Here is a 288358-nt window from a genome sequence, read left to right as displayed (position 1 = left end):
AAAAGGCAAATACTGACGGTCATATCCCTGCAAGAAGAGAAAAATGCACTCCTTTATACACAGCTCCTAAGCAGTATGAGCATCCTTGGTGCCTTGAACTAAAAACCAACCTGTGGCCATACAGGAGCGTTTTAGGTCATATTTATTTCAAAGACTCCAAGAGACGCCCAATCTACATTCTCAATTCCTTCATCACGGTGAATCTCTTCAAGAAATAAAAGATCCTGCCAAATCACAAGAATGTCACCTAACTTGAAATGAGGTCCCTGTATAAGTGTTGCTTGACAAAAGACTACAGACTCTCCTAATGGCTTTAGCAAGTAAAAAAACCAAAAAGACATCCAGCTTTCTTATCAGTGGCGAACAGTTCCATAACTGCTTATGGAACGGAAGGAGACTAACTTCTCCCCTGCAATCCATTCCACAAGGATAAGATGAGTTTTGAAATTACATTGCTACTTAATCAGGTATTGTGAAAAATATTGTCAATATTGGTAGCGGCAATATATTGAACCACTGGGCTATCTGACATATCAATATCAGCATGAGAAAAGTTGCTGCTAATTAGAGGAATGTATCCTCTAAGAAACCCGAAGAACACAGCCAAAAGTAGATGGGATTGAGAAGCACTGTCTTAGACATCATTTATTATCCCCTTGTGTTTATTGGGTAGCCCATTCAAAAATATATACATATTATTTGCCAGTGGGGAAAATGGCAGGTAAACTGAGAATTAGAGACACAAATACATCACAGTTCTTCGCCAAGAGCTCCCTATGGAGACATTCAACATAATATCTCCGCCAACAGTATAATTTGATATTGATCAAATCACATTAAAGTAAACTTGTGCTGTGCTTGAATCTGGTGTAAATAAATTTTGTTTGAAGCAAATTAACTTCCGGCTTTGTTCAAAAATGTTGTATGCAAGGAGTTAGGGTAAAGGTGTTGCTTCCTTTGTTTGAGTCATTAAGTAGAGGCTCACATCTCTTTTCAGGGATCCCTGGCATCAGACCTCCCCCATACTCACAGCTTATCTTGTTTCGGTGGCAAAAATGTGTCAGCATATCAACCAGATCCGACATTATCTGTTTTAAATTCATAGTTCATTTACTTATTGATCCCTGACACAGCTGCAAATTAGCTCTTAGCAGAATGGAAATGATTTGTTTCTAGTTTCCTCATCTATAAAATGAGGGTATTGAAGCCTGCTCTTATCCCTGGTAATGGACTGCATAAGTTTGAATTAGATCATTTAGTAAAGCTCATTGATCAAAGGTTCTATGTGACTCTAAATGCCATAATACTATTGGAGTGAGAGCCTGGAAGCGATATCAAAGGGAAGCTATGTGCTGTACACATCGTTCCAATAGTAAAATTGTTTTAAAGGCCCTCTTTGTGACTAGATCTTTTGAACATTATAAATTCAGAACTCAACCCCATCAAAGGCAAGCCAAGGGTATTATGACCAGACAGGCTCTCCGTGGCTGAGGCATGCAACATGTCAAAAGGAGGATGCATGGCGCCATTTCCACTGATGCCTCACCATCACTTTGAGAGCGTGCCGTGCTTTGCTAGATAGGCAGAGATCACAGAAAATAACCAGATGCAGGCTTGTTGACTGTAGCCACATGTGGCTGCCCAGGCAGTACTAGAGAGATCTGGAACAAGCTCTGCTTAGTGGGGTGGGGAGGACTCTAGGCAAAGGGCGGGTCAGAGTTGCCAGATAAAAATCCAGATGTGCAACATTCGGGACATACGCTAATCTAAAACGTGTATTCTTTGTGTGTTTCTGAAACTCAATTTAATTAGACCTTCTCTGTTTTTATTTGCGAAATCAGGCAACCCTAGGCAGAGCACAGGGAGGATTTCACCAGGGGCAGATGCAGCTCCTGGGAAGAACCTATTCTAGCGGGCAGAACAAGGGCTCTACTCAACACAATCACAGTGACGGCTAATTATGGCAGTGCAGCTAAGTGGCTGGCCAAGGAAATGGGGACAGACATGGGGAGGCTGGGGAGAGGAAGAGCACAGTTATTAGAACTGGGCACAAGATCAAGACCACACTAAGAGGAAGCTGGCTCTGAGTCCTCAATCACTGGGCTACAGGCACGGTTCTCAGTGCTCCTGCCTCCAGACCATTCACAAAACCAAACCCTCCAATCGGGCATGCTTCACTTCAGATTTCCCAGAGGGGTATCAAATTTCCCAACAAGGAGATAGGGTCTGAAAAACCCACCCCAAAGCCTCAAAAGTGCACCACCTCCACCATGAATGAACAACTGGCAATCAGCAATTTCTGGAAGATGACTCTAGTCGAGGGAGGACGCATTTGCCATGAGCAAGATGAAAGCTGGGAGGGTCCACAATACACTAGGGCGGGAGACGGGCGAGAGATGACTGCGAGCTGGAGTGGACAGCTGGTGGCGGTCAATATGGGGAGAAGACTCAAGAGGAGGAAAAACAGAGAAGTCTTACTAAGGGGTTTCCTCCAGGGCCTGAGGAGGAGGACAGTGCCAAGGACTCGTCGTAGGTGTCTGGCCTGCCATGACCGATTCTGTGTTGAAGGAGAAGACCCCAGCCAATTCGATGATCTCTTCTGGAAAAAAAAAAAAAAAAAAAAAAAAAAAAGCTGAAGGAGGTGGAAATGGAAACAGCTGAGATGTCACGCTGCACAGCTAACACCAACAGTGTTGCCCATCCTGGGGCAAAAGGAGGATAAGCAAGTGCAAAGAGAGAAGCAGAGACAAGAGTCCTGTGGCCCCCAAGAGGCCCACGGGGTGTCTCACAAACTTTCTGTTCTTTGAACCCATCAACCCACATTCCCATCAGAGTCCCCTGCCCTGCTCTGCTCTTCCCTAACTTGGAATGCTCTTCCCCCGGATCGATCTCCTTTGGGTCTTTCGGCTGCTCACTCAATGACACCCAGTCAAAGAGAACTTTTCCGAATCTGAAACAGTACCGAGTTTCTCGTGATCACATGGCCCTCTTTTATTGTTTTCCAAACACCATCTTCTGACATTGTCACTGGCTGATGTGTATACTGGCCACCACCCCACCCTCTAGAATGCAAGCTCGCAGACCACAGGGACTTGTCCCTTTCATGCTGACTCCCCAGGTTCTAGAATAAGCACCTGGAATGGTAGGAACCCAATAAACACCTGGTGAAGAGTCTGTCAGCAGATGGCTTCCCAGTTCCAGGTTCTAGTTCACAGGGAGGCAGCTGTAGTTTGTTTCCTAGCCAGGTCCTTACAATCACCTTTTCTTTTCCTTCATCTTCAACTGGCTTCTCCTCCTTACCAACAAAAGGGCTGTACCAGGAGGCACATAGAAATCTCAGTCAGCAGAGGGGCTGGAGGAAGGCCAGGGAATGAGCCAAATATGTCAACCTCTAATAAGGAGAAAAGCCACAGATTTTTAAAAAATTAGAACAGATATGTCAAGAGGAGAATAACCCACTAAGATAGTAACCTACTACCTGTTGATGAACATCAGCCAATTCAAAGATTGTATTCTTTGAGAGACCTAGAGGTAGAGAAGGGGCAGCCTAGCAATGAGGGAAGGCAGGCTGCAGAGGGCAGAGGAGGGTCAGAGTCTGTGGCAGTGGAGAGGGTACGCACTCTTTGGCACTCCACAGATCTTGCTTCGGGCCACCAAGGAGGTACTTTTCCCACTGGCACTCGAAGCAACAAAGGAAAGGGAGGTCATCCCAGGTAACAACAGATGCGAGGCTCTGAGGTGCTGAGCCAGCATATCAAGTTCTGAGACCTTGATTCAGTGTGGCCAGAATTCAGGGTGTTTATGGGCTCGCAGCAGGAAATGATATTGGGACAGTAGCAGAGAGCTGATTGTATGGAACTGTGTAAGGAAAAGACGTTTTCTTTAGTAAAATTAAAACCCAGGGTAATAAAATCTAAAGCTCTGGAAAAATACTTTCCTGGTGAACAGGACCTCACAGAGCCTAACTCTGTCCCCTCCTGGATTTTCCTGCCCTGTGCAATATTAACTCTCAATATGAACAGTCCCAGGGGACCCTTGTCCTTCCAGCTGAAGAGCTGGGACTTTATCCCCTAGATGACCACACACACACACACACACACACACACATACACACACACACACTTCCTTAAATGCTCTCTGACATCCTCTGTGAGCTTGCCTTCAAAGGACCTTAACAAGTATTACAGCTGACCATGATTAATAATGAAGTGTATTAGAAGTTAAGAGGCCTGCTGGTCCCAGGCCAGGTTCCCATGGATGGGTATCTAGTGTCGCCAAGACCAGCACCATTGTTAGCCTCATCAATGACAGCTTGCCGGGGAAAGGCAGGGAGCCAGGAATCCTCCAAGGCTGCCTGTTGTGTAGGCTGATGGAGACTATGGAATCACAGGGGGCTTCAGTTAACTCATCTAACAGGAAAGACATTCATCAGAACAGTTTGACTTTAATAAAAACAGAACCTGTAGGCTGGGAGGGTACTCAGTCCTTTCAGAAACTCACTTTATAGAGGAAAGCCTGGGTGAACTTTTTTCTCTGCCATTTGTACTGGCCATTTACCACATTCTATCAACTCAATCTTTAAAATATTTAAGTTTTGAAACCACCTTCCTGCTCACTTTCATTCCCATAACGTTAGTAAGGGCTTTACTATATTGTATGTGAAATGTCATGGTAGCTTCTTAACTGGTCATGTGATCTCAGTCTCCCCGACCTTTGGTCATTCCCCCATTGTTGCTGGCTTGAGTTTCCTAACATACCCCCATGCTCTGCTCCTGAACACTCTGTAACTCCCCATTGCCTATAGATGACAGCTTTTCTCAACTTTTTTGCTCTCTATAAGCTGGCACTAACTTATTTTTCCCATGGTAATGCCTACTACAGTGTCTTCGTGCCACGGCTAAACTAAAATATAGTGTCTTTCTGGAGTGACAGGTTTATTGTGCTTGGAGTGCCCTTTTCTCTGATTCTCCCCAGGTTCAAATATTACCCACCCTTCAAAGCTCACTTGAAATGCCCCCCAGCTCCATGAAGCAAACTCCCATCCCCCCCCCTTTTTTAAGATTTATTTACTTATTGGAGAGAGAGAGATGGAGGGAGGGAAAGCACAGGAGTGAGGGGAGGGTCAGAGGGAGAGAATCTTCAAACAAACTCCCCGCTGAACACAGAGCCTGATGTGGGGCTCGATCCCAGGACCCTGAGATCATGACCTGAGCCAAAACCAAGAGTTGGACCACTTCACCGACTGAGCCATCCAGGCATCCTCTTGGTGGGATAGAATCTCTCCCACCTGGTACCTCCCATAGCACATGACCTTGTATCTCTCTTGTAGAACTTACTACCTTGCAGTTTGTGCTAGAGTGGTATTTGCATGTCAGGAATGAAAACTCCCAAACCGCAAAGTTGGGTGTCTTATCTTTGAATGCCATGTACCCCCTCGCATGGCATCTTCCCTCCTGACATGGTGTCGTGCCCTCCATTGGGAGTCATTTATTGAATTAATGAGTTAAGTATTTCACCCCAGGTAGAACTCCCAGTCCAAGTGTGACTTGCATGGGGGTCAACTGCTGTGGCATTGTGCTTAGCCATCAGATGACCATACACATGAAGGCTTTCTCTTGTCATTCTGCTCTGTATGGGAGGTGGTGCTTGGTTGTTCAGGGTTTTGGGTGAAGGCAACCTGAAGATTTGTAAAATCTTTTTTTACAAATGGGGCCTGTAAATTAACTCATCCCGTTGCTCTGACAGCGTTCTTATTGGCACAAAAGCACAGCTTTGGAGTTGCAATCTGAGCTTCCTTTCCTGTGTCCCTAATTACTCATGTGGGCTTCTTTTGTTGGAGGTTTTTTCCTTTCTTGGACTTTTGCCCTGCTTAACAGCCCTGAACACCATAGCGCTAGAAACACATTTGTTCCATCAGCTTTTACTCCAAAAGGATTTTATAGGATTTTATATTTGTTTAGGCAAACTTTTAATTTGGTTTTGTTTTCTCTTCAGGGACTTTATTTGTAAAACTGGGATGTGTGTGCACAAAATCAGATGATTAAAGTGATTGAGATGCCAGGGAGCAGAAAGATAGTTCAGCCTCAGGGGACACTGGAACAAACTAACGGCATCTACCCCAGATGGTTGTCTTGACTGTTTTCACATTTGGCAGCAGAACGTCAAATTATTCAGGTGCCTGTGTCTTTGTCCGTTTGGTCTGCCATAACAAAAAGACCTTATACTGGGTGGCTCAAACAACAAACATTCCTTCCTCACAGTTCTAGAGGCTGGGAAGTCCAAGATGGAGGTGCTGATAAATGCACCTTGGTGAGGGCCCGCTTCCTGGTGCATAGATGGCGGTCTTTTTGCTACAACCTCAGATGGCAGAAGGGGAAGGGACCTCTGCGGGGTCGCTTTTATGAGAGCACTAATCTCATTCATGAAGGTTCCACTGTCATGACCTCAGCGCCTTCCAAAGGCCCCGCCTCCTAATACCACCATCCTGGGGATTAGGTTTTAATATATGAATTTTCGGGGGACCCATTGAGACCATAGCACCTTGGAGCAGGTAGGATGCTTTCCATTGCAAAGAAGGAAATAAGTGACTAAAAGGAGTCCAGATAATGGGTGTTTATTTCATAAAACAAGACATCTAGAGGAAGACAATTGTGCAAGAAGACAAGCCTCATGATACCAACCAAGGACGAGCTCTTGCCATCTTCCCGGCAATGGCCCCCCTTATAGTCACAGAATGGCTGCCGTGGCTGCCCACTCCACGTCTTCACTCAACTATCTCCAAACAGGAAGAGGTGTCACGGGACAAAAGGCCTTACACTACTCCGTCTGATCCCGGGAGGAACATCTTTCCCAGAATTCCTCAGCAGCTGAAGTCTCTGCAGACGGAATTGTGTCACATGTTCATCCCCGGGCCAATCACAGCTACAGGAAAATTCTAAAGCCATGATCGGTGTAGGCCAATGACGTCGTGCCCTGGAGGGGCGCACAGTGCCAGGTGAGAAAAGCAAGGGTGTTGTTGGGCAGGCAACCCATTGCACCTGCCAAGGGCTGCGTCCTGCTCGCTGTCTGGTTCAATACCCACAAGGTACAGTATAGACGGGAAATCAGTACTGATGGGAGTGACTGAAGGTCTTTCCACAGAGATTAACCCAAACCCAATCAAATAATGGTAATAACTGTTACCGCTATATTTTTCATCATCATCATCCAAAAGATGATGAAGAATAGCTGAATCTATAAAAGCAAGACAGTCTCCCTGATCCATTTAATCTGTGGCTTGTTTTATGGTCCTGGCTATTTTCACACACTGTTACTGAAAACATTTATCTTCTGTTTACATCAGTTAAGCTGAAAGACTACCACTATTCATTTCTTTTCACGTGGATTGCTAAGTAAATGGTGGCTTATGTATAATGACTGGGCCTGGAGGCTTATCCTGCCTTGTGGGAAAATTCCTCTCTATCTGTCCGTTACCGGGAGCTTTGGCTCAACCTGAGTCACCCAACCTTTGTCACTTCCTGCCAGCTGAGGACAGCCGTCCTTTATCTTTTATCGCCGCTTCACAGTACGCTTTCTTGAATCCCTCGCTTGTCGCTGTTGTTCTTTCTCTCCCCTCAAATTTACTTTACTTACTTTTTCAGGGATTGCTCTTTGCCTCGCGTCTGGCATTCCCACGTTCACTGCCATGTTCTTTTGAACATGTTGCGATCTCCCATTGCCCACACATCTCTCTACCTTCCCCTGATGGAAACCTGCAAGGTTCCAAGTCCACTGTGAGACCACAAATAGCAGAGGGCTCTTTGGAGCCCGGCTCCATTTTGAGCCATTCAGGAGACAGCAGTGCGAATGAATGGAGCAATCGAGCCATTTCGGGAGGAATGACTGAAGTGCCAGAAGCAACAGAAATATAGTTCAGGCTCAAAGAAAACTCAGAAGACCGTGGGCCAAACTGGCTGCCAACATCGTCAAGAGACAGGAGGAGCACGGAAGCTGTCGGAGGTCTGTTCCAGAAGGCTGACTTAGGTAAATAAGGGGATGCTGCCTGAAAGATAGCTCCGAGGAGCAACCATGATGGGGAATTTGGTCGTCCGCTGATACGGAGGGCTTTCTTTGATACACTAGGACTTTAAGTCACTTTAATAGAATGTCAGAGTTTGTTTCTGGTTTCTCGTGCCTGCCACCTTCCACCCACCGCCTCGCTAGATTTAACAGCCAAGCAGAAATGGAATATGGAATACCTAATAGTTTCTCATATAAGAATCACTCTAACTTCAGGCGAGAGCTTTCTGCAGATTTAGTCCCCTTGAAATCTTCTTGTAATACATAACGAAAAATGAAATGGGCACTATTTCGTGGGCACGCTTGCATATTATTTCACCGTACGTCTCACAAATTCCCAAATCCCCAACCAATTTCATTGCCCGCGCCTTCATTTTCTTCTTTGTAACACTCCTCCACCACCGTCTAGATGTTCTGACCTACCTCTCCTTCCAGACTCACAAATAATAAAATTAAGAAAAAAACTGTCTTCCTGGGTCCCGCTGCGGCTCTGTCCTAGCTAACCCTTTTGCACCTGGATGATAGGATGCAATGGGAAGTCCCAGATAGGAAGCAGGAAACAGAGCTTCCGTGTCAGTTCCACTGGAAGCGTGCCCTTTTTTCCCATATATTAAATGAGGAAAGGATTAGCCAGGTGATCACACACACAAAGATTTTCTCTCTCAAAGGCAGAATTTCTAGGACTCAGAGCAGAGATTTGAGACCCCCTTAGTTCTACCCAGGAGAGTCTCATGCAGCCACCGACAAGCTAAGAGACCTTGGCCAAGATCCTTCATCTCCTGTGTCTACAGTTAGGTCCCCCTGACTGTAAAATATGGAGAATGAAAGTACCTTTGTCACGAGATTGTTGTGAAGATAACAAGAATTAACATATGCAAAGTGCATAGAAATGTACCTGGCAATTAAGTTCTACATAATTAGCTCTAGCAGACCATGGATTCTTTTTTCTTTTTTTAAGATTTTTTATTTAGGGGCATCTGGGTGGCTCAGTCCTTTGGGCATCTGCCTTCAGCTCGGGTCATGATCCTGGGGCCCTGGCATCAAACCCCGCCTTGGGCTCCCTGCTCAGTGGGGAGTCTACTTCTCCTTCTGCCCCTCTCCCTTGCTTGTGCTCTCCCTCATGCTCTCTCTCTCTCTCTCAAATGAATAAATAAATAAAATCTTTTTTAAAAGTTTTTTTTTAAGATTTTATTTATTTGACAGAGAAAGCATGAGTGAGAGCACAAGCAGGAGGGAAGGGCAGAAGGAAGGGGAGAAACAGGCTCCCCGATGAGCAAGGAGCCTGAGGTAGGGCTCCATCCCAGGACCCTGAGATCAGGACCTGACGCTTAACCGACTGAGCCACCCAGGTGCCCCTGGATTCTTTTTTTTTTTAACAGCTTTATTGAGATATAATTCGTATACATACAATTCATACATTTCAACTATATAATTCCATATATTTACAGAGTTGTGCAACCTTCACTAGAATCAATTTCAGAACATTTTTATCACCTCCAAAAGAAACCCCATACTCTTTTGCTATCACCCTCCTACCCCCCCCACATTCCACCCCCAGCCCTAGGCGACCCCTAATCTACTTCCTGTGTCTACAGATTTGCCTGTTTTGCACATCTCATATAAAAGGAATCATACAATATGTGGTTCTGCATGACTAGCTTCTCTCACTTGGTGTGGTGTTCTCAGGAGTCACCTATGTTGTGACACATATCGGTACCTCATTCCTTGTTATTGCTGAATACTGCTCCATGGTATGGATACATCTGTTCATCAGTTGATGGACACTTGGGTTGTTTCCACATCAGGGCTACTATGAACAATGCTGCTATAAACATCCACGTACAAGTCGTTGTGTGAACATTGTCATTGCCCTTGAGTATAAATCTAGGAGTAGAGTTGCTAAGACCCATGGTGACTCTATGTTTAATTATTAAAGGAACCACCAGACTGTTTTCCAAAGCAGCTGCACATTTTTCATTCCCACAGGTAGTATGGAATTTCTCCACATCCTCACCAATATTTGTGGTTTCCTGACTTTTTGATTCTAGCCGTCCTTATGGGTGTGAAGTGGTATCTCATTGTGGCTTTGATTTGTATCTTCCTAATAGCTAATGATGTTGAACATTTGCGTAGTGGCTATTTGTAAGCTATGGATCCTTATAAAATACCTCATGTCAGTGCTTCAGGAGACCTTATACCACCAGAGATACTCTGAGAGCAGACCTCGATCCTAGGTTCCCATGAGAGTTTGAGAAGATCCAGTTCATACAACTTGGCCCTGGCAAGGTGAGGGTACTGACTGTGTTCTTAATGTTAAACCAATGAAGGAAAACCAGAAAAATAGGATAGTGCATCTTAAATTCACCAGGCTCCTGTTTAGCTTCTATTTTTTCTACCCAGGACTCTTTTATTGCTATGAAACTCGTTTATTCCAGTGTCTTCCAAAGGCCCCAATTACCATAATTTTAAATTCTGCTACATTGACGTCTTTTTCCTGTGTGAAAGCCCTCCCATTATAAAGTCTTCAAGGGTATGGAACATTTATATCTTTCATAATGCATACAGAAGTAATCTATACATACTAAGAAGGTCAGAGTCTTACTGCTTCTCAAGAAGGAGCCTCCTGAAACTAGTCAGAGCAGTTTGAACCAGATTTGTAACCCTGAACAAGTTCATTCACTTCCATTTCCTCATGGTCAAATGAGATTCATAATCTCTAATTTATGGAGCACTTGTGAGTATTAAGTGAGATGTATATAAAGTATCTGTACTAGACAAACAATAAGCACAAAATAAAAGAAAAAGCAGGTATATCCTTATCAATCAGTTTATGCTTATTTAAATTACTGTCTAAAAATACCTGCAGGTTGACTCTCCAGCCTCGTGGAGCCGCTAGTGTACATCAGGACTTGGGGGCCAGCCCAAAATACAATTTGCTGGGAGGCTGGGAAATAAGAGAGACTCCAGACCCATAGAGACCAAATGGATAAGACTGAATTGTCAGATAAACTTTCATTTCACCACACTTGTTGAGTTGAATGAGTTGAGTTGAATGAGATGGCAGAAGGCACTGAGCCATCCAGGGAAGCCCCAGACCACACGCCCTCCCTGCCTGGCCTGGACGGCTCCTTCAGTGTTGGCGAGGGTTCTTCTCTCAAGTCTCAGAAGAAGAATCAAAACAGAACAAAGTTCTCCAGCTCTAAAAAGAGGAGCCTCATCTCAGACAACTAAATAAAGCATCCTCCAGAGATGTGACGTGCTGTCTTCTACATTCCTCCCTTTACCATGGTTTTACAACCCTTGGGCCTGCCCTGGACTGGCTGGGCCTGGCGGGTTAGCAGAGTGATCACTTGCTGCCATCTATAGGTAGGACATTAAAAGTGACCAAAAGGAAAATGAGAATTTCTCCTATCCATTAGTACGCATTTAAACGTACTGCTATGGAGAGTATCAAAGAAGTGTTTTTTGCTCATGCACTGATTTTCCTAAATGCAGAAATATAAGAAAAAAAAAAGACTTGGGATTTCTAGCAACCCTACAACAAGGATCTTCAAATCTGCCTGAGAACAGTGATCCTTGGAGTATGCTGTTGGTTTGAAAAATGAATTGATTCTGATTTGTCTGGTCCACCAGAGACTTTAACTGGGAGCAAGTTAAAAAAAAAACAACAACAAAGATCAAGTTAGGTTAAGGGATTTTTTAATAACAAAAACTGTCTTTGTTCTAACTAAAAATAAGCCCATCAAAATCTGTTATAACAAAGGTCTATTTGTCATGGTTACCATGGAATTAGGAACTTTGCAATTATTTTAAAATAGTACTTTCTTTCCACAGCTAGAAACTCATGCATACAGAGACAGGAGAACGGGTTTTAATGAGAAAAACTCAATTGCATCCTGAAATATTTATACCAGCTTTGCAATTAGGTATAAAACATTTACCAGTTCTGCCTCCAAACATCCTTGAAAAAGATAGAAACTGTTATCTCTGATTCACCAAAAAGCAGAAACAAAAAAACTTGTTTTGACTTACCTGGTCTGCTAATTTTAGGCAAATTATAAAAAGTCCAAGGTAGGGACGCCTGGGTGGCTCAGTCAGCTAAGCGTCTGCCTTCAGCTCAGGTCATGATCCCAGGGTCCTGGGATCGAGTCCGCATCAGGCTCTCCCTGCTCAGCGGGGAGCCTGCTTCTCCCTCTGCCTCTGCTGCTCCCCCTGCTTATCCTTCCCCTCTCTCTGACAAATAAATAAATAAAATCTTTTAAAAAAAAAAGTCTAAGGTAGGTAAATAGGCCAGGAAAATAGGCAATGGCAACTTTATTTGGAGAGATTGAGGCAGACACACCATGCACACAATTCTTAAAGCATTCATCATATTTCTGGTTAATATTCCTATCTCCTAACTAGATGTAAGATCTTTGAAAGCAGCAATAGCATTTTATTTGTCCTTGTGTATTCCAAAGCTTTTCCTAGCACCTGAAGTTTAAACAATAAATATTTGTGAATATTTAGGAAACAAAAATTTATTTTCTAGATACTTATTCCAGATACTGTCACAGGTAAAAGGAAAGAAGGATGGATGGATTTTAGTGTGTGTTAAAAACTGATTGTTAACTTTAGCAATGCAGGCATAGTGTAAGGCAGGAGAAATGGTATCTTGTTGGATGAGTAAGTTCAGACAAAGTCGTTTGATTTGACTAATAAGTGTGCCAGGGGGTAGCCTGCATTACTAAGATGTGATGCATAAAAGCTAAATTTTGGTGGGATATATCGACTACATTTGAGGAGAGCAGGTGATTACTTCCAGCTGAGGAAGGTAACAACATCACCTTTGGGGGGAGAAAAGTCAATTCTCATCTATTTTGTTTACAGCTATATCTCTAGCACTTGGAACAGTTCTCAGTATACACGGCTCAATAAATATCTGTGAATGAACATTATCATCATACCCTACTACTAGAGACATTATGTGGCATACTTGTGAAAATGAGGCCTTCAGAGAGATGGAATGATCCTCCCAAGGTCATTTAACAAGAAACTATTGGAATTCCAACGGGTATCCAAACGCTTGATTTCGGAGATCCCAAGGTATGTCATTAGACCGGACCATGTTATTTGCTCAGATCTCAGATTCCAGTCTTACTGATACTAGCAAAGAAATATACACAAAGAAGCAAATATAGTGAATCCACAACCTCTTCACCTGCCTTACTTACTGTCCACCTTCTGTCTGAGATGATCTGAAGGGTTCCATGATAATCACTGAGTTGCATAACCATCCAAATGAGATTGTTCATCCATCTGTTAAGGGCCACCAGAGCCCCCGTGCAATGAATTTCAATTTAAGGAGCTTTATGTCCCATCTGGAGCAAGAGGGTTCATTCTGATATAAGAGAAAAAAGATCATTGTGATTTTAACCTGGTTTTAATGGAAATGACTCAATCCAAATTTTAAAATTTAAATGATGTTTAAATATTGCATGTCTCAGCACACTGAGAGAGAATGATCTTGCCAACAATTATTTTCAAAGTCACATTTTCACAGCAGTGAATACTCATTAAAAATAAACCGTATATCCAAGAGCTCTCATTGCAGCATTGTTTGTAAGAGGAGAAAACTTGAAACTAACCCAAATGTCTATCAAAGGAGATGCACAAAGAGATTGTGCTGTGTTCACACCATGCAGCTATTAAAAAGAATGAAGGAGACCTACATGTGCCAGTGACAAGATATTTAACATCTACAAATACATGAAAAAAAAAAGCAAAATGCTATGCATGTTTCTAATGCTAGCAGTAACAGCAATAGATGTCAGTATGTGCATATCGAAAAATCTGCAAGTGTATACAAAATATAGACAGTAATTACTCTAGGAAATAACAATTTCATTTTCAAACTTATTCAAAATCATCACATATTGCTTCTCTAATTGAAAAAGGCTTCTATCTCATTTTAAATATGAGTAGGTGTAACAAATACATTTCACATTAATAAACTGAAAGTTTCAAATGAAAGTTTACGCATCTACAGATAAGCTCCTTTTTGACAGTTACTGTGTGCTATAAACATTACATTGTTTATATTCTTTAATCCAGGGATGGTTAACATAGAGAGTCTTTATTCATAATTCTATTATAACAGCATAAAACTGGAAAAGCCCAAGTGGTTGACAGAGGAATAGTTAAAAAAATTGCCACTCTCAATAAAATATTATGCAGCCATTTATTAAGAAGCGTTAGGAAGACTATGAAACAGTATGAAATGCTCACATTAAGGGTGATGGTAATGATACTGGTAATAATGTTAAGAGTAAACGGCAAGACACAGAAATGTCTATTCAGATGCATACAGTAGGCTCTCTGAATGGAAAATGAAACAGAAAGAAATTTACCAGAGCTAAGAAGAATGTGGTTTAGATGGTGGCCCTCTTGTTTATTTTTCTTCCTTATGCCTTTCCATATTTTCCAATTTTCTGTGTGACCACTTACTACATTTATAATAGAAAATAATGCAATCACTCCTGTTGATGGGATATTATAGATAGCAGCAGTCTTCTTACTGGCCTGGTGTATAAATTTATTCACATTTTTCTTTCATTCAACCCTTAGGTTCATTTAAAAAAACAAACAAACAAACAATGAGTTCTAATCCTTCAGCTGCCCCTAACTTTCCCAGTGCACTGGAGCGACCTACCAACCTCTCCATGAATCGCTGTAAAATTAGACTATTTCACTAGGCTACATCAGAAATAAAATAATTTATGAAAAATGAAATACTCACAAAAGGAGGTCTATTTTTCTTTTTCTTTTTTTTAAAGATGTTATTTATTTATTTGACAGAGAGCCAGCGAGAGAGGGAACACAAGCAGGGGGAGTGGGAGAGGGAGAAGCAGGCTTCCCGCAGAGCAGGGAGCCCGATGCGGGGGCTCGATCCCAGGACCCTGGGACCATGACCTGAGCAGAAGGCAGACGCTTAACAGCTGAGCCACCCAGGCACCCCAGGAGGTCTATTTTTCTAATGGTTAAGCTTAGCATCACGAATGAGCACCCAGGGATGCTGCAGGCCAACATCAGAAGAGTTGAGTCTGGCACAATGCAGATACTCAGTGACTTAATTTCTCCATTTTTCAACTTTTTCACTTGTGAAATAACTGTGTTGAACTAGAATCTAAATTTTAGTCTTAGAATTTTCCTAAAATGAAGGGATTGGAAAGTACCTACTGTGGGATGGGAAGTATTAGTTATTATTACCTTTATTTAACATATAAAGAAACGAACATTTAAAGGGGCTGAGAAAGTTGACCAAGGTGGTGACTGAGCTAGGCAGGGTTCAGTCCAGGGTGTTTGAATCCTTCTCTCTAAGATTTTGTAGGGCAGGGAGGTGAGGCTTCAGAGGGATGAACAATTTGTCCAAGGTATACTGCCAGTTAGCACCAGGCAGACCCCGATTTCTTGATGCCAGTCATACATCCACTTTATATTTTCCTCTTTTTATATTTTTACAAGCTCATTATCATCAGTTAAAAATATTTCCCCTCTCTTGCTTTATTTTATTTTTCCCTTTCATTTCCTCTCTTCACCAATTTGCCTTCTGGGAGTGTTTGTGGATCTGATAGCGCAGTTCACTAATTTGTTCTTCAACTACATACTTTCTACTCTGTATCCTATCTCTTGAGTTTGATATTGTAACCATATTTTTTAGCTATAATCAGTATATCCTCCTATATACCATCCTGTCCCTGCATCATGTCACGAGATTCTCTCATTTCTTTGAGGCTCTGTATCGTGCTATTTGGAATTCTTGATCTATTCAACTATTTCCAATTCCTAGAGTAATGCGATAGGATAGGCTAGGCCGTGCTGCAGTAACAAGTATTCCTGAATAGTTCGGTGGTTAGTTCAAAGCTTTATTTCTCACTCACAGGCAACTACCCTCTCTCACCATGATCCTGTCCCCCGGTACACTTTTAATTAATTCTCTGCCCCAGGCATTGTTCTTCAGGATGTTTCCTGAGTGTACTCACCTGCTGCTCAGGGTCTGGAGGGGAAGAAAGAGGAAGGGATGCTCAGTGGTGGACCACTAGGCTGGCTGCCTCCCTGACATTATCCCTACCCCCTGTCTGCAGCACAGGATAGATGCTGCTCTTTATCCACAAAGAGGCAGGCTATGATTTTCCCAAGGCCATGGATGGGGGGGAGGGTGACCCACAGGGGAGGTATGCTCAGTTTGTCCCAAACTGTTGAGCACAAACCTCCTCTGCCCCAATTCCATTTCTTCCCCAGCAGCTCTCACAACCTCCTTTTCTCTCCCTAGGGGTTTCCTGCTCTTTGCTTCTCAGATTCCCATGTTGCTTTCATTTCTCTGGCATCCCAGAGTTAGGCTGGGTTGGGGGAGGGAGCAGGGGCCTGTCCTAGGTCCCTGACTTATCAGGCTCCAGAGTCCAAGACATTTGACTGCAGCATTTCTAATGTCTCCTTGGAAATTGATAAGATCTTTAAGATAGTGAGCTTTTCCAGAGAACACTGGATTTCTCCCCACCACCCCCCCCACCCCCCTTGCAATAAGGGTACATAGTACTGGCACATAGCAAGGGTTAAAAATACGTTGACTTGACCTGACTATCCAATACCCCTTCACGTGAGGAGGGAGCCACTTCTCCCAAAACGTGCAGCCCCAAGGAGTGTAGCCACACCAAAGTGTATTTCACCATTCTTGGAAGTGTATTTTACCAATTCAGTGCCCCCTCTCTTCTCAAGCTGTTGTTCATATTTGGACAGTTTAGGAGAATGGGACAGGAGGTCGGACATGACAGTCATGAGGCGAGTTGATTGCCTAATTTGCACCCTGCCTGGAAGTTGACTTTCATGAAATAATTAGACACCAGGAAGGAACCAGATGAGATACTTCTGTCAGCCCTTTTTGTTATCAGGAGAAGATAGGTATGATTTGCTTATGACATATGCCTAAAATCAAATAAATGTAAAAAAATAAAATAAAATAAAATAAAATAAATGTAAACACTTCAGACCTAAAATTATCACCTAAACTGCAGTTAAAAAGAAAGCCTGATTTCTCCAACCACTTAACTGAATCACAACATCTAACTGGAAAAATGGAGAAGTCCAATTACTTTTTTCTTTCCTCTGCCCAGCATCCCCACCCTAACAGATGTTACTGGTTGCCCAGTTCAAACTCACCCCCTGCCTGTTGGTCCCTTACCTATCTCAAACAGTAGAGAAAGAAAACCTCAAAAATTTGCTTTGCCAGTCTACCTTGCAGCCAGGGTAGCTTAACAAGCCAGTTCTGGCCAAAGATTTGCATGAGAAATCTCCTTGGAGGAGCAGGGATCATAAGCCCCATAATGGACCGTTCATAAGAATACCCTCCCCCTCTTTCCCATCCCCCTCTTCCCCTTTCCTGCCTTCAGATGCAGTCACAACATCTGGAGCTGTTGGATTATCTGGCAGGCAGCACAGCTTAGCAAGAAAAAGCAACAGGATAGGGAAGGCAGAGCAGAATGATGGTAGGAAGTCTCCTTGAAGTGCCCTTGAAGACACTGTTGAGCTGCTTCACCAAACCTGGAAATGCTTGCCCCCCCCAAACTTCTTGTGAAGTGAAATAATTAAATGCATCCCAGCCTGAGCAACTATTAGCCAGTATTATTTTACTTGTGGCCAAAACTGTTCCTAACAACATGTGCCCCCCAAAAAGGGAGCTGTCATTATCCAAAGGAACAATTCTGAATCTCTGTAAATTTATCAAAGGAGTTCAACAGGCATGAACTGTACTGCAATCCTTTTGCCATCAAAATATAAAGGGACTCACGATCAGGATTTTTATAGTGTCAACAAGGAGGCTCTGTGCTAGACCCTTCATGTGTATTACCTACCTACAATTTCGTTTGGTGGCTCATGTGACAACGCTGAAGAGCCTCTGACTCAGAGAGCTCCAAAAGCTTAGTGAGAAGAAATTTGCTCAGGGAAGCAATATATTTTAATAGTGCCTCTAGTAAAATATGATGGGAGGAGAGGAAAGGAGCCAGGATTCTATGGAGTGTAGTAACTAAGAGTGCAACAGGATATTCAGATCTTCTCTTGTTGACCCTGCATCGGCAATCAGGACCCAAAGGTGGGACAAAGAAGAGCTAAGACCTCCACTTTCTAAAGAGAACTGCCGACGATTAGATGTCTCTCTGATCTACTAAGAAAGCAGAACTGGCCCCTGCCACTCTCCACCATACCCCACCCAGTCTCCCTCCCAAGAGGACAGGGAGAGGGAATCTTTGGAGTACTGGGCAAAGCAGTTTCCCGGGGAAGAAGCTTTCTTCTTCACCATCACCCTGAGGCAAAGTGGGAGGACCCTCAAGAGACTCTGGGATTGAGGGCGCCTGCAAGAAAGGATGGTAAAGAGCATCTCATGGGGGGGTCCAAAATCTGCACAGAGAACACATTTGTTGGTTAATAAAATAATTGGAATCCATAATGGCAACGGAAAGGATTTTTTTAATATCAAACCTTTTAAGACATCAAAACTTTTTTTAAGACAGTTATTCACTGAAAATAACTGGATGCACATTATGGAATGACAGCTATATTCAATTTACTATACAAGTTAATTTATTCATTATTATATGTCACACGTATAAATAACAGAGCAGTGCCCAATCTAAACCACACAGCCTTTCTTTCTGCAATTGGTGAAACGCATAGAAATGTATGTCATCCTTTGCTCATCCTCACCCCTTTTCCTTTGCCCAGTGGTTCCAACACTGTCTCCAGTGGAAAAGTCTCTTAGATCATGGCCTTTATTACAGGTGGCAGAAAATTATCGAACTAGGGGCGCCTGGGTGGCTCAGTTGGTTAAACGACTGCCTTCGCCTCAGATCATGATCTCAGGGTCCTGGGATAGAGCCCCACATCGGCCAGAAGCCTGCTTCTCCCTCTCCCACTCCCCCTGCTTGTGTTCCCTCTCTCGCTGTCTCTCTTTCTGTCAAATAAATAAATAAAATCTTAAAAAAGAAAATTATCAAACTCATGAGCTAAAAACTCAGACAGGATTAAGAATTTTCCCTTGCTTATAAAAGTATACATACTGATTACAGAAAATTGGAGGAAGGAAAAACAGCAAAAAACTATAATAAAGAATATTATGTCACTTATAATCCCACCACCCAGGTGAAACCATTATTAATATTGTCTTATATTTCCTGTAGGATTTTTTAGTGTGGGTGTTGGTGTGTGTGTATGCATCACATAGGTGTATTAAGTAAAATTGGGATTTACTGTAAATTGTTATTGTTATATTGTGAGTATTTTCTCATGCAATTAACTATTCCTTAAAAACATGACTCTTTTATTAAGGACTGTAAAGTATTTCACTGTAAAATTGAACTGCATTTCATTTAACCTTTTCCCTGTCGTTGAAATTTGATCCGTTTCCAATTCTTGGATATTCTAAATAAAGCTCCAATTGCATATTGTTAAAATAATTATAATAACGACAAGAGTGAGAAGGTAAAGTGGAGACACATAGCAGCAGAGGGCCAACCTGCCTCCCACCATTTGGCACAACAAGAACACAGGAGTGCCCTTCTCTGGAAGGACGTCAGCCGTGAGCCGTTTTCTTATGGTGATCCACTAAAGCAAAAGAACCCAAAGAGCAAGAAACCTGGGTGTTCAGATCGTGGCAGGAGCTAAACAGAGGTACAGACAATCAAACGGCAGCCAACTCTCCAATATCAGAGAATTGTTCAGTGGAGAGTTCCCCAGCTCTCAAAAACAATTTTTTTTAAAAAAAATTCACATAACCCAAGACAGCCAGCTTTCAGATGCTGCCACTCAGCTGGTCTCAAAGGCCAGTCCATGGGACTCAGAAAAGCAGAGATCACAGTTTTTTGTTGGAATCTTTAGGATTCTCTACATACAAGATCATGTCATCTTCAAACAGAGACAATTTTACTTCTTTCCTGATTTGGATGACTTTTATTTCTTTTTCTTGCCTGATTGCCCTGGCTAGGCATTTCCAGGACTATGCTGAACAGGAGTGGTGAGTGTCTTGTTTTTCATCTTAGAGTAAGAGTTCTCCACCTTTCACCATGAAGCATAATGTTAGCTATGAACTTGTCATATATGAACTTTATCATGTTGAGGTATATTTCTTCTACACCTAGTCTGTTGAGTTTTTTTATTCATGAAAGAATACTGAATTTTGTCAAAGGCTTTTTCTACAGCTATTGAGATAATTATATGTGTTGAATTGTTCGTTCTCTTAATTTAATGCATCATATTTATTTATTTGCCTGTGTTAAGCCATCCTTGAATTGTAGGGATGAATCCCACTTGATAATGGCATATGATCCTTTGCATGTGCTACTGGATTTAGTTTGCTAGTTGGATTTTGCTGGGGACCTTTGCAATACGGCCTCTAGTTTTCTTTTTTTGTAGTGTCCTTATCTGGCTTTGTTATCAGTGTAATGCTGATAACATAAAATGAGTTCAGAGAGTATTCCCCCCCTCTTCAATATTTTGGAAGAGTTTGAGAAGGATTGGTGTTAATTTTTCTTTAAATGTTTGGTAGAATTCACCAATGAAACCAGCTGGCCCTGGGGTCTTTTTCACCGGGAGGAGGACAACTCTATTATTTAGATGCTAGGTGATTATGTGATTCAGAGTACTTTATTTTTTTTTAAGATTTTATTTATTTGAGAGAGAGAGAGAGAGCACGAGCCGGGGGGAAGGGCAGAGGCAGAGGGAGAAGCAGACTCCTCTCTGAGCAGGAAGCCTGATATAGGACTCAATCCCAGGACCCTGGGATCATGACCTGAGCCGAAGGCAGACACTTAACCAACTGAGCCACCCAGATGCCCCCAGAGTACTTTAGCTCTAGCAATTCCCAAGTTTTCACAATTTTTACTTCCATAAGTACAGTTTGGCCAAAGTCACATTGAGCACAGTTTGTCAATCCAAAATTGAGCTCATGATTTAAATGTCTACAGGGCTACACACATTCCCTGTGCAATGCATATAGGACCAGCTGTGACTAGCTAAGGCTTCATCACAAAATAGTTAACAGCCCTCCAAAAACCAAATAATCACCTGGAAGGAAAGCAAGAGGGCAGGTGCTAGATGCTAAAGGCTTCCATGGCTACCCAAACAAACACCGGATCCATCATCCCCCTGGGAACATGGTAAGAATTTTAGTGTTTTGAAACTTACCGATTGCTACATTCTTCCAGGAATACTTCTCAGAAAAATCCTCCAAGAGAGGCATAAAAATGTAGGTTTTGAATTCATTAAACTGCTTCCTAAGTAATCTGAGCTATTCTGCCATCTACAATGCAAGTGCTAGTCAGATGTAATCCCTCCTATCGTGAAAGAGTTGCCAAATAACCTGGGATTTCAAAATCTGAGACCTAAAAACATACCAACAGAACCATGCATGCGCAATGGTATTTGTGTTTTCTTTGGGTGAATAGGTCTGTAAAGAGGCAATAAAATGGGTAGTGTGTTGGAAAGGAGGCTCAAAAGCTAAAATGGCTTCCACAAGTTGTTAGCAATGTTATAACTCCAAATGAACCTGAAGAAATAGAACACGGGTTTATAAAATAGGTCACTGTGGTTGAAACTTCATCTGATACTCTTTGTTCTGCAGTTTTTCAATGACTAAGGATTACATACATATTATTCTTCAAGCTGGTAATATCACATCTTTCTTTACAGGGGTGCTTATCAGAGGAGAAATCCTGCCATCACACTTCAGTTTGAGCAATGCCGAAGCAGAGATGTGAATTTGCAGTATACGCAGATGACATAAATAGGTCTGTGTCTTGGAACTTGAGGGTCTGAGAAAGGCTCTCTGGAAACAGTCTCTAGAGCAGAGGGGCATGAAGTAGGTTCATTTGCAAATGCTCTCAGGAAATACACTTGGGAAAAAACATGGGGAAGACAGGAAACGAACAGAGGGAAAAGCCACTTTGCAATGCATTTGTGACAGAGGCCTTGGCCTACGCTTCAAGGAGCTCTGGAGTTTGCACAACTCTTCAGATTGCCCAGATTGAGGTAAGAGAGTGTTACAGACTAAACTGTGCCCTCCCCCATTCATATGCTGAAGTCTTAACCCCCAGTACCTTCAACTGTGACTGTAATTGGAGCTAGGGGTTTTAAAGAGGAAATTACTGTTAAACGAGGTCATATGAGAGGATCCTAATCCAATAGGACTGGTGTCCTTATCAGAAGAGGAAGAGATACCGGAGATGCACACACACAGAAGAAAGGTCATGTGGGGACACAGTGAGAAGGCAGGCAGTCATCTGCAAGCCAAGAAGAGATACCTCACAAGAAACCAAACCTTCTAAAAACCTTGATCGTGGACTTTGAGCTTCCAGAACTGTCAGCACATAAAATTCTGTTGCTTAAGACACCTGGTCTCTAGTATTTTGTTATGGCAGCCCAAGCTAACTAATACAGAGAGCCAGCGTTCTTTCTGTCAAACAGTATCTCATTCTGCCTGAAATTCCACCAACATAATTCCTTTATATCACCAGCAACTTATTGCAGTCATTCACCAAAAATAGTAATAATAATACTACTATTGGGGCACCTGGGTGGCTCAGTCAGTTAAGAGTCTGCCTTCAGCTCAGGTCAGGATTCCAGGGTCCTGGGATCATTTGCAAGATCTAAAGCCGAAGGTATAAGATAAAATTGGTTTTGCAGAGAACTGTCTGGCTATAGAGTGGATTCGATGGAAGATGGGCTGCAGATGGAGCATGGATTAGGGGTGGTATGATGAAGCGAGACCAATCCTAGGGCACTTGCAGGAAATCAGGTGAGAAAGCATGGTAGCCTCTTAGAGGGAAACAGCTGTGAGGACACAGTGAGCCCTCCCAATCTGAGCCATAACTGAGTGGAAATCTTTGTGATTGACTGACTGCCAGTGGGGAAATCAAAGGAAGAGTCATTTGGGAAACCAGGTGGAGGGTGGTACCCTTTCCAGGAGAAAGGAGGAAAGCACAGAGCGGCTGGATTCAGTGAGATGAGGACGCCATGATGAAGCGAGTTAGCGTAGCTCCAAGCTAGGGGAAGAAATATGGCCATGTTTTTGGCACCATTCAATTGGAGATAAATGTTAACATTTTGGAGAAGACTCAAAGAGCAATTAAGAAGAGAAAAGAACTAGCAAAATTATAAAACCAGTAAGTATTGTTTCCAAAAGCTGAACATACTTTGCTCCGTAATGATACGGAGAAAAACGAAGTGTCCAAAGGGGGATTTATAAAAGCCAAAAAGAAATGCTCTAGAGGAGAAAAGTGTTTCAGTCCCCAAGTATATGCTTCTTGTTTAATCAGCTAAAGTTCGAAGTCACAAAAGAGGGAAATATTTAGTCTGTCATGAAAATATAAGCTGTAAAATGGGAATATACCTATTGTGTTAAGGAGACTACTTCATTATTCTGTGGAATAGATGTGTTTTTGGAAAGATATAATTATATCAAAATCCAAAACAGAGAGGAAGGGACCAGTAGTGAGAGCACAGAACATCTTTCTAAAGAGGCAAAAACTGGGGCACCTGGGTGGCTCAGTCAGTTAAGCGTCTGCCTTCAGCTCAGGTCAGGATTCCAGGGTCATGGGATCAAGTCCTGCATCAGGTTCCCTGCTCAGCGGGGAGTCTGCTTCTCCCTCTCTCCCTCTCCCCCTGCTCGTGCTCTCTCTCGTTCGCTCACTCTTTCTCTCGAATAAATAAATAAAATCTTAAAAAAAAAAATAAAGAGGCAAAAACTGAAGAGAACAGAAGATGGGGGAGGCTAGGCAGCCCTAAGTTAGGGAAACACAGAGCTTCCTGCCTATGATCAGCAGGCGGACCCTCAGAGCAGTGTCATGTGACCCTTGGCAGCACTGGCTACAGAGAAGGGCAGAGCAGAGACAGTCTCCACTGTGACCTGAGCACCAGGAGCCAAGAGGGACCAAGAAGGAGAGGCATCATGAGGCATCCCTAAGTCTCCCCCCACACACCCCACATGCACACATACACACACATACACAAACTCATACACACACCCCGTAGGTGCACACAGACAGCTCCCATGCACACACACCCACTCTCACACACACACCTTCCATGCTCACATGCATACATGCTTATACATACACACTCATACACATATGCTCATATGTACACACATGTACTCTCACATACACGCTTAGCCAGGAGGAGGAATTTCAAGGGGTTGCTAGCCAGAAGAAGTAGCTGGACTGCCCGGGGCTTCAAAATCATTGTTGGTCACTGTTTGCTGTAACCACTATGAATATTCATGTGGGAAGCCAAGGAAACACCTGTTACTGTATAAACTATAGTAAGGGAGGGAGGGAAAAAATGAGTGACCCAATCAGAATGCATCATCTTAATTTCATTTTATTTTATTTTATTTTATCTATTTTATTTATTTTAGAGAGAGAGAGAGTGCACACATGAGCTGAGGAGGGGGAGACGCAGAGGATCTCAAGCAGACTCTGGGCTGAGTGTGGAGCCGTTCACAGGGCTCGATCTTATAACCCTGAGATCATGACCTGAGCTGAAACCAAGAGTCAGAGGCTTAACCGACAGAGCCACGCAGGAACTCCTGCATCATCTCAATTTTAATCTCCAACTAGCAAAGGTTCTGAAGCTTTGTCTTTAAAAGTGTCTCCTTGGGGCACCTGGGTGGCACAGTCGTTAAGCGTCTGCCTTCAGCTCAGGTCACGATCCCAGGGTCCTGGGATCGAACCCCACGTCTGGCTCCTGGTTCAGCGGGGAGCCTGCTTCTCCCTCTGCCTCTCCCCTTGGTTGTGCTGTGTCTCTCTCTCTCTCTCTCTCTCTCTCTTTCTCTCTCTCTGTATGTCTGTGTCTCGATATAAAATCTTCAAAAATAAATAAATAAAAGTGTCTCCCACGACAAACCAAATCACAGGCTCTCCCTCTCTGCCTTCAGAGAATACATGGCAGTGCTATTTTTGCAGGGACGGGGATGTTGGCGGGGGGAGCAGTGAGCCAGGACCGGAACTGCCCTGGGAATCAGACACAGTCTGCCCACCAGGGAGCTGATCCTATAATAACTTTGGACAATAGGAAACGTTTTTAAAACAATGTATTTTTATTTTATCACTACAAATTCTTCTTTGAAGTTAAAATCCTCTTTATGACGTAAATAACACTGTCATCCCCAGAAATATTTATCGAGGGACTCTATGTATTATTGCCTGGGACTCTCTACCATTCTGGAGCTTATATTCCATTGGAGGGGGAAGGAGATAAAAATCAAATGAACATGGAACATATACAATTTGTCAGATGGTGGTAAGTCTGTGATAAAAACTAAGAAGAAAGAATACAGATAAGCATCTCGGCTCTTCCTTTGAAGTAGTTTTCCATCTTCTTGAGGTGTATCTTCTAGAAATGCCTTTAATGAGGATGTGTTGGTGATAAATCCTCAGTGTTTATCAGAATTGTCTAAATTTCAGCCTTCTTATTGAAGAGCAGTTCTGCTGAATATTTAGTTCTAGGTTGGTAATTATTTTCCTTCAGTATTTATATTGTTTCATTTTCTTGCAGCTTCTGTTTTGCTCTTGAGACCTCCCCTACTAGTCTAAATTGGTTCTTCTGTGTGTAATCCCTGTTTCCTCTCTGGCTGCTTTAAGTATTTTCTGTTGTCTTTGATGTTTTGCAATTTTTATTGCCATATGTCTAATTGCAGATTTCCTTTCATTTACCATTCCCAGAAATTTGTCTTCTCTTTTTTTTTGAAAGATTTATTTATTTTAAAAAGAGAGAAAAAGAGTGGAGGGGTTAGAGAGGGAGGGAGAGAATCCCAAGCGGACCCAGCAATGAGCTCCGGAGCCGACAGGGAGTTTATTAATCTCACAACCCCGAAATCATGACCTGAGCCAAAATCAAGAGTCAAGTACCCAACCGACTGAGCCACACAGGCGCCCCCAAATTTGTCTTTTCAAAGAACCACTTTTCAACTTTGTTAATATATTCCTTTATTGTTTCTTCATTTTCTGTTTCATTATCTTTCTCTTCTGATTTTTCCCTTCCTGAATTTTCAGCTTCTTTTTTTTTTTAAAGATTTATTTATTCATTCATTTGAAAGAGAGAGAATGAGAGAGAGAGAGAGGCCACATGAGAGGGGGGAGGGTCAGAGGGAGAAGCCGACTCCCCGCTCAGCAGGGAGTCCGATGCGGGACTCGATCCAGGGACTCCAGGATCATGACCCGAGCTGAAGGCAGTCGCTTAACCAACTGAGCCACCCAGGCGCCCTCAGCTTCTCTTTTTGAGACTAAAACTTTCTCATAAAGTATATCTTTAGTAATAGGCTTTCAGTTTAGTGTGCATTGTTATGATCATTCCATTTTTAATACTTTTTAAATTTCCATTGTGCTTTCTTCCTTAATCCATGAGGTATTTAGGAATGTGTTACTTAACTTTCTAAATGTACGGAGTTTTTCATTTTTCTAGTTAATTTGTAATTTAATTTCACTGCGCTCAGAAAATGTGATCTTTGAAATTTGTCAAGGTGGCCTTTATGATCCATTCATGGTCAATTTCTGTACAAGTGTTCTTGTAAAAAAAATATGTGTTCTCCAATTCGCGGATGCAAGCGTTTCTAATGTGTGGTAATATGGTTAGTAGTATTTTTTTTAAATCTTTCATGCCCTTATTGTTTTACTCTTTTGGTCTTCCAGAAGTGAAACGTGCCTGTTAACTTATCTCAAAGGTGGGTGTGTCTATTTCTCCTAATGGTTTTTTTTTCCCCTTTGTGTATTACAGGAAATTGGGTGCACACAAGCATTGTTACTTTCTTTCTGGTAAATTGAACGTGGTATCATGATGAAGAGATCCTCTTTATGGCTAGCCATTCTTTCTGCCGGCAGGTCCAGTTTTTCTAGCGTTCTTGTAGCAACGGGAGCCTTTCTTTGTGTTAGTCCTGGAATCCAGCCTCTGGAAGTACTGATTACACAATAGTAACTGTCCGACCGTGGTCCTTGAGCCCAGCTCTTCAAGGACTCTCGGGACACAGGGTTCTCAGCTCCCCGAACCAAGGGGGAGTGGTTTTATTCTTCTCAGTAGCTGATAATGACTCTGCTCTGAGCAGCTCCGCCCTCTGCCCCCCTCGGTGCCCTGGGGGCTAGTGGTCAAGGACAGAGTTTCAGACCCTTCCGGGAATTTCGGTCCAGGCCAGTAAATCGGCGTCTTCAGCCAGCCGCGAACCTGGGCCCCTTGGGCCTCAGCAGCTCGCCGCCCTGCGCGGCACCGGCGCCTGTCCTCAACCCGGTCCCCATCGGTCGCGGCCGGCGTGGTCCTGGGAGCCGCGGGTGGCCTTCGCGTGCCCCGTAGCGTATGCTCTGCGGACTACTGAGGCGTGGGACCCGCAGGCCAGTGCGGGAATTCCGCCGGGGTGGCCGCTTCCGCCTCTGCCAGGGGCCAAGTCCGTGCTCACCCCCGCGGCCGTGCTATCTACCCGGGCAGCGGAGCGCACAGCCTCCCTCGCGGATTCTCCTGGGGCCCCGGAGCCCGGGGCGGGGGGGCGATCAGGAACCCTTGCAGGAGCCGGGGCAGGAGCCGGGGCTGGCGGGGGCAGACAGGTGACCCTTCCCTCTTCACAGGAAGGGCCGGGGGAGGGAACTGTTGCAACCTCCTCGACTCTGATCTCCAAAAGACAAGCCACCTGCTCTCTCCTCCTCCACCTCTCTCCTTCCCTTCTTCCCTTCCTCTCTCTCCCCTTCCTCTCTCTCTCCTCTCTCTCTCTCTCTCTCTCTCTCTCTCTCTCTCTCTCACACACACACACACACACACACACACACACACACACACACACACACACACACACGAGAAAAGAAGACCAACCGGTTTTCCTCTTTTTCTGGACTTTGTCCCATCAGGGCAAAGTCGCTCTAGTAGCCCACTCTGGCTTCCTAGCAAAGTACCACAGACCAGGGGACTTAAGTATGTCCCCAAAGTTCTGGAGGCTGGAAGCCCCAGATCAGGGTGTCAGCAAGGTGGGTTCCTTCGGAGGCCTCTCTCTTTGGCCCGCAGGTGGCTGCCTTCTCCCTGTGTCCTCTCAAGATCTGTCCCCCAGGCACAAGCCCCCCTTAGGCTATTGCCACGCTAAACACCTCATTCATAAATACTGGCATGAAGCTCCTTCTCAACTACTACATATGGGTTCCCTAAACTCGTTTCCAGTGGTTGAGCACTGGTAAAACAAAATGTGGGCGTTTTGGGGTGGGGGTGGGGACGAGGGGGACGACAGACCTCTCTCTTACAAAAGAAATAACTCCACTCCTGCAAAGAGAGTGCACCACCAGTATAGAGGCGAGACTAAAAAGTCCCTGGCATTCCTCACCAGAAGTAAAGGGGAAAAAATGAAAGCAGAAGCCAAGGTGCCGGAGCTGGCTGGGCCCCAAGACCTCACCTTGGATTACACCAGCTCACTGCATATTTTTCTTCCATTGCCTAAGGCTCCCTGATAAGCATTAATGGGAGCTAGAGGTGGATTTGTCCCAGCAACCATTTCACCAAAGTAAAACTCAGAGCGACTTTAACTGCTCACAAAGCCGCCATTCCTCCTGAGTATTTCTTCACTACTTTGTGCTTCTTGCTGAACTTCTGGAGCAAAGCAAAAGTGTGAACTTCTCTTCACACCTATCAAAACACCAGAGCTGAATAGGGTTTGTTTTCCCTGTATCCTAATTGAGTCTCTTAAAGCACAATAAATGGGCATGATGCCAATTCACTTCTGCATGGCGATGCATTTTCTAGCTCCATCTATCTTGTGCTGTTTCTTTAACCACTGCCAAGAACCACTGGCTTTTTTTACCGAGAGATTCTCCCAGGCAACGGATCCCAAGTAACTGGAATCCTCACATCCTTGCACCAGTGAAAAGGGAAGGGTTGCCTCACACCTCTTAGGATGGCTACTACCAAAAACATGGGAAAAAAACAGGTGTTGGTAAAGATGTGGAAACATTGGACCTCATCTGCCTTATTGGTGGGAATGCGAAATGGCACAACCGCTATGGAAAACAATATGGCAGTTCCTCAAAAAATTAAAAATGAGGGCGCCTGCGTCGCTCAGTTGGTTAAGCAACTGCCTTCGGCTCAGGTCATGGTCCCGGAGTCCTGGGATCGAGTCCTGCATAGGGATCCTTGCTCAGCAGGGAATCGGCTTCTTCCTCTGACCCTCCCCCCTCTTATGCTCTCTCTCACTCTGTCTCTCTCTCTCAAATAAATAAAATCTTTAAAAAAAATAAAAATGGAATTACAATATGATCCAGCAATTCCACTTCTAGGTTTATACCCAAAAGAACTGAAAACAGGGGCTCAAAGAGCTAGTTGTGCACCCATGTTCATAGCAGCCTTATTCACAATAGCCAAAATGAAAGCAACCCAAATGTCCAGCCACGGAATTCATTAGCAAAATGTGATATATACATATAACGGAATATTAGCGTGCAACAAATTATCATCGTCAAAATAGTTGTATCAAGGGGTGCCTGGCTGGCTCAGTCTGCAGAACGCGCAACTCTTAATCTCAGGGTCGTGAGTTCAAGCCCCACACTGGGTGTGGAGCTTACTTAAAAAAAAATAAATTTAAAAGAAATGGTTGTGGGGTGCCTGGGTGGCTCAGTCATTAAGCATCTGCCTGCGGCTCAGGTCACGATCCCAGGGTCCTGGGGTGGAGCCCCGCATCGGTCTCCCTGCTCTGCGGGAAGCCTGCTTCTCCCTCTGCCACTCCCCCTGCTTGTGTTCCCTCTCTTGCTGTCTCTGTGTCAAATAAATAAATAAAATAAAGGGTTGTATCAAAATATCAATCACCTCTATAGTACTACAGCAAGAACATTTGTCACCCAAATTTGCCTTTCCTTGTATCTTTGCCTTTTTAGCACACCCATTAGCATAAATCTTACCTTATCCAAATCCAATTACATTCCAATTCTTTTTCATCCCACTAGATGGGAGGTGCTGATACTGCTGGTCAGAGCAGGCCCTATTAACATAGAGAGTAAGGGGAAGATGTTTGACCAGCCATTTGTCAATCAGGTCGAAACATAGCCTCAAAATGAAGAAACATGATTTCTATTGCTTAGTAATATTTTATTTTTTTTAAAGATTTTATTTACTTACTTGTCAGTGTGAGAGAGAGCAGCTCCCGGCTGAGGAGGGAGCCTGATGTGGGGCTCGATCCCAGGACCTGAGCCAAAGGCAGAGGCTTAACAGACTGAGCCTCCCAAGCATCCCGCTTAGTAATATTTTAAACAAACAACCCTGTCCTTTCCCGCTCTCTCCGCACCCTGAGCCTCACCCTGTCTCCAAGCCTTTCTCATTCCCTTACCCACACATCAAAATAACTGCATCCCAATCATTAGTTCTGTGTGTTTTAAGCCACTCAGCCCGGGTTATTTTCTGCAAGGCGGTATCGCTGTGATCTGAAAAAGGAGTCCATACAATTTCAAGATAGCTCTAAGCTACTTTAGCAAAAGTCATAAAAAGAGGCAAATAATATTCGTGTTGGAAGAGCACTTAGGGGGCGCCTCGGTGGTTCAGTGGGTTAAGGGTCAACCTAAAACTCAGGTCATGATTCCAGGGTCCTGGGATCGAGTTGAGTGTCAGGTTCCTTGCTCAGCAGGGAGTCTGCTTCTCCCTCTCCCTCTGCTGGTACGCTCTCTTGCTCTCTCTCTCTCAAATAAATAAATAAAATCTTGAAGAAAAAAAAGCACTTAGATGTCATCTTATCCCATTTTATAGGTAAGGAAGCTCAGTCCCAGAGAGGTTCAGCAACATGCTCAGGGCAACACCCAGGAATCATGTAAGACTGGGATCAAAACCCACTGATTCTGAATCCAAGTCCAGTGATCCTTCATTTATTCTCCATAATAAAATATTTCAAACATCAAAAAAAAAGGAGCCCATTTTATAAACAACGTTGATAGGGATAGCATTTACTGTGTGCTTACTGTGTCCTCTTCATGCTCTACCTACACAGTTTCATTCTGTTTGCACAGCCCTGAGATGCCAACTGTTGTCTTCCTCAGTTGGCAGATTGGGGAAACGGAGGCATTGGAAGGACTAGGGTAACCTACCGAAGGTTAGTAAGTGATAGAACCAGTCCTCAGACTCAGGCAGGCCTGGCTCTAGAATTCAGACTTCTAACCCTTATGCTCAAGTGAAAATTCATCACGTGTTTCTTCACCCCGATTTCATTTTTTCGAATGTGTACTTTTTTCGTATAGAATCAAAGTCATCGCCTTGAAGAGAACACAAAGGAGTTTTAAAGTCTAATTATCTTTTCTAGCTGCTCAGGGGACTATGGCACTGGTGGTCACTTTCAGAGCCAAGCTGCCCAGGGCAGATGGTGCTGTTTCTCACCGCCACCAGCCCGGTGACTCTGCCCAAAGTCACACCCTCCATCTGGGGAAATGGTTGGTGCTCTTTTCTTCCTTCTTCTTCCCACAAACTCCAAAATTCCTCAAGTTCGCTAGAAGAGATGCCTCATTAAATACAGACTGACTGTCCCATGTGTACAGCGGCTGTTTCACAGAGGTCCCCTCTGATGAGCAACTGCCAAAAATGACATTTTATCGGGACAAAACCCAGGCACACTTGAACGTGAGGGTGAGATCCTTGCCCTTACTCAACGTCATCAGTCCAGCATTTTTTCCATCTCACCCCTGCACCTGCCACATGCTAGAACATTCAAACCTGCTGTGATGACTCACATTAAAAAAAAATTTTTTTTTGAAAGCCTTTCTTGATCTCACCCCTCCAGCTTCCATCTCATTTGTCCGTGCTCTTTCGAGTCCGACTGGGAAAGTGTCACTATAATTGCTGCTTCCAGTTTCTCTTCTCCCATGCTGCTGAAACCCGCTCCAATCTGGCTTTCTGCTGCCACGCCTCCGGAAAGAGTTGTTGTCAATCCCACCAATGACTTTCATGCCACGGAAGTCAGTATTATCTTCAGTCTTCATCTTAGCTGATGGGTCAGGATCATTTGACCCAGCTGACCTCTCCCTCCTTGACGCTGTGTATGTCACTCCCGTTGGGCTCTCTCTGTGCCCAGGGCTGCTCCGTCCCCATGTCTTTTGCTCACTGGCTTGTTTCAGAGCTCAGACCTCAAACCTCTTCTTCGTCTGCATTTACTCCCTCGGCCCACAGCCGTAATAGACACATGCTGACGGTCCAGGACTTCCCCTTGAACACCAGAATCATATCCACCTGCTTACCCAGCATCTCCATTGAATTCATCACGAACCCAGCATATCCAGAAACAAGCTGCTCCCTGTAGCCTCCTCCAGACCTGCTCCTCTCGCCATCAGCCCTGTCTCAGTAAAAAGTAATTCCATCCTGGTCTGTCTAATTTCAGAGGCAGCCTTGACTTCTTTCTTGCTCTCACAGCACTCATCCAAACAGAGCAAACAGCAAGTCTCATTGCTTCCGCTGTTCAGATACATCCAAAATCTGACCACTTCTCACTACATCCCCCGTTGCCTGACCGGCTCTAGACACCGTCATCTGTCTCCTGGATTACTATAGATCCTTCAAGCTGGTCTCCTTGTTTCCCACTACAGTCTATTTACTACACAGCAGATAGGGAGCTACTTTTAAAGGTGAGTCAGATCATGTCATTCTGCTTAAAACCATCTGGGGACGTCCCCTCTCACTCAGATACAAGCCTAATCGCTTTGCAAGGGTCCACAAAGCCCTCTCTAAATCTCATCTTCTGCTTACTCTCCCTTTTACTCTGTTCCTTTCACACTGGCCTCCTTACTGTGCCTCACACAAACCAAGCACACTCCTACCTCAGGACCTTTGCACTTGCTGCCCTCGCAACTTGAAATTCTTTTCAGATGTTTGCTAGATTCTTTACAAAACTGACTTGGGGGTCCTGCTTAAAAGTTACCCCATCTGAGGCACCTGGATGGCTCAGTCAGTTAAGCATCCGACTCCTGATTTCAGCTCAGGTCATGATCTCATGGTGGCGAGATCAAGCCCTGCATCAGGCTCCATGCTCAGTGGGGAGTCGAGCCTGCTTGAGATTCTCCCCCTCTCCTTCTGCCTCTCCCCCTGCTTGTGTTCTTTCTCTCTCTAAAATAAATAAATCTTAAAAAAAAAAGTTGCCTCATCGATGTGGCCTTCCTTGATCGCTTTGTATGAAATAGCAAACCTCTTCTCCACCTCCTGGTATTGACTATTCCTTTTGTTCTTCTTTGTTTTCCTACACAACATCAGTCATCACCTGTTGATTTGAGCGATCTGGAGCATTCAAAATGTTGTAGGCAGGAATATGGTAGAATAAATACAATAAATGGAGTATATACTGGCATAGAAGCAGCACACACTAGCTGGTCTGGAATCTCAATTTCTTTACTAACAAGGCAGTAAGCAAGTATCAGAAGTATCTCATTATTTTGGCATTTTCAAAATGTACGTTTTTTACCTACTTTGTCAATTCTTGATACTTGCCTCAAATTCTGAGCAATTCTGAGATTTGCCTCTGTATTTAAAAAATTAAGGGGCACCTGGGTGGCTCAGTCATTTAAACATCTAACTTCAGCTCAAGTCATGATCTCAGGGTCCTGGGATCGAGCCCAGCATTGGGCTCCCCATTCAGCGAGGAGTCTGCTGCTCCCTCTGTCTCTCCCCCACTTGAGCGCTCTCTCTCTCTCAAATAAATAAATAAAATCTTTTAAAAAAATTTAATGCTGAATAAATCGGTGGTCCCATTACATCTGTAATTGCTTTAAAATCATTGTAAAAAATCTCTGAATTAACAAAAGATAATGAAACTTCTTTGGTTGTTTGGATTAACAATAATACTCAAAAGTTTTGTTATTTACAATACTAATGGAAAAACCTTACTGAGCATTAATGCAATAGCAATGATTTTACCTCAAAAATTGTAACTGAGGGACTCCTGGGTGGCTCAGTCGGTTAAGCATCTGCCTTTGGCCTCAGATCATGATCCCAGGGTCCTGGGATTGAGCCCCACATCCAACTCTCTGCTCAGAGGGGAGTGTGCTTCTCCCTCTCCCTCTCCCTCTGCCTGCCACTCCCCCTGCTTGTGTTCTCTCTGTCTCTCAAATAAATAAATAAAATCTTTTTTTTTAATTGTACCTGATGCTTAATAGCCTTTTTGTTACCTAGAGACATCATATAATCAAGTTTTTAAAATAAGAAATAGATTTTAAAATAACTATTAAGGAAGCAACGTCTACTGCCCTGAAATGGCGCATAAAAATGTCAGTTTTTAAATAAACAAGGAACGATTATAAATCATCCTTTGACAAGCTAGCAGTGCAGAAATGTATATTAAAGTTAATAATATCCATAATTCCTGAAACCATATTCAAGATAGTGCGGATGACATATATATTTCTTACTCCAAAAAAATGGGTGGAAAGTCCAATGTGAGGAATCTAGAGCAACACAAAAGAAAAATCTTGTGACTTAACATTATTACCAATATAATTACAGCTTCATGTAAAATTAATCAAAAGCAATATTTTCAGGGGTGCCTGGTGGGTTCAGTCAGGAGAATATATGACTCTTGATCTCAGGGTCATAAGTTTGAGCCCCACGCTGGGTGTAGAGATGACTTAAATAAATAAACTTTTTTAAAAAGCAATATTGTTTAAAAGAATATAAAGTAGTATACATTTAGACTCTCCCAACTGCTTCAGTTTTAGGTACAAAGTTATCAAAAATCACCTCTAGGTAAAGCAAACAGAATGTTTTAGAGCAGAGGTTCTCAAAGTGTGGTCCCCACACAGCAGTGGGTAGCACCACCTGGGAACTTGTTGAAACACAAGTCCTCATGTACTCCATCCCTCGACCTGCTGAATCAGTAGGGAGTAGGGTTTGATAGCCTGTTTCTTAACAATCTCTCCAGGGATTCGGAAGCATACTACAACTGCGGAACCACTGGGCTAAATAAAAACAATCCAGAATTATTCTTAAAAACCATCCCATAGGACAAGAACCAAAAACAGCACTTGTCAGCATAGAAACCCAATGGCTGAAAAAATGAAAACTGAGTAAGTTGTTGTCATTTTTCCTAATGTCAAATAATATCAAAAACCACCGTTGCATTAACAGAATGTTGTCTTTGTTTTGTTGATTTTAGGCTTGAAGTTTCAAAGTTTGCTCATGTGATGGTCTATTTCATCAAATAGTGCTGTTTATTAATAAAGTGATATACAAATATACTGTCAACCTAAGCTCGGTCAGTTGTGCAAGGGATTATGGGAGAACATTACATTTTTGAATTGGGAATCACTTCAAATGGGGACCCATTTTGCTAATCACGCCACTGGCCAAGCTCTTCATCGGTCCATCTCCTTCAAATCCAAGGTCACAACTCTTACACCTCAAGTGGAGGGATACCTTTTTTATGCATAATTATAACAGTTATCTAATGACCACGTACAGCCAGGATTCTTTCATTCTCTCTAAAATTTATCCTCAGTTTTTCAAGTTAGAGACCTCTTGATTTGGGCCAGAATGACACTTCAATAAAGTAGTGGTCTCTCAAGTTGGAAGAAAAGACCGGAACTTGAACACTAGACCTTGAAATTGTAAAGAAGAACTAAAACTTTACTAATGTTTAGTACATGGCTTGACTCTGCCTCAACTTGGTCCACAGGCAGTAAGATCGCATGTCAAATGTAGTAGGTGAGGGATCATGAAGGAGAAGTAGGAATTCCACCACCACGAGGAGGATTTGTGGTAACACCTAACCCTCTCATTCATGTCCAGAGAATGGTTGTGAATTACAGTTTACCAGTGTTAGGTAAGTCAATTTAAGAATTATCTTTTGTAGGGGCGCCTGGATGGCTCAGGATGTAAAATTAATGTAAAGCCCCACTCAGTTAAGCATCCAACTCTTGTTTTCAGCTCTGGTGGTGATCTCAGGGGCATGGGATTGAGCCCTGGCTGGGGCTCTGCACTCATCGGGGGAATCTGTTTGAGATTCTCTCTCCCTCTCCCTCCGCCCTTCCCCCACTTGTGCTTGTGCTCATGATCTTTCTCTTTCTCTCCAAAATAAATAAGTAAAATCTTTTTTAAAAATCTTTAAAAAAAAAAGAATTATCTTATGTAATATTAAGTAAACTAATCTTTACTAAATACGCAAGTGTCTTAAGATGATATCCTTCGTTATGGATTGAATTTGTCATGCCCAAAATCTATGTGTGGAAGTCCTAATCCCCCATAACTCAGAATGTGACCTTACTCAGAGACAGGGTCCGTGCAAACGTAATCAAGTTAAAGTGAGGTTATTGGGGTGGGCATAATCCAGCATGACTGGCATTTTTATTATTGGACATAGAACAAAATGTCCTTTTGTCTAGACTAGATAGAAACACAGGACCTTCTCCCTCAGCGCTCAGGCTTTGGTCTCTAACCGCTTTAAAGAAAATGTCTTCTTTACCCTTACAAACATCGCATCATTTCAATCTGACAGTCGCCCCGCGTCTTGACAATGTAATAGACAAAATGTCTATTATTGGACATAGAACAAAAAATGCCAGCATGACTGGCATTTTTACTATTGGACACGGACAAACACAGAGGGAAAACCATGTGAAGAAGGAGAAGGGAGAAAACGGTTATCTACCAGCCAAGGGGGCATAGAACGGACTCTCCCTCACAGCCTTCAGAAGGAACCAGCCCTGCTGACATCTTGATCTGAGCTCCAGCCTCCAGGCGGCAAGACAATGAATTTCTGTTATTTAAGCCACTCAGCCCATGACGTTTTGTTAGAGAAGATTTAGCAAACTGAAACACCCGTCCATGAATAAACTTCAGATGAAAGATGCTATGTATCACTAATATTAGACCAAGGGCATAACAAGAAAAGGACTTGTTGCTGCTTTGCTCATACAAGTTCTTTATTAGTCATCATTCAAGGTAAAAAGAATAATCATGTAATCAGATATAACCAAGAAAAAAATGACCCCCTCCAAAAAATCAGAATTACCCAAACCAAACCAAAACAAAAAAGATTTAAAATGTGGATGTTGAAAATCTGGATGATTCCGAGTACTTGAACCTCCAAAACTTCTGAGTCTCCCTCTCCAGGAGAAGCATCCATCCTCCGCTGCCTAATGAGGCTGACCCTTCCTTGTCTGAAGACCCTGTAATCGCCTCTTTTGAGAAACTCTCCTGTCAGTGGCGCTCCTGCCCCACTCCCCTGTCACACCCCCAAACCTCCATGGAGCCGGAGCCCACTCTGCCCCTCGGGAGCCAATTAGAAAGGCAGTTCCAGCAAAGAGTTAGTTTCACGTGAAAAGGAACACCTGGTTTGTGGAGGTTCTGAACCCTCAGGGCAGTGGGTGTGGACCCGGATCCTGAAGCGGCTTGACTCCGAAGGGAAGAGCACAATGAGACAGAGCTGATACCATCTCTACGGTGACCGTCCTTCCCGGAGATTCCTGGGAATCTGACGGTCCGTGCAGTTAGGAGGGGGTCACACCGCCTACCCCCCGGCCAACTAAACCCTGAACCCCGGGGCAGACTTGACCAAATGGAGTTGAGATGCCAGAAATTCCTTCACATCGTGTAGAGGAAGGAACCCGAGGACGCAGGGAGGTAGGGATGGGCAGCCGACTTATGCTCACCCTGCTCACCAGCTGCCGCTGGTCCACAGGGTCACATGGGGAAGTGCCAGGGACAATCAGGTGACAGAAGAGGGGTGAGGAAAGAGCAGAGCTCAGGGCCCTTATTGGGGTTTTCACAGGGTACGTATGCGGAGTAAGTCTGGGACTGGATTGCTTGAATAATTTCAGCGGGCTCTGGGTTTTAGGGGCGATCCCCAGTTGTCTCGCATCTAGCCCTGGGGTGATTTAGGGCAGGGGAATGTTGGCTTGGTGTTTGAGAATTTGAGTAAGGAGATGGTCAGAGCGTGGGACTGGTTGGTTTGTGTATCAAAGGCGAGCTTGCAGGGGACTTTGCTATCTCTAGGAATTAGCTAGCCCTGGGAGGGGCAGTCTCTCCAGGTTCGAGGCCCCACATCCCAGGGCATCAGGAATGCAAAAAAAAAAAAAGAACACATTGTCAAGACGCGGGGCGACTGTCAGATTGAAATGATGCGATGTTTGTAAGGGTAAAGAAGACATTTTCTTTAAAGCGGTTAGAGACCAAAGCCTGAGCGCTGAGGGAGAAGGTCCTGTGTTTCTATCTAGTGTCTGATCCTTAAACCACATGAGGTTACTCTTTTCCCCTCAGAGAACGTGGCCTCCCAGCATGCCCTTCTCAGCAAATTTTGGGCGCTCTGAGGGGGACCTGGGGAACATGGGGTATTTTCCCATGCCTCTCGCTCAGAAAGTCATCCCTGGTCCTGCGCTGCATCTGCTTACCTGTCACAGCGCATTGGCAGGAGGAGAACACCACAAGGCTCATGTGGGGGGTGCACTCAGGTGTCCTTCCTGCCCTCTGAGAGACTGAACAGACACACAGACAATGACCAGACTAGTGATAAAATTAGATTGCTGACCCACAACCTGCAGCCACCTGCAGACATGGCGGAGAGGACCCAGAGCAGGCTCCAAGCTTATCCAGCTAGGACCCTTCTTCCAACTCCTGGATGTTTTCAGCTCCCCTGGGGGAGTGGAGGGGGGGGAGAGGAGATGGCGCAGCAAGCACTCGTCCACAAGTGCTGTTGATAATATGAATACTATACTCTGAAGGCTTAAAAGACAGGATCTTCAGAAGCTCAAGACACTTTCAACCACTCTCTCTGAAGCAAGACTGAAAGGTCTCTCATGAAACTCATAAGCTGAAACTCGACTCTTATCTTTTCTGTATGTTACTACTGTAACACCCTTAAGGAAGACAATTTAGAATTAACAGAAAAACGAAGTGATCTATCAGTCAAGTACAATGTTCGCACCTTCATCGTATCCTAACGTGAAACACAACCTTGAAAAACGTTGTGAGGCAAGTGAGAACGTGTAAATGCTAACTGGATAATTGATGGATGATAGCAAAGGATTTACGCTAATTTAATAATGTATGGCAAAAGTGTTATGTGTGGGTTTTTTTAAAAAAGAATTCTTTTCTTTTCGAGAAGAGTGAAGTAGTTATGGGCGAAATAAGACATCTGGAATTTGCTTCAAAACAGTCCCATGGTGAGGAAGATGGAGAGGACGTAGGGGCTGGATGAAACGAGATTTGTTGACAATTAGGTTGAACCATGCCTAAATGGGGGATCTTTATACTGTTTACCTATTTTGAGATCCGTTTGTACATTTTGATAATTTAAAAAAAACCCTCAAGTTATGTTAATCATGCCTCTTTATTTTCTGTTTCTTATGCTTTGACCTCTTGGGGCTTGCCAAATCAGAGGGATTGCCCCTCCCAAGATTAGCCAATCCCTAGAGATAGTGAAGGACTTGCCTGGGAGAGTGCCTTTCAAGTGCAAACCAGCCAACCCAGAACTCACACGTCCCACTACCTTCTTTATCAGGCTCACGCACTCAGGACCAATATTCCCCTGTGCTAATCACCCCGGGGCCAGGTGCTAGACAACTCAGGACAACCCAACACCCAAAGCCCACTGAAATTATTCCAGCTAGCCAACGCTAAGCCTGCTTACCCTGCCTTCCTGTTCCTCCCCCATAGAAACCACAGTAAAGGCTCTTGCTCACACCTTTCCCCTCACTCCCTCTGCCTCCTGACGGCCCCTGATTCTTCCCCATGGGGTCCGAAAATGGTATGCCCTCTTCTCTTGGAATCCGCAAACACAACAAATCATCTTTTCAATGGCAGGCAGCGCCTGATCTGGTGGACTCACCACACTTGAATAATAATAAAATCTTAACATTTTAAAACACTGGTCTATTTTGCAACTCAAAAGCTAAGGTTTACTTTTATTTTTCTTTATATTGCTACTGTAAACAACTCTTCCCTAAGGGACTGAATTTGGAATACCCTGTAGCCTGAGTTGGGTGAAACAAGTTGGATAGGAAAAAACCCCATATCAGCAATGATCTCATGCTCATGATAATAATGATAATTCTCTTGTCTTAAGTACAAAGTACCCAATAAATATTGTTGATTTACCAATTTTGTTGATTAAGCAAACTAACTTAAGTAAACTTTTCTTCATTAATAGATACAAGTCAATATGCTTTTATTTCCTTCCTTTCCCCCCCCACCACTGATCAAGTGCTCCTAAGTATTTTTAACAGATTGAAATCCATTTTGATCAACTTAACTGTTATAAGGATTTGTGGGATTCTTCTTCTACTCTCTATAAATGGCTTCACTGATTTCTCAGAAAAGAAAATATTTATACTATGCTTTTGTGAATATACACTTACCGAATTTGTATCATGTCATTTCTTGCAAAGGAGAAATATTCAAATAAAGAATATTTAAGTTCAAAATAGCCAAAGAGATTCACACAAGATTATGGGTTTGGTAATTTTTTTTCAGCTCCAAAGCTGGCTGATGGAAACCATCTAGACATGTTCATTTAGAAATAAGAAATTGTATGCTGGAATAAAGGCCTATGTTTACAGATTTAAATATGTATATTTATGTATAATTATGTAGCTATAGAGACAAAATATAAAAGTTGTACCGCTGTGATCTTGCCAATTGCCTAGAAGTGAAAAAAGAAAGAAATTTAAGCATCTTCATTACATAAAATTTAAGGGGTATATCAGTTTTCTAGGGCTGTTACAACAAGTACCACTAACTGGGTTGCTTAAAAACCACAGAAATTGATTCTCTCTCGGGTCCAGAGGCTAGAAGTCCAGAATCAAGGTTTTGGCAAGGTTAGTTGCTCCTAAAAGCCTCAAGGAAGGATCTGTTGCATGCCTCTCTCCCAGCTTCTGGTGGTCACCAACAATCCTTAGTGCCCTTGACTTGTAGATGTGTCACTTCAATTTCTGACTGTCTTCACATGGCCTTCCCTCACTACATGTGTTTTTATTAACATCACCTTCTCTTTGTCTGTCTCCCTGTGTCTCTGTATACTGTTGTTTATAAAGACCCCGGTCATTGGATTAGGGCCCACTTTATCATCTTAACCAATTCTAACTGCAATGACCCTATTTCCAAATAAGATCACATTCTGAGGTTCTGGAAGGACATGAATTTAGGGGAGACACTCACTATTTAGCCCAGTACCAGGGGGAAATATAGATGAGTGAAAATACCTAGAATCACACTTCATGACATAGGGATATGGGCTTGGTCTATGCCTGGGATACAATATAAGATGTGGTATTTATCCTAAAATATTTCCCCATAATCTGGGTTGCTTATCTGTATGATCTAAAATGAAATCAAATTTGGGCTCAAATCCATAGCATCCACTTTTCCGTAATTAACCTACTAAGTACCTGCTCCTCCCACCTGTTTAGCCTATTTTTCAGAAAAAGTAACTAATCATCATTTATGTGATAGGCACTATACCTAAGTGCTAAAGATAGAGTGATGAACAGAACATGGCCCCTGACCCCATGGAGTTTGCATTCTAATGGAAGGATGGATGTTAAATTGTTATGTATATGGTGTACGTAACAAAACTGTTGATAAGTTTTTATTACTCTTTGTATGGGAGATCCCCGAGGCTACCTCCACATTCAGTAGTTAGTTCACTAGGAAGACTCCTAGAACTCAGCACACAGTCATATTCACCACTGATTTATTACATCAAAAAGAATACCAAGCACAGGGCGCCTGGGTGGCTCAGTTGGTTAAGCGACTGCCTTCGGCTCAGGTCATGATCCTGGAGTCCCGGGATTGAGTCCCGCATCAGGCTCCCCGCTCAGTGGGGAGTCTGCTTCTCCCTCTGACCCTCTTCCCTCTCGTGCTCTCTATCTCTCATTCTCTCTCTCTCTCTCAAATAAATAAATAAAATCTTTAAAAAAAAAAAAAAAGAATACCAAGCACAATCAACAAAGGAAAAAGGCATAGAGAGCGAAGTCAGGTAGAAACCAGGCACAAGCGTCCAAGGGTCCTCTCCCATTGGAATCACACAGGCTATGCTTAATTTCCCTTAGCTACGAGCTGTGACCACAGATGTGAAATGTTGTCTACTGGGGAAGCTCAGTAGAGACTCAGTGCCCAGGGTCTTTTTAGGGACTGATCATGTAGACAGCCTCTGCTTGACAGGTACCAAAATTCCAGACTCCCAGAAAGAAAGCAGGTGTTCAACCTAAACCCTTCTGTTTCTACAATCAGCTTAGGCACAGTGAGCTACTCTTGTCACTTAACAATGGGACCCCTGCTGAGACCTAAGCTCCCAGACACCACCCAAGTGCCAAGCTAGTAAGCAGGACTTTCCCAGGACTACAGTTTAAGCTTGCTGTATTAACTCTTTTCTGCACAACCTGAGATGCAGCAGGTTGTATCCAGCATCAGCCAAACTCCCCAAAAGATCGGGATGCCACAGTCAACGGGATCTAAGGAGTTATTCTCCTGGAGTCACACCTATGCCCCTATGCAGTCCCTTTATCCCTGACAGATTCCCTGTTTGTATCGGGAGAGAGCAGCAGTAAAAAAGGACAAAATGGGGTAGAAACAGAGAGGAAGTGATTCCTTGTTCTGAGCCCAGCCCAGTTTAGAGGAGCTAACGTGTCAAGCAGAAAAGGTCATTGGGAGTGGGGCTAGGGCATGCTCTGGCAAGCCTGCTGTGCTGGGCCTCTCCTGGGTCTTTTTTTTTTTTTTTAAAGGTTTTATTCATTTATTTGACAGAGAGAGACACGGCGAGAGAGGGAACACAAGCAGGGGGAGTGGCAGAGGGAGAGGCAGGCTTCCTGCCGAGCAGGGAGCCCGATGCGGGGCTCGATCCCAGGACCCTGGGATCATGACCTGAGCCGAAGGCAGACGCATAACGACTGAGCCACCCAGGCGCCCCTCTCCTGGGTCTTGTAATGGAGATGAGTTAGTGCGCATGTCTCAGACAGGTCATGGTGAGGTAGGTGACATGTGGTTGTAGTTGTGTGATGATTAATCATTTTCATAATATATAATTTTTGAAACAATATAGCAAAATGGCACCAGTAGGATTATGAGAAATGGTGCCTGGGACCTAAATGTTAGATCCAAATGATGTGGTTTGCAACCTCTTAACATTCTTTTGCCCGAGTTTCTGGATGACTCAATCGGAGTTATAGAGGACTTGGTTAATTCCTATTTGGGGCTTCCTGTGATCTAAAGGACCTGGCCCTGGTTAGGCAGATTACATGACCATCAGCCTAGTGCATCTCTGATAAGAACACTGGGCTCTAAGAAAGCCATGCTCACGAAATATAGTCCATTCTGATGTGTTCTGACCTCTTTGCTAAAAATATGTATTTTGTGCTTGTCACACTAACTTTAACATTTATAAGATGTATTGCTAAGTGCTTGTTTTCTCCAGGACTCAACGCCCAGAGGCGGTAACTCCTGAAAAGTCGGGATCTGGGTAGGCTCCCAGTTACAATGGGCTGAATCTAGAAGTGAATCAATAGGCAGGGACCATGAAATGAAATTGATCAGCACTTGGAGGCAGCAATGAGATTTCCAACTCTGGTTTCCGTGAGTGATCAGAATTAAAAGAAATAGACTACTACAAGAAGTAGTATTGTTCACTAAAGAACCAAGTGTGTGTGTGTGTGTGTGTGTGTGTGTGTGTGTGTGTGTGAATGTGTGTTTTCTTTTTCTGGCAATATAAAAAAAAATCTCTCTTATACTTTGTGGCAGAACTATTAGTTTCCTTCTAGCATTCATTTGCCTTTTCTTTCTGATAGGACTAAAACCCCCAGGTATTAGCGAGGTTAAGGCCACTCAAAATAAAGACTATATTTCCCAGACTCTCTGTCAGCTAGGTTTGGCCCTTTAACTCTGTTCTGGTCAATGGCATGTAAGTGGAAGTAACGTGTTCAACTTCTAGGTCGTAGCCCTGAAGGGAAGAGGTACGGCCTTCTGTTCTTCTGCTTGCTTAGAGTGCCGGAAGGTGGGGGGCTTATCTTGGCAGATAATAGCAACATTCTGGGGTGAGTCAACTGGTTTGTCAACACCACAGAGACACCATATCAACCCGATACTATTTAATCTTGTTTGCAGGTCTCTGTTTTACATGCTAAACCTATATCCTAAAAAGCCAATATAAATAGTGTATTCATCTGCTCAGGATGCCATAACAAAATGCCTTAGATGGGTAGCTTGAGCAAAAGAAATCTGTTTTTGTCACAGCTCTGGAGCCAGACGTTCAAGATCAAGGTGGCAGCTGATTCAGTTCCTGGTTAGACCCTTCTTCCTGGTTTGTAGGGGACTGCTCTTTCTCTGTGTCTCCACATGGCAGGGAGAGAGCCTTGGTGTCTCTTCCTTCTCTTACATGGGCACCAATCCCATCAGGGGACTCTACCCTCATGACGTTATCTAAACCCAGGTACCTCCCCAAAGCCCCATTTCCTTATACCATCATATTGGGGATTAGGGCTTCAGCTTAAGAATTAGGAGTATGGGGGCCCATACATTCAGCCCATAACATTCCCCCTCTAGTTAAGCAGGAAATTAATCAAGAATCTTAAGTAGGTTACCAAATTTGCAGGCAGATCAGAGTCAGGCTTGCTGGGTACGGAGCTGGGAACATTTGCTGAACCCATACTACAGTACGCTGCCTGCAAAGACCCTGCAGATCACACCTGGGACTGTGCATGAGACACCAAATGGCTAACACAGCTGCCCCAGCTAACCGCCCTGCCACCGTCATTACCCGAACAGTGGTGCTTGCCTTCACGGGGCTCACTTCCCAAAGTCTCACCCGGACACGTGTATTGATGGAGGTTAGGTCACGCATCTAACTGGCTTCTCTCCTGTAGAGGCAAGTAGGGCCACCATGCAGCTGGGGAAGCTAGGCACAGCACATTCGAAGGGCCACCATATCCCTTCTGGTCAACTGAGCAGCTCTCCATGGAGTCGGATGGTGGGTGGATTAGAGGAGCTCTACAAATATCGCGAATACACGTGGCCCCCAAATCTCAGAGACTTCAATAAAGTAGAGGTGGTATTTGCCACTCATGCCACAGCCACAGGTCAGTCGCCTGCTCAGCAGGCAGCCTTCCACGTGGTGGTCTGGGAAGCCTGGCTCCTTCCATCTGGTGGGTTCCTTGTTTGGGTGGGCAGAGCAAATAACCCATGGTCGTCGGCCTGTCCCATTGCATTGAAGGAGGCGCACACAGTTCGTGCTCAAGGTGAGAGGCTCAGTGAGAAATGAGTCAAAGCCCTCACAGAACTACTTGTTCCAGTCATTGCTGACCCCAGAGGGGAGGCTGAGAGGACGTAAGGCAGCAGACAGAAGGTATGAGACACACCTCCACATCATTGCTTGCTTTCAAAGGACATGATTAAGCCTCACTCTGAATCCACGAATCCCTTGAGTTTTGTTGAACACCTAAATACACCTAATGTTGGGGTATATAGGACAAATGGCAAAAATAACCTCAACGTCCTGGTCAATCTTAAACCAGTCATAAGCCTGCATCCAACTCCCCTTGGGTCTGGGATGTGGCAAAGCCACTTAACTCGGCCTTCTTGTCATTTCCTGCTCTCGCTACACAGGAAGTTGCTCCCCACAGTTCCCATGCTCTTCTGCAAATCGCTCTCTGCTGCTTCTGACATCCATTGTTTCTCCCTGATTCTTCCAGTTACCTTCTAATTGCTCTACCTCTGATCTCATCCTCTCTTCCTCCAGTCCATCCTTTTCATTGCCCACCAGCTACTTTAAACATTTAAAGTTGATCATGTTGTTCCCTGACTTGAAATCCTTCCATGGCTCCATATAAATTTCTTCATTTGGCAAACAAGGCTTTCTTGAGCTTGCCTCTGCCCATCTCTCTAGTCCCGTTTCTCTTTAGACCCCAACAGAGACCCTAAGCTCCAGTCCTAACCAATTCTTCAGGATTCTTTGAATTATCAGTATGGTCTCCTTACCTCCAGGCCTTTACACACATTTCCTCTACCTACAATACCTTTCCAACTTTGTTCACCTTCTAGAATCTTTGTCATCTTTCAAAACATAGCTCCAGGGTCACCTCCTCTGGGCAGCCCTCCTTGATTCCCCAGTCTGAGCAAATACCCCCCTCCCCTGTGTTTCCCTCATAGCATCATGTGCATATATCCCCGTGGATGGAATATCATACAGTTGGATGAGTATGTGTTCCTCCACCACTGAAAATGGTGACCATGCCAATATTATTCAACTGTGTAGTCCCAGTAACATTACAGCCGCTTGATAAATTAGTGAAAAGAGCAGGGTCCCTTTTCTTCTCCCAGGGACTTGGCTGGAAGTAAAATACTTATGCATGTACTATGTCCTTAAACTCTAGTTTCCCTAGGTCCCTGGGGTGTAGAAACAATGCCACCTTCATGGAAGCTCATCACCTCTGCCTTCCAAATTACTCTAGTTCTTTGTGACAGATGACATAGGTTGTATCAATATTCATTCCCTACTTTTGCCTCCCTCTTATGCTCTATTCTTCTTGAGGCATAGGAAGTAAATACTTGACTTTTCAGGCTTTCAGTCGGGCATGGCCATGTGGGTCAGTTCCAACCAATGAGACATGAGCAGTAAGCCCTGAGGAGGGCATCCCTTTCTGAAATAAAAGACAAATTATTACAATAGGAAGGTCTTTGGCCCCTTCACTTTTCTCTTCTCTTCCAGCCTGGAATGTGGTAGTGAGGTCTAGTGATGCTGCAGCTATCTTGTGATCATGAATCCAACAAGGCTGAGAATAAAAACCCCACACTGAGCTGTGCAGAGCAGGAAGACAAAAGGAATCTGGGTCCTTCATGACGTTGCTGAGCACTGAGTCAGTCCCAAATTGCCAATCTCCAATTATGTCCTTTAAGTTAAAGAGACCCTGAATTGTTTGAGCTACGATAGGCCAAGTTATCTGTTATTTGCAACCAAAAAGGTTTCTTTTTTTTTAAAGATTTTATTTATTTATTTGAGAGAGAGAGAATGAGAGAGAGAGAGCACGAGAAGGAAGAGGGTCAGAGGGAGAAGCAGACTCCCCGCTGAGCAGGGAGCCCGATGCGGGACTCGATCCCGGGACCCCAGGATCATGACCTGAGCCGAAGGCAGTCGCTTAACCAACTGAGCCACCCAGGCACCCACCAAAAAGATTTCTAAAAGACACACTACACTATGGGAGTATACATTTCTTACCACCTCAGATTCCTTGGATTTATATATATAATGACCCAAATGGGTACTATTTATTGAGCGCATACTATACACCAAGCATGGTAGTAGGTTTTGACCATTCATTATCTCATTTCCATCCTCACCTAAGAGGTAGATGGTATTCTTACAACAGAATCCTCTTTAAGAATGAGATCATTTAGTGTGAGAGAGAGGAAGAACTTCACCTCAAGACACATAGTTACTAAAAGAGCGGCCACCATGGTCTTAACCCCCTTGTTATTCTGCAAATAACTCCAGGTATCAGATTTCAATTTGGGAGAGGTAGACAACATTCCAGGCTTAAAGTTTTTCTGATACCTGAGAATTGTCAATACAACAGAGCTTGGCTCATAATGAGACGTATGCCACCTGTCCACAAACAAAACTAGTGTAACCTAGGGAAACGGTGTTCTCATAAGAAGCTCGTGGAAATTTGAGCAGTTTAGCCTTTCAGAAATCAACAAAAGGAACCTCTTTGGCTTTGAAATTCAAGGGAGCCTGGGCAGTCTAGATAGAAAATGTTTCGACAGAATATTCTACATGGTAAAGTCTCAAGAAATTTTGGAGTCATCAGCTGGTGCTGAGGAGGGCACTGGACTCTGGAAGAAAGAAGGTAGAGAGGAAGGGACCACAGTGGGGGCAGGGCTTGCTGGAAGAGAGAGAAATTCCCTCTAGTGGAGCAGAACAAGAAAACTTACAGGGAGAGCAATGAGCAGCACACAGTCTGATGTTGCTTTCTACTTATGCTGTAGTTACTCTCTGAAGCTTCAGGAACATCCGCTAGTCCAATAGGCTTGTTTTAGCATTGTTTCGGAGAAAGAAGAGAAGGGGTCATAGTCTCAGAAATCGACACATATTGACCAAGAACAAAATGAACACAGTTCCCAGGATTGATGAGATGACTGTTTCCAACAGTGAATCCACCTGCACTGTGGATTGATTCTGTATTTTTCTTAGGTACACCAAATCTAGTAGACCCTTGGAAGGAGCAGAAAAAGATCCTAGGGAGGATAGGGGAGAAGGGCTGGAGGTTGATTTCGATCACCAATGGTCAATGATTTAATCAATTGTGCCTAAGTAATGAAACCTCCATAGAACCCCTAAACGATGGGACTGAGAGAGCTTCAATGTTGTTGAACACAGTCATGGTCCTGGGAGAATGGTGCACCCAGAGAGGACATGGCAGCTCCCAGACCCTTTTCATACCTTGCCCTATGCCATTTCTTCCATTTGGCGTTTCCTGGGTTGGATCCTTTTATAATCACCCAGTCATAAGTACTCTCCTGAGTTCTGTCAGTCATTCTAGCAAATTATTGAACCCCCAATGGATAGCCAGTTGGTCTGAATTACAGATGACAACCTGGGACTTACGACTGGCATTTGAAGTGGGGGCTGTCTTGTGGGACTGAGCCCTTAAATGTGTGACACTAACTCTGGGAAGTTAGGGTCAGAATTGAATTGAATTGAATTGTAAGACACCCAGTTGGTGTCTGGAGTTGGAGAAGTGGTTGCTGGTGTGGAAAAAAAATCCCCACACATTTGATGTCAGAAGTATTGTGAGTAGGGATGCCTGGGTGGCTCAGTCTGTTAAGCATCTGCCTTCGGCTCAGGTCATGATCTCAAGGTCCTGGGATCTAGTCCTGCATCGGGTTCCTTGCTCAGCGAGGAGCCTGCTTCTCCCTCTGCCTGCTGTTCCCCCTGCTTGTGCTCTCTCTCTCTGTCAAATGAATAAATAAGATTTTATTTATTCATTTGACAGAGAGAGACACAGCGAGAGAGAGAACACAAGCAGGGGGAGTGGGAGAGGGAGAAGCAGGCTTCCCGCGGAACAGGGAGCCTGATGTGGGGCTCGATCCCAGGGCCCTGGGATCATGACCTGAGCCGAAGGCAGACGCTTAACGACTGAGCCACCCAGGCACCCCATGAATAAATAAAATCTTAAAAAAAAAAAGTATATTGTGAGTACAAATGCTCCAAAGAGAATAAAGTTACACAAAAGGATGGCATTGGATAGGTAGAGCCCTTGAAGTCACTTGGGTTTTGCTGGTTTATTAAAAATTGGATGATACTCCAGACCAGCACTGTTGCATAGGAACATAACCACGAATGCGAACCACATATGTAATTTTAAAATTTCCAGTAGGCACATTTTAAGAAGTAAAAAGAAATGCATGAAATTAATTTTAATAATGTTTTATTTAACCATATTATGTCTAAAATTATCATGTCAACATGTAACTAATGTTAAAGAGTGCTTGAGATATTTTATTCTTTTTTTTCTACTAAGTCTTCAAAATCCATTTTGTATTTTATTCTGACAGCGTGTCTCAGTGTGGACTAGCCCCATTGCAGTGTTCAGTCACAATAAAACTTATCTCAAGAAGGTTTAAAAGAACTGTACAACAACTTTTGTGGCAATTTGCATAAAATATACTATCATCTACTTTGATGTCTCCATTTTTTGCAATTTTTTTCTCCATTACAAAAGTAATATATGTTCATTTGTAGAAAAGTTGATAAAGAAAAGTAAAAGAAAAAAGAAAAAAATGAATCTACCTGTAAATCCCCCTTCAGAAATAAACACTGTTAAATATTTTAATATGTGGGCTTCTAAAGTAATACATATTATGCTCTTAATATGTAATTATATATATAGTGTACAATATACAGGTTTCTTCCACCATCCAAAAGTACAGCGCTCTTAGGAAATCTTTCAAAAGGGGGAATCCCATATAACAGTGAAGCGAATACCACTAATTCACATGGAAAAGGTTTTGAGGCTTCCCAGACCCGAAAAATGACTTCTTAGGCTTTTCTGAGACTTTAGACACATCTTGTTAATGGACGCACAGAATAAATCCAGGCAAACCCAGATGCTCACAGACACAGTTGGACGCCCTGGCATGCTGCTGGGTGTTATTGGGGCCGCTCTGGCTACGTAGAGTGCATGCTGCCTCTTGGCCAGTTCCCTGCAAAACAGACGCTGAATGGCTTTAGCTTTTGCCTTTTTCTGTAAAAGCAAAAACCCTCCTCAAATTTCTTTCAGTTAGCGAACACAGGTACTAACATAGGATAGTTACACCATGCAAAATGGTGTAATGCGAGCTTTTGAAAAACGGGCGATACTTGTAATAATAATAAATGCTATCATTACATTAATATAGTAATTATACACAATACTATAGATCATGGTATAGCATTATGTATAATATATAATATTAGAAATACACATATAACAGATTGAGATTGTTCAGTACATGCAGTATTATTTGCTTGCTTTTTCACTTTTGAAGGAGTTGTATGCCTAAACCGAGTTCATCTTTTAATGCACATTCAAAAAATCAATAAAGTTTTCATCAGGGGGCAGACAAACTTATCAATTTTTCAGTCCCCACAGTTAAATAAATTGCGTCTATTCCCAATCCTGGGTTATCTATGTTTCTTCTGTCACCACAGGTTTGGGGGTTTCTCCCCTCTCCAAAGGTGTTTTACTCTTTTTCCTCTCACTCAATGTTTTCAACCTAATTCATTTCTCATCTACATTACCATTGCCTCTCTGGTCTCCCTGAGTCCAACCTCTTCCATTTCAATCCATCCTGAGTATCGATGCCAGACTAATCTTCCAAAAATGCCATTTTCCAGCTATTGGGGGAAGGCAGGTAAAACGGGGGATTGAACAGCCAGCTTTGACTCTCTCTAACAGAAACACACTCCAGGGAAATTTTTCCTTCCAATGGAAATACAATTACTCCTCCATCTCCTCCTCCTCCCCACACAATCCATCATGGTGAAGCAAAGTCTGTTGATTGATCTGTCAATCGATAAAACCTCAAAAAGATATTAGCCCAGTCTCTCTAAGAAAGGCTACAGGCAAGCTCAGCTGAGCTCTCCCCTGTCAGTACCAGGACTTTAGGCTATAGAAAAGCAAAGCCCAAGTGTAGTTCAGAGGGTAAGACAAACAGGTCTCACATAAAAATGAGAAAACAATTTTTGAGGAGAGATCACCCACATCCGAGTAAATTAAAGGTCTGGCTAGAGCCACCTACATTAAGTATTAAAAACACGAAAACAGGGGCGCCTGGGTGGCTCAGTCAGTTAAGCGTCTGCCTTCAGCTCAGGTCATGATCTCTGGGTCCTAGGATCGAGCCCCTTGTCAGGCTCCCTGCTCAGCGGGGGGGGGTCTGCTTCTCCCTCTGCCTCTCTCTGCCCCTCCCCCAGCTCTCTCTCTCTTGTCTTGCTCTCAAATAAATAAATAAAATAAAATAAAAAAACATGAAAACATGCTGCATGTGTTATGAAAATATCTTTTAAAGGAAGAGAAAGAAACAAAGAAGATTAGAAAGAAAGATATAGAGGGCGCCTGTGTGGCCCAGTTGGTTAAGCATCTGCCTTCGGCTCGGGTCGTGATCCTGGAGTCCCGGGATCAAGCCCCACGTCAGGTTCCCTGCTCAGAGGGGAGTCTGCTTCTTCCCCTTCCTCTGCCCCTCCTCCCCGCTCATTCTCCCTGTTTCTCTCTCTCAAATAAGTAAATTAAAGCCTTTAAAAAGAAAGAGAGAGAGAGAGAAAGAAAGAAAGAAAGAGAAAGAAAGAAAGAAAGGAAGATATAGAACCCAGTGTCAAAGAAAATATAACTCAAAGGAGAGAGGATAATTTTCTGTAGTGGTTTCTCTATAAAGCAACTCAATAAAAATATGAGTTTTATAAAATAAGAACTCAAAGAGAAGATGAAATAAATGCAATAATAATACGAAAAAAAAGACACTTCTCCATTTCAACTAAATGAACTAAGAACAGAAAGAATACCATAACTAATAAATTCAGTTTCTTATATATACCCTGACATATAAGCAGAAGAGACCCTGGCCCCTGATTTTAGAGGATCGATGATATCTCAAATATCCAAGCAAAACAAACTTTTTAAAAAAGATTTTATTTATTTATTTGAGAAAGAGAATGAGAGAGACAGAGAGCATGAGAAGGGGGAGGGTCAGAGGGAGAAGCAGACTCCCCGCCGAGCAGGGAGCCCGATGTGGGACTCGATCCCGGGACTCCAGGATCATGACCCGAGCTGAAGGCAGTCGCTTAACCAACTGAGCCACCCAGGCGCCCCAAGAAAACAAACTTAATAAAGAACACAGTCACCTACAGGGCTCTGCTCTGGCACAGTGAAACCCATAACCCTAAACTCTGCCCTCATAAATGACCCTTCTCAGGCCCCAAGGAAATGTTTCTTCAAATACGCTGAAGAAGGCCAAATGCCAAGAAGGCTCTTGTGCCTTGACTATAGCATCAGAGCTGGATGCTGCTCAGGAGTATGAGAAGGATTTGAGCTGAAGTCTTTAAGAAAAATAAAAGACCAATTAATTAATTTGTCCAATACTTAGTCTCAGATACGATGAATCCATGAGACTCTTGCCAAAGCAGTGTTGTTTGCCGGTAAGGTCAAGCATCCTTTCATCTTTCTCTTTGCATCCAGTTCTTTGGTTCAGAAACATTAAAAAATTAGAGCATTATTCACAATAATGGCACATGGTATCAAGGAATGTTTTGTAGTATTAAACAACACATATTACATCTTATTCTTAAATGTGTACGGATGTACACTCAAGACACCACATGTGTGAAACATGGTTTTAATTCCTAACATTGGTAATTCTGTGGATATTAAACACCAAAACTGAGAAAAGTTTATCAATATAAAAATATTTACTTTGTGTTAAAATAAAAAAAAAAAGATTTTATTTATTTATTTGACAGAGAGAGACAGTGCGCAAGAGAGAACACAAGCAGGGGGAGTGGGAGAGGGAGAAGCAGGCTTCCCGCGGAGCAGGGAGCCGGATGCGGGACTCGATCCTAGGACCCTGGGATCATGACCTGAGCTGAAGGCAGATGCCCAACCTACTGAGCCACCCAGGCGTCCCCTGTGAGTCTTCTTTAACATATGAAAATCCTTTTGAAAATCCTTTTCGTGGTGCGCCTGGGTGGCTCAGCCATTAAGTGTCTGCCTTCGGCTCAGGTCATGATCCCGGGGTCCTGGGATCGAGCCCCGCATCAGGCTCCCTGCTCCGCAGGAAGCCTGCTTCTCCCTCTCCCACTACCCCTGCTTGTGTTCCCTCTCTCGCTGTCTCTCTCTCTGTCAAATAAATAAATAAAATCTTTAAAAATTAAAAAAAAGAAGAAAATCTCCCTTTTCCTCACCTCCCCCAACCCCATAGTATATCATCAGCCACCCCTCACAACCCTGGAGCAGCAGCTCTTCCTGCACACAGGTCCTGTCCCCGGGCTTTAATAAACCAGCTTTTGCACCAAAGACGTCTCAAGAATTCTTTCTTGGTCGTCGCCTCCAGACCCCACCCCACCAAACCTCACCTATATTCCAAAACCACATCACTGGGATCATGACCTGAGCTGAAGGCAGACACTTCACCAACTGAGCCACCCAGGCATCTCGATTGTGTTAAAATTTTATTTTATTTTTTTTAAGATTTATTTATTTATTTTGAGAGAGTGAGAGAGAGAGAGAGAGTACACGAGAGGAGGGAGGGTCAGAGGGAGAAGCAGGCCCCTCGCCAAGCAGGGAGCCCGATGTGGGACTCGATTCCGGGACCCCGGGATCATGACCTGAGCCGAAGGCAGTTGCTTAACCAACTGAGCCACCTAGGCGCCCCTGTGTTAAAATTTTAAAATATTAAGTAAAATGTCAACTTTAATTTTTGTTTTTGTTAATTGTAACTATGTTGTCTTTCAACAGAAAAACTTACAATATCTTGGAAAAACTATAAAAACCATTGAAACAATTTATTTTGAAACTTCTTTCCATTTACTTTAGGTTTTCTATGTAAACTATTTGAATTTTCTTTAATTTGAGTACATTTGATTTGCTAATCCTTTAGATCTTTCTTGTCCTAATGATGTAATTTTGGGATATAGGTGAGGTTTGGTGGGGTGGAGTCCGGAGCCGACAAACAAGAAAGAATTCTAGAGACATCTTTGGTGCAAAATGGTGGTTTATTAAAGTTGCTGGAGGAATGTCACACATATCCCACCCAGGAAGGAGGGGGAGGAGGGGAGGTTGCAGGTGTCAGCTTGTGCTTTGCCCTCAGCTAGCCTTCTCCCTCATCACTAAGAAAACAAATTATGTGAAAATCTTCATTATAACAACATACCTAGTGATTTTGCTGAAGTGAAGAAAGTAATTTTAAAGAGTAGATAAAAACCTATTAACTAGGGAATTCTTTATTTTGAAACAACATAAAACCACAAAAAAACCATTGTTTATCCACATATTTTGTATCTTGTCAGTAAGAAAGTCTATTTGCCAAGCGTAAGGGAGGAAAAACTATTTTCCCCTCCCCCATCTTAAGGTCATTGGTTGGAGTCCGTAAATTAGACTGATAGAAGACAGATCTAGGAGAGAAAAACAAACAGAAGTTTATTAACAAGTACAAGCACACACATGGGCGTGGTTAGAAATGAGTAATGCATAGGAGTGGGTAGAACTTGGGCTTAGACATCATTTTAGCAAAGAACCCTTGTTTTGTAGAGAAGTGGCAAGACAAAGGACAAGGGCTTTGACCTTCCAGGGACAGCAAATTGTAGGAAGACAAATCTATGGGGAAGTAATGGTAGTTAACTAAGGGCTAGTGGTAGAAAAGGTTTGTTATGTAGATTCCTCTGATTCAGTCTCTGGGCTGATACTGATCTAGAGTTCCCTCTGATGATTCACTTTTGTCCTTCCTGGTACAGAAAAGAGAGGGGACACCTTTACAGATCTTTGTCCTGCTTTTAAGAAAATAGGGGGAAAGCAGAGAACTTTTCTTGTATTGACTTCCTCTCCGTTGCGTTCAGTTCAAAAACAATCCTTATGCCAAAGTAGCATATTTGGGGGGTGGCAAATTCTGCTACCCTCTGCAAAAAAGGAGTTTGGACCGTATTTTATTTAACAGTCTCTTGGTTTGATTGAGAACTTCTAAATATTTGGATATATGGGTAATGGTTCTACCATTTGTTCTCTTGGTCTGATCCCTACAAATGTAGAGAACACAGAGTAAGTAACAGAATTGGTATAGCAAAAAATGAAATTATTCCCAGAGAAGAAGACTTGAGGTGATCAAAGTAAACGCAGGAGAACAAAAAACAATCACAGGCATTCCAAAGAATAGAATAGATACAGAAAATAAAAGTGATCCAATATTTAGACAGTTGTCCCCGAAGTAGAAACTCAGCCAAAGGTGGTTATGTCTTAACTTTTCCTTAAATCCTCTAAGTTACCATCATATTCTTCAAACTTTTCCTTAAATCCTCTAAGTTACCATCATATTCTTCAGTGTGAACTGTACTGTAACCTACCTTTTTTTTAGATTTTATTTTTTATTTTTTTAAAGTCATCTCTAGACCCAACATGGGGCTGGAACCTACAACCCTGAGATCAAGAGCCACACGCTGTACCGATTGAGCCAGCCAGGTCCCCCTGTTGATGTAGTTTTTGGAATATTTTTTGGTGAGGTTGGTGCGTTGGTGAGGTCCGGAGCCAACGGCCAAGACAGAATTCTTGAGATGTCTTCGGTGCAAAATGGTGGTTTTATTAAAGTGCGGGGGACAGAACCCTTGGGCAGAAAGAGCTGTTGCTGTCCTAGGAGTGTGACAGGCAACTGATTATATACTTTGGGGTTGGGGGAAAGAAAGATAAGGGAAGTTTCAAAAGGACTTTCATATGCTAAAAGAAGACTCAGGAAACCTGAGGCTTAGCTATTGTCAAACCAAGGTTGTTTTTCCCTGGAGCCATGCATTAACATTAAGACAGTTGGGAACTTCCGGGAGGAACTTTATACTCTGCCCGCCTCAAGTATTTGTCAACGGGCAGCAGGTTTTAAGGGCATTTAATTTTATCTACATTTCCTTCTGCCTTTGTTTCCCACATCACTGTCACATACCTTCCTTACTCTACCTTATACATTAGTTTCTTATTTCTCCTCCCCTTTAACTTACTGTTTCTTACCTGATAAGATTGTGGGAGGGGCTAATGTATTTAATATCATATGTAATTTAAGAGTAAATGGGCACAGAATGAGTGTCCAAAGGCCCTTGTCTGGCATAAATTGCTCAGGGTTGATCGGGGTAACCGATGATAACTCAGAGCCATCCTTCACTTTCGGTTTCAGGGCTATGTTCTTAAACTCTGAAATTGTCAGAAATCTGGCTTCCCTAAAAGGGAAAAGGAAGGAAATAGCAAGGAGAACTCCCTCTCTTTCTGTCAAGTTCCCATCTCAGCACACATTAGAAGGTACGTTCATTGGGATTTTTACCTCCCAGGGAAGTACTAAGGAGGAGCATCCCCTCTTTCCTTACCTCTCCAACCTACTTATATCCTTCTAACAGAAATGAGTTTCTTGTAAACTGTGTAGTTGGGTCACTGTTTCTTTTTTCTTTTACTTTTTAATTCATCCAATAATCTCTGTCTTTTCATTGGTGTGCTTAGACCAGAGGTTGGCAAACAATGGCCCCTGGGCCAGGTCCAGCCCACCACCTGTTTTCAGAGAAGAAGAACATGCCACAGAGATCGTATGTGGCCCATAAAGTCAAAAATATTTACTATCTGTCCTTTTTAAAAACTATGTTGACCCCCGGTTTATATCATTTACATTTAATGTAATTATTGCTATGTTTAGATTTAGATCTACCATTTCCTTATTTGCTTTTAGTTGGTTCCCTCTTTTTTTTTGATTTTCTATTTCTCTTCTCCTGTCTCTTTTTGAGTTATTTGAACATTTTTTATTATTACATTTTATCTATTGTGTATTTTAACTCTATTTCTTTGAATAGTATGTTTATGGGTTGCTCTAGGCATTACAATATCTGTATTAACTTTTCTAAGTCCATTTGGAATCAGTATTTAGGACTTGAAGTGCAATGTAGAAAGCTTACCACCATATAAATCTCTTTATTCTTGCCCCTTTATTTTGTACTTATGTTATACCTTATCTCCACAAACACTGAAAACTCCACCAGACACTGTTATAATTTTTGCTTCCAACCATTAAGCATATTTTAAAGAGGAAAAGTGTATTAAATTTACCTAGGTATTTACAATTTCTATTGCTCTTCCTTCATTCCTGATGTTCCAACCTTCCTTTTGGTATCATTTCCCTTCTACCTAGTGAATTTCCTTTAGCAATTCTTTTAGAACAAGACTGCTGGCAAAAAAAAAAAAAAAAAAAAAAATCGTCTTAGATTTCCTTCATCTGAGGACATTTTTATTCCATCTTCATTCCTGATGGAATGTTTGCTGGAGATAGGATTCTGGGTTGAGAGTAAAGGCTAGAAGGATGCCACAGGGGAAAAAATTCTGTGAACTGAACATCAGTTTGGTGGTACTTTGAATTTTCGTCTTCACTGATCTGCTTGCTACTATTCAGTTTTCAGAGTCCTCAAATACCTGCTCTATGCTTTCTATCCAGATTTTATAGCTGCATTGAGTTGAAGAGATGGGATGGCGTGTGCTTACTCCATCTTACCTAGAGCCAGAATCCTCTCCTCACCCTTTACTACTCTTCCATTAGGGAGAAGAGCTAATCTGATTAGTGGAAGCTGATCTCTCCTGGTCAGTGTTTACTTGTAAAAGGGGTCATTATGTTGAAAGTCACACTCACACGCTCCAGCTCCTTTCTTCTGTCTTTGATTTGCTTGCACCAAGACAATGAGCCCTGGATCTTTCTGTCACCACCACATAACTACACATAAGGGCAGGCCCAGGGCCTCTTCCAGAGACAGCTCTGGCCATCATTCCTCTATTCTCTGCTGGCACCTCAGAGTATGTGTGGCCCACCTAGAGTTCTCACAGCTGTGGTGTCTCAGAGGTTCTGTTCTGTGAACACAAATCTGCTCATGGAAGGTCCCCAAGTCTAGATGTGGGGTGAGAGTCAGAGGGCACCACCTTGGCTCCAGGTTTAAGTATATTCTCCCATTCAACTTTGCCAGAAAGTCCTGAACCTTCCAGATTGTTTGGCCCTTGCCTGAAGCCTCGATATGTTGATACTTCTTTTTTATATGGCCATTAGATCTCTGTATCTAGTCTTTCCTTTCATTAGATTCATGTCATTAGTCAGAATAAGAGACACAAACCCTACTGGTTTAAACAAAAAAGTTTGCTGGTTTATATAAATAAAAATGTCAGTTTCAGGTTAAGCTAGAACCAAGACATTGCTCTTCATCTTTCAGGTCTGTTTTCTTCATAATGGCTTCAGTCTCTGGCCACATGGAAACACCAAGAGCTCAGGGTTCAAAACATCCTATACCTAGGTATCAGCATAAAATAAGACCTTCTACTTCCCAATAACTCCTAGAAAACTCCTAGTCTTAAAGCTCACTGACTCTCATTGGGTGACATGCCCATGTCTGTGGCCTGGAGAAAGGTTGGCCAACCCAAACTACCTGGACCGAAAGCAGGGACAAGTGTCTCCCCATGGAAAAATGGGGTGCTGAGACCGAGAAAAAGGAGATGCTTTGGAAAGCAAGTAACATGTGTCATGTTTTAACCAAGGAAAAGTCTTATCCAACCTATAATTGGTACTGACATTTACTAGGCTTCAACTGCATGCCAGGCACTGTGCTAAGCACTTGACATTTATGACTGCATTTCATACTGACGATAACAGTTTTTAAAACAACACGAAAAGGTACTCAACATCATTATTCATCAGGGAAATGTATGTTAAAATCACAGTGAGATACTATCCCATTAGGAGAGAATATACCATAACTTGGCTAGGAGATGGAATAATTGAAATTCAGCTACTGCTGGTGAGAGTATAAAGGGGTATGATCACTTTGGAAAACAATTTGGCATTTTTGGTAAAGTTAACCTACACTTAGGGCACCTGGCTGGCTCAGTTGGGAAAGCCTGTAACTCTTGATCTCAGGGTCAGGAGTTTGAGCCCCATGTTGGGTGTAGAGATTACTTAAATAAGTAAAATTTAAAAAAATTTAAACTACACTTAACATATGAATCAGCAATTTGACTCCTAGATCCTTCCCCAAGAGGATGACAAAGATTTTGTCATTGACCAAACGTTGCTCAGTTTCTACAGAACTCCTTTCCAACTAGGCCTGACTTTTGGACTTCCCTGTTCCTCTCTGCATGGTCCAGTTTTAGCAAAATTCCCCACAAACAATTAACCAGGATCCCCCATCCTCCGTATCTGATCACCCTGATCTGCCTTCAGTAAGAATCCTGTGAGGTTGGTTTAGCCAGAATCCAGCCAGAATCTTAGTCCGGATGTTTCCTCGCAGTTAATTCCCCACCCACTGACCCCCACCCTGCTCTGTGGCTATAAATTCTCACCTGTCTCTGCTATATTTGAAGTTGAGCCCAATCTCTCTCTCCCCCACTGCAAAATTCCACGGGAGTGCTCCCGATACCTGTCAAGATCGTCCCCCACCCTTGAATAAAGTTTTCCTTACTGTGCATTAACAAGTGTCATTGAATAATTTTTTTCTTTAACGAGAGATAAATTACATATGTCCACACAAAGACCTATACAAGAATGTTCATAATAGCCTTATTCATAATAGCCCAAAACTGGAAACAAACCACATGCCATCAATTTATGAACACAAAAGGCTGTTGATACATATTGCTGAATTGCTTTCCCTACCAGTCCTACAAACGTGTAACTCCTACTTTTTAGGAAAGTGTCTACTTGCACCTTTATATTTCTAATTCTTTATATTTTGATAGCCGCTTAAACATCTCTTCCACAGCCTTATGCACTCTCTTCTGTCTAATCAGCACTTTGTAGTTCTTATGGCTCATAACATGTTTTTCTTCCCTCACGTATGTGGGCAAATATAAGTGTATCAGAAAACTCCTGGAGGACAAGAACAATCTCATTTTTCTTCTACCTCCAAACTTGCAGTCCTGTGCATATTTCATTCCTTCACTCAAGGAACATCTACGGAGTTCACACAATGGACCATTAACTGAGAGAGGCGCATCAGGCATTCAAAAAAGCACCCTGAAGTGAACACCCTTAGTTTCACATCTTCTGCTGAGAGGTCTCAGTTAACATCCATGCCCGTTTTAAATTCCCGATTGAGACTTTCTCCTTTCTTGGTGCGCTAATCCGGAAAGAAAACCTCTGAAGTTTAGCCTTTAAAATGTATTGATTATGTAAACGCCGCTCCGTTGGCCCTGTTAATTCCTTAACATGCACCCCAGCGCCACACTTGGGGGACTTCAGATGGGGATAGTAAAATCTAGGGCAGCCTGGTATAGTGGGGGGACTTTTCTCGGGACTGTGAAAGCCGCCAGGGTAATGAACGTCTTCGTAAGGACACCAGCGTAATGAATATGCAAATCGTGGCAGCCAGAAGGCATCGCAGGTGCGGGAGCGGCCTCCACTCCACTGAGCGGGTCGCAGACTCGCTCATGGCCCGGGCTCGCCTGTCTCGTGGGGCCTGGCCCCGCCCCGCCTGGCCCCGCCCCGCCTGGCCCCGCCCCGCCTGGCCCCGCCCCGCCTGGCCCCGCCCCGGCGCGCGCCCGGTGCCCCACCCGCCCGGCAGGAAAGGGCGGGCCCGGCGCCACCGCCCACGCTCGCTCCTGTCGTCGGACTCGGGCCGGCGCGGCGCGCGAGCAGCATGAGCGCGCGCTCGGGCCGGTGACTGCCGTGGCGATGGACCGCGGCTTCGTCGCGGGCGGGAGGCCGAAGAGTCCGCCGGGCCGCCGGCGGCTTCTGCTCTTCCTGCCGTCAGGCAGCTGCGGAAGTCCGGGCGGCCGCGGCGTCTCGGCGCGCCACTGCCTGTCAGCGCTGTCCGTGGGTCTGGGGGCGCTGCGGTCTCGTGGTCCGGCGGCCCGCGGCGGCGCGTCACGTGCCTCCCCGCTGCTCCTCCTCCTGCTCGTGCCCTCCCCGCGCCTGGCCGCCGTCGCCCCGCGCCGGCCCCTCGCGGACCCGGAGCGCTCGCGCCCCAGGCCCTCCGTCCCCGCGGCCGGCCGTGGCGGCGCGGGGAGGTACCTGCGGGGCCTGGCCCCAGGCATCGCCTGGGCCGCCGGCGCCCTCCACCTGGGCCGCGGCCGAGGGGCCGCCCTCACTTCGTCCAGGAGAGGTGAGGCCCGCGCGGCCGGCGGGGAGCAGGGGGCTCGCCTCGCAGGGCAGGGGGCGGGGCCAACTTGGGCTTTGACCTTCCGGGCCGGGCGGGTGGGGGAGGCTCGGCGACCCAGAGGTCGGGTCAGCCTTGGTCGCCGGGCTCCTCTAGGGCGTGGAACGAAGGTCTGTCTGCCCCCGCCCTGGTGACCCGGAGTCCTGGGCACAAGCGTGTGGAGCGCAGTTGGCCGGGATGCCGGGAGGGCCGTGCGCGCTGGGCGGGGTGCTGGTGCTCGCCGGGGTGTGGAGCCGCTGGGCGGGCGCCGGTGACGCGCCCCTCGTGTCGCCACTCGGGTGCGGGCTGCTGCGGGGCTTTTGCGAGATTGAGGAACGAAGCTCTAGGAACTACAATTTCACTTCCAACTCTAGTGGCTTTATTAACTCATTGAACACTAGTTGCCTGTTCTGTGCTTGGCTGGCGCTTTTCTGGGTACTTGGCATATATCAGTTAGCAAAATCTCGGACCTACACTGTAGCAGAGGAGATGATGTAGGTAGATCGTTATAATTTATATATACACATATGATTTATATATAATCTATGTACTGAAGTGATAAATACCGTGGGAAAAAAATGGAGGTGGTAAGGGTTAGGAAGTGAGGCCGCCAGCAATGAATTTAAATGGGGTTAGCAGAATAGTTGATACTGAGAAGGTGGCATTGGATTAAATACTTGAAGGAGGTGAGAGCAGTCACTGCCCTGCATAAAGATTAGGAAAGTCTGAAACAGGCTCAGTTTATTAGATAAGACATTGTTGATGAAAATATCATTTGGGGTAATCTTTATCAGCAAAGGGCAAAAATATCACTTTGGGTGGTCTGTCATATCAATCAATAGCCATCAGTAACCACACTGATGGCTTTTTTTTTTCATGTTTTTCTTAATAGACATGCCCAGTAGACGTTGACTGTTTCTAAAATATAAAAATACCCTCGGCTGGGGAAGAAACTGATTGGGAGGGCAAAAAAGTGAAGGAAGGAAGCTTTACATACAAAGAGTGGGGAATGAGTGGTGAACTTTGCCAGTGTTCTGCAGTAATTATGAGTTAGAGATGATTTGGTCTTTATTTCAGTTCTTTTGTCTTTTGTTGCTCTTCTTTTTTTTTTGACAAGCTGGTGATTTGTGATTTATTTTCATCTCCTCATTCAAGACTATGGGGCAAAAGGGAAGAGTATTCTTTCTCATGAGTTTTCCGATTTTATCAGGAAGGTGGTACTATTGGATTAGGCTCAAAGGATCTCATTCTTCACAGAGTGAGGACAGATGCATAAATATGGGGAAACAGCCAAGACACAGTTAAGGAGCGACCATCAGCCAATGAGTTTTGTTCCTTTACTTCTAGCCTAGTGATTTGTTTGGTGCCAGCGTTCTCAGTAGGGCTACTGAGACTTAAGGATGTTATGAATAGCAAGTTTGTACTTGGTTTCCTCCTCCGTTCAAGGCTAACTTTGGGCTTCTTTTGTGTGTGTGTTCTAATATCCTTTTGATATCCTGAAGGTCCCTCCAAAGGAGAATTACGCATTGCACTTTAACATAGCTCAGTTTATTTGCTTCCTGGTTATTAGTGGGAATTCCTAGTTCTTGAGCCTCACTTTGTTGTCACAATAAAGGAGGAAAAATGAGTCAGAGGTGTTCTAAATGCCAGAGTATTGCTCCTCCTCAGGCTTCGCCCTTTGACAGAAGGCAAGATGGCATTCAGCTTCCATCAGCAGGGGTTGGCCTGCCAAGTGAGAAGTGGCCAGCGCTTTTCTCCACTTTTCACATGACAGTACATATTTTGTTGAAGTAAGCTTGCAGTTGAAATGAATTCCGGTTGTTTTGGATGAGAAAAAAATCTGCAGTATCTGAATTGGAATTAGCTCTTGTTTAGAAAACAGTCATGACAGTTTATTTTTGGGATGTATATGTTGTGTGTGTGTGAGAGAGAGAGAGAGAGAGAGAGATACGTTTTAAATCACACAAATGATTAATTTGTTCTTAGAAACAAGAAATTTGGTACTAGAAAAATCCCATCACTCTTCACCAGCCAGTTCTAGACTCAAATGTTTTCAAGCTCTCTGATCCATGGGACAGTTGAGCACAGTTTAAAAAGATGGGTGGGTTAGCCTTTAGAGAGCCCCTTAAGAGATTTGTTCATTCATTCATTCACCACCACTGTTTCTCAAGCTAGGTCTGGTCTGTGATCAGGCAGACATTTGGAGTCTCTTCACCTGGAGGCCAGTTTTGTCTCAGGACTGGGGATAAAGAATGAAAAAAGAGGGACCAGATTTAACTGAGCTAATTTATGTAAAAAGGGAAGATCATAGGTGAAGAGGTGGATTTCAGATTTTCTTTCTAGACCATCTCATGATCCAGATTACAGAGTTCTCTTACAAAATTATTTCTGGCCTGCAGTCTGCCAGGCCCTCTGCTAGATGCTAACAATGTGAAAATGACTTAAGACTGACTGCTCTTGGGATGTTTGGATAGTATGTTGGATACTAGTAGATAATACAGATGTGGAAACAATATGGTAAGTACTGCGATAGAGCTGTCTGAACTGTGCTGCGAACACAGATGAGGAGCAATCAAGGTGGCCCTCTGACCTGGGTGGAACTAGCAGACCGAACCACTCAGTGTAGCATAATGCCCTGCCTGGAACATAATGTTTGCTTAGCAGATTGTAAAATTAAACGAAGAGGGGTAAAATGATGCTTAAAATTGGCCAGTCGAAAAAGGGGGGCAAGCCAGACTTAAGGGTGGAGTACCAAGGTATGCAAGTACAGGACACAGAATAACTTAGGTGGCTGGAAAGAAAGCTGAAAGGGTAGGTGTGGGCTAAATAAGGACAGGCTTTGTATTTGTGTGCCTTGCCAAGGACCTGATACTGTAGGCTAGCGGTTCTCTGAATATAAGGCCTTTTTTTTTTTTTAAACCATTTAACTCACACATACATATAACAGTTGTTGGATTTTATATTTTGTCAGTCTGCAAACAGCGCTTGGTACAAAATGATTGGATTTCTTAATACTTACCTTGACACTGATTGTGACCTTCTTTTCAAGGTGGGAACCACTGCTGTAGGCTTATAGACAAATGATCTGTAGGGTTCTGTCCATGTCACATTTTTTGCTTACATGCAATTTCCTTTAGAGTGCTTAGAGGTGAAGGATTGACAATAGGAGCTGATTAGCTGAAGTATCTTTCTGGTTACTTAGGGGATTTACCTTAGGGGATTTTCAAACTTTGAGTTAGTAGTGACTATTTTTTCTTCTACCACTCTTCTACACACCTGGCATCATAGAAAAGTAAGGACAAATATGTAGCAAAATTTTCATATAGCCATGTTTATTACATTTAAATGAAAAAAATTTTTTAAAGATTTATTTATTTGAGAGAGAGAGAGAGAGAGCATGAGAGTGGGGAGGGTCGGAGGGAGAAGCAAACTCCCTGCGGAGCATGGAGCCGGATGCGGGACTCGATCCCGGGACTCCAGGATCATGACCTGAGCTGAAGGCAGTCGCTTAACCAACTGAGCCACCCAGGCGCCCCTAAATGAAAATTTTTTATTTTATATTGTCCATCTCTTTTTTTTCTTCTGTTGTCCAAATGTCTTTTATAGTATGATTGTAATAGTAAGGAGCTATTGTGTTTAAATGTCTTTTCTGGACAGAATTACTAGTTGGCATTGCAGTTGTTACATATTTTTTTTAAACTATTTTTATGGTTCATGAAATACAAAAGCCAGAGAACCATTATCATGCTACCTTCTTCAAATGAGCACCTTGAAACAAGTTTACAAAAGAGTTGGATCTGTGGCTAAATGCACAGAAATTCATAGGAAAGGTTAACATACAAATTGTTAGAACACATCTTTCTAAAGATAGACTTTTGTAGAGACATCACAAAGAAAACTATTGACCAATACCTCTTATGAATAGAGACAAAAATCCTCAACAAAATACTCAGCAAATCAAATCCAGCAATATGTTAAAAAGGAGTATACATCATGACCAAAGGGGATTCTATCCCAGGAACAACAGGCTCGATTAACATCTGAAAATCAATTCCTGTACCACACCATATGTAAAAAAAAAAAAAAAGAAAAGAAACCATGTGATCATCTCAAAAGACAAAGAAAAGGAATTTGGCAAAATTCAGCACCCCTTCATGATGAAAAGCACTTGACAAATTAGGAATAGAAGGGAACTGCCTCACTGATGAGGGACATTTGTGAAACACCCACAGCTAACATCATACTTAATAGTGAAGGATGAATGCTTTCCCTCCAAAGGTCAGGAGCAAGGATGTCTGCTATCACCAGCCATGCAACATTGTACTAGAAGTTCTAACCAGGGCAAGACAATGAAAAGGAGGAAGTAAAACTATCACTGTTCACAGGTGACATGACCCTGTACATAGAAAACTCCGAGGAATTCACTAAAAAACCCTTAGAGCTAATTAACAAGTTCAAGAAGATTGCAAGGTACAAGATGAACATAAAAAATATAACAAAAAGTACAAAAATCAGTTGCATCACTCTACACTAGAACAATCTAAAAAACAATTCCCTTTATAGTAGCATCAAAAAAAATAAAGTACTTAGGGATAAATTTAACAAAAAACTCAGAAAACTTATGTGATTAACCACCCTTGAACAACACAGGGCTGAGGAGTGCCAACTCCTACACAGTTGAAAATCTGTGTATAACTTTTAACTTCCCCAAAATTTACTAATAGCTTACTGTTGGCCAGAAACTTTATCATAACAGTCAGTCACTTAACACATATTTTATATATTATATGTATTATATTCTGTATTCTTAGAATAATGGAAGTGAGAGAAAAGAAAACATTAAGAAAATCATAAAGAAGAGGAAATACCGTACTGTAAAAAATCCATGTATAAGTGGACCCATGTGGTCTAAACCTGTGTTCATGGGTCAGCTGTACTATGTGAAACCTATATAACATTATTAAAGGAATTAAAGACCTAAATAAATGGAAAAACATCCCATGTTCATGGATTGGAAGACTTTGTACTCCCCCCAAATTGATCTATAGATTTAAAACAATCTCTCAAAGTTTCAGGTGGCTTCTCTGTAGAAATTAATAAGCTGATCCTAAAATACATATGGAAATGCAAGGGACTCAGAATGGCCAATGCAATCTTGAAAAGGAATAAAACTAGAAGACTCCTTTCCTGATACAAAAACTTAAAACAGAGCTAAAAGTAATCAAGAAAATGTGTCACTGGCATAAAGACAGATATAAATCAGTGGCATAGAATGGAGAACCCAGAGATGATTTATAGTCAGCTGATTTTTGACAAGTTCCAAGATAATGCTGAAACAACTGGATATCCACACGCAAAAGAAGTCGAACCCTCATCTCACACTACATAAAAGTTAACTCAAATGGATCAGAGACCTAAAAGTAAGAGCTGAAACTATAAAACTCTTAAAAAAAAAAAAAATTGGTGTAAATCTTTGTGGCCTGGAATTAGCCAGTAGTTTCTTAGATATGACACCAAAAGCACAAGGAACAAAAATAAATAAATTGGACTTCGTTAAAATTAAAAACTATTGTGCTTCAAAAGGCACCATCAGGAAAGTGAAAGCCAGGCCACGGAATGGGAGAGAATATTTGCAAATTATATATACGATAAGGAACTTGTATCTAAAATGTATAAAGAAGGGCGCCTGGGTGGCTCAGTCAGTTAAGTGTCTGCCTTCTGCTCAGGTCATGATCCTGGAGTTCCAGGATCAAGTCCCGAGTCCCGCGTTGGGCTGCCCGCTCAGTGAGGAGTCTCCTTTTTCCTATGAGCCTCCCCCTTCTCGTGCTTGCTTTTCTCACGCTCTCTCGCTCTCTCAAATGAATAAAACCTTTAAAAAATAAAAATAAACAAAATATGTAAAGAATTCTTTTTTTAAATATTTACTTATTTGAGAGAGAGAGTGAGCAAGCGAGTGAGAGAAAGCACCAGCCAGGGGAAGGGCAGAGAAGCCGACTCCCCGCTGAGCAGGAAGCCTGACCCAGGACTCTGGGATCATGACCTGAGCCTAAGGCGGACACTCAAGCGACTGAGCCACCCAGGTGACCCTAAAATGTATACAGAATTCTGAACAACCAACTCAATAATAAAAAGATAACCCAGTTTTTTTAAAAGATTTATTTATTTATTAGAGCATGAGCAGGAAGAGCAGAGGGAGAGAGAATCTTAAACGGACTCTGCCCTGAGCTTGGAGCCTGATGCGGGGCTCGCTTTTACAGCCCTGAGATCACTACCTGAGCTGAAACCAAGAGTTGGTTTCAGGTGCCACCCAGGTACCCCAAAAGATAACCCAATTTTTTTTAAATGGGCAAAGGGTCTGAAGAGATGTTTCTTCAAAGATATACAAATGGCCAATAAACAGTGAAAAGACGCTCAACATCATTAGGCGTCAAGGAAGTACAAATCAAAACTGCAGTGTGCTATCTCTGTGTTTATTGCAGCATTATTTACAATAGCCAAATTATGGAAGCAGCCCAAGTGTCCATTGATAGATGAATGGATAAAGAACAGGTGATGTATATATGTATATATATATATGCACACACCACACACTATTATTCAGCGATAAAAAAGAATGAAATCTTGCTATTTGCAATGATGTGGTAGAGCTGGAGAGTATTATGCTAAGCAAAATAAGTCAATCAGGGAAAGACAAATAGCATATGATTTCACTCGTGGGATTTAAGAAACACACGAACAAAGGGAAAAGATGAGAGACAAGCTAAGAAACACTCTTAATTATAGAGAACAAATAAGTAAATACCTAGTTGAAGAGATACCTAAAAAATAATAAGTAAATTGCAATGGGATACCACTTTATACCCACTGGGATGGTTATAATAAAAAAGACAGGCAGTAAGTGTTGATGATATAGAGAAATTGGAACCCTCAGACATTGCTGTTGGGAATGAAAAATGGTGTAGCCACTTTGCAAAATAGTCTGGCATAACCTCATAAACATAGTCACTGTATGATGCAACAATTCAGTTCCTGGGTATATACCCAAGAGAACTGAAAACTTGTTCACACAGAATCTCATACACAAATGTTCCCAGCATCATTGTTCATAGCAGCCAAGAAGTGGAAACAACTCAGATGTCCTTCAACTGATGAGTAGGTAAGAAAAAATTGGTATATTCCTAAAAGAGATTCAGCAAAAAGTTATAAAGTGCACATAATTATAAGGTGGATGAACCTTGAAAACCTCACCTAAGTGAAAAAAAAACAGTCACACAATACACATCCCTTATGATTCTATTCATATGTAATGCACAGAGTAGGCAAATCCATAAAGACAAAGTGGATAAGGGGTTGCCTGGGGTTGAGGGAGTAGGGAGATTGGGGCATGATAGCTAAAGGGTATAGGGTTTCTTTTTGGGATGATGAAAATGTTCTAGAGTTGATTGTGCAGAAGATTTCAGAACTCTACAGTAAAAATCAAATTGAACACTTAAATGGGTGAAGAAATGGGTGAATTGTATGGTATGTGAATTTCATGTCATAAAGCCCCAACCAGGTAGGCTTTTGAGGTATGCCATATTCCTTTATGGCTTTTCTTTACCATCAGATCCTGTTTTGAGCCTAATTGTCCTTTACATTCTAGAGCTGAGCCTCTCTGCTGGGAGCCTGCAGCTGGAGCGCAGGAGAGATCTGGAGCACAAAAGGAGAGATTTCACCTCTTGTGGGAACAAGAAGCTCTACTTTGACACCCATGCCTTAGTGTGTTTACTGGAAGAAAATGGTAATCCTTTCGTGGGTCACTCGGAAAAACATTTAGTTCTCGTGATCTTATCTAACTTCTATTTCTCTTTGGCGTTTAAGTCTACAGATAACACGCTTTTGGTCAATCTCTGGTTTTTTTTAAGTTCTTATTTTTTGTTTAAGGACATTTTTGCTTCCGCCAGTATAGTTGAGAGACTTTTTGCACACATTTTTCTTTGTCGGTGAGAAGTGTATTTTTATAACATCCCTCTGGAGGTAGAGTGTTACAGATGAAAATTTAGACACAAGTTAGCAAAACTCAGGAATGGTTCTTATGACACCTGCCTGACGCACAGAGTGGTAGTTTTGTTACCGTGCATGTTGTGTGCTTTTAAAATTGTTATGAAATGAAAATGTTGCTGAGCAGCAATGGCTAATAATTTCAGCTTCTGTTTTTTTTTAATAGTCAACTAATATTTTTCCTTATTGCTGTTAATTTATGTAAAAGATGCTCTAACATATATGACATTTATTGAAGGTGCATTCGGTACATAGGTAACGTGCTCATTGCATCTTCTCCAGGCAGATAGACCGAGGCTAGTTTTCTGTATTGTGACTCTTCACCACGCCATAGCTCTTTCTCCAGCGGTGCGTGTTCGTATCTGCAGAACTAACGCTGTAGCTGTGCTTTGCTTGCCCAGGGCAAGCGGATGGAGTGGGCTCTGTGCTAGCGCTGGGGAGTTAGAAGCTCTGGGTTCAAGCTCCGCCAGGACCCAGCTGCAAAGCCAGGCAGTTCTCTCGTCCTTCCCAGTTTCTTTTTTCTTCTTTTTTTTAGATTTTATTTATTTATTTGAGACAGAGAGCGCACGAGCAGGGGGCAGGGGCAGAAGGAGAGGGAAAAGCAGGCTCCCCGCTGAGCGTGGAACCCATCGCAGAGTCAATCCCAGAACCCCAAGATCATGGACCTGAACTGAAGGCAGGCGTTTCACCGACTGAGCCACCCAGGCGCCCCATCCTTCCCGGTTTCTATCTCCTCATCTCATCAGCAGGGTGGGCACAATAGGAATTCCAAAGATTCCTTTGAGTATTAAAGGAAATACAGTGTACTTGAGCGCACTTCGGAAAAACTGTTAAGTACCGTATCATAATTTTCATTGGTTTCCTTCTCAAACTTGAAACATTAGGCCTTTTTCACCAAAACTTCTTTCAGCTCAGAATTTAAAAAAGAAAAGTGGAATGGAGAAGAGAGGCATCAGAAATGATGTGGATAAGCAGAAGTCTTCCTGCTTTTTCCTTTTTTCTGTGGACCTTGTATTTTTGCATTCAAAGTAACCCATTGTAAAAAGCCACATTCGAGAGAAGGGGGGCGTTTCACTCCACACTAGGGTTTGATGAGAGTAAGGGAGCATCATGAATCTTGTTAAGTGGCAAGATGGCGGCAGTGGGCTCGAGATGGCCCCCCCGAAAAGTCTATTTATTTACTTTTGATAAATAAAAATTGTTCATGTTTAATGTTTAAAGTGTGATGTTTCGACAGATGTACTTCCTGCTTTTCTTGATTTCAAACCTTGATGCACGAGTCTTCGTGTATCTCAAGACTGGTGTCGTGAGGACCCCACCGAAGTGTAGGGCATGAGACCTCTTAAGTGAGCGATGAATCTAAGATGCTGCAGGGTGAGGCCTGGAAGGCCCTGTCCAGGAGCACCACCTTCCGTCCTTGTCTTCTCTAGAGCTACATCTCCTGCTTCACAGGACTTCTGCTGTGTCTGTAATCTCCAACCCTGATCGTGTCTTGTTCTCTCGTTCCTACAAAGCATTGTTTTGTATCTGGTAACCCTTTAGGTTTTCAGGCCTAACTTCTACTTTTTCTTATTCCTTTCTCTTCCCATAGGTGGTTATAAATGTTAAGGCTGTGGAGTTTATTATCAGCCTAAGTTCTCCTCTGGTCTCTTTTTCTTTTCTTCATAATTGCCAAACCTAACTATGTTTAACTATGAACGCTTCTTCATAAAGTTTTAAAAATTAAAAGACACATTTTCATTTTCAAAAAAATTAGGAAGGCAGAAACGAAACAGGAAAAAATATTCTGAATCCCAGTACCCTAGAGCAAACCAATGTAACAATTTGGTGGGTAACCTTTTGGATGATTTTTCTAGATGCAGATGACCCATATGTTGAAAATCAAAGGATTTTGAATAAATGAAGGGCGTAGGTCTTTGGAGGTCTTTTTGTCTCTTTTAAATCTTTGTCTTTGTTTCTTAATTATAGTTAGGGGCCGCCTGGGTGGCTCAGTCCATTAAGACTCTTGATTTTGGCTCAGGTTATGATCTCAGGGTCTTGAGATTGAGTTCCAGGCTCCGTGCTCAGCAGGGAGTCTGCTTGAGATTCTCTTTACCCCTCTCCTCTGCCCCTCCCCCCACTCGTGTATGTGTGCGCACGTGTGAACTCACTTTCTCAATAAAATTTAAAAAAATTATAGTCTGTGCTTAATCTTATCCAAATTGTATCAGTTACAGTTTTATTCAAACAAATGTGCCTTTAATTACTAGAATCAGTAGATTCTTCTGTAGTTCTTATGGATGGAAGTATTTAATAGAAAAAAATTACTTTCCAGGGACTTGGTTTCAAGCATTTTATTAGAATTTCTAATGTGAAATATAAATTACTATCTAAAGTTATTTGTTTATTTACAATTTTATTTTTTTATTTTTTAATTTAAATTCAGTTAATTAACATATAGGGTATTATTAGCTTTGTAGGTAGTACTATCTAAAGTTATTGAAAGTAGTAACACTGCTGAGTTAGATCTTTCAATTCAGCATCATTTACTGAGTATCAAAGAATATATTTTTTTCCAGCCTCGTCCCCTCTGTGCAAGTGACCGAAGAGACTTGAGGAGGAAAAATAAAAGAATGGATTTTGCCTTTTAACATCAGATAAATTAACAGCTAAATTACTAGTTATCTTTATATGGTCAATGATTTGATGGCTTTATGCTGGATGTGAAATAACTGAGCTTTCCTACTTAAGTAAATTATTCCTTACTAACGTGTACATTTTAAAATAAGGAAATCACATGTATGGTGATTAACATAATAAAAAATAAATAAGGAAATCACGTTATTTTGGAAAATTTAGGCCAGGGGGAAGGAAATAAAGATTACTTAGAATCTTTGTTAAGTTACAGTAAATTGCATCTGTAATTTTGATCTTGCTTTCCTTTCCTTGACCCCCACATTGCAGACTTCCTCTACGTCATGAGACATTCTCAGGAAATACGACTTTTTGCAGCTAGGTAGGACGGTAGAGGACACCAGCCCGGCCCTTTATCTTTACATGAAAAAAACAGATATGTCATGCTTATCCAGAGTGACAGACACATCATAGCCTAGGACTCCAGTCTTTCTGAATTCAAACATTTTCTCCCCTTCTGTGAAGGGTTTTTTCTCTTTTTTCCCCAACAAATGGAGTCTCCAGAGTGTGATTATCTTTGTGTGTTTGCTTAGGGTTCTCCACCCAGCAAGCAGAAATCACTGTCTCTGCATTGGTCAAGATCACGGACGCCAACATGGATATTGTCTACAAGGATATGGTCACCAAGATGCAGCAGGTTAGCTTTGTCGGGGAATGGTAGCAAATTTAAAGTCTAAAGCTGGGACGTTATTTGTAATATGTATTTTTGGATAATACTCCACTGAAAAGCATATAGTACTTTTTTAAAAGATTTTCTTTATTTGAGAGAGAGAGAACACAAGCAGGGGGAGGGGCAGAGGGAGAAGCAGACTCCTTGCTGAGCAGAGAGCCCGATGCAGGACTCAGTCCCAGGACCCTGAGATCACGACCCAAACCAAAGGCAGACGTTTAACCGACTGAGCCACCCAGGCGTCCCAAAAAGCATATAGTACTTTTAACCATAGTTGAGAGACAAATGATTCCAGTGTTATAAAAAAATTTTATTCGAGGGGCACCTGTGTGGCTCAGTCGGTTAACCATCTGACTCAATCTCAGCTAGGTCCTGATCTCAGGGTTGTGAATTCAAGCCCCACGTTGGGCTCCTCACTGGGCATGGAGCCTACTTTAAAAAATATATATATATTTTTTTCTTTTTTTGAAGCTCTTTTGTCAGCTGTTGCAGAGTCATGTTGGAAAACTCAACTATGCTTGAAAATGACCTATTCCAGTCCACCATACTTAACAAAGGGAGATGTGGCTGGAATTACAGCAGTGTGTTCTTGAGCTGCTGGTCCTCAGACTGCCACCCTTTGAACTGGCTCACTTGATGATGATACTGGACTGGAGTCTTTATTCTTTTCCTTTCTTCATTCTGGAATAGAGGATGACCTTGCTGAACCTCTCTTCTTGTGTCCGTATTCTCCTGGTTTCTCACTAAGATGATTCCGGGTAAGAGGCAGACATCCTAGGCCAGCCTAGGTTATATGTTTTGTTTTTCTTTTCCTAGGAGATCACCGTACAGCAAATAATGTCTCAGATTGCCAACGTGAAAAAAGATATGATTATTTTGGAGAAGAGCGAATTTTCAGCCCTCAGAGCAGAAAATGAGGTAAAACTAAAGAGCCAGTCATATTAAGATGCTCACTATCGAGACATTGAGACATAAATGCACAGACCAAAGGGCACAAGTTAGATGTGTTTTCACCAAGTGCCCACCAGCAGGTCACGAAGTAGAGGATTACTGGCACCCCAGAAGCTTGCTAATCCCCTGACAGGAAGACCACTATCCTGACCTGCGTCACCGTTGACCGGTTTTGCCTTTTCCAGAACTACATCTGGGAGAATCCTGTGGTGCGTCTTACCGTAGATCAGTCTTGCTCATTGTCGGTAGTAGTATATGAATGTGCCACATTTTTCTGCTGTGATGTACACTTGACCCCTGAACAACACGAGTTTGAACTGAACAGGTCCACTTACACAGTTCAGTAAATGTTTTCTCTTCCTTATGAGTTTCTTAATAACATTTGCTTTTCTCTGGCTTACTTTATTCTGAGAAGATGGTGTGTAACACATAACATTCAAAATATGTGTCATGTTACCGGTAAGGCTTCTGGTCAAAGGTGGGCTATTAGTAGTTGAGTTTTCGGGGAGTCAGAAGTTACGTATGGAGATTTTTAACTGGGCAGGATCAGTGCCCCTAGCCCCCTGCGTTGTTCAAGGACCAACTGCATATTAGAATTGTTTCCAGCTTTTGGTTATCACAAAGTGCTGCTGCAAAATATCCCTTGGTTTCTTGTTTTTTGTTTTTTAATTCAATTTAGTTAACATACAGTATATTATGAGTTTCAGGGGTAGAATTTAGTGATTCATTACTTACATATAACACCCAGTGCTCATTCCATCAAGTCCCTTCCTTAATGCCCAGCACCCAGTTCTCCCATCCCCCCACCCCCTCCCCTCCAGCAACCCGCAGTTTGTTCCCTATGATTAAGAATCTCTTATGGTTTGCCTCCCTCTCTGTTGTTACCTTATTGTATTTTTCCTTCCCTTCCCCTGTGTTCATCTGTTTTGTTTCTTAAATTCCACATATGAGTGAAATTACGGTATTTGTCTTTCTCTGATGAACTTACTTCACTTAGCCTAATATCCTCTAGTTCCATCCACATCATTGCACATGTATCCCTTGGTTTCTAAAGTGTGGCGTAGAAAAATTGACAAGGCAAGAAACAACAAATGCTGGAGAGGTTGTGGAGAAAGGGGAACCCTCTTACACTGTTGGTGGGAATGCAAGCTGGTGCAGCCACTTTGGAAAACAGTGTGGAGGTGCCTCAAAAAGTTAAAAATAGAGCTACCCTATGACCCAGCAATTGCATTACCAGGTATTTATCCCAAAGACACAGATGTAGTGAAAAGAAGGGCCCCAATGTTCATAGCAGCAATGTCTGCAAGAACCAAACTGTGGAAAGAGCCGAGATGCCCTTCAACAGACGAATGGATAAAGAAGATGTGGTCCATATACACAATGGAATATTACTCAGCCATCAGAAAGGATGATTACCCAACTTTTACATCAACATGGATGGGACTGGAGGAGATGATGCTAAGTGAAATAAGTCAAGCAGAGAAAGTCAATTATCATATGGTTTCACTTATTTGTGGAACATAAGTAATACCATGGAGGACATTAGGAGAAGGAAGGGAAAAATGGGGGGGGGGGAATTGGAGGGAGAGATGAACCATGAGAGACTCTGGACTCTGAGAAACAAACTGAGGGTTCTAGAGGGGAGGGGGCGGGGGGATGGGTTAGCCTGGTGATGGGTATTAAAGAGGGCACGTTCTGCATGGAGCACTGGGTGTTACATGAAAACAATAAATCATGGAACACTATGTCAAAAACTAATGATGTATGGTGACTGACATAATAAAATAAAATTAATAAAAGTGTGGCATAGGGTTCAGCATTGAAGTAAGTGCTGTGTTTGCATCCTTCCTTTTATTTCCAGTCCTAGCTAAAGTCTCATAAAGGAAGTCCATTTATTAGCAGTTCGTCTTAGTCCTGTGAGAGGCCTTCTAGCAAAAGATGCCTTTTGCTAGAAAAGAGTAGTTTGAAACTTATATTTGCCCGTGAAATTGGCTATTTGAAGGCAGAATTTGTTAAAAGAAAAATTGAAGGAGGTATTAAAGACAGCAGGGCCTCTGGAGGCAAACGTGTATGTTAAAAACAATTATGTTACTCGGGCGCCTGGGTGGCTCAGTGAGTAAGCGTCCAACTCTTGATCTTGGCTCAGGTCTTATCTCAGGGTCATGAGTTCAAACTCCGCATAGGGCTCCACGCTGGAGAGCCTACTTAAAAAAAAAATTAAACTGTGTTACTGATTTTATGTAACCTTTCGGATGAATTAAAACTGATCTCAGGATAGGCGCATGCGTTGTTTTTTGTTTTTAAGATTTTTAATTTATTTATTAGAGAGAGAGAGACAGCGAGAGAGGGAACACGAGCAGGGGGAGTGGGCGAGGGAGAAGCAAGACTCCCCCTGAGCAGGAAGCCCGACGTGGGGCTCAATCCCAGGACGCTGGGATCATGACCAGAGCTGAAGCAGACGCCTAACACCTGAGCCACCCAGGTGCCCCAGTAGGCGCATGTGTTGTAATACCGTCCTGGCATGACAGATAATCATGTCTGCTCCTAAGACTTTTCAGCTCATGTTTCATTCTGAATGCAGCTACAACTGTGCGCAAAAACATGTTCTAATGTATGTTTATTACAAGTTTTATGTGTTTTTTTCTAACCTTCTAGCCATATCCTTGACTTGTTTTCGTGTTGTTTTTTTTTAATGTGTTTTTAGAAGATAAACGTGGAACTACATCGGTTAAAACAACAAATAATGGTGAGACCCTCACTCCTCTTTGCATGCTTGTTGGTGGTTACATAAACATAGTAATAAATACAGTGTCAGAAGTTCTTTAGGTGTTCTTAAAAACGTAATCCTATGTTAAGTAGTTGTGTAATATGTCTCAAAAGTATGCACTGAAAGATTTAGCTGAGAATAGTCAGTGAATAAGTTGGTGATGTCTGTAACCAAATTCATTAAGAAAATTGTGTTCTAGGATGAATGAAGTCATCTTTAAATTAAAAAGTGTTGAAGTTGCCCCATATGGAGCCTTTAGGTTCCGTTAGAACAGACTGGCTTTAGAGAATTTCATGTGATTTCAAGATGCTGACTAGTAGCAGCTGTTCGATTTCTTTTTTTTTTTTTAAGTGGAAAGGACATGGATGTTAAGGAAGAAAAGATTCTGACAAGTGTTAAGAAAGAAGGCTTTATTTAAACCAGAATTTCATATTTTCCTTCTTTGAGTCCATCTCTGCTTTCCAGAGTTGTCCAGGGAGCAGCTTCATAAATTCCATAAGGAGAGTTCACTGGGAATCTCGAGGTTAAAAGCAGCAGTAACCCACTCTGGACTGACTTGAGCATAAGCAGGGATTATTTGTATATATGACTGAGAAGTCCCAGGCTTCACATCCCAGGAGGGTTTCCATTTCTCACTTGGGATTTCTTTCTCTCTTTGTTTGCCCTCCTGCCAGGATGAAGTGGTCAAAGTCCGAACAGATACCAAGTTAGACTTCAATCTAGAAAAGAGCAGAGTGAAGGAATTGGTATGTTCCTTTATTATAAACAGAGTGTGAATTCATCTCTTTGCAGGATGGAATGCTTGGTCCGGTCTGAGTATATAGACAGTTCACCAGTACTGTTAAACATTTACCTGTGCGTCATTGTTAGACACAGTTTTCCCTATAATTGTATTCTAATTTGATGCTTTCAAAAATAAAATGAAAATCTTGGGAGGCACCTGGCTGGTTCAGTCGCTAGAGTGTGTGTGACTCTTGATCTTGAGGTAATGAGTTCAAGTTCAAGCCCTACATTGTGTAGAGATTACTTAAAAATAAAACCTTTAAAAAAATTAAAAAAAAAAATTAAACTCGGGATTCCTGGGTGGCTCAGTCCTTTAAGCGTCTGCCTTCGGCTCAGGTCATCATCTCAGGGTCCTGGGATTGAACCCTGCATCGGGCTCCCTGCTCGGCGGGAGGCCTGCTTCTCCTTCTCCCACTCCCCCTGCTTGTGATCCCTCTCTTGCTGTCTATCTCTCTGTCAAATAAATAAAATCTTAAAAAAAAAACTAAACTCTTGGTCAAATCAAGTTTGAATCTCATTTTATTTCAGAGAGAGAGAGACTAAATTATGTGTTACTTAGACATTACAAAAGAAATCAAACCCAGTCTCACCCTATGTCATCTAACTTAAACCTCCACAGGTCCAAATTTTTCAGAAGTTAAGTTGATCATCTGTCTTGAATAATACTAAATTAAATTCTACACTGAAATTCAAGATTAAAAAAATATTTCCATAGTCTTTTTAAAATTTTAAATAGAGAAATCTTAATGACTTGATTACATTGTTTTGAAATGCAAATTCAAAACAATTTTTTAAGTTATATTAAATTGAAATTTTTAATTAGGAAAAGTACTTCTGTACATTTGTTACCAAAAAGATCTCAGGAGGGGCACCTGGGTGGCTCAGTCGATTGAGTGTCTGCCTTCGGCTCAGGTCATGATCCCGAGGTCCTGGGATCGAGCCCCGCATTGGGCTCCCTGCTCAGCGGGAAGCCTGCTTCTCCCTCTCCCGCTGCCCCTTACCCCTGCTCATGTGTGTTCTCTCTCTCTGAAATAAATAAAAATCTTAAAAAAAAAAATCTCAGAAATACAGGTTGTAAGTAAGTAAGCGGAAGGGTACTTGCCCCTGTGGGATCATGTACAGGACCCAGGAAAGCCGTGCAGATACCGTTCTGCTGTCCTTGCTTTTTAAAAAATAATACATAGAAGTACTATTTTTTCCCCTCAGAGTTTGCACAGCAACACTTTTTTTTCAATTCTTTATTTTATTCAGTTATAATTGACGTATACAGCATTACATTAGTTTCAGGCGCAGAGCATAATGATTTGATACTTGCATACACTGCGGAATGGGCGCCACCGTCAGTCTGGTTACCGTCTGTCATCACACATAGATACAAAATTTTTTCTTGTGATGAGAACTTTTAAGATTTATTCTCTTAGCAACTTTCAAATAGACAGTGTGGTATTATTCACTGTAGTCTCCATGCCCTGCATTACGTCCTAGGGCTTAAGTAACTTTACAGCTGTAAGTTTGTACCTTTTGACCCATTTCACCCACCCCACAGCTCCCACCTTTGGCAACCACCATCCTGTTCTTTGTATCTGTGAACTCAGGTTTTTTGGGGATTCTTTTTGGTTTTGGGAGGGTTTTTAGATTTTAGATTCCACACGTAAGAGAGATTGTACAGTATTTGTCTTTCTCTTATTTCACTTAGTGTAATTACTCAAGGTCCATCCATGTTATCACAATTGGCAGGATTTCCTCCTTTTTTATGGCTGAGTCATATTCAGGTATATATGTGCCCCACATTTTCTTCATCTCTTCATCCATCAGTGGACACTTAAATCTTCCGTGTCTCAGCGATTGCAAATAATGCTTCGATGAACATGGGTGTTCTAATAAAAATAATGTTGAGTTGCCTCTAGTGACTTTTAACCCATCTATTTTCTTGTTCAGGCTTTATTTGAATTTGATAGCAATAGTTAGATACCTTCTTTATTCTTAGAATAATGAGAAATAGGCCATGTGAAGCATCTTTTACTAACATGGAACTGGATACATGTGTAGAAACTGAGTATGCACAGTTTTTCATTGTCTTCTGATTTTTCAGTTTGCTTTTAACCAGAATGTGCTGCAATGATAAATGAAGCTAATACTGAAATTCAAACAAGTACTTAACTCTACTTTGGAACCACCTCTGGATTTCAAGAGTTAAACTGAGCTTTGTTGTACAAAATCATTATTCCCATGTCACCTGTCTTTCTTGTCTCACAACCCCCTTTTTTTTTTTTTAAAGATTTTATTTATTTGACAGAGCACAAGCAGGGGGAGCTGCAGGCAGAGGCAGAGGGAGAAGCAGGCTCCCCGCTGAGCAGGGAACCCGATGCTGCGGGGCTCAATCCCAGGACCCTGGGATCATGACCTGAGCCGAAGGCAGATGTTCAACGGACTGAGCCACCCAGGTGTCCCTCAAAAAACACTTTTCGACCATAAAGATTAATTCACCTAGTATCACTAAAATATTTAACAGTTGCTAGCATATGTGATTAGTCTCTAGAAAAGGAGAAACTTTTTAAAATTAGGATGAATAATATTTTAATGCGGTAGTAAAATATTTAAATTAACATAAAATCTCGGACAGATGAAATACCCAAACTTTAAGATAATTACTAATTTTTCCTCTTGCCTCGGGTGTCAAAATGGCTCTGCATAGCACTGTTATTTAGAATTTTAAATTCAAATTCGTCTAAAATATTCTTTTTTAACCATATTAACATTTTTTTAAAATTTAAATTCAATTAATTAACATATAGTTTATTATTAGTTTCAGGGGTAGAGTTCAGTGATTCATCAGTCTTATATATTTCCCAGCGCTCATTACATCACGTGCCCTCCTTAATGTCCATCACCCAGTTACCCCATCCCCCCACCCCCTTCCCCAAGGAGGAGCGTCCTTATGGGTTGTGTACTTAGCAAAAAATCTGAATGCACTTGATTTAGGAAGATGCCCATAGTTAAGGAGGATGTGGGACTGATGAACATGGGTGAGAGCCAGTGAATTGATGGGATTTACTAACCTAGCTGAGAAGTGGTTCTTGGTCATCCTAAACTCTGAAGGACAGGGCAGTAGTACGTATTCTGTGTGCATTGGTAAGGAGTTATGTGACCCTCCCTCTCCTTGTTGAATACAGTTCTGTTTAAGTTCTATAACTGGTGGTGCTTACAGCCAGTTCAGAGCAGTATGGCCTGTAAGCCGCTTGGGGGGTGCAGGGAGATGGACTCACATAGGTGTGATTTTAAAAATCACAGCAGTGTCAGGATTTAGGCTTTTCTTTTCCCTTGTGGACGAGTCAATACTGACTTGGTGAAGACGGGAGTCTTAAGGGTGTGTAGAAAAATCCAGTCCGCCCTGCCCTCTTGTGGCCATTCGATGCATAGCTCTTTCCTCATCTGAAACCCTGTCATTTACAGACGGAGAGGAGCGTTCTTTGGTCCTGGACTAGTCCTTGGTTTGGGGTTTTGGGTTTTTTTTCCCCCCAATTTTGTAAAAAGTTAAAAAATTTTTTTTTAAATTTCTGAGCAATACTGTTTTTATAGTCTAGTCCCCTGGTAGTTCCAGGGGAACATTTTATAGCTAGAAAGTTTCTAGATATTTAAGCCTTAATTTTCTCTGCTATCACAGTGTTAATTTAGTGAAGAATTAAATGCTAATTTTTCATTTAAATTATAGATTTTCATTTGCTCAGTTAAATCCTAATGCCCACTGCTAAGAAGATGTCTGGTTTTGGTCTCAATTCAACAAAATTGCATTAAATCTTTGCATAAACATTAAGGCGAGATACCACTTTGATTCTGAGTAGTGCTAGTCAGTTCCTTTAGTACTACTGGATTGTGACACACCGGAGTGGATTGTTGTTGTTTAATTAAAACCAACATGTGATGGTTTAGTGCATTTCTTGTACCGGTGTATTTATAATTTATCTTTAGGCAATGTCTATGTCACATAAAATATTCCTTGAAACTTTTTTTCCTCAACTTTATAACGTTCCCAACTTTGTCTAAGCCTCAGGTAGTGACCAATTTTGTGATTGCGATGGGTTAGCTCCCAAACGAAATTGTTCCCCACTTTTTTCAACCCTCTCAAAGCCAAAAAGCATATGGACTCAACAGCCATGCAAGTTGGTCCCCAGGAAACGCTGTTACGCTAGTGGGAGGGGCCAAATGGCATCACAGCGAACAGATGACAAGAGCAGAAGAGAGAGGAGAAGGGTGACAAAGGGAATCCTATACTGGAGCAGTGAGTGGCTAGAAGTGAGAAACTTGAGAAAGCACATCTAAAGGAGAGGGGCACGTAGGCTGCTTGATTCCAGAGGTGATGTCTAGTGTCCTGTGTCCTTGGCAGTACAGAATATTGGAAGCATCAGAGAAGGAGGGGGAGGAAGGAGTCAATCAATCTGACCTGTGTTACACGTTTGTTTGTTTCAGTACTCGTTGAATGAAAGGAAGCTGCTGGAAATGAGGACAGAAATGGTGGCATTGGTAAGAAATGAGACTACTTTTCTTGGTCACTGTGTTCATCTTGGCTTCATCCCATGCATGCTTACTGTCCTTTGTAATGATGTGTTAATGGGAGGGGATGCTCAAGTTTTGTGTCCTAGGGGGGTGTTTTTTTTTTCATTGTGGTAAAGTACACGTAAAATTACCAGTTGAACCATTTTTAAGTGAACAGTTCAGTGGCATTAAGTACATTCACACCCTCGTATAACCGTCACTGGCGTCCATCCGCAGGGTTCCTTACATCGTGTAGACCTGAAACTAGCTGTCACACGCTCACTCCCATTCCTTCTACCCCAACCCCTGGCTGCCTCCATTCTGCTTTCGGTCCCTGTGAGTGTGCCTGCTCCAGGGACCTCATAGAGGTGGACTCATACCGGATTTGTCCTGTGACTGGCTTCTTTCGCTCAGCTTAATGTCCTTAAGGTTCATCCATGCTATAGCCTGTCAGAAGTTCCCTCCTTTTTAAGGCTGAGTAACATTCCATTTTACGGGTAGACCACATTTGGATTATCCTGTCAGTGGACACGTGGGTTGCCTTCATCTTTTGGCCATTGTGAATAATGCTGCTGTGAGCGCGGTTGTACCAATATCTGTTGGACTCCTTGTTTTCAGTTCTCCGGGGGTAGGTACTCAGAAGTGGAGGATCCTAGAATTTTTTTGGCACTTAATAGAATATTTGTTTATCTTAATGAAAGTTTAAATTCCAGTGATTGAAGAATAATAAGGAATGATGGTTTTTTAAATTATTTTTCGGACTTAATGACCTGCTATACTTTTTTTCCATCTTCTATTACCTGGGACCTCCAAAACTTGCAAGACACTTACATCAGAGAATAGTAGAATATTCCTCTGGAGTACTTTTCTACTCATCCTTATTCATTACCAGGATTGTTAGACATAAGGAACTACATACAAGTGATCCTTGAACAATAGGGAGGTTAGAGACCCTCCCCCATAGTCAAAAATCTGCATATAACTTTCAACTCCCCAGGAACTTAACTACTAATAGCCTACTGTTGAACGGAAGCCTTCCTGATAACATAAACAGTTAACACGTATTTTGTATGTTATGTGTATTGTACACTAAAAGTAAGCTAGACACAAAATGTTATTAAAATCATAAAGAGAAAATACATTTATAGTACTGTACCGTATCGAAACAAATCAGGTATAAGTGGACCCATGCACTTCAAACCCACATTGTTGAAGGGTCAATTGTACTTACTTGTCCTAGGATATTTAGTGAATTATTTTTATGCATTAATGAAATATTACAACCCCTTTATAACATCAGCCAAACTCACCACCCCTAGGGGTTGGTTATGTATGTAGTTTAACTGTATTATATTTGGAAAAGAACACAAATAGGCCTTTGGTATAACCAAGCCTCATACTAATAAAATACTTCGTGTTTGGGAACTATGAAAGAAGAAAACCTTAAAATGTGAGTAGGAATTGTGTCAAGGCAAACACTGTTGCTTTTAGAATATCTAAGATTGCGTTCACTTTTTATTTTCATTTTCTTTTAAGATTTTATTTATTTGTCAGAGAGAGGGAACACAAGCACGGGGAGTGGCAGGTAGAGGGAGAAGCAGACCTCCTGATGAGCAGGGAGCCCCATGCGGGGCTCGATCCCAGGATCATTGGACCATGACCTGAGCCGAAGGCAGACACTCATACTTCTCGACAGACTGAGCCACCCAGACGTCCCTGTGTTCACTTCTTAAAGCAGTTTTTGTATACCTCTCATCGAGAGGAACTTAGAAAGATGAGGTACCTTTATAGTCTTTGAGAACAGACTGCCTTTTAACTTTAACCTTGACTTGTAGAGCAATCTATCATTTACAGAAGCTTTACATACATTATTACATTTGATTGTCCTGTGTGAAGGCAGGGCCAGTGGTGTGTGTTTGTTTTTGGGTTTTGTTGAGTTTTTTTGCTTTTTTCAAATTAAAGTAAACAGGCCCAGAGATATTCAAGGCCCTGACCAACACAACATAACATGAGAATAGTAGAACTAAAGCTAAAGCCCACGTCTCCTTAGTCGTACCCGATCTTTCCCTGGCAGGGGAGGGCCTGTAGGACGGTGGGAGCCGAGGGGACGGCAGGTGGATCCGAAGTGGTTTAATGCTGTGAATCTCTTTGTTCCAAAAGCATGCCCAGCAAGACCGTGCTGTCACCCAGACAGACAGGAAGATAGACACTGAGGTCGCGGGCCTCAAAACCATGCTGGAGTCGCACAAGCTCGATAACATTAAGTATTTAGCAGGTAAGCTCTTTTGTGTCTAGGTAGTTCAAACACGCAGAAGATAAATGAAATTTGGAAAATAAGTCAAAGACAGATACTGCGTTTCATTGATTCTAACACATTTTTTTCACATTTTAACATCCCTGAAATTAGAAGGCTGGTTATGATTTCTGGTAGATCAAGTATCTTACGGTAATCGGTAGTTTTTTTTCCTTGGTAGTAAAATGATGTGCTTTACAACCGGTGGAATCTTAAGCTTTATAAGATACTGCCATTGAACTGTAGTTACTTGGAATTTTTTTTTTTAGTGAAATTCAAGATGATATTTTATGGATGGAATGAAAGGCTTTCGAGTTGTGATCTTTCTGCTTCAGTTGGTGACACTCCTTGTAAGGAGTTATTTTGGTTTTGCAATTTTTGAGCCAAAAGAGGGATCACAGAATTTCTGACATTCATTGAAAAGTTTTGTTGAATGTTGGGTACAGTTCTGCTTTGAAGACGACGATTGCAAGGAACAGGGTTTTTTAGTGGGCAGGTGTCTCGTGGAATGTGGCCCATCAGCCGGTGATCTGAGTTTCTTGTGTGTGTTTCTCTGTTTGGTGGGTAGGTGGATCAGCACCTGTATGTTTTCTTAATAAAAAGTTGTCCTTTAAGTAACTGTTAACACAACTAATACTTTGCTCATTTTTTTTTTCTTCTTACAGGATCTGTATTTACGTGCCTAACAGTAGCTCTGGGATTTTATCGCCTGTGGATATAATAAAGTGTCTATTTAAAGAGATCCCTATTGTTTTGCCTTAAGAATACCAGATTGCTGTGCCTCTTTCCCCCCCCTCATTTCCAAATTTTAACCCTAGTATTGACTTAACATGTGTTATTTATTTTATGCAGATTATGGACATATAACCAAGGAAAGAAGTCATAATGATTCCTTTCGTCTTTTCTGTTTAGTTGCCTTTGTACTGCTGAGTGGTGGTGGACAAAACCCGGAGACCCCACTCAGCCAGACCAGTGAACTTGGTCTAACCTCTGGGACATATCAACAGTAAATGTTTATATAACTCTCTACAATTTTCAGTCTTCTGTCACATAGAGGATTTTGGGGGTCTCCATTTAAAAGGCACAACGGCTTCACCAAGTGCTGAACAGTCACTGAAACTAAACCAAGAGCACCAAACCCTCTGTCCCTCTGACCCAGTCCTTCCCCTCGGCCAGTCCCCACATTAGGGTGCTGTGTTTCAGCCCCAGTGGGTTGATGTGCTAATGATTCACCTGTACTGCCCCCCTAAAGCAATTATTTTTCCCTTAATTTCCATTGTCTCAGTAAGTTATTGTCACGGTCATTTTTCTTGTGCCTTCCAGCCAGAAAATCTTGTTGCCTAATCAAGTTTTGTACTCATTACAAATGGGGACTCTCTTTTTACCTCTCAGAGTGCTAGATTTCTCTCCCACCCGCTCACTTCATGTGCGGCTCCCCCCCCACCCCCGGCTCGAGAACTGTAACCATACTCCACAGGCAGCATTGCCTGCCTATGAAACTTGCTAAGTCTTGGCATGGAAATCTGCTTCGGTTTGTGGGACAAGCTCTACTTGCTTCTGGTCTTCATCTGCTTTGTATGTAAGAGAGGCACTCAGTTTTCCTTCAGCAATATTTAGATAGTGTATGCACTTCTTACAAAAGTCTTGAATATGCCTTTGCGCGTTACAAGCTTGGACTGCAGGCTTTAAAATTAGAGAACTGTCATTCCAGGTTATCATCTTAAGGTCGATTCCTTTGGTTGTTAAAGACATTCCCGTACCTACCTTACTTCTATTTTTTAAAACAAATAAATCCCTAGATACAGCTGGGGTTCTTTTAGAGGAGCACATTCTCATGTTATTTGAATGACTGGCGTGGGAGAGAATACGTATTTTATTTTTTTAAAGATTTTTTTTTTTTATTATTTATTTGTGAGAGAGAGAATGAGAGACAGAGAGCACAAGAGGGAAGAGGGTCAGAGGGAGAAGCAGACTCCCTGCTGAGCAGGGAGCCCGATATGGGACTCGATCCCGGGACTCCAGGATCATGACCTGAGCCGAAGGCAGTCGCTTAACCAACTGAGCCACCCAGGCGCCCCGAGAATACGTATTTTAAAAACGAGGACATGGAGAGCCTGTTTTTTGTTTTTCTCCGCATACACGCGTGTGCACTTAATCCGGTACAGTGGAGAAACCACAAAGGCACTTGTTGATCGAATTGGTAGGATAAATCATCCATTGTCACTGTTCTAACCGCACTGGCAAAAAAGTTACCTTTGTCCTTTGGATGTCGTTTCTAAACTTCAGAAAATTTAAGTCATTGTCTTTTTTTTTTTTTTTTTATGTTTAGCACAAAGCTTCTGAGCTCCAGATGAGCCTGAAAAATCAAGTTCTTTGGCATTAGTGGTATCAGTTTCAAAGTGAATAATGATTTGTCATCAACTTGATCCAGAATTATCGGGGCGCCTGGGTGGCTCAGTCTGTTGAGCCTCTGCCTTTGGCTCAGGTCATGATTCCAGGGTCCTGGGATCGAGCCCCACATCAGGCCCCCTGCTCAGTGGGGAGACTGCTTCTCCCTCTCCTGTTTCCTCTGCTTGTGCTCTCTCTCTCTCTCTCTCTGTCAAATAAATAAAATAAAATCTTAAAAAAAAACCCAAATTATCTCAACTGCTTCATAAAATACTGTAGCCATTTGTGCTTCCCCTTTCAGAGAAGGATCCCCAGAAAATACTGCACATTGAGCAGTCGCCTTAAGTATTACAGATTTAAGCAAATGACATCCCATTAAGACCACATTTGCAACTACTTAATATAGATAGAACTATGGTTAGTAAGAGCTTGGAGAAGGCCTGGAACACAGACATGCCTCCAAAATTAAAAGAATCCCCAGGAGGAAAAAGCACTGTATGCAGTTATGTTTCAAAGCAAACACTAACTTGTACAGGTTAAAAACAAGCAAAGTGACCTTACTTCCTGATAAAATATTTTTTAAATAACATTCAGTGGGGTGGCACTCTGATCTGCCAGAAGTATAAATGGCATTCCTACTGGTTTATAGCGGGCTGCAGCAGTCACTTAATTTGGGCCTTGGATTTTGGTGTGTAGTCTTTTGCATTATAGAACAGACTCCCCGTACCCGCAACCTCGGGAACAATGAACTCGCCTTTTGGTGGCTTGGGTTGCATGCATATATGGAGGTTAGGAAGGTTTGGGACTGTGTTCCCTTTGTTTGGTCAAATGCATTTTATTTGAAAAGCATATGAGCCAGAAATACAAGCATACCCTTCCCCCTGCTGGCTGGCCCCAACTTCTGTGACCAGCAGAAGCACGCTGGGACTGGACACGGGGACAGCTTCCTGACTAGCCTGGTTCCGAGGGATTCTGATCGCTTAGGAACTTAGGCCGTAGCCTAATTTCAGAAGGGGGAAGATTCCTGGCACAACTCCCAGCTAACCCATGTGGTAGCCCCTGGGAAATTAACCAGAGCCGGATACTGCAAATGGACTCCTCTAGGCACAGGTGCCTTTGCTACAAATGCCCAAAGCAGGACATCAAATGGACAGAATCTGGATTTCCTTTCCATTCTTGGGGGGGGGGGTGCCTCTGCATTCCTACACTCCTCTCCCCTTCCCTTTGCTTGTTTAAAGAGCCTCAACTCCAATTCTCCCTCGTTTCCTGTTCCATTAATAAGCAAAACCTGTCTGTACGGTGTTTTACAGGAAACAGGATTTTGATTTCTGGCTTGTTCTTATTCCTTCAGCTGCTTTTCTAGCTTAATATCTAACAAAATGAAATCTGAGTGTATTCATTTTTTCCCTTAAGTATGCCAAGTACCTCAGTTGAGAAGTCAAGTTCAAGAAGAAAGGCTTGGCTCAAACCAGACATCTTGCTGGAATTTGTCTCAGAACGCTCTAAAAATAAAAAACCCGAGCTGCAGAGAACGTGTCCCTGCCTGGGTTATGCCCGGCTCAGCTTTTTCCTCTCTAGCTGTGCTGTGAGTGTTGTGAGCTTCCCTCCCGTTCCCGGCCTCCAGCCGCCTCCATCACTGCCTCTGCCTGTTACTTAACCGAGTCAGCATGGGCGAGCGCTCCTCCCCCCCACCCCTGTGATGCTCTGTCGATATGGTTGGCATCGTTTCTGAACAAATATCGCATAACTCATGTCCGGAAAACTTTGGCTTTACCATATGTTTATCAAATTTGTGGCTTTGCGGACACTAAAGCAAAAACATGTTAAACAGAAACCATTTATTCTTGTTGTACTCTTTATGTTTGAGAATGTTTAGCCCTTCACTGGAATTTTGTTTTGAAAATACCTGTCTTCCTACAGATTTACACTCATGTTCTTCTGATTATAACCTAAATCAATTTATTAACTGTTTTATCACTTAAGCGAATAGTCAATTACATTTTGTTATATAATAGAGTGGGTATAATATTTTTATTATTGAAAATAAAATAGTTCTTTCTGTGTGACTACTATACCTTTCATTCGAATTATTCAGTGAATTGGCAAATTGAGAAGAACTGCCTGCACTGTATTTTACTGTTACTCCCTCCATTGTATATGACAACACTGGTGTATTATAAGAAAACCTAATACCCTATTTGTATAGACGATAACTTTGAAAGTGCTTACTTGAGTTACAAAATAAATTTTTTGTTCAAAAGAATTAGCATGCTCGTGTAAAATACTTGTTTGAGGGGAAATTTTTTTTAAGAGAAAAAGATTTTTTTTTATTCATCTATGTACATCGAAATTCACAGAAAAAAAAATGTGACTCAAGGAGATGGTTAGAAATGGGGGCTTCCATAGAAGGGAAATGAGTTTCAGTTACAAGTTTTTAGAAGTAGCTGAGCTGACTCAGTTTGCGAGTAATCGAAATCCCAATCAGGCTAGCTGGAGCAAGAGGGAATTTACCTTTCTGGCTTATGATCCGCGTTCAGGCAGGGCAGAACTCCTCTCTGCACCTCCTACCTCCCCTTTGGGTGGGCAGAATTCTCTCAGACCAGCTTCCGTTGTGGAGAACTGAAACACCAACACACACATGCGGACCACTTAGTGATCAGAGGGTTCATTCACCTAGATGAGGCCTTGCAGAAAGGATGCGAAGCGAGCAGCCGAAGAAGCGTGCAGGGAGGGATGCTGCGGGGCCTCCGTGCGGGCTTCTTCCCAGCGGACCCGCCGAGCAAGGGGAGAGGAGCCCTTGGTGAGTCATCTCCCTGCAGGTGACCTTCGGTGTAACAACGTCTGCTCCAGAGGAGAGCAAACCCCTTGGGAACATGGATGAATGAACTAGCCCAGAAATTAATGATAGGTACCTTTCATTTTCTCCAACCATAAATCTACCAAAGTTAAGAGAGTCAAATAAACTAAACTTGAGGGTGAGCTGTAAAGTTCCTAAAAGGCCCCAAATGATTTGCAGACTCAACCTCTGTTGGCAGAGGGGGCATGAGGGGGGGCAGGGTGTGGGGCGTGGGTGCACAGCCTCTCACCTGGTCCTGCTTTCACATCCGAGGGTGCGGCAACCTGAAAACCTCATCTTTGCCAGGGCCCTTTGGTATCTTTCAAAATAACAACGTAGCTTGAAAGAATGCCATTTTCTAGAAACAGCTTTCTCTCTGGAACCAAAGCAGAGTCGGCCAGTCGCGTCCCTACCTTAATTCCGCAGCTTCCCAGCGCGGGTCCCGGACCGCGGGATGCTGGGGAGGGGTCCCGGCGGCCACCCACCACACGGGCCTGGGCATCTGCATCCTTGATGTAAGCAGGAGGCACTCCGCTCTGGGTCGCCTTGTGCATGTTGCAAACAGACACATAACTATTTCTAGGCCAGCACTCTCAGGAACAAGGAGTTGAAGTCCAGGGGCATTTTACAAGGTCATAATTCTTTTACTCTCAGTTTAAACTAACACACACACACACACACACACACACACACACACATCGGTTCATGATTCTGAAGCTTCAGGTCAACTTAATATCAAAGCCCAGAGAGCCGCACTCACGGTTGCCCCTCAGCAGGTCGTTCCCGCGCTTATTGCCTTGCACAGGTGTTCGACTTCTTCCTCGGCCACCTCCCCACCTCCGACTCCATCCACAACGTGCGTCCTCCCAGAAGAGAAGAAACAGCTGCTGAGTGGCATCTTGTCCCTTGCTGCATGAAAGTCGGTGTCTTTACCTACTACAGAAGCATTTTGTACTATTTCTCTTACTTTTACAGAAGTTTATAGTGTGCATGAGCCTCACATCATCCTGAGAGATGCTGTAACAGGCGGTGTCCCTGTGCTATCTGTGAAAAGGAATGATGAGACTCTATGGAGAAAAGATGGAAGCTGGGGGGTCAAGATGTCCAGCGAACCCATGAGAGCACTTTTGGGTTTTTTTTTTTTACATCATAGCAGTTGGATGCTTTTAACTGTAAGTAACACAAAACGAACAGTGGCTTATACCAAATGACTTTTATTACTTAGAGTCTAGAAATACAGGTGATCCTCAGGGTTGGTTTGGCAGCTCAATGTTGCCTTCAAGGACCCAGCTCTTTTCCTCTTTCCATTCTTGGCTTCCTCTGTGTGTTAGCTTTCAGCTTCAGTCTTGGTGTTACCTGATCACAAAATGGCTGCCACAGCTCCAGGCATCACATCCTCACATGGTAGCATGCAAAACGAAAAGAGAGCGAGGTGCACAAGGGCTTTTATTCAAGGAGAAAGATCTATCCCACTCCCACAGAAAACCCTTGATGTCTTGTAGGGCAGGATGGGGTCACATGGTCATCTATAGCAAGACAGGTTGCAAAAGAGAATGTTTAGCTTTTGCAGCCTTTCTGGTGGGAGGCGGCCAAGGAAGAAGGAAGCTGGAAGTGGTTGTTGGGTTGGCATTCAACAGTGCTGGTTACAGTGTTTGTGAAAATAACACAGGCTGTGCTCTAGGCAGGATATAATGGCTTTAAGTTACCACACTTTAGTGGCTAGAAACGCTTCAGGATGTCCTTTCCCTTTATTTCCAAGAACCTGTGGGTAATTTTATTTTATTCTATGCCACAGAATATTTTTACTGGTTCTCCAACCAAATCTTTAATTCCTTCATTTTTTTTTAATTTTTAAACTAGTTCCCAGGATTTGTTCCAAATAACTTACATATTTGAGGAAAAGTAAATCTGTTAATGAACAAATTTACATACACGCTTATTTCTCAAAACTCCTCCCCACTCTGCAGGGTGATATACCCTCAGCTTTGCCGAATTATTTTGGCCAAAACACAGCACAAACCAGATGCCACTCCCCTCCCCTCCAACGGGTGCTGTACCTCTGCATCCGAGGTTTATTTTTGCCTTAGTTGCTGTCGGCTGCATGGCAGAAGCATGCGTCCCCCACTCTCTCCTATCTGTTCTCTACCTCTGTTCCCAGCTTCCTGCTTCCTGCTTTTCCAACTATCTCCCGTAAGAATAACTCAGAACATACATACTGGATCTGAAATTCGCATGGTTGAGGGAAAAGTGTAAAAAAATGGGTCTACATCTGGTAGAAGTTGAGCTTGGGGAGGAACGGCTGTGGCACAGTCGATGACCATCAGGCTTGCAAAGGGGGCGGTGGACGCTACTGAATGTCATGTTCTTTGTGGGATGCTGTAGATTCCCAGCAGAGCCAATTCTTTCATGCACCCCAGGACAGGTGCACCTGCAGAAAGTCTGCTTAGGATGCGTGAATGCAATTAAATCAGAAGGTCAGTGCTCAGTGAGAACGAAAAAGCTGTTGAACGGAGCATGGTCAGGTAGTTCCGAGTCCCCTCCGTTACTATTTATGTGAATGCCTTTGCTTGGGTATGAACACCGCAAGTGCTAGTAGACAGAATGGTGGCAAGTCCTCAAAGGTTAAGCAAACTCGAAGGCAAAAAGTTTAAGATTGGGAAGAGTCCATTAACTTCTCCCTGCCAATTAATAAAACCATGATGATTTTGTTTTAGCAGTGCAATATCTTGGTCTGGTCGCTAACTGTCAGTTTTTATAGGCAGATGATTTCACAGTCACCAATGCAATGAGTCAGGAGCTCTGGGTTCAGCTCCCAGCGTGGCCACTTGCTGTGCTCTTGGGAAAAACACTGGCCCTTGCCAAGCCGATGGTTCCCACATTTCTAAAATAACAGCAACAATAATAATGAGAATGGGGATAATTATGGAGCACTGGTTTAGTATATTTCAGGCACAGTTCTAAAGTCTTCCCATGCTCATTTACCCTCCGTCACGTCTCTGAAGTAAGCACTGAAATGATCTCTTTACAGAGGAGGAAATCAAGGCAGAGAGAGTGGAAGTAACACACCCCACAAGCATCCAGCTCATACTCGGTGACTCCAGATTCAAACCCAAGTGTTCTGACTCTGAGGAATAGAGACCCTACCCACTGATAGCACTTGCTAAGGATCAACATGAAGTCAAAAATGTGAAAATGTTTTATTTATTTTTATTTTTTATTTTCTTAAAAAGACTTTATTTATTTATCTGACAGGGAGAGACATAGCGAGACAGGGAACACAAGCAGGGGGAGTGTGAGAGGGAGAAGCAGGCTTCCCGCCGAGCAGGGAGCCTGATGTGGGGCTCGATCCCAGGACCCCGGGATCATGACCTGAGCCAAAGGCAGACGCTTAACGACTGAGCCACCCAAGTGCCCAGTGAAAATGTTTTATAAACTATAAAACCCTACGTGCAATAACTGGAATCACTTACTAGTATTTACTAGTAACTTTGCTTATACCACTACTCAAATAAGTACATTTCCCTTATTCTGCTCCCTAGAAACCTCCCCAGAGTACCAAGACATGTGAAGTTACTGAAAAAGATGCAGTATCCTAGCAAAGTCCTGGGGCGCCTGGGTGGTTCAGTTGGTTAAGCGTCTGCCTTCGGCTCAGGTCATGATCCCAGGGTCCTGGGATCGAGGCTCGCATCGGGCTCCCTGCTCAGCAGGGAGCCTGCTTCTCCCTCTCCCTGCTTGTGCTCTCTCTCTCTTAAATAAATAAATGAGTAAATAACACAAATCCTTTGAAAAGCTGGTGTATAGATTATAGCAGGTTTTGGAGGAATATAGATAACCTCGAGGAAATAACCATAAGCTCTGAAGTATTATATTAGACCGGCCCTTCATATAAATCCCAGGGTGACTGTGAATGTTCATAAGTTTATTTGGGGGTCTTTATATAAAAGGATTAATGTTGACATGAAGGCCACTGTCTAAGCCTTAGATTCATCCAAACTGTAGGTCTTAAATAATTCCTTATTATTTAGTTAGTACCCTTTTTCTTGGTGGTATGATCATTAATTAGGATATTTCATTCTTTTCCTTTTTAAAGATTTTATTTTGAAGTAATCTTTACACCCAAAGCGGGGCTTGAACTCACAACCCTGAGATCAAGAGTCACAGACTCCACCGATCAAGCCAGCCAGGGGCCCCTAGGATATTTCATTCCTCATCAATCAAGTCAACCGTCTATCTGTAGCACTACATGAGAAAAAAAAAATTTTTTTTTTCAGCCACTTTTCAAAAGTTTCCCAGAAAGCTGGGCTATCCAAATCCTGACTGGGCCCCTGGTAGCGTTCACATCTTATCCAAATTCTGTTTTATTTGCATAAAACCCTTCTTGCCTGCTTTCAGCTTACCATGGAAACCACGTATGTCTTGCAAAGTGGGAATTTAGATCTCAGATGGTAGGAAGAAGGGGCACACTTGCCTTTTACCTCAGCTTCTTGTATGTTAAAAAAATTATATATGTATAAAATGTGTGTGCGCACACACACACACACACACACAACTTCACCAGAATAAGGAAATCCATAGAGACAGAAAGGACTTGGTACTTGCCCAGGGCTGAGGGGTGGAGAGTGAATGCAGAGGGTACAAGGTTCTTTCTGGGGCGATGAGAATGTTCTAAAAACGGATTATGGTGATGGTTGCCCAACTCCACGAATATACTGAGGACACCCTTCAAATCAGTAAATTGTATGTTGAACTCATTAAAACTGTTGTTTTTTTTAAATATGTCCATCCTACACCTTCAATCTTCAGAAGAAGAACCCAAGCCAGAGAATTGTGCAGTCGACTGCGTGGGTCACACAGCTGGTCCCTCCCTGGAGGCCCCACCCCGGCCGGGAGTGGACCAGCCCTTCCTTCAGTGCCCTCCCTGCACACCACAGGACTCCTGCCCAGTCTCCCAAGATGATGCTCTGGCTGCTGATAAATCCCCCAGGGCAGGCTCAGCGCTAGCTCGGCTCTCAGCCCGGCGGCCAGCCTCACGCACAGGGCAACCTCCATGGGCAGGGGCCACCCATCCTCACCACAGTCCTCTCTTCCAGGGAGTGAGTCAGTATGGGGGCCAGCAGGGGGCGCTACGACTGGCAGGAAGGCCCAGAGGTTAGCCAGCCGGAGACCAAGACCACCGGGCTCCACAGGAAAGTCCTCTGACAGGCCCTCCAGCAGGCTCTCCGCATGCCCCCAGCTCTGGACGAGGTGGGCGAGCCCAGTGCGCTCAAGTTCCCCACCTGTGACCCGTCCTCTTGGATTTGCAATGCCATCTGAGAGAGGCCGGGCCGTGGTGCCCCTCCTGTCCCGGGCCTGTCAGGCGAGGGCCGGTGTGGGGTTGCTGGAAGGCCTCTCCACAGAAGCCTGGAGGCCAGAGGGGAGGATGCTGGGGGCTGCTCTGGGCACCACGGAATCTCTCTCAGCTTTGTCTACTTGTCTATGAAATCAGGTGGGTAAACTCGGGGACTGGATCTTTCTCTCCAGACCCACAGCTCTGATTCAGTCACGGAGCTCCGGGAAAACACGTCCCCCAGGGCCTGGTGCTTGCCCAGTGATAGAAGTTAGGGAAGAGACCTCCCACTGAAGGACGCCCATTACAATCATTAAAAGTAACATGGGTCAGGGGTGCCTGGGTGGCACGGTCGGTTAAGCCTCCGACTCCTGGTTTCAGTTCAGGTCATGATCTCAGGGTCGTGAGAACGAGCCCCGGGTCGGGCTCCACGGTCAGCCTCACGGCTGCTTGAGATTCTCTCTCTGCCCTTCCCCCCCCCCCCACTCATGCTGTCTCTCTCTCTCTCTCTCAAATAAATCTTAAGAAAAAAAGTAACGTGGGTTAGCAAGAAGGAAAACCTATTTTTTTTAAATCTCACTCATTCTCATTTACCACCAACATGTCCCTGAGTCCGCATCATTCTGTGTGAACACTTACCTCCTCCAGGAGGCCGCCTGGATCAACTCCCTTCTTCCCTGCGTTCCTCCCTATGACATCCTGCGTCAGGGTCCGGAGCAAACCTCCAGAGCCAGGCTGCTTTGGTTTGAATCCCTTGACCTTGGGAAAATGACTTAAGCACTCAATGCCTCGGTTTCCTTATCAGTAAAATGGGGATAATAACAGGACTAATGTCACAGGCTCATTATGGGGATTACATCAGTTTATACACGTCAGTACCTAGAAACCGTGTGTCTTATCAGCTCTATCTCCTACTTGTTGATACGTTGTTTTATAGTTGTTTCTAAGCATCGTTGGCAGGACTGTCCCCTAACTGATGTCCTTTCCCAGTGCTGAGTGAATGCCATGCACCCAGCAGAGGCTTCAGGAAATGCTTGCTCTTTCCTGGAGCCATCGGTTTCAAATTAGGAGAACATTTATCGGAACTCTTATCAAGGCTGATCTGTACGTGTTTCAAACTCTGGATGACCGTCGGAGAAAAGAGTTGTCACCTTCTCGTCTGCCTTGTTTCTCATAAGCCTTGTTTCATGTTTTCCCTGAAAGTGCCCTCTAGCTGCAGCACCCTGGTACCTCGGGACTGCCCGGAACTGGGCTTCAGATGACAGGTTAAAATGAGCCACCTCACTCTCGCGGACTGTACCAGAAGGCCGGGATGTGGCGGGAGTGCCTGAAGCAGACCTCCAGTTGAGACCACAGTGTAGGGGAATAGAGGCAAGAGCCGCCCCCCCCAAATGTTGGTGTCCCCTGAGGGGGGGACAGAGCCTGGGGATCCCCGAGGTCAGAAAAATCCCCAATCCGTGCCATGGCCTATGTGCAAGTTTGGTGGCTGCTACATTTGAGCTGTGTTGACAGCCAGAGTCTTCCGGATTGTTCCTTTTGTGATTATAAACCATGTTTGGAGTAGTTTGCTGTGGGTGGACGCAGTTTATAGAACTACTTGGACCCATCAGCTTACTCCCCCAAGGAACACTCTCGCCTTACCCGCTCCCAGCGCCTTCCCTGCAAAACAACAGAATATGACAATCTTTTTTTGGGGGGGGGGAAGGAGAGGAGAAAGGACATCATTCAATTTAGGGACACGAAGAAATACCCAAGCAGAGGCCAGACCTGAGTAGAATTCAGCAGGAATTATCTTTTCGACAACCTCCCTCTCTCCCTGGACCTTTCCCCATCCTGTGGTATCCCTTCTTCTGCCAGATGCCCTAACCCACCAAAAGTATGCTCAGAAGCCTCTGCACTCAAGAAGAGGGCAAATCTCACCCTTTCGGGGCTTCATTATGAGGGGGGGCTTTGACAACACAGAGATCCGGGTTCAAACCCTAGCTTTTCTGCTTCCTAGGGGTCCGAGCTACCGCAAATCAGCTAGCCTCTCCCCCGTAAAAGACAGATCATCACACTCCCTGTGCCTGGCGGTGCCCTTTCAGCTACAAGTCACCACAAGCCAACTCACATGGGTCTAAGCAATAAGGAAATTAATGGACTCCCGCCCTAATTGAAAGTTCAAAGGTGCCACAGTCTTCCTGAACCCTACTGCCAGGGACCCAGGCTCGCTCTGCCTCCCTGCCTTCCCTCCTCGATGGCAGCCACATCTTAAGGCCTGCTCCTTTCACAGAGTGGCCGTCACCAGGATGGAGGGGACCACCGGACTAATGACTGACACCAAGGGAATGCCTGGTGCTGATTGACTTGGGCCAGGGTCCTTAAACTAGTTACTAGTAAGGTGTGGACGGGATTACCAGGGTTGGTATACAGACAGTGGTTCTCAAACTTGCACATACAACAGGATTACCTGAAGGACGTATAAAAACACAGATAACTGAGCATCGGTGCCAGAATTTCTGATTCTATAGATCCAGAGAAGAGGCTGAGAATTTGCCTTTTTTTTTTTCACTTTTTATTTGACAGAGATAGAAAAAGAAAGAGAGAGAGAGTGCACACAAGCAGACAGAGCACCAGACGGTGGGGGGGGGGAGAAGCAGACTCCCCGCTGAGCAGGGAACCTGATGCAGGACTCGATCCCGGGACCCTAGGATCATGACTGAGCTGAAGGCAGATGCTTAACTGACAGTGCCACCCAGGTGCCCCAGAATTTGCCTTTCTAATGAGTTCTTTTTTTTTTTTTAAAGATTTTATTTATTTATTTGAGAGAGAGAGAGTGAGAGACAGAGAGCACGAGAGGGAAGAGGGTCAGAGGGAGAAGCAGACTCCCCGCTGAGCAGGGAGCCCGATGTGGGACTCGATCCCGGGACTCCAGGATCATGACCTGAGCCGAAGGCAGTCGCTTAACCAACTGAGCCACCCAGGCGCCCTCTAATGAGTTCTGAGATGACACTGAAGCCTGTGGATCACACTTGGAAAACCACTAGCATAGTCTGATGAGGGGTACCCCTAGACTGGGGTCAACTCCCCAAACTGCACAGTGAAGAAGGGGTGAAATGGATGTTGGAGAGGTTGCTGTGATTTTCAGAATCTTGGAGAGTAAATGTTTCAGCAATCTATGGCTGGATAACAAACAATTCTGAAACTTAGTGGTATAAAGCTCCAGTTTATTATGATTTCTAATGGTTCTGTGGATTGAGTGGGCTCATGTGGGCAACTGGCACTTAGAGTCTCACATACAGTTATAATCAGATGTCAGTCGGGGGCCGAATCATCTGAACACTGGCATGAAGCTGGCTTCTTCATTCATATGTCTGGCACCCGGTGTGGGGTGGCCCATATAGCCCAGAGCCATCACCAGCATCTCTTTCTCTACTCAGCCACTCCGCTGACTTGCTTGGGCTTCCTCCCAACATGGATTTCTCATCTGGCAATTGACTTTCCCCAGAATGACCCTTCCAAGAGACTAAGGCTAGAGCTCTCAGCCTTCTGCTGAGCTAGCCTTTGAGACCATACAGTATCCTTTCCGCCCCATTCTGCTGGTTACATGTGCATCCCAGACCCAGCCCAGATTCGAGGGAAGCGCGGCACCCAAGGGCATCTATGTATGTAGAGGCCAGGTCGCAGAGGGGTCATCCTGGGGACCAGCTACCACAGGGATTAAAGGAGATCATTCATGCAAAGTCCTGAGTATGAATGTAAGCATTTACCATAAGTAAATGTTCAGGAAATGAGCATTATCCTGATCGCTCTTCTATTCAGGGGATTTTGCTTATTTCGCTTTCTCTGCTGTTGAGGACTTTAAGGCTTTCTCAACTTGGAAAGGATTTTCAGGCAGTAGCCAGCAGGTAAGGCAGTATTTCCATGGAACGTGATCTTTCCAGTGTCCCCGAAACCAGACATACAAGTCACTCTTTCCTTAACCAGGAGTAAGACCTGCACTCCCAAGTATATCTGCTATACGATGGAAATGTTCCTTTTCTATTGCCTTCCATATGATTCCTATTTTAGAGTGTTGGCTTTTGATGAGAGATTTTTACTCAGGTTCCTGTAGATTGGCTGACTTTGCCAAAAATTAGGACAGCTCTTTTATTATTCTGTATCAGGACTTAGGTAAGAGCGAGTCCTCTGGTGTTCTCACTCCCATGCTAGTTATGGAAAAGTCTCTAGAACGACAGCTTCTCAAGTTATTCCATATCATTCCCATCCAGCCACCTCTATCCTGAAGCCAAATACACTACCTCCCAATTTGAGCGATACTGTGTAGGACCTAGCTTCAGAATGGCCTCCTAGACAGAATGATGTTTCTTGTTTCCGCCAAACATGCACACACATGTGTTAACTTTATACCTGCTGGTGTTTCTTCCTTTCCTTCCGAGTGGGAGCGAGTTGGGTTTTTATTCAAACTGCACGATGGAAGGAAACTCGAGGGGCTTACAGCTTCCGCGTGTTGGCGACAGGGGAAGGGCTGGTGCAACTCAATCCATAAGAATCTACTGGTTTGGAAGGGAAAGCACGGAGAGCCTGAGGAACTCGAGTGTCTGTCTGTCGGCCAATGTACCCGAGCGGCCCTGCCAAGCTCTGATGTGTTTAGACTTGAGCTTGAAGGGGAAGGTTGCATGAAGGCAAGTTCCTGGGATTTGTTCTGCTGTCTGAGTAGGCTGGGTGTTCTCACCGGGCTATTTCTGTACAAAAAGCTGTCTGGAACCATCTGAGAATCCACTCACCACCGCGGTTTACTGGAATATACCTACTAGTCATGCTGTTGCATCATTTCCCCTCCATTTTATGCTTTAGAGGACCACTGTGTGTGTACATGTGTATGTTGGTGTGAGCGTGTGTTGTTGCGTATGTTCCAAAGTTATGTTACCATGGAGAGTGATTTGGAAAAGCTATCTTACAAACCACTTCAGCTGAACCTATAAAAATGCATTTCAAAAAATCAAATCTCCTCCTGTATGCTTAGACTCTATCGGGAGGACCCACAAAAAATGGTTAACAGTAGTTGCCTCTGGGGAAGGGAACTGGGGGGGGTCAGTGTGCTGGGGAGGCTTACTCTTCACTGTGTGCTGTTTAATTTTTTTTAACATAAGCATGTAATTTTTTTAAAAATGAAAACTGGAGGGGCGCGTGGGTGGCTCAGTCGGTTAAGCATCCGACTCTCTATTTTGGCTCAGGTCATGATCTCAGGGTCGTGAGATGGAGTCCCACTTCGGGCTCCATGCTGGGGGTGGAACCTGCTTAAGATTCTCTCTCTCTCTCTCTCCCTCTCCCCACCCTCTAAAAAAAAAAAGAAAAGAAAAGAAAAGAAAGGAAAAGAAAACTGAGTTTAAATGCTGAAACTTCTCTTGGAAAATATTCACTGGACTCAAACCTCCCCCTTGACTTCTGCACTCAGCTCCCCAGGAGGAAATTGGGAACCTTTGAACCATCTTGGGCTGAATATGAAGAAGGAACCGGACTGCCTTCTTGGATGCACACTACATATTCTCCAGGACACTCTTTACCTCTAGCCATTATAATGGACCAAGTATGTTGGAAGGATACTGCTCCTGTCAGATTCAGGAGCAATCAATAATGACTTTAAACACATTCCGCCTGGCAATTTCACAGAGAAAGCACAGCACTTGGACAGGGAAACTCTATACCTGGTCACATAGAAGAATATTAAAACCGTCATGACATGCCTACACATGTTTCAATTCCCTAATAGATGATGGCTCAGACTTCAGAAATTGTGGGGACGTTGTTGTGTATTTTTCCGTTCTCTTTGCTGAGCTGATGCCCTGCTTCCAAACCAAGAGTGCAAATTACAGGGGAACACCCCAACGTTTCCTCCTCCGCCGTCACTCTACGGGGAGTCCATTACAATAACGAGTGTCTCTCACTACACAGCCCCTCTCTTTGACACCATGTATGCAACGCAAGTGGACTGGATTGACCCGACAGAGGCTATTCATTGGAACTCATTCGCCAACTCGAGAGGGAGGAAAAGAGAATAAAAAAAGAAAAACACTGCCCATCACAAAAATAACTCGAGAATTATGCAATCTGCCAACCTTGGTCATTTGTGCTGAACTTGCTTTCAGCGCTCTGTTGAATATACCACAGCCTGCCCCCGAAACCATGACTCCCTTCTTTTTGAGTAGCAAAGTAATGGGAACTAGAAAAGCTTCTGTGTATTTGGCAAGGTTTAGTATAAATGTTTCCATTAGATCTGGCGAAAGCGAGGACAGTGTTCAGTATGCGTTAGTGCTACCTGTTTGTTAAAGGCTGCCTTTTAAAGACAAATCCATGCTGGGGCACCTGGGTGATTCATTCGTTAAGTGTCTGCTTTGGCTCAGGTCATGATCCCAGCGTCCTGGGATCGAGCCCCGCATCGGGCTCCCTGCTCAGCAGGAAGACTCCTTCTCCCTCTCCCACTCCTCCTGCTTGTGTTCCCTCTCTCACTGTGTGTCTCTCTGTCAAAAAATAAATAAAATATTAAAAAAAAATAAAGACAAAGCCATGCTTTCCACTACATGAGATAAATGCTTGGATCCAGTGTACATGGCTGATGGTGTAACTTTGCCGCACAAGTCACTGTTGTATTGTTTCAGGATGTTTGAAATTATCATGACACTTCACATAATGCTAATGTTTTCCCAAGGGAAATACTAGATTTTGTTTTGTTTTGTTTTGTTTTGTTTTTGCACACAGAGCTACCCAGACTGAAAGTTGCCTCCTGAGGCCACGGTGCTACTCCACTGAACACAATGGGCCGGATGTTACCGAGGATCTCTGTATAGTGGGGAGAAGTTTGCTGACCGCCAGCAACGTGCCAGACATCTTCATGTGTCATCATGTGTTGTTGACAGCCGTTCTCCAAGGCTGACATCACTGACTGTGCCTTCCAAGGTGGGGGGGTGGTGAGAGGTAAAGCACAGAGAAATGAGGGACTAGCACCAGGGTGCCCCACGGTAAGCAGAGCTGGGATGTGCACCCCAATGCGAACTTCCTTCCCCGCAGTGGAGACACTTTCAGTGCTCTCTCTGATGCTCTGATGCTGCAGGTTGAGGTGTGGCTCATAGTCTGGACAAGGCTTTCCGGGGGGCTGACCAGACCATGGGTGGCACATGGATGAGAATGGGGACTTGGATTGCGAGGGGGAGGTTCCAGTATTCAACAACACAAGGGCGTCTGGAGAGTGAGAGGTAGGATTCCTGTTAATCGAACAGCAGATAGAGAGGGAACTACACTGTAGGGGCAAGATCCTATCTCTAGAAAGGCTGAAGAGGAGATACTAAGGCAGACCCTCAGTCATGGAGGGTACAATGGGAGCCATGAAGACAATGAGTCAGCATCAGAGGGATCCAAGGAGTCAAGATGGAAACCCACACAGCGGGACTTTGTCACAGATGACATAACAATGGCCAATGACTAGCATCGGGTCAGAGCAAGACCAGCACCGGCCTGACTTGGCTCTGAGTCTCTACCCTGTGGCAGGAGCCATGGGAATGAATAACAGTGAATAAAATATGTAAGGTCCCTGCCCTATGGAGCGCATGTCCAATGGGAGAAATAAACAAGGAAATATTTATCACATGATGATAAAAACAGTAGAAAACCATGCAGCCCAATGAGGCTCCTCCATGGGAGCAGCTTCCAAGCAGTGCTGGGGTGACCACTCATTAAACTGTGTCCAAGAGATAACAGGCAGAGAGGACTTGATGATGGCAGGGACTGCTATTTTGGGCAGGAAAGGCCGCTCCCTACGGGACATTCGGCAGAGACGGGAAGGAGGGAGGAGTGAGCTGTGAGAACATCTAGGAGAAGATGTGGGCAGAAGAGAGAGCGATGGCAGAAGCCCTGAGGCAAAGGGTACCTGGTGGTTTCCAGAAACAGCAAAGGGATCAGTTTCCCAGGTCGGGTTCCCCAAGGAAGCAGTGTCTGAGGTAGTGACTGGTGGCTGGGGTGTTCATGAGGGAGTGCTCTTGGGATCAACTTGTGGAAGGGAAGGGAGAAGGGAGCAAGACTAGGTGGAAGAGGAGCTGTCTCCCGTGGGGAGTTCTGAAGATAGGACGACCGTCCAGAGCAATCCCATGCTGGGGAGGGGGCTGGGTCCTTGCACCCCCCTGTCATTCAACAGTGGGAATGGGGTGGGGGGGTGCTGCTGGAGGGGGGCCAGCTCTCCTGCCCCGAGGCCATCCTCAGCGTCTGAGGGCTGTCCTCCAGCAGTGCTATCTAGTGCATGCCAGACATGGGAGCAAAGTGAGCAAGCGTGGACAGAAACAAGCTCAGGGAGGCATCCAGGGGCCACGTCGTGCAGGCCTTGGAGACCTTCATAAAGACAAGCTTTCATCCCACACGAGATGGGGCACCATGGAAGGTCCTGAGAAAAGAATGACAAGCTCTAACTTATGTTTTGACCTGATGGCTCTGGCAGCTGAGTGGAATGGGCCGTAGATGAGCAGAGGGGACAGAAGAAGGCTTATGTGAGCCTGGAGTTCAGAGGAGAGGTCTCAAGTGAGACACGAATTTGGTAGCTTTCGCGATGCATTTAAGGCTACGTGACCACAGATACCACTCAGGGAGTGAATGCAGAGGGGAGGAGAGAAGAAATCTGAGGACTGAGTTCCGGAATATTCCGATGGCTGGGGGCTGGGGAGATGAGGAGGACTCAGTGAAGAGAGACAAGTGAGGCTGCAGGAGAAGCACGGGGGAGTGGTGGTCCAGAAGCCAAGTAAGGAAAGGAAGGGTTCCACAGCAGAGAAGAATCAGCTAGTGAGAAGCTGAGTAAGAGGAGGAAGAGCAGAGCCCATGAGACCTGGCAAGTGACCTGGACAAGAGTGGTGTCAGGGGGGTGGGGGGGTGAAAACCTGATGAAATCGCATTCAAGGATAACGGGAGAGGAATTGGAGACGATCAGTATGGACAACTTCCTGAAGAGTTCTGTGGGAAAGAGGAACAGAAAAATGGGGGCAAGTCTGGAATGCGTTCGGGATCAAGAGAAGGCCGGTGGGGCTCGGGTCTCTCCAGAGTCTGGGCTGGGGGGAGTCCGTGGGTGAGCACAGAGGGGCCCAACTGAAGGCTGGAGGTGGCAGGGTTTCGGGAAGAGGAGGCCATGCCAAATCCTGATGGGCTGAGTGGCCCATCTCTTTATACAATGACTAGCCTCCTACGGATGCTGAGAAGTTGACTATGGATTGGATTTCTTTTGAAAACTTGATCTTCTTTTAACTACACTGGGGAAAGTATTTAGAGGAAACCAGCGGTGATTTTTTTTTAATGTGAAAAATCCTCTCTGAATAGAACCGTGTTAGGAGAATTTCCATGTATCAGTATTTCCAAAACCTGGGGACCCCCATAATTGCACTTTGGGCTCTTGGCTACATCTAGTATGAAACTAAATATCATTATACAATATTTTCTTCAAAGGCCCTTCAGCAAAGAAACTGAGGCCATCCCAGTATGACTGTGAGATTATAGAATAGCATGTCGTTTTTAAAAGCTAAAACATGGCGTCAGAAAGTTCTTTTCCAGATGTCCCCGAAGAAGCCTGGCCAAGCCTGGCAACGAAGCAAGAAAACAGGAATTTGGGGCCAGAAGGCCAGTTGTCCTCAGGACCCAAGGGAGATAGATACACATCAGGAGCCCCAAGGCTTTAGGGAGGGCTTTGAAAATTAAAGGACCAGCATCTAATGTGAACAGGACCCTGGATAGCAGCACGGGGCAGGGGGACAGAAGATATTGCCACCCGAGGGTGGCTGCAGAGCATGTGGGAGTAACAGCCTTGGTTCACACGAAGGAGAAGGCACCCACCCTGTGCTTCGAGCTTCAAGGCTGTAAGGTGTCACTGTGAAAGTAACATCTCCAAGAAGAGCCGGCCACCTAGGGGCCTTTGCCATGTGGTTCCTCTGCTTGGACTACTCAGCCCTCCCCTCCACCCCTAGCTGGCTCTTACTCATCCTTGAGGTCTCATCTGAAACCTGACGTAGCTATCCTGACTCCTCTCCCTGCAACCTCGTTTTATTTCTTTGTAGTGCAGACGTGGTCTCCTGGCTTCTCCTTCCTTGCTTGGTCCTTGTGCACCTGCCACCCACCCTGGTTCTTCTCTCCTTCCTCCCAGCTCTGATTTCTAGTTCCCCTTGGATCAAAGCAAGCCCCCGACAAGCAGTCTGCTCCCACACTGCGGTCTCCAGCTGCTCCGTGAGGTCTGTCCCACCCGTTTTATGGGACAGAGCGTTTCAGCTGCGCCATGTCTCTTCTGGCAAAGGTGCCCTCCTGCTTGCTAGTCACATTCAAGGGAAACTTCAGTCCCTAACCAAAGATTTTCCCGCAGCTAATATTCCAGATAATCATAGAGAAGCACTTCGATCTGCACAGAGGTCACCCTGGCGACTTCCCATTGCTGCATGGAGACCTTCCTGTGTAGGATTTTAGGAGCCTCGTTTTGATGAGTTTCTGACTAAAGCACCAACAGAGAACGAACATATGGGAGGACTCCATGAGGTCCTACGTCATTGATGACTTCAAATAGTCTACCGAAAGGAGAAGAGTGAGAATGTGAGGACACCAGTTGTCACCTTCCATCACCTTCCGTGCATCAGTGCTCTTTGCTTTCCCTCACTGTAATCAGGACAACACCCAGACCATGTACATTAGAGTGCCCTGTCCAGGACCTGAACCAGGGCACCCAGCGTCCCTAGGCCTGCTATACTTCTCTCAGGTTTTCCTTCTCCCAAAGACAAACGTGGCTTAGAAACTTCAGACCCTACACCCAAGAAGGCTCTCCACGGCTTTGGGCTATGGGGTCCTGAGGCTGCTTCCTGGAATGCCAGGGAGCCACAACATGTCTTTGTCCACCAAGACCACAGTCACTGCTTGTTACCACTTTAGGTGTAGGGCTCAAAAATGTCAGCAGCTACCAAGCCCCCCTTGGTTACTCTTCCAGAGCAATGCCATCCACAGGTATAAAGCCTGGTGAGGATGTCCTTGCTTTCCTGGGGAATTAAGACGTCCCACCCTTGGGGCCCCTGGGTGGCTCAGGCAGTTGAGTGTTTGACTCTTGGTTTCAGCTCAGGTCATGATCTTGGGGCGGTGAGATTGAACCCCGCGTTGGGCTCCGTGCTCAGCGGGGAGTCTGCTTGAGCTTCTCTCTCGCCCTCTCCCTCAGCACCACCCCTCCCCCCACACATGCATGCATGTGTGCTCTCTCTCAAATAAATATATCTTAAAAAAAAAGTCCCACCCTTGCCTCTGTGGAGGGCAAATTAGACAAATTTTAACTTCTGATATTCATGTACATCTGACAAAGGACTAGTATCCAGAGATATTAAAAAAAAAAACTCTTACAAATCAATAAGAAGAAGACAAGCACCCAATTTTTTTTTTAACGGGCAAAAGATTTAAACAAACATTTTCACAAAAGGAGATATACAACTGACTGAAACACACAGGAAAAATGCTCAACATTTTTATTTATCAGAGAAATGCAAATTAAAGCCACAAAAAACACACCACTACACATCCACCGGAATGGCTAAAATGTTAAACACTGACACCACCACCAAGTGCTGGCAAGGACACAGAGCGACTGAGCTGCCATACATCGCCGGTGAAAAACAAAATGGTACAACCATGTTGGAAAACAATTTGGCCATTTCTCATAAAGTTACACTAACCATATGACCCAGCAATTCTACTCCTGTTGTTTTTACCTAAGAGAATTGAAAATACGTGTCCTCGAAAAGACTTGTACGTGAGTGTTTATGGAAGCTTTATTCATAATAGCAAAACAAAACAAAATTGAAAATACCCAAAATGTCTGTCAGCCAGTGAATAGATAAACAAATTCTGGTAGATTCATACCCTAGAATACTTCTCAACAATAAAAAGGAACAAAGTACTGATGTACAAGACATGCGTGAATTTCAGAAACGTTGCACTCGGTGAAAGAAGCCAAATACCCCAGAGCATATATTGTCTGATCTCATTTTTATGAAATTCTAGAAAAGCGAAAAAAAAAAACCTATAATGACAGAAACATTCTCAACCTCATACACAATAAAAAAAAAAAAGACAAAAGTAAAACCACAATGAGGTGTGGTTTCTTAATCTGCAGGACTGCAAAAATAATGTGCTTTGAGCAGAACACAAATCTAGATTAGAGGTCAGAGGCAGAGTTTGGGGACTGACTGCAAAGAGCCACAAGGGAACATTTTGTGGTGACAGAAATGTTCTATATTTTGATTATGGTGTCTCCCCTGCCAGGTAAGTATAGAAATGTTCTGTATTTTGATGAGAGAGTGACTCCCCAAGAGTATACATTTGTCAACGTCCAACAAAATGTACACTTAAAATGGGGGATCTTATTGGATACAAATTGTACCTCAACCAGGGGAATAGGGAGTTATTGTTTAATGGGTACAGAGTATCAGTCAGGGATGACGAAAAAGTTCAGCCTTTTCATGGTGGTGATGGATGTCACTTTTAATGTAAATTTTAAATTCTTCATATAAACAAGAATGTGAGCGTACATAATGCCAAAGAATGGTACACTTGAAAATGGTTGCAATGATAATTTTTGCATTGTGTATATTTTACCACAATAAAGAAGATTCTACCTGGGTGGCTCAGTCAGTTAAGCATCTGACTCTTGGTTTCGGCTCCGGTCATGATCTCAGGGCTGTGAAAATGTTCCCTGCGTTGGGCTCCGCGCTCAGCCGGAAGTCTGCTTGTCCCTCTCCCTCTGCCCCTCCCCTCCATGATCGCGCACCCTCTCTCTCTCTCTCTCTCTCTCTATCTCTGTCAAAGAAATAAATAAAACCTTAAGCAAAAAATTCTACCTCCCTAACATTAATTTTACAAAAATGGAAGAGGGTATTCCAAATAGAAGTTTGGGAAAGAATGAACTACAATGCCTTGGAAATGAACATATAAATGTAAATGAATGGAAGTGAATATATAAAATTTGGAAAAATTGACAGAGGATCTATGGATGCTAGCTGGCCTTTAGAGGCTCTTGGGCCGTCAAAGAGGATAGACGTGGCGGCCATACGGCAGAAAAAGAGCTGAGATTAAAAGCCAGAGATGTAGTTCCTGCCCCGTTCACTGGGTGGCCTGGCCGCGTCATTTTCCTCTTTGAGGGACACATGAAACATGTGGGGGCTGGACTGGCTTGCACCCAAGGAAGGTCCCGCCCCGGGGCTGACGCTCTGTTTTTATGTCCATCAGGGATTTCCTTTCCTACAGAGTGAGAGATTGAAGAAGGGACATCTACAGCTTACGTCAGACGGACCTAACATGTGCTTTAAAGAAGGAAACAGTATTTGCATCCATAATAATAATTATGATTATATAATATTATCTAGTAATTATTATTTGTTTTAAAGAAGTCTTGCCAGTTTTTTCTTTGTTCCAATTAACTTTTGCTAAGCACTCATGTTTTCTGTCTAGGCCTCTCCCTCCCTATTTTTCTCTCTGTCTCTCTCCTCCCACACCCCACCCCACCCCACCCCACCCCGCTCCCAGGGCCTTCCCTCCCTTTCTGGTTTGTTTGTTTTTTTTCTTTCTTGTGACTCAAAACCCTGCCCATCAACACTCCCCCAAACCTGTTCTACAAAGGTCACAGTAACCTACTTCCTCATTGCTGATTCCAGAACACTCTTTTTTTTAAAGATTTTATTTATTCACCTGACAGAGAGAGAGAGAGAGAGAGAGAGGGAGCACAAGCAGGGGGAGTGGGAGAGGGAGAAGCAGACTCTCTGCTAAGCAGGGAGCCCGATGCGGGACTCGATCCCAGGACCCTGAGATCATGACCTGAGCCGAAGGCAGACGCTTACCAAACTGAGCCACCCATGCGCCCCAGATTGAATCTCGATCCTTCCTGAATCTTGGCCAAACTTGACACCGTGAAGCTCTCCAACTAAGAGAACTGGGGATTCCTCCCTTCTGAGCTGCCATCTGTCTGAGTCCCCTCCTGCCTCCCAGCCTCTGCTTTTGTCTCCTTATCCCTTCCAGGACCTGCAAACTATTTCTGCAAAGGGCCCTGTCGGCAATATTTCAGGTCTAGGAGGCCCTCAGGTCCCTATCGCACATTCCTTTGTTCTATGTTTGTTTGTTGATGTCCCAACCCCTTTCCATTGTGAAAGCCGTGCTCCCCGTCTAGGTGGTGCCCCCCTCACTCCGTGGGTCCCCCCTCCGTGCCTATTCTGCTCACTGCCCCTGCTCAACACCCACCTGTAACCCCACAGCCTAATGGGATGGTCCCTAAGTTCCACCGTCCCCGGAGAGGGGATGTCAAGGACGCCCCATCGTCGGCATTCCAAGAAAACTGGTAGCTTCAACAAGAGCGAAGGGCCAAGTGCTGGCACAGATGATTTAGAAAATAATAACTGTTGATGGCTTTGAAGCATATTAACATTCTCAGCCTCAAGCAGGATGAAAGAAAGGCAAAGTAAAACCACAAGGAGATGTGGTTTTTTGATCCTGTACAATAACAAAAATGAAACGGTGATAACCTAAGGTGTTGATGACGTAGTGGAGAAATAAGCATCATCCTTTTTTTGGTGGGTCATTTGGCAATGTTTCGATCAAAATACAAAATGCACATACTTTCTGACCCAAGAGGTCCATTACAGATAGATAGATGAAAAGCAGACTGGGGGGTGCAGGGGCGGCAGGTCACTACTCGTATAAATGAGGCAGGGGGAGAATCCATGCATATAGGATAGATTGTTAACAGGGGCTAGGGCAGGGCACAAAGCAGATACCGGGAGGCAAGGGTGGGAGGAAGAATGAACTTGTTCACTGTGAAGCTTTTTGTATTGTTAGAATATTTTTATCTTATGCATATAGTATTATTTCCAAAAGAAAAAAGCCATAAATGAATGAATGGAGATGGATAGATAGGAATATCTTATAAACAAAGAGAAAGGAATACTTGAGATAGAAGGGACCTTAATCATCATCTCCTCCAACGCCATCATTTGCGGATAAAGAAACTGAGTCCAGAGCAGTTCTGTGACCCTCCTGAGACCTCACGGTTGCTGACTGAGCTAGAACTTGAGCTCGGGCTACTAATTCTCAGTCCAGCACTGGTCCCTCTAGCTACAACACGCTGCATCACACCTCTTAGATGACCCTTTGGTGCAGGAAGTTTAGCTCTGTAATTTGAACGTGAGGAAGAAATAAAAATATTTATAAAAATGATCATTTGCAGGGGCGCCTGGGTGACTCAGCTGGTTCTCTTGATTTTTGGCCAGGTCATGATCTTTGGGCTCCAAGCTCAGCAGGGAGTCCGCTTGAGATTCTCTCTCTCTCCCTTTAGGCCCCTCCCCCACCCCTGTGCTCTCTCGTCTCTCCCCCTCCCCTTCTTCTGCCCCTCCCATTCCTCAGGCTCTCTCACCCACTCTCTCAAATAAATAAATAAACCTTAAAAAAAATATATCATCTGCAATGTATTTTCATGAACCAAAAAAAGGTCCATTGTTGTATTTTTAAAATTACCAAAGTATTAGATGCTTTGGTGTCTATTGAATTGGTAGAAAATTTAAATAATGCAGATGTGTATTGTAGTGTTGTTTCCACAACAAACATTCTACCCCTCCTCTACCACATGGCAGCCATGAATGATTCGCATGGGATCGACCGCACTCCCTGCTCCAGGGGACACCTTGATCAATCTAAGTAGGAATCCTTGCCACAGTGGTTTATTTAGAGTATAGAGGCCCAAGCCAATACACCCCTGCCATTCCTCCGGCCCCCAGGAGTTCATTCAGGGTTGGTTCCATTGCTGTTGAACCTGAAGACTTTTGCTGAGAAACAGTGGACATGAACACATCCCTGCTTCTGGATACCATGGAAGTGCTTATGTGAAGCTTGGAACAGCTGCAACCTTTTTGCCACCATGAGGGAATCTTGCTTATGAATGCAGCTGACACAGCTGAAGGCTGAGGACAACGATGGAAAGAAACCAACTCCTTGAAGACATCGCCACGTTGCCAAATCCCACCAATCCCAGGCTTGTCAAGCTGTCAAATCATACCCAGACCTCCGGACCTTCCAGTGGCATGAACAAATGTTCCCCTGTAGTATTTCAACTAGTTTGAGTTAGGCTTTTTGTCACTTATGAAGTCAAGAGACCTAAATGATACATATTTAAAGAAGCGGAAGTCCCCCTGCTTCCACATTTAAGGAGTAACTACTGTACATGACTTGGGGTGTGTCCTTCTCACACCCCTCTATGTCACTTTACAACTTGCTTTCTTTCTACTTAATAAAATGATATGAGTAGTTTCCCTATCGGTACAAACAAAACTACCTGTACTTGCTGCCGGGTATCCCAAGGTATGACTGTAACTTATTTATCAAACCCTCCTTCTGATTTGATTTGATTGTTTTTTAAAATATTTTTTATTTATTCATTTGAGAGAGAGAGCAAGCAAGAGCACAAGCAGGAGGGAGGGGCAGAGGGAGAGGGACAAGCAGACTCCCCACTGAGTGGGGAGCCTGATGCGGGGCTGGCTCCCAGGACCCTGAGATCATGACCTGAGCCGAAGGCAGATGCTTAACTGACTGAGCCACCCAGGTGCCCCCCCCATCCTTCTAATGTTAGAATCTTGGATTTTGTCTCTATATTATAATAGAGCCTCCCCGTGCAGGTGTGAGGCATGCTAAAGGGAGCGATTATATGTACAGGCTTTGGAATTGGACTGCCTGGATTTACATCTTGGCTTCACTAAGATAACTTAACCTCGAAAACTTAACTTCCCTAAGCTTCAGTTTCTTGGAAAATGGAGGTAATGATAGGTCATCTTGTGAAGCAGATGACGTCCTTGTGATGCAGTTGGCATGGGACCTGGTACACAGTAAGCACTCTATGAAGGCTGTCTGTTGTTATATCACTGGAATGAATCTCTAGAACTGTACTTTCTGGACACAAGTTCATTTACCTTTTATATTGTGATAGATGCTGCCAACTGCCCTCCAGAAATAAACCAAGTTATACTTTCTCCCAGAAAGCCTTTTGCCCCCACCTTTACCAATACTGGATCTTTTCCATTTCTGTCAATCCAGGAGGCAAAAAAGTTACTCACTGCTGTTTTAATGTGCATGTCTTGGATCAGTAGCAGGCCCTTTTCATCGTTTACCAGCCACTTGTAATACGTGAATTGCTTGTGCATTTAGGATACTAAACCTTAGTCTAAAATACATGATGTAAATATTTTATTCAAGCCTGTCTTATGTCTGTTAATGTCTTTTGTTTCTTAGTTTATATTTTTTTACGTATATTTTTTTTCTTGTGGCTTGTGGATTGTGTCTTTTTAGGAGAGATTTTATTCAGAATTTTTTTTTTCCATTCAGAATGTTTGAAGCACATTTGACTTTTATATCACAGGATCACTCCTAGGTTTGGGGCATACCATGGGATTTGCTCCTGGAATAGTCTGGGCCTCCTGGACATTATAAACTATTAACTCCTTGGTCTGAGAAGGGCACTGAGGGGAACCAAACTTACAGCAGCCCTCCTGAGCTGAGGTCTCTGGCCTTCAGTTAGTTAGTTTTTTTTTTTTTTAAGATTTTATTTATTTATTTGAGAGAGAAAATGAGATAGAGAGAGCATGAGAGGAAGGAGGGTCGGAGGGAGAAGCAGACTCCCCATTGAGCAGGGAGTCTAACATGGGACTCCATCCCAGGACCCTGAGTTCATGACTTGAGCTGAAGGCGGCGCTTAACTGACTGAGCCACCCAGGCGTCCCCTTCATAAAACATTTAAATACAGGTAGTGATACTGATGAGATTGCTTCATTTAGCATTACAGAATACTACTTCTTAAAAAATTGGCCTAACAAATTATGATCTAAGATTCAACAACAACCAAAGAATTACTTTCTAAATGAGACAAAGGAAAATGGTGGGCATAGAAGGAGGCCATTCGAACAAGGATCAGTGCCTCCGATTCTGTCCTGGGTTGTGCAGGGAACATGCCCTGTGACTCCCTACACCTTTGAGCTTGGTTCTTTCCTGGTTGGCTTTTAGGATCTTGGGGTGAGGGGAGTTTGGGTAAAAGGAGGGCAAGGGAAGGCAGAAAAGCACAAGGATCATTTTATTGTTTCATTTTGATCTTAAAATCTCATACTGGAAAACCCTGGCCTTTAGAGGAAACTTGTATTTGGTTTATAAAGTGCTTTGTAATTTGCCCTTGAACACGCCTCAGCCTCATCTTTTTTTTTTTTTAAGATTTTATTCATTTAGAAAGAATGCACATGAGCACGAGCGGGGGGAGGGGCAAAGGGAGAGGGAGAGAGAGAGAATCTCAAGCAGACGAGGCTCTGAGCACGGAGCCTGATGTGGGCTCTACTCACCACCCTGAGATCAGACCTGAGCTGAAACCAAGAGTTGGACACTTAACCAACTGAGCCACCCAGGCGCCCCCACCTCAGGCTCATCTTGATTCTCTTCCCCGTACGGCCCTGTGCTCTCTGGTCTCTGTAGGGCCTTTGCACATGCCTCCCTGGCCTTCCTCCTACGACTACTTTGCCCACTCTTCTCGGGTAAATTGTGTCCCTCAGAATTCATATGCTGAGGTCCTAACTTCAAGGACCTCAGAACGGGAACTTATTTGGAAATTGAGCACTGCAGATGTAATGAGTTAAATTAGGGCAAGGCCACCCTGCAGTGGGCTGGGCCCCTATGCCAAGAAGACTGATGTCCTTATGGAAAGGGGGAAATTTGGACACAGAACTGCAAAGAGGGTGCCATCGGAAGACAGGAGCCAGGCCGCCACAAGCCAAGAAGCCCCAGAGATTGCCTGTAAACCCCGTGGAACTCGGGGAGAGGCAATGGAAAGCAAAAAAAAAAACCCAGCTTACAAATCATCTTCAGATGGAATCACTTCTTATAAATAATTTGGATGCAGTTGACATATGGTACGTTTTGCAGGCATTCAGTTACATATGTATTTGATATTGCCATTTCCTTTTCATATTTTGGACATGACACTTTTTTTTTCCCAAGGACTCAAACATTTCCATATTTCCTGGGGAAACTGGCAGACCTTAAGCACCCACCTGTGGTGACCGGTGAACACCCCTTAGCATCCAGAACTTATTTCTGCCACAGAACCTAGCACCCGCTACGTAACTGTCATCCCCTTGTGCTTTTCTTACAAGACTATATACATTCCTGGAGGCCAATCTCAACTTTATTTCTCTTTGGTCTACGGCTAACGTGTAGCCGGTAGACTCATTTAATAACCAAACGAGCAATGATTTTTTTTTCACAAATTCCATTTTTTAAAACTTACGAAGTGGGGCAACCATTAGTGTTTCTGCTTTAAAGCTTAGGTGCAAGAAATAGTTAAACATGATACAAAGAAAAACCCAGGACATATTTTCTATATTTGAGGATATTTACATAGTGAGGACATGATGAAGAGGAAACCACATTTTACATCATGAGGACAAAAACCATGGTCATTTTGTTATTCCTAAGGGATAGGAATGGAGGCTAACTGTTGGTAAGTCATCTAAGTGGACTTCCATCTCTCTTGGCCTTTCTTGGTTCCCCCAGGAGATGAGTCTTGTATCTGGTTCAACTCAAGGGTTTAGAATAGATGCTGGAGAAAAACAGCCAGGCAGGAGAAAACAATGGATAGACATCATAGTGGTGGGAATGAGTGCCCTCTGGAAAAAAAGTAGGCATGCAGGGAAGTAGAAAGCGAAGTGGAAAGAGAAGAGAGTTGCCTCTGGAATAATTATGATGCTGTTGGTAAGACCATAAGCAGGCAAGCAAGGAAGGGCTTGCTGGGAGCTCACTAGTGCCCAAAACAGTGGTGAGTCCTTGTATGCCTATCTCCTTCTACCCTCCTGACAGCTCGGTTGATGAAGTTATCATTCTGTCCACTATACTGATAAAGAAACTGAGGTTTAAAGGGGGTTCATCTGAAGTTAGCATGAAGGTCTTATAGCTGGGATTGAGAGCTTGTGTGGTCCCAGCATCTAACTCCTCCCAAAGATCCCTGCCTCTCCAGCAAGTTGTACTCCTGTGTCTATCACTTCATTGTGTGCCCCCGGAAGGCAGAAATTACACTTCCATCTTGTATGATAGGCAGGTTTTCTGAATTTTTTCTTAGTGGAAGAATATATTAATTGCATACCAAATCAACGATTTTGATTGAGGAAAGCACATCTTACTCTCCAAGTTCATTTCTCTTGTCATTCATCACCATATTTATTTGAGGGCAATAATCCCTTGAGTCAAGACCTATTCTGTTAAAATTTGTCAAACACTCAAACAGCACTTATCCTGCGCCGGGCACAATTTCACTTGATCCATGTCTATTAGCTCATAATATACTCTCAGGAACCCTCCAACCAGAGCAGCAGCCTACAGCCAGCAGCTGTGATGGGTGCCCCCTAACCCTATGCTGCTCTCAGTCGACACAACCACATGTGGTGACCCTGCTATAACCCTTAATATACCCATTTTACAGGAGAAGAAACTGAGGCATGGAGATGTTCAGGGAAACTTTCTTAGTTCAGGGTTTAATCAAAAGCACCCTAACTACATAATACTATTTCAAGACTTGATAAGATAAAAATTGCATGAATCAGCCCAGTTGCAAGTGTGGGTATGGAAAGGGGGTAGAATTTACATGACTTGGAAAACATATGAGTTGTAGAGTCATTTCTAAGACATTAGTGCATTAAATTACATCAACCCAACTGAAGTGGGGTGCCTGGGTGGCTCAGTCGTTAAGTGTCTGCCTTCAGCTCAGGTTATGATCCCAGGGTCCTGGGATCGAGCCCCACATCGGGCTCCCTGCTCCACGGGAAGCCTGCTTCTCCCTCTCCCCCTCCCCCTGCTTGTGTTCCCTCTCTCACTGTCTCTCTCTGTCAAATAAATAAATAAAATCTTGAAAAAAAAACAAAAACAAAAACTGAAGTACTACCAGAATGTCTATCCAAAAACAGTTCTGGCCCCTAATGAAGGTCAATGTCTCATTTGCAATCAGACACCATTAATGTACTAAGATCCTTAAAACTGAAAAAAGAAGCTGGGGGAAATGGCGCACTCAACTTACGAGAACAACGAGCTCTCCCCGGAGAGCAATCTTCAGAAAGAATGGTGTCAGAATGGAGTTTGGAATGCTAGGAAATTATTGCATCTACCAGTGAGAGTTGATGATAGCTGGAGTTGGGAATCATCGGGAATCATGATAGAAGTTTGTCATCCTCACATAAATGAACAATTCAAGTTTTGCCCAAAACATAGTTGTAATACACCAATCCTTCCCTTGCCAACCAGTTTGCCTCCATTTAATAAAGTACGTTGGGACACTTTGCGGAGCCGGTGCCAACAATTGAATTTGAGTACCGATGGCCGGAAAATAGAGGTTTATCTGAGGCTCCAGAAACATGCTTACCCTGGAATAAACCAGAATATTCCTGAAACATCACCAGAAGCTAAATTGCAGTCATGTTCGAGGAAAGGCAAGATGGTGGCCGAGAAAGCAAGGCTTTGGAAAAGTTGTAAGAAGAGTGAGAGAGAGGAAGGGATTAATACCGTCGAGGTGGTAACTTCAGTACAGGAAGGCGTGTTGGCAGCATGGTCAAGAATTGCTGCAAGAGCCAGTCAATCCAAGTCTGTGAATTCACGTTCCATTCCTGCTTCTGTTGAGAACTTTCTGCTGCAAGCCTCTGGTGTCCGGTGGTGTGTGGTCCATGGCAGACCCCTCTTGGCAGACACACAAGGCTGGGTTCGCCTGCAGTTTCATGCAGGTCAGGCCTGGGTGCCTGACACTCCCAAAAGGATGATCTCTCTCTTCCTGTTACCTGCCTGCACGTTCCCATCCCCAGGCCTAGAAGACAATATGTTATGTCCTGAATGTGCTAAGAGAAATAAGAAGATGATGAAAAGATTAATTGCACTGGGGAAGGAAAAGCGACCTCATTTGAACAGACCAACATTCCCTTTGGATGGGCCATATCTTAATAAGGAATAAATGGTGGAGAGCCCACAGCTACCATTGACTTGCATCCCAGCGATTGATTGCTGCACTCTGTCCTAGCCAGCCTCATTGTTGCTTGATACCTTGAGTACAGATGTGAATGTCTGGATTTTGTACTGGACATTTGCCAAGAAATGACTACTACTCCTGCTTCAAAAAAAAAAAAAGAAAGAAAGAAAGAAAAAAGAAGCTGGGCTGGCTTTGTTTGGCGGGTTAAATATGCCCCCCTACAAGTCTAGTGACTAGCTTGACAAGTTATTTACTAAACAATTTCTTCAATTTCTCAAAGACTTCACCAAATTCCAAATGAACACATTGCAAGTCAGAATTGAGTTCAACTTGATAAGGTTTTACTCTATTGTTGAAGACTGAGTTTGGAAGGTCGGAGGCAGGAGTCTCGAGAGAAAAACATTTCTAAATTGACAAAATAACTCTTTTGTTTTTTTAAAGATTTTATTTATTTGTCAGAGAGAGAGAGAGAGAGAGAGAGCACAAGCAGGGGGGAGCGGCAGACAGAGGGAGAAGCAGGATCCTCGCTGAGCAGGGAGCCCGACGTGGGGCTCGATCCTAGGACCCTGGGATCATGACCTGAGCTGAAGGCAGACGCTCAACCGACTGAGCCACCCAGGTGCCCCTACCTATGCATATGTTAACATTTATTATTCTCATGAAACAGACACTAAGTGTTGCCTGGTGGTTTGGGCTGCAGTCCTCTCAGCCTCCGAGATATACAAGAATTCTTCCTGGATCTCAGAACTTTGCAGATCTGATCCAGTAGGTCTGGGGCAGGGCCGGAGAACCTGCATACTTAAAAAGCTCCCAGGTGAAGATGATATGGAAGCATCTAGAACTCAGACTTTGGGAGCCAGATAGTTGGAGCTGGATCAAAATTCTAGCTCTGCCGCATATTAGATCCATGTCCTTGGGCAAGACACCACACCTCGCTTGTGGCTTAGTTTCCTCATCTGCAAAATGGGGTAACGACAATCATATACACATCATAGGGGCGTTGCAAAGATAAGATGAGCTAATAAGTGTGAAGCAGGAAAAACAACTAGCATTATACCCCACATATTGTTACAACTTGCTTTTTTTACTGGCATCTTTTTATGTCAATAGAATAAAATCTACCCCATTCTTTCTAACAGCTATATGATATTCCATAATTGGATGTATATTCTTTTATAAGTTTATTTATTTAGTGATGTCTACAAGCCCCAACATGGGGCTCAAACTCATGACCCCCGAGATCAAGAGTCGGTTGCTCCACCGACTGAGCCAGCCCGGTGCCCCGGAAATGTATCTTGATTTGCATCATTCCAGTGCATTTTTTCCCTATTTTTAAAATTGTGGTAAAATAAACATAACAAAATTGACCATTTTAACCATTTCTAAATGTACATTTCAGGGGCATTAGGTACAGTCACGTGGTTGGGCAACCATCACCACCATTCAACTCATGAACTTTTCCATCACCCTAAACTGAAATCCTATACCCATTAAGCAATAACTCCCATGATCTCTGGCCCTTGACAATCTCTCTTATCCTTTCTGTCTCTATGAATTTCCTCATTTAAGTGGAATCGTACACTATTTGTCCTTTTGTGTCTCCCACGGGTTTTGAAGGACAAACATCCTGCAGTTTGTCCCCCTTCATGGCCTAGGCAGGAATTAGATCAGAGCTGCCGACCTTCTATGATGTGCAACCTCTGTAGGTTTCTGACTCTCTAATTAACAAAAGCCAACATCACTTTTCTTCTCTGAGCACCTGCCCTGGGCCAGAAATGTGCTGAGGACTGCAGAGTGTTCTGTGAGGTGGGAAAATTGACCCCCATTTTGCAGATGCAGAAACTAAAGATCAGAGAGGCTCACTGACCTGCCTGCTCTTACTCAGGGATTGAGGGACAGAAGTGGATTATACTTAGGTCTGACTCCGTAGGTCAAGCCCTTTTCCCCCTCCCGACTAGCCTGGCAAATGAAAAAAAGCAATCGTTGGCGGTCTTTTTCAACAACAATCTGATTCAATGCACGTGGAACTTAAATTAAGAGAACCTGGTAAGTGAAGGTTCGGATGCATTGCCAAAATCATTTTGGGGTGTTGGCTAACCAAAAGAATTCATCGCAAAGCCTCTCTTGAGCATAAGCTGCTCAGTTTTCCAGATCAGGAGCATTTCCAACCACTTGTGTGTTTGAGAGTTGGTTTATACCGTCCACTGCTGGCTGGCCGCCTTCCCATGGGGTCTCTTCCTAAGCACGAGAGTATGTTGATTTCGAATGTCAAGCAAACGAGGACAAGGAGAACCTCAACAAGCAGATCCTTACAGGGCCAACCCTGTCCTAAACTCCTGCAGTCTTTCCCTTCGGTGTTTCAGAAGGAACGAGAATACTCAGCAGCACCCACTGTGATCCCTGACACACATAACACAGTCAAAATGCTAGTTGGATTTCCTCAGATATCCCCTAGCCAACTAAATGGGCAAGTGGTCTATGTGTGTACATGTGTATCCAATTACTTTACAGAACCAGCCTCAAATGTTCTACTTTAAAAACAAAAACAAACCAACACAAATTTCAGTTTGATAGGACAATCCTCTAAAAATGGCGATAACTCTCACATCTAAAAATAGTATTTGTTTCCCCTCCGAGGTGGCTTTTGTCTCTTGTTTTTGCCAAGAAGAAAGACTGCTGTTTACGTTCTGCCTCGCCCTCTTCACAGGCTTTCAGTTCGGGATCCTCTTCACCAGGCTCACATGCTGTTTTGGCAACCCACGTGCATTCTTCCCTGCTTCCAGCCTTTAAAGGAGAGCAGTTCTGCCACTGAGCACCCCAGCAGGGGCGGGATGGGGGTACTGCATGTCAGGATGACCTGATGTTCTGCTTTGGGTCTGTTTTGACCAGCCGGGGTCTTAGACAGGGGTGATTAGGGAAGGCTTGAGAATATCACCCCAATAGGAGGCACGACCCAAACCCAGCCAGTATGTTAGCATTCATTGTGAACACCAGCAAGAAAAAAAAAAAATGACTGTAATCTCCACAAGGACTATTGGAAGGTGCAACTGGTCAGAAGGTCAAGATTGTCCAGGTCTGATGCATTTTAGTGACGTGGGTCAAACTAGTTAACATTCTGTGGTGATGACTAATATCCACCCCCTATGCAGTTGCTAGGGATTTTTTTTTTTAAAGATGTTATTTATTTGAGAAAGAGAAAGAGAGCATGAGGAGAGGGAGAGAAAGGGAAAGAATTCTGAGCAGACTCCGCACTGAGCATGGAGCCCCATGGGTGGCTCCATCCCACAACCTGGAGATCATGACTTGACCAGAAACCACGAGTCAGATGCTTAACGGACTGAGTCACCCAGGTGCCCCACTAGGGATTTTATTATAAGACAAACTACTGATGTTATTACTAATAAGTCTGAAATTCAAATCACGTGTAGCTCCATGCGCTGAGTAGCACTGAAGGATCTATGAGAAGCAACCCCCTTAAACAACATGGCTATGACATAGTTAGACAGAATGAGGGTACATGTCACACTAGGAAATTGTTCTTACTGTTTTCTTATTGCAACTGAGGATGCTGCCTTTCTTAACTTAGACTCTGTATCAGAAGAACATCTTAATCTTTACTCCCTCTCTTCAAACTGGTTCATAAATTGTGCATCCATATTCAGTGAGACACCTCTAAATTTGGGGGCATGTATTACGTACAGGGTCCAGAAAAACAGGGGCATAAATAAAGCCATGTCTCTGGCCATCCATTTGGGGTAGGGAAGATACAGCACACGTGACCTCTGTGGTCCATGTATTCTGGAGAGATTGTGGCTACTGTATATGCTAAATTATAATTCAGTACATATTTACTGAACATTTCAATGCTGAGCTTGCCTTCTAGTCAAGAGACTGAACTAAACAAGAGAATAAGAGATGAAATACCTAGTGGCCACTCTTCTGGTGAGGTTCCCATCTGTCTCTTTCCAGCCTAATTTCATGTGCCTACAGAGTGGCTGCTTTCATTCACTCAACAAGCATCTGATGCACACAATGGAGTATTATCTCTAAGGAACTTACTATCTAGTTCAGGAGAAAAGGTGTGTGTACACAAAATAACTAGCGATCAATACAAGGTCATATAGAATCAAGCGTTAGGATGTAATGACAAAGACATGAATATGGATTGGAATGTTAAAAGGAGATTAAAAAATGGCTGGGCTCCAGTTGGTGAGGGTCTTCTGTGGAAGAAGGAGCCTCAGGAACTGGCCCTTGAGTGAAGAATTGCACTAATGCAAAGGACAGAAGAGTGGGCATTTCAGACTGGAAAACAGATGCGCTCCAACAAAACCCAGAGACAGAATGAAAGTACTGTGCATGCTTGTCTCCCTTTGTCCTTCCTTTATATTTCTTTCTGCGGCTTCACCCACTAGAGCTCCTCCCACCCCAGCTAATAGGCTGCAAATTTATAGAATAGCCACTTGCATTTTACACCATCTGTTCAGGGAATGTTTTGTACCCACTCTCCCAACTTTGGAGGGAGGAGAGGGTGAATTGTATTTAAGGAGGAAAAGATGGAAACATTAAAGAGAAATGTGCTCTTTTCCTTCCTTTCCCTTCCCTTTCTTCCCAAATGATTCAGACCTAAGGTGTTAGGTGCGGCCGGACATCCCTAGGGCGGGGAGAGAGGGTTAGCTGCGGTGTGTCAGATCTTAAGCAAGGCGAAGGGGGCCACCACACAAGGGGAGGCACGACCAATATGGGAGTCAGAGCCCTTGAGGGTGAGGGGGCATCCCCATACTGAGTGGCTCCATGTGTGGGTCAGAGTCTGAGCATGATGACGGAGGCATCTTCACATGAGGGCAGCCAGACATGGGATATCAGAACCTGAGCAGAGAGGAAAGCATCTATAATGGAGAAGGAGTGGCAGTAGAGACGAGGAATTGATGAAATAAATAAATATATAAAGGTTTCTCACCATTGGGGAAGGGAGTCACAAACATGGAAAAGAAGAAAACAAAAATGAATCATGTGGTGTGGATGTGGTAGTGATGAAGCATGGTTTGCAAGATTGGGTAGGTAGATAGACTGCGTGGACAGATAGATAGAAATGCAAACATAGATGTACATACATGTGTATGTATCACGGTAGACTATAGGATGGCCCCCTTGTCTCTATCGCTTAGTTAGGTAATTGTAGTACAAAGCTCCTAAGATGGGCCCCAATCATCCGTACTTCCTGGGATTCATGCCTTTGTGTAAGTCCCTCCCCTTGAGTGTGGCAGGACCTATGACCTGCTTCTAACCAGTACAATACAGCAAAGATAATAGGATGTTTCTGTGATTAGGCTACGTAAGATTGTCATGTCCCTCTTGCTTGGAGACTCTCTCCCTTGCTGGCTTGGATGAAGCAAGCTGCTACGTCATCAGTGGAACTGAGGGCAACCTCCAGCCAACAGCCCGACTGAGAAATGGGGGCTCTCTGCCACCACGTGAGCTCAGAAATGGGTCCTTCCCCAGCTAAGCCTGGAGAGAAGATCACAACCCCAGGCAAATTTGTGAGAGCCTCAAGCAAAAGAGCCAGCTGAGGCATGCCAGCATTCCTGACCTCAGAAACTGTGAGATAGTAAGTGTATGTTGGCATAAGTTGCTAAGTTCGTGGTATTTGTTATGCAGCAACAGATAACCAGTACGTACGTGTGGTATATATACCTTAGCTGTCACTGAGAAGGCCTAAGAGCAACGACACTCCTCAAAATCTGGGCTTCAAACGTCATTTCCAACGAAAAGGAACTATGGCTTCTTGGAGAAACGACTGATTCCAAGCCCGCAGCATGGAAAGTATAAGGTGAGTCTGGAACCTCTTCTTGTGCAAGGAGAGTAAGAAAACGCTCACAGAAGGGATGCGGACGTGTCGAAAGGACATAGGGCTCCCACTATGTCCTTGACTCCCAAAGTCAGACCAGGGGTACTTTGAGCATCAGAATAAGTGAAAATAGTGGTGGTTTATGAACCTATTGAATAAAATGGGAAGCCATGTGTTGATAGATATATAAATAATGAATTTATGAATTGGAGATTTGACAAGGAATGAGATATTTAGCTCATTCTAAAATGCTTCCCCACAAAATATTAATCGATAATAAAGAGGAAAAGAGTAACTTTATAGCAGAGAAGCCTGGCAGATACCACCTTTATTAAATGATCAAAGTCAACATCATCATTAGTGGGAGACATTGAAATCATGGGGCACCTGACAAAATGCACTGAGAATACAGAGACATTTGTATGTTATTCCTGCCCAAGATGCATAACCTGATTCTTCTCAGGAGGAAGCACCAGACAAACCCAAATTGGGGGATACTGTAAAAAATAACTGGGAATAAATAAAAAGGTGTCATGGTCAAGAACATGGAAGAGACTGAGGAACTGGCCCATGGCTGTGGAAACATGACAATTAACTGCGACGTGTGGTTCTGATCTGGATCCTCGGGCTGTAAACAACGTTATTAGGACAACTGTCCAAACTTGAATAGGGTGTGAAGATTAGGTGGTAGTCATGCATTCGTGTTTCTTTCCTGATCACGATGGTCTTACTTTGGCTGTGTAGAAGAATATCTTTGTGGGAATTTTATACTAAGGTACTAGGATGTAATAGGGCATTATGTTGGCAGCTTATTATCAAATGGTTCAGTAAAAAAAAAGTTCTTTGTGCTGTCTTTCCAACTTTCCTATAACTCTGTAACTTTTTCTTTTTTTTTTAATGTTTATTTGAGAGAGAGAGAGAGAGAGAGAGAGAGAGCACAAGCCAGGGGGATAGGCAGGCAGAGGGAGAAGCAGACTCTCCACTGAGCAGGGAGCCCAATGCAGAGCTCGATCCCAGGACCCTGAGATCATGACCTGAGCCAAAGGTAGAAGCTTAACCGACCTTAACCACCGCCCCACTCTGTCACTTTTTCAAAATGAAAAAATAAAATAAAAAACCAAGAAATTCTGGTCTAGTAATTCTCAAGTGTCGTCCCCAGACCAGCAGCAACAAATTCCCACTAGCCAAATCAGGGGTGCTTTGTTGGGATTCATAGAACCATAGATCTACGTCTTGGGTCATTCCTGCACTCTATGCTCTGGATCTATGCCTTGGGTCATTCCTGCACTCTAAAGTTTGAGAACCACTGTACTAGTCTATTCCGGACAGTGGAGTCTTGAGTGGAATTCCCACTCTGGAACACAGAATGATTGGGCTTTTTGAATTCCAACTCCAATTTCCATTGGTGAGCCATTATAAAGCTGACAAAGTGGATACTAGAAAAAGAAAGTAGAAGAATCAATTTTAAAACTGTTTGAAAAAAGATATAAATGGAATCATAAAATACGTGTCTTTTGTGACTGGCTTCCTTCACTTAGCATAACATTTCCAAGGTCCATCCCTGTTTTAGCCTGTGCCCGTACCTCACTGCATTTTATTGCTGAGCGATGTTCCATGCTATGGTTGTACCACGTTTTATTTATCTGTTCATCCATTGATGGACAATTGGATGGTTTCTACCTTTGGGCTATTATGAATGATGCTGCTACGAATATCTGTGCACAAGCTTTTATGTGGATGTATGTTTTTATTCCTCTTGGGTGTGTACGTAGGAGTAGAATCGCCAGGTCACAGGGTACCACTGTGTGTCACCTTTTGAGGAAACACCCCACTGATTTTCACAGTGGCTGACCCGGTTTACCTTCCCACTAGCAGTGTATGAGGGTTCTGATTTCACCACATTCCTGCCAACACTTGCGATGAGTACGTGTGATCTTTGCAGCGTAATCAAATGGTGAGAAAGTTTATTCTGAGAATCAAACCCATGAGGTGCTTCTAAAGACCCGGAATCAAAGATTTTCAAACTAGCTTGTTTGCAGCATCGGGAAATATTTAAGGACAACCTACTAGAGGTGGGACCCTCTAAAGGAAGTAGGCTCTCTGAAGGTGTTTCTCCTGGTTGTGTTAAGTATACGGTGCACCTATGACTCAGACTTCCCTGGCAAGCCGGGAAGTCTATCAAGATCTCTCGATCTGGTTCTACAAGCAGGGCAGCGTGACCGAAATATCGGGTGCTTCCGACTGTCAATGCTGGGCAGAGGCAAATTCTAACAATTTTTGTCTCCTCGGTGACCCATGCGGATGGGAGGCAGCAGAGCACATCCAAAACGTCTGTAATTGGCCTGAATTTCCAGCTCTGAGCTTGGTGCTGCCGTTCGGCCACTCACTGGTGACCCATTAACCAGGTCTGACCCACAGAAGTGTCTTGTTTCACCTGTGTAGGGTTTCAAACATGATTTTAATCCCCTTACACTCTCTGCCTCTTACAGTTCCCACTGCTCTCTATTGTTTTATACCCAACCTGGGTCACTCTTTTACAGGATCTGTCTGGCTCCTGGAGGGATCTGAATGTGCACATCCTGCTTAGGATGACGCCTTAGTCATATGGTTAAAGCCCGGGTGGTCATTGAGTAAAATATCATTGCCATCATCAAAAGGCAAATAGCCTCGTATCTACACTGCATCATCAACAAGAAGCAGTTATTAGGCAGATAATTGTGCAACATGCCACATAGAGAACAATAAATAGATGTGACCTGTGCCTCCTAGGACCTTACAGACTAAAATAAACCACACTGACACAGACAACATTCATGTGGCCAGCAGAGAGAGGAAAAAGACATACAGACAGTGAAAATAAGCACAATGTGAGGTCAGGACTGAGCACACCAGCACAAACTCACAACTGGGCTGGGCTCCCACATGCAGCCTAAAAACAGATTTCTTTTTTTTTTTAAAGATTTATTCATTTGCTATTTGAGAGAGAGAGAGAGAGAGAGAGAGAGCATGAGCGGGGTGAGGGGCAGAGGGAGAAGAAGACTCCCTGCTGAGCGGGGAGCCTGATGCAGGACTCGATTCCGGGACTCGATCCCGGGACTCGATCCCAGGACTCCGGGATCACGACCTGAGCCAAAGGTGGATGCCCAACCTACTGAGCCACCCAGGTGCCCCTAAAACCAGATTTCTTTACGAAAGTCACTCTTCCCAGATTACTCCTATTAGAACTTGAAAGTATTTGCTGATGATATCTCCCTAATATGATTTGCAAGACTTGTGAATTTCCAGTTCTCCAGTAATGCAAACATGTTTCTTTTTTTCTTCCAGAGAGTTCTCTTATGGCATCGGTATTCATGGAAGTGATCGGCCATGTGATTAGAAATGCAATCTGAAGCAGAGCCCACGCATCCCTAAACAGCTATTTGTACCTTGACCAGTTTCCATTACCTGCTGGTTCACCCATTTCAGGCTGATGGGAGTGTTAGCTGTCAGCGGTTCCCACGGCGCCCTTCTCCAGAGGATTGCCCTCGCCTGAAGGGAGTCTCCTGGCCCAGAGTTGCCGGGATGTTATGCTCTCCCCAGGAGGGAGGTGGTCTGCCCCTAAGGAGTGATTCAAACAGTTATAAAAGTCCTGGACTCTTGCCCGAGGCGGGGGGGGGGGGGGCAATGCTGCAATGCTGAACACACTTCAGGGCTCCCCATGGGATCAGGCAGAAGCCAGACTTCACTGGACACGCGTCTTTTTTTTTTTTTTTTTTTAGATTTTATTTATTTATCTGACAGAGAGAGAGCAAAGCAGGGGGAGGGGCATAGGACGAGGGAGAAACAGACTCCCCGCGGAGCAAGGAGCCCGATTATGGAACTCCATCCCGGGACCCCGGGATCATGACCTGAGCCGAAGGCAGATGCTTAAGGACTGAGCCTCCCAGGCGCCTGGACACTTGCCCTTGCCTGGCTTCTTCCCCTGCACTATCCTGCTTCCCTTACACATGGCGCTTGAGAACACCGTCTCAAAAAAATCACTTGCATCAGAAACCCCATCTCCACGAGCAAAGAAAAAAGAGGCGAACATAAAAACAGACCTTATATCTATAAAGAACCAACTGGTGGTTGCCAGAGGGAAGCCGGGTGGGGGGATGGGTGAAATAAAGGGGATGAAGAGCACACTCGTCGCCATGAGCCCTGAGTAACGTATAGAAGGGTTGAATCACTGGATGGTACACTTGAACTAATATCACACTGTACATGAATTACATTGGGATTAAACATTTTTTAAAAATGATACATAAATAATTTAAAAAAAAGGGAATCCCCGGCGACTGGGTGACTTGGTTGGGTGACTGCCTTCGGCTCAGGTCATGATCCTGGAGTCCCCGGATGGAGTCCCGCATCGGGCTCCCTGCTCGGCGGGGAGTCTGCTTCTCCCTCTGCCCCCTCCCCATCTCATGCTCTCTCTCTCTCTCTCTCTCAAATAAATAAATAAAATCTTTCAAAAAAAAAAACCCATCTCAAGCTCTGCTTTTAGAAAATCTGATAGAAGACAACTGACCTATCCTACCAAGTTATCCTTATGGGGTCAGAGTTTTATACAGTCGTTAAAGCACGATACATGTGACATTAGGCATGTAACAGTTAAAAAGTAACAGCTCTGACCTGTGACAGCAAGGTGACCCTCTGATAGTGTCCTTAGGGCCATTTTATTCCATTTGTGCTTCTGCCCAGTGGAAGCCATTTCAATTCATACCCCAATCATAAAATTACTTTTCCATCAAACCAGAGTGCTTATAACCCCTTCCTTTACTGAAATGCAATCAGAACTCAGAGAGAGAGAGAGATGAGGCTAAGCTATAAAATTATGAAAAGCCGTGAGCCTAGATTTGCCCTACTGAGGTATACAATTAACATGATGCAGGAACTCTGAAGCTTACAGCAAAGTACATTCAAATTTTGATGAGGGAAACGTGAATGGATCACTCTGGCTCCCACAACACACAGTATACTTAAAATTCTTAATAACTTAATACAACTTTTGGTCCCCAGAACCGAATACGTTTGAAGTATATGTGTGCATTCATTTCCTAGGCTGCATGACAAAGGACCACAAATTTGATGGCTTAAAACAACAGGACTTTATTCTCGCACAGCTCTGGAGGCCAGAAGTCAGAGATCAAGGTGTTGGCAGGGCTGCACTCCTTCCACTTCTGGAAGGGATGATCTACCCGTTTGCCTCTTCCGGCTTCCGGTGGATGTTGGCGTTCCTTGACTTGCGGCTGCGTCTCCCCCTCTGCTCTGTCTTCCCGTGGCCTTCTGGGTGTGCGTCTCCTCATCTGTCTGTCTGAAATCTCCCTCTGCCTCTCTTAGGAGGACATTTGCTGTGGGATTTAGGGCCCACCATGACAATCCAGGATCATCTCATTACAAGATCCCTTAATCATATCTGCAAAGACCCTCTTTCCAAGTAAGGTCACATTCAGGTTCACAGGTGGCTATCTTTTGGGGTGTATTTTTGGGTCAGCTGCAGTGTGCATGTGTGTGTACACAACCACACCAGGATAAAGGAGGTGCACCACTGAAGAATCTTAACCCACTATACTCGACACTGAACGCCTGCGGTCTTGACTCTTTAGAAGCAGCCCAGAAGATTCTTGACATAATTCATGTTTGTAATTTCGCCAAGCACAAATTGCATCACATGTGTGATGAGGTTAGTGCACTACATGGAAATATGCACTTGAGCATACTGGGCTACCACCCGGCATCCTCATGTTTAGTGCAGCTTTGTTGTTCTCTAACCACGTAGGTTATTCTCATTGTACTTACTGAATTTTATAGGGCAGCATGCTACGCGATGGTGGGGTTTGGAGTTTAAGGACTTAGAAAGGTCTTTGGTCTCTGAAGAATGCCGACGATCAGTTATCTAGGGGAAGTTTTCGGACGGATAGTGGCACAAAACACATATGAAGGACTGAGACAGTTGTGGATAAAGCGGACAGGCCAGTAATTGCCAGCAAATGCCACTCCTTTAAATAATTGATATCCATTTATAAGTTAAATATGTGTAAGATAGACGGATTGCAGCTGAAGCAGAAAACTACTAAAGAAGTCTTTGAAATAGCGTATGTTGCTTTTTAAAATATAGATGTTCTTTTTTTTAAGATTTTATTTATTTGAGAGAGAGAGAGAGAGAGCAAGAAAGCATAAGCAGGGGGAGGGGCAGAAGGAGAGGAAGGGGCAGGCTCCCCGCTGAGCAGATCCCAGGACCATGACCTGAGCCGAAGGCAGATGCTTAACCTACTGAGACACCCAGGTGCCCCTAAAATACAGATGTTCTGACTTCTTTGAAACATTACGATTTTAAAAAGCTTCACAGAGTGCTTGGCATATTTTTCCCTGCATATCATTAAAGGCTCTTAAGGAAAACAAACAAACAAAAAGTTTAAAAAATTAATTACTGAGCATAAAATGATAGATAGCCATGATGAAGGAAATAGTGAATTGTAAAATAAATTGCTTCATTAAGTTACTTTCTTCTTATATTTACTTAGGTTGCAAATTACACTTTTCACCTTCTTTGAGGACCATCATGATTTAAAAAATACATGTAATTATGTCCATGTGGTAACCTAGGTACAAAGAAACTCAGATTGAAGAATTAATTTGTTTTACTTCTAACAATGGGTTTGATCGGGGCGCCTGGGTGGCTCAGTCATTAAGCATCTGCCTTCGGCTCAAGTCATGAAATCAGGGTCATGGGATCGAGCCCCGCATTGTGCTCCCTGCTCCATGGGAGGCCTGCTTCTCCCTCTCCCACTCCCCCTGCTTGTGTTCCCTCTCTCGTTCTGTCTCTGTCAAATAAATAAAATCTTTAAAAAAAATTAAAAAAAAAACAACAATGGGTTGGACTGGAGAATTATGTTTCTTGGGATATTAGAAAAATAGCCAGCTTGCTTTTTGTCTTTATTATAGCACTTTTTCATCCTCAGTCTGAGAAACTGGTTGTGTAAAGACAATATTCTTTCCCACAAAACTATAAACTCCTTTAAGGCGAAGACCTTAAGCTTTCCCCCACCCCTTTTCTAGGAATGTCCACATGCCGCCTAGCACTGTGTATTGCATATAATAGATACCCAGTAATGATGCTTGACATGCCGCCCACATCTTAGGGAAATAGGAGGCAAGTAATAGCCCTCAGTGATGTCTAGCACTTTCGGGAACTATTCATCATTATCCGTTAAGGACCCGTCTATTTTTTTCTCTTCTATTTTTTGCTACTTTTGTCTTTTCTTTTCTTTCTTTTTTTTCAAGATTTTATTTATTTATTTGACAGAGAGAGACACAGTGAGAGAGGGAACACAAGTAAGGGGAGTGGGAGAGGGACCCGCTGAGCAGAGAGCCTGATGCGGGGCTCGATCCCAGGACTCTGGGATCAGGACCTGAGCCGAAGGCAGACGCTTAACAACTGAGCCACCCAGGCGCCCCATTGTTTTTTATTTTCTTTTACCTATCTCTTCCCTCCTAACTATTGACTGAATGTTTGTATCCCCTCACGCTCCAAATCCATATGGTGAAATCTAGCCCCCAGTGTGATGTTATTTGGAGGTGGGGCATTTGGGCGATAATTAGGGTATGAGGGTGGAGCCCACATGAATGGGATGAGTGTCCTTATAAAAGAGATCCCAGAGCGTTCCCTCGCCCCTCCTGCCATATGAGGACACAGGGAGAACATGACCATCTATGACCAGGAAGAGGGCCGTCACCAGACACTGAATCTGCGGGGGCTTTGATCTTGGACTTCCTAGTCTCCAGTACTATGATAAATAGACATTGGTTGTTTATAGGCTACCCAGTCTATGGTATTTTACTATAGCAGCCCAAAGGGACTAAAACAGCATGCCTCTGGCCACCGGCATGGTTTAGAATCCACTTAGCTAATAGGTGTTTCCTAGGCTGATAGGAAGTGTTGCCTGGAACTCGGGGGAAATTCTGGGGCAGCCCTCCCATTTTATAAATCCATCAAGAACCTGATCACACCCACCCAATAGCTCTAAGGGAGACAGTGCAGAGGAAGTTCTGCTCACCGCTGTTACTCCATTTTGCATGTACTTTTCATGGCACTGAGGAAACTAAGAGGAAACGTAGAGATCCATATGGAAGAAAAAATAGGACTTTCGACAGATGAAAGAGGAGTTATAGTAGACTAGAAAAAGCAGAAGGAAAAAGTAAGAGAAAAATCAGATTGATGGTAGATTAACTTGTTAGCTCGGGTTCTTTAAGCCAGAATTGCAGTTTTTGTTCAAATTCTCCTAGAACCGATTAATAAAACATGGAGTTTCCTCTAAATTTAATAACTTCTGGGTTCACATTTATTTTATTAATGAACACTGAATTGTAACTGTTTTATTCACACATGAATATGAAATAATGCATTTGTGTTACTCCACTCGATTCTGCAGATCCTTTTCCCCCTGAACCCGAAGCCCCAGGAATCCTATCTCTGGGTTTGCGGTCATAGCCAGCACCACCTCCCTGGCCTGGCCAAGACAGGATGCAAAATCTCCTCATTAGATTTGTCAACCTAGTCTTGGACTCTGAAGTCTCTGTTCATACCCTAGTATCATTCCCTCCCCTTGAATGTGGGCTGGACCTAGTGACCTAGAGTGACTTACTTTGAACAAATAGATGAAGGCAAAAATGATGGGATGGCACTTCTGTGATTAGGTTACAAAAGACTGACTTCTGTCCTGCTGGTGCTGCTGTCTTGGCTGGCACACTTTGATGACACAAGCTGTTTTTGTTGGAGACGCCCATGTGCCAAGGGATTGAGGGCCACTTCTGGCCAATAGCCAGCAAGGAACGGAGGCCCTGAGTCCAATGGCCTCAGGGAACTCAAGCCTGCCAATAACCAGGGGAGTGAGCTTACAAGTAGATCCTTTCCCCACAAGTCTTGGGATGAGGGCAGCACAGACGACACCTTGGAGAGGTGTCTAATGCAAGGGACCCTGTTAATTTGGGCCAGATTCCTGCCCCACAGAAACTGTGTGATATGTTGTCATTTTAAGCCACTAAGTTTGGGGGTAGTTCACTGAGCAGCAATGGATAACTAATACAGAACCTAAAGCCATACTCTGGATCTTGGATACTTGGCCATCACATTTTCCAGTACCCAGAAAGGATACTGTCATGGATATTTACTGAAACTGGCTGGCCAGCGTCTGACCCTCTTTCCTGGTACTGGGAAATCCTCAACGATGGGCATCGGTGGCCCTTTTTCCACGAGGGCAGTGTGTTCTAAACTTTTTCAGGTCATGCCATGCATAGAAAATGGATACGATGGTGTAAAGTACTCTATGAATGCATGAGGCTGCTCACTGCCCGAAAAGACCAGCTCTGCGGGCTCTAGGCACTCCAGGCCTACCCTGAGCTGAGGGCATCAATCTCAGCGCCTCTATAATCCACCCATAGGAGAAGCTGGGAATCTCTGCTTACAGTAGCCCGCGGCGTGGTCATGCAACTGAGGCTCCACCAACTTTGAAAATGGAGCGAGCAATGAAAAGATTGTGGGTCATGGAGACAAGAGGCTAGGTGGTGGAGGTGTCATCAGATGGTGGCTGCTGGGACCAGTGGTGGGGCCCTGGCCAGTACATTTATGCTGCCTGACCCCCTTTGGCCTTTGTTTTTAGGCCTGGTTGTCATTTCTGAGAACCATCCAATATCTTTCCAGTGAGTTCCCTCTGCTTAAGAGGGCGAGATTTGACTCCTATTGGTTCTTACCAAGAACCTCAGCAGGTAGGTAGGTATCAATATTATAGCAAAGATATATATCAATATTATAGTGATACATGGGAAAGACTGGAAACAGGTACAAAAAGATTGTGTACAAGTCCAAGGCTAGTGGATTTTTAGCACATATGTCTCCATGTACATGTCTAATATTTTCATAAAAATTAAAAAAAATATATTATTTTCATATTTCAAAAAACTTACTTTTTATGATGTATTGTAATTGCCCATTATAGAAACATTTTGTGATTTTTATTCCTTCACATCTTTTTGGTAACAATTTTGGCAGTGTATAATTATTGTATAGGCATTTCCCATGTAGCGCATCATAATCTCTCTTCCCTGTCTTCAAAACCATATTTTTAAGGAGTCATATAATATTTATTTCAGACTGGGTCTGTGTAAGAGACCCAGAGGAAGGAGGTATGAAACTGGGCCCAATATCCAATGACTAAATCAAGAGGAAGGAGTACCTTTTCCTAATTGGTCAGCCTCCTTTTGGCAATTCCACTGCCCAGAAGAATGCATTTAGAAAAAATTTCAAACAAATGTGCTAAACGTGCTCCTGTATTCCTAATTCTTTTAAGTGGGACATACGACAATTTCTTCAACGAGATCCTTCATGTTGGACATTTTCCTCGCTTGCATATTTCATCTAGTTCTTGTCCAGCATGTTTAGGCCTAAGATTCTTCCACGTTTTAGATTTGTTACATGGCCTTTACTTTTTGGTGGGAGTAAGTCAAAAGGTACAAATACCTTTATGTCTCTATAAATACCACCAGATATGTGGCTTTCTAAAATGACATTATCTATGTTTCCTAACACCTTTAGTATGAAAGAGTGGCCATTTCACAGCATCCTCCCCCAAAAGTGAAGTCATTAATTTTTTGAGGTCGCTTGTTTGGAGAGCAACCAGTTACTCCTTTGAAAAGCTTCTAACAAAATGTCAGATACTTGTATTCTTTCACCTGCTCCTAGAATATGTAAGGTTTTAAACGGTTTCTAAGTATGCTGACAGAGAAAAGAACATCTTCATAAATAAAAACTTGATGACTATTTCAAGAAAGTTTGATGAGGCTTGGAGCCCATTTATTCAACCTTGATTAGCCAACATTTAAAAGGAGTTTGGCTTACGCTTAACTCATTGTTACTGTGATATAAATGAAAGTTTTAGAACAGTTTAAATACAATGACATCATGTAATTTAAAGAGCAGTGGCTTGGAAAAAGTCATCAAACAATAGGTTAGAATTATCGGGTATTTTTATTAAACAACAACAGGGCATCAAGTTGTCTGGGTAATTGAGGGAGAAATTAGACTGAACGACTTTATTAGTTCTGGCCAGACATTAGGGGCCTTCAATTAAATCATCATTTACCTACCCTCTTCAAGACAAAATAAATAGTTCTCTATTCAGCAAACCATTCATTCCTTGCTTATTCGGCCAAACAATTACCATCACAGTATCTCTGGAAGCAAACAAAATAGCAGAATTTATAGCATGCAGTTTACACGCGTTAAGATCGATTTTGCCAGCTAAGGAAAGGCTGACCCAAACAAAGGGAAGTGGTGAAAACAAACTAGTAATGCTAGGATGGGTCAGAGAGCAACACTTGGCAAGTTGTGCCAAATTAGTAGACCAAGCAAAGCACTCTATTGGGAATTGCAAAGTAGGAAGTCCTATTTTTGACTCTGCTGACCTCGGTGAATATTTCCTTGTTTTAAAAATGTGCATAATTCTTTGCTACCTAACAAAGAGGACTGTTATGAGAATTAATGAGTCTATAAAATGTTTTGACGTCTCTAGAAGCCCTTTCCAAATGCACACTATATAATCCTGTATTCATATAGTTCATGTTCCTGCTCTTTGAAGATACGCCAGTCTTTATTAGTATTCCTGTGGCACCTTCTACCATTCCAAGTTCACTTTAAGTCCTCGTAAAATTAATTAATAAAATGACCACTATTTTAAGTGGGAGACTTGGCCTTCAGAAATGGTTTCCAGTCCCCATATGATAAATGTTAGGGTGTTAAGTTCCGTGCGGAATAAAGAGCAGTAGGTTCATAGATGGGGAGGCGGCGGACGCGAACCTACTCCGGGGCAAGTGCGGCCAAGCAGCGCCCGAGCAGCCCGTGAGCACTGTCGGGACTGCTCACCTCCGGGTCTGAGTTGGGCCCCCGGAGCCCGAGCCGCTCCGTTCGTCCTGGGCGCCCGCGGGCCGGGCTCGCGGCGGCCCCAGCCGGGCTCGATTACTTTCGCCTGCGCGAGAAGCAGCACCGCCGCTCCAGCGGGAACCCTACGGCGGTGGCAGGCGGTGCGTGGGGGGGGGGTGGGGGTGGGGCGACGACAACAAAAAGAAGTAAAGTAGGAGGAGATTCTCCCGGGAGGGCCCCGGCGGGCGGGGGGCCGGAGGCGGGAGGGGGGAGGGGGTAAGCTGCGGGCTCGTGGGAGGAGGCGGGGACAGGCGGAGGGACCCCGCGCCGGGAGCTTCACGCCCCGCCCCGGAGGAGCGCTCCGCCGGTCCGGCCGCGCGCCTCGCCCCACTCCCCGGCCCCGCGGCCCGGGGCCCGCGCGCCGGGACCCCCGCGGGCCCGCCCCCGCCCCCCCCACCGCCCGCCGCCCGCCGCCCGCCGCCCGCGCTTCCTCCGCCCCTCGCGCCTCCGTCCCCGCCCCCTCGCCCAGCGCCGCCCGCGCGCAGCGTCTCGCGCCGGCCCGGCCCGCCCGCCGGGAAACAGCCGCGAGAGCAGCGGCCGCCTCGGCCGCCACCGCGCCTTCTGCGCCCGCGCTCCCGCCTCGCCCCCGCCCTCGGCGCCTCGTCCCGGGCCCGCGCCCGCACCCCGGCCAACGTTCTCTCGGGGCCTCCCCCGGCCCACCGCCTGCTCCCGCGTCTCCGAGCCCCCCAACCGTCGCGCTCTCCCTCGGCGCGCGGCCCGCCGCCTGCTTCCGGGGCGGGCGGACTGGGCGCCTGGTGCCGGCGGTCGCAGCGACAGCGCCCCCGGGAAGCAGAGGAGGAAGGAGAGAAGAGGTGGAGGTGGCCGCAGGCTGAGTCGCGGCCGGGATGTCCGGGCAGCCGCCGCCGCCGCCGCCGCCGCCGCCGCAACAACAACAGCAGCAGCAGCAGCAGCAGCTGCCGCCGCCACCGCCGGCGGCCGTGGCCCCCGTCTCCGGAGTCGTCCTGCCGGCGCCCCCGGCCGTCAGCGCCGGCTCCTCTCCGGCCGGCTCGCCCGGCGGCGGCGCGGGCGGCGGCGGCGGCGGCTTGGGGGCCGCGGCGGCCGCCCTGCTCCTCCACCCGCCGCCGCCGCCGCCGCCCCCCGCCACCGCGGCCCCGCCGCCGCCTCCGCCGCCGCCCCCGCCGCCCGCCTCGGCGGCCGCCTCCGCCAGCGCGCCCCCGGCGCCCCCGGGCCTCGCGGCGGGCCCCGGCCCGGCCGGAGGCGGCCCGGCCGCAACCCTGGCGGCGGGCAGCAGCGCCGCGGCCCCCTTCCCGCACGGGGACTCGGCCCTGAACGAGCAGGAGAAGGAGCTGCAGCGGCGGCTGAAGCGCCTCTACCCGGCCGTGGACGAGCAGGAGACGCCGCTGCCGCGATCCTGGAGCCCGAAGGACAAGTTCAGCTACATCGGCCTCTCTCAGAACAACCTGCGGGTGCACTACAAAGGTACTGGGCGTGTGTCGTGCGGTGGGAGTGGGGCCACTGACCCGACGTGTCCTGCCGCCGCAGCCGGCTCTCGACCCGCCCCCGACCCCCTCCCGCCCAGGGCCCGGTGCCCTCCCGCGGTGACTCGCCGCCCGTTCCGCTGCTGCGAGGGTGGGACCAGGGTGGCGGGCACAGGGGCCAGATTCTTGGGGAAGGCAGGTGAGCGGAATGCCCGTAGGTGTAATGGAGCTGGTAATCCGGGGCCCGGAGGAGGACACCTCGAGGGAATCCAGGATGACAGGACATAACTCGCTTTCTGATTTCCCTTGAAGATGAATCTTAGGGCTCGGATAGAGGCAGGTAGGGACCCGGAGTTGGGTTACATTGTTCTCCAGGTGGCGGGGGGTCAGGCGTTCTCTTCTTACGTAGGGCGAAGAGAGGCACGAGTCTGAGGTATGATTTCTAATTAAGGGAGAGCAGGGATATAGAGGGGGAGGGGTAATCAGTGGAGGATTTTGTCTAAAATTAGGCCAGAGATGGTCTGGGGGGACAAGGATAAGGGCCCCAAGTTTGGCATCAGTGTTTCTTACTCGGCGCAGCTGGGAGGGTAAGAGGTGAGCCTCAGAAGTAGGTGTTTTCTTAGGGGAGCAGAAACCTACCACTACTGACTGGAAATGCCCTGTATTTACGTGCTGGTATTATATGAAGTCTAATTGAAAACGGATATCTTAAAATGTTATATAGCATTTTAAAGAAAATTGGCTTATGTTTTACACCTGCAGTTAAAGACAAAACCAGCCTGAGGCGTGTGCTTGTCCCCCTCCTCCCTCACCTACCTCTCCTCTGTTAAAGCTTTAGGCAGATCAGTTTTACATAAAACTATAAATTGCTCCGAGAATTTTTGAAATGTAGCCCACATTAATAGCACGCGTCAAGTTTACCGGTCTGGGAGAAAACAGCATCAGTCTAGTGTATCAGTCTGTGTGGAAACAAATCCAGTTTTTAGGCCCCAGACCTGAAGCAGGAGCTTTTACATTCAAAGCAGCCTCCTTTTGATTGGCTACAAAGGAAGGGTCTTAATCAGATCCCAGTGACAGGGACCGAGAGGGTATAAACAGGTCTCGTGGCTAAATTCTTAAAGCATGCTGGTCTAAAATGTGAGAAGAACCTTGATAAATAAGTTACTATTTAATCAGAAAGGAGAATGGCGACAGAAATCTACCAGATGATTTGGCTGGAAGGAATCACGCACCAAAAAAGCCTTGTTGAATATTCCTTCTTTTTATCCATAGATTTCGAGAAGTACTTTCAGTTTTAAATATTATGTTTCTTAATCTAAATGGTCAAAAATGACCTTTGTTTTCTCTTGAGTTAGGACATTTTGTTAATACTCTGTGGAGGCTATTATTTAATTTTGTGTTCTAATTTGTGTGAACAGTGCTGTGCTATGAAGTGTTTACTTCTCATCTGGCTACCGGAAAGCTTTTTGTTAGACTTGACGAAACTTTATCTTAAATTTATGGTCAGTGGTTAATAATTAGCTTATAAAATCAGAGGCAAACGATATGGAAAATTATTGAACAAAGAATCCTAGCTTTGCTAAGTCCTGCAATCATTTGTGATTTTAGGCATGTTACAGGACAGGCCCTCAGTTTCTTCCTCTGAGAGATGAGAGAGTTGAGCTGGATGATAAGGAAATTTCCAGCTCTGAATTTCCGTGAGATCTACAATTTGTGATGAGAGTTTCTTTAGTACTGTAACATGCCTTGATTAGTTCTAGTAACTCCTTTTGCATAAAATTATGATTTGGGTCAGAGAAAAGTGCATGTGTATGAAAAATTGGTTGGAGTTTGCAATGTTTATGACACTGCTGTCTCCATTATGATTTTTCCTCTTGGCTTCTTTATTACTTTTTGTTGTGTAATACTAGATTCACTTTCTGGAAACTTCACTCCTTTATAAACATAAAACATCACTTCTGGAAGAATAGATTTTGTTATCTTTTTTTCTTTTCTCTCCCTCTCTCCTGTCTCCCCTTTGTCTCTCCCTTCCCCCTTGTCACAAACACAGTTCTTCCCCCCCCCCTTCTACTGCCTCTTCCTCTTGTTATTTTAATGTGTGTGGGGTTTTTTTTTTTTTTTTTTTTTCCTGTTGTTGGTCTGTGTGCCTTCTGAGTGGACCACACCAAGGTACTGGGCAACTCTGTCCCAGTAATAGGGGAAGGGAGCAAAGGGGAAGTGTTATAGGTAGTGGAGAATAAAACTTTGAAGTCACAAAATAAGAGTGAATTTTATTTCACATTTCATTGTGCCACTTTGCTTTTTACCTAAGCATTTTCAGACACTTTTAACATTAAAACTGCTGTTCAAAAAATGTTTTTGCATGTTACAGAGTTTGAAAAGATTGATAATTATTTTCCAGAATGGTAAGGATTTTTCTTACCTTTGCAATAGAAATATCTTGGTTTCTTTTGCTCTGAACATGCTCAGTTTTTAAAGATGTTATTCTTCTAAGTAGGAATTACTGTTTTTGGAAGCCATATGGTTCCTTAAATGATTCGAAGGGATTAATGTTAAACAATGCCAGACATGCAGACAAAGTTGATTGGATTGCAGAAGAAGAGCAGGGTGTGTATACTATATGCTGAAATTTTAAAAAGACCTTTTGCTTAGCAGTCACACACCAACGGTTGAAACACTCAGGCATAGCCCCTTTTATTTTTTAAAACTGTCAGCTTTGAATAAATACAAATGTGACAAGTTTAGACTTAGTTATAATGAGGATTTTATTCCAACTTAAAGCATTTTAATGCATGGATTCAATTAGTCCTAAATATTTCAGTTACAGATTGCATTTTTTGTTTGTGAAGTTATCACATTTGGATACATTACAAAGCTTTTTAATACACACACCAAAGCGTGTTAGTAGATTTGGACAGGTTGGTGGAATTCTCATTTCAGTTGTGAGAAAGTAGGAGCACCTGGAGGCTAGATTTTCCGCATCACAAGTAAGCCAGGGTTGGAAACTAATTTTCACCAACTCTAAATTTAGTGCTCTTTCCAACCATATAGTATTGTCTATTTCAATTTATATGAGTTTTAATTCTAATAGATAAAATCCAGTGATGACATTTAGAACTTTTTGAAGAATAGGTGATGTTAAAAGTACTTCCTATGAGGGAAAAATGTTGCCTGGAACACACAAATGCCCTGGAGAAGTTCAAGCACCTTGATTGTACTGATTTAGGGCAGCTTACAGGAAACACAAGAGAAGTGAAAGTTAGAAATGATAGGTAGCTATGAACTAGTGAATTGCTCTTTTAATTCAAGCGTTATTAACAGCATCTAACTGGATAGCTGGCTTTCTCATGTGCCCCACTCCCATCCCTCTCAGTATCACCAGTCAGTAGGCCTTTGACACTTCTTAAATTACTTATTGAATTTTTTGCACTTCTTGAGGTTAAACAAATATCTTAACAATACTTGCCTACCAATGCAAATGTGTTTTAGGAATTATGGGGATGATATAAAAATGTTCCTTAAAATCAAGGAATTTAAAAACCAAACCGAGCTTTTCCCCAGGACCTGTTTGCCAGTATAATGGGAAATTTAGCTTCAAAAATGGTAGTTGATAGCTGCAAGAATTAAGTAAATCTAATAACCACACTTGTTTAAAGGTAGTAGTAATGATAATTCACGGAGCTGTTGCTATAGGGCAGGTATTCTGCTCTACAGTTTTGTGTACATGCCTTGCTCTCCACGCGTTTATTCGACAAGCTTTTAGTGAATGTTTACTTTGTGCCAGGTTCTGGGCACTCAAAGGTGATGAGATACTATCTTTGAATTCAGAGAGCTCAAAGCAGGTAAAACACACAAGTGTAGTAAGGGAAGTGTTATAAAGAGCCCTGTGGGAGACGAGAGGAGCATCTCTACCCCTGGCAGATGCTGGAAGTGATGAAGTTGGTGAGTCAGGGACAGCTTTTGGGAGAGATGAGGCTCTGGTCAGGTTTGAAAGATGAGGATGTAGGGGAGGAGGAGGGGCACTAGGCATTACAAGTGAAAATGCATCACTAAAAGCTTAGAGGTGAGAATTATTGTATATGTTTGGGTCTACCGGCAGTTGTGGTGTGTTGGAATTTAAGAGTATGTGACAAGCTTAGATCTTATTCTGTAGGACATGAGGAATCATCAAAGGATTTTAAATAGGAAGTGACTGGCTCATATTTTCATTTCTGTCATACAACTAACTGGAAGATGGATCTAAGGGAGTACAAGACTGAAAATAGCAAACTCATTTAGAGGTCTGTGTAAGAAAGAAGGACCTGAACTCGGTCAGTGGTGGGGTGGAGCAGAGCAGACATATTTGTGATAACGTTTTAAAGTGACACTGATAGGAATTGATGGAATGATGGAGAGAGAAATCAGGGATGACACTTGGGTTTCTAGCTCTGTGAGGTTCTTGCAGTGAACCATGAATCAAATAATAACTGCAAGGAAGTAAGTATTACAGTGTATTTGGAGGTGTGTAGGAATGGGAATCTCAGCCATATGATCTGACTTCACGGAAACCAGAAGAACCCAGAGAAGCCTTCCAGAAAGAGCAGGAACAGATAGATCTTCTGGAATTAAGGTGGCTCCAAGGATTGCAGGAGCTGGAGTTCATGACTTTTCACTTTATTCTAGTGCTGAAGTGACTCAGCTGTAGTTTCTGGTTGTTTTCTTCTCTTTTCCCTCCTGACTGGTTTACCCTTTCCTTCCTATTCCAGATTCCTGAGGGACTTAGCAGATTGGATAAACTAATTGCCATCATTCTTAGTTGGGCAGAGCTTTTCATTATATGCTGTGGTGTTGAATTGGTGGCCTTCGTGTCAGGTGTTAACCTGTGTTGAATCAGCTGTAGGGGTGTTAAGGGTACTTATGAAATAGGAAATAACCTCCTGGCACAAGGAGAGTCTGGGCCCTGCTTCTTTCAGTAGGGATGGTGTGTGAGGCCGTTTCTCATGGGAAGGGTAGGCGCATACCATAATTGACCTGAGCGTGGGAGAGGGGTCTAGGTCATGACTGATTTGGGAGTCATCTCTAGGTGGTGGCTGAAACTCAAGGAGAGGGTATGACAGAGAGAGTGGGTAAAGTGAGAAGATTCGTGGGCCAAAGATGGAACCCTGAGCAGGGCCAACGTTAAAAGACTGGGTGGAGTCCCGAGAAGGACTAGTTAAGAGGTACCTGGACAGGGGAAGAGTGTGCTGTCGCAGAGGCTGAGCAGAGTATCAGAAATGAGGAAGTGACCTTTAGTGTCAAATGCAACAGATCGGTTTAGTGAGCCGGGCAGAGAAAGTTTTCCACTGGATTTGGAAATTAGATCATTGTGACCTTAGGAGAGCAGTTTGAATTTAGTGATGGGGGTAAAGATCAGAGTCAACAGTAGGGACCAAGCAGAGAGGGTAGCGAATATAGATTGCTCTTGAGACATAAAGGCGAAGAAAGAGATGAAGCGGTACCTGGAGGAGGATGGAAGTCGAGGCAGGATTGGTGTTTTTAACATGGTTGATAGTGGAGTTATGTTGTGCCTGGTGATTAGTTTCTAGTGTCAGCAAAGACGATGAAAATCCGCACAATCAAAATTATCCATAAAAACCCCTTTGGAAAGTAGTGTGTTAGAGACTATTGTATTGTTTCCCTCGGTGGTGTGGGTGAAACTGAAGTGACATTATGTTAGATGAGGGTGTATTGTTAGTCTGATGTAGGGAGTCCCAGTAAATGTGTACAAAATGTAACATAGCTTTTGACAGATAAAATTAATAGTAACAGTACTTGCTTTTATTACCTTAAAGTTCATTATGCTCACTACCAATCCCAGTGCATTATCGACAGTGATTTATTGCACCGAGGCCTGGAGGATTTTGTGGAAAGGGCCATTTTGGGGACACTGCCCTTACAGATTGAGAGGCTGAGGGGAAGGAAAGTAAAGAGGGGAAGGGTGAAGAAAAGCTTGGGAGGCTGACAGCGCTGGCTTGGAGGGAGGAGAGCCGTTCAGGAGAACAGGGCAGCCCTGAGGAAGAGAGGAGGACATGTGACTTCTCTGGTAATAGGGGGAAGAGGTGAAGATGGGTGTGGACACTGACCACTTTGTAATAGGAGAATGCAGAGTGGACAGTAGTAGAGTCCCGGTATATGATACAGTCGGTGAGGTAGTGTGCTCACTTATTCGGGGACAGGACTGAAAGCTTTGAGTGAGTGATGAAAACGTGGGCCAGCCATCGGGGAGAAGGGGGAACCAGCTAACGAAAGGTTGCTCAGCGTGTTGAAAGCAGTGGGAGAGCCCCGCTAACGACATTCGTTCATAGTCGTGCCTATTGCAAGACTGGTGGATTTTATTCGGTAGAGACCAGCTAGCTGCCCAGGGCAGCAGTAGGGAAGGGGGTTATACTACTAAATCTAAGGTGTGGTTTTGCTGGTTGCCTGTGGCGGAAGGGTAGGCATGTGAGAGAAATATCAAGGATATTTTGAGAGCTCTTAAGTGAATACCATGTAACCTATCCTGGAAGAGGAAAAATGGGGAAAAGGGGTTCAGGGAATGTTGTTGAAGAGGAAGTGTGGAAGCGAAATGTTTAGAAAGGGGAGAGGATAGGGAGTTGTGTCCTCGAGGAAGATACTGGCATTTCTGCTCCAATGCCAAAAATGTGTTCCTGGGAAAACCTTATGTTTTCCACAAAATTGGGCACTACAAGTAACGGGGCTTATGGGAAAAATCGGGCTGGAGCCAACCACATGGAACCTGTGGAACTTTGTGACCAGAGCACCACAAAAATAACAGTCCTGGTAAAATACAGGCCCAGTTCAATTTCCTCTGGCCTTTGTGCCCAGCATCACAGGCTGCTGATCCTTCGTAGCCTTGAGCCCTGGGGTTTGGGCTTCCTTCTTAGAGATGTAAGTGCTTGACAGCTGTTTAATCAAAAATAAGTATCTGATTCAGGGTTTAGGCCTTTTCAACTCCCCACCCCCTTTTCCAAACAAAGAGGAAAAGTGTACAAACTTCAGCTATTAGAATGGCTGAAGTCCAAAGGAAACCTGACAATGTCAATTGCTGGTGAGGATGCAGAGTGACAGGAACTCACGTACTGCTGGTGGGAATGCAGGATGATGCAGCCGCTTTGGAAAATGGTTTGGCAGTTTCTGACAGAGCTAAACATAGTTTTACCAGCAGTTGAGCTCCTACCCAGCTGATTTGAAAACTTAGCCCACACAAAAATCTGCATGTGAATGTTCATAGCGACTTCTCTCTCATCATTGCCCCAGACAAGAAGCAGCCGCGATGTCCTTCAGTAGGTGAATGGACACACTGTGGTATATCCATACAATAGAATATTATTCAGTGATCAAAAGAAAGGAGCTGCCCTTCCGTGCAAAGACGCATGTGGATCTTCAGTGTATGTATTGCTAAGTGAGAGAAGCCGGTCTGAAAAGATTACGTATTGTATGATTTCAATTACCTGACATTCTGGAAAAGGCAAAACTGTAGGGATGGTAAAAAAGATGAGTGGTCGTTAGGGGCTTGAGGGCACAGATAGGCAAAGCACAGGGGATTTGTAGGGCAGCGAAAGTATTCTGTATGATACTATACTAGTGGATACGTCACACCATGTATTTATCAAAACCACAGAACTTTACAGCCATATAGAGTAAGTTTTAATGTATGCAAATTTAAAAAAATTATTTAGGAGGGAGGGGCAAATCCCAGGATAAAATGCAGAACGTGACAAAACTATCTAGCTGTATTACAAATATATGAAACAGCCTCAGAGAAGAGGTGGGAAGGGTGCTGACACAGGTAACTTTGGAAATCAGTAGTCTGTAAAGAGAAACCGAACTCTTACTGATAAAGTTGTGTCATCCCATGGGGATATGAGTTAACAATTCAGATGCTGTTATACATGTATACTGGAATCGAACAGTTAAGTGGATGGTGGGAGCTAAGTTTCTTATCATTGGGGTGGAATTTTTCAGGTAAGCAGAGAGAGAAGGTTCGAATGATCGGTGTGGTAATAAAGTTGGAGACCTCAGTATTAACTCATGTTTGATTTAATACAAACACGGATGGTTACATATAGAAACGTAGACACACACACACAGGGGTTTAGTATACATGCATATATTTCCTGGCTCTTGTCAACGAGAAAGCCTAAAAGCAGTGACAGCCCAGTAACAAGGAGCATACCTAGTAGCTAGATGCTGGGTTCTAATACCGTTTGCCAGTAAAAGGAACCTCAGGGTTCCTTGGAGAAATGGCTGATTCTAGGACTGGGGCAGGAAACATGCAAGATGAGCCTCCAGCGTCTTCTGGGGCCGGAAAATAGCAAACAGAAAGAAAACACGTAACACAGGTATGTCAGAGGAGCCAAACGAAAAAGTTCCCAGAGGCTAACCGGGGGGGGGGGGCAGTTTGAACAGCAAAATAAAGTAGAATTGTTATAACACAAAGTATAAAGTAAATATGCAAGAGACGCATGGGGTTCATACTGATAAAAACAAAGAAAATATCTTAATACTTTTTGATCAGTACTGGGGTTGAATTTTCCCCAGATGACTCAGTACAGTGGCAGGCGTAGCGGTTCCTGAAGCCACTAAACATGGGACACTAGGAATGTACTTGTGGAGGTGCCCCAGGTTTTTGACTTAGGGTTTTTGTATGTGGCTAGATTTTTCTCTTTACTTCGTTAATGTACCGGGAAAAGCTGTGTTAGGAACTAAATGACTTCTTTATTATGCTGACATCATTCCTGTATTTATCAAGTAGCTGTGAACTAATTTGTATTCAAGAAATGTGTTTTGTAGCAGAACATATTTCATTACAATTTACTATTTCCAAGGTGGAATAGTTTCAGGTGATGTCAGAATCCAAGGTGCGGCTCCAGGAAGGAATGATTAAAGTTAGAGTAGGAGGTCAGTGGGAGTAATTAAAATGTGAGAACAATAAGTTAATCACAAATAATTGGGAAGTGTCTTAATGTCATATGGGACAGATATGTGTTGCTGTGAGGGCATATAAAAAGGAGGTTAGACCAAGTCAGAGAGGTTAGAGAGAGTCATTGAGGAAGGAAAACTTGAGCTAAGAGCTAAGGGATGAGCAGGACATAACCCGGTAAGGAGGAAGGGTAGCGCTTTCCAGTTTGGGGTGGGGAAGAGTTTGGCAAAGACCATGGTCAGGCCAGTGTGTCCAGTTCAGGAAGGTGGTGGGAAGTGCTGGGGGATGGCCAGATCAACAGGGTTTTCAGGAAGTTTATCTTTTTCCTTGGCTGAATGGGAGACTGTTAAGGAATTTTAGTTATATAGGAGAATAGTGGTACAAGGAAGACTAAGTTATATTTCCAGAAAGGCAACTGTGACTGCATGTTGGAGAGTGGAGGGGGTTTGGAGGTGAGCTTCATTCAAAGCCCTTTCCTTTCCTTTAAAAGGGAATCAACAGATTGTGAAATGAAAGAGCAAGGTCTTGCTAGCCTAAGCAATAATTTTGAAGCAATAAATGTATTTTCTTTTTGAACCATATAGAAAACACTTAACATTGAAGACTTCGTGGTTTTAACAGTTTATACTTTGGTAGTGTGAGGTTGTTTTCTGGTTGTCGCAGAACTCAGGTTGATAAGCTTCCTGCTGATGAGCATATTAGAAATAGGCCCTTCACCCTGACATTACTAGTCTTACCTAAGAGTATGAATGCTTTTAATCTGACATCTCAGCTTTTTTCTAGGTCTTTACATTTAACTTTAATTTAAAAATGAAACAAATCCTTTTAACCTTTATGGAATTTTTCTACAGTGTCTAAGTAGAGCATAGTGAATATAATAGAACCTTGAAGATTAATGATTATGTAATTGTTGATAGTTATTTTTGCATAAGGGGAAAATATAAGGCAGTTGATTCATATATGGATTTAATGCATGATTCTACTAATTAGGGGCAAGTTATATAACATCTGTAAGAGTTTTCTCTCTTTAAAATGAGGTTAAACCCATTTCACAGATGTTGAATGAGAAAAATCTATACAGAAGCATTTAATTCTTTGAGTGTTTCCCCTCAAATATTACTTTTCTTTCTCTTTTCCCATAGAAGTAGCAAGAATAGGAGACAGGAATACAAGTGAAGTGATCCAAGAATGCTCATTGTAACTGGATCCTTCCTGTGGGTTCAGAGCTTGCACTGGATCGGACTTCTTGAATTTAAATCCCAGCCCAAATCCTGGTTTGGAATTCTCACACAGCAGTAGGACCTTGGGCGAGTTTCTTCATCTTCCCTTAATTTCTTCATCTGTGAAATGATAATAAATAGTATCTACTTGAGAAGTTCTTTTGAGTGCTAAACAAGTGAACAAATACAGTACTCTTTGAGCAGTGCCTTTCACATAGCATTAAATGTATGGTAACTCTTGTCATTTATCATCATTATCATCATCATTATTATTAAGAATACCTTGAGACTACTTCATCCCTGAACGTTTTGGTCACTTCCCTTCCAGAAAAACAAAAACCAAAAATAAAAGCTAGTTGATTTAGGAATCCAGGGTTAATCAGGGTTTTCTTTAGATTTTTTTAACTAAGTTTTTTTTTTTTTTTTTTAAGATTTTTATTTATTTGGCAGAGAGACACAGCGAGAGAGGGAACACAAGCAGGGGGAGTGGGAGAGGAAGAAGCAGGCTTCCTGCTGAGCAGGGAGCCCGATGCAGAGCTCGATCCCAGGACCCTGGGACCATGACCTGAGCGGAAGGCAGACGCTTAACCAACTAAGACACCCAGGCGCCCCTTAACTGTCTAAATTTTTAAAATAACTAATTCCCAGGCAACTCAGTTATTTGAACACATATTTACATTTTAAATGTCTGTTTCTAAAGAAGTGACCTATGTCATTCTGCAGATTTACGCTGTTTTTTTTTTTTCTTCTGCTTAGTTTAGTGTAAATCTATTACCTACATATGTTAAAGCAATTGGGGGGGGGCATCTATATATTGCTGCTTTTGTTTTTCTCTTCCTAACCAATTTTATCACCAGTGGTCACCAGGCTGAGAACTTTTGCCCATAACCTACATACTTAAGACATCTGTGGACACAGGTTTTCATGGTAATAGAAGGGAGTGGCTGAGCCATGTGAACATGTGCTAATTTGCACTGCAAATGTAAACTTAACTGTTTAGTGATGTAATTTGATGACGTGTATGGGAAGGGAAAGGATCATCTCGTTGGTGTGTGATGGTTATTGTACAGCTAAGATACAGTTTTTGATTTAAAAGAAGGTATTTAGTTTTAAAACAATCGTGGCAAATTTGAGGAGGAGAATTTTTCGACTCATGAAGGTAGTGTTACAGTAGGACTGAAGGATTAGTGACCTAAGTTGTATTGGGTGAAGCGTATTTAACTAGAACACTGAATAATAATTTAGAGTATTTTTCCTCATGCAGTCCTTTTGGGGATTGTGGAGACTTGTCTTACTCTGAGTCCTTTCTGACATGCTACTTCAACTTCTGTTTTTCTTCTTCTGTGGTTTTATGGGCATATTTTCTGTTGCTCGCTTGGTTTTTGTTCACATGCTAGCTTTCAGGCTAATTTGTGTCTTGGGTGAGGGACAGGGGAGGTGAATGTGAGCAAAGGAAATCCTCCAGGATTAGAATTGAGGAATAGCTATTTTAAAAAGTTTAAAAGCCATTGTCTAACTAACAAGATTCCCTAAAGAGTTCAGCAGTGGTATGATGATACATTCCTTTCTTTCTTTTTTTTTTTTTTTAAAAGGTATTTGTTAGATGTTTTCAGTGTTTGGTTTTTTTTAAAGATTTTATTTATTTATTTGACAGAGAGAGAGACAGCGAGAGAGGGAACACAAGCAGGGGGAGTGGGAGAGGGAGAAGCAGGCCTCCTGCCGAGGAGAGAGCCCTATGTGGGGCTCGATCCCAGGACCCTGGGATCATGACCCGGGCCGAAGGCAGACGCTTCACTGACTGAGCCACCCAGGCGCCCCGATACATTCCTTTCTTAAAAAAGAGAAAGGAAATAAAAGTAGAGATTAGATATATTTCTTAGTAGGCTGTAATTGACCAAAGAAATTTTTTGGGTCAGCCTTTGTATGGAATTGATAAGAATATGTCCAAGAACAAACTTGAAAATTCTTTTTCTTTTTCTTTCTTTCTTTTTTTTTTTTAAGATTTTAAAAAATTTATTTAAGGGGCACCTGGGTGGCTCAGATGGTTAAGTGTCTGCCTCCGGGTCAGGTCATGATCCCAGGGTCCTGGGATCGAGCCCCACATCAGGGAGCCTGCTTCTCCCTCTTCCTCTGCCTGCTGCTTCCCCTGCTTGTACACTCTCTCTCTGTCAAAAATAAATGTAAAAAATCTTAAAAAAAATATTTAAGAGAGAGAGCATGAGCCGGGGTTGGGGGTGGGACTGAGGGAGAGAGATAAGCAGACCAGACTCCCCGCAGAACAGGGAGCCCGATGCAGGGCTCAATCCCAGGACCCTGGGATCATGACCCGAGCCGAAGGCAGATGCTTAACCGAATGAGCCACCCAAACTTGAAAATTCTTAAAGTAAGAAAGCTGCTTTGCCAATTCAATCTAATATAAAATTTCACTTAAAAATATACCCTATATTTTATATATTTATACACATGCCCATATATGTAGATGCTTCTGGTTTAAAAAATAGGCCATTTGACAAAAGAATATTGCTTGGGAATAATATAAATTATAAGCATATTTGGATCTAATAAAATTTAAGGTCATATTTTCATCATGTCCTTGAAATGCATCCTTTTTTCTCTTAAAAATATAGTCTACCCTAAAATATTTAGTTTGGCAGGTTCAGTGTGTTCAGATTCTGAAAGTCTGTTAAATCTAGGAATAGTGTCAAGAGTCCCATGACTAACCCTGGGCTGCTTTGCCTACTGGACTGTGATGACAACTGTTTCATTAAGTCTTTATATGTATTGGTGGGAGCAGAAATGCCTATATATCATTCTAAAAACTGTATGTCTCCCTGAATTGTTTCAGATTTTCGTTGACTATCTCATTTGATTTTTTTCCCCCTTCCTGTTTCATGTGCAGGTCATGGCAAAACCCCAAAAGATGCAGCATCCGTTCGCGCCACGCATCCGATACCAGCAGCCTGTGGGATTTATTATTTTGAAGTAAAAATTGTCAGTAAGGGAAGAGATGGGTAAGTGTACGTTTTGGTGGGATAAATTGCTTGCAGTCCTTGGGTAATTATTTTTGTCTTGATTTATCATATTTATGATGTAATAGGAAAATGGGAATCTCGGAAATACTGGTAATTTGTAAAGTAGGACCTGAATGTTAACGCTGTAGTGGATTGGATATAGTTCTGCTTAAATACTAGTTGAAGCTAATACTTGAGTTGGTGAAATAACCAAGTTTTTCTGGTCCATTTGTCATGCAATTGGAGAATTGGAATTAACAGAGAGACAGTGACTCATTTTCCATGCCTTGTCTTACACTGCCCTTTTCTGAATTCTGAGAATTTAAATCTTCTCAGAGCTAGTTAACCAAGGCCAACAGGGGATTCATAGGTATTTCATAGGGGTTGGGACTTAGACTTTCGGGTTTAGATCAGAGAAGTATGTTCGTATGCTCTCAATTGGAGGTGATTCCCAGGGATTAGGATGTGGTATAAATAAAAGCTTCCAAATGGGAATTCCATGTGGATCCTGGAACCAACTTTTATAGCATTGCTTTTCAGCTTGGGATCAGTGTGTAGTATGTGTGTGTACGTCGGAATCACTTATGGGACCGTTACAAAGATAGTAATTTGGGCCTTACCCTAAAAGTTCCTAAGTCACTATTTTCAGAAGCAGAGCTTGGGCAGGATAGGCATCCTTGAGTAAGCTTCACCGAAAATTTTGGTGCATATCTCTGATGAAGAGCTGATTACCTAGAATCATTAGATCTATCCTATGGTATTTTCTGATAACTTCATTGTGGTATCAGAGATCCTTTAAAGCATCCATAGAGTCATTAGTCCAACTCCCAAGATAAACTTACCGGGTGAGTTGGCCCAATTGAGTAGAGTTACTAAGTTGACCTGTATTTGAAGTGAATCACTTAACCTGTTAGTGCTGCTTCCATGTTTAACTGACAAAATAAGTATATTTAGTAGATTATTCCTCCTACTTTATTTGCTGAATATTTTCATTCTCAGTAGTATGGAAGGTAGAAGGTGAACCTTGGAATTCATTGATAACTTTTTATTGAACTGCCTCAGTTTTCCCAGGGTGATCAAGCCAAAGATAAAATCGGAGAAGCCAAGCATAAAGTGATTGAGAGACCCTACATTGAAATAGGCACACGATTGTAACCATTTTTAACTCTACTGCTGCATGCATACTCAGCCAGTTCTTTTTATACTTAAAATTATACCGTCAACCTCTTTCATGCTGGTGTTGCTCATGATGATTCCCCGGGTTCTCTTCACCTTTCCACCCTACGTGCTCTGTCTTTGCATGATCTTGACCTTATATTTTCATGGCTGCAAACACCCTGATGAGTGTCAGATCTAAAGCTACATCTCCAGTTATTCCCTCGAGCTCTAGATCCATACATCTAACCCGATGTTTGCATTTGAGTGTCCCACGGGTGTTTCACTGTAGCTTGTTTTAAGTCTTTTTCTCAGCACCAGCTCGGTTAGTGGTTTCGCTATTGCTAGAAACTTGGGAATTTCCTGTCTCTAACTTACTGTGTCCATCTCTACGTCCTCTGCCTTGGGTTTGCTAATCTATCCCCTGAATTACCTAGGTGGTCGGTTGCTCCCATCTGCAACTGTTGTCAGTGTTCTTTCTCAGACACAGCTGACTGTGTCAGTCCCTGTCTTGAGATCATTTGGTACACCTGTTGCTTTGAGGCTAAAATCTTAAACTTCTTAGCAGGGTCCTATGTGATGTGACTAACTCCTTTGTAACTTTTCAGTCTCATCTCTTTGTTGCCAGGATCCCTCGTTCATCTTTTTTCCTTTCATTTTTAAAATTAGGTGATTTTTACATAATAGTAAACTTTATCATTTTTAACGTGCAGGTCTGTGAGTTTTGACAGATGTGTATAGTCATGTCAGCACCACCACAATCAAGATACAGTTGGTCTTTGAATGATACCAGTTTGATCTGCACGGGTCTACTTTATATGGAGACTTTTTTTATAACTATAGTACAGCCCTGGAAATATATTTTCTTTTCTGTATGATTTTCTTAATAACATTTCCTTTTCTCCAGCTTTATTGTAAGAATACAGCTTATAATACATACCACATACAAAATATGCATTAACTGTTTACTGGTAGGGCTTCCAGTCAACATCAGGCTATTAATAGTTAAGTTTTTGGAACAGAAAAAGTTAGGATTTTCAGCTTGTGTGGTGGCAGGGGTGGGGGGTGGGTGATCGGTGTGCCAGCACCACCCATTGTTCAAGGATCCCATGATAAAACAGTTCTATCACCCCCCAGAATTCCTTTATACCCCTTTGTGGACGATTCTTCCCCATCTCTCAACGACAATCATTGATTGTCTCTAGAGTTTTGCTGTTTCTAGAATGGCATATAAATGGAATCATAGTATGCAGCCTTCTAATTTTGGCATCTTTTACTTAGTGTGGTACATTCGAGATTCATCCCCGTTGTTGCATATATTGGTAGATCCGTCCTTTTTATTGTGGATTGTATGGTTGAGCCAACCACAGTTTGCTTATCCACTCTTCAGTTGAGGGACATCTGGGTTGTTTCCAGTTTTTGGCAATTAGGAATTTGGCCACTATAAACATTTATGTACAGGTTTTTGTGTAAACTTGAGTTTTCATTTCAGTTGGGTAAATATCTAGGAGTGGGATTGCTGGATCGTGTGTTAAGTGCATTTTTAACTTTATAAGAAACTGCCAAATTGTTCTGCAGAGTGACTGTACTAGTTTGCATTCCCACCAGCCGCGTATGAAAGTTCTTGTTGCTTTGCCTCCTCAGTAGCGCTTGGAATTGTCAGGTTTTTTTGTTTAAAATTTTTAGCTATCATAATAGGTATCTTAGTGGTTTCTTGTTGTGGTTCTAATTTATATTTCCTTAATGAAGAATGATGTTAAAGAATCTTTAATTCTTATCTGCCCTCCCCTTTTTAACAAACTCAATAATTCCTTTATTTTGATTTATTTATTTTTTTTTTAAAGATTTACTTATTTGAGAGCATCGGCGGGGGTGGGGGGCGGGGCACAGAGGGAGAGGGAGAAGCAGACTCCACCCTGAGCATAGAGCCCAATGCGGGGCTCGATCCCAGGACCCTGAGGTTATGACCTGAGCTGAAGGCAGATGCTTAACTGACTGAACCACCCAGGCCCCCTTTTATTTTGGTTTTAAATTAATCATTTGTCAACAGCTGTGGAAGTGGTTAAGAAGTGACATACAGATATACTTAAAAATACTGAATTTGACAGCTAAATTGAATGGAATATTTCGTAGGGCAGTTTTCATTTTGTCATTTACGACAGTTAAATTCAAGGTCCTTACACCTCATCTCCTTCCTGAGTGGTGGAAGCTCTAACTGGGGCATCCAGTTAATCTCCATTTCCGCTTGGATGCACGCTGAAGCTTGAAGAAATAAGCCCCAGAAAATAGAAAGTAGGATGCTAAACAGAGTTGAATCAACATAAAGTGACCCCAAAGAGAGATGTGGAACAAACTTTTTAAGTTAGAACATACTCTCAAGGATCTGTTTTTAATCAGAACCAGCTATCTGTGAAAAATGCATTGGATAGATAGCAGTGTAGTACCGTCAGGTACTGTGGGCACTTCTCTGACTGTACATGCTTTCTCATATTTCTAGTTCTGTCTGCAGGCTCTTTCCTTCCTTCTTAAATTCACCTTCTCTTGTCCCTTTACCATTTCCTCAGCTTAACTAATTACTCTTCAACCCTAGTTTAAAGATACCTTTTTGGTGGCACTTTCTTCTCCCCCAAATAGGATTATGCCTTTAATATGCTTCCTTTACATTTTGGCCAGACTCTAATTATAATATCTGTTTGTTTCAGTTGTCCTGCCGAATCAAGTGTAAGGGACTATTTTATGTTTCTGTAACTCCAGTACTTAATTGATAGCTAGCATTCATATGAATGAATAAATGAATGAATGAGAAACTGTACTTACCTCCTATGTATTCTTGGAGAAAACTGTTGTATCTTTGGGCAGATCTTATTTATCCTTCTGGTACACTTTTCAACTAAGTTCTAGGTCTAACCCCATGCTTTTGAAAGGGAAGGGTGATTCATTTATGGAAGAAGAGCAAGTCATATTGCTAATTTTGGGTGAGTAATGTCTTTCTGGAGATGTATTTAACTGTATCAAGAGAACTAAAAATTGTTCCTAAAATCCCAACCTCTTTTTATTATTTATTTATTTATTTTTTTTTGTCAGAGAGAGAGACAGAACACAAGCAGGGGGAGAGGCAGGCAGAGGGAGAAGCAGGCTCCCTGCCGAGCAAGGAACCCGATGTGGGACTCGATCCCAGGACCCTGGGATCATGACCTGAGCTGAAGGCAGCTGCTTAACCGACTGAGCCACCCAGGCGTCCCCCAACGTCTTTTTAAAGAGTGGACCAGAAAGAGCAGCTGTTAGTCACTCTTCATTTGCAGTGATAGGTGCTCATCTGAGAGTTTAATTATACTCAGTTTGAAATTTAATTTTTTTTTTTTTTAAGATTTTATTTATTTGAGAGTGAGAGAGAGAGCACAAGCAGGGGGAGCTGCAGGCAGAGGGAGGAGCAGGCTCTCCCTGGGATCATGACGTAAGCCGAAGGCAGACGCTTAACTGACTGAGCCACCCAGGTGCCCTGCAATTTAACTTTTTTTTTAAACTGTGTTTATCCAGGATTAGAGCAGGTAAATAAATATTTAGGCCCAAGAACTTGGTTTAAGATAAATTGGTCAATGCAGCAAGTTTCCTCATGACATAGCGGGAGTTGAGTATGAATTACCTCTTAATTTATATCTGTGATAGGCATTATTTCTGGGTCTGCCTTGGAAAATTAAGAATATGACTATTCTTAATTGTTATTTCTACCTTATTGCCTAAGAAATAAGGCCTGAAGGAAGTTCTTTTTCAGTGAGTGAAAGAATATATTTTGGGTTTTGCCTTGGATTTTCATTTAAATGAAACTATTTTGTTTATGTTCAGGAAAATAAGCTTATTTATTGGGACACAATAGCCTAAGTTTTATAATTAATTTAAAAATAAGTTTCTAATGTGTTCCATAACAAAAAGTTAAATCATTTATCACCTTGTCTGCATAACTTTTTTTAGGAAACATATTTAAAGGCTGTATATTTTTGTGTTCTTGTTAATGATTGTTGACCATCAGGATGGATTTCTGAAAACAGTCTGTGTCTCATGAATCTACTTTCAGTGCAGGAATTTTGTTCAAGTTTTAAATTATGCATACTAACACAAGCAGTGAAGATAGTTACTTTTAAATGTGAGAGGTGATAAATTTTTTATCTGAATATTTTTAGAGTTATAATTTATTATGAGTATGCTACTTTTAGCTTTTCAAGCAAAATATTGATGCCACTCTGCCAGTGATTCAAGAGAAACCAGCAAGTAATCCAGTCTCTGTGTTCTCTTCCTGAATTCTGCTGCTGATAATAAAGTGCAGTCCTTAAGAGTGTTCCTTCTGTGCTTGCTGACTTGCTGGATTATTTCTTGGGGGAGTGGAAGAGAAATAAAGGCCCTTCTTGGGGCGCCTGGGTGGCTCGGTCATTAAGCGTCTGCCTTCGGCTCAGGTCATGATCCCAGAATCCTGGGGTCGAGCCCCGCATCCGGCTCCCTGCTCCGCGGAGAGCCTGCCTCTCCCTCTCCCTCTGCCTGCCTGTGCTCTCTCTGTCAAATAAATAAATAAAATCTTTAAAAAATAAATAATAAAGGCCCCCTCTTCCCCTTTAGTTTTAAAAGGCTTTCAAAGGTCTTTCCTTCTGGTTTTGATGGGAGATAAGCAGCAAATGGAAACACAGTGAACAAAGGAATGGAAAAAATGAACAAAGGCATCAAGTAAGCAATATATTTATTAACTTAGGAAATATATATCAAACACGTATGATGTGTCAGGCATTGTCACCAGCTGAGTATAAATATGAAATTGTTTTATTCATCTCTGTCTTATCCATTCTTCCCAGTAGAGGACCTGACACTTGGTAGAAACTCAATAAATGCGTCAAGTGAACTAAATGTGGGTCCTTGCCCGCAAGGAATGTCAAATTCATTGGAGGGTACAGTGGGGCAGGGCAAGGAGCAGACTTAAACGAATAACTCTTAAGATTTACTCATCACCTTAAGGACAAGTGAGTATCTGGGAGACGGAGGGGATAGTGATTTAATTTTCAAGGTAGCAGATTTATAAAGGAGGGTAGTATTGATAGTCCTAACAAACTGAGTAAGAATTTGAGAAGCTCTTCTGGGTGAAAATATTCCAGACTGTGATAGTGGTGGAAATAGTCTCAGGGGAGGAGTGGAACTCTGTGGTGTCTTTCGCTGAGGTCTGTGGCTCAGTATTATTGGAGACTTGAGGGATTATCGTGAAGAGTTTCCAGCAGTGAGAGTGGAAATAGAGTCTAGAGAGCATTGATGATAGTTCTAAGATGGAATGCTGTATAGGGAATAGAGAGCCTTCAGTCTTTTTAGTTCGGGCAGTGATAGGATAGCTGTTTTAGAAAGACAGCACTGACTGGGACAGCGGGTAGGGGGCATTGGTTATGGTGTATGATGGCAACGTGAAAGATGACTAGAGACAGGAGTTGGGTTATGAGGCTGGTGCCTAGGGATGGACTGTGATAGAAATTTAAAAAAATAATAGAGAAAGAGATGGTGGTTTAATTTGTTGGGTACCTATTATGTGCTAGGAACCTGAGATTTATAAGGACAGATTGGCTGAGACAGGGTCCCTGCCCTCCAGAAGTTCTCAGGTAAGAAGGGACATGGGCATGTGAATAAGTTACCGAATATATATAATGTTTATATATAACAATAGGTATATGAACAAACTGGGGAAGTATGATGAAGTGACCAACTGTATTGGAAGATGGCATGGGAGGCCTCCATAGAAAACTTGCTGATAGTTAGGGAAGAAGAAAGTTAAAGCTGAGGCTCTCACTTCCCTGTCCTTTAGCCCTCATTTACCTTCCTTAGACTAATTTCCTAAAGATCCCCCAGAGATTGTCTGTGAGCAGTTTTTAAAGATGAATAGCTGTTTTAGAAGCTGATTAGTTACTTTTGCCAAGAAATACAGTGAAGGACTTTGGGATTAGACACATGGAGATTCAAATATTGGGTCTGCCTGCACACTGTTTTGTGGGAGAATCGTGTATACATGATTGTGAAGGGACTTCTGATACTAATGGGCATTGTCCTTTGTCTTTAAGGTGCTAGTCCTTAAGCAAGGGAATGTGATAATGCTCTGATGGTAGTACAGAAAATAAGAGGTCTGAGACAACATCAAGAGGACCAGTGGGCTATTATGATTTTAAATTGAGGGCTTAATCTGTGTAGAAGAGTTGGTGAGGAACTGTGATAGCTATTTAGGACATGAAAAAAAAAACTACCTTAATTGGGAGGTGGGAGTGGCGAGGGTGGCTGTTGAGAGAGAAAGACTTAAGGATAGCTTCCGGGTCTCTGGAGACTAAACAAAATAAAAAATACTGGAGGGAAGTGGGACTTTGAAGTTGGAGATGAGGGGAACAATGTTTGAATTGCCCTGGGACATCCAGGTGATTAATAGTAAAGCATTGGGTGTTTGGAGAGAGAGCAGAGGTATAGGTGGATTTTGGAGTCATCAGAATGGGAATTGTTAAAGCCGTAGGGATCGATGTGATCAGTCACCCAAGTATGTAGCGTAATAGACACTTGACACGCCATATTTATTGTTTATATAGGAGGAAAAATATCTAGCTGAAGATTCTTAAGCAGGAATGGTCCGGGAGAAGGGAGATTGGAGAGTGTATTGTGTCAGAAGCCAAGAAAGTCAGTAAAAAGAACGGAAGTGTCCACTTGTTTGTCACTTAGGATCCTGTTAATCCTTGTTATAGCAATTACCTTGAAGTTGGGATGGAAGCCAGTGTGGTATGTCGAATACAGAGGTGAAGAATGGGAACGGTGGAGCCAGCGGACCGCACAGCTGTATTGCTCCTGTGGGAAACAATTCTCTATCCTCAGCAAAATAATACACTGCTAATTGAAAAATTCAAAGAGTACAGAAAAATATGAGGAAAATTATAATCTTACATAATTGCTAATAATAATTCAACTTGTTTCCTTCCAGTTTTTATAGATACGCTTTTTTATATTTTAAATGTAATTATTCTTTACTTACTGGTTTTCGCGTTGTTTTATTATTGATATATGTACTTATTACGTATTTCTTGCATAGTTATAAGCGTTTTCCTATAAGATTAAAAGCCCAAACATCTTTTTTCTTTTTCGCTGTAACGTATTTTGTCATACCTATATTAAGGCACATCCATAGCTATTTTATTGTTATTTAAATAAACTCCTTTCACAATAACAAATAATTTTTATGCATGAAATCTTTCTCTGTTTCCTTGGGAAAGATTTCTTGAAGTAGAATTATCCTCTCAAAGGAAAAGACGTGCACATTTTTAAAGACTTGTGATGCAATGGCCAACTTGCTCTCCAGAAAGATGAGCCCAACTTCCTTCTGGGTGGGAGAAACTTGGTTGTATGAGTCAGTGATGGGGAGTCACTAGTGAGTCCAAAGGAGGATTGAGGAGGTGAATTCCTTTGCCAAGGGAGTGGAGTTGGGGATTTTAAATAAATTAGGAATATGGGCTGCAGTGTGGAATTGACTGGAACATAAATATCTCTACTTCGGGAAGCCTTTCTTGACAACCTTTCTTCCTCCCAGCTAGGTTAGGCTCCTGTTAGCTGTTCTTATGGCCCCTTGTTACTGCCCCTTCCTAGCATTTTGTCATGTTCATTAATTATTTATTTAAGGTCTGTCTTCCCTGTGAGAGTGTCAGCTGCACAGACTTTTCACAGCTTAATCGGTGTTGTCCCTCTACATAAGTACTTAGTAAACATTCACCGATCAGAAAAGTAAAAGGATTGAGGAACTATGAAATTTAAAACCCGGAATTTGTTGTGACAGCAGTTCACATAGGTAATACCATTTTTCTCTGTGTACTCAGCTGATGAGGGAGGAAAGCTGAATTGTGTGATTGGTGAAGGCTGGGAACTGAGAGGTAAATTGGAAGAACAGTTGTAAATTGAGGTTACTGGCGAGGGAATATGGAAATGGCCAGTTTTAGTTCAGGCTGGATAATGAAATGAACTCAGTAAGGATCTGATAAACTCAAGACAAAATGGAGAGATGAACTTATTGCTGTCTTGAGTGAGGTTTAAGAAGAGGACTTCTTTTTTTTAATTTTACTTTATTATGTTATGTTAATCACCATACATTACATCATTAGTTTTTGATGTAGTGTTCCATGATTCATTGTTTGTGTATAACACCCAGTGCTCCATTCAATATGTGCCCTCCTTAATACCCATCACCAGGCTAACCGGTCCCCCCACCCCCCTCTCTTCTAGAACCCTGTTTGTTTCTCAGATTCTATAGTCTCTCATGGTTCATCTCCCCCTCTGATTTCCCCCCCTTCATTCTCTTCCTACTATTCTTCTTCTTCTTTTTTTTTTTTTTAACATATAATGTATTATTTGTTTCAGAGGTACAGGTCTGTGAGTCATCAGTCTTACACAATTCACAGCGCTTACCATAGCATATACCCTCCCCAGTGTCCATCACCCAGCCACTCCATCCCTCCTAACCCCCCAGGACTCCACAACCCTCAGTTTGTTTCCTGAGATTAAGAATTCCTCATATCACTGAGATCATATGATACATGTCTTTCTCTGATTGACTTATTTCACTTAGCATAATACCCTCCAGTTCCATCCACGTCGTTGCAAATGGCAAGATTTTGGGGTTTTTTTGATGGCTGCATAATATTCCACTGTAAATATGTACCACATCTTCTTTATCCATTCATCTGTCGACGGACATCTTGGCTCTTTCCATAGTTTGGCTATTGTGGACATTGCTGCTATAAAAATTGGGTGCACGTAGCCCTTCGGATCACTACATTTGTATCTTTAGGGTAAATACCCCAGTAGTACAATTGCTGGGTCGTAGGGTAGCTCTGTTTTCAACTCTTTGAGGAACCTCCATACTGTTTTCCAGAGTGGCTGCACCAGCTTGCATTCCCACCAACAGTGTAGGAGGGTTCCCCTTTCTCCACATCCCCGCCAACATCTGTCGTTCCTGACTTGTTAATTTTAGCCATTCTCACGGGTGTGAGGTGGTATCTCATTGAGGTTTTGATTTGGATTTCCCTGATGCCGAGCGATGTTGAGCACTTTTTCATGTGTCTGTTGCCTAATTTGGATGTCTTATTTGGAAAAATGTCTGTTCATGTCTTCTGCCCATTTCTTGATTGGATTATTTGTTAAGAGGATTTCTGAGCTGGAATTGCTAGAGATGCCAGTTTGGGTGTAATACCAAAGGACAATTTACGTGAAGCGAAGCACAAGGGATTTTTGGTGTCTCTGGTTTACTAGTGTATTCTCAGTGTGTAGAGCAATGCTGGGCAGAAATCGGTGCTGGAGGAATCTCTCGACTGAGTGGAGGGAGAGGGTGATATAACTTCTTTTGTAGCCCCCCCAACCCCCCAGCTCTGTGCCTTGTACAGAGTGTGTGTTAGGGAGTTGGTATTGATGGAGTGATCTGAATACTACTTTTACCTGCCTTTTGAAACAACCAAAGATGATGGGAACTGTTTGTGGTGGTGAGCAAAGTGTTATTTAACCAAATACCCGGTGAATATGGGAAAAGTGACCTAGAAATATATCACCATAGTGTTTCTCAAATTATTGAGTTGGTTGTCCTCAGTGTAGTTAATCTCAAATAATCCTTACCCCACCCCCTACTTCCATCAGTTATCTTATACCCAGCAAATGCATGTGGATTTTTTTTTTTTTAAGATTTTGTTTATTTGACAGAGAGACACAGCGAGAGAGCGAACACAAGCAGGGGGAGTGAGAGAGGGAGAAGCAGGCTTCCCGTGGAGCAGGGAGCCCGATGCGGGGCTCGATCCCAGGACCCTGGGATCATGACCTGAGCCCAAGGTAGACGCTTAATGACTGAGCCACCCAGGCGCCCCTGCATATGGATTTTTTTAAGAGCCTTTTTTGTAGTTACGAGGTAATGCATTCTTGATGCAAAAGGAGAAGTCAAACAAATCCTGTGAAGCAGAAAAAAGCATAACTATTTTAAAAAGGATCTGCAGTCCTACCACCCATATATACTAAACTGCAGTTGACAGGTTGTGGTATATTCTCCAGGACTTTCTTTTCTCTATTCAAACAAATTTTAATGTCACTCTAAGAAAAAAAAATAGACCTAAGATGCATTTGAATAAAACATATTACTCTCACGTGTGCCACTACCTGTAGTTTTACCTTAGGATGAATTTAATGAAAAATTCAGAGAGAAAATCTCTTTTTAATAATGTCTTGAAAATACCCATAATCTTTCAGTATAACTATAAGGCTGTATAGCTTTGTCATAAGGAGTATGTTACTTGAAGTCATATTTTACTTTTTCAGAACCAGAAAGCCAGTTTGTAACCAGTCTGTGTTTATCTCAGATAAATGGAGTGCTTGCTGTTTGCTGACTGCTGGAATTATTTAGGTGAAATTGAGCATTTCAGAATAAGGAGAAATGGTCTGTAGGTCCTAGACCTTTTGACTCTTTGTTGGTCATCCGGCAATTTGGATAGGTTTTTCAGGAGGAGTGGTCGAAACGTTTACAATGATTACAGAGGAGTAATTGTTCTTGGTTGGAAGCACAGGCTGGTTAAAAGTTGAGCTTCATCCTAGTGTTTCTCTCTTTGTGATTTAGATAATACAGAGTCCTTTTTTTTTTTTTCTTTTTAAGATTTACTTATTAGAGAGAGTGAGGGGAGGGGCAGGGGGAGAAAGGGGAGAGAGAGAACCTTTAAGCAGACTCCTGGCTGAGTGTGGAGCCTCATGAGGGGCTCGATCCCAGGACCCTGAGATCATGCCCTGAACCGAAATCAGGAGTTGGCTGCTCAACCAGCTGAGCCTCCCCAGGCGCCCTGACAGTGCAGATTCTAAGCAGTGTTCCTCCCCAACATCTCAGACATACAGAAGAGTTAACACAGTGAACACCCATATACCCACCATTTAGACTGAGTCAGAATTTTGCTGTATTTGCTTTATCACAAACATGTCCATCCATCAACCCATCTTTTTAAATGCATTTCAAAGTAAATTGAAGAGTTTTCAAATCAGTTTTACTTGAATTCTCTAATTTTACTGTTGTATCTCTTTTTTCTTAATCTGAAAATCTTTTGTTCCTAATGTTACATAATTTTTCATTTGTTTTGTATTGGAACTATATGATTTCTTTATAGTTTTTTTTTTTTTTTTTTTTTTTTTTGCCTTTAGAATATATCCTACTGGGCGCCTGGGGTGGCTCAGTTGGTTAAGCGACTGCCTTCGGCTCAGGTCATGATCCTGGAGTCCTGGGATCGAGTCCCACATCGGGCTTCCTGCTCAGGAGGGAGTCTGCTTCTCCCTCTGACCCTCTTCCCTCTCATGCTCTCTATCTCTCATTCTCTCTCTCTCTCAAATAAATAAATAAAATCTTTAAAAAAAAAAAAAAGAATATATCCTACTAGGGATAGATACTCAAAATAATGAGCTTTAAGGTCCCTTGAAGTAATTCTTTTGTGTTTCTGCAACTAACTTGACATATTAGTTTCATTTATTTAAATTTCTTAGGTTTTTAGGGATTTCTTTTTTTCTTTTTTGTTTTCTGTAATTATGTAAAACATTTAAACATTTGCATTGTTCCAAAATTAAAACTGTATAGAAGTTTCATTTTATCCAGGTCATCTTCCCCATTCCTGCAGGTAATTATTTTTATTAGTTCTTGGTTTATCTTTCCTTTATTTCTTCTGAAAATACATTTGACCCTTGAGCAGTATGGGGTACCTGGGGTGTTAAAATCCTCTATGCAGTTGAAAATCGTGTACAGTTTTGGTCCTCTGCTCGATATGAATTGGATTATTATTTTGCCCCCTGTGTTGAGTTGTATAAGTTCCTTATATATTTATTTTGAATATTAACCACTTATCAGATACATCATTTGCAGATAATTTCTAACCACTCAGTAGGTTGCCCTTTTGTTGATTTTTTTCTTTTCTTTTCTTTTTTTTTTTTTTTTTTACTATGCAAAGGCTTTTTATTTTAGTGTAGTCCCAATAAATTTGTTTTGTTAGTTTCCCTTGTCTGAGGACCTGTCTAGAAAAATGTTGCTAAGGCCAGTGTCAGGGATTCCTGCCTGCGTTTTCTTCTAGGAGTTTTATGGTTTCAGGTCTTGCATTTAGGTCTTTAATCCAGTTTGAGTTTTGGTGTATGGTATTAGAAAGTGATCCACTTTCATTATTTTGCATGTAGCTGTCCAGTTTCCCCAGCACCATTTATTGAAGAGACTATCTTTCCCCCATTCTATATCCTTGCCTCCTCTGTCATAGATTAATTGTCCGTAGAAGTGTAGGTTTATTTCTGAACCTTGTGTTCTGTTTCACTGATCTGCGTGTGTAGTTTTTTGCCACCATACTGTTTCGATTACTATCCTTTGTAGTATATTTTGTAATCTGTCTGGGATTATGATACCTCCAGCTTTGTTCTTCTTTCTCAAGATTGCTTTGAGAACTATTCAGGGTCTTTTGTGGTTCCATACAAATTGTAGTATTGTTCTACTTCTGTGAAAAGTGCTGTTGGTGTTTTGATAGGGATTACATTGAATCTGTAGATTGCTTTGGGTAGTATGGACATTTTAACAGTATTAATTCTTCCAGTCCACGAGCCTGACAGTTTTCCATTTGTGTCATCTTTAATTCTTTCATCAGTGTTTTATAGTTTTTCAAGAGTACAGGTCTTTCACTTTCTTGGTTAAGTTTATTCCTAGGTATTTTATTTTTTGATGCAATTGGAATTGGAATTGTTTTCTTATTTCTCTTTCTGTTACTTCGTTATTAGTATATAGAAACACAACCAGGGGCGCCTGGGTGGCTCAGTTGGTTAAGCAACTGCCTTCAGCTCAGGTCATGATCCTGGAGTCCCGGGATCGAGTCCCGCATTGGGCTCCCTGCTCGGCGAGGGGCCTGCTTCTCCCTCTAACCCTCCCCGCTCTCATGTACTCTCTCTCTCATTCTCACTCTCTCAAAAAAATAAATAAATCTTTAAAAAAAAAAAAAAGAAACACAACCAATTTCTGTATGTTAATTTTGTATCCGGCAACTTTACCTAATTCATTTATTCTAATAGTTCTTGGTGGAATTTTTAGGGTTTTCTATGTATATATAGTATTACATCATCTGCAAATAGTGACAGTATAACTTCTTTCTTACCAATTTGGGTGTCTTCTGTTTTTTTTCTTTCTGATTGCTTTGACTAGGACTTCTGGGACTATGTTGAATAAAAATGGCTGGAGTGGTCGTCCTTGTCTTATACTGATCTTAGAGGAAAAGTTCTCAGTTGTCACCAATGAATATGATGTTAGTTGTGGGTGTTTGGTTTTTTTGTGTGTGTTTTGTTTCTTGTTAAGACTTTATTTATTTCAGATAGAATAAGAGAGAGCGCACAAGCAGGAAGGAGGGGAGAGGGAGAGGGAGAGGGAGAGGGAGAAGCAGCCCAATGCCGGGCTCGATCCCAGGACTGGGAGATCATGACCTAAGCCGAAGGCAGAGGCTCAACCGACTTAGCCATCCAGGCGCCCCAGTTGTGGGTTTTCATATATGGTCTTTATATGTTGAGTTATGTTCCCTCTAAACCCACTTTTTTGAGAGTTTTTATCATAAATGGATGTTGAATTACGTCAAGTGTCTTTTCTGCTTCTACTGAGATGATCATATGATTTGTATCCTTTCCCTTGTTAATGTGGTGTATCATACGGATTGATTTGTGTATACTGAGCCATCTTTGTTGCATCCCTGGAATAAATCCCACTTGATCATGGTGAATGATCCTTTAATGTTGTTGAATGTGGTTTGCTAATATTTTGTTGAGGAAATTTGCATATATGTTCATCAGGGATATTGGCCTGTAGTTCTCTTTTTTTGTAGTGCCTTTTCTGATTTTGATATTGACCTTGTAGAACGTGTTTAGAAGCTTACCTTCCTCTTCTGTTTTTTTGGAATAGTTTGAGCAAAATAGGCATTAACTTTAAACGTTTTGAATTTACCTGTGAATCCGTCTGGTCTTGGACTTTGGGTTGTTGAATGTTTTTTGTTGTTTTTTTTTTTTTTAAAGATTTTATTTATTTATTTGACAGAGACAGAGATAGCAAGAGCAGGAACACAAGCAGCGGGAGTGGGAGAGGGAGGGCAGGCTTCCCGCCAAGGAGGGAGCCTGATGTGGGACTCGATCCCAGGACCCTGGGATCATGACCTGAGCCGAAGGCAGATGCTTAACGACTGAGCCACCCAGGCGCCCGTTGAAGGTTTTTTGATTACTGATTCAGTTTTGTTACCAGTAATCAGTCTGTTCACAGTTTCTGTTTCTTCCTGATTCAGTTTTTGGAAGATTGTATGTTTCTAGGAATTTATCCATTTTTTCCTCAGTTGTCCAATTTATTGGCATATTTTTTTTTGCAGTATTTTTTTTTTAAGATTTTTATTTATTTATTTAGAGAGAGCGCATGCACAAGTGTGGGGAGAGGGAGAGACGGTTTATCAATTCTGTTTTTCCTTTCAGAGAACCAGCTCTTGGTTTCTTTGATTTTTTTCTATAGATTTTTGGTCTCTATTTCATTTATTTCTGCTCTTCTGATCTTTCTTATTTCCTTCCTTTTACTAACTTTGGGCTTTGTTCTTTTTCTAGTTCCTTTGGATGTATAGGGTTAGATTATTTGAGATTCTTTTGGTTTCTCAAGGTAGGCCAATATCCCTATAAATTTCCCTCTTTTAATTGCTTTTGCCATGTCCCGGAGATTTTGGTCTTTTGTGTTTCCATTTTCATTTCATGTGTCTATGTACTTTTGGTTTCTTCTTTGATTTCTTTATTGACCCATTGGTTGTTTAGTAGCATGCTAACATGTACCACCATACTGTTGGTGTTAGTCTCCATGTGTTTGTGTATTTTCCAGTGTTTTTCTTGTGATTGATTTCTAGTTTCATACTGCTGTGGTCAGAAAAGATCCATGATAAGATTTTAGTATTCTTAAATTTACTGAGACTCTTTTTGTGGCCTACCATGTGATCTCTCCTGGAGAATGTTCCATGTGCACTTGAAAAGAATGTGTATTCTGTTGTTTTTGGATGGAATGTTTTATATATATTTAAGTCCATCTGGTCAGTGTGTCATTCACATTGATTTTCCATCTGGGTGATCTATCTATTGGTGTAAGTCGGTTGTTAAAGTCCCCTTCTATTGTTTTACTGTCCATTTCTCCCTTTATATCTGTTAACATTTGCTATATATTTAGGTGTTCCAGTGTTGGATGCATAGATATTTACAATTGTTACATCCTCTTGTTGGGTTGATACCTTTTTTATTATGTAGTACCTGTTTGTCTCTTGTTTCAGTCTTTGTTTTAAAGTCTATTTTGTCTGATAGAAGTATTGCTACCCCTGTTTTTTGTGTATAACTTTTGACTCCCCAGAAACTTAACTACTGATAGCCTACTGTTGGCCAGATTTGTTACCGATAACATAAACAGCTGATTAACACATATTTTATATCTGTGTTATATGTTGTATTCTTACAGTAAAGTAAGCTAGAGAAAAGGAAATGTTATTAAGAAATTCATAAGGAAGAGAAAATACATTGCCAGTACTGTATTATAAAAAATCCATGTCTAAGTGGACCATGCAGTTCAAACCCATGTTGTTCAAGGTCAGCTGTATAACCAAATATGCTTTAGAAAACTCTGAACAGATAGCACAAATGTATGATGACAGTAGCTTCTTCTAGATAGGGGGCGTGGTTAGCTGGAGATAGGAGTGAAAGGAAACTTGAAACATTTTTGTCACTTTTGAATTTTGTTTTTTTTATGATGTCTATTTTCATTGCTCTCTTTTGGGGGAAAGGTTAGTGTAGTTTTACATTTAGAAAGTTACTTTTATACTAACACTTATAGTGCCCTCCTTTTAAGATAATCTCTTTTGTGAGCCATAATGAGATCAGCTAGTAACCTCTTCATTTCCCCTCTCTTCTCTAGTATCCTGGGGCGGGGGCAGCATTTAAAAATCTCTTACTGATACACCTGCAGTAAAATCCACTTTTTGGGAAGGGGATATATAGTTCTGTGAGTTTTGACAAATGCTTACATGTAGTCAAGAACAGAACTGTTGCCTCACCTCCCCAAATTCCCTCATAACTGCTCCCTTTATAATGAGATCCCCCTCCCACTCCTAACTCCTGGCAACCACTGATGTGTTCTCTATTCCTGTATTTTTTTTTTTGAAACCAGAATGCATAAATGTAACCCTCTGAGCAAGGCTTTCTTTTCAGTCAGCATGGTGCATTTGAGATTCATGTGGATAGTCCAGTGTATCAGTTCATTCTTTTTTTGGTAAACTCTCCCCCATTTTGTTATTCTATTATGTCTACATGTTGTAAAAAGCACATAGTATTTGCATACACAACTCTGTTACCTCATCATTTAGTGTTAGTTACAAATGCAGTATGTTTAATACTCTGTACCAGGCCTTAGGCCAAAGCTTCTCTTAGGGTTTTATTTGGTCATTCTTTTTTTTTTTTTTTTTTTGGTCTTTTTTGGTCACCTGAAGATCATTCTTTACTAGAGAACTTTACTGTTCCAAGAGCTCGTGGGAACAATATTATTTAAGTCCTTTCTGGTTAACTGTTTGTGACCAATATATCCATTTTATTTGAAGGTTTGACTGGATATAAAATCCCTGGCATATATTTTTTTGAGCTCCATAGACTTGGAAGTGAAGTAAATTCATTGTTAAAGTCTTACGCCATCTCTTTTTCCTTATAAGAAAATTGGTCTTGGGGCACCTGGGTGGCTCAGTTGGTTAAGCATCTGACTCTTGCTCTCAGCTCAGATCTTCATCTCAGGGTTGTGTGTTCAAGCCCCACATTGGGCTCCATGCTGGGTATGGAGCCTACCTTACAAAAAAAAAAAAAAAAAAAAAATTGGTTTTTCACTTGGATGGCCAGAAGATTTTTCTTTAAAGAGCTGGTACTGAATATGTCTTGGTGTTAACTTCTGTGTATGGCCTTAAATGATAATTTCAGGTCTTCTTTTATTTCAGAAAGTTTTCTTGTATGATAATTTTCAGTATTCTGTTCCATTACATAGGTTTTTTTGGGGGGGACTCTAATTACGTCATATGTTGGATCTTCTTTGCCTAACTTCTGTATCATTTGTTCACAAAACCTTTTACTTTTCTTCTTTGTTTACTTAGAAAATTTTCTCTGTTCCATCTTTTTCTATGGGGACTGTTCACTCTTATGTTCTGTTTTGTCTTCACTTCTGATACAATTTTTTTCTTCTAGTTCTTATATGATGCAAGTAAAAACACTATTATTCTACTTTATCTGTATTATAAATTGGAGACTTCCTGTTAAAAAGTCTTGAAGAGGGGCACCTGAGTGGTTCAGTTGGTTAAACATCTGCCTTCAGCTCAGGTCATGATCCCAGGGTCCTGGGATCAAGTCCCTCATTGGGTTCCCTCTGCCCCTCCCTCTCTGCTCCTGCTCTCGCTTTCTGTCTCAAATAAATAAAATCTTTAAAAAGTCTTAAAGATCCAATGTAAATTTTAAGTTCTAACACTTGTGAAGAGAAAGGTTATTGCTGAAAAATCAATAAATTATACCACAGTCTGCATAGTTCTCTAGGTACATCTTAACTTGGTATGATGGATAGTACCTGTAAAGTTTATAAAATTGAAATGTGAAGCAATTTCTTTTTTTCCTTTTTTTTAATTTTATTTTTAAGCAATCTCCACACCCAACATGGCCTCAAACTCAGAACCCCAAGATCAAAAGTCGCATGTTTTACCAACTGTGAGCCAGCCAGTTGCCCCAGAAATGTGAAGCAATTTCTTATTAACTTATTTTTATGATTTGGAATTGCTGCTGTTTATTGTTCATCAGTTTTTCAGGGACATGCTGAAAAGTAGGAATTTTTAAGTATGGAGTACAATATAAAGAATTGATTTTGTTAGCCAGATATTTCACTTTATTAATACAGTCATAATTTAGTGCCTGTGAGGTGAAAGGATTTCTTTTATACATAAAATGTGATAAATCATTTTCTTTTATGTTTAACACTGTAACAGGCTACTTTAAAAAGTCAGGAAACCAAGTTATGTTTATTTGTTGTTGTAATTAACTACAAATGTGATGCCTTGACAAAGAGTTATTGGAGGAACTCTCAAACTAGTATTCCGCTTTCATGGATCTTCAAGTTTTATTGTCTTAATTATTATTTAAAAGGCGGGATAAATGAATAGGTACTTGAAGACTGTTTTCGTAAGCATAGCCACTCCTTAATTTAAGGTACTGTTTATTTTTTATTTATTTATTTTTAAAAAGATTTTGTTTATTAGAGAAAGCTTGAGTGGGGGGTGGGTGGTAGGGGCAGAGGGAGAAGCAGACTCCCCGCTGAGCAGGGAGCCTGATGTGGGGCTCCATCCCAGGACCCTGGGATCCTGACCTGAGCCGGAGGCAGATGCTCAAACAACTGAGCCACCCAGGCGCCCCCGTACTGTTTATTTTTATAGCTCTTTTAGAGGTAGTGGGAGAAATACGCATCTCAAAGGTTGATGTATATTATTGTGGACTTTCCAGAGGCAAGTAGTAGAGCCTGTTTTGTTTTCCAGGATCCTTCTGCTTTAGGAGGAATGGGGGAAGGGTGGTACTGTACAAAGAAAGATGTAGCTGCTTTGCTGTCAGTGGAGGATTGGAACTGGAACAAAATTTTGCATCACAGATAAGAAATCAAAATGCTCTAGGTTTGAATAGTAGTATTGTGGATAATTACTTCCATTTTCCTTTACTTCACTTCTAAATTTCTTACCTTAATTCTCTTAGCTCAGATAGTCATCTAGTGATTATTACTTAATTTGTAATATTTTAGATACTCATGTTCTTGAATCACTTTTGTATGGTAATAGTGGCTGTTCTAGGAATGTACATGTTGGATGTGGTACGGTGAGGTTGTTAGAACTGCAGGAGGTAACAAGAATAAGGCTTGGAAGGACATTTATTATACTCACAGGTCCTAAGGGGGGAGGCTCCACCGGCCATGAAGGGCCCCAGGGGAAGCGTACCGGGTTTTGGTCAGGCGGCAGAAGACAGGAGTAAGGGAAAGGCCTAGGTCAGAGCCTTTCTTGGGGTTCCCAAGGGAAGAGCAAAGCAGGGCCAGACTGAACAGTTTAGGAGGAGCCAGTTTGAAGGAATTGGGCAGGCTTTGGGCTACTGTGGTGGTCTCTGACTCTGGGATGATCTCGGTCAGAGGAAACGCTGGCGTTGATAGTGTGTGTGAGAGTGAGGTAAGCGCCTGCCAGGGCTGTGGACTCGGGATTGGCTGGTGTGTATGCGAGAGATGCTCCAGGCCAGGTCCTTGGCCAGCAAACTTAAGATGTTCGGGACATTATATGAAATACAGACAGTAAAAAGCATGACTAGTTTAATGGTCAAGTGAAGTTCCATGTGTTTCTTTTCTCATAATTTCTGATGTGTTCATAATCTTTTAGAACCTTAGCTCTCTAGACAGTTGTTGTCTTTTTGTTTGCTTTTTTGGTAAGTTCTTAACTGACTTGATTAGTGATTGTTTTTTAAACCCTGAAATACGCATCTTTTAAAAACCTGATTGAAGTATTTTCACAAGAACATCTGCAGCTTTTGATGAAATGTTTTTGGTTTAATTTTATAGCACTACTATATGAATCAACAATTGGGTGTCTATCTGCAGTTTACTTTTAATGGTTGAAAATAGTGACTTTTTTTTTCACATAAAGAAGTGGATATATGTCCATATCTTTTACACAGGCTTAAGATTGGTAGTTTGTGGGGGGCGCCTGGATGGCTCAGTGGGTTAAGCGTCTGCCTTTAGCTCAGGTCACGAGCCCCACGTTGGGCTCCCTGCTCAGTGGGGAGCCTGCTTCTCCCTCTACCTCTGTTCCTCCCCCCTGCTTGTATTCTCTCTCACTCTTTCAAATAAATAAAATCTTAAAAAAAAAAAAGATCCGGAGCTTGTGGGTTGCAGATAAGTGTCGTAAATTTCTATATACAGAAATAGATATAGTATACCAATGTATCTTGAAGCAGTAATTCTCTTTTGGTGCTCTTAATTTAAGAGTCTTATTATATTCATTATGCGATCTGACAGAAATAAGACATTCACTCCAAACGGTGTTAAGTAATTTTCAAGTCTTGTAAGACAAAAGGATCCTTCTCGTACCTAGAGTAACAAGAAGAAACTACTCAGAATTTGAAATTTTAAAATTAGGCACCAAACAAGGAACTTGTTTGGTTACCATTATATCCACTAGATAGTGCTTACTGAACAGCTAACATTTAGTGTAATATGAAATTTTCTTTATTTCTGAAATTCATGAACACTTTTGTTAAGTCACATTGATAAAATTGCTTCTGAGTTTCAAATAAGGCATTGGTTAAATGAATTATTGTAATTAAGATTAAATCTTAAGATTAAATTAAAAACTAACTGTAATCCTATATGACACAAATGTCTAGTTCACCAGTCTTTTTGAAGCTGCCAAAAGTTGAATTATTTCACTCAAAAGGGTCATATTTGCCCTTTTGAAAAACATCGTCACTTTACATTTCTAGGAAAAGTACACACTGTTTCCTAACATGCTTTCCTCCTCTATTATTGTCTGATATCTACGTTTTATTACATTTTTTTTTATAGCAGCATTGATAATAACCACAAAACTGTGTTTTGTTTGAGGCACTGGGGATTCTCGCAGGGCCTGCTGAAGTTTGCTGGCTTCTCTGTTGCAGGGCCGTCTCTTCCTCTAGCTGCTGCTTAGAGGGCCTTCTTGAGATGGGGACACGAGTGCTCCCCATTTTAATATATGCATATAAAGTGATCTATTACTTTCCTTTATTGTTACACATATAGGTTAGCCTTGGCTTTTTTTTTTTTTTTAAGATTTTATTTATTTATTTGTCAGAGAGAGAAAGAGCACAAGAAGGGGGAGCAGAGGGAGAGGGAGAAGCAGGCTCCCCCCCATGTGGGACAGCCTTGCCTTTTAAATAATATAAACCGCCCTGCATTTTAAGTAATGTACAGTAAAATTTACTTTTTGTTTGTACAGTTCTGTGAGTTTTGACAAAGGCAGAGTCCTGCAGCCACTACCACCATCATGATATAAAACAATTTCATCACTCCCCATACTTCCCTACCAGGGAATGACCAGTAATCTTCTCTACACTGGTAACTCCTGAGAGCCACTGACCCATTCTCGTCCCTCAGTGGTTTTCTTTTTTAGAAATGGCATATATGAATGGAATTGTATCATATGTAATCTTTGAGACTGACTTCTTTCTTTTAGGATATTACATTTGATATTAATTCACATTGATGCTTGTACCAGTAGCTTGTTGCTTTTTATTACTGAGTTAGTATTCCATTGTCAGGCTGTACTACAGTTTATTCATCCCTTCACCAGTTGAAGGACTCTGTGTTGTTGATATGTCATTAAGAGTGCAGCTGCCGTAAGTATTTGCCAACAGGTTTTTGTGTGAACATTTTTTTCACAATATTTTTAAGCATACTATATATTAAGGATAATTCTTTATTATGTATGTTGGAATATTTCTCCTAACTTGTTTGCCCTTTGTATTTATTTATGGTGTTTTTCCCCCTAAATAGTGGGCTTTGGTTTTTAGGACAGTTTTAGATTTACAGAAAAATTAAGCAGATAGTACAGAAAATTACTATATACCCCTCCCTCCCCCAGTTTCTCCTATTAACATCTTGCATTAATATACATTTATTATAATTGATAAACCAATACTGATGTTATTATTAGCTAAGATTCTTAGATTACATTAGGGTTTACTCTTTGTATTGTACGGTTCTGTGGGGTTTGGCAAATGCATAGTATCATCTGTCCACCATTGCAGTGTCGTACAGAATAGTTTTGTTGCCCTAAAAATCCCCTCTAGTTCCATCTATTCGTCCTTCCCCCTTCTACCCTCCATCTCCACACTCCTGGCAACCACTGATCTTTTTTCTGTCTCTGTAATTTTACCTTTTCTCGAAGGTTATAATTGGAATCATATGGTATGTAGCCTTTTCAAACTGACCTCTTTGCACTTAGCAATATGCATTTAAGATATTCTTCCATGTCTTTTCATGGCTTGATAGATTTTTCTTTGTATCACTGAATAACAATACTCCATTGTACAGATGTATTACAGTTTTTATCCATGCACCTATCAAGAGACATCTTGGTTACTGCCAGTTTTTAACAGTTATGAACAATAACTGTTATATACATGCGCGTGCAAGTTTTGTCTGGACATAAGGTTTCAGCTCATTTGGGTAAATACCTAGGAGTGTGATTGCTGGAACAGAAGGTGGTCTGTCTTGGTGAATGCTTTTGTGAGTTTGAGAAGAATGTGTATTCTCCTGTTACTGGCACAGAATAGAAGTATTCTCTAAATGTCAATGAAATCCAGTTGATGGATGGTGCTTTTGAGTTTGACTACATCCTTCCTTATTTTCTGCCTTGTGTGTCTGCCAGTTAATAATGCAAATTTGTTGATGTCTCCAGTTATAATAGTGGATTTGACTGTTTTTTCCTTGCAGTTCCATCAGTTTTTGCCTCACAGCTTTTGACACTCTGTTATAAGGTGAATGAACATAATAAGGATTATTATGTCTTCTTTGAGAATTGATTCTTTATCATTATGAAATGCTTCTCTTTAATTCTGGTAATTTTTCTTGTTAAATCTGCTTTGAAATTTATATGGCTTTCTTTCGATAAGTATTAATTAGCATGGTATACCTTTCTCCATCCCTTTACTTTTAATCTGTGTCTTATTCATTTATTTATTTATATTTATTTTATTAACATATAATATATTATTTGTTTCAGGGATCTGTGTCTTTATATTTAAAGTGAGTTTCTTGTAGATGACATATACTTAGGCCTTGTGTTCTTATCCAGTCTGTCGGTTTCTTTTAATTGGTAAATTAGACGTTTCACATTGAAAGTGACTATTGTTGTAACTGGGTTAATGTCAGCATTATTGGTAATTGCTTTCTGTTCATCGCATTTGTTCCTTGTTGCTTTATTTTTTTAAATCTGTTTTCTTCCTTCTCTGGTTTTAATTGAACATTTTTTAATGATTGCATTTTCTCTCTTGTTTTAAGATACCAATTATACTTCTTTTTAAAATTTTATTGGTAGTTGCCCTAGAGTTTGCAGTAGACATTTTTAATGCATCCAAGTCCCTTTTCAAATAACACTTTACCATTTTACAGGTAGTGCAGCAGGTGCTTTATAACAGATTATAATCAGTTCTTCCCTCCTTCTCATGTACTGTTGCTCTCATTTCCTAATTCATTGTTACTGTTATTATTTTCAACAGTTAAGATCAGTTCAGACCAAGAAGAATAAAAGATCTTATTTTATCATTTATTCCCTGTCTTTTCCTTTATGTAGGTCTCAGCTTCTTATCTATGCTTTTTCCTTCTCTCTGAAGAACTCTTAATATTTCTTTATTTGTCTTTAACTTTTGGAGGATAATTTTGCTGGATACTGAATTCTAGATTAGTTTCTTCTTTCAACACTCAGATGTTTCACTCCAGTGTCACCTTGCTTGCATGGTTTCTGGGAGGAAGTCTGATGTAATTCTTAATTCTCTTCCTTAAAGGTAAGTGTTTCGTTTTGTCCTTTAGTTTGTTTCACGATTTTCTTTTTGACTTTCTGAAATTTGAATATAACCCTAGATGTTGATGTTTTGGAATTTATCCTATTTAAAACGTGTTCTCTGAGCTTTCTGAAATTTTGGTTTCATGCCTGTTGCTAATTTTGGAAAAATTTCCAGCCAATATTACTTAAAATACCCAAGTTTCTTTCTTCTTACGGGATGCCCATTATGTGTATGTTTTACCTCTCCTAATTGTCCTGCAGTTCTTCTATGTTCTGTTCTGATTTTTTTTCATTCCTTTTTTTCTCTTGGCATTTCAGTTTGGGAGGTTTTTATTAAAACCTTCAGGCTCACTGATTGCTTCTCCAGTTGTGTTTAGTCTAATGATGAAATCATTAAGAGCATTTTTGTGGTAGTGTTTTTAAATTCTGGCATTTAAAAAAACTTTTTCATAGCTTAGTATATTAATTAATAAGTTCTCTTGAATTCTGGTTTGATTCCAAAATCTCTCTCTTATCTGATTTTGGTTATGATGCTTGATTTGTTTCTTCAGAATGTACTTTTCTTTTTAGCAGTCAGTGTAATTTTTTGTTGAAAATGTTATGTGATTTATTGGGTAATAGGAACTTAGGTAAATAGATCTTTAGTGTGAAGTTTTAGAATCTGGCTAGGAGTCAAGTTGTGTTTAATGTTTGCTTGGTGTGTATATTGTTTGATGGTGTCAGGGGCTTCATTTTTCTCAGGTTTCCTTGTTTTTGTTTTCACTATTATTTGGGGTTTCCCTAGAAACTCCTAAAATAGAGTCTGTGTCTTGTACCTCTCTAAGTTGTAATCTACTGTTGTTATACTATTATACTAGAACTTTGCTGATGTGATAAGGTACCAGGGAAAGGAAGTGTTCTATAATTTTATGATTAAATCTCAGTTGTTATAGTGCAGTGAAGTTCCTTTCCTGTGAACTACAGAAGAACTTAGTCTTCCCTCCTTTCCCCTCTTTAGTCATGAAGGCTAACTAGTACTGGAGTTGTCTAAATGCCCTTTTTCTAATTCCAAAAAGGTTCTGATAAAGTACTTTCCCTTGAAGGCAGGTGTGTGTTAAAGAGGACACATTGTGGTTCAGTTAAGCTGAGCATCCAACCCTTTGATTTCAGCTCAGGTGGTGATCTCAGGCTTGTGAGATTGAGCCCTGCATGGGGCTGGGCGTGGAGCCTGCTTGGGATTCTCTCTCTCCCTCAGCTCTTCCCTCTCCGCTCCCACCTTTGTCTGTCTGTCTCTCTCTCTCTCTCTGTCTCTCTCTCTCTCTCTCTCTCTCTCTCATAAATAAATAAAAGGAGGACACATTGCTCTGACCATATCTCAGAATGGTTACTTTTCCTCTTCCCATGCCAAAAACTGGAAGAAATCTTCCTCCTGGATGATAATCTGGCAGAACTACTAAAGGTAAAACTCATGAATATATGTGGAGGCTTAAGACTGGGCCTTCAGGAGTGTTAAAGCTTCAAGCTAGTTTATACTCTGCCTTCAGGAATTCATCGTTATTTTTTATGAGGTATTCTTACCAGTTACTTTTCTTCTTCAGAGGCTCCTGCTCATGGTAAGCTCTGTAGCTTTTTTATTTGTTCAGCTTTTTTTTTTTCTTGTTGTGGGGAAGGAATGACAGATTCCAAGCTCTTTAACATACTGGAGCTGAAAACGAAAGACCTCTTGTTTATGCTGTAATGAGAGTTTTACTGAGACATAGTTCAGAATCATAAAAATGTATCCTTAAAAGCATACAATTAGGTAGTTTTTAGTATGTTCACAGAATTGTGCAATCCTTACCACTATTTAATTTTAGAATTGATACACCACCTGAAGAAGAAATCCTGTACCCATTAGCAATCGCTTCTCCCAGTCCTAGGCAATCACTTACCTGTTTTGTTTCTATGGATTTGCCTACACTGGGCATTTTATAGAAGTGGAATCATACAACATGTATCCTTTGTTTTGTTTCCAGCTTATTTATCCTCCCCACCCCCCCCAAAGATCCATCCATTTATTTGAGAGAGAGAGAGAGAGAGAGAGAGAGAGAGAGGGAGGAGGTAGGGAAGAGCAGAGGGGGAGAGGGAGAGAAGCCGACTGTCCTGAGAACACCACCACGACCCTGAGATCAGAGACTAGGAGCCAGACGACTCTCCTTACTGAGCCACCCAGGCGCTCCCTGGCTCCTTTATGGTAACAGTGTTTCGGAGTTCGCTCCTGTCCTAGCACATATCCTTATTCCATTCCTTTTGGTTCCCAAATAATATTCCATTGTAAGGATATGTCACATTTTGTTTATCCATTCATCAGTAGGTAGAAATACGGTTTTGGCTATTATGAATGATGCTCTTAGGAACATTTGTGTAGCGTTTTTGTGTGGATATGTGCTCATTTCTCCTGGATAGATGCCAGGAGTTGAGTTGGTAGGTCATAAAGAAGCTATGATTACCATTTCAAGTAACTGCCAGTTTTCCAAAGTGACTGCACTGTTTTTCATTGTCACCAACTGTGAAAATTCTAAATGCTCATTCTTGCCGATACATGTATTCTTGATTCCAGTCCTCTTAAGGGTGTGTGAAGTGAAATCTCATAGTGGTTTTGATTTGCATTTCCCTAATGACTAAGGATGTTGAGCATCTTTTCATGTACTTACTGGCTATTTTCTTTGGAGAAATGTCTATTCGGGTCCTTTGCCCATATTTTAATTGGATTTTCTTTTTATTGCTAAATTGTAAGAGTTGTTTATGTATTCTGGATAGAAATCCCCTAACAGCTATATGATTTGCATATATTTTCTCCTGTTTCAAATTCCTTGACAGTATTCTTCAGCACACAAAAGTTTTATAATTTTATGAAGTCTAGTTTATCTTTTTGTTGTTGTTACTTGTGTTTTTGGTGTAATATCTGAGAAACTGTTGCCTAATCCAAGGTTATGAAGATTTACTCTGGTGTTTTTGTCTAACAGTTTATACTTTTTAGCTCTTCCTCTTAGTTTTCTAGTCCATTTTAAGTTAATTTTTATATATGGTGTTGAGGTATTGCTTCGCTTTCATTCTTTTGCATAGATACATCTAGTTCCAGCCTCAGTTGTTGAAGAGACTGTCTTTCTTCCATTAGATTGTCTTGTTTCTCTTGTCCAGATCAATTGACCATAAACTTAAGGGTCAACTTCTGAATTCTTAATTCTGTTGCATTAATATATATGTCTATTATTAAGCTGGTAATAATACATTCTCTTATTTTAACTTTATAGTGAGTTTTAACATTGTGAAGTGTGAGTCCACCAAGTCTTTTCTTTTGCAAGATTGTTTTGGCTCTCCTGGGCCCCCTGCATTTCCATATGAATTTCAGGATCAAATCCGTTTGTTAATTTCTGCAGGAAAGCAAGTTAGAATTTTGATAGGGATTGTCTTCTATCTCTAGATTAATTAGGACAGCATTAACAGTATTCTTTCAGTCCATGAACATGGTTATCTTTCCATTTATTTAGGTGTTCTTTAATTTCTTTCAACAATGTTTTGTAGTTTTTAGTGTTCAAGTCTTGCACTTTTTTTGTTAACTTTATTTCTAAATATTTTATTCTTCTTGATTCTGTTGTAAATGGAATTGTTTTCTTAAATTCATTTTCAAATTGTTGCTAAAGAATAGACATAAAACTGATTTAAGATTTTATTTATTTAGAGAGCATGCACATGAGCATGGGGGAGGGGCAGAGGGAGAGGGAGAGAGGATCCCAAGCAGAGTCCTTGCTGAGCATGGGGCCAGTGTGGGGCTCGATCCCACTGCCCTGAGGCCATGACCCGAGCTGAAATCAAGAGTCAGACATCCAACCAACTGAGCTACCTAGGTGCCCCAAAATTGATTTTTGCATATTGAACTTGGTATCCTGCAATCTTGCTGAACTTGTGTATTAGTTTTTTTGGTAAGGATTCTTTAGGATTTTTTATATACAAAACTGTGTTGTATGTGAATAGAGGATGTTTACTCCTATCTTTACAATATGGATGCCTTTGCTTTTTCTTGCCTTACTGCTCAAGCTAGAAACTCTAGTCCTGTGTTGAATAGAAATGGTAAAAGAGGATATCCTTTCCTTGTTTAAGGGTAAAGCATTTAGTCTTTTACCAATAAGTATGATGTTAGCTATGGATTTTTGTAATAGAGGCTTTTTACCAGGTGAGGAGGTTCCCTTTTATTCCTAATTTGTTGTGTGTTGTTATAAAGAAGGGATGATGGATTTTGTCTTGATTCTTTTTCTGTGTCAATGATCATGTTGTTTTTATTCTTTATTCTCTCAGTATGGTGTATTACATTGATTATGTTTCTAAACCAACCTGTATTTCTAGGATAAATTCCCCTTGGTCATGATGTATAATCCTTTTTGTGTGTTGCCAGATTTGGTTTGCTAGTTGAAGATTTGAGCACATATATTCATAAAGGATAGTTTCTATTGTTTTCTTGTGGTGTCTTTGATTTTGACAATAGGGTAACACTGGCTGTGTAGGATTAGTTAGAAAGTGTTCCTAATTTGTGGGGAGGAGTCTGAGGATTGGTGATGATTTTTCTTTAAGTTTGGTAGAATTCACCAATGAAGCCATCTGAGCACAGCTTTTCTTTGTGGGAAGTTTTAAGATTGCTATTCAGTTTTGGTAGTTTATGACTTTTAGGAGTTTGTCCATTTTAAGTAGGTTATGTAATATGTTGCTATATAGTTGTTCATAGTATTTTCTTATAATTATTTTTATTTCCTTAAAATCTCTTTTTTACTTTGGTAGTAATTACCATTCTTTTGTTCCTGATTTAATTTGAGTCTTTTTTCCTCTTAGTAGAACCAGCTTTTGGATTCATGCTTTTGTTTTTCTGGTCTCTATTTCTTTTATTTCTGCTTTAATCTTATTATTTCTTTCCCACTGCCTGCTTTGGGGTTACTAGGGTTTTTTGTTTTTTGTTTTTTTGTTTTTTAAATTTTATTGTCTAGTTTCTCAATGTAGAAAGTTGGATTATTAGAGATATTTCTTTTTTTTTTTTTTTTTTTTTGAGATTTCATTTTTAAATAATCTCTACACCCAGCATGGGGCTTGAACTCAACAACCCTGAGATCAAGAGTCGCGCACTCTACTGACTGAGCCAGCCAGGTGCCCTGAGATATTTCTTTTTTAAATATAGGCAGTTGCAGCTATAAATTTCCTTCTAAATACTACTTTAGACTCATCCCCTAAGTTTTGATGTGTTATGTTTTCATTCTCATTCATTTTTAAGTGTTTCCTAATTTCCCTTGCGATTTCTTTGTATTTGTTTTTTAGTGTGTCGTTTAGTTTCCACATATTTGTGTACATTGAAATTTTTCTTGTTTGTAATTTCTGATTTAATTCCCTTGTGGTTGGAGAATATACTGCTTATAATTTCAATTTTAAATTTATTGAGGCTTGTTTTATGGCCTAATAGATCTGGAGATTCTACTGTGTGCTCTTGAGAAGCATGTCTCCACCATGGTTGGCAGAGAGTTCTACAGATGTCTGTTAGTTCTGTTTGGTTTACAGTTGTGTTCAGTTTTGCGTTTACTTGTTTATCTTCTGCCTAGTTTTTCCACCCATCATTCCAAGTGAGTTATTGAAGTTGTCAACTATTGTGAATTGTGTATTTTAATTCTTTGAGGTTTAGCTTTAAATAGGATTCTGTTTGGTTTGTATTTGTATGTAATTTTTATGTCTTCTTGATGTATTGACCCTTTTATCATGATAAAATATATTCTTTTGTTTTTCGTAACTTTTGTCTTAAAGTCTGTTTTGTCTGGAATTAGTATAGATATCTAGCCTCTCATTTAATATTATTTAGTATGTTTTTTTCCTTCCTTTTACTTTCATCCTGTTTGTGCGAATCTAAAGTGTCCCCTGTAGAGTACATATCACTGGATCTTTTTCCAAAAAGGAAAAGACTATCCAGTGGATCTCTGCCTTTTGATTGGATGATTTTATCCATTTGCATTTATTCTCATTATTGATAACATAGTCCTTAAGTCTGCCATTTTGATATTTACTGTTACATGTGTTATATCTTTTTCTCTGTTCTTCCCTTGTTGCTTTCTTTTGTATGAATTAAATGTTTTCTAGTATACCTTTTAATTTCATTGTGGTTTCTTTTCTGTAGTTCTTGAGTTCTTTTTTTTTTTTTTTTTTGATTAAAGATTTATTTATTTGAGAGAATGAGTGAACAGGGAGAGGGTCAGGGGGAGAGAGAGAATCCCAAGCAGACTCCCTGCTGAGTGCAGAGCCCAATGCAGGGCTGGATCCTAGAACCCTGAGATCATGACCTGAGCCACAACCAAGAGTCAGACGCTTAACTGACTGAGCCACCCAGGTGCCCCTTGAATTATTTTCTTAGTGGTTGCTCTGGTGGATTACTCAGATAATATTTTAATTTGGATTGATACAACTTAATTCCAATAGTATGTTAAATTTTGCTCCAGAATATATCTATTTTCTCCCTTCTCCTTTTTGCTATTATTGTCATAAAATTATGTATGTATACAATTTAAACCCAAAGTGGTATAATTACTGCTTTATGTTTTTTTTAGCTAGAAGAGAATTAGAAACAAGTCATCTATACTGTCTTTTATGTTTATCTATGTAGTTATCTTTACTGATGTCCTTGCTTTGTGTGGATTTGAATTACTATCTAGTTTCCTTTCTTTTTTGCCTTATTATTTCTTAATAGCAGGTTTGTTAGTGACAAATTTTCAGTTTGTGATAGCAGGTTTGTTAGTGACAAATTTTCAGTTTGTGTTTAGTTGGGAATATCTTTGTTTCTCCATTATTGAAATATAGTTTTGCTTCGTATAGAATTCTTGCTTTACAGGCTTTTCTTTGAGCATCGCAGTAGATCATCCCACTGCCTTCTGGCTTCCATGGTTTCTGATGATAAGTCTGTTGTGTATCTAGTAGAGTAAAATAGCATTAACTGTATAAAGCAATAACGGTGACATTCTTGTGGAGTGTGCAACATATAAAGAAATAAAACATGGGACACCTGGGTGGTTCAATTGATCAAGTGTCTGCCTTCGGCTCAGGTCATGGTCCCAGGGTCCTGGGATCAAGTCCTACATCAGGCTCCTTGCTCAGCGGGGAGCCTGCTTCTCCCTCTGCCTGCAGCTCCCCCTGCTTGTACTCTCTCTCTCTCTCTCTGACAAATAAGTAAAATCTTAAGAAATAAAACATGACGACGGTAGCAAAAATGTGGGAAGAGGTAAACAGGCTTTAAAAAGTTTTGTGTTTTACATTGTCATCACGTGATAAATATACTAATTCAATCAAGGATATGTCAAAGATGCAGTTTTTAACACTTATGGTGTTCATTAATACAATACCAAAATGTATAGCAAAAAGTTAACAAAGTTTAAATATAGAAAAATACAAAGAACACAGAGGATGAATGGAGAGAACAGATGGGAAACTAATAAGCTTAGTAGACTTAAACCTATCTGTAGTAGGAATTAAACTAGTCTTCTTAGTCTCTGTTATTTGATATTTGGTACAACCATAATTTTAAAAATGCTAATAAATGTAAAATTCGTAAATATCTGTATTGATACATTGATCTGAAATTTTTCTATGTCTTGTTTCCTTTGCTAAACACATAATACCACAATAATACATTTTTGTTCATGTGTTTTAAAAATCTTGCCACTCCCTCACTGCTGTTGAATTTCAGCTTGTTTTTATATATCCTGCAACACCTCAAACATGTACCAACTATGTTGGTTCACTGTATTACAAGCCACACCCGTCCACATCTGCTGGGACAGATTTGCCCGTCAAGTAACTTTCCTTCCAGCACTTCACAATAACCCACAAGCTATAGTGCTGTGTCACCTACTTCCCCAAGTAAACTTTAGGTCTTTTTCAGTGTAAAGTGCCATATTTATTGTAGTGTTTATGTATTTTAAACAATTTAGCATGTGTAAAATCGTTCTTACTGAATTTTGGGTTTTTTTTAAATTGGGTTCTTCTCTTTTTTAATGTGTTACTGATGGAGTTTGGGAATGCTGTGCTCTTAACCCCATTTTTTCCCATAAGCCCTGTGGTTTTTACTGCATGATTTTGTATAGTGCAGTGAATTTAAGGACCTTAAATGTGATAATATAACATGAGTCCCTCTTCGGTTTGATAGAGATTTCATTTCACTCTCTTCTGGGCTTCATATATTCTTAGGAGAAATGCACAAATGAGTATTCAGCTCAGTGTTCCTATGACACTAAAATGTCTTTTTTTTCCTGGCTGCTTTCAGTGTTTTTTAGTTTTCAGCAGTTTGACTGATTTGTGCCTAGGCGTGCTTTTCTTTGTATTTAACCTGCTGAGGTTTGCCATGCTTTTTGAATTTATAAATGTTTTTCTTTTCCCAAATCTGGGAAATTGTTCTCAAAAAATTTTTTTTTAATATTTAGGATTTTTTTTTTTTTAAGATTTTTTATTTATTTGACAGAGACACAGTGAGAGAGGTAACACAAGCAGGGGGCAGTGGGAGAGGGAGAAGCAGGCTTCCTGTGGAGCAGGGAGCCCGATGCAGGGCTCGATCCCAGGACCCTGGGATCACGACCTGAGCCGAAGGCAGATGCTTAATGACTGAGCCACCCAGGCGCTCCTGTTCTCAAAATTTTTAACCCACTCTCTTTTTTTCTTTGTGGGACTCTGGTTACATGTATGTTAGACCTTTTGATGCTGCCTCAGGGGGCTTTCTTTTTTTCCCTTAATATTTTTTCTCTCTGTTCTTCAGATTGCTCTGTCTTCATCTTTACTTACTTGTTTTGCCTTTTCCGGTGTGCCATTAAGTACATAAGTAAATGATTATTTCAGGTATTTTTTATTTTTTCAGATTTGGGGTTTTTTTATTCTTTTTCTTTGTTGAAATCGCTATCATTTCATTCAGTACAAGCACATTTCCCTTTACATCCTTGGGCATTGTAACAACAGCTGCTTCAAAATTCTTTATATTTTAATTTCAAACACTTCATCATCTCAGAGTCATTTTCTTTCTTTTCTCTTGAATGTGGGTGATGTTTTCCTATGTCTTTATATGTAAAATACCATTAGTTGTATTCTAGCACGTTATATATGGGTTATAGATTTTAGAAACAGTAGTATTTTTAAAGAATCTAGTTCTTTTTAGTTATGTATTTCATCGTTTTTTGTGCTGATTATTGTTTCTTTGACCCATGTATTTCTTCTGTTCTTTTTTTTTTTTCCACTTGTCTTTCTACTAAAGCAGATCCTCAAATAGTTCTTTTGTGAGGTTCTGTGGGTAGTAAGCTGTTAGCTTTGTAGTGTCTTAAAATACCTTATTTTGCCCTCATTTTCAGTCATACTTTATCTGGACATTCAGTTCTAGGCTGGCAGTTCTTTACCCTTAGTACTTTGTGCCATTGTTTATTGTCATTAATGGTTTTTTTGTTTGTTTTTTGAGATAATTTGCCTTTTCTCTTCGAAGCTTTTAGGATTATGTGTTGTTGATATTCTACAGTGGACCCACATGAGAGTTTATTTTTATCTTCTTCAGTGTGGTATGCATTTTCAATTCAACAATATATTTTTAAGTTGTGGAAAATTAGCTAAATATCTCCATAAATATTGATGTTCGGCTTTAACTTTCAGTGCTAATGGTTCCTTTTTTCTTTTACGTACCCTAAATGTACTTTTTAAAATGTCCTCTTTGTCTTGGCACTTGTTCATGTCCCGTCTAGAATGCGTTCTTGCTGCAGTTGTAGATTTCCCTGGCCTTCTGTGTATTTGGTGTGTTTTAGAATTTTGCTTCTGTAGTCTCATTTTGATTGGGAAATCTAAAGGATTTGTTCATTTTGTTCATCTTTTTCTGTACTTCTCTTTATTACGGTTTGTACTTCCTAATGCAAACTAAAAGCAGGTGTACATTAGAGTTTTCAGGTTCTTTTCCAAGGTGAATTATCAGCCTTGCCAATTCAATCATTGATTCGTTCGACTGCTTTGTTCCGTATTAGTCAAGAGACTTCTGCATCTCTTAAGTAGACTGCAGCGTCCAATAAGCTTTAGCCAAGGCAACAGGTGGTATAAGCATTTCCTTATCTTCTTTCAGGAGCCTATCTGAAAGCCAGTTTTTGGCTTTAAGCGGCGACCATGACCGATGTTCCTTCTGTGGAGCATGTTTAGTCCTTGTGTCCTCAGAAGGGGAACCTCGTAGCCATTCACGAGTGCTCAGAGACGCAGAGCTTTACAAGTCCCTAGCTGTATCCCTGCTCATAGCTTTGTATTTCTTCTCCTCCAAGACTTGAATCTTGTACCTTCTTAAGACTATCCCCCCAATACTTAAGTTTGGAACAGAGGGCTGAACTAAAATACACAATAAATCTTCTTGATTTATTCTAGGTATCTAAATGTTGTTTCTTGATGTTTTGTCACTCTTGTCTTAAACTTGATACCTGCTACTGATAGAAATATTGCTTTTGTGAGTTCAGCTCACTTGGAGTTTTACTGTCTAGTGTAGGGCAAACACGAAGTTACTTTTCTTTTTGAAAATATTTTTCTTGATTAAAATTCTGTATTTTTACATCTGAACTTTAAAATCATTTTCTGGTTTTGAAAATTTATTGGGAATCTTAAGTCTTATTACATTTATATATTAATTTTGGAAAGATAGCCTTTTTTTGTATTGTCAGGTTATCCAGATACATAGTATATCCATTTATTTACAGCTTTTTATATATTGTTTTTGCGCCTTACTTGAGATTCCTGTTTTATGATTTCTATAGTTTTGTGACTGGTATATTTACACTACTTTTTTTCCTCTACCTGGTATTACTAGAAGAGACATTTAAATTTTCTTTCTTTTTTTTTTTTATCCAGTCACTTTGCCAAAAAACTTAATTACACTTGACCTCTGAACAATACAGGTTTGATCTGCGTGGGTACACCTATGTGCACATTTTTTCCGGTAAATACAGTACAGTGCTATAGATGTATTTTTCTTATGATTTTCTTAACATTTTCTTTTTTCTTCCTTATGACCTTATTCTAAGAGTATGGTATATAATATATATAATCTGCAAAATTCATGTCACTTCACTGTTCATGTTATCCATAAGGCAGTCAATAGCAGACTATTAGTTTGGGTTTGTTTTTTTGTTTTGTTTTTTTTTAAGATTTTATCCATCTGAGAGACAGGGAGAACACGAGTGGGGGAAAGGGGCAGACGGAGAGAGAAAGAAGCAGACTCCTCACTGAGCAAGGAGCCTGATGCCGATGCAGGGCTCAATCTCAGGGCCCAGAGATCATGACCTGCACTGAAGACAGATGCTTAACCGACTGAGCCACCCACGTGCTCCAGTAGTTACGTTTGGGGGGGAACCAAGTTATACATGGATATTTGACCACATGGGAGTCAGCACCCCAGCACCCCTCTGCATTGTTATAGGGTCCACTGTAATTCTAAAAGCTTTTAGTAGTTTCTGTAGTTTTCTATGTATATAATCATGGCAACTATAAATAAAGATTATTTTATATCTTTTAATATTATACTGGTTGTTTTCATTATATTATTAAATTATATCATTAAATTATTAAATTCATTTTATTATTAAATCATATTATAAATTAAAATAATGTTTAACAGTTATACACAATTCCATGTCCTGATTTTAATGGAAATGGCTTCAGTGTTTACTGTTGAATATCTTGCCGTTTTAGATTTGGAAAAAAGTGTGTCTTATTTTAGTTTGCTTTTATTTTGCTTGAGTTTTTATTGAAGTGGTAGCTGGGGGGCACCTGGGTGGCTCAGTCAGTTAAGCATCTGCCTTCAGGTCAGATCATGATCCTGGGGACCTGGGATCGAGGCCCATGTCAGGCTCCCTGCTCAGTGGGGCGTCTGCTTCTCCCTCTGCCCCTGCTCCTCCTCCTGCTGGTGCTCACTGCTCACACTCTGGGGGTGTGTGTCTCTCTCTCAAATAAAATCTTTAAAAAATAAAATGGTAGCTGAAATTTATCAAGTGCCATTTTAACTCTTGATGCAGTCATGGTCAATTAGCCTTTCACAAACTGGATTCACTTTATTCTTTTCTTTAGTTGGTGGCTTTTCTTTTCTTTTTTGCAACAGTACTTAGAAGTGTATTGCTTTATACTCTTCCCACTTTTCAGCTATCTTTTATTAGGTTTTATTAATATTTTACATGCTTTTAAAAATGAATCACATACCTTAATTACTTTTTCCTTTTATATTTCTTTTTTTGGAGATAATTTTGTTCTTTGAGTTTGATAAATTAAAAACTAAGAGTCCCATGTTTAATTTGATTTTGTCATTTTGCCAAACTCTGAGAAAACCAGTACATGGATACCATACAGTACATACTTCTAAGTGTAATTTTATTAAATATTTCAAATGTCATGAATTTGACATTTTTTCCAAATATGTATCCATGTCTTTTTTTGTGGTCTAGATTATTACTGTGTCTTTTTGGAAATACAGTAGTTTCCTAATTATTGTTTCCTTTTTCTTCCACAAGTCCCCCTACACTTTTTACTAGAAGTCTTTTTTTTTTTTTTTTTTTAATTTTATTTATTTGACAGACAGGGAGCACAGGCAGGGGGAGTGGGAGAGGGAGAAGCAGACTCCCTGCTGAGCAGGGAGCCTGATGCGGGGCTTGATCCCAGGACCCTGAGATCATAACCTGGGCTGAAGGAAGATGCTTAACCAACTGAGCCCCCCAGGCGCCCCTTTATTAGAAGTCTTAATCCTAAATACTAAAGTGTAGATAAGTTGAAAGGTGTTTAAGTTGTTAGTAGAGTGCATAATTATTACTAGTACTTTGGGTGTATTTATGAATGAGAACTATAGGAATTTACTGTGAATTTCGGTTTTATTGTTGCTTAATATTGCCTTTTTTGCTGTTTAATGAATTGTAAAACTTTATTGTAACTGTCTTGTGAGTTTCAACTTGGGTTGGGTTTTGATATGTTTCAGAGTATTTGGTAATTTTTACATATATGGTTATAATAACCTGCTTTTCTTCCTCTCTACCCCCCCCCCTTTTTTTTAACAGTTACATGGGAATTGGTCTTTCTGCTCAAGGTGTGAACATGAATAGACTACCAGGTACTTGTAATTGAGTTATAGTACTGTCTTATGACTACATCTTTCTGGCTAAAAATTTGAAGTAATAATTTGAAATAGTTAAATACATTGATTTTTCTGTGGTTTTAATCCCCGTATGTTGCAAGTTCAAAGTGGAAGCCAAGTGGTTTTTAGAAATTTAAATTTTGTGCTATTTAGCAAAATTTACATCTACCGTGCATTTTTTTTGTTTTATGTCTTTGCTTGTTTTGGTATTTTAACTTCCATTACATAGTCATTATCAACTATTTTAAATATTTTAATGTGATCGATTCTCTTTGCTACCCAGCACATTCCTGGCCTTTAACCTGTTTTCATTTGTTTAATATTCTGGGAATGTAGGCTAATAGTAAAAGTAAACCAAGGAAGGTGTCAGTTGAGATGGCAGAACTGTTTCCCAAAACCATTAATCAGATGAAAGTGATCCTTGGATTATATTTTCTGGTATTCTTTTTACTAATGGTAAAAAATAATTTGGGGGGAAACTTTTTGAAAATAGAAAAATCTTCTGTTTTATATTAAACTGTGTGTGTGTGTGTGTGTGTGTGTGTGTGTGTGTGTTTAAATCAAAGCAAAATTCCTTTGGTCTGTTAGCAAAGGAAATATGCATGGAAAATGTGTCTTGCTGTTTTTTGGGTTTTTTTAACGGTAGGAGTCTTCTTTAATACATGTTTTAGTCTTCTGTGTGGCAGATTTATTTTCCTTAGTGTTGTAAACAGTATTTTAATGTAGAAATCATGTGGTGTAATTGTTGGAAATTTAAATGTACATTTGGGGATTTTATCTTTGTGCTGTCATCTATTGTACTACTCTTGCTTATCTTGCCATAATCTTAGTGAATAGCTCTAGTACAGAGGAACCTTACTTTTCATTGTAAATATACTGGAACTTTCTCTTTAGGCTGGGATAAACATTCATATGGTTATCATGGGGATGATGGACATTCATTTTGTTCTTCCGGAACGGGACAACCTTATGGACCAACTTTTACGACTGGTGATGTCATTGGCTGTTGTGTTAACCTTATCAACAATACCTGCTTCTACACCAAGAATGGACATAGTTTAGGTACTAAGATACTGTATTGCATGTAAAATAATCAAATATTGTGATTATTATTGTACTTAACAGCATGGTGGTCACATTTATTATGTAGTCCTCGATTATAAATACATGCCTCTGGACATTATTTCTTTGTTTTTTCCGGGTGGAAGTTGAAGAAATGGTGATAATTTGTGTTCTGTGAAAGTCATGTTGTATCACATGTATGGGAATAACTGTGAAAATAATCCCCGTCCTCACCTATTTATTCTAGTAATAGAAATGCTGTGTTTTCTGCTTTGAGTAAAACACTAAACACTTCATAGTATGACTGAATTCTCTGGGTAACAGGTACTAAGAGAAGAAGGCTGTCAGTTTTTAGTGTAGTATGGGGTAATAAAGAAGGAAAGGCTTGATACTGTCAACCAGACGGAAGGCATTTGACCTACTAAAAGGGCAGGCCTGCTAACTGTGGTGCAGAATGGAGCAGAACTCAAACCATAACAGCAAAATGTCTAAGGATAAAAGACAGATGGTGAATAAAAAAGTAAATTAATGAAAACATAAAGAAGCGTAGCCATTCTAAGACTAGTAGAACATTAGGCTTTTTAGTTGCACATGTACCCGTAGCGTTTCAAATTGAGAATTGTGTGTGGTTGTTACATTCCCTTTTCTTAGAAGTTTTTTTTGGTTTTGTTTTTATACAGAAACTATAAAGGATAGTAAGACTGATGCTTTAAAAATAAAATGGTGTGACATTATCTGAAAAGTCTTGATTCAAAGCAAATTACTCCTGATGAGGTAAAGTGAAAGGAAGCAGAAACTAGCCTCAGAAGGCAAAAATTTTGGTGTGCTCATAAATAGTATTTAAAAATTAGACTGCAAATAGTGTCCTTAGGCATCTAATAGATGTTCTTTAATAGAACACAAAAACTGTTGTCTTTCACTTCATAGTAGAAAACTCTCAATTTCTGGCTGTATTGGTAATAGCTGTTCCTTTTTAGTGTCTCAGCATATTCCTGATACAAAATTAGTGTCTTCACTTTTATATTCAGCTTAAGTCTTTTCCTTCTAATTATTAATATTGATTTTGAAGTCCTGTCTTATCTGACATAAAGGTTGTCGCAAGTCCACAGTAGACCCTCATATTGCATTGGTACAAGAATGGTGATTCAGGATACCAAGCTAGATACGTGTATTTGTGATTTGATTGCTGTGGTCAACCAGTTTCCAGAGGATGCAGCCTTTTTAGTTTATTTCTTGTTCCTATTCTGGCTGACTTATCAAAGCATTTAACCCAGGATGGTCTTAGTTGCCTTAGTTGCTTAGGATATTTAATCTTAAATTAAACTGCAGAAATCTGTTTTTAGGTATGACTTTTGATTCAAAAATGCAAAAGGAGGTGTATTTTTAAAACCAAAATTAGTCTTTTTACAGCTTTTAAAAACTTTATTCCGGACAAGAAATTTTGTTTTGGGAGATGAAAAGATCATAGGTGATGTGATTTTATTTGTTTCTTATTAGATTTTCACAAACATTTATATTGAGATTTTCTCTTTAATAAGAAAACTATTTTTAAAATGTGAGATACTTAAGAAAAGGGTACTTAATGATAAAATCACGTTCTAATTTTAAATTTTTGAGACATTTGTCAATATTCATTTATAAATTTAATGTTTATTAAGCACATAGGCAATATAAGAGCCGTTAATATGGGTTCTTTAGTTCCCTGGGTTTGTCTCCTGGCTTAGGCCATATGACCTTATGAATATTTCTGTACCTCAATTTGTAAAACAGAATGACTGTAATACCTAACGTTTCTTTGGTTGTTAAAGTAGACTGAAATGATGCATGCAAAGTTCTTAGGAGTTCACTTGGCACATAGTGAGTACTCATTACATGTTTATTATCATTGTTTGCCAGAATGTGGGCTAGATGCTGGGGATGCAGTGGTAAAAAGTTACTCTTCTAGAACAGAGGTCAGCAGGCCATGGCCCATGATCCAGATTGGTCTCCTGTCTGTGCTTTAAGTCAAGTTTCAGGGGAACAGAGCCACCTCCATTCATTTGTGTAATGTGTATAGCACTTTCCTGTCCAGTGGCAGGACTGAGTGCTTGTGACGAAGACCATAGAGCCTGGAGAGCAGAAAAGATTTACTCTCTGGGTCTTCACAGAAGTATGCTTCCCTCTGGTCCAAATTCTAACATCTAGAAGATAAAAATATTATATACTGTTGTTTTATACTTCCCGAAGTGGACCATTTCTACCCAAAAGCTGATATATCTTTAGTTTCTGTTTCATGAAGGTTTTCAAAATATATATTTACTGATCATAGAAATAGAAATGGAAAGGTTCTTATTTGAGAAAATAGTTAAAGGAGAAACAGTTCAGTATCTAGGTTAACTTAATTGGAAGTTTTTTGACTTTTTTATTGAACATGATCATCAATTGGAGATCACTTTTTGAAAAGCCTCTTGGACAAATCAGAAAATTAGAAATATATAAAAAAAAAATTGTCTCCCGTGTAAATTTCAAGTCTATTGGCTTATGAAAGTGGCACCTTTTTGTAGGCTGAGTGTGTACAGGTGTGGTAGCTATATTTGGCAGTGCTCAAAAATGTTAATCTGTGGCATTGAGTTAGCTTTTTCATTAGAGTTTTTGGTAAAGACTGAGAATTTCAGTAATTATTAACAAAAAGGAATTTTGGCTAAAACTGTAAAAATAGACAATGTTTCCTATAGTAGACATCTTTGAGGAAGATAATTTTTTAGGCTGCTAAATTACATTAAGATACTAAGATATAATTGGTAATATTTTATTAAAATATTCTGTTTTCTGTATCCTTTTTAGTTTTCTGAAAATTTTAGAATAAATTTTCATATTTGGCCTATAGTCACTTTGTGTTTTATTTATTAATAAAGTTAAAAGTAATCAGTGTTTTATAGGGGCTTGGGGGACCTCCAGCTTTGCTTTCCTTTTGACAAGCCAACATGAATTTACTAGTTTTTAAAAGTCATAAAATAGGACTTAACTACAAACCACTATTTTTATACATTCATTCAAAATCATATGGTAGAGAGGTATAGTCAGTTTGTCTATTAATTTTATTACTTTAGTAGGTAGAGTCAGATAGTTGTGTTTTCTGATGATACAACACAATTACAGAGCCATAAAATCTCAAGTGGGAGGAGACCTTAAAAGATAATTTAATGGAAACACCCTCAATTTTTAGATGGCGATCAACACAGGAGAGGTAGTGGTGCTGGTGTGGTTCTTGTTTTGTTTTGATGTGTGTTGAGACTGGAAGAGTTGAAAGTAACTGACTATCTCCTGTTTTTCTAGAGCTCAGTCTTTTTAAACATATGAATGAGGGCCTACAGAAATATTTGGTTTATTTATTTTATTTTCAGTGAAGTAATGTATTTAAGTATTTGAAGAAAGATTATCAAATCATCACTTTGGGATGCCAGTAGACTCATTCCTCTGACTTGTATCTGGAACATGACTCTGGTGAAGTTACTGTCAGAGGACATTCACGAGAAATTCTCAACTGTATAAATCTTGATCCTTTGAGGACTTGAGTTTTTTTCACAGAATAGTCAAAAGTTATTTGAGAATGTACTTTCATGAGAAAAAAATTTTTTAAGAAACAAAAGTACTGTATTTTACATTATTCACTTTTTTTCCCTTGGTAACAAAAAAATCTCTTCTTTCCCGTCCCCCCAAAATTACTTAAAAGCTAAATCTAGGTGAGGAAGATTAAGTGATAAGACTGGGTAAAGGAGCTTGGGTGTCGGTCAAAAATCAGATGTGACTCTTTTGCAACCAGTCTTCTTACATGGTTCTTGACATAGCTTAGAAGATCTATCTGGAACCAAAGTCTTGGAGGCAGTCGCAGTACTTCAGAAATAACACTGGTGTGTGACTAACAAGGAGGTTGATCTGGAAAGGAGATAGAACATTCACTCAGACCTCTGTTGGTGCTACTGAGAGAAATACTAGTCTCATTTTTTATATTTAGGTTTTAATTTTTTTCCTTTCCTTCCTTTGCCATTCCTTCCCTTGTTTTCAGTTATAAATTCAGCTTGTCACTATCGTCTGCCTTTGAAAAACCATGTCTAATGCCACTTTTTTTATTTTGTTTTGTTCTGTTTGTTTTTTAGGTATTGCTTTCACCGACCTACCGGTAAGACATACTTTCTTTTAAAAACTGTTTTGTATTTTTAATTAAAAGAAGTATAAAGAAACTGGTATTAAGCACATTTGGAATTCCGTCTTACTGATATTTATCAAGTTTATATGCGATGCATAGACTAGAGATCCTTTCTCTAGCCACCTTTGCTGTGCACCTTCAGAAATCAGGCTCCAACGACACCGGGTGCCCTGGCACAAGGGAACTGCATTGTAGCTAAAAAATAAATCAGAATTGATTACTTAAAATACACCTTGTAATGTCACTGTCACCGCATTCACTTGAAATAGGTTTCTTTGGTATCGCTGAACTTTTCGGCAAGTGGCTGCACAGCGGTTGTGGTCATTTATTAATGCAGCGTATATTGAGGGCCTTCTGTGTGGCAGGTTCTGTGCTTGGGATGCATCATGCATCAAAACAGGTGAAGGTCTCTGTCCTCTTGAAGTATTCAAGCTGGGGAATAGGCGTAAACAATACATTAAAGACAAGTAAATTATAACATTTTAAAAGGTGGTAGGTACTTTATAGAGAAAGAAAGTGGGAGTACCAAAGACAGAACATGGGCTGTACGGTTCGCTCACCTTTGCCAAGGTTTGCAAGGGAGGACGTGAGCAGAGACTTAGGACGGAGCGAGGGAGTCCACGGAGTGGGTAGGTAGAGCAAGAATGTCCCAGGCAGAGGAGCCCAACTAAGGAAGGGTCCCAGAGAGGGGACGAAGTCAGAGAGTGCTAGATGAGTCCGAGATCGAGGTGGGGGAGGGTCAGCGGGCTCAAGGAGACCTGGAGGGCCATTGTTAGGTACCTGGGCATTTACTTTGAGTGAAATGAGCCTCCGAGCCTCCAGCCTCCCTTCTCATGGTGTAACTTCAGTTTTTAAAGGATCGCTGACTGCTGGTTGAAAAGTAGCCTGGGGCAGGGATTTACAGCAGAAGCAGGCAGACAAGTGAGGAGGCTATTGCTGAAATTCAGGCCGCTGGTGATAGTGACTTACATCATGAGAGATTTGGGATCTGCTTTGCTTCTGGATCCCTTGTTTACCAAGGCGAAGACTGCCCACTGTAACATGCATCACGACTAATACTAATGGGGGGTGGGGGGAAGACCAACAAACTAGGATAGGGTGCTTTGTTATCCCTTAGAATTTGTTATTTTGTATTCACTGAATGATCTCTTAGGGTATTTAAATATAGATTTTTAATCAATATCACTTGCACACCTGGAAATAATGAAATAAGGAATATAGGTTGGTTAAGGTATTCCCCAAACTTCATGTTTAGAATCCAGTCTTTTAAACCACTTTTTTAGAGTTGATGTCTATGGTTTTCTACGTGATGCTGTCTTCTGTGCCATTTCTTAAGAGCTCTCCATTATGTCTGTGGCATTTTCTTCCAAGCTCCTGATTGCATTGTGCAGGCTCTGATGCTATCAATTTTTCACGTTACCAGAAGGTACTACAAGAACCAGAACTCTGATATTTCTTTCTTAGTTGGCCCATACATGACTTGTTGACTAAAATGTCTTAGAGGTAGCAGTTATCCAGCTGTTTCGACAGGAAGAAACAGTCAAGTTCCAGAGTGTTCAGAGAGCTTATTCTTCAGTAGTTTCACACCTGTGCAGGTAGTGACAGCTGCCTGAGCGGAGAGATGTAAGGTGCCACTGTTGGTCAGACACATGCCAGTTTCAGAGATGTTTTGAGAAAGGTGACAGGAGAATCAGAGGCAGAGAGTAATCATCCAATCTATAGATTATTAATATTCCTGAAGAAAATTCTAGAAAAAATAAAACAGAAGAAATTGAAGTTATAATAGAGAACAACTTTGCTAAGCCCAGGAAAATTCGGAGTCTGAAATTAACATGCTTACTAGGAAGCATTATTTAATAAGCAGTAATGGAACCAGTGTTCATCTTTTTGAAAAAGTATGTAATCTTAGGATTTTATCTTATATTTATGCCAGAATAAGTTCCAGGTAGATTGAAGAGTTAAAAAATAAATATGATGAGAGCCAAGAGAATTTATGATGGATTGGATGTGAAAATAGGAGAGAGGATAGGACTTTGAGATTCTTGGCCTGAGGAATGGAAAGAATGGTGATGTTACTTACTGATATGAGAAGTGTGTATATAGGCAGAGCAGGTTTTAAGGGGGGGGGGTGTGGGATCTGGAGATCATTTTTGGATAAGTTAAATGGAGTTCCCAAGTGTACAGTTGGCCACGTAAGAGAGTGATCTGGGCTGGAGACAAAAATTTGGGAATCCTTGGCATTTCCGTGTTTAAAGTCATGGGACCAGATGACATCCACGAGAGAGTGTGTGTAGGCAGAGAAGAGGGGCATGTGTGTTGGGGAGAAGAGAAGGAACCGGCAAAGGGAGATTGAGAAGGAGCATCCGTGAGGTAGGAGGCAGACTTAAATAGAACTGGGTGTGTCCTCAAAGCCACGTGAAGAAAGCATCTCCAGAAGAAAGGCGAAATCAACTGTGGGAGATGTCCCTGTGATAGGACACATAGGCTGAGGACTGAGAATTGACCAGTGGATTTAGTAGCAGAGTAGAGGACGCTGGTGACTTTGGCACAGAGTTTCAGTAGAGTGAGTGATGGAGAAGTCCTGATCCGGAAAGGGTTTGAGAGAGAATAGGAGGGAAATCACAACGTACAGACAACTTTGTGGAGGATTTCGACTGAAATAGGGTGGAAGCAAGCGGGATATGGTAGCTGGTGGCAGAAATGGAGGCCGTGAAAGATTTTTTTGATTTGCCAGAATGTTTATTTGCTGATGAGAATGATTCCAGTAGCGAGCAGACGAGTTAATATAAAGGGTGGAGCAGTAAGGTAGTCCTCACATCCGTGAGTGGACGAGTGGGGCTATGGTCCCATACCTAGTGGAAGGCAGGCTGCAGGCGGGGCTGCCGGGTGCGTGCAGGGTGGTGTGGCTTAAATCTCTCTCAGAGGCTGCGGGTGACACTCCGTTTCCTTTGCAGTTGGCTAAAAGGCTCAGCTGGTTGTGTGTTTGGGTTTTATTTATTTATTTATTTATTTATTTATTTATTTATTTATTACCTCTTTTGTGGCCCTAAACAAGTAAAACCGACTTGTCAGAGCGAGCAGATGTTTTATGAGCTTTTGTTCCTCACTTGTACAAGTGGTGGTAGTTTTGAAAAGGCTAAGCTGGTTGTAGACATGTTGACTATCTTTGTGTCATCTTCTGATTATTTTTGTCCCATTTTAGAATCACTAGTTATGTTTTTTGCCTTGTCTGTAATTAATCAGTGGTGATATTCAGCCTTGTAACAACAGTGGGTAAAGTGGTGGTTATGGTGGTTGTCAGAAGGTTTTTCTTGTTGTTGTTTTTTTAAATACAGTGGTTCTGAGAGCTTTTTATTTTTGTGACTCAGATCTTCTGGGACTCCCACATATGCAGTAAAAAAAAAAAAAAAAAGTTAGTCTTTCTCTTAAGGCCCCACCAAAGAAGTGTTTGTGTGTTCTGTACCTGTGACCTCTCACTAGCCAGTTACAGCATTAAATCCTGGTAGAGGGTATATTTACAGAACAGAAGTTTATCTAGATGGTATCACACTTATCATGGAACCTAGCGTGTTTACCTTGTATCTTTTTCAAAATGATCTTTCTTCCCCAGCTCACCTCACCATTTTGGGAAGTGTCTGTCTGTAAACTCATTCAGTTTGGGATTAGGTCAACTCCTTTTGTTACAGAAGCTGCTCTCATTTAAAATGAAACTGCTTTCCGGTTCTTTTGGCCAATTTGAAATCTACTTTTTATAGATACAGTATTTGCTTTCATTTTCATTAGAAAACATCTTTAAAGTAGAACAGAATTATCCTATTGAGAATATGATTTTGTATATATTTAGCTTTTGGATATTTTTAGGATCTGTATTTTTCATAGGTTAACAGAAGTTGGGAGATCTTTTATTCTCTTCATAGAGACTTAAGTTATTCTCATTTCTGTCTAATTCTACATAAGACATTCCTGAATGTCTCATTTTGTTACTTTTCATTCTACTAATTCTACATAAGAAGACCACATATTATATAATTCCTTTTTTTTTAAAAGATTTTATTTATTTATTTGACATAGAGAGATAGCACAGGCAGGCAGAGCAACAGGCAGAGGGAGAGGGAGAGGCAGACTCCCCACTGAGCAGGGAGCCCGAGATCCCAGGACCCTGAGATCATGACCTGAGCTGAAGACAGCCGCTTAACCGACTGAGCCACCCAGGTGCCCCTATAATTCCCCTTCTTATGTAGATGTTTTTTAATTTAGAAAGTTTCCTAGAAAACATTGTTTTCTTTATTTTTTACTTTTTTTAAGATTTTTAAAATTTATTTGTCAGAGAGAGACACAATGAGAGAGGGAACACAAGCAGGGGGAGTGGGAGAGGGACAAACAGGCTTCCCGCTGAGCAGGGAGCCCGACGTGGGACTTGATCCCAGGACCCTGGGATCATGACCTGAGCCAAAGGCAGACGCTTAACGACTGAGCCACCCAGGCGCCCGAAAACATTGTTTTGCATAAATCCACAGCCTAGGTTCATGCTACATCGTGGAAGAAAGCATTATGCCAAATGAAAGAAGACAGGAAAGGCCACATATTATATAATTCCATTTGTATGAAATGTCCAGAATAGGCAGATCTGTAGGGTCAGAAAGTGGTTGTCGGGGGTTACGGGATGGGTGGTGGGAAGGGACCGCTAATAGGTGCGAGGTTACTTTTTGGAATGATGAAAATGTAAAATTAAGTTGTGGTGATGGTTGCACAACTCTGTGGTTATGCTAAAAACAATTGCATCGTTACCTTTTTAGGAATCTATAGCCTAGCAAGTTAAAAAGTCTGAGATAGATAGATAGATAGATATATATGTATGTATTTAAACATGTAGTTTAGCCAGTAGTTTAGCCAGTTAAGGGCTAATTCCTTTCTCTCCAATTCTTCAGGTTTAAAGTTAAGTAAGTAGTATAAAAAATACAGTTACTTTTCATTGACCCCAGCTAGCTTTACCACTTCTAGTTTTTTATCGCGTTCAGATTACAGAAGTAATATATAGTGTTAAGTATTCAAATAATAAATGTTTATAAATACAGAAATGTACAAAAGAGAAGTTTCTCATAATCCCAACCTATTTAGATGACTATGTTGACTTGAGTGAATATCCTTCCAGGTCTGTTTCTGCACTTACGTTAGCCCGTCTGTCCATCATTTAAATGTTTACAGAAAAAGTAAGGTCATAGTTTATGTAGTCTCTAGCTTGCTTTCTTCATTTAGTAATATATAGGATATCTTTCTGTGTCAGTATACAAATTTTTATAATATCTTATTGTATGATGTACTACCACAACTTCTAAGATGCACATTTTTCATATTTTGACATGAAATCGTTGTGTATCTTAGACTCTATGGCCTGTCAGATTTAATGGGCAGTGTTTTTTTTCTTCGACATAAAATGATGGCATATCTTACAGTCGTTAGAGTCTGAATTTCAGTGAATGTGGTATGTGATACCACCTGTGAATGGACATTCTTTTTAGTATTTTGCCATTAAAATAATGCTGCAGGGCATATATGTTTGCACGTATTTGTTTCTCTGTCGGATTTCATTCTTACGAGTGAAATTGCTTTGTCAGTTTTAATAGACTTTGCCAGATTTCTTTCTTAAAAGATTATATCAGTTTACATTTCTGTGTATAGTGGATGAGAGGGCTTGTTGTCTCAACCTTCAATCAACATTGGGTATTTTAAACATACAATAATAAAATATTTTAAACATAGGGTCTTCTGTACATTAGATTATGTACAAAAAAATTCTTCTTGTTTTGATTTGTATTTTAGGAAATTGAGGTTAAGTGTCTCTTCATACTTTCATTGTCATTTTATATTTCTTCTGCAAATTGCCTGTAAACCTCTCACCTTAAAAAAATTTGAGTTGGAGGGCACCTGGGTGGCTCAGATGGTTAAGTGTCTGCCTTTGGCTCAGGTCATGATCCCAGGACAGGGTCCTGGGATCAAGTCCCACATCGGGCTCCCTGCTCGGCGGGAAGCCTGCTTCTCCCTCTGCCTCTGTCTCTCTCTCACTCTCTCTCTCTCTCTCTGTCTCTCATGAATAAATAAATAAAATCTTTAAAAAAAAATTTGAGTTGGTCTGTTAATCTTTGTCCTGTATTGTGAGAATATTGTTTACATTGAGAATGTTGGTCCTTTCTTATATGTGCAGATTTTTTTTTGTTGTAAAGTCCATTTGTCTTGACATTTATGGCATGTTTTGTCACAGGAACATTTTACACTTTTTTATGGCACAATTTTATCAGTATTCCTGAATGTTGATTTTCATTTATAGTATTGTTATGATTATTTTCTTGAATTTGTCAGGAAAATTTAGATTAGCAAACAAAAACTTTTTTTGTTGTTGAGATTTTATTTATTTGAGCGAGAACGCGAGAGAGAGAGAGCACAGAGGGAAAGGGAGAAGCAGGCTTCCCGTTGAGCGGAGAGCCCTACATGGGGCTTGATCCCAGAACCCCGGGATCATGACCTGAGCCCAAGGCAGACACTTAACCAACCGAGCCACCCAGGCGCCCCTAGCAAACAGAACATTTTTAAAGCATCTCTGGGCAATGCTGAATATCAGAATTATAAATGCTGCTTAACAAACAGGATTGCCTTGTACTCTTTTGTTATCTTTGTTAAGAGTCTTTGGCTTTATGTAATACTTTTAAGTATGTCATAATTTTGTAATGGAGTTTAAAGGAAAGAATACTGTGTTAGAAATGGTGAGGCTTGCATTAATTGCTTTATGTGTGTCATTAAGAAGTTGTGTGCTTTTGGATAAATCCCTCCCACTCTTCTTCTTTCTTTCTTTCTTTCTTTTTTTTTTTAAGATTTTATTTATTTATTTGACAGTGAGAGAGGGAACACAAGCAGGGGGAGAGGGAGAGGGAGAAGCAGACTCTACACTGAGCAGGGAGCCCAATGAGGGGCTCGATCCCAGGACCCTGGGATCATGATCTGAACCAAAGGCAGACGCTTAACAACGGAGCCACCCAGACGCCCCAGTCCCTCCCACTCTTAGGTCTGTTTTCTCAGTGGTAAAATGAGAGGGTTGTAACAAGTATCTCACTTGTCTCCAGCTTAAAATTGTAAGAACTTGCTGGTTTTGTTGATTAAGAATCAGTACATTTGCATACATTGCATTACCATTTATTTCCCAATCCAGTGCAATTCTGTCTCTGAGTATTTTGACACAGTATTCCTTTTGTTTCTGACTTTGGTTGCTTGATTGATCAATTGTTTCTACATACATCCTCTTAGCTCTTTGCTGTGAAATCTAAGCATCTTATATTTACATCCAGATTATTCCCTCTTGATCCTCACCTGATTTGGTACTGAAAATACTTGTGATAACCATTAAAACAAAGAAATAAGGCATAAGTACAGAGAATGGTGATGAAGTAGGACTTGGAGTTTCTAGGAAGAAAAACTAAACTTAGATTTGGTGTCAAAAAAAAATCTGTGTTCCAGTCCCTTCTCTGTCGTAATGTAGACCATGAGCAAGTTAATTACCCCCAATCCTCAATTTCTCTAACTTTGTAATGCAAACAATAATTATTTCACAGGATTATTAGTATGTTTAAACCCTGCTAGTTTGTAGGCATTCAGTAGTTCAACCTTTAGATATAACAAATAGTGATAGAGCCAAAAGAACTTGTGTGTTTTTGTGTACTTGAAGCTGTTAAACTTGATTGTTCAGCCTCGAAATCTTGGAGTATATCTAGATGCATTTCTCTGTGAATTTGAATATTTAAATCCTTTTCCACTCCAGAAATAGGTGCATTTGAGTCATTTGTGTTTATAAAGAGAACCCCCACTCTTAATGGCACTGTGTTTTGCTTACAATTAATTCTTACCACTCTCTTTTTAGTGGCGTGCCAGATGTACAGCGAAATGAAATTAGTACACTTAACGTAGTGCGTGCCCGGTTAGGATTGTCCTTCTGTGGTAACTAGTCCTCACATGCAGTTTCTAGACATGCATCATACATATCATATATAGAAAGATAAGTCTGAGTTACGTGTTTAAGTTTAAATCTTTGTAACTATTATATGACCTATTCTGAAGAGCAAGATTTTTGTTTCTGTTTACTAGAAGTATAATACCACACAGTCTCTGAATAAATAAAATAGGTGGCTTACGTTTTATATTTTTCTTGATGATTAGATTATAGGAAGTGGTATTTTACATCCAGCAAAGTCTGTTTTATTAGATTATTTGCTTTTAATTGTATTTAGATTATTTTTCTTTCTCTACTGGTTTTGATTGCGATTTTAAATTACAAGAAGGAAAATTGTATTCTGTTATTTTAAAGAGAGCTTATGAAAGAGTGAAAAGTCTTTAATATAAAAGGGATAGATAGATGCTAGTGAAATGTGTTGTCTTACAGCCAAATTTATATCCTACCGTGGGGCTCCAAACACCAGGAGAAGTCGTTGATGCCAATTTTGGGCAGCATCCTTTTGTGTTTGATATAGAAGACTACATGCGAGAATGGAGAACCAAAATACAGGCACAGATAGACCGGTTTCCTATTGGAGATCGGGAAGGCGAATGGCAAACCATGATACAAAAGTAAGTGAAGAAGATATTTGAATGGACATTATTATTCCAAAATATATTTTTTATAAAACATTCTTTTAGGGTAAAAGAATATTTACTGAAGCATTTTAATCTAATTTATATCCTAATAATCTTATGTATCATTGATTATATTTAAATCTATATTTAAATCTCTATAAAAAGTAATTTTAAAGTAATTTTTATATATCCTAATAATTTTAATGTATTGATTATACCTTAATCTCTATAAAAAGCAGTTCACTCTACTTAAACAATTAAAAATAATTTTTTATTTGGTGGCACACATACAAAATTGTATTTTAGTCTGACGTATGAATTTGGTGGAGGAAATAAAGTGACACTAGATCACTAAGGTTAATTCATTTGCTATCCTTAGTAATGGGACTTAATGCTTTCCATAGGTTTCGCTTTAGTGCTAATGCAAAAGATAAATTTAGGAAGATAATTTAGATTGTGTAATTCAGGAGCTGTGGGTTTTGGACATGAACTTGGCTATGTTCAGCAGTAGTTCAAATATGTATGGGGATAAAGAAATACTACTCAGCAAGAAAAGCATCAAAATAATGGTATAGTTAATGTACTGGAATACAGACTTGGTATGCACGTTTTGTATTTCAAGATTTGACTCTCTTTTTCCAGTGAATGGGTTACTCTGTAAGAATAGTATCAGCTATTTTTGCTTATTAGGATCCCATTTTTGCTAAATCTATTATTTTTCATGTAGATTCAGGGAGGTCATAGGTGCCCCTATTCTAAATAGGAAAATCTGACCCAAAGCCTCCAATGGAAGGAGTTTTTAAAATCTTACTAATTATTTTTAATGTAATTTACTTTTACATGTTATTAATAGACATTTAAGAGGCAGCAAAAGGAGTAAGACCAGAGTTAGGAATATGGAGTGAGAATTCCTAAAAGCAGGATAAATACTTAGGATTCCATCATAACGATGGGACAGAACGGGTAGGTAGCAGAGCAAACAGTGGGTGTCAGTAAAGGTGTACTATAAAGTGAACAACCTTTATCTCAACTCATTCTTTATGAAAAGTAGAATTTCACTGGAGTGGAAATCAGCAGGAAAATGTAAGTCCTGGGACAGTCAACTTTTTAGACCATACCTTTGCTAAAAGGCTAGAGATGACTCCTGGGTGTCAGTAGTACTAAATGGTAGCTCCTTAAAGCTTGAAAAAGTACAGACTTAAAAATTAAATAAGTACCAGGAAATTTAAACAGTCATTTTCACTACTCTCATCTCACCCAGGAAAATAGCAGAGACGTTTAGATACCACCAATCTGACAGTTTGTCTTAAGTGTCTGTGTAATTGCTTTGAACAATTGCACATTTAAAGATATAATAAAAATTTGTGTGTGTGTTCTTTGGAGGAGATAATGATTGGAAGACATGATGATGATTGTGAAAACATGCTTCTTCCCTGAAGCTATTATCATCTGGGATTACACAGAACCTCTACACTGGTATTTTTGCCGGTGCAGGTGACAGAAGAGCAAAGCCTGGCTGACGATCTCACAGTTCCCACAAGTTAGAGCTAGGATAAGTTGCTCTCCTGGGGGTCACATCCCTTTCGTGCTTTAAAAATGGTTGCCGCTGAGCATCATAGCAGGAGAGTTAGTAGAGGAAGCATTTATCTTAATTCTGTAACCAGACTCCAGTGCAGGCCCCCACCCTCCACTCCATTCTTTATAAAATTGACGCTCACCATGACCTCCTAGGAAGTCATTTTAAAAAGTTCTTCCCTACCCCCCCTTTTTTTTCAAGATTTTATTTATTTATTTGACAGAGACTCAGCGAGAGAGGGAACACAAGCGGGGGGGGGGGGTGGGGGGAGAGAGAGAGAGAGAGAGAGGCAGGCTTCCCGCGGAGCAGGGAGCCTGATGCGGGGCTCGATCCCAGGACCCCGGGATCATGACCTGAGCCCAAGGCAGACGCTTAACTACTGAGCCTCCCAGGCGCACCTCTTCCCTACCCTTTTAAATCAAGTTGACCAATTAGATGAAATAAAATGAAAAATCTGTTTCTTGGAGATTTTCCCCTCTGCCCCCTAATCCCTCTTTCCTGAATCACTGCTTCCTACCACTTTCTGATAGGGCCTTAGTCATGCCAGATGGAGGCAGGTTTAGGAGTTGAATGTTTGGATATATTGGATATTTGGGTTAATATTGTTGAGTCAATAGTATTTCTAACCTTTTGTGGTTAGATGTAAAGGTGTTTTGACCACTTAATGACTTTTTTTTTTTTTTTTAAAGTGTTCTTTGGAAGTGTGGCGCTTTCATCCTGTATGTACAGTGGTACTGATTGAGATTAGAAGGGCAGTTTCTCAGTGATCAGTATCATCACCCTCATAGACCTCGTTCTGAAAGACCCTCTCTCCGGTTCACCTTAGTATTTCTTGGTTCACATTTTGTAGGTCCCATCTCCTGTAACCTTAGATGAGTAAAGAAAGGAGTGGAACTCCACAACACAAAGAGTTCATCTGTTACTTAGAAATTGTTGTATTTTATAAAATGCCAGCACTTCCCTGGGATAGGTGATACAGTAAAGGTGAGACAGAAATTTTGGTCAGTTAGTAGGATTGAATGTAAGGATGGAAGTCCCAGGAAAGGAGCCAGGGATAACGGGGAGCCAAGAATCAAGTCTATCAGTGGCTCTTCTCTAGTGACAGTTATTCTTCGGGAGAGTAGTCCTAACACGGCATTTGCGGTTCTCTTTTTGGAACCACTACGTGATTAGAACAAAGGATTTTTTTTTTTTTTTTTAACTTTAAAGTTGAGGTTCTTAAAGCCTTATTTCAAAGGGAATAGGTTGGTTTTGTAACAAAGGAGTAGATCTTGTTTTATATAAATTGTAGTATGAAGCCTGTATTCTCTTGACTAAAAGATGTGTGTTTCTTCTTTTTATTTTAAGAATGGTTTCATCTTATTTAGTCCACCATGGGTACTGTGCCACAGCAGAGGCCTTTGCCAGATCTACAGACCAGACCGTTCTAGAAGAATTAGCTTCCATTAAGAATAGACAAAGTAAGGACCCTGTGGTGCATGGATAATACTTGTTTTCAGATTATAGGTTTGGTTATATCAATTTTTAGAAATTTTATTTTTTAAAATAAAGTTTCAAATATATTAAAATTGGTGCCTCTGAAATTTATTTTCATTGACATTTTTGAAGATCACCTTACAAAAAACTCACATAAGACTGTGTTAGCATTCTGGATGTAGAAAGATAGAATTTTGGAGAAAGTTGTTTAAGAAGTGTTTACCATTTTTTTCTTAAAAAATGTTCGCTTTAGATTTTAGGAAGTAAACATTTAACAAAACAATTTTTTTTTTAGTTGGTAAAGTTGTCCCATGATTAGATATTAGCGAAGATAATATGTAAAAGAAATGTAAATCTTTGCATTATTTAAATTGCTATCTAAACTTAAGATAGTATTGATCTTAAGTTTCTATTGTTTCGGTCCCAGGGCTTGTGGCCAGAGCTGGGGCCTGTTCTACGAAGGGCGAGTCAGCATGTGACTCTTCCGCAGTTCGCCTTCTAAATGTGGGCATTAGTCCATCGTCCGGGGAGGAGGGGCGCGGGGGGTAATGGATGTAGTGAGAGGCTAGGCATCAAAACACAACGTCATGTGTGAAATCGTGATGCTTGACAACAGTTTTTTTTATAGGTCAGACTTGCTATAATAACACCAATCACATTGTGTTGTCACTACTTGTATGCTCTGTCTTTCTCACTATGTTATGAGCTCTGGCAAACAGATGATCACTTCCTCGTTCTGTATACTCATCTAATTTAACAAATGCCTGACACACAGGGAACGCTCAGTGGATGTCTGTTGAATTCAGATCTTATCAAAGGCTAGCGTTCTCATAGTACCGGGGGCAGAAGGTTATCATATTTGATAAGACATTTTGAATGTTCTCTCTAATGCTTGCTATGGTCTTTTTTTTTTTTTTAACACTTTATTGTGGTATGATTGACATATTAAAAGCTGTACATATTTTTAGTGTGTGTAACTACATGACATTGGGAAAAGTATTCTGTGAGGCCGGCACCGCACTGTAGGCTATAAACACATCCATCTTTTTAATCTTAGTGTTTAATACTTCATTATTGCTTAACAGGTATTTTTCCTGTATTACTTGCATATTAGTTTGTGATTTTTTTTAAGAATAGTTTATGAAATACTTGTTTTTCTAATTTTTTAATGTGTCTGAAATTTCCCCTTGATTGCCTAATAGAAACTATGATTTTAGAAAAAGAAATGGAAATTAGTTACAATAATGTACTTAAAGTTTTTTTTTTTACTTTTTTTTTTGACGGTCCACTAAGTTTATGTTTCTACTCTTAAAAAATTAATCTCTTTCTTTTTCTAAATAGGAATTCAGAAATTGGTGTTAGCAGGAAGAATGGGAGAAGCCATTGAAACAACACAACAGTTATACCCAAGTTTACTTGAAAGAAATCCTAATCTCCTTTTCACATTAAAGTGAGTTTAATGTTACTGTATTATGTATGGATGTGTGTCTTATGTATAATCCGTATTATTTTCATTTTTTTTTTAAAGATTTTATTTATTTGACAGAGAGACACAATGAGAGAGGGAACACAAGCAGGGGTAGTGGGAGAGGGAGAAGCAAGCTTCCTGCTGATCAGGGAGCCCGATGTGGGGCTCGATCCCAGGACCCTGGGATCATGACCTGAGCCGAAGGTAGACGCCCAACGACTGAGCCACCCAGGCGCCCTATTTTCATGTTTTAATAGTTTTAATTTTTGTTTCACCTTGTTTTGGGTATTTACATATAATTTTGTAATATAGCACGTTGAAGTAACAGATTATAAAAAACACTTGTGTTGAGGATTATAAGCAGATGGCATCTTTTGCTCTGTGTTTGCTCTTCTATTATATCTGTTCAAAATGTTAAAATCTTATTTAGAAGATGGATATCTGTTTTCCTCCCGCAGAGTACCTTATTATAAGTCTGTAATTTTGAAAATTGTAGTAAAATAGATATAACATAAAATTTGCCATTTTTAAACATGCGGTTCTGTAGTATTAAGTGTAGTCACACTGTTCTGCAATCCTTGCCAGCCATCCATCTCCAAAACATTTTTCGTTATCCCAAACGGAGACATGAACTCCCCATTTCTCCCTGCCCCCAGCTCCCAGCAACCACCATTTTACTTTCTGTCTCTATAAAATTGAATTTGACTACCCTGGGTACCTCATCTAAGTGGAATCGTAAAATAGTTGTCCTTTGTTACTGGCTTATTCCTCTTAGCAAAATGTTCTCAAAATTCATCCATGTGAGAGTATATGTCAGAATTCCCTTCATTTTGAAAGCTAACTGATAGACATTTGGGTTGCTTCCACTTTGGTGATTGTGAATAATGCTGCCATGAACAGGGGTGTACAGATACCTGTTGGAGTCCCTGTTTCCAGTTCTTTGGGATATATACCCAGAAATGGAATTGTTGAACCATATGGTAAATCTGTGTTTAATTTTTTAGGGAAATTAATCCTTAGAATTCTATAGCCCTGCGCCATTTTACAGTCTCACCAACAGCATACCAGAGTTCCAGTCTTTCCATGTCCTTGTCAACACTTTATTTTCTGCATTTTTTTTTTAATAACAGCCATCGTAATGTGACGTTTTTTAAATTGGTCTTCTGATTCTTTGTTATTTTAAAATTCAGGTGTTATTAAGCTTAATATTTCACCTCCCTTAAGTACCAGAAACCCTTTGTAAGCCAAATGTCAGGATTGTTTTGCTTTAGAGTAAAATTTTAAATGTGGCCCATTTTGGTGAAGAGGTTGCAGAAGGGAATAGGAATGAGGAAGAGTGGGGAGCAAGGCTCTCTGTCATATGTTCAGTAAAGCACATCATGTTCTTACATACTATTTGACTTGCTATCAAGTGCAATTATTATTTGATTAAATTATTTTAACTTAAAAAAATGTCCATTTTGATTTTATTATAACTACCAAAAGATTTTCATTTTCTCAGTAAACCTTGAATAAAGGAGATACAATATCTTTTGCTCTATACTCTGATTTTTCTGGAAGACTTCAAATTTAAGCAGTACAGTAGATGAAACCATACTTAATATTTTTAGCATACTATCTGAAGGCCACACTTACTGATAAATGGCGGTTCTTAAAATATGTCCCCTCAGAAATCTGTTGTTACTAAATAAACTGCTATTTGAAAATTATCTAAGTCAATTTGTCTTTTCTTTTTTTAGAGTGCGTCAGTTTATAGAAATGGTGAATGGTACAGATAGTGAAGTACGATGTCTGGGAGGCCGAAGTCCAAAATCTCAAGACAGTTACCCTGTGAGCCCTCGACCTTTCAGTAGTCCGAGCATGAGCCCCAGCCATGGGATGAACATACACAACTTAGCCTCAGGCAAAGGAGGTACTGCACATTTTTCTGGTGAGACTCAGTGTTATGACAGCACTTTTAAGTTTTTACCCTTCTTTGTGCTTTTGAACCAGAATTAAAAATGTTTAAAAATCTGGACATTTCCACATAGCTGTTTTGCACGCGTGCATACTTGATCTCACGATGTTCTGGAAGAATAATTGTCAGTGGGTCAGATTGGTGTGTTTTTAATACCAGGAAGGTAACTTGAAGAAGAGCTATTTCTGAGAATAGGTTATTAGCAGATTTTCATAAACATAGGTCAACATTGGAGTTGTCTCTGGAAATGAAGTCATAGACATTTGGTAAAGATAGAAGATCACCGTGTGTTCTGATGAAGTAGAAATGTGAAGGGGGTGCTGTGGCGGTGTGGCTTTGGTCCATCCATCAGCACGCCTCGCTGGGCTGCCTGCTTTCTCATCCTCTCTCCACCAGCCCCCTGCAAGTTCTGCTCTGCTCGGTTCTTTTCTTCTTGTCCTTTTCTGGGCTCACCAGTCTTCGTCTCTCAGGCTTTTGGTGGTGGTGTTTGTTTTTTTAATTTTTTTGTTGTTATGTTAATCACCATACATTACATCATTAGTTTGTGATGTAGTGTTCCATGATTCATTGTGCATAACACCCAGTGCTCCATGCTGAACGTGCCCTCTTTAATACCCATCACCAGGCTAACCCATCCCCTCACCCCCCCTCCCCTCTAGAACCCTCAGTTTGTTTTTCAGAGTCCATCGTCTCTCATGGTTCGTCTCCACCTCCGATTTCCCCCCTTCATTCTTCCCCTCCTGCTATCTTCTTTTTCTTTTTTCTTTTTTTTTTTTTAACATATATTGTATTATTTGTTTCAGAAGTACAGATCTGTGATTCAACAGTCTTGCACAATTCACAGCCCTCACCATAGCACATACCCTCCCCAATGTCTATCACCCAGCGACCCCATCCCTCCCACCCCCCACCACTCCAGCAACCCTCAGTTTGTTTCCTGATATTAAGAATTCCTCATATCAATGAGGTCATATGATACATGTCTTTCTCTGATTGACTTATTTCACTCAGCGTAACACCCTCCAGTTCCATCCACGTCATTGCAAATGGCAAGATCTCATTCCTTTTGATGGCTGCATAATATTCCATTGAATATATATACCACCTCTTCTTTATCCATTCATCTGTCATTGGACATCTTGGCTCTTTCCACAGTTTGGCTATTGTGGACATTGCTGCTATAAACATCGGGGTGCACGTACCCCTTCGGATCCCTACATTTGTATCTTTGGGGTAAATACCCAGTAGTGCAATTGCTGGATCGTAGGGTAGCTCTATTTTCAACTGTTTGAGGAACCTCCATACTGTTTTCCAGAGGGGTTGCACCAGCTTGCATTCCCACCAACAGTGTAGGAGAGTTCCCCTTTCTCCGCATTCCCGCCAACATCTGTCGTTTCCTGACTTGTTAATTTTAGCCATTCTGACGGGTGTGAGGTGGTATCTCATTGAGGTTTTGATTTGGATTTCCCTGATGCCGAGCGATGGTGAGCACTTTTTCATGTGTCTGTTGGCCATTTGGATGTCTTCTTTGGAAAAATGTCTGTTCGTGTCTTCTGCCCATTTCTTGATTGGATCATTTGTTCTTTGGGTGTTGAGTTCTTTATAGATTTTGGATACTAGCCCTTTATCTGATACGTCATTTGCAGATATCTTCTCCCATTCTGTCGGTTGTCTTTTGGTTTTGTGGACTGTTTCTTTTGCTGTGCAAAGCTCTTTATTTTGATGAAGTCCCAATAGTTCATTTTTGCCCTTGCTTCCCTTGCCTTTGGCGATGTTTCTAGGAAGAAGTTGCTGCGGCTGAGGTCAAAGAGGTTGCGGCCTGTGTTCTCCTTTAGGATTTTGATGGACTCCTGTCTCACGTTTAGGTCTTTCAGCCATTTTGAGTCTATTTTTGTGTGTGGTATAAGGAAACGGTCCAGTTTCATTTTTCTGCATGTGGCTGTCCAATTTTCCCAACACCATTTGTTGAAGAGACTATCTTTTTTCCATTGGACATTCTTTCCTGCTTTGTCAAAGATGAGTTGACCATAGAGTTGAGGGTCCATTTCTGGGCTCTCTGTTCTGTTCCGTTGATCTATGTGTCTGTTTTTGTGCCAGTACCATGCTGTTTTCATGATGACAGCTTAACAACAGTTCTCTCCTTTCTTGGCTTTTACATCACTTCTCTAGGTTTATTTCCAGTTTTTCTTAGTTTTCTTTCTTTCCTTGTCTCTCTCGTTCCATTCTTCCCAAGGGGTTCTCTTGCCCTTGTACGTTCCACTTTCTGAAACAGAAGTCAGATACTGTTTCCTGTCCCTTCATAGAGTAATAACCCCTTTGCTTTTCCTCCATTGGCGCATACCTTTCTCCATTACTGCCTCTCATTTTATTTACGTCACCATCCTTTGCATGCGCATGATTCTCGGGTTTGTATCCTTAGCCACCTTTCATCTTGAAGCCCATACATTGACTAGGTGTGGACAGCTTCTTAGCTTTGGTGTATTTATATATTAAATGGGAGTGATGAGAACACTGCCCCCCCCAGGGGGGTTGTGGGGATTAAATAAGATCCATAATTAAGCCTTCCCTAAATGTTAGAGATGGTAATTACAGCCCACAATTAATATCCTTATATCCTTTCAAAGAAGTTATCTGTTTGTTTACTATTTAAGTAATGCATTGGCTGTCCTACATTGTAAAAGTTTCAAGTGCAAGATCAGAATGTGGGTATGTTATTTACAACTTAATAATTTAATATAATAATTTAATGTGTGTTTCTATGTTCATCTTTTTTTCCCCCCCAGGTTTTGAAAGTTGTAGTAATGGTGTAATATCAAATAAAGCACATCAATCATATTGCCATAGTAAACACCAGTCATCCAATTTGAATGTACCAGAACTAAACAGTATAAACATGTCACGATCACAGCAAGTTAATAACTTCACCAGGTACGTGATCTCACTCGTTTTTGCATTACTATAAACAACCTAAGTATAAATGTCATCATTTTTAATAATTTAGAAAAATTGAATTATACGGTCTCTAATGGGGGTCTGGAGGTTCCCAAGCCCCCAGGCAAGAAAAGGGTAGGGAGTAAGTTCCCCAGAGCTTTTCAGTCTCCCCCTGTGCACACAGCCTCTTTCCATTGTGCCTTCCTCTTAGTCTGCATTCCCTCTTTCCCCTGCCGGGGCCGTAAGAATCCATTCCAGGCTCTGCCGCCTTCTAGTTTTCCTGCCGGCACCAGCCTGTACAGATGGTCACATAGATGCTGTTCTTATATTTCCCAGTTAAGTCACAGTGGAATATTTACTCTCTCGAAGTAACATAAGATACATTTACAACTATTTTTTTTCTCTGTGTGTGGGTTTTTTTGGTGTAAATGTGTAGAATGTTTCCTGAGTTCCAAATAACTTTATGAAGAATCTTTTTTGAAAGCCTGTCTTTAGGAAGCTTGCTCATAGCAGCAAATGGACCTTAAGTCATTTAGTAATAAACATACAGCATGAGCATAGTATTGACCTGTTGGGTGTCAAACATTCTGCTAGGCCTGGTCTGTGACTTCAGCGGGCTTTGAGAGAGGGATGTCTACAGGACTCTACTAAAATCCTTGATACACTTGGGTTGAAGATTCCTGAACCTAAAGTTTTGTGGAATGTAGTCATTTGAATACTAGTGTATGAGAGCAAGCTCTTACGAAGTCAGCCTGCCCAGATCATCCAGCATCTAAATTCACTTTGGTTCAGGACTAGTGAAATGATAAAGATAATACAAAAAAAAAAATCATGGGTAGATTTTATCAATTTGATGTTGGTTTGGTCTTATCACATGAATTGATTGGTCGCAGTGCATTTAGGGGGAACGTTCATCAGTGCAAAACTTTATCATCAGAGGAGAAAGAACCTAACTTTTAACATGGAATCTTAATGGAAACATGATTCTGGAGAAAGGCATATGTGTAAAAATCTGTATTTGCAGTTTGGGAGAGTAATCAGAATATCCAGATCATCTGTCCCAAGTGAAGACTTACCGAAGTGTTGGTGTTGTGTGGTACGGGCTGCAAGGGACATCCACGGAAGTGGTGTTGTGAGAAGAATGGTAGAAAAAACGGCTGTCCCTGGCAGAGGAGATTAGGGTAGTCTTTCACAGGAGAAATGACGAACTAGAAAATGGAAGATTAGAAGACTGGGTTGTAATAAAAATTATGTATGGAAATTTAGAAAGTTGAGCCTTTAGTACTTGTGGTGCTTTATAGCACGTCAGGACAATGTTGTTGGTGGAGGGTTCTGCCATTGTCTGGGGGCAGGACTGTGGGCAGTTCGTGGGTTATTCTCTTAAATACTCTTCATGGCAGGAAGTTGCTAAAGAGACCCATCAGTGCCTGAGTTCAGGGAAGCAAGCTCACCGGGAGAGTTTGGTGACACAGCATCCTCTGAGCGCAGGATAGAAGGAGAAGAACTGCCTCACACTGTTAAACAGTAACAGTTACTTTATAGTTGGTAAAGGCTGCCCTTACCATGGGATTGCGAAGTAGCTGAAGATGCTATTAACTAGTAAAACCATTTTACAGATGTAGAGCTCAATACCAGAAGTGTAAAGGACTTTTGGGGGTGGGGGGGTCAGGTTCAATAATTAGTGGCTGGTAAGTTGCAGAACTGTGACTACTTCCCAGGATTTCTGACTTCCAGATTTATGCTTTTTGCATTATGCTGCACCCCACCCTCCGCCCCATCAGAAATGCTGCTCCCTCCCCTCCCTCCTAACTTCTGTTCAAGCAGGCTGTGACACTCAGTCCCGTTGTTACTCTTCCAGGATGATTTCCTTGATTGCATCCCCACCAAATGTTGGTCACGCCTTGTAAATAACTTTCATCCAAGGGCTGATCCTCTGTTTGCCCCTGGAGGACGGAGGCTGTTTCATGGCGTCCGTTGCACCTAACACAGAACATGGCTCAGAAGCTCTTCAACATGTGTTGAATGAAAGAATCCTTCCTACATACTATATTGTTTTGTCAAAAAAAAGAGTTTAGTGTATTTATTAAGATCACTAAAAACTATGATCTTAAGAATTTCCATTAAATTAAACATTATTTTTAAAGTTTGATTTTTCTTATCCATTCTCAAAGTTCGTCAAAATAGAGTAAATCAGGGGTGCCTGGCTGGCTTAGTCAGTTGAGCATCCGACTATTGATCTCAGCTCAGGTCTTGATCTCAGGGTCCCGAGTTCAAGCCCCGCATTGGGCTTCATGCTGGGTGAAGAGCCTACTTTAACTAAAAAGAAAAGAAGGTAAACAAGCATTTTGGACTGATGTAGGAATCCTGGGGCCATTGCCCCCTTCTTCCTAGATCTGTGTCTTTTTCCAGCATGTGTTGCTGATGGAAGCAGTGCCCTCACACGTACACACACAACCTCACTCGCTCACTCCGAGGTGTCACCAGTGGTCGTGTCTGCTGGCATCACGCACAGAGCGCTTTTTGCTCATCTGCATTCAGTGTTGCTTTTTTCTACATTGAATATACATTGCTTTTTAAATGAGAAAAGTGCATTTTAATATATTTCCTGTATTTTCATCAAGTGTGTCCTTCTGGACTGTATAATCCTTATGTAGACCTTCACCGGGGAAATCTTCCAGAACAGGTGTTTGTCATTCTTAGAGTGCCGGGGGGGGGGGGGGGCCGCGATGCGCGGTGACAGCTTCACTGTGTCCAGATGTGCAGATACTGGCACGGGCTCTTCGTCGGTAAATGAGACACAAGCGAGAGTGGGGAACAACCTGAGTATACAAAACGGCATTTTTTTTAAATTAAGATTTGGCAGTGCTTTAGATTCTTGAGCCAATAAGAAAGCCCGTGGGAGGCAAATCGTGTCGGGTGCCGACAAGGTCTGAGAGGACCAGACCCGGTGGTTTTCCAAGTCATCATTTACCTTTGTGGGAGGCTGTGTTTCTAAGGAGTGAGGACAAATGCCACAATGTCAAGACCATTAAAGAAAAAATCGTCTTAGGAGAGATGAATGTGAGGGCAGGAAAGAGGTGAAGTGGGATCCGGGAATAGTTTGAGAATAAAGTTTTCCCCTTTTCTTCCTTGAATGCTGGAAACGAACACTGGGTGAGGATGGGGGTCGTGGGGCAAGGTCTGATGAACAAAAAACGAAGTGCAGATCTGAGTTGGAAAAATCGTGGGCATATACTCTTTCCCCCCTACCCATCCAGGAGTACAAATTTGTTAAGAGCGAGCTACATGCTAGCTTTGAAGACCTTCAGGATCGAACTAAACACCTTTTTTTGCAGATTGCTATCGCCTCATATTATGAAGTCAGTTTATAAGTAGGCTGTGTAGTTGAGTAGTAATTTATTTTAAACTAAGCTGCAAGTATGCGATTTCTAAAATTAGGTTTGTTTTTTTCATTTCCAGTAATGATGTAGACATGGAAACAGAGCACTACTCCAATGGGGTTGGAGAGACTTCATCCAATGGTTTCCTAAATGGTAGCTCTAAACATGACCACGAAATGGAAGATTGTGACACCGAAATGGGTCTGCAGTGATATTTCTTACATTTTTAATAAAAAATGATGACTACAAGGTTATGTTTTTACTTGTATTGATCTACAGCTGATGAGCATAAATGAGATTTAACAAAAGATGTATTGTGCCACTGGACTTGACAGTAGTACCTAGTCCCGAAACTGTCCCGGGAGAGGGGCTGTGAGCGGGAGCAGAGGCCCTTCTGTGCTTCTGCAGTTAAGTGCTGGCCCATTGGCTGTGCGGAACCGTCCCCACTCGGCTGCGGGGCTGTCGTTAATGCAGCTCCACTCGGGGTAGCATTACCTGTTCTTCAGGACGTCTGTGGTTGGAGATGTGAAAAGCTTTTAAACTTATCTCAGTATAACCAGTAAAGGCCAGATGGGTAGCAGTGATTTTATAAATTCTAATTCGACAATTTCTTATGTGGATTTAATGTGAATATATGTGACCGTGCGTAGTTTAGTGCCTATGGGCACATAGTAGGTGCTTAAGTGTGACCCACCCTTCTCCTCCCCACCGCCCCAAAAATGATGTGGCTGTAGGGCACATTAGCGTGCATCATTTTGTCTTGTTGATAACTTGTGTAGTCGAGTGTACCGTAAAGTTAAACCATCAGCAGACTTTCCCATCAGTGGGAGAATGAAAATTTATTGGAGCTTCAAAATTCTCTTCTGTCTGAATTCCATAGCAACACTAGATTTCTGACTGTTTTGAGGTTAAAAGATCTTTATTGAGGATTGTTGTTGAGGATTATGTGTTCAATGTAGAATACACTTTTTCAAACAAGGGGATTAATATAAAAGGCAGCCCAGGTTTACTGTGTCAGATACCAGCAGTCTCACCCTTCAGAGAGTAAGTTAAGCATGGTGATGAAGAGCAGGAGTTCTAGATCCACATTACCTGGATTCAACTTCTGCAACTGCCACTTAGTAGCTGTATAACCTTGGACAAGTTATTTAAGAGCTCAGTGCCTCAGTTTCTTCATCTGTAAAATGAGTACACTAATAATCACAAGCACTTATAGGTCAATGTGAAGATTAAATGAGCCAATCTGTGAAAAGCTAGTAAGCTGTCAGTAATTGTCGATTATTGTCATCATTAGTAATTGTGTCGTTAGTGATCCATACAGTTACATTATTGACCAGGGATTGTTGTCAACCAAGATATATACCATACAATTATTTTGTAAAAGTGTGTGATTAACTCTTTCGATAACATGGTGTCTTGTGTGTTTCTTTGGAGTCACTTAGCTTTTCGCCGAGAGGCATCCTTTCATTCCAGCTCTTTGGCGTCAGAACAGCCTGGGAGGCAGTTACCGACTTCGTTCTTTTCTGCTTAATGTTGCTTAATGTAGTTTGAGAGATTTGTGCTTAACGTCTTACAGACCTTTCCCTGAGACACCAGGGGCACCGTACACTGACGGGTTGTCACCTGACTTTCAGCTGCATGCTGGAGGTCAGAGCCTACATTCTTGAGACGTAGAGGAAGTATACCTTTTAGCTTCAAAGTTTCACACTGAATTAAAATAAATCAACATGTTTAGATAAACCATTAGGTAGTAGTTGCTAAAGGAAACGTACAAAATGTTAAAGCAATTTATGTTCATTTCTCCATTGTAGTAAAATACTCATTTGTTTTGCTTGCAGAAGTTGATTCGAGTCAGTTAAGACGCCAGTTGTGTGGAGGAAGTCAAGCCGCTATAGAGAGAATGATTCACTTCGGAAGAGAGCTGCAGGCCATGAGTGAACAGCTGAGGAGAGAATGTGGCAAGAACACGGCAAATAAAAAAATGTTGAAGGTAGCTTTGGTTTTCCTTGAAAAATTAGAGATGTGTTGAAGGAGTTAAATTGTCATTTTGTAAAACATTGAGTAGTGCTAGGAATTCTGGTTGGACTTGCAGTAAAAAGTCCGGATTAAACCCCAGTTCTGCCACCTGTCAGCGCTGTATACCCTTTGTCAACTTACTTGTTTAGTTCTAGTTTCTCGTCAGTAAAATTGGCAGAGTTATTAGGAGAGGTGTAGGTTTGCTGATAAAACTATAAATTTGAGATATTTTTATTTCAGCAAACATTGTTCAGGGCTGCAGTGAATTGAATGTCTACTACATGGTTTTCATTTTGATGGTGATTGCCGAGACGTTGGGTCATCTTTCAAAACCGGGAGAGTTAAAATACATTTTCAGATCTCCTCTGGATTGATGTGTATGATAGATGGTAAGATGGATAAAATTTCAGCAGTTTAGTACATTAGCCACAATGTTACAGATCAGTTGCAGATGGTCGGGTTTTCCCCTGCCTTAAGTCAGCATTGCAATTCCTTGTAGAGATGTTAGGTTTCTTTACAAGTTTTTTTTTCATACTCCTGAAAGCCCCAATAGCCCTGTGAATCTGTGAAACACTAACCTAGCCATTGTATTTTTATTTATTTTTTTGTAATCCTGCATCAGGTTGGGCTCAAAGGTGATTTGTTTTAAGTATTGTCTCCTGAATTTTGGAAAGAAGTCCAAACACAAAGGGAGATGCGTGCGCGGGCCCTGAGCCCAATGACGGGGTGTAGTGGGAAGGAGCAGGGCCTCGGCCACCCCTTCCTGACCCAGACAGAGACAGTGCAGTGCGCCAGCCAGCACCACCTGGTCCCCCCAAACACGGCATGAAGGCGGCACACATAAAATAGCCTCCTGTGCTGTGGCCTCAGTGTGGCACCTGTTGTATAGACAGAACATATCGGCTTAGCCTGGGAGCGGATAAGGAGCCCCTTACACACATCGGCAGTTAAAGGCGTGTGTGGTCTTGTAATCTCAGTAGCTGGGGCGGGAGGGGAGGTGTATTCACTGCACGTGGTACTTCATCTGCTGAAGAGCACACCTGCTGTTTCTAACGGCCACCCTCAGCCATCCAGAAAAGGGGGGGCGGTTAAATTATGATTTTTATGCTAAATAAAAGAAAATCGGTGGAATATGTAATTTAAACAATTTTTCATTTAAAAGGTCAGATCATTTGTTGGGACTGCAAACTGGTGCAGCTACTGTGGAAAACAGTTTGGAGAGTTCCCAAAAAATAAAAATAGAAATACCAGATGATTCAGTAATTCCACTACTAGGTATTTACCCAAAGACTGTGAAAATGGTAATTCAGAAAGATACATGCGCCCCTCTGTGTACTGCAGCATTATTTACAACAGCCAAACTATGGAAGCAGCCCAGGTGTCCCTCGATAGATGGATAAAGATGTGCTGTGTATATATATATTTATATATATTTTTTAATATATTATTTGTACATATACACACACAATAGAATGTTACTCAGCCATAAAAATGAAATCTTGCCGTTTGTGACAATATGAATGGACTTAGAGGGTGTTATGCTAAGTGAAATCAGTCGGAGAAAGACAAGTACACGATTTCACTCATGTGGAATTTAAGAAACAAATGAACAAAGAAAAGACAGAAAACTGCTGTTAACTACAGAGAACAGAGGGGAGTGGGTGGGGGGCTGGGTGAAATAGCTGACGGGGATGAAGAGCACACTTACCGTGACAGGGACTGAGGAGCGTTTAGAATTGTTGAATCACTGTATTGTACACCTAAAACTAATGTAACTCTGTAATTACACTGGGATTTAAAAAACACAAGTAAAATAAATAAAAATCAGACTTTGATATATTAGGAAAATGGCTGTGCACGTTTGCCCTGTAAGGTGGAGAATTCCTGGAGGTCAGACTAGTCTTCGCTCCTCCCCCTTTAACTATATCTAATGCAGGTAGCACCTAGCTATTTAATGAATGTTTATTTAAAAGAGTTTTGTTCATATGGGTGATGTTTATTTTTACCATACTAGAAATTCAAACTGTATCCGTTCATTGACAAATAATCATAAACCCATTGGCTATTTTTATGAAAAATAACTTCCAGAAAATGAGAACAGTGGCATTGCTTTGCCTTTGTGTGAGTCTCTTTAACCGCTGGTGTGATGGAGGGTGAGCCGCGTTCTCCTCACTCTCTGGACAGTCGCTCTCCTGCCGTCACACACCTCGCAGCCTCTGTTCCCCCCCCCCCCCCCCCCGTGTGGTTGTGGGAGCATGCGAGTGAGGCAAGAGAAAGTAGTAGTATCTTCGTTTCATTATGAAAACAGTTCGGAGCTTACAGGACCTCCTGAAACGGTCTCCGATTGGACCCAGGTGTCTCTGGATGATACTTGGGGAACTGCTGTTTTAGGGGAGACTTGGGGATACGAAATGTTAAGATTTCATATACTTTTTTACACTAGGTCATCTGACTGTTTTCCTGTTAAAACTTTATGCTAAAGGCACATGATGAAGGAGTGGGATTTATGTAGTGTCTTTGAAAACGTAGGATTTCACTTCATCAGCTGACTGGCTCTGATTCCAATGTGCATGAAGCTCTGAAAATGGCTTTATGTGGCCTCTTCTCAAAGAGAGTCCTTGTTATATATGGAATTATGTAAAGATGTGATTCATCTTCTTCATCTAAAGAATGTGGATGGCTTTGTTTTTGCCCTTCTGACTCTTAAGCAAATGCCAGCTGCTTTATGAGACTTTCTTAATATCCGGAACTCCTTGCTTCCCCTTCCCTCAGCTTCCCTTGATTCAGTAAGCTGCTGAACTGATCCAGCTTATAAGCCCCTGAAGAACAGCTGGAGGATTCGAGGACAACATGAAAAGTTTCTTTGCCGTAGTTGAGAAGGTTTAGAAATTACTCCTTTTCCTTTTATTTTTCACTTCAGGGCACGTGTGATCGTAGTGGGTATTTTTTATCTTTCATTGTGTGTGGATCTGCATAAATATCTGAATCACACATGCATAGAGAGCAAGATTTGTTTAAATGCGAAGGTAAGAGCCCCCCACATGCTTTACTGGGAGGCACCTCACACTCCGCCTGTGCCGAGTATGGGGAGGCACCCCTGCAGCAGCCCCCCGGCTTCTCTCTGCTCCCCTGCTCCCGCCCGCTTGCTTTCCCACCTGCCTACGCCTGCCAGTGGCTTTCAAGACAGCCACGTGAGTTTGTGGGGCCACCGTTGACGGATGTGCTGCCGGGCGGCGAGGCACGGCTGTGGGAACGGTGCAGGGTCCAGTATGAGCGAGCAGCCCCAGCTGGCGACCGAAGCGAAAATCGAACCATTCAGACTCACCCTGTTTGGAAGCTGCTACAGATTTTAAGCCAACTACAAGTGCACTTTGAGAATCCCACCTAAGTGATGTCACGTTGGCCTCGGAAGTTCTTCCCACGGAGATCTTTGTTTCTGAAGTAAAAAGCACCCCACCGTCCCATGATAGTTCACAGATATTTTCAGTTTTGTGCCTTAAACCCCATGTGCGTATATTTTACCTAGTAATTATACTTCTACTGATTTGTATTGTTTCTGTTGACTGTTTTAAAAACTCATTTCCAGTTTCGATGCATTTAGTTATTTTTAAATGGCTACATGAATCTCTTCAGTGCTGCTAGATCAGTTCATTTCAGCATTGCTCTGTTAGATTTTTTGCTTTTATTCCAATGCTTTAGTGAACGCATAGGATACATGTTCCTGTATTGGAACACGTGGAATTTGTTTCTTCCTTAAAATTATAACCCTGGGAGAGAGTCCTAGAACTGGAATGATTGAGTCAAAGGATAGGATTATTGTGGCTTTTGCTATATATTGCTCTACTGCTTTCCAGAAACCTCTACCAGAAAAGGAAAGTGCCAGAGGCACTACTGCATTTGTCTACTCTAGCGGGTTCCACACCAGACCTTAAAATTTATTTGAGTTTCTTTGGTCACCACCAAAACTTAACCACCCTCCGTTACGTTTTACTGCAGGATTTAAAACATTAATGTTGCTGCCCTGACTTCATTCCCTTTGTAAAGATAAAATAGATATTCAGGGAACCTGGTGGTGTAAACCTTCTTTTTCTCCTTTTAAGGTTTTATTAGTTTTCTTGCTTGTAGCTTCACCTGACTTCCAGGCTTTGTTCCTCAGTGTTGCTGTGTGATCTTTCTAAAGTTCAGTTTTATCCGTGTCAGTCCTCAATTTAAAACTCCATTGCCATATTGGAAAAAATTTCAAGCTTTTTATGAGATGTAGGGGCATCTTAGGATCTAAGCCCTTACCTGTGGTTCCATCCATGCCTTTCTTTCTCTCAGCCTGTTTCCATGGAGCTTGGGTCTCTCTCTCTGATGATGTCACTTGACACAACATACTCTCTCCTAATAAGCGGTACATGGTACATTGTTTATTTAGAGGTCTGACTTTCCTGTAAGACCTGTGTGGGTCCTGAAAACAGGGACTGGGTCCTGGTGATTGTCATCCGTGGCCTAGTGTCTGGCAGCCGTGTGCAGTAATTTATTCAATTATATTGAAAATACTGGAGCAGAATTTAAGGCTTTTTTCATCTCAATAATCTAGAGCGGCAATGAAAAGAAACTGCATCTTCCTAAAATGAGTTCTGCACTAGCTGTGTGCTCTTAAGCTCTCCCTGCCTCAGTTTGCGTCTTAAGATGGACGCAACAGTATCCACCCCCTGAGGTTACTGTGAGGATAAAATGAGTCTATCCACGGTAGTGCTTAAAACATGACTTCATCCAGTATTAGTGCATGATAAATTATTAACATCATTATCTTTGTCCATGAGGTTTTGTTTTGAATACTAGAAAAAGGTGTAAACAGGAGAATGGTTGGTCTGGATTTGAGATTTGGGACTGTACCATTTCTCCTTTTTGGTAGCATGTCCGCATATATGGCCCCAAGGGGATAGTTCCTTGGGCAATTCTTTAGTATACTTGAAAAACGTATCTCTAGTATGGGGATGGTCCCCCACTAGGTGGTTGTGGGGTAAATTAGGTCTTGAGCAAAGATCAGTCCTTTAGAAGTGATGTGATTGATCAGAGTTAGTTTACAGGATATAGGACATTAATATTCTCCCCACCAGTAAATTCTGATGGAGGGAACCGGGAGACAGAACTGAGTAGCTCTGCGGGGTGCACTGTTAAGAAGCAGGTCTTGTGATTAGCAGGTGTGGGAAGCTTCTTCCCTGTACCCAGCGTGTACCCGTAGCTGTGGGGGCCTCCAAATCGGGGAATACATTTTTCTCTTCAGAGACCTTTCCTTATAGCCGTGGGGGCACGCTGTCTGGCACGACTGAAACACGCGGTAGTGTGAGACCGTGGACGAGCCGCGGGTTTGGCTTTAGAGGTGCCCGTACATCTGCCCTGCCTGGTGGCCCCAGACGGACAGCCAGAGCTTTGAAAGTGTCACTGAATTCACCAGTTTATAGTTTCCGCAGCACTTTTCCACGTCCGCCTTCTGCGTGGGGAGGGCGGCCCGTTACTTGCCTCTCTCGGTCTCTACTACTCCTCCAGGTTAGGGCGCTGACATCCGGGCGGCTCCGTGGGGTACGCATCTGCCTTTGGGTCAGGTCGTGACTGCAGGGTCCTGGGATGGAGCCCCAAGTCAGGTTCCCTCCTCCTCCAGGTCAGGAGTCTGCTTGTCCCTCTGCCTCCAGCCTTCCTCCCCCCCACCCCCCCACCCTGCTCTTGCTCGCTCGCTCGCTCAAAATCTTAAAAAAAAAAAAAAATCACGTGTTGAAAGATGAGAATGAACTGACGTTGCTAATGAGCTGTTCGTCCTTATGATGTTCTCAGGTAGGACCTCTTCTGTAGACAGATTAGCAAACGGACACTTGGGCCGCTGCTCGCCAGAGGCCGCACGGCAGCTGACAGCGCAGCTTGAACTTGAAACCAGTGTCTGAAACCACTGTGATGTGCGCCTCCCTTAGGAGACAGAAAGGGTGATTGATGGAAAAGACCGTGTGTCAGTTCCTTTAGGAAGGGCGGCTTGAGGATAGTTGGAACTACTGAATGTTCATGAAGGGGAACCAGTTTCATTTTTTGATTCCTGAGTGAGAAAATGACATCCAGTGAGATGTAGCGAGTTCCCCCATCTGTTTAGAAAATACATAGGGAGGCCCTATCCTTTTAATGTCAAATTCATATCAGTGGTAATAAGTGATAGAGCATCTGAATGTTTTTGTCTTCCTCTTTAATTAGCACATTCCAGAAGAGTTCGTTTTAATTCTGCTGTTCTGCATGTGTTGTAGGGATGGGGGAAGATTACTGAGAATGTCTGTTTACAGTAAAGAAAAATGAAAACCGCTTCGGCTTTGTTGCATAATCTAGTTGTTAAAAAACATATAGCCTCATAATCATAGGGGTCGGTGGGTTTAAATGTCTAGGGCCATGAAGCTGTGTATTTTGTCTCTCAACTTTGTAAGTGGGGACCACAGTGGTTTAAGTGTTTCAATTAAAAACCAAACTATGTTTTCAACAGGATGCATTCAGTTTACTCGCTTATTCAGATCCTTGGAACAGCCCAGTTGGAAATCAGCTTGACCCAATTCAGAGAGAACCTGTGTGCTCAGCTCTTAACAGTGCAATATTAGGTGAGTAAAGCACAGCCTCAACTTAGTCCCCAAGCACTTGAGGCGGTATTTGTGCTGGGGTTTACGTTTTGGTAAGTCTTAAGAGGAAATGCTTTCTACATTTTAAAAAAGTTATTTTGAAATATAGAAACCTTCCCCTCCATTCTCTCAATTCCAGATGAAATGGATTCAAATGGAATAAAAAAAAAAAAAAGTACTTTGGGATACACCTGGGGAAGTTGGGAAAATAGAAGTTTTTGTGTGCCTGTTATGTAAGCATTTCTGGACTGGGCCACACATACTGCAGCTCCCACTGTGCTTAAAATGCAGACACGAGGGCCTTCCAGGTGAGGAGAGCATGCCCCGTCAGTACCAACCCCTGGAGTAGCATTATGTTCGCGTTGCGGTTGAGCATGTTCAGCCGAATGCCCTCACCGAATAAAGGGTGGGCAAGAAAGAACCGCGGTTTCAGTAGTGAGGCTGAGCCAGAGGTGAGCCGAGAAGCTGCAAGTTGCCCTTCCTGGGAGCAACTTACTGCGGAGACTTTTGAGGGCATGTATGTACTGAGCGGATATACCTTGTATATGAACTCTGCAACAGCCTGTGCGTTTACGTGTTGACTCTACAGGGTTGTTTAGGCAAAACTATCTTTTAAATTCTCGATAATTCTTTTCAAAATGTAATTTATAAGTTAAGAGTGATTTTTCACCAGACTTTAGAATCTGGTTCCCCGGGTAAAAGGAGGCTCCGCTTTAGAAGTCTTTTCTTGCAACTCGGCTGTCAGGTGTGGGGCTTTTAGTAACATGTTTGAAACTGTTTTAGGTGTATGAGAGCAGTGCCACAAACAGCTTCGAGAACATTTTAGGGAGACATGCAGAGGGCCAGGGCTCCTGGCCAGAATGTAAAGGAATCAAGTATTCATAGTGGAGCCTGAATCCATTTATTTGCTCTTATAAAGTTAATTACAGTTGACCCTTGGGGTACCAGCCCCATCCCCCCCCCCCCCCCCCGCACAGTCAAAAATTTGCATATAACTTTTGACTCCCCCAGAACTTAACTACTAATAGCCTACTGTTGGCTGGAAACCTTACCGGTAACATGAGCACCTGATTAGCACGTACCTTGTATGTTATTATATGCATTATGCACTGGATTCATACAATGAATCTAGAGAAAAGATGTGAACAAAACCGTAAGGGAAAATACGTCTGCAGTACTGTGCTATGTCCAAAAAAACGCCACATGGAAGTGGAAGTGGACCTGTGCAGTGCAAACCCCTGCTTCTCAAGGGTCAACTGTTAATTCATTGTGTGTTAAGGTATAATAGTGGGGGATTTTGGAATAAGAATTATGTATTTAAAAAACATCTTTTGTGTTATTTCCTTAGATTTAGAATTTATATATAATAAATGTGAATTTTCTTTGATTAATGTGTTGTATTCTCTTCGGTTTTATGAAATTAATTTAGCTCTACTAGTAAAAATAGAACTTAATAGCAATAGGGCAAATTATGGTTTACTATAATGGTCTTTTTGAAATTACTGCATGGATAGGTAATCATGAAGCCTTAATTTAAGCTTCATATATAGGTATCACTCAAGACATGGAAAGAATTTTCCTTTTATTTCCTCCAAATTTTTATTTAAATTCTAGTGAGTTAACATATAGTGTCTCATTGGTTTCAGGAGAATTCAGTGATTGACCATATATAACACCCAGTGCTCATCACAAATGTACTCTTTAATGCCCATCCCCCAGCTAGCCCATCCCCCACCCACCTTCCCTCCATCAACCCTCAGTTTGTTCTCTAAGACTCTCTTATGGTTTGCTTCTTTTTTTCCCCCTTCCCGTATGTTCATGTTTTTTTCTTAAATTCCACATGTGAGTGAGATTGTATAGTACTTGTCTTTCTGACTTATTTCACTCTAGCTCCATCCACATTGTTGCAAATGGCAAGATTTCATTCTTTTTGCAGCCAGTAATAGTCCAGTGTGTGAGTGTATGTGTGTGTGTGTGTGTGTGTGTGTGTGGGGAATTCAATTATTAAATATTAAATTTAGGACCATTATGCAAGATATATGTGTTCTTATATACTGTGCTACATATTGTGTAGTATGTAGGTTCAGCTATAAATAGTACTTAAATTTATATTGATACAATTCCTACAAAATTAATGACAAGATTAGTAAATTGCTGTGGGTGAATGTGCATATTTATAAATATGCTATTTTATGTAGTTTCATCTCTAATTAGTGCTTAAAGTTATATTAATTGTATGTAATTCCAGCAAGTTCTATATCCAAAAAAAACTTAAAAATGTTTATAACCACATGTGCCCACCCCCCCCCAAAAATAGAGTACCATGCTTACCTTTGAGCAAGGTTACTTTTCCCTATAAACCATCAAGAGACATTTTTGAGATGTTTCCTTTTCAGTTTCTATTCCTTTTATTACGTTGATTTTGTGTACAAAAAATTGTTCTTGACTCAAGGCAGAACTGTCCTGCTTCGATTAGACTTGGCAAAAAATGTTTATCACCATCCAAGTTCAGCTAAATAGGGTCTTGCCAAATAATAGCCAGGACCTTATTAATCCTAACCCACAGACCCCCTTTTCAAACCATACTTTCTCCCCAATCTTTGTGCCTTTTCTTGCATATTTTCATTCTTACATTCTTGATCCTATTTGCTCTTATACATTTAAATCCTGAATTTGCTTCCTTTTTTTTTTCTTTTTGGCTCCATTTCGTCTGCATCTTTTCTTTCTCCCACCACATTGCAAACTTGGAATCCAGCATCAAATTCAATCATATGGAGGATTACCAGCCAGTATCATGGTTTTTGCCCTTTGTTATCAACTATTCCTACAAAGGACTGATTAGTAATTGTATTAATTGGGAACCTATGTAAACTTAAAATGTGGACATCTCCACCCAAGGAGAGATCACCAGCTTCTAGGTGGTTGGCCACTTTCACCAGTAGTTCATTTTTTCATCTCTGGCAAAGAACAAATTTTGGTAATTAACTACATCTGTACTGTATTTGACAAATTTTGGGTATGTATGATCCTGAAAACTAATGGGCAATTTTTAAAATATTTTGTCTACCAGATTATAAATTAACTCCCTTCAAGATTAGAGGGTGGTTTTGCTTTTGTCATTGCTCATGGCCACCATCACCATTAGCTCCTAGAAACCCAAGTAACTTACACTCACCAGTGTGCCTTGGAGACCATTAGCCTCAGTTGGGTCCTCTCCCCAGAAGGGAAAGAATCCAGCAATGAAACTTTTACTGAAAACCTGGTGTCTTTTTTTGGTAAGTCAACTGACTTTAGTCAAGTTGAGAAATACTAAATATTCCTTACTCCTCACTGTAAATATCGGGGAAGAAATTACATCTTTCCCATCATAGTTAGTATCTAAAAAAGTCTTAATTCTGCAAGAATTTCTCTGAACAGAATACCCACTACCCCTATTACCTAGTCAGAGTAGCATGACCACGACAATAATCATTTGCTCAGAAATTACCATCACTAGTTAGGTCAATAAGAGCAGTGTAGGCATTGCTAATTTTTAAAGTAATGCAGTATTTTCCCAACTGAGAAGTTTTTAGAAAATGTCTTGCTAATTGCTATTTCCATGTTTAATCATTTTTCCTCAGAAACCCACAATCTGCCAAAGCAACCTCCACTTGCCCTAGCAATGGGACAGGCCACACAATGTCTAGGACTGATGGCTCGATCAGGAATCGGATCCTGTGCATTTGCCACAGTTGAAGACTACCTACATTAGCTATGCATTTAAGGAGCTCACACGTATTATTGTGGCGTATAGTCAACATGGAAGTAGACCGGCTCTGCTGATTTGAAATTTAGATTTTTTTAATTATGTACTGGGGACAGGTTTTTGTCGCTTTACATTGCTTCCTAGTTTACAGCATGATGCAAATGATTTTCTAACTTGGTGTTAGGAGAAATTATTTTCCATCTTTAACCTCTTAGTTGTCTAAGAGTTAAATATTACTGAATTTCAGACGTTCAAATTGATCTTCACAAATCCTTTAAAACAATTACCTGAAAGAAACCAAAAAAATCCTGCCGCCTTTGTTTGGGGGAGAGGGGGGAAGGAAACGGAACAAGTTGTGTTTGTGTTAGCATGTGGGTGATGTAAACTTCAAATCGGGAGATGCTCCGACCCCCACTCCCATATAAGCATTCAATCAGTGTAACTTGCAAAACGCATAAACATCCGACAGTTTGAATTTATAGTGTTGATGGAAGAAATCATTTTTAATGTGTACTGTAAAACTTGAAATACTCAGGAGCTGAGTGAATACGTTTGTTGCTACTTACAATCTCAACCTGTTAGTCCCAGTAGTTTTGTTTTAACATGGTCTTTTTCAACTTTGTTTCCTGTTTAACTACAGACGACTTCTGTTGTAGACTCACAGTTTAACTGTTGTATTATAACAGTATTACATGTCAGCAGTGTGGTTATGACCTTTATTTATATAAAAACCAAATATTTAGTCAATTTACCGTGTCTTAATTTAATCTTTGTACACCTTCCATTTTTAAGTGCTTAAATGAGTACTATATTGCAATAAAAATGTAGTGATATAATTAACCAACCATTAAAAATTTACTATTACAGATACTAGAGTGTCAGTTGAGTTTATATATCAGGTACCTGCACACTTCTGATTAAAATCAGAGCAATTAAAATGAATGGTTTCTACTATAAATCTTGACTTCTACAACCTAAGACTGCCTTCAGTGCATCGGCCTCCCTGGATTAGGGTCAAACCTGACACTGAGGGTGCTGCAGACAGAAAACAGGAAATCTCCTGTTTTTGTAAAAACTCAGTATGGCATGTGGCTTGTCCGTATAGTAACCAAGATAACCATATCCTTTGGTTGACTGTTAATTTTGTATATACACTGAGGCTTCAGTGTTCTTTAAGAAGAAATGTTTATTATACTTAGATACTGCCCTTTTTCAGTTACTTCTTTCCTAGTCTTTATTCTATGAAACAAATTCTCACCAAAGCACCAAGACATCTGCAAGATGAAGGCATCTGAGAGCTGCAGCTGAAAACCCCTAGCTGTTTCCTCCACCTCCCACCCCCCCCCCCCCCCGGCCACTCCTACGGTGCAGGACGTGCTTTCAATTAAATGTATAAATGCTCGTAAAAAGGAAAACAATTCCTTTTAAATTGCATTTTCTTCCATTGTAGTCCTCAAAGACAAGGCACCATTGTACTCCAGAAGGATGAAATGTGGTGGGGGGGGCTTCCCCCCAAAGATCTCGGATTTTTGCAGTGACGCTTCACAAAACCATTTGTAAACGATTTATTAGATTTTCAGAAAAACTAATCCTCTAAACCACGTAACTTAAGTACTATACATACAAGTACATACAAGTTCTCATTCTTCATTTAGCTTTACTTCTTAGAAGTTTTCATCTTTCTGACCATCCACCGTCTTTTAAACCTCTTTGCATTTTGTTTTTTCTGGGTTCCTAAAATAGAAAATTTTGTGCAGTAAGAATATTAGATATAAAATTCCCAAGAAATAACTCAAAAGTTTTCAAGATTCTATGAATACTAAAATTAAGTTTATTAAATCAGATTGTATAGATGTACATACATATCATGCTGATGAATTTTTCAGAAGCAGCTTTAACATACTAATGTAGAAGTTATTATAAGGAAAACATTGATGCTTCATGATTATTTAAGTATTTACTGTCTCCTTAAAAAAGAACGTTTTTCGATACATAAAAAATTGGGTAAGAGAATAAACTGGATCTTACCCCAAGCACTATTCAGAAACTGGGCTGCGGCCTTTTTCACTGGTAACCTCTTATTTTCAAGAGACAGGAACTTATTTACTAGAAAAGAGAATTACTTATCATTTCTTTAATTTGCAATAAAAAGTGAGAGAACAGTCTGTCAAGAACTTACTAGTAGTTCTGTTGGTTCCTGGACCATACAAAGAATTCTGTATAAAAGCCTTCGCGGCTTCCTGCCTTGAATCTCTCAGATCTTGATCTTTTAGCCTTAGAGCCCAGTAGCTTTTATTCTGGCTGGTGACCAACACAAAAGGTCAAAATGAGCAAGTCTGATAACGTGTTTACTTTGAAAATAAAAAGCATTTTTCTTACTTCAAAAAGTGAAAAAACCCAAATCCTAAATTTGTATATGCACAGATGATGAATAAAACTAAATCACAGGGCTATTTTATTTTACTAGAAATAGATTCACATTTATGTTTTAGTAGGCAAATGTTCTTATGTAAATATCAGAATTGGTTTCCCCACAGAGGATCTAACCTGAAACCACTACTAATTAACATCTTTCTCCACATAAGCCAATACTTGAACGCCCTCTGGTCACCTCTACCTTCTAGGTGGAAAAAAAGGACTCTTACCCGACAGACTGTACTTTTTGTACCTTTTCTTCAGCGTTCTTAGAAACACTTCCTTTTTCATATTCTTCCTTTTTCTTCTGCAAAGTAGCTAAAAAATTTTTATTTCAAGTTAGTAATTATGTAAAAATAAAGCAGAAACATTTACTGGAGTTCACTTTAAACATCCACTCATGCCAATTTCGATGCAATTTTTATTTGTAAGAAACAGATCCAAGCTACACTCTCTCAGGGCCAGTAACATTTGGCTGCAAATATCTGCAAATGTGCCTGACACTTAACATGAGAAGTTATTTAAATCAGAAGAGATCATACCTTCTTTCAGCTTTCCTGATGATTTTTTTATGCTAAGGAAGAACAATAAAAATACCGATTGGTATGGCAGATAGCAAAGATTACTCCACTTATTACACAATTTCATCGGGCTTTATAAATAAGATACCCCCTTTCATGACCACCAACCTCAGTTTTTACTCAGGATCAGTTTTGGAAAGCAAAAGTCCCAACTTTGGAAAGCAAAAGTTGGGAAATGCTACCAATTCCCAAACTAGTATATAACTAGGATGGAGTATCTTTTCAGAAAGTTGTGAAAGCACATTAGCAAACGTCAGTAACAGATTGCTGTAGTTAAGAGCTGAAGTGAAAGACAAGAAAAAAATGAATTACATAACAGTATTCAAAATACGAGGTGAAAGGTGGTATTTGGAGAAATCACAAAGGATTAATTCAGCAGTTCAGGCCAAAAAGGATGGAGAGACCAATGTAATCTGACAAAATACAACAAGAAGATTCCCATACAGAAGCACCTGACAGTTAGAAAAGCTATACAAAGGAGAAAGTGATGGGACGGGGGGAGCGAGAGAAGGAGGTGGTGACATTTGAACTTGGTTTCTAAAGAGGGAAGGGGGGACATGCCACCAAATGCACCTGACTATAATATATTCAGGATCTTAGTAACTTTGGAAAAGTTCTTTTACTGACAATTTAATCACCGGCCTAGGCAAAAAATACAGGACTAAACTTCTGAACTTAAAGCATTTAGGAGGGACGCCTGGGTGGCTCAGTCAGTTAAGCGTCTGCCTTGGGCTCAGGTCATGGTCCCAGGGTCCTGGGATCGAGCCCCGCGCCGGGCTCCCTGCTCGGCGGGGAGCCTGCTTCTCCCTCTGCCTGCCACTCCCCCTGCTTGTGCTCCTTCTCTGGCAAATAAAAACTTTAAAAATAAATAAATAAAGCATTTAGAAGGTGCAAGGGGGGCATAAAGAAATTACCCAATATTTAGAAGTCTAAAATTACAGTTTGATTGCACGGGATGGACGGGGAAGAGGAGGGACAGCATTTGCCTTTAACCGTCAACAGAGGGCAAAGCTGCTAAATGAAATGAATGAAGCGGGAGCGGCCAAGGCAAGCGTGGGGCAAGAGGAGCTTCAGGAGCCTGTGGACACGTGTCTGCTACTCCACTAAACGCTAAGTCTCAAGACACTCTTTATTCACCACCATCCACCCTCCGTTGGTATAAGGACAGGAGCACAAGCATCTACTGACCGATACCCTGGAATCAGTACGGCCAGAAGCTCAAGTTCGCTACAAGAATGAACAAAAAGTGGTAAAAGACTGAAAGTCGAGTTAATTCCCTCCACCTTTCCCACCAAATTCAAGTATCTACTGTGTAGCTTTTTCATTTATTACTTCTATTATGTGGATTCAAATAAACGTGTGGACCAATGCGGCACAGACAGGTGTACGTAACAAAGATCCACTACTTACCGAGTCTGTCCAGCTGTAGTTAACTTCTCTAGGATGTTATCTGGAAGGAGTTTTCTTTTCTTAAAGACATTTAAAAATTAATCAGCAGTGAGGTGCATGACAGTATGCCCCGACTTGCTTCTGAAGTTTCTGATTTTAAGGACAACTTTACTAAAATCTAGACGAATTAGAATTAGGCTGAGCCCTGCCCCCACGACCTCTAAGCTGTGGGAAGACTGGGCCCACGAAACTCAGAACCTATTCCGCATTCTCGGGAAGCACTCGGTGACGACTGGGAAGGCTGCCCACTGTATCCCAACCCAAAAGTCACAGTTCTACACTGAGCGCAATCAAGTCCCGTCCACCCGGAGTCCGTTCTCTGTGGCCCATCCGCCGAGCGTCAGACAGCAAAGCAATCATACTCTAGGCAGTGCAGCCCGCGGTTTACAAAGTACCTCTCATAATTCTCACAGCAAGCCGACTTCGGATAAAGAAACTACCTCCGCGAGACTAAATGACTAGGCTGTCATGGTGAGCTGTCCCAAGTGGGATGAACCCTCCGAATCTCGAATTCACGACACTTCCCACTCCCGTTTTCAATCGCTGGACAGCAAAGAGCTCGAGCGCCTTCGTTTTCGCTGTTGTCAGAGGCATATTAGCGACTTTCCCCCGCCCCAGGCTCCCCAGCTGTGGCACCACACGGGGGAACTCTACCCCGGCCCGGTGTTTTAAAGGGGAGACGCCTCCCTACCCTCTAACCTTTTGTTCGATGAACAGCTCCTCCCGTCGCTTCCTCTTCTCCTTCAGGAGGGTTTTATCCCTGAAAGAGTGACAAGTTAGTAAGGGGCGACACGCGCGGGACGGGAAGGGGCGGTTCTCCCGGCCGGCGGCGGGCTCCGAACCTGCGCACCGACTCCCGAACCCGCCGCTCCTCTTCTCGTGCTTCCGCCTGGGCGCTGGCGAAAGTCAGCTCCTCCGGGGCCTCGTCGTCAAACTCGTCGTCCCCTTCCCCGTCTTCTTCCTCCAGCGGCTCCGCGGCCGCGCCGCTGCTGGGCTGCCCGAGCAACAGGCCGTGCTCCGCCGCCTCCTCCTCCTCGGAGGCGGGCTGGCCCTCGTCTACCATCGCCGAGGCCGGGACGCGGGACGCGCGTGGCCGGAGCTGCACCATGACCCGCGCAGCGCTCGACCGTCTGACCTCTGACCCGGAAACAACGCGCAAGCGCAGCGTGACGTGGAGAGCAAGCGACGCGAGTTGCACCGCCCCCTGCAAGGTGCGGATGCGGAGAAGGCGGTGCGACGGCGGAGGCGCATGCGCAGAGCGGGGAAGGGTGTGGCCTAAGGGGAGCCGAGCGTTGGGGTGGGTTGGTGGGTGTTTCCTTTTCGCCCGTGGGAGGTTTCCCCGCCTGGGACGTCACCTGGATTTCTCCCCGCCCCGAATAAGCGACCGGAGCTCCCGCAGTGAGAGCAGGTCTGGATGGGGCTTGCTTCTAGGAGGGGAGAGCCTCGTAAGAGCTCCTCCGCTGGGAAGCTGACAGCAGGGTTGCCTGGGTCCCCCCCTCCTCCAGTCCCGCTGCCACGGGCTGTGCCGTCCAGGGGCCCAGAAACCTGGGACCACAAGCCCCGGTGGCCCTACCTCGCACCGCCATCCACTTGGTCCTGTTAACCTTAAAAAGTAAAACTGCCAGTTATTTTACCAGCAAAAAAAATGGGTTTACTCAGGAATCGCAGAGAGTTGCCGGGTAAGCAAGCTGTTGGCAAAGCCGTAGGCAAGTCCCCCAAACTAAGGAGTGGATTCCCTTTTACAGAGGAGCCGGGAAGCTGGGGGAGGCTGTCATAAAAGTCCATTGGAGTAAACTGGGGATTAGAAATACACTGGCTTCTCACTGGCTGGGCTGTTGCGGGGTGGGGGGTGGGGGAGGAGGAAAGCCTTTCTTCCTCCCGCTGGGGTGATAAAGCCCTATCCACCTACCAGGTCTGGTAATAAGGCGGTATTCACCTACCAGGTCCACCGTCTCTTCCTGTTGGATTCGCAGGTAAAGACAAGTGGTAGAGCGTGAGACCTCCCCCTGCCGAACCTCCTGACTCCATTTTAGTGAGATTTCCCTTTACTAATTGCCACATTGGATCCAATTAATCAGTAGTTGCAGATTGGGCTCCCTTCACTCCCCGCACCCCCAAAGAAGTGGCATCTCCTTCGAAGGGAAGAACTGTGCTGTAGCAACAGGACGTGATGCCTTTCAGTCCTTCTGGCACTGACAGGAACCAGTTGACAGATACAGGCCTGAATCAATGCTCAGCACCAAACGTGTGCTTGGCTACCTCAGCCACCATTTCCCAGGCTTCCCTCACCACCTGCTCCTGGACTGTCCACACCTCTGTTCATCACCGACACCACTCCCCAACAGCTTATCATCTGACTCCTGCGTTAGGATGTAAGCTCTGTGAGAAACAGCAGGGTCCTGGCCTGGTGCCCTGCTCTAACCCCAGGAACTTGAACAGTGGCTGGTCCAGCACAAACCCTGAATCTGGTGAAAGAGTGACTTCACCATTACTTAGTGAATGCAACCTAGTACTGCTTCTATCCCTCCAAACCCCAGGTAGGTTTCATTTCTTGGCATCCACGGCCCTTCCTGATCTCTGTGTTTATCTTCTCCCACCCATTATACAACACGAAATGACTCATCACTCTCTGAACAAACCAAGCTGTTGCCCATTTGCTATGCGTTTGTACATGCTGTTTCCTCTGCTGATACTCCTCCATGTGGAACTATTTATGCTTCAAAAACTGCCCCCTATTTCCTCCTAAAGGCTTCCAAGCACCTTAATGTTGAACCCATCCCCACTCCGCCCATCTCTAATTGCATCCTCCTCTGCATCTTGCACAGCTTTCTTTACTGTAGTTTCCAATCTGTAAAATAGTTCACATGACAGCTGTCCCAACCATTCTGTGACCTCCTTGAGGGTAAGGTCCATATCTTACTGATCATTTTATTTCTAATGTCTATCATAGGGCAGACATTCAGTAAATATTAAATTGAATTAGGTATCACATACAGTTTGCATTTTCAAATTTTTCATCTTCTCTAACGAAACCAAAACACGAACAAAAATGGCAAAACACAAAAACCAACCAGAAAAACAAGCTGCTGGTACCAAAGGCCCAGGATGAGAGGAGTTACAAAGAACAGTTATGAAATATCGGGGCCTTGGTCAGTTGGAAATTACAGATTAAAAATACAGTCAGACTCGCTGAAACAGTGTGCTGACTTTCATCATTGCTAACACTAGGAAGATGTATGAATTTAAGTTAAATTGAGAAGCCCAACAGACCTATTAACAGTGAATGATGGTATTTCGGGTAGAAAAACTGCATTATAACAGGCCCTCTCTGTGTACATGCCTCGACCCACTCATGCAAAGTGTGACTCGAGCCCTCAGGAGCCCTACTCCTTGTAAGTTGTGAACATCCCTCTTGCCCCTGCAAAGAACCTTTGGGATTTATTAAAAGTTATGACAAAGTTTTATGTGACTGTGTCTTGCCTGCTTCTACAAAAGCCAAGGGTGTAGCATTAAATGTAATTTTGTAAGGGGCTGAGGCAATGTGGCCCAGAGGTGTAATCACCCAGGGAGCCGATGTGATCCAAGGGACCTGCACATGTACGACCTCCCTGCGCTGTTTACTAAAGGCCACTCCTCCCAGTCAGACCAGACAGCAGGCATTCCTAGGGCCCTGGGGGCTGCATTCGGTAGTGAGGCTTGAGCGGAGAGCCGTATTCTTACTACTTGATTCCAAGGTAATATGAGCATAATTTTTTTAAAGTTCATGGGGAAAAAAAAAAAACAAAACCCACAAATTTCAGAATTCAGTGTCTGGGAAAGCTTGGTGGGGCCCCCGCAGGGACCGTGATGCTTCTGTGTTTATGATATCGATAAATAGTCAACCATCACCTCTCCCTTTCCTGCTTGACTGCTAAGGAGGCCAGTGCTCAATTTTAGGCAGCTGTGTTTATCCTTGGAGTCCATATATTTGCATCATTTATTTTCCGCATCTTGATTTTCTATCTTGATGCTACTTTTCTCTTCCTTCCTTGCCTGAGCTCTTGTTGTAAGCTATCCCACACACTGTGAGGCAAGGCGGCCAAACACGGTAAACACTGAACAGGAAAAGCCCCCGACAAAGACATCTCTTGGGGTAAGATCTTTATACAATAAATGACCTACTGCAGAGAGTGATTTTATTTTCCACCAAAACTTGGCAAAAATCAGAAATACCAAGGTTTTACCCCTCTACTTCTCTCTGTGTCCAGATCGCAACAATTCAATCAGGATAATTACTTTTTTAAAAGATAACCTAATTATAAAATTTTCCCTTTCCCATAACCAACCAACCAAACACATAAAAGATATCGGATGTTTAAGTCCACACAAAATAAGATGCATTAACTTGACTGTTCTCTCACTGCTAAGAATATTTGCTATTGTTGTTTCTAGGCCCCCATCACTTATCATCAGGTGGGATTCCAGCCAGGGAATCGGAGGGTATTTTTAGACTTTCCAGTATTTAGCTCACCGTCCCCATGATTGGTTCTCCTCTGTTTGTGGCCCGGTACTTAGACATACTAAATTTCTTCTTTCCCCAGGGCAACTAAGAGACATTTTCAGTTTCATGAGGAGCAAGGGCTTCAGGAAGAGTGGTACCACATGGCCCCTGGAAATGAAACCTGAAATAGGACAAATAAGCAGAGTTAGAAACACGAATGGACTACTTCAGCAAGTCACACACTTCTTAGTTACATCCAAAGCAAAATCCCAATTCTCACAAATACGGTATAATGAGCTTTGTTCTCCCTTTTTTCATCTAGTTTCTGATAACTCTAGATGTAGACATTTCATTATGGGTTGATCCCAGTGATCAAGGGAATTTTGGGAAAGCAACTGCCTGGAATTTAGGTGCTAAATTTTATTTAAGGGATAGGGGAGACATAATTGCAAAGTGCATTTCGTGATTATACAGCCAACCTCATAACAACTGAAGCTGTGAGTTTTATAAAGTCTATATACTAATTAAAACACCATTCTCATGGCGTGCCTAGGTGGCTCAGTCGTTAAGTGTCTGCCTTCGGCCCAGGTCGTGATCCCAGGGTCCTGGGATCAAGCCCCACATCGGGCTCCCTGCTCCGCGGGAAGCCTGCTTCTCCCTCTCCCACTCCCCCCGCTTGTGTTCCCTCTCTCGCTGTGTCTCTCTCTGTCAAGTAAATAAATAAATAGAATCTTTTTTAAAAAACCCCAGCATTCTCATGCACTAAGGACACGAGAAAAATAACCCCATGTACCACACAGACCATGAACATTGTAGCTGAGTGAACAGGACTCTCAAGTCAGCTGTTGGACCTTATGACTAACTATGACATACAGTCAGAAAGTAGAAACAAGCAAAAAGAGCAAAGAGGAGGGAGAAAGAAGAAAAATGCCTTCCTGCTTCCTTCAAGGCAAAATACAACAGGAAGAAAAAAAATGTCCATCTCTGAATGCAGGATTCAGAGGATCCTTGGAAAAGCAGGATTTTCTAGTGTATTCAGAAGAAAACCAATTGAGCACAGGTAAAAATGAAAAAGGACATGTTCAAGGTAATTCAATATTCATATTGTTTATTCTTTTGTTTAAAGATTTTATTTATTTATGTGACAAAGACAGTGAGAGAGCCCAAACAAGGGGAGCGGCAGGCAGAGGGGGAAGCAGGCTTCCCGCGGAGCAGGGAGCCCGATGTGGGGCTCGATCCCAGGACCCCGGGATCCTGACCTGAGCCGAAGGCTGACGCTTCACCGACTGAGCCCCCCGGGCGCCCCCATATTGCTTATTCTTGACGCAACACAGATCATGAATGCCTGAGACCTCGAATACTCTTCTGTCCGGAGAGAGTGCGGCTAACGGACATCCCCAACCAGGTGACATCTCCACTCCTCCTGCCGCCAGAAAGCTCCTCACGTGCACAGTTACAGCCCCTTGAGGACCTCCCCCAAATTAGAGCCCGCCACAGAGAACCTTCCGGGAGTTCGCATAGCCTCAGCGCGCACGCGTCCTCCTTCCTCGAGAAGGGACCTTTGAGAGTTCCTTTCTATATCCCTCCTTCTCCCACTTTGCAAGAGCAAGCTGCTCCCCTCCCCCACCCAAATCTTACCATGATGCCTTATCCCAGAGTGTGACAACATCCGAGGGGCCAGAAAAAGGGACGTTTGAAATGTTGGTGTAGATCTCAGCCAATAAATGGCTTCTAGAGATTGGGTGACAAGGCATCCTTAGGCAAGGAAGGGCCATTTCGTTCCTGCTTCCCATAAAACCGAAAGAGGGCCTGGTCTGATTGGACTGTCAACAAACACGTCGCTCAATGCAATACAGAATTAGTGTGTATTTTAGCATTTAACTTGGAAAGAGGTCCAAAATCCGAGTGGCGATGACATAATGAAATTCCTTTCATTCCCGGGGAATTATGTGGCTCACATTCTCAGGACCTACGTCTATAAAAAGCAAAAGCTAAAAATTACAAATTTTAGCTTGACATCGGAAAGGTGAAATTTAGCTTGGCCAGTAAAAATCTGGCCTGCCCTCCTTCATATTAGGTAGAATAAGAGACACAGATGAAGCCAACTGCAAAGAGAAAACAATATTTTTTCCCCAGGACGATGCACAAAGTATCATAACAACTCCCTTCTTTGACGACTGCTTTTTTACTCACCAAGGAATTCTATACTCTAAAACCATAAGCTACCAGAAACTGCTGTTGGAAAATACAGCGGTAAAGGATAAATGTGCTTGAAGGACCCAGGTGACTTTGCCACTGAGCAACAACCTTGCTTTCTAACGCTGGGACCGGGCTCCACACAGGGGTGTCTGAACAGTGTTACCTGTTTACCTTCAATTTGCGGTCTCCAGGGAGACAGAACCCTGCGTCCACATTTCCAGCCAGACTGCACTTGACTCCCACACAGCCCTGCTTGCTGCTCAGTCTACCAAAAACAGCTTCACTTAAATTTCACCTAAACTCCACCCTCCCTCCAAATCCCATAGTAATTGTACCTTTTCCTTGGTTTGGGGACATGCACCATGTTCCTCCCTCATTTGCAGAGAACCGGTAAAGCTGATCTGACTATAGGTTAGTTTCTGGTGACTGCAGGTGGACTGGGCTAGAACAGCATGAACTCGGTTTCCTTCCAACACTCAGCCAGGGGCACAGGAGCTAACCCGAAAAATTTATGTCCTATGCATCTATGAAGAGCTGCATTTCCAGTAAGATTTCACTTTTATGGAATTATTAACCAAAATGTATAATTTATTTGTTGTTTTCAATAGCTATGCCACAAAGTACTGTCAGTGACAGTTCAATCGAGGCATTTCCTAATAAAACATTTTTTTAGTTTTCAAGAAATTGAAAGCAAATGATTCATACCACATTTTGCTGCAGAAATATAATAGGGGAGTCAACAAAAGATTTTTAAGCGTAAAAATATATCACGTGAATATAAATTTCTGTGGTGAAAGCAGAATGGAAATACAAGTTCAAGGAGGAAAACAGCGAAGGTTGTTAAAAAGGGCTTGTGTATCTATTTTGTAAATACATAATTGTGGGTGTTGAGTGGCGGCAACATTCACCCTGGATGTATTTAAAACCTTGATAATGGCGGTTTTATTCTAAAATGAGAGTATTTTATTTCCAGTACACTTGGAATCACATCTTTTTCAACTATTTTGATACAAAATTTATTTTTTTTAAGTTTGGTTTTTTTTTTTTTTGACAGAGAGAGAGCACAAGTAGGCAGAGTAGCAGGTAGAGGGGGAGGGAGAAGCAGACTCCCCACGGAGCAGGAAGCACGATGCGGGGCTTGATCCCAGGACCCCGGGATCGTGACCTGAGCCGAAGGCAGACGCTTAACCAACTGAGCCACGCAGGCGCCCGATACAAAATTTTAAGATGTCAAGTTTAAAAGAGGTACGTGAAGAAAAGTGCTTGAAGACTCATGTTGTAGCACCCTGCGCCCCCCCAACACACATACGCCGCCCCCCCTCCCCCCAGCAGCAGGGTGACCAGGACCACTGGGTTTGCTCTGGAATCTGTTCATGCCACTACTATTGGTTAATGTGATTATCTAATTTGAGAAAAAAATTATGCAATAAACCCTCAAAATACAGTGGTTAAAAGACGGTTGCTCCTAGGAAAATTTGATGTATGCTTTGAAAAGACATGGCAGCTCACTAAAAATAATTCTATTAAATTAGTGTAGGTGGGGGACGCTTGGGTGGCTCAGTCAGTTAAGCGTCTGCCTTCGGCTCTGGTCACAATCCCGGGGTCCTGGGATCGAGTCCTGCATTGGGCTCCCTGCTCAGCAGAGAGCCTGCTTTCCCCTCTCCCACTCCCCCACTTGTGTTTGCTCTCTCTCTCTCTCTCTCTCTCTTTCTCTGACAAATAAATAAATAAAATCTTTTAAAAATAATTAAAAATAAATAAATTAGCATAGGTGGGAAAGACTAGGGGGAAGGCTGCTTCACAAATTTCTTTTCATAAGTTCTTGTTGCACTTTAAAAAAGAAAAAAAAGTAGAAAAATATCCAAACCAGAGGTTGTAATCCAGTGTTTTCCCAGACTCCCAGATGATAAGAGTCACCTGGGCCACTTGTCAAATACACAAACAGTCCTCCTCACGCCCTGGAAATTCTGATTCAGGAAGTCTAGACTAGCGCCTTGGGATCTGATTTTTTTTTTTTTTTTTTTTTTTTTGTGGCTGTCTGTTTTGTTTTACAAAATAAGGGCTGGGTGATCTTTATCTTCAGGGGCATCTAGGGAGCACTGGGAGGATAAGGAGCATCATCAATGCACCACAGGTGACCTGCAGAATCAGCAGGTCCCGACTCACAGAAAAGGCCTTTAGCTCTATCAAACAAAGCAAAACGAAATAAATGAATGCAGACTTTGCTATAAACAAACATATTTTAAATAAATAAAATTAAATATTTTTAAGTATCTTTAAGTATATTTTGCTAAGGCATCTATGTGTCCTTTTAAAATTAGTCTGACTTTACATGACTTTTTGACGAACAGACTAACCAAGAGCCAGCTGCATGAGCCAAGAGTAGGGCCCTTACTACCCACCCATGACAGCTCACCCAGGCATCGGACTTCCTACCAACTGCAGTCATCCGTAAATTAAAAGTAAACTCTTGGGGCGCCTGAGTGGCTCAGTCGGTTAAGCATCTGCCTTCAGCTCAGGTCATGATCCTGGGGTCCTGGGATCGAGCCCCGCATCAGGCTCCCTGCTTGGCGGGAAGCCTGCTTCTCCCTCTGCCTCTCCCCCTGCTCGTGCTCTCTCTCGCTATCTCTGTCTCTAATAAATAAATAAAATCTTTAAAAAAAAACCCTAAAAATAAACTCTTTACACTCTTGATGAGCAAATACATAATTAAAGCAATCTATAAAACCATTTCTAGCTAAGAACTCCTTCGATTTCCAGACTCCATTGACAGCTCGCTTTCTTTGGGGGCACTTCTTCCCCTGCAGAAACGTGTTACCTCCCGACCTTACTGACCGCCTCTTCTGGGACATGCCCCCTCCCCACCTTGACGCCGGCCACACTGACTTCCAGCGCTGTCCCTTCCACCTCCCAGGCGCGCATGGCTTGCAGCCTCCGCTCCAGGTAGTCCTGTGTCTGGAACGCTCTTAGCCAGACAATTTCCTTAGCTAACGCCTTCCCCTCCTGCAAGACTGCTCAGACATCTCAGTGAGGTTTACCCTGACTACCCAGCTGAATCCTGCAGCCTGTCCACTCCCCTTCAGCTCTACCTTTGCTTTTTGCCACAACCTGCTGCCCCCTTTCTTGCCTGCTATACCATTTGCACGTTTATTATGCTTCCTGTTTACTGTTTGCCTCCACCACTAGAATGTCATCTTCACATGGCAGATTTTTTGGTTTACCAATATATCCTATCCTGAGCACCTAGAACAGTATACCTAGTACCTAGTACCTAGTAGGTACCTAGCAGATATCTGTGGACTTCAGCTGAATTCCACAGTTTAGAAAAATTCAAAGATGGTAGTCAGGGGGGCACAGGAGGCCCAGGGTGCTGGAAGGCCCTTTGTGCCATCTCTCAGGCAAGCACAAATCCCATTTCTCTCTCAGCAAATGCACAGACCCTCATGTGCCAAGGACCTCAGGGGTTGAATAACAGTCAAAACCTTGAAGCCCAATTAGAAAATACCTAGGGTCTACTCTAACCGTAATGTCTTGTCAGAACTCATCGGAGACAACCATCGGGGATAGGGAAAATGACAAAAACAAAACCGGAACTAATTAACACCTTGAAAATAGTAATACATTTCAGTGGGACACAAATTCTGTGACTTTGTCTCTAAATTAGAACTGGGGCAAGGAATCTACAACTTGAGCAAGTTCTCAGATGTCCTGTGAGATCCAAGTTTAAAGTGTAGGTAGCATCCCTGCTCCCTGCTTAGGTAAAAGGAAATCAGGTTAAAAGGACATATTTCCCAGTTTTCGCTTCTCTCGTTAACCTAGAGCAGCTGTTGGCCACCTTTTTTCTGTGAAGAGCCAGAGAACATATTTTAGGCTTTGCAGGCCAGACAGTGTCTGTTGCAATGACTCAGTTGAGTTGTTGTAGGTGCAAAGGCAGCCGTGGACAATACAGAAACCCATGGCCGTGGCTGAGTTCCAATAAAACTTTATTTACAAATACAGACGCTGGGTGAATTTGGTCTACAGGAAGCAGTTTGCTGAGCCCCGACCTAGCGTAAAATTCAACCCAAATCTATCACGCATGAGATGTAAGAGACAATTCTTCCCTTGTTAGACCGTCTTAGACCGTGTGTTCGAACGCTCAATTGCTCTGGGCCTGGTTCCTGTTTGAAAAGTCGAGAAGGTAAAAGGATCCCCGGCATCTCTTCTAAATGTCAGCTTTGATGACTCCTAGATAAAAAAGCACGACTGTCTTCACTGGTCAGTTACACTCATCTGGAAAATTCCCAGACTTAGTGGTACAGCCAGCCTCAGCTCCCCCAAGAAGCCAACAGAAGGTGGTTCTTGTGGTCAGTGCTGGGTCAATGAGTAGCTTGTCAAATTCGATCAAAGTTTCTAACGAGCAAGTACCCGGTCTGTCTGAAAGGAGACGTGGCCGCTTTTCAGGACGTGAAGCTGAACAATTTTGGCTGAGAAGGAGAAGCAGATGAGTCAGGTCCGTAGTTTTAGGAGGCCCAACTTACATAATGATATCCTTATATGCCAGGACGCTCTTCTTAACTTGCAGGAAACCTACCAAGTTCAATTTCCTCTGAAGACACACACAACGGATGCCCAGTAGCTGCTGGTCAGTCCAGGGCATGAAAGGGAGAGGCCAGCTCTGGGCCTGTGGAAGCACATTGCTTTGATTTTCTTCTTTTTCCCCATCTGCATTTTGTTACTTTTCTACCGTGATGATATGTTTTCATTCTTTCTACCTTGTAGAGGTGAGCTGGAGATCATCGGGCTAAAAATAAACCACATGAGAAGAAAGGGACTGGGGATGTAGCTCATTCCCTCCTTCAGAAAGTTTATGCCATCCTGCTCTTGGAGGATTCTGATGCTCTTTCAGCAGACGAGGGGCCTGAGTTGTCTGGCTCTGACATTCCTGTTAATGATGCATGCTGGTCCAGGTGCTACAATGCATATTAGAGGCCTCGTGTCTATTCTCAGGGGTAAGTTAGAAGAGAATTTAATTTTTAATAGGACAGCTTTATTGAGATGTCCTTCACATATAATCTGTTTAAAACGTATAATTTAATGTTTTCTTTAGTATACTCACAAAATTGCACAACCATCACCACAGTCAACGTTAGAACATTTTCATCATCCCAAAAGGAAACTTGTCCTCATTAACAGTCACTCCCTATTCCTCTCTACCCGAACCCTAGACAACCACTCATCCACTTCGAGTCTCTGTTGATTTCTGGATATCTCATATAAATGGAATCATAAGATTTGTGGTCTTGTGTGTCTGGCTTCCTTCACTTAGTATAATGTTTTCAAGGGTCATTCATGTTGTTGAATGGATCAGTACATCATTCTTTTTATGGCTGAATAATATTCCCTTGTATAAATACCAAATTTCCCTTATCCACTAATCAGATGAAGGACATCTGGATTGTTCACGCTTTTTGATTATTATGAACAATACTGCTATGAACATTCATGTACACGTTTTTGTGATGTTTTCATTTCTCTTGGCTATATACCTAAGAGAACCACAGGGTCGTATGTTAGCTCTGCATATAACCTCTTGAGGAACTGCCAGACTGTTTTCCAAAGAGGCTGCACCATTGTACGTTTCCACCTGCAACGGATGAGGGGTCCAGTTTCTTCACCAACACTTGTTGTTTTGTTTTGTTTTTTTAAATTATAGCCATGCCAGTGGTTGTTGAGAGGTATATCAGGGTGGTTTTAATTCGCATTTCCCTAATTTTTATAATGTTCAGCATATTTTCAATATGCTTATTGACCATATATATGTATTTGGAGAAATGTGTATTCAAATATTTGGCCCATTTCTAAATTGGATGATTTCTCTTTTTATTATTGAATTGTGAGAGTTCTTTATATATTCTGGATGCAAGTCCCATATCAAATATTAGACTAGCAAATATTTCCTCCCATCTCATGGGTTGTCTTTTTTATTTTATTGATGGGGCCCACTGAAGCACAGAGGTTTCTAATGTTGATTGAAAGCCAATTTACCCATTTTTCTTACATTACTTGTGCTTTTGACGTCGTACCACGGAATTTACCCATTTTTCTTACATTACTGGTGCTTTTGACATCGTACCACGGAATTTACCCATTTTTCTTACATTACTGGTGCTTCTGACGTTGTGCCACGGAATTTACCCATTTTTCTTACATTACTTGTGCTTTTGATGTCGTATCACAGAGGCTTTAACTAACTCGAGGTCACAAAGACTTACTCCTATATTTTCTTTTAAGTATTTTATACCTTTAGCTCTTATATGTAGGTCTGTGATTCATTTGGGTTAATTTTTGAATGTGGTATGAAGAAGGAGTCCAATTTCATTCTTTTGCAGGTGGCACTTCAGCCGTTCCAGAACCATTTGTTAAAAGGACTACTCTTTCCCTGAATTGCCTTCATACCCTTTCCAAAAACCAGTTGGCCATACACTGCGGGTTTATTTCTGGACTCTCAGTTCTGCCCCCCTAATCCATATGTCTATCCTTACGCCAGCGCCACGCTGTCTTGATAACTGTAACTTCGTAGTAACTTTTGAAACTGCAAAGTGTGAGTTCTTCAACTTCATCCTTCTTGTTGTTTTGGCTCTTCTGGGCCCCTTGCATTTCCATATGAATTTTAGGATCCCCTCACCAATTTCTGCCAAGAAGCCGGCTGCAATTTGGATGGAGACTAGCTGTATCTGTAAATCAATTTGGGGAATACTGCCGTCTTAACAATACGACGCTGTCTGGTCCACAGACATAAGTGTCCTTCCACATGTTTAGATCTTTTCATTTCTTTTACTGTATAGTTTTCAAAGAATCTGTTTTACATAGACGGCAAGTTTTTAAGGGATGTCACCTGGTTGTTGCCACTTACACATGAATGAAGAAGTGGGCCGAGAACACAGACAGTAGTGATTAAAAACAGGGAGGAGATTAGATTCAGCCAGCTCACCAGAAGAGGGTCATCGAGTGCATTTCCACACAGTCTGTGGCACATTTTTTTATCCCAGTGAAGACTCAGAATGCTGGTCCTCATCTGGCTGCACGTTAGAATGATCTAGGAAGTTTATGGAAATCATGATGCCCAGGCTACACCTGAGGCCAGTTACATCAGAATCTCATGGGTGGTACCCAGTCGTATTTTTATTTTTATTTATCTTATTTTCTTATTTATTATTATTTGATAGAGAAAGAGCACAAGCAGGGAGAGCTGCAGGCAGAGGGAGAAGGAGACTCCCCGCTGAGCAGGGAGCCTGACGCGGGACTTGATCCCAGGACCCTGGGATCATGACCTGAGCCAAAGGCAGACGCTCAACAGACTGAGCCACCCAGGCGCCCCGCCCAGTGGTATTTTTAAATAAGCAGCTGAGGTGACAACCACTGGCTAACGTAATGATAACAAGTTTCAGTGAAGTTTTATATTTTATTGATTTGTATTTCTTTATGAGTTATGTATGTTCTACCTTATTCTAGAAAGGAATTAAGCAGACTGATAAGAATATATAAACTAAGTTAAAAGGGAAGACAAAACAGCCAGGGTGAAAAAAGAAAGCAAAATGAAGGTGAGGATAAAATGGAACTCAGAATGAGGCTAAAAACACATCGTCTGATGGTCTCCACTTTCCACACAAATATGGGAGACAGGATCAGCACCACGACATGGCCCCCAATACTACTATTGAGGATATCTGGCAATTCGGCAGCTACTTGGCAACGAGACCAAAGAGGAGCTCACCCAGGCCGCCCCCAGGGAGAAAAGCGGGTGATGAAGGTCCACACGGACATCTCCCTGGCCATGTGCTGGGTATTCAACTCACTTACACCTAAACGCCATTACCAACTCTCGCTGAGAAATACAAATGAAAGCCAAGCGTACAGAATCAAAGAACTTTCAAAATGTTCATCAAAGAAGAACTTTCAAAATGTGAGCAAGAGCCTTAAGGCAAATTCCCTGGAGGAACATAGAGCTGCCTTGGTCTACAGTAACCGATATTTTGTTCTTCCATCGAAGCAACTATAGACCGATTTAGAAAACATAAACTCTGTCATTTTTTTTTTTTTTTTTTAATGAGAACAGTAGGTAAGATCCGTTTCGACGACATATCCAAACCTGCTTCGTACCTTCTCTCTCCCACCTTGGTAATCCCTGTACCTGAATCTGTTGGTGGCAGGGGTGGTTTCCATGTTGAATTCGGCCACTGGCACTCCCCGTGCAGACACCTGCGGTGCGAACATGGCAGCAGGATAAACCACGGAGGAAGTTCCCACCTACCAAGCAAATGAATGGAAACAGACAAATGACCACACGATGGGGAGAAGAAACATTCTTTCAGAAAACCTGACATAAACTCAGGCCAGTTTGTGGTTACAGGTGTGAGGGAAGCTAAGCTGGATGAGATCAATGGGGAGCTTCCAAGGGACAGATGGGAAGTTAGGAGGCATCCTTTCAGCTGATCACTGGAAGAATGTGCTAGAAGAAAAGCAGCACAAATGGAGAGAATGGCAGATGAATGGCTCGGTTTTGTTTCTGCTCTGGGAGGTGATGCCAAGAATCCATGTTCTTTTTTTTTTTTTTTAACATTAGAAAATTCCAAGAAAAAATATATACAACATGTCATTCAGAATCCTACTACCCCAAGATGACCACTGTTCACATTTTGATATATATTCTTTCAGGTTTTTCCCTACAAATACATATTTAGAAATGTGCTTTTCAAGAAAGGAAAGGCCAGAACATGCTGTACAAACCAGCTTTTCTCATCTGACCATCGGTCATGAGCACTGATGCTCTGGGATGTGCTCAATAAATACTGGCTGAATGAATATGCACCTGTGAGAAAGTGCTTCTGTTTTTAAAGACAAATTAGAGAAATTCTGAAATAGCCTTTGTCCAATTAACTCCACTTCCAGGAAAATATGCCCTAAGGAAAGGATCTGAAGAGCATGCTAAGAAGTTATGCCTAAGGATATTCACCATAGGATTATTTAAAATATCAAAATGTGAAAAGGCCTAAATGTCTAAAAATAGAGGATTGGTTAAATATCTCCTTTTATAGCCAAGCAATAGGACATCATGCAGCCAATTAAAAGATGATGTGGATTTGTGGATGTACTGGCATGGAATATACGTGAATAAAGTTGTTTCAAAACAGAACACTCTGCAGCCAATTAAGCCGACTGTGCTCTCCGTCCATGGGGGCCCAGTGTGCCATGGCTGCAAACAGTAGCCTCCTTGGTAGTGTATGCAGCCTGTTGATTGTATGGGTTGCCCTAAGGGACCTTGGAGACAGCCCTTTCCAGTGGATATTGAGGTCTGACCTCATGCTATCTCCAATCTAGGCTGCAGACAGGTATGCGGGGTGCCTTTGGAAAGCCCCAGGGCACAGTAGCCAGGGTCCACAATGGCCAAGTCATCATGTCCATCCATACCAAGCTGCAGAACAAGGAACATGTGATTGAGGCCCTACGCCGGGCCAACTTCAAGTTCCCCGGCTGCCAGAAGATCCACATCTCCAAGAAGTGGGGCTTTACTAAGTTTAATGCGGATGAATTTGAAGACATGGTGGCTGAAAAGCGGCTTATCCCAGATATCTGTGGGGTCAAATACATCCCTAATCGTGGCCCCTTGGACAAATGGAGGGCTCTGCACTCGTGAGAATCTCGGCACTGCCCCCTCCCTATTCATGCCCACCAATAAAACCTACTTCCTGTCAAAAAAAAAAACCAAACAAATAAAAAGACAAAACAAAACAGAACACACAGTCTGAACCCATTTTTGAACTTTAAACAATATGTATACATCCGCATAAGAAAAGGTCTAGACCAGGGGCAGGTAAATGTTTTTCTGTAAAGGTCTGGATAATAACTTTTTTAGGCTTTGTAAGCCAGTCTCTACCACAAATAGTCAACTCTGCCATTAGAGTGTGAAAGCAGCCATAGACAACACAGAAGAATGGACATGGCTGTGTTCCAATAAAACTTTATTTACAAAAGCAAGTGGCAGCCCAGATCTTGCCCACAGGCCGCAGTTTCTCATTTCTGATCTAGAAAAAAAAAATACACTAAAATGCTTACAGTGGCTATTTCTGGATGGTAGAGATATTGGTGATTTCTAATTTCCTCTTTATAATTTTGTACTTTTTTGTGTTTTCTCAAATTTAATAATGAGCATGTAGTACTTTCAAAATCAGAACCAATAAAATGCTTTTTTTTTTTTTTTTTTGGTGGGAAGAGGCTTTGTGAAGCCCAAGACACAGTCTTACATAGTTTCATATTTAAGATCAATTCATATTCATTGTTTCTTCATTTTTCTGTAGGGTACCACGAGTAGGGTACAACACACAAATTCAGAGGGGGAAGGAAGGAAAGGGAACAGAGAAGAAAGGAAGGGAGGAGGGAGGAGGGGGGGAGGGAGGGAAGGAAAAAACACCAAACTCCACCCCAGTCCTGGTGTTACAGAAAAATCTCAAAGATCAGGGAACGGAATGACCTACCACTAAACATAAGTCACAGAGGGTCAGCTCTCTGTCAACCTCCTCCAGAATGGCAGGATCCAGGTTTTCTCCAAACCACACCACGTGAGGTCGCAGCAGGCCCCTGCACCCTGCCTCTTCGCACCTGTAAGAACAACATCCTTCACCCAACCCCAACACCTGTCCCACCAGGTCTGCCCAGGTGGATCACAGGCAGACTAGGGGCTACCCCAAATCCAGTCCGTCCAGTTGCTCAGCTCTGAGCCTTCTTATCCTCTATTCCTCCCCTTCCAGACCACGTGAGCTTATCCTGAATAGAAAGTACTTGTGTTAATGGCCCTTGTGTTGACAAATGTGTTTCGGCCAACCGTCACATTCCCTTTCTAAACAGTGTTTATTCATAAAAAGACAGACAACAGGCCCAAAATGGAGTCCCTTGTGCTAAGCCCCACATCAGCAAACCAAGACTTAATACGTCACCTGGCTCCAGCTTCAGCCTCTCCAGGGAATGCGAACTTTAAACCAGTCCATGTGGAACCACCTGGTCAGCACTAGTGGGGTACTCCGCTGAAATGCCCCTTGGGTCCCCTACAGGACAGTGACCTTGCCTGAAACAACTCCCTCTTTGCTAGAAAAATCTTCCTTGCCCTGCCTCCTTTGGCCTATAAAAGTCTTCCATTGTGTGTGGCTCCTTGGAGCTCCTTTCTGTTTGCTAGATGGGATGCTGCCTGATCGGAGAAGCTCGGACAAAGCCAACTGGATCTCCAACACTGACGCAGCTGGATTTGGGGTTTTAACAGCAACTTTCTCTTTCCCAGCTACTTCACCACACACATCGGTGTGGCTGCCTGGAAGCAACCAGGCTCAGCCCCGCTTCTAACACCCCAACCACCTGCTGGTCTCATCAATGACCCCCTTTCCAGTTTCCTCGGATTCACCTTTTTCTTGCCCTGACCACAGCCAAGTTCTCCAGGGTCAATTACCAAAACCCTCCATCTTTCACTCCGTACTACCTCCTAGGTCATCTTACATATACCTTCTAAAATAATCCCCCAAACATCATTTTCATCATAATAATCTACTCAAGAACTGCTCAGGATTCCCTATTGTTTTATATCAAACTTTAGAATTCGGTAATGAAAACCCTTACTAAGAATCATAAAAAGGGTTCTGTGGTTAAATAAACCGGTGAAATATTAACATATTATAACCACTTTTTAAGGAGGAACAGTGTATTTCAGCATATTAAATGCTCTGAGAAGTCCTGCAGGAAAGCAAACATGCTCCGACTTTGTTTAATCTGTGGTTTCCATATTTATTTGAGCATGTAACGTCATTTTTTTCAAGTAATGCCCATCAATGTTGCATGGATCTAACGCTCTATGAAATATTTTAGGAAACACTGTGGTAACAACTGGTTTTGAAAAACCGAGATAAAAAAATCTCTCTAGGGTTTATCGTAATCTATGAAAATCCCGTTTGGTCCTGTAATTTCACCTTCGCAAGACCTTTCACTGTCTCCTTTCCCCTGGATTGATAACACTGATGACGATGAGGAGGACAGAGATAATAGATGTCGGCCTCTACACTCCACACACACCTGATACACATCTGTAGCCTAACAGCTCCAGAAACCTTCCAGACCTCAAATTCTCCCACCAGAACACAAAGCAAAAAGAGACCGGAAAGGAACAGTTCTCCTTACCCTGGTTTGGTTCACCTTCGCCTTTCCACCCTCGGCCTCATAGGTCAGGGCATATTTAAAAGGCACCTCACAGAGCACCTGGGTGGCTCAGTCATTCAACGTCTGCCTTCAGCTCAGGTCATGATCCCAGGGTCCTGGGATCGAGCCCTGCATCGGGCTCCCTGCTCAGCAGGAAGTCTGCTTCTCTCTCTGCCTCTGCTCCTCCCACTGCTTGTGCTCCCCCACTCTCTCCCTCTCAAATAAATAAATAAATAAACCTTTAAAAAAAAATAAGAGGCACCTTACAAAATGAACTTAGATTTTGATTCCCTTTTTTCACAATCTGGAAAATCAAACACGGATCAACGTTATTTTACCCACCGGGGAAGTTTCTCCACTGGGATTCTGGCATCTTGAGCTTCAGGGTCTGGAGCACTGAAGTAAACAGTATTAGAAAAGAAACAATGTCATTGGTATAATCGAAGAACAAAGAGATAACATAACCCAGTAAGTCTGCATATTTGCCTGGCAGCACATGGTTCAAACCCATAATTAATACATGCTGACTTAGAAGGACACAAGAAAGACAGACACCGAACAATTAACTACCAGTGATTTTACCTCAAAAGAGGGAATGTGTATGTGGGGAGGGGGTGGAGCAGCCGGTATGCTAAGGGGGGAGTTTCATGATACGCACTGTTTACATCATCATGATTTGACTCTTCTGCAATGATACTGTATTAATATATTACTTATATAATTTACACTGATTTAAAATGGCCAGGTAAAATTTTTCTCAATATTCTGAGTCTACTCTTATTTTTTAACCTAATTATAATAATAGTACATGTTCCTCATAGAATTGTTAGAGAATTCTAGAAAGTGAAAAAGAAGAAATCAAAATTTCCCATAATCCCACCTTGATAATCACTATTAATATTTTGTTTTATTCTCTAGTGGTCTTTTACCTATATACAGATATACCAACATGAAGGGTGTGTGTGTGTGTGTGTGTGTGTGTGTGTGTGTGTGTGTGTGTGTGTGTGTGTGTTGGGATCATGTTAGATAACAGATCCTGTGGTTTTCACTTAGCATTGTAAATTTTTAGCAAGATATTTCTTTTATCAGATGGGTGTACTGTATCTAGTCTTACTTCTCACAAATATCCATGGGAATCCCAGGCTAAAGTTCAATTTCCTTACATTTATGTTCAACTGAAAAGAGAAAACAACACACACTCGTTCTGGAGGGCAGTATAATTACCCTTTCCCTGATAAAGCTGGACAAATTGGACTCTTGTAATTCTCAGCCACAATGCCACAAGAGGTACAGCGAGTTTTAAATAAGCTACCTGAAAAACATGAATTCAACAAGACCAGAATTTAGTATAATCAAGAGCAATTGTCTCCATGTCTGAAGGGGTACCAAATAATTGAGGTTTTATAGGTTCATGTTAGCAAATGGGCCTGCCCTAGGTATCAAGGGAAATACAAAGGCGTGCAGAGGTCCTGAGCAAGCAGAGGGCATCTACCTTCTGGACTCTGTGGAGTCCAGAGATCTGGAAAGGAGAGAGATAAAATCACTTACTACATGACTAAGGAGCTCTCGAATGACCTCGATGTGCAGGTGGATTTGAAGTGCTCAGTAGGGCAGATGAAGCCAAAGTAAACCGAAGGGCACGGTTTACTACGTATATGATTAATAAAGGTTCCATATCTTGGATGTATTTGCAAAACCTTAATTTTGACCTAACAAATTTTGAATCTTTTATACAAAAGCTGCTCAATAAATACATAATCAACTAGTACATGAAGCAAATAATTATTAAAATTAGTGACCATTTCTTGAGCTAAGCCGGTAACGGTGACTGTAATTCATCAGATGTTCGCCTTGTGCCCAGCACTGCACTGAGCCCGGCCACACCAGAGTGGATGTGTAGCCCTCCATTCCATCCAGCATTCCTTCCTTGGGGAGCCGTCTCTCTTCTACCCCATCCGAGTGGAAGGAGCTGTCAATCGCATCCCAAAATACAAGCTTAGGCCCACGCTCCAGACTGGTCCAATCACGGTACCTAATCCGTTACTCTCGGTGGCCTGATGGGACAAAGGCCAGCCCTGGGCATTTCAGCCGGCGAACCACGGAAGGGCCATTTGAGGAGGACAATGAGTTCTGGCTGTTGTCTAGAACCCTTCCACGGACACGTTTCGGTGAGAGCCAGAAAGACCTGGTATCGGACACTGCAGGAAGAGTGTCAACAGCTTGGAAGGGAACCCGGAGACTAGAGAGGAGCAGCCTTTTAGGAAATGCTGTGTCACTGATCCCCAAGATGGCACAGAGCATGGAAGATCTGATCTGATCTCAGCTCAGGTCCTGACCTCAGAGTTGTGAGTTTGAGCCCCGCCTTGGCCGTGATGCATCTTAAAACTGATGGCATCTTTAGTTTGATGAAAGGCGGGGCTTTCTTTTGTTTTTACCTAAATTAGAAGAGAGTTCTACTCATCTGCAACCCCCAAAGTTCCAACTAAGATGCACATATTATCTTATTTAATCCTTAAAACAACCATAAGATAGGTGTTAACATCGCCATTTTATACATTTATGCATGGCAAGTGACACCACCTACATTCTGAAACTGCAGAGAAATGGGCCACATGGACAGACCCTGTGAAAGAAGGTGCCAACAAGGCACTCAGTCCGTCCTACTGCTAGGACGCAAACACAAGACAGGACCCAAGCGAACAGTGCTCGACTGCCGTGATCCCAGGCAAAAATGGGCAACGTCACCGCACACCCACAAAACCCAGCAACATTCCCCACGCGGCCACTGCTTCTGGAAATTCCAGAAGGAATTTCTGGAAACTAGAAATGCATTCCTTGGGATGGAAGTTTGGTAGGCTCTTAAATACAAATGCCCTTGGGAAGAAATCTTGCATACCCATGTATGCCCTTGTATGAATGAATTTATTAGATTTTTGGTGAGCTCCAAGCCGGGGGGGTTGTGGGCAGAGGATAGGAGAGTACATGAGGGAAAAGAAGGATGTCCTCAAGGGCAGAGAAGGGAAGCCAGCAGGATACAACACAAACTCCTCGGGTGTCACAAACTTGGTGGGCTGGCAGCAGTGAAGGTCACTGATCTGGCAGCTTCCCTAAAGGCTCGCCAGCTAAGCAGGAGCACAGCCTCGGGGGAGAGAGCCGTCTGGGGACAAAGGGGAAGTAAATGGCTACCCCCAAGAATGCCAGTCTTAGTGGTCCCCCAGCCTCCCATTTCCCCTCAGCCCAGCTGGGCACTTGCACCCCTGCTGTGTAATGCTCACACCAGACGCCTGGGGCATCTTGTCAAAATGCAGATTCTGATTCAGTGCCTCTGGGGATGGGGGGGTAATGGCAGGACTTGTGTTTTGAAGTCTGGTTCCCCTCCCCGCGCGTGAGGGCCCCTCACCATGGATTTCCAGGAGGTTCTTGGTGCCAGCCCTGCGGTGCAGCTCATCAATGTTTTGGGTGATGACCATGACCCGTCGGCCCTGCCCGCGCAGCCGGGCCTCACATTCAGCGATGGCCAGGTGCCCGGGGTTCGGCTCCTTGCTCAGCATGACCTCCCGCCGGTAGTGGTAGAACTCCCACACCAGGGAAGGGTTTCGCGCAAAGGCCTGCGGGGTGGCCAGGTCCTGGTGGGGCGGGGGGGGGGGGGGAGAGGTGGGAGTCAGAGAGGGAAGGCCAGGATGCACTAATGCTCTGGGCCACAGAAGCAGGCGGTTTCTGGAGGGAGCAAGCTGGAACACACCTGCCGGCGGCCCACGCGGTGTGGCAGACTCGGGACAGGGGCCCCCAAATATATAGGAAGTCGATTTCATTTATCCAGGAAAAAAAAGGAAAATGCAAAATGCCCACTTAAGGTATAATGGCCATAGCCGAGAAACTCAGTTTTTTTATAACTATAATTATAACTACACGCATACATGCAACTATGCAAATAAAAAACAGGATATATATTAACAGAATATATAAAAATATATTTTTAAAGGATGATTCCTCTTCTAGGATGGGAAAAATCTCATCCACGGCAAAAGAGAGGAGAGTCATTGTTGTCTGGGGCTGCAAGCCTATGGGAAAGGCCACAAGGGAACCTCTGGCAACGACTGAAATAGTCTCTATCTTGGGGCACCTGGGTGGCTCAGTCAGTTGGGCGTCTACCTTCAGCTCAGGTCATGATCCCAGGGTCCTGGGATCGAGTCCCGCGTAGGGCTCTCTGCTCAGCAGGGAGTCTGCTTTTCCCTCTCCCCCTGCTTGTGCTGTCTCTCGTTATCTCTCTCTTTCTCTCAAATAAATAAATAAAATCTTTAAAAAAAAAAAAAGAAATAATCCATATCTCGATTGTGGTGGTGGTGGTGTTACGCATTTTGTTTGACTATAAAGGTCACCCTCCTACCTGGTGGTAGAGTCAGCCTTCATTTGGGGAGTGAATGGGGAGCAAACATCTATGGTGTGGATTATCCACATCCACCCTGTACATCCTTCCTGCCCTCCACACACCGCGAGTGGCCTGAAGCAGTTTACAGGTGCCATGGGAACGTGTCTACATGTATCCTTGGAACAGAGCTGGTGTCAGACACATTCTATGGACTTCTTTGCTTCCCCACAAACTCTGAGCTGCTTTGACACCACTGACCACCTCTCTCCTCTAGAAGAGCCCCCTGAACCCCTCTGAGCCCCCACTCCCTGCTCCTCTAATTCAGGGACTGTTCTTCTCTCTTGTGGGACCCTAATGGCCCTCAGCGCTCCTTCCTCCCCTCCTTCACCTTTAAGGCAATGATCCCCCCCATCTACCTCCACAGGCTCAGCTGGAGGGCAGCAGAGAGGTGACAAAACATCCCACACATTTGGATCACCACATCAAAAACTAATGATGTATTGTATGGTGACTAACATAACATAATAAAATTAAAAAAAAATAAAATAAGTAAAAAAAAAAAATTAAAAAAAACATCCCACACATTTGCCAGCCATTTAATAGGGCAGGAAAGGTATGTTCATTAACCCTTCACTTAACAAGACACTACCTACTAAAATTGGAATTCAGGGCGCCTGGGTGGCTTAGTTGGTTAAGCATCTGCCTTCCGCTCAGGTCATGACCCCAGGGTCCCGGGATCAAGTCCTGCATAGGGCTCCCTGCTCAGCGAGGAGTCTGCTTCTCCCTCTGACTCTCCCCCCTCTCATGCTCTCTATCATTCTCTCTCTCTCAATAAATAAATAATCTTTAAAAAATAAATAAATAAAATTGGAATTCATGTACTGAAGTAACTATTTATGATGGCCTTCATTCAACCAACAAAAGTCTATCAAGACTTACATGTGCCAGAGTTCTGGGAGCTGAGGACAGAGCAATGGATAAAACAGACAAAACCTAGGCACCTGGGTGGCTCAGTTGGTTAGGTCTCTGCCTTCGGCTCAGATCATGATCCCAGGGTCCTGGGATCGAGTCCCGCGTCGGGCTCCCTGCTCAGTGGGAGCTCCCTCTCCCCTCTTTCATGCTCTCTCTCTCTCAAATAAATAAATAAAAAATCTTAAAAAAAAATGAAAACAGACAAAAACCTCCTACACTCCAAAACTAGGGGTTTCCTGGGCCAGGGGGAGGCAAGGAAGCTGAATGCATAAGGACTAAAGGTATATTCTGGGCCCAGGATGGCGGGTGGTGGCTACACTTGTTAAAATTCATTGAATGGCACACTTTAAATTGGTGAGTTTTATTGTATGTACAGTTAATCCGTGAACAATGTGGGGCTTAAGGGCACTGACCTCTGTGTGGTCGAAAATCTTCCGTGTAACTTTTGATCCCCCAATTTTGATCCCCCGGAACTAATAGCCTGCTGTTGACGGAAAGCCTTACCAATAACAGAAACAGTCAATTAACACATATTTTGTATGTTATATGTGTATATACTGTTCCTCAATAAAGTACACTAGAAAAAAATGTTACTAAAATCATAAGAGAAAATACACCTACTGTGCTGTCCCATATGTATCCATACCAAAATTACATTGTCCCTTTACAACATGAATCATCAGTCAGTGCCTACATCAATATTCTTATATATGATACAAAACACCGTAGATGATATACATATTGCTAACAGTAGACATCAAATAAATAAAAGGTGAAAAAATTCATATTTATTTATGTGTGAAAATTCATATGCTGCTAATGAAGAAGCACCAATATGACTGCTTTATGGTACCTAGTGCAATGGATAAAGTCGCTTCAAGGTAGCTGGTCTACCCACTAATGAATGGGTATAGTATCTTTATGGCATTCAGCATTACAGTCATGTTCATCACGCAGTATTAGAAATATTGCTACAGTTTGGCTCAGGTCATGATCCGGGATCCTGGGATCAAACTCTCCCTGCTCAGCAGGGAGCCTGCTTCTCCCTCTCCCTCTGCCCCTCCTCCGGCTTGTGCGCTCGCTCTCTCTCTCTCAAATAAATAAATAAAATCTTTTAAAAAAAGATATGAAAAGTTCACAGGAACTTTAAAAATGTGTAATACTTAATTTCAATATCTGTAGAAAAGTGATGAACTATGCTAAACACGATTTCTCCGACTCCACTTTAATTACTAGAAGAAATCTAAATTGTTACATGAATAAATACAATCTCTACAGATCTAGAAAGTAAGGAAAGCAGCTGTTTTGCTTACGTCTGAGACCTTAATCATACACACTTTGTGTTGTTGCCCAAACAACCAAGACGAGAGTCGTGGTTAATTTCGGAACTTTGTCCCCTCCGTCGGGCATCAGACTCTGCCAAGGCTTCATTCAGGAGAACTCCTTAGTATTCTGGAAACACTGCTCACCTGAGCTTGCCATTTTCTCCAGTATCCCCCTGCTCCTCTGAAAGTCGGGACTCCGCTCTCAGCACTAACACCAGCCCCTGAAATGATGACCATGTGCTTTGCTTTTGCAAAAAACTTCCGAAAATCAGCCATATCTAAAGAGATAATAAAATCTTTATAAATCCAGTGTACCGTGTGGGCATTTATATCCTGTATCAGTTGTTCATATTTTGACTTGACCTTGCGTGAAATGATACTTTAGGATCCCCAAATAAAAATCATTCCTGTACCAGGGGCACCTGGGTGGTTCAGTGGAGCGACCGACTCTTGGTTTCGGCTCAGGTCGTGATCTCAGGGTCGAGAGATTGAGCCCCACATCAGGCTCCGCACTGAGCGTGGAGTCTGCTTGAGATTCTCTCTCTCCCTCTGCCCTTCTCGCTCATGCTCTCTCTCTCAAATACATCTTTTAAGAAAATAATAAAATAAAATAAATACATCCTTAAAAAAAATCGTTCCTGTGCCATGAAGACGCTGTCCACGCGGCCTGCTGTACAAGTGTAAAGCATCTTAAAGAAAGAAGCAGGGTACACAACATTGGCTTTGAATCTTGGCTCTGCCTCCCATCCATCCATCCACCTGTGAAAAGTGATAGGAAGGACCAGCCCTCTGCTCTCCTGGCTGTTTGATGTGCACAGTAGGGCCTTCCCGACAGCAGGCTGTTACAAAGATTTTTAAAAGCTAATGGATGGGAAAGCATCCTCCTTCATAACAGTAAAAACAAGCTAGTGAAGGGGGGGGTTGACCTCACGCCCACTGGACTCAAGGCCTTCCCTTCCTTCCAAATTCTGTTCCCTTTGGGGATCTTGTTAATTTCAGCTTCCCTAGACATCATTACAAGGTGAGGGTGAGGCCCCCTCCCCGGTGAACAGATGCTCTGCTCCGAACCTGGACACATAGGCTTCTCCTTTACAATTCAAGTAAGAGTTGGACCTTTCAACAAGACGTCACCAGGGACTTGGGATAACAGAAGGGAGTTGAACACAGAGAATACCGTGACAGCAGGTAACCATGGTCACAGACTATAGCTTGCTCTCTGGGACGGAGTGCCTTGTTCTGCACATCCAGGTATTCCCCCACTTGATCTCTGTCCATCAGGGGCAGCAACCACCATTTGAGGAGGACTCCCTGTGCCCCAGGCTCTCTGCACCAAGCACTGTGCATGGACTACAAGGTAGAATCTGCCCCCGCAACAAATGTCCTCATCCCAGGTTTAGAATGAGGAACTAGACTCGGAAATGTCATTGTTGCTCCTGGGCAACAGAGATTCGGTTAGGACAGGGCATGTGTCTGAGCGACACCCCTCTGTCCCAGGCACCGTGGCTCTGCAGGCCCTCATTTGCAGGGTACGTAAGTGCTGCGGCCCCAGCAGGCCAGGCCTAAGCAGTACAGAGCTGAGAAACTCCCTCTTCTGCCCTCCCCGCCCCCCACCGCCCCGGGGAGAAGCAAATGCCGGACCTGCATAGGCAATGGCAAACAAGGTTAATCCCTGGAATGAACGAGCATCCCCTGAGAGACGGAACCCAGGACAGGCAGGTTGGAAAAAAGGAGAGCTAGTGCGGTGGGGGCAGAGAGACAACTTAGATAGGAACGAGAATGTGACTTCATTTTGTGCCCTGAGCTGGTAAGACGGATCCCATTAGTTTCTCATGCATCAACGCCTCCCTTCCGAGGTTTCATCCTCATAAGCCCAGAGTCACCCCCACGACTGGCCCATGACTGAGAATCTTAATAAAGACCCCATCTCCTCTCCCCTCCCCCTCCTCTCTGGCTGCTGGGAAGAAGGCACAGGGAGTAAAAGCAGACTCTCAGAAACAAAGAAGCACAGGCTCCAACTCCCTCTCCAGCCACATTCTTGAAGCTCCCTGGGATCACTTTTCCGGCAGCCTAAGTCCCAAAGCACTGAAGATGGTGCAGGCACACTGTCCCCTTGTGGCATAACCAGCCCAACCATTTGCCAACCCTGCCAAAGCTCAGCCCATGCTTACATCCCCTTTGGAGTTAGACCAGTGTGACAAATGAGGCACACCAAAGCTGTCCCACTAGGAAGAATTTGAAAAAAGAAACCCAGTCTGGGTGGACTGGAGTGTGCAGTCTAATCTAATCTCCTGAAAGAACAAGATGCTTAATAAAAAAAGGTAAGAGTACTTTACTAAGGACTATTTGTGTGACTCCTGGGTTCAAACCCTACAAATGTCCTCAAGGACTTCAAAGTTCACCCATAAAGCTTTCCCTAGCCCTAAATATTTGTTTGTTTGTTTGTTTTTTACCTGAAATGTAAACTCTGTCATTCTACTGATGAGTAGGTCCTAAGTCAAAATGACTTCTATTAAAGTCCCACTTTAAGCAACTTCTAGACACAAAACGGTCAACTGAGGTTTGGCTCTTGGAAAACAGGATGTAAATATAATAATGTTAATGTGGTAGAAAATCTTAAAAAGAAGAAGAGGAAGAAAAGAAAAAAAGGCATTTCTCAACTACTAAGGGAAAATCCCCCAGGACGTTTTGCAGTTCCAAACCCAGATGGCCCACTCTGGGCAGAAGTCAGGCACACACTTGCGGGTCCCCCATGGCCTCTAGCAGCCTGCCCTGTTCTCCACAGCCAGGAACACCAAGGGATTCGGTTGTTTTCCGTTCCTGAGCTTGGGCAAAATGGAAGGAGGGGCTGCTCTGTCTGAGCACGCCTGCAGTATTAGAAAAAGTTATCTAAAAAGATAGGCTCAAAGCGGTCAGCTTGGCCTTTCGATGCCATGCTAAAGCATGTTTCACAGGCCCACCAAAGATCCTTTACTGTATAAATCTGTTAGGCTCTATATTCACTACAGACTAAGGGCCCGGGTAGAGACAGGAACCCTACCTGTGCAGTAGAACAGTCAGCTCGGTATTACCCTGAAGGACAGCTTTCCCCTCTTGCTGAGAGGTGAGGGCTTTAAAAGACAAGTCCTATGTGAGAAGCCTGAGTGCAAATATTCTAGGAGAAGCAATACAATGTCTCCAAAGGACTTCAACTTGATTACCGAGAGATTATCCCAGACCCTATCCTGGAAGGGGTTTGCCTGAGGAGAGAACAGCACTGTGGCTTTCTCCAAAATCCTGCCCAGCACCCACTCCACTATAGACATTCCCCCGTCAAAGTGCAGGAACTCTCAGGTTCTTCAAATTCCACCGGAGACAAAAGGGGTGGCAGGCTAAGAAAGACCTACTTGAACTTGGTCGAGCCATTGTTGGGCAAATCCGGGTTCCAGAGGAGGCTGGAGACTTCAGTCCACAATACAGCCCGTGAAGTAATCGGCGGGGGACAATCTGAAGAGGTTGCATCAGGTTTTCTTTGTGGTACTAATTCCTGAGATGGGGCTTTGGGAAAAAAACCACAGAAACAAACAGAATCAACTTGTATTTGTACATATAAATATGTAAGAATGCCCTTTACAAAAATCATGAGTATCAGATCTTGATGGTATTCCTCCTCTAAAGCAACTGTTTTCCATTTGTGTTCTCAAGCACTCCCAGGGGCCCTGGTACAGTGGTTCTCCAACACTTGTCCCCACACCACCAGCAGCAACAGCACCTGAGACCCTGTTAGAAATGCAAAGTCAGGGGCTCTACCCCAAACCCACTGAATCAGAAACTTTGCAGGTGGGGGCCCATGTCTGTCCCCAGCTGATTCTGATGAATGAACTCAAGTTTGAGAAACACTGCCTTAGAGGCTTGGGAAGGGGTGAGATGCGAAAATTCATTTGAAACACAAGTTCTGCTGCTTTTTAAAAGGTATGAAAGGTAAGAAAAAGGTAGGTCTTCTCAACTTTTGGTCAAAATACCGTTTCTATGGGAATGTAAATTCTAACTGAGAGTGGAATCAGGCAGGGGAGACATGTCGTATGACAACAAATGAGATCGAGAGGACATCCAGTCAAAGCAACCTGTGACTTCAAGCACATTTAGTAAATTTTGATCCATCCCTGAGGAATTTTATGAAAGAAAAACAGACAGAGAGAAGGACAATATTTGGATCAATGACACCAAGAGGGTGATTGGCAGGGCTGACCTCTATCTGGTGGGTAAATTGTTGGAAGGACTCAGAATTAAAGGTCTGTAGATCTAGAAAACAGAAAAATAACACATTTATCAAAACTTTATAATCCCTTTGGAAGACAACCTACCGAAATTACAAGTACATTTTCCCTCTGACCTAGCAATCCTAAGTGCAGAAAATTTTAAAACAGTGAGAGTTGCCCATATCCAAAATGACATATCTATAGTTGTTCTTTAGATCCCTGTGATTAACAGCAAGAGACTGGAAACAACCTAACTGTCCATCTATGAGGGATGAGATCGATAAACAATGGCACATTCACAATACACTGCACGACAAAAATGGATGTGTGTATGATTCTACCAATAGGACATTCTGGAAGGGACAAAACTATGGGGATGGAAAATATTGGTCACCTGAGCAGGGAGCAGTGAATACATAAAGGGGCATGAGGGGATTTTCAGGGGTGACAGAATTGTCCTACATCTTGATTACGGTGGTGGTTACACGATCGTGTCCGTCAAAACCCATAGAACACTACACTAAAAATGGGTTAATTTTCCTGTATGTGAACTATAAAATAGTTTAAAAATAAAAGTACTGGGCATAGGGTTTCAGTTCTGTAAGATAAAGAGAATTCTGGAGATTGGTTATGCAACAATGTGAATGTATGTACTTAACACTATTAACTGTTGCCCTAAAAATGGTTAAGAGGGTAAATTTTTAGGTTATGTGTATTTTACTACGATTTAAAAAAAAACAAATGAGGGCACCTGGGTGGCTCAGATGGTTGAGCGTCTGCCTTCGGCTCAGGTCATGATCTCAGCGTCCTGGGATCGAGTCCCGCATCGGGCTCCCTGCTCCTTGGGAGCCTACTTCTCCCTCTGCCTCTCTCTCTCTCTCTCTCTCTGTCTCTCATGAATAAAAAAAAAAACAAAAAAACAAATGAGGGGCGCCTGGGTGGCTCAGTAGTTAAGCATCTGCCTTCGGCTCAGGTCACGGTCCCGGGGTCCTGGGATCGAGCCCCACATCGGGCTCCCTGCTCCACGGGAAGCCTGCTTCTCCCTCTCCCACTCCCTCTACTTGTGTTCCCTCTCTTGCTGTCTCCCTGTCAAATATATAAATAAAATCTTTAAAAGAAAAGAACAAAGTGATTAAATGTGGTTTGCTGGTTGATTCAGTATTTATAAGCAGATAGCTCACTGACTTCAGAAGTGACGGCTGATACCACCAGGGCAGAGGATATCAAGAGAGGTTAAAAATAAATGTCTAGAAGATGAGGCTCAAAAACCTGTTACTAAAAATTTTTTTAATTAAAAAAAATTAAATAAATAAAAAAATTTTAAAAGCCTATCAGTGCCAAATCAGATTTATCCCACAAATCATTCCAATGTGCAGATCTCACATGCTTAATAAAAAAAAGAGAAGAAAGACATTCTCTCTAACCTTTAATTTTTTCACTTTTTTTTTTTTTTTAACGTAAGCTCTATGCCTAGCATAGGGCTTGAATTTACAACCCCAAAATCAAGAATTGCATGCTCTACCAACAGACCCAGCCAGGCACCCCAAGACTCTAGAACCTTGACAGACATCTCCAGAATAAATAATGTTGAGGGGAAAAAGCCAGACGCAATAGCGTTTTGTAAGGGAAAGGGAAGGAGATAGAAGTATAAACCACAGTACTGATCTGCATTTGCATTAAAAAAAGGGAAGACTTCCCAATTAATTAGTAAGAAGAGTTGAAGGTTGGGTGGGAAATAGGATGTTTAGAGACAAGAGGAACAGCAGGGATTTTCAATACATGTGTTTGAATGTTGTCTCCAGTGTCCAGGTTCTCCAGCGAAAGACCACAAACACACCTGTAGTTGAGCAAGTTGCAAGGAGAGAGAAACACGCTATGAAGACATGCGGGGTCTCAGGAACAGGGATAGAAAGGGTTTATTACAGGATCGGGGCTTGTGTTAGGAAGGTTAGGGAGGCTTTGTTCTGGACTGCAAGCCGTCAGGAGACAGGATACCTTCGTTATCTAAGTGCATCTTACCTAAAAGGTACAGTGAGTGAAACACGGCTCGAGTTGGGATCAAGAAGCAGCACTCGCTCCTATTAGCCTGTATAGGGGGATGTTGTGTCATTTTTTGTGGTTTAAAAAATGTTGTTTTTGTCTGGGTTCAGACCTAATTACAGAGTTGTCTTGTTTTTGTGCTGATTCACCATGGTCATGGGGGAGCCTTGTCTGATGTTGGTGTTCTGTGAACACCATGGTCAACAGGAGAACACCAGGGTCCATTGCATAGTGCCAGGACAGAAAAAAATGGAAGCAAACCAAATGTCCATCAACGTATAAAGGGGTAAAAACAAAACAAAACAAAATTAAAAAACTGTGGTTCATCCATACAATGAAATACTATTCCACAATGAAAAGAAAAAACTGTTAATACATGCAAAAACACGGCTGAGTTCTTCAAGTATTATGTAATAGTAACTCGACAGAAGAAAAACCCAGCAGACCCTACCTTACCTGAATGATCAAAATTAACATCACCAGTAATAAGACATACTGACTCCACCTACCTCCTTAGAGGATACAGTAAGAAGGGCAAAACATCACTTCTGTAGTATTTTTCCCCAAAATGCATTAGTTCAATTTAATTATTAAGAATACATCTGACAAACTCCAATTGAGGAAGCAGTCTACAGCAAGATTGGCCAGTACTCTTCAAAAAAATTTACCAAGTTTATGAAAAATAAAGACTGGGCACTTGTCCCAGGTTGCAGACCAAGGAGACATGACAAAGAAATGCACTGTGGCATTCTGGATTGGATTCAAGACACGAAAAGGGACACTAGTGGGAGAAGTGGCAAAATTGAATGAAGTCTGCAAAATTAGCAAATAATACTGTGACAATGTCAATGTCCTGGTTTAGATCCTTGTATTCTAGTTTGGTAAGATGTTAACCTTGGGGAAATTGGATAAATAGTATATGGGAACTCTGTGTACTCTTTTGCAACATTTCTGTTGCAAAATTATTTCAAAGTAATAAAAAATAAAGAAAAGAATTATGCTAAGCCAAAGAAGCCAGAAAAAAAAAACCTACATACTACTTGAGACCATTTATACGATATTATAGGTACAGAAATCACATCCAGAAATCATATCCATGGCTTCCAGGGACTGGGGGTTGGGGGAGAGAGGGAGGGCCAGGGAACTCTTTGAAAGCAGTGGAATATTCTATGTTGTTGTTGTTTTTTAAGATTTTATTTATTTATTTGACAGAGAGAGGGAACACAAGCAGGGGGAGTGGGAGAGGGAGAAGCAGGCCTCCAGCTGAGCAGGGAGCCCGATGCGGGGCTCGATCCCAGGACCCTGATCATGACCTGAGCCAAAGGCAGATGCTTAACGACTGAGCCACCCAGGCGCCCCAAGAAAATTCTATGTCTTTATTTTGTGGTGTTTCAAAAACTCATGGAACTATATAATAAGAAGAATGAAATTTCATAACACGTAAGTTGTATTTCAGTAAACCTCACTTAAAAACAAGAAGCATGTTGACAAATTTTCATCATAACTTGTCTCTGCTGCGATCAAAAAGACTAGACAAGAAGCTTGGAATTGAGAAAAAGAGTAGGTTAGAGAAAAATGGTATAGCGCTGGTTTCCAGAACAACCTAGAGGGACAAGATTCTCTAGCTGCCTGGAGTCCTTTCTGCAGAGAAGGAATGCAGGTCAGAGCCGAGGGAAGACCAAAAAAGGCATCTGACTTACCGGCTGCTGGAGGAGAAGGTGGGCTGACTTGGACACATTGGAACCCTGGGGAGCAGCCTGCAGACCGCAACACTGGGGATGCTGGATCATCATGAAGATCACCCCAGTGCCCTGTTTAAAGGACGTGGGGGGAAAATGGCTTGGCGTGATTTTCAACCAGCCTGGGCATCTTAGGCTTTTGACAAACTTCAATTTATTTGGAAAAACTATGATTTGAAACACCTCAGTAAGGAACAAGTGAGGTGTTATGATAGTTTATTTTTTTTAATTATGGAAAAATTTAAACATATACAAAAACCGAACTCTTATGCTTCCATCACCCAGAGTCAATAATTACCAAGAAAAGATTCATTTGAGGATCTCAGATCCATTTGAGGCTTTAAAATACTGTCATAGATGATGATTGTTAAACCTGCACATCTTGATAAAAACTGGGAAAAATAAAGTTCACAATACTGCCTAGCTTGACCAAAACCTTCTTACGTATAGTATAAAGTTACTTACGCTATCATTTTTAGCTTAATATATGCCTTTAGTTATTTCTCTCAAAGATGAAGATGTTTGATTCCACTGCTGCTTTCTAATACTTAAATTTGGAGACATCAGTTTGTTCCAGAAAATGCTTTTCTTCTTCTGTAGGTTTTCAGACGTTTGCAAACTTTCCTACTTACTGTCAAAGACTTCTAGATAACTCCTGAATAAATGGTCATATTTTTTCTCAGACATGAAGGTAGGGTTTTAAAAGTCATTAAGAACTTTAAAGAATGTAAGGAATTAAAATCGAGGCATCAACATAAAGCAACTAGCGATATTGCTCTTTGTCTAAAGTTCTTCTGCAAAAAGGTCTCAGTGATGGGTCTTCTACTGAATAGCTATGAAATGAAGCCAAATCTTCATTCTATTCTGAGCATGAGTATTGAATTTGTTGCTAATTATAAACAGTTGTCAAAAATTAGAGAATATTGGGGTGCCGGGCTGGCTTATTAGTTGGTAGAGCATGCAACTCTGAATCCCGGGGTTTTGAGTTTGAGCCCCACATTGGGTATAGAAATCAGTTAATAAAATCTTTAGAAAATTTTTTTAAAAATGAGATTAAGGAATTTTCAATTGTATGATTGACAAGATTAGGATGTATTATCTGGGTAAAATGTTACTAATTTTTCATCTAAGTTTTTCTACTCAAAAGTTTTCATTCTAGAGTAGTAAAATTACTTTCACCATAACACTGAACTCAAAATAATAAAGTAGGAAAAAGTATTACTTGCTCATGTTTCAACATTTCCAAAAATCACTAGTTTCTAGATTCTTTGCCTAGGAAATGCAATCACCAAGTATTTCTTGGGAAAACAGCTTTAGTTCTCATGTGAATTATGTCTAATGACACATACATATATAGATGCATGTATCCACACACTCGTGGACTATAATACAATTAAAACACTCTCTAAACATGTATATTATTTGTATTTCAAATCTTTTATCATACTTATTAATTTATTAGTAGAATCTAAGTTCTTCGCATCTATCTTAAGTAATGAATCAGAAAATTTCTGGTCTCAAGAAACCATTCCCCTTCCTGTTTTATTAGTGAACACTTCACATGATTTTTTTTAAAGAATGTGGGAAACGTTTTGCTAAATTTTCCATTAATTTAAAAGATGTCTGCAAGTCTTTCAGTGAATGTGCAAACAAAGTAGAGATTAAATACAAAACATCTGGGGCGCCTGGGTGGCTCAGTTGGTTAAGCGTCTGCCTTCGGCTCAGGTCATGGGAGGGAGTCTGTTTCTCCCTCTCCCTCTCCCTCTGGGTGCTCTCTCTCAAATAAATAAAATCTTTAAAAAGTAATAAAATAAAATCAATACAAAACATTGACATGTTTTTGAACAGTGCCACCTGAAATGTACTCCTAGATCAGAAATGCTCAGAACATAAGACTATTTTCAGATGCTCCCACAAAGTATTTACTGGAAGCATCTCCTGTGCCAACATTTATTTGCTTTTCTGGGGGGTCAGGGTGAGCCGTGGTTCTACCTTCCACAAGCTTACAGTCCTGTTCAAGAGGAAAAGCAAATTTCTCTAGCAGCACAGGCCACCACTGTGCTGATTCAGTGGATCATTCCATTACTCTGCCTTTTATCTTCAGGGTGGGCAGACAGACCACAGGGGAGAAAATAAACTCATTCAGCAAACAGTCATTGGGAGCTTTCTGGGTGTAGGGCTGGTTCCCCCAAACACAGGAGCTTACTCTGGGTGAATGGCAGTCCCCTGTTTAACCAGACTTTTGAAATCACCTACTGAATTAGAGAAAAAGAAAAATGTCTGTATGTTCCCTGTGGCACCCTACCAATTCTGAAAAATATAGTAAATGAAAGGTTATATCAGGAATTCGAGATTAAAAAAAAAAAACTTTAGGAAAAACAGTGATTTAAAATAGGAACTGCAAAAACTTACACAAATACCTTTTTAACCCCTCTGAGCTAAGTAAGCGCAATGTACCAGTCCCCTGCCATGAACACGGACACACTCATTCCCTCTCTCCCCTCTGCCAACTGCTCTTGTCAAGGCTACCAGAGACCTCTATCCACCTTGCTAAACCCAATGGTCGTCTGGATCCTCCTTCTTGGCCACGTCCAGCCTCTGACCCCCTTGATCACCTCTCCAGCAAACATTCGCTTCTTCTGGTTCCCCAACACCGCGCTTTCCAGGTTTTCCTCCTACCTCTCTGGGTCTCCCATCCTCCCAGGGTTCCAGACTGCATGCCCCCTCCAATGTCCAACAAACGGCTCCCACCTCACACAGCCCCACCTGAGCTTCGGAACCTTCCCCACACCTTCTCCCCGCAAAGCCTTAGGCATCTTCTTGAACCTGACCTCTCCCTTTCACGGCTCACACTCCACAGCCCGGCTGGTCCGCAAGTTCTGAGGGCTGCACCTTTCCACTCCGTCCCTGCTCCGGCCCCTCCTCCCACGCCCGCAGCCACCAGCCCGGCCACCATCATCAGCCACTCGGGCTGCTCCCAGTGGCCACACTGGCTCCACTGAGACGGGACGCTCCGCTCAGAGCCCTCCCGCGGCTCCCCCTTCACAGCGGCCTACGAGGCCCACCTGCTCCGGCCGCGTGACTTTGGAACCTCGCTTCCTGCCCCCTCCCTCGTCTCTCGGGCGGCAGCTGCCCCGCAGGCTATGCCCGGACAACACCGGGGCTCGGGGCTCCGCACGTGCCGCTGCCCAGCCCTCCGGAGGGGGGAGCTCTTCCCGCAGAAGCGGGGTGCGCTCCCCTCCCCCTCGCTCTCCCGCCCGTCAAGGACTCAGGAAGGGGGGAGCGCGCATGCGCCGGCCGGCACCGCCCCTGCCCCGTCCCGTCCCGTCCCGCGGAGGTCCCGGTCGCGGACGGTGCGCGTGCTGAGCCGGGCCCCCCGGGCTGGAGCCGAGGAAGGCCGCCGGGCCCTCGGGCCGCGAGAGACGCACCTGCAGGAGGCGGGAACGGCGGCGGCCCTGGCGCGGGGGCGGGCCGGGCCGCAGGGGGAGGGGCGGGCCGGCCCGCCTGCCCCGCTGCAGCGGCCCCTGCCGGAGACCCAGCGTGGCGGCGCTGGCGAACCCCGCGGGCCACCCCCCGCTCCTGGCTCCTGTCTGTGCCTCAGCGACGGTTGCTTTGCGGGCCAGCGGAGCGGGGCAGGGGACGGTGTCTTGCTGCGTCTTTGTGAGCATCCCTCATATGTCGTGCTTTTCTGTTTGAGCCCGCAGCTGGCTTACACAACTTAAGGACAGAGCATTTCAAATGTTGGGGCAGCTCTCGCTGAAACGCTATTTCCGGTGATGGTTCGTTGGGTTCCCAGGCGTCCCCACTGTGATCTTTACCTGCGTGTCCGAAGGGAAGAGTCTGAGGGTCTCTAGGTCTCGGTGACCCATGTGGCTCCACGTGTCTCATTCCCCTTAAAATTGCTCTTTCTCAGTTTTGATTCAGGCTTGCCACCTGCACTACTTTTCCTACAGTGGAATTGCTCGTGGGCATGCTGATGGATCTGAACGGGAGATGCTCCGAGAATTTGGGAACAAAAAATGTTACCTCAACATTTGTTTTCCCGTCTCAAACCTCAACCACTTCCTAGTTTGGCTGGAAATTCAGCCCACTTTGGAAACCCCTCTTGTTCCTGTAGGCTGTACCAGCCCCTCAGGGAGTTGGGGAGTCCAAAGATATTGGAGGGGGGGACACCTGTGTGGCTCAGTCCTTAGATATCTGCCTTCAGCTCAGGTCATGATCCCAGGGTCGTGGGACGGAACCCCCGCATCCCTCTCCCATTCCGCCCCCGCCCGCTTGTGTTCCCTCTCTTGCTGTCTCTCTCTGTCAAATAAATAAATGAATGAATGAATAGAATCTTTAAAAAAAAAAGCTATTGGAGGAGGGCCTCACATCTGGCTGACTTTTCCCTAACATATATATGGCACAGACATTGTGATGGACACTTTTAAGAACTTAACACACTTAGCCAATTTAAATCTTCCCCACCACTTGATAAAGGTGGTACTGTAATCCCCACTTTACAGGTGGGGAAACTGAAGCCCCGGGAGGTCAAGTAACTGTCCAGGGCAGAAAAGCTGTTGATAGAGCTAGGATTTGAACCTAAGTGATTTGGCTCCAGACGAAAAGATCCAGGCTACCACATCTACTGCCTCTCATTAAGGTGCTGGTCGACTGCTTTTTGTGCATGAGAGATTAGTCATGAGGTGTTCATCTTTCCCTTCATTCAGACACTGGAGTGCAGGGAGAGTTGGGGGGGCCCAGTGCCCCTCACTACAACCTTCCCTGGTCTGAAGGCCCGACATGTAGCCCTTTGCCACCACCCACAAGTTCAGCCACCTCTGAGGCATGGCATTTCATCAAGGTCCCAGAGTCTACTACCTACAACTCCCTGCCACACCACCCCTCCACTCCATTCCCTTCTTCCAGGCTTGGAACAGCTGACGCTTCCTCTTGAAGCATCAGCCACCCGCCTCTCCATCTTTCAAGCAACTCCAGCTTAATTTCTTGATGGCCTTGTTCTTCCAAAACAGCGACTGTCCCCTCTTCCTGGAACGTTCTTTCCCCATTCCCTCCAGAGTAACTCCTTTCATCCTTCCGGTCTCAGCTCACTTGTCCCTTCCTCAAGGAAACTTTCTTTGACCCCAGCTCTCCCTAACCCCCCATTAGGTGAGATCCCTTGTTCCTGATACAGGATCCAACAACAGCAGAGCAGCTATCCCAGGGAAGACTTCAAATGTATTTCTGTTTATTTGATTACATTTTCTCTCTCCCACCAGGCTGTAAGCTTCCCTGAAGATGACCTTTTAGTCTCTGGTTGCTCACCAGGGAATTTCCAGTCCCTCACAGTGCCTGACAGTGGATACCCAATTTATTAAAGCATTTAATATATGTTACATGAATAAATGAGCAACCTCGAAGGAAAGCAGCCTAGAATTCAGAGGATAATGGCTTGGCTATCTTTACCAAAATGAAGAAGTAAATTTCTTTTTTTCTTATGTTGCTTATGAGTCTCTAGCAACACAAAACAAACCAAAAATAAACAAGCAAAAGCAGTTTATCCATAACTCACCCTGTTGACAGAGGTTTTCCTGGCATAACCAAGAAGGTGATATAGGAGTTGAGGAGCACATATGCTGGGAGGTACTGCTTATTGCCTCCCTCCCTCTGGTGAGATTCAGACATGCCAAACTTTACCTCTGGGAAGAAAATCTCCCAAACCTGACTTTTTTATCCTCTCAGAGTCACTCACTTTGCTGATTATCATGCTGCCCCTCAGGGGTAGACTGCCCTCTTTAAGCCCCCGGTACAAATGCAAATGGGGACGTAAACATCTAGGCTGGGTGTCCTTTACTGATTGACTGATTTTGACATACTTAGAAGAAGGCTAACACTTCCCAAGGGTTTTACTCAATACTGAGGGAGAACAGCAAGAAAATAGACATCAAGAATGCAAACCTAGAGGAGATATACACACAATCGAGAAATTGTGCAAAATCCCAGGCCCACTAGATTCTCCGATCTGCCATCTCCCAGCTCCAGCCTGTTTCCACAATAACACACCAAGGCAAGATTCAGCCCCATGCCCCCAGTCCACCAGCCCCATGCATCTTGGGCCCTTCATGAAACAAGAGACCAAGGCCGTCTCTGCCCAGGTTCTTCAGGATTCAGTATGAGGCTAGAGGACTGGTTAACACCAAGAATGACCCTGTCCTAAGAGGGATCTGGCACACACAGCATCCAAAAGCTGTGGCTCTCTCCTCTGTTAGCTGGTTGGCCCATTTGCACATAATATGGGCTCATATGATACAGCAACAATGCACACAGCTCAAGCTTAAGAAATAAAATTAACACAAATAACTGAGCTGTGAGCGGTGGAAGATAGGAAATGGGGGGTGTAGGAGTTTGCATGCTCTGCGGTGAGGGAAGCTAGGTCATAGGGAAAGGCTACATCAGACAGCAATCTGGAGCAGTGAGGACTCAATCTTTTGGTAGTTGGATTGGCGGGGTGTAGGGGAGTCGGTACCCTTATTCTTTATGTATGTGATTATTAATAAAAGGAAACCTCACTAAAGTAGAGTCCAGAGGATAGAAGGGAGAGCCTTACCACTCAACACCAACTACAGGAAGTGTTGTCAATGTCAGGCCCCAACAGAAGGATGGCCAATAGTCATCAATTACCAGCCCCAACAAGGAAAAGGTGTACATTGCATCTCCTACAAGAAATCCACTGGCCCTGCAACCCAGCCATTGAGAACATTTCATCACCCTGAACTCTTGCTTTTGTCCTATGGACTTTCGTTCAGAATAATCATTCCCAGCTTCTTCCTTCTCCATAAAATAACGTTTTCTCCCCCTCCCTTTTGTTGGACTTGCCTGTGGTTTGGCGGCAGCTTGCGTGTCCTGAATTGCAATTCTCTGCTTCTACTCCTGAATAAACCCATTTTTGCTGGTAAAATAACTGTTTTGTTTTTAAGGTTAACACATCCAAGAGCCCTGTTCTTTCTTTCCATGTTTAAAAACTGTACTTTTTTTGTTTGTGTTTTGTTTTGTGGATGCAATACCTTTTATCTTTTTAAAGCCATTGGAAGAATGGCAGTGTGTCCCAGTGGCCCCACTCAAAGGGAATTTCCCAGTTGGGTCTTTTCACTTCCGCCTTGATCTGCAGAGGTAGTTCTCCTTTCGTGCCTCCCTCTACCTGAGATCAGGTATCCCTGTTCTCCACACTTACAAGTGCTTCCTACTGAACAGAAAACTGTTCCCACTTATTGAGAAGCGGGAGGAGTGGGTTAGGTGGGGAAGGTCCAGGCTCGAGGACATCTCTCCCCTTTACCCTGCTCCTTGGTCTCCAGATACTTCAAGGATAAGGATCAAAGTCCCAGCAGTGTCCAGATGCCCATTCTTCCTTTTGCAGGAGACTGTAGAGTGTGGGGGGTTCATTTAGCCAAAGTTCCCCTGACGTAATCAAGGCCCCCTCAGTTTCTGCCTCTTGGCAGGCTTGAACCTCTGCTGGCTGAGGCCATCTCTCCCCTGGCAGAAAGCCCACGAAACAGGACCCTTTCCAAGAAAACCACCAGCCAACTCCCCTTCCATGGGGCCATATCCAGCCCATGAAAAATGTGTATAAATCCTTTCCCTGCCAAGCCCTAGAAATGAAGGCATTCCTGCACAACCCTCTTTGTTGTGCCACCTCAAGCCTGTCTAGTCCCATCTTCTCACCTTCGGGCTTTCTCAGGAATATACCGAGTATCAGTCCCAAATCTGTCCAGCAACAGGGCACACAGGTCAAGCTCTCTGGGTGCTTACTGAAGCGCCGTCCTCAGTTGGCTGGAGGTGAGGACAGACTCCCCTGTGCTCCCCCATGATGGTACAGGAAAGACACCTACATTTTAACAACTATACCCAAATAATGCCTTTCCTTCTATATGCCTGAGGGTGGGTAAGGGGCTGATGATGCATAACAGTAACAAAAGCTGACATTCACCGAGCTTTCCGTCAAGTACCAGCCTCTATTCTGAACACTTCTCATGGATTATGAACTTGAATCCTCACGATGACCCCGTCAGTGGGTGCTTTGATTATCTTCTTTTTACAGATAAGGAAACCAAAGCACAAAAAAGTCAGCTGATCTGCCCAAGATCACAAGCTAGTAAGGGCAGAGTCAAGATTTGGACCCAGACATTCTAGCACCTGCACCCAGGCTGTTGGCCACTGTGCCCCTCTACACGTGAATGGTCTAGCACCTCTCTTTGAAAAGGTGGGGGTGTTTGTTAGCTACTTTGTCCTCGACCTTCTGAACTTCAGCCAAAAGCTTGAGACAACCAGAAACCTTGCAATTAGTACCTTGATACATCCATGATTAGAGTGTGTGTGTGTGTGTGTGTGTGTGTGTGTGTGTGTGTGTGGTGTATGTTTTCTTTTCATCTGCTCCTTACACTGTACTATTTTTCCTGACTTGCTTTTCTCTGTTTTGGTCTGTCTTTCATGTTGAAGACTTTCCTCAAATATCTGGTGATCCTTGACTATCTGTTCATAAATAAGACTCTAAAAATGTGATCAGATACTTAAGGTGTGGGAGGAGGAAGAGGTGTCCACCATTGGACCTCACTGTAGGGCCACTGGATAAGGACAGAGCTAGTTCACTTGGGGGCGCAGGGGACAAAAATGTCCATCTCTGAGGTCTTTGGGTCTTTTAAAGAAGACTTATATAGCATCCGGCTGGTGGAGGATATTTTCCTACCTGCCAGAGATTTTTGCTGGATTGTGTAAGAATGCTTGGGGTTCAAGGGGAGGGGGAGGACTTAATATTTAGACTATTAAAATTTCAGAATCCTTTCTCTGAATCCTCTCTTGTTTTCTCTCTTTTTTTTTAGTACAGTACCCCCCCCCCCGGTTCTGCTTAGAATCCTTGAGTTCTCCCCAAGTCTGGTGCAATTTTTCCAAAGAATAAATCTTTTGCCTTGTGCAAGGGGTAGGAGGGGGAGGGTGGGAAAGAGACCAAAGAGGAGAGCGGGGAGGGGAGAGATGTTCGGGATGGTTCCTTTTACAAACTTTCAATCAGTCCCCCTGGTTTCAGTCCCAACATTTAGCCCCACCTTTCCTGCTCCCTGGTACCTCAAATTCCTAAGCCCTCCAGAGCCTGTGGCATGAACCAGTAAATCAGCTTTCCTCCCGGCTGCAAGCCTTGGGCAGACGTCTGCATGCAGCTTTCTCAGGTCCAGTCATCTATTCCTCCAGCATCTTCCCATTGCTCCCAAATTTGTTACTATTTCTTTTTTTTTTTTAAGATTTTTTATTTATTTATTTGAGAGAGAGAGAATGAGAGAGAGAGAGAGCACATGAGAGGGGGGAGGGTCAGAGGGAGAAGCAGACTCCCCGCCGAGCAGGGAGCCCGATGTGGGACTCGATCCCGGGACTCCAGGATCATGACCTGAGCCGAAGGCAGTCGCTTAACCAACTGAGCCACCCAGGCGCCCTGTTACTATTTCTTATCTCCTGTTTTCCCCCCAAATCTCTTTGATCGAGTGAGTTTACACTCTTTCTTGTTTTGTTTTTCCTTTACTGCCATCTTGGAGCGGTCTCAGGGGGAAATGAAGAGTAAAGAGCTCTTCATTCTACAGCACCTAACTGGAAGCTTCCCTCACCATTCCTTTCACAATTGTCCTTGATGGCCTCCCTATGGATTTTAGAAAAACCTGCCCATGCCTAAAAGCCAAGTTGTCTTGGTATTTTTTAAAAAGATTTTATTTATTTATTTATTTGACAGAGAGAGAGAGAGCACAAGCAGGTGGAGCAGCAGAGAGAGAAGGAGGCTCCCTGCTGAGCAAGGAGCCAGATGCGGGACTCGATCCCAGGACCCTGGGATCATGACCTGAGCCAAAGGTAGATGCTTACCCCACTGAGCCACCCAGGCGCCCCTCTATTGGTATTTTTTAAGAGATCAAGTTAAATTTATAAACTAATTTAGGGGGAATTGACAAATTTATGATGTTGAGTTTTCCTACTCAAAAAAAGTATAGAATTAATTTAAAAACACATATGCACCCTTATGTTTATTGCAGCATTATTTACAATAGTCAAGATATGGAAGCAACCCAAGCGTCCATTGATAGATGAATGGATAAAGAAGATGTGATTATCTATCTAGATAGATAGATAGGGCACCTGGGTGGCTCAGTCAGTTAAGCGTCTGCCTTCGGCTCAGGTCATGATCCCAGGGAACTGGGATCGAGTGTCCGCATTGGGCTCCCTGCTCATCGGGGAGTCTGCTTCTCTCTCTGCCCCTCCCCCAACTCATGCGCCCGCATTCGCTCTCTCAAAAAAAAATAAATAAAATCTTTAAAAAAAGATTGTATTTAAAATAATAATAATAATAATATTGTAATAACCCTGTATGGTAATAGATGGTAATTAGACTTATCGTGGTGAGCACTGCAATGTGTATATAACTGTTGAATCAATACGTTGTCACCTGAAATTAATATAATATTGTATGTTAACTATATGTCAACTAAAAAAAGCCATCTTTTAAATCTTTCTCTGTAGTTTGCTTCTCTTTTTCTCTCTCTCAAATAAATAAAATCATTTTTAAAAAAGGCATTCTATTAAGTATAAGGTGTATTACATGGTGATAATTTCCATTTCTCTAATGAATAACTATGCTGAGCATTTTTCCATGTCCTTATTTGCTATCTTAATCTGTTGGGTGAAGTGTCTGTTCAAATATTTTGCCTATTTTTTTTAATTGGGTTGTTTTCTTATTATTAAACTGTGAATTTCCTTAGCCAGGTATTTGTTTTGCAAATATTTTCTCTGTTACTTGTCTCTTCATTTTCTTACAGGCCTCTTTCAAGGAACAGAGGTTTTTAAGTTCTGATGAAGTCCAGTTTATAAAAAAAATACATGACTTATGATTTGATTTTTGTGCCCTAAGTAATCTTTGCCTAAAGAGAAATCACAAAGATTTTCTTCTGTGTTTTCCTCTAGAAGTGCCTTGTCGTATATGGTAACCACGAGTCAAATGTGGCTACTTAAATTTGAATTAATAAAAATGTAATTAAATAAAATTAACAATTCCATTTCTTAGCCACATTAGTCACATTTCAAGGGCTTAATAGCCGCATGTGGCTACTGGCTATTATATTGAACGTTACAGGATAATAAAACATTTTCATCATTACAGAAAGTTCTATTGAAAAATGTTGCTGTAGAAGTTTAGTAGGTTTGGGCTTTGCATTTAGATCTGTGATCCATTTTGATCTTACTCCTGGGTATTTCAAGAGAAATGGAAACATAAGTCCACAGAAGTACCTCAAGGCTAATGTTTATAGCAGCTGTATTTTTAATCACTAAAACCTGGAAACAACCCAAATATCCATCAACTGTGAATGGATAAACAAACTGTGGTACAGCCTTACAAGGAGATACTCCTCAGCAATAAAAAGGAGCAAATGAATAACTTATGCAACCATAGGGAGGAATCTCGAAAGCATTATGTAAAGGGGGGGAAAAAAAGCCAAACTCAAAAGGCTACTTACTGTATGGTTCTATTGATATCATACTCTGGAATAGGAAAACTGTAGGCATAAGACACTAGATCAGGTGCCAGAGGACTGGGGTGGAGTAAGAGATTGATTACAAAGATGCATGATTTTACAATAAGCACTTATTATCTCACAGTTTCTGTAGGTCGGGAATTTGGCAGCAGCTTAGTTCTGTGGTTCTGGCTCCAATCTCCCAGCTAAGAGGTCAGCTAGAGCTGCTATTATGTGAAGACTTGGCTGGAGCTTGTGGATCTTCACGCTGAGCTGTTCCTGTATTCGGGACGTATAGAAACTGTGAGACAATAAATGTTTGTATTAAGCCACTAAGTTTTGGGTTCATTTGTTACATGGAGATAGACAAGAAATACACGTTATCAATGGCAGAGAGAAAATGGGAAGGGCCCAAATCAAGAGAAATAACTTAGAATCTGTAGGGATTTGGTAGGACAGATAGCCTCTCACCTCCAAGCTCAGCTGGGAATCACTAAGGCAGGGGACAAGGTGTTCAACTGGACTGGGTTAAAGAGGGGTTCCTCTGATATTTTTGGACACAGAGAAGGAAAGTTAGGCAGAGGGTAAGAAGCAAGTAATTGTCACTCTTGGGACTTCCCATGCGCCCAGGCTTCACCCAGTTCCCGAGTCCTTTGCATTTGCTTCATGCGCTCCGTAATGGATGTGCATGGTAGAGTGGAGTACCAAGAAAGTCATATCTGGTGAACTGGCAGGGGAATGGGAGCTCAAAAGAAGGAAGAGCAATAAATGCAGAGCTTCTGAGAGTGAATTCATTTTTTTTTTTAAGATTTTATTTATTTGAGAGAGAGGGAGAAGCAGACTCCCTGCTGTGCAGAGAGCCCAATGTGGGACTCGATCCTAGGACTCTGGGATCATGACCTGAGCCAAAGGCAGACGCTTAACCAACTGAGCCACCCAGGTGCCTGAGAGTGAATTCATTCTAAGGGAAGAAAAACTCAGGCATGCTGAGCAGGACTCAGCAACAAGACTAAGGTTTGGAGGAGAGCAATGGTTTCAGGTAGAGCACAGTGGACATTACATGAGCCTGCCTCAGCCCCTTCCCCTTGAGAAATAGGTGCTCTAAAGAGGGACGAGCTTGTGTAAAATTAAAGCATTCAGCTCATTAAACTCTGTGATGCCTGGGGCTAAGGGTCTTTCCTGGAGGCCTCTAAGAATGTAAGCCAAGAAGAGCCGTGTTCAAAAGTCATTACGCATTACATGGGAGAAATGACATGTGAACAATCAAAGGACTGTGACTCCCATTATATGGGAGAAATGACATGTGAACAATAAGTAGACTATTAAGTGGTGGGTGGGGCTGACTCATCTTGCTGAAATGAGCAGTGGCATGAAGGAGCTTGGAGATATCTACAAATATAAAAAAGAAGACAAACAACAAACACTTTGAAAAAACAACAACCCTGGGACACTGTAGTTATACAGGGGTGTGGGCTATTTAACTAACAAAATAAGTGTCTAAGTAGTAAAGTGACCTTATTTGTACCCTCAGCTGGTGAGGTCTGGGGACCTATAATTGCAGTTATAGAAGAATAGTGGTCTGTTTCTTAATTGCAAGCCACAGAAACCAATTCTGGCTAGTTTAATTAGAAAAATGATTTTACTGGAGCACCTCGGTGGCTCAGTCAGTTAAGCGTCCAACTCTTGATTTCAACTCAAGTTATGATCTCAGGGTTGTGGGATTGAGCCCCACATCGGGCACCACCGGGCTCCGCGATGGGTGTGGAGCCTGTTTGGAATTCTCTCTGTCGCTCTCCCTCTGCCTCTCCTGCCTCCCATATGCATGCACGCTCGCTCTCTCTCTCTCTCTGATAATAATAATAATAATAATAAAGAAAAGAAAAGAGAAATGATTTTATTTAAAAACGTATTAGATAAATAACCATAACTACAATAATTTAGATAAGATAAAGAGATCATAAAACATGGGGAGGGAGGAAGAAAGTAAAAATGTAGAGCTCTAGAATACATTTGAACAAGTTGTTATTCACTTAAAATAGACTGTTATAAATGCAAGTTGCTTTATGTAAGCCTCTGGCAACCACAAAGGAAAAACATACAGCAAATATACAAGATACAAGATATTCCTTTCTTTTTAGAAAGGAATCTAAGCATACCACAGAAAAGCATCTTATCACAAAGGAAGAGAGCAAGAAAAGAAGAAAGGAACAAAACAGCCAGAAAACACTTAATAAAATGGTAATAAGTCCATACCAATCAACAATTACTTTAAGTATAAATGGACTAAATTCCCCAATCAAAAGACATAGAGTGGATGAATAGACTAAAACAAACAAACAAACAAACAAACAAGACCCAACTAACTATATGCTGCCTTTAAGAGACTCACTTTAGCTTTAAGGACATATACAGACTGAAAGTGAGGGATGGAAAATGCTGTTCCACGCGAATGGAGGCCAAAAGAAAGCTGGAGCAGCTATATTTATATCAGACAAAATAGACTTTAAGCCAAAGACTGTAATAGGAGACAAAGAAGGACATTATATGTCCTTGACAGAGGTGTCAATCCAACAAGAGGATATAACATTTGTAAACACTAATGCACCCAATATAGGAGTACCTAACTATATAAAGCAAAGGGACTGACCTTAAGGGAGAAATAGATCAAAAAAACAATAATAACAGAGGACCTTAATATCCTACTTTCTTCATCCAGATAGAAAATCAATAAGGAAGCATGGGACTTAAATGACAAATTAGTCCAGATGGACTTAACAGTCTTGTACAGAACATTCCACTCAAAAGCAGCAGAATACATAATCTTCTCAAGTCCATGGAACATTCTCCACAATAGATCTTACAATAGGCCACAAAACAAGTCTCAGTAAGTTGAAGAAGACTGAAAACATACCAAGCATTTTTTTTTTCTGACCACAATGATATGAAACTAAAATCAATTATAAGAAGAAAACTGGAAAATTCACAAATATGTGGTGATTAAGCAACATGCTATTAAACAACCAATGGATCAAAGAAAAATCAGAAGAGAAATTTTAAAAAAAAGTCTTGAGACAAAGGAAAATGAAAACATAACATACCAAAATTTATGGGATGTAGTATAAGCAGCTCTAAGTAGCGGAGGGGAGTTCATACCACTAAATGCTTATATTAAGATCCAGGAAAGATGGGTGCCTGGGTGGCTCAGATGGTTAAGTGTCCGCCTTTGGCTCAAGTCATGATCCCAGAGTCCTGGGATCGAGTCCCGCATCGGGCTCCCTGCTCAGTGGGGAGCCTGCTGCTCCCTCTGCCTCTGTTTTGCTCTCTCTCTGTCTCTCATGAATAAATAAATAAAATCTTAAAAAAAAAAAGAAACAGGAAAGATCACAAATAAACAACCTAATTTTATACCTGAAGGAACAAGAAGAACAAACTAAGCCCAGAGGTAGTAGAAAGAAGGAAATACCATAGATCAGAGTAAAAATAAATGAAAAAAAAAAAAGTTTAGGACCAGATGGTTATATTCACTGGTACATTCTATGAAACATTTAAAGAATTAATACCAGGGCGCCTGGGTGGCTCAGATGGTTAAGCGTCTACCTTTGGCTCAGGTCATGATCCCAGGGTCCTGAGATCGAGTCCCACATCGGGCTCCCTGCTCCTTGGGAGGCTGCTTCTCTCTCTCTCTCTCTCTCTCCCTCTCTCTCCCCCTCTGTCTCTCATGAATAAATAAATAAAATATTTAAAAAAATAAAAAAAATAAAGAATTAATACCAATCCATGGGGCACCTGAGTGGCTCAGTCGGTTAAGTGTCTGACTTCAGCTCAGGTCAAGATTTCAGGGTCCTGGGATTGGGCCCCACATTGGGCTCCCTGTTCAGCAGGGAGTCTGCTTGTCCCTCTCCCTCTCCCTCTGCTCCTCCCCATGCTCATGCTCTCTCTGTGTCTCTCAAATGAATAAATAAAAAAATTTTTTAAAAAGGGAATTAATACCAATCCTCATGTGCTTCCAAAAAATAGAAGAGGAGGAAATACCCCCAAATTCATTTTATCAGGCCGGCATTATGCTGATAGTGAAACTAGACAAGGACACTGTAGGAAAAGAAATTACTGGCCGATATCCCTAATGAACATAAATGCAAAAATCTTAAAAAAAATATTAACACACTGAATTCAATGACACGTTCAAAGGATCACATACCATCATCAAGTGAGATTTATTCCAAGGATGCAAGGATGGTTCAACATCCACAAGTCAATCAATGTGATATACCACATTAGCAAAATGAGGATAAAAATCATATGACCATCTCAATAAATGCAGAAAAAACATTTGACAAAATTCAATGTCCATTCATGATAAAATTCTCAATAAAGTGGGTATAGAGGGAACACACCTCAATATCATAAAGGCCATATATGACAAGCCCATTGCTAACATCATAGTCACCAGTGAAAAGTTGAAAGCTTTTCCTCTAAGATCAGGAACAAGATAAGGATGCTCACCCACGCCACTTTTATTCAACATAGTACTGGAAGTCTTAGCCAGAACAATTAGGCAAGAAAAATAAAAGGCATCCAAATCAGAATAAAAGAAGTAAATCTGTCTCTATTTATAGATAAAATGATATTTTATACAGAAAACCCTAAAGACTATCAAAATAACAGATAAATGTATTCAGTAAAGTTGCAGGATACAAAATCAATATGCAAAACTCAGCTGCATTTCTTTTTTTAAATTTTTTTTATTGTTATGTTAATCATCATATATTACATCATTAGTTTTTGATGTAGTGTTCCATGATTCATTCTGCATAACACCCAGTGCTCCATGCAGAATGTGCCCTCTTTAATACCTACCACCAGGCTAACCCATCCCCCTACCCTCCTCCCCTCTAGAACCCTCACTTTGTTTTTCAGAGTCCATCGTCTCTCATGGTTCATCTCCCCCTCCGACTTACTCCCCTTCATTCTTCCCCTCCTGCTATCTTCTTCTTTTTCTTTTTTCTTAACATATATTGCATTATTTGTTTCAGAAGTACAGATCTGTGATTCAACAGTCTTGCACAATTCACAGTGCTCACCATAGCACATACTCTACCCAATGTCTATCACCCAGCCACCCCATCACTCCCACCCCCCACCACTCCAGCAACACTCAGTTTGTTTCCTGACATTAAGAATTCCTCATATCAGTGAGGTCATATGATACATGTCTTTCTCTGATTGACTTATTTCACTCAGCATAACACCCTCCAGTTCCATCCACGTCGTTGCAAATGGCAAGATCTCATTCCTTTTGATGGCTGCATAATATTCCATTGTGTATATATACCACTTCTTCTTTATCCATTCATCTGTCGATGGACATCTTGGCTCTTTCCACAGTTTGGCTATTGTGGACATTGCTGCTATAAACATTGGGGTGCACGTACCCCTTCGGATCCCTACATTTGTATCTTTGTGGTAAATACCCAGTAGTGCAATTGCTGGATCATAGGGTAGCTCTATTTTCAACTGTTTGAGGAACCTCCATACTGTTTTCCAGAGGGGTTGCACCAGCTTGCATTCCCACCAACAGTGTAGGAGGGTTCCCCTTTCTCCACATCCCCGCCAACATCTGTCGTTTCCTGACTTGTTAATTTTAGCCATTCTGACTGGTGTGAGGTGGTATCTCATTGAGGTTTGTTTGTTTTTTGTTTTTTATTTTTTAATTGTTATGTTAATCACCATACATTACATCATTAGTTCTTGATGTAGTGTTCCATGATTCATTGTTGTGCATAACACCCAGTGCTCCACGCAGAACGTGCCCTCCTAATACCCATCACCAGGCTAACCCATCCCCCCACCCCCCTCCCCTCTAGAACCCTCACTTTGTTTTTCAGAGTCCATCATCTCTCATGGTTCGTCTCCCCCTCCGACTTACTCCCCTTCATTCTTCCCCTCCTGCTATCTTCTTCTTTTTCTTTTTTCTTAACATATGTTGCATTATTTGCTTCAGAAGTACAGATCTGTGATTCAACAGTCTTGCACAATTCACAGCGCTCACCATAGCACATACCCTACCCAATGTCTATCACCCCACCACCCCATCCCTCCCACCCCCACCACTCAGCAACACTCGGTTTGTTTCCTGAGATTAAGAATTCCTCATATCAGTGAGGTCATATGATACATGTCTTTCTCTGATTGACTTATTTCACTCAGCATAACACCCTCCAGTTCCATCCATGTCGTTGCAAATGGCAAGATCTCATTCCTTTTGATGGCTGCATAATATTCCATTGTGTATATATACCACCTCTTCTTTATCCATTCATCTGTCGATGGACATCTTGGCTCTTTCCACAGTTTGGCTATTGTGGACATTGCTGCTATAAACATCGGGGTGCACGTACCCCTTCGGATCCCTACATTTGTATCTTTGTGGCAAATACCCAGTAGTGCGATTGCTGGATCATAGGGTAGCTCTATTTTCAACTGTTTGAGGAACCTCCATACTGTTTTCCAGAGTGGCTGCACCAGCTTGCATTCCCACCAACAGTATAGGAGGGTTCCCCTTTCTCCACATCCCTGCCAACATCTGTCGTTTCCTGACTTGTTAATTTTAGCCATTCTGACTGGTGTGAGGTGGTATCTCATGGAGGATTTGATTTGGATTTCCCTGATGCCGAGCGATGGTGAGCACTTTTTCATGTGTCTGTTGGCCATTTGGATGTCTTCTTTGGAAAAATGTCTGTTTATGTCTTCTGCCCATTTCTGGATTGGATTATTGGTTCTTTGGGTGTTGAGTTTGATAAGTTCTTTATAGATTTTGGATACTAGCCCTTTATCTGATATGTCATTTGCAAATATATTCTCCCATTCTGTCGGTTGTCTTTTGGTTTCGTGGACTGTTTCTTTTGCTGTGCAAAAGCTTTTTATCTTGATGAAATCCCAAGAGTTCATTTTTGCCCTTGCTTCCCTTGCCTTTGGTGATGTTTCTAGGAAGAAGTTGCTGTGGCTGAGGTCGAAGAGGTTGCTACCTGTGTTCTCCTTTAGGATTTTGATGGACTCCTGTCTCACGTTTAGGTCTTTCAACCATTTGGAGTCTATTTTTGTGTGTGGTGTAAGGAAATGGTCCAGTTTCATTCTTCTGCATGTGGCTGTCCAATTTTCCCAACACCATTTGTTGAAGAGACTGTCTTTTTGCCATTGGACGTTCTTTTCTGCTTTGTCAAAGGTAAGTGGACCATAGAGTTGAGGGTCCATTTCTGGGCTCTCTGTTCCGTTCCATTGATCTATGTGTCTGTTTTTGTGCCAGTACCATACTGTCTTGATGATGACAGCTTTGTAATAGAGCTGGAAGTCCGGAATTGTGATGCCGCCAGCTTTGCTTTTCTTTTTCAACATTCCTCTGGCTATTCGGGGTCTCTTCTGGTTCCATACAAATATTAGGATTATTTGTTCCATTTCTTTGAAAAAAAGTGGATGGTATTTTGATGGGGATTGCATTGAATGTGTAGATTGCTCTAGGTAGCATTGACATCTTCACAATGTTGGTTCTCCCAATCCATGAGCATGGAACGTTTTTCCATTTCTTTGTGTCTTCTTCAATTTCTTTCATGAGTATTTTATAGTTTTCTGAGTACAGATCCTTTGCCTCTTTGGTTACATTTATTCCTAGGTATCTTATGGTTTTGGGTGCAATTGTAAATGGGATCGACTCCTTGATTTGTCTGTCTTCTGTCTTGTTGTTGGTGTATAGGAATGCCCCTGATTTCTGTGCATTGATTTTATAGCCTGCTACTTGACTGAATTCCTGTATGAGTTCTAGCAGTTTTGGGGTGGAGTCTTTTGCGTTTTCCACATACAGTATCATATCATCTGCAAAGAGTGAGAGTTTGACTCCCTCTTTGCTGATTTGGATGCCTTTGATTTCTTTTTGTTGTCTGATTGCTGTGGCTAGGACTTCTAATACTATGTTGAATAGCAGTGGTGAGAGTGGACATCCCTGCCGCTTTCCTGACCTTAGGGGAAAAGCTCTCAGCTTTTCCCCATTGAGAATGATATTCGCTGTAGGTTTTTCATAGATGGCTTTTATGATATTGAGGTATGTACCCTCTATCCCTATACTCTGAAGAGTTTTGATCAAGAAAGGATGCTGTACTTTGTCAAATGCTTTTTCCGCATCTATTGAGAGGATCATATGATTCTTGTTCTTTCTTTTGTTAATGTATTGTATCACATTGATTGATTTGCGGATGTTGAACCATCCTTGCAGCCCAGGGATAAATCCCACTTGGTCGTGGTGAATAATCCTTTTAATGTACTGTCGGATCCTATTGCCTAGTATTTTGGTGAGAATTTTTGCATCCATGTTCATCAAGGATATTGGTCTGTAATTCTCCTTTTTGATGGGGTCTTTGTCTGGTTTTGGGATCAAGGTAATGCTGGCCTCATAAAATGAATTTGGAAGTTTTCCTTCCATTTCTATTTTTTGGAACAGTTTCAGGAGACTAGGTATTAATTCTTCTTTAAATGTCTGATAGAATTCCCCTGGGAAGCCATCTGGCCCTGGGCTTTTGTTTCTTGGGAGGTTTTTGATGACTGTGTCAATTTCCTTAGTGGCTATAGGTCTGTTCAGGTTTTCTATTTCTTCCTGGTTCAATATTGGTAGTTGATACATCTCTAAGAATGCACCCATTTCTTCCAGGTTATCTAATTTGCTGGCATAGAGTTGCTCATAATATGTTCTTATAATTGTGTGTATTTCTTTGGTGGTGGTTGTGATCTCTCCTCTTTCATTCATGATTTTGTTGATTTGGGTCATTTCTCTTTTCTTTTGGATCAGTCTGGCCAGGGGTTTATCAATCTTGTTAATTCTTTCAAAGAACCAGCTCCTAGTTTCATTGATCTGTTCTACTGTTCTTTTGGTTTCTAGTTCATTGATTTCTGCTCTGATCTTTATTATTTCTCTTCTCCTGCTGGGTTTAGGCTTTATTTGCTGTTCTTTCTCCAGCTCCTTTAGGTGTAGGGTTAGGTTGTGTATTTGAGACCTTTCTTGTTTCTTGAGAAAGGCTTGTATTGCTACATACTTTCCTCTCAGGACTGCCTTTGCTGTATCCCAAAGATTTTGAAGAGTTGTGTTTTCATTCTCATTGTTTTCCATGAATTTTTTTAATTCTTCTTTAATTTCCTGGTTGACCCATTCATTCTTTAGTAGGATGCTCTTTAGCCTCCATGTATTTGAGTTCTTTCTGACTTTCCTCTTGTGATTGAGTTCTAGTTTCAAAGCATTGTGGTCTGAAAATATGCAGGGAATAATCCCAATCTTTTGGTACCGGTTGAGACCTGATTTGTGATCTAGGATGTGATCAATTCTGGAGAATGTTCCATGGGCACTAGAGAAGAATGTGTATTCCGTTGCTTTGGGATGGAATGTTCTGAATATGTCTGTTGAAGTCCATTTGGTCCAGTGTGTCATTTAAAGTCTTTATTTCCTTGTTGATCTTTTGCTTAGATGATCTGTCCATTTCAGTGAGGGGGGTGTTAAAGTCCCCCACTATTATTGTATCATTGTCCATGTGTTTCTTCGCTTTTGTTATTAATTGCCTTATATAATTGGCTGCTCCAATGTTAGGGGCATAGATATTTACAATTGTTAGATCTTCTTGTTGGATAGACCCTTTAAGGAGGATATAGTGTCCTTCCTCATCTCTTATTACAGTCTTTGTTTTAAAATCTAATTTGTCTGATATAAGGATTGCCACCCCAGCTTTCTTTTGGTGTCCATTAGCATGGTAAATGGTTTTCCACCCCCTCACTTTCAATCTGGGGGTGTCTTTGGGTCTAAAATGAGTCTCTTGCAGACAGCATATTGATGGGTCTTGTTTTTTAATCCAATCTGGTAGCCTGTGTCTTTTGATTGGGGCATTTAGCCCATTTACATTCAGGGTAACTATTGAAAGCTATGAATTTAGTGCCATTGTATTGCCTGTAAGGTGACTGTAACTGTATATCCTCTGTGTTCCTTTCTGATCTATGCTGCTTTTAGGCTCTCTCTTTGCTCAGAGGACCCCTTTCAATATTTCTTGGAGGGCTGGTTTCGTGTTTGCAAATTCCTTTAGTTTTTGTTTGTCCTGGAAGCTTTTTATCTCTCCTTCAATTTTCAGTGACAGCCTAGCTGGATATAGTATTCTTGGCTGCATATTTTTCTCGTTTAGTGCTCTGAAGATATCATGCCAGTCCTTTCTGGCCTGCCAGGTCTCTGTGGATAGGTCTGTTGCCAGTCTAATGTTTCTACCACTGTAGGTTACATATCTCTTCTCCCGAGCTGCTTTCAAGATTTTCTCTTTGTCTCTGAGACTCGTAAGTTTTACTATTAGATGTTGGGGTGTTGACCTATTTTTATTGATTTTGAGAGGGGTTCTCTGTGCCTCCTGGATTTTGATGACTGTTTCCTCCCTCACATTAGGGAAGTTCTGTGCTATTATTTGCTCCAATATACCTTCTGCCCCTCTCTCTCTTTCTTCTTCTGGGATCCCAATTATTCTAATGTTGTTTCGTCTTATCGTATTGCTTATCTCTCGAATTCTGCCCTCGTGATCCTGTAGTTGTTTATCTCTCTTTTTCTCAGCCTCTTTATTTTCCATCATTTGGTCTTCTATATCACTGATTCTCTCTTCTGCCTCATTTATCCTAGCAGTTAGTGCCCCCATTTTTGATTGCACCTCATCAATAGCCTTTTTGATTTCGACTTGGTTAGATTTTAGTTCTTTTATTTCTCCAGAAAGGGTTTCTCTAATAACTTCCACGCTTTTTTCAAGCCCAGCTAGTATCTTTAAAGTCATGATTCTGAACTCTAGCTCCGACATCGTACTAATGTCAGTATTGAGTAGGTCCCTGGCTGACGGTCCTACCTCTTGTTCTTTTTGCTGAGGTCATTTCTTTCGTCTTATCATTTTGTCCAGAGGAGAATAGATGAATGTGAGAACAAAATGCTAACAGGTTAACAATGTCCCTAGCAAATATACTGTATACAAATCAGAAAAGACCTGAAACCAGGGGAAAAGAAAGGGAAAGAAAGAAAAAAGAAAGAGAAAAAAAAGATAAAAACAAAAACAGAACAATACAAAAAAAAGCAGAATATGATCAAATATGATCAGGCTAGTGCATAGATCAGTGCCACACACTAGATTTTGGGCGTATTTTGGTCTGTTAGAAAAAAGTGCCTCCTAAAATTTTAAAGGAAGAAAGACATATATGTACAAAATAAGGGTTGATACAATGAAGGGATGGAAGATGACTGTAAAGATGAAAATTATAAAAGATTTTATAAAAGGAATTGATAAGATAAGTTGTTTGAAAAAAGAAAGAAGAAGATTTAAAAAAAAAGAAAGAAAAAAGGGAGAGAATGTGATCAGGCAGGAGACTAGAACAAAGCCATATACTAGTGATTTAGGGTATATTTTGATCTGTTAAAAGAAACTGTATCTCAAAATTTTAAAGAGAGAACCACTTATATATATATGCCAAAAATAAGGGTAACTACTATGAAGGGATAAAATATGACTCTAAAAATGAAAAATAAAAAATGTTTTTTTTTAAAGGGATTGATAAGATGTTGGTTGTAAAAGGGAAAAAGAAAAATTAAAAAAAAACAGTTAAAAAAATTAACTTTGATGAACTAATGAATCATGGTAAAAAAAAAAAAAAAAGCCATGAATTCTATGTGCAGTATTCCCCTAGCGCTGGAGTTCTCCAGTTCTCATTGATCGGTAAACTTGGTCTTGGCTTGCTGGCTGTTCCTGCTGATCTTCTGGGGGAGGGGCCTGTTGCCGTGGTTTCCAAATGTCTTTGCCGGAGGCTGAATTGCCCCGCCCTTGTCGGTCCGGGCTAAGCAAGCTGCTCAGGTTTGCTCTCAGGAGCTTTTGTTCCCTGCAAGCTCTCGGTACAGCTTTGGAGGACCAGGGTGAAAATGGTGGCCTCCCAAGCTCCACCCGGAGGAGCTGAGAACTCAGGGCCCTGCTCCTCAGTGCGCCCCCAGAGAAAAGCAGTCACTCCCGTCTCCCTGGTCTCCGGTCGCACTCCGTGCTCACCCGGCCTGTGACAGAGCGTTTCTATCTCTGGCACCCAACCCCATGTGCAGTCTCCAAACCCAGCAGATCCCTGCGGTGCGCTCCCGTGCCGCTCCTCCCGGGGGAGGCAGGGGAGTCTCCCCGGATCTGCCGCTTGTTGGGTCCCTGCTGGAGGAGCAGTGGCCCGACTGGGCCGCGGATCACAGTTTATGGCCACCCCGAGCTGAGAGCCCGCGACTCTGCTCCGTCTCTGCAGCCGGCTTCCCCGCTCCGATACCTGGGAGCTCTGCCGCACTCAGGCACCCACCCCCGGTCTTTCTGTGACCCCGAGGGTCCTGAGACCACACTGTCCCGGGAGGATTCCACCCCCCGCTTAGCCACTGCAGCGACGTCCCTCCGCGGAGCCGACTTCTAAAAGGTCCGATTTTGTGCTCCGCGGCTCTAGCACTTGCCAGAAGCGGCCGACGGAAGCCCCCTCCCCCGCCGTCTATCCTCCCGAATATCGCCTCGGATTCACTTCTCCGCACATCCTACCTTCCAGTAAGTAGTCGCTTCTCTGTTCAGAGAGTTGTTGCTACTCTCCTCTTTGATCTCCTGTTGAGTTCGTAGGTGT

At 42.3% G+C, this 288358-nt stretch overlaps 5 protein-coding genes, 1 non-coding gene and 1 pseudogene across 12 annotated transcripts; 5 read left to right on the top strand and 2 right to left on the bottom strand.

The window, feature by feature from the left end:
- Positions 1-60867: 60867 nt before the first annotated feature.
- Positions 60868-88763, top strand: MCUR1 (mitochondrial calcium uniporter regulator 1). 2 transcript variants are annotated; one of them, XM_028107448.2, is made up of 9 exons: positions 60868-61369; positions 69045-69182; positions 72649-72752; positions 73602-73703; positions 76441-76482; positions 77178-77249; positions 81754-81807; positions 83980-84094; positions 84778-88763. In XM_028107448.2, exons 1-9 carry the CDS (start codon positions 60940-60942, stop codon positions 84831-84833), a joined length of 1113 nt encoding a protein of 370 aa, XP_027963249.1. In that variant the 5' UTR covers positions 60868-60939; the 3' UTR covers positions 84834-88763. The 2 variants fall into 2 exon arrangements, with proteins under 2 accessions (XP_027963249.1, XP_087880252.1); XM_088024126.1 differs by lacking the exons at positions 76441-76482; positions 77178-77249.
- Positions 88764-115750: 26987 nt separating this feature from the next.
- Positions 115751-116689, top strand: LOC114212515 (developmental pluripotency-associated protein 2 pseudogene; annotated as a pseudogene).
- Positions 116690-135300: 18611 nt separating this feature from the next.
- Positions 135301-227023, top strand: RANBP9 (RAN binding protein 9). Its single transcript, XM_088024125.1, has 14 exons — positions 135301-135981; positions 149041-149152; positions 187032-187084; positions 188003-188170; positions 192307-192329; positions 200782-200966; positions 203896-204008; positions 205366-205474; positions 207232-207422; positions 210233-210377; positions 213840-213961; positions 215599-215750; positions 222279-222390; positions 226029-227023. Exons 1-14 carry the CDS (start codon positions 135387-135389, stop codon positions 226157-226159), a joined length of 2211 nt encoding a protein of 736 aa, XP_087880251.1. The 5' UTR covers positions 135301-135386; the 3' UTR covers positions 226160-227023.
- Positions 227024-227703: 680 nt separating this feature from the next.
- NOL7 (nucleolar protein 7) lies at positions 227704-231762 on the bottom strand. The gene is made up of 8 exons (XM_028107562.2): positions 231441-231762; positions 231298-231358; positions 230560-230618; positions 229111-229142; positions 228799-228886; positions 228333-228454; positions 228182-228259; positions 227704-227887 (listed from the first exon to the last, which is right to left on the bottom strand). Exons 1-8 carry the CDS (start codon positions 231704-231706, stop codon positions 227811-227813), a joined length of 783 nt encoding a protein of 260 aa, XP_027963363.1. The 5' UTR covers positions 231707-231762; the 3' UTR covers positions 227704-227810.
- Positions 231763-234756: 2994 nt separating this feature from the next.
- SIRT5 (sirtuin 5) lies at positions 234757-267649 on the bottom strand. 6 transcript variants are annotated; one of them, XM_028107480.2, is made up of 11 exons: positions 267239-267430; positions 264135-264245; positions 260385-260437; positions 259543-259693; positions 256304-256437; positions 252894-253119; positions 250718-250805; positions 249836-249889; positions 247792-247915; positions 245451-245566; positions 234757-235259 (listed from the first exon to the last, which is right to left on the bottom strand). In XM_028107480.2, the coding sequence occupies exons 4-11, from the start codon at positions 259655-259657 to the stop codon at positions 235184-235186; spliced, it is 933 nt and encodes a 310-aa protein (XP_027963281.1). In that variant the 5' UTR covers positions 259658-259693; positions 260385-260437; positions 264135-264245; positions 267239-267430; the 3' UTR covers positions 234757-235183. The 6 variants fall into 6 exon arrangements, with proteins under 6 accessions (XP_027963281.1, XP_027963282.1, XP_027963283.1 ...); XM_028107481.2 differs by lacking the exons at positions 264135-264245; positions 267239-267430 and adding an exon at positions 267602-267631; XM_028107482.2 differs by lacking the exon at positions 260385-260437.
- On the top strand, positions 246457-246590 carry LOC114212643 (small nucleolar RNA SNORA70). Its single transcript, XR_003610025.1, has one exon. It is a non-coding gene; the product is annotated as a small nucleolar RNA SNORA70 (small nucleolar RNA).
- LOC114212568 (large ribosomal subunit protein uL16-like) lies at positions 246462-247009 on the top strand. Its single transcript, XM_028107486.2, has one exon. The coding sequence runs from the start codon at positions 246651-246653 to the stop codon at positions 246951-246953; it is 303 nt and encodes a 100-aa protein (XP_027963287.1). The 5' UTR covers positions 246462-246650; the 3' UTR covers positions 246954-247009.
- Positions 267650-288358: the final 20709 nt, after the last annotated feature.

Source organism: Eumetopias jubatus, unplaced genomic scaffold (genome assembly GCF_037043125.1).
Source record: "Eumetopias jubatus isolate StellerSeaLion01/CBP00866 unplaced genomic scaffold, mEumJub1_p1.0 scaffold_6, whole genome shotgun sequence".
Taxonomy (NCBI): domain Eukaryota; kingdom Metazoa; phylum Chordata; class Mammalia; order Carnivora; family Otariidae; genus Eumetopias; species Eumetopias jubatus.
The sequence above is the reverse complement of the archived record's forward strand: the minus strand, read 5'-3'. Positions and strand labels throughout refer to the sequence as shown.

Excerpts from the sequence above, each read along its gene's own strand:
- NOL7 (XM_028107562.2), bottom strand. The coding sequence starts at position 231,706 with ATGGTGCAGCTCCGGCCACGCGCGTCCCGCGTCCCGGCCTCGGCGATG. Across the intron at positions 229,143-230,559 it reads ACTACAGCTGGACAGACTCG|CATAAAAAAATCATCAGGAA; the intron begins GTAAGTAGTGGA and ends GTTCTTCCTTAG. Across the intron at positions 228,887-229,110 it reads ATCAGGAAAGCTGAAAGAAG|CTACTTTGCAGAAGAAAAAG; the intron begins GTATGATCTCTT and ends AAAATTTTTTAG.
- RANBP9 (XM_088024125.1), top strand. The coding sequence starts at position 135,387 with ATGTCCGGGCAGCCGCCGCCGCCGCCGCCGCCGCCGCCGCAACAACAA. Across the intron at positions 187,085-188,002 it reads GAACATGAATAGACTACCAG|GCTGGGATAAACATTCATAT; the intron begins GTACTTGTAATT and ends CTTTCTCTTTAG. Across the intron at positions 210,378-213,839 it reads CAAGTTAATAACTTCACCAG|TAATGATGTAGACATGGAAA; the intron begins GTACGTGATCTC and ends TTTCATTTCCAG.
- SIRT5 (XM_028107484.2), bottom strand. The coding sequence starts at position 259,657 with ATGCAACCTCTTCAGATTGTCCCCCGCCGATTACTTCACGGGCTGTAT. Across the intron at positions 245,567-247,791 it reads TCTGTGACTTATGTTTAGTG|GTGGGAACTTCCTCCGTGGT; the intron begins GTAGGTCATTCC and ends TTTGCTTGGTAG. Across the intron at positions 235,260-245,450 it reads CCTGCCACCAACAGATTCAG|GTTTCATTTCCAGGGGCCAT; the intron begins GTACAGGGATTA and ends GTCCTATTTCAG.
- MCUR1 (XM_028107448.2), top strand. The coding sequence starts at position 60,940 with ATGGACCGCGGCTTCGTCGCGGGCGGGAGGCCGAAGAGTCCGCCGGGC. Across the intron at positions 61,370-69,044 it reads CCTCACTTCGTCCAGGAGAG|AGCTGAGCCTCTCTGCTGGG; the intron begins GTGAGGCCCGCG and ends TTTACATTCTAG. Across the intron at positions 72,753-73,601 it reads TGGTCACCAAGATGCAGCAG|GAGATCACCGTACAGCAAAT; the intron begins GTTAGCTTTGTC and ends TTCTTTTCCTAG.
- LOC114212568 (XM_028107486.2), top strand. The coding sequence starts at position 246,651 with ATGCGGGGTGCCTTTGGAAAGCCCCAGGGCACAGTAGCCAGGGTCCAC.